This window comes from Rhipicephalus microplus, chromosome X (genome assembly GCF_043290135.1).
Source record: "Rhipicephalus microplus isolate Deutch F79 chromosome X, USDA_Rmic, whole genome shotgun sequence".
In the NCBI taxonomy this organism is placed as follows: Eukaryota; Metazoa; Arthropoda; class Arachnida; order Ixodida; family Ixodidae; genus Rhipicephalus; species Rhipicephalus microplus.
This window is the reverse complement of record NC_134710.1, coordinates 421,731,517-422,019,874: the sequence shown is the minus strand read 5'-3', so window position 1 is coordinate 422,019,874 and position 288,358 is coordinate 421,731,517.

Genomic DNA, 288,358 nt, shown 5'->3' with positions numbered 1-288,358 from the left:
GAGGCGAGTGGTTCTTAAGATAGAGAAAGGAAGAGAAAAGTGAGCCCCGTTATTGTCTGCTTCAGGAGCGACACCGCCACAGAGCTCACAAGGAATGGGGGTGAGAAGGGATAAAAGGGTAGAAGTAAAGGTATGGAAAAGAGGAAGAAGAAGCAACAACAAACTGAGGGGATAGGAGAGACAGGAAAGATGGAAGAACTGTCACTGGAGTCCGAGGACGGGGTACACTTGCGAGAGATGTTGTCGGCGTCTGTAGATGGCGTAGAGCTTGTCCAGTAGGTCAGAGTTGCGCTGTCACCGAAGACCGTCGGCGACAGGAGGTGACGTAGGGCCAGCCCAGTCGGCCAGAGCTACGACGACGCCGAAGGTCGCGAGCGCGCGGGCGCACAACCGGTCGGCACGAAATCCAGGGAGCGTCTCAATCAGCGGAGGCGACGGCATTGGTGCACAGGCCAATTGTATTGATGGTCTGTCAGCCCGGCATCGCGGGAACTTACTCGGAGGCGCTTTTCCACGACCCGGCGATGCCTGTCATCGATCATTCCGGGAACCGGGTTGAAAGAAACCTGAGCGACGGCGGAGAACCGATGAGTGGGCAAGAGGTGGTGGGTCTGCGAGGTTGTGGCGAGGAGAGACACATCCGTGCGTTCCGATTGCACTGTAAGAGTGGTGCGTTACGATTGGACTGTATGAGTGGTTGAATGAGGAGACAGGGGATAAAACAAGGGGTGCAGGGAAAAAGCAAAAAGAAAGAAACGAATAAACCTCTCTATAACCACATGATGTTGAAGCGGTCGTTTCCTCAAGGTGCCAGCAGATGAAAAGTTCTTGTCTTCGGCTTCCTTGGCGGCAGCAGTAAATGTCGTGTAACAAGCGAGAGGCGACTAGAAAGAACCAAACGGAACGTAACTCCGGCCATGACGTTTCTTTACGTTAATAGTTAGTAATAGAGCATATGACGAAAAGTTCTTTTTTCAAAAAGACAAGACCGCGGAAGTATTGGCGAACTGTCATAATCCACTCTTCACGCATTTGCTACTCGCACTGTTTGCATTGCAAACAGTAGATCTTCACTGGCAGTTTTCAGCTTGTCGTCATTTTTAAACATTTGTAGCAGCTCCCAATGCCGCAATAACACATGCCTGCTTTCTAGAATGACGAAGGAGCGGCGCCCACAACGTGCGAAATGCGAAATAAAACCCCCAAAGAACACGTTTTCCGAGCGCTCAGTGGGAAAATCAAGCAAATGTGTCCCGTCCGAGTGACCGGAGCTTTGCCCTCTCTCAGCTAGGGTGGCAAACGGCGCTGCGCAAACTTGAGCCTGTCTTCCCTATAACGCCGAAAGCTTGCATGGCTATTCTATAAAAGGCAACGTGTTGCGCCAGTCAACAGAATACTCGACGGCCGGCAACTGTTCAGCCAACTGTCAGTGTACAGTGCGAATCACTTTCTCGTTGTATTTTCATTTTCCGGGCACAGGTTCGGCCAAATGAGAAAACGTAGTGCTGTACACGACGGCGGCTGCCTTAGTCCGCGTCATGAGTACGTGGCATTATAATATTCAGACTGGTAATCATGATGATTTTGTAATAAAATAGCAAGAACACTGTGTGATTCAAACTTTAGCTTTCTGTGTGGCCTCTGAGAGCAGAAGCAAAAATGACTTGCATCTACGTCCAAAATACTAGTGACTGAACTATAAAGTGTGAAAAACAATATAGAAAGAATGAAGAACTTGTATCTTTCTAGGTACACCGCAAAGAGTCACCAATTGAGCGAAAAAGAATTTATTTAATAATTTATTAAAAACACCACAGGCCCACTGAAGGGCATTGAGTAAGGGGGACATCAGTATGCAGACAATATAAATATATATATGATTACAAAAATCTAGGCGCAACAGCGCTATACATTATTAGAGTGCCACGAAATCAGGTTATCACGAAAAGTTTCACGGTTAGAAATGGATACAACATGATCCGGAAGATCGTTCCAATATGCAATGGCTCGAGGTGGTGATAATAAGTTAAATGCCTGCTTGTGATCATGAATGCGCATGAAACTACGTGCATTGGGAATGCCCTGGGAAGTGCGCACAGGAGAATAAAGTGGCAAACAGTGAATTTTGTTACTAAAAATGTACCTATGAAAGAGACATAAAAGAGCAATGTTGCGGCGTATTTACAGTAACTAAATTGCAAGGTCTTGAGAGATGAATGTAAGTGAAATGTGTCGATAATTACCGGGCGAGTGCCTGCCACCGGATTTAAATACGGGAATCACCTTACCAATCTTCCAATCCTTGGGCATTTTGACTGATGATAGCTACTGGTTAAATAGGAGACAGAGGAAGTCGCTGGAAATATACGTGGTGTTCTTCAGTATTTTAGAGTTAATGTTATCAATACCTGATGAAGTAGAAACCTTAAGATTCGTGATGAGTTGGGCTATACCTTCGGCAGTGACAATGATTGGGACCATTAAAGCGTAAGGGTGATCTGGAACAAATTGCACATTGGAACAATCTTCCTGCGTAAAAACAGAAGTGAAGTACTCATTGAAAGCAATAGCGGAAGCTTCATCAGAAAGCGGCGTTAGTTCACTATCGTGTATTGTAATGTGATTAGAAGACTTGTTGTAGGGTGAAATTATTTGCCAGAACCTTTTGGGGTTATTTTTGAGAAGTGACGGCAAGTCATGCGAATAATATTTTTCTTACCTGTGTCTGAGATTTTACAATAGTCTTGTAAGCAAACCTTGTACTTATCCCAGTAGGACACAGGACCAGTCTGTTTTGCGGTATCATAGAAACATTTCTTTTCATTTCGCAATGTTCGAAGATATTTCGTAAACTAAGGGTTAGTTTTATCATTGGATGCAGAGATCAGTGGCACAAGCTGGTCAACTGACTCTAATAATTTTCTTTGAAAAGAATCCAGTTTTCGTTCACGGCTCGTGACGCACACGACGGCAAAAAAAGCTCCTGATAAAAATCTTCTAGCTCCATCCTCAATTGATGAAAATTAGCATGGTAATAATCCCGGACTCTTTTTCTCACTGAGCATGTAAAAGTTGCAAGTAGGTTGATGTGGAAGTTAAGGAGCTTGTGGTTGCTGAATCCTTCTATGTAAGAAATCGCTGCAGTGGTTTCTGGTGCATTAGTGATAACAAGGTCAAGTATGTTAGTACCACGGGTGCATTGGTGAAGAACTTATGATAAGTTGTAGTCCAGGGTTACTTCGAGAAAATTTGATGAGGCGTGACATGTGGTAGTCATGGTAGACCAGTCAATGAGCGGGTAGTTGAAATTGGCAAAAATTGTATATGAGGTCAGCTGAATATAGAGTTGCGTAGCTCGTTCTATGTTATCACGCAGATCTTTGGAAAAGAGGAATGGACATCCGGTGGATGATAACATGCTCCTATGAGTATTTTTGCACAAGGTAACGCATGCAGTCCAGGTTATCTCTGTAGAGGGGTTAGTATAAAGGGGAACAGATGACACTAACTTTTTTACTGCTATTAAGACGCCTCCTCCTCTTCTGTCGACACGGTCACGTGGATATATGTTAGAGTTGTCTTTATCATGGAACAGTTACCCGTTGGTTACGTCAGGATAGAGCCAAGTCACCGTGAGTAATAATATGGCGGCATCACTATCATTTAAGTAAGAACACAACTTATCCCTCTTAGGAAGTAGGCTTCGAATGTTAGTAAAAGACACATATAAACATGGCGACATAAACTGACTCCGCTTACGCGTGCTCATGTTAGCCTCTAGCTATCTCGTAGACAGCACAACTACGTTGCTAGAGTGATCGAAAACGTAGGTGTTAGTGTCAATGCGAAGTTTATCAACGCATAGCTTAATGCGTTTGTTTTGAGCCTTTGCATAATCCAGAAGCTTTCGGCGAGCTTGTCGCGTTTTCATGGAAAAATCTTCGCGGATGTAAAAATGAGTTCTCTTAAGCTTACGGGAATTTGACAGAATTAGCTTTGTCCTTGAAAAATGTGAACATTAGAACAATTGGCCTTCGTCTATTTGTGTTAAATCTTCCCGGCCTGTGCGCGCGTTCTAGTTGCGAACTAGTTATGGAAGTGCCTAGGTGGTCAGAACAAAGCTTCATTATCTTATTTTCTGCACTGCCCAGTTCTCATTGGGGTCATCTTTAATGCCAAAAAATGAATGGTTAGACCGACATAACCTATTTCCTGCATCGTCGCACCTATTCGTAATTTTTGACAGTTGGTTCGTCACATCACGCAAAGCGTCAAAGGAGCCAGAAGGGCGGTCACAGACCGAGTAGCGGTGATTTCTTCTAGTAAATTCACCTTGGTACTTAAACTTTTAATTTCGATGTCTGCTGCTTTCATTATGTCTGACACGGCACGAAGGGCGTCAGCATCCGCACGAGACCTGTTAGTAATACAAACAGCGTTGGCTGTTTCAAGCGTTTCTAGTTTGCGCTTTAGCTGTTTAATTTCAATCTCAGCGGTAGCATGTTTTGAGAGCAAAGCTTCATAACTTTCCTTCCGATCGCATATTTCAGTAAGGGCTAGAGCGAATGCGTCGGCCTCCATCTTATTCATAGGACCGGGATTTAATTCCACATCACTGGCCAGGAATAATGAAAGTTCACGCATGGCACCACATACGTATACACAAGATAATAATCGCTTCAAAACACTCCTAAGCTCTGGTGGGCACAACACCGCGAGGAAGCAATGGTTGCTACTTCTTATGCGAGAAGCAATCATCAAGTAACCAACCTGAAACAGCAAAGGCCGTAAGCATGGCATCCTTCCAGTGGTGTCGACCCCAAACCAGCAAGTCGCAGACTGACGCTTATATAGAGTACTGTGCTGTCCAGCCATCGAGACGACAGAAGCATGTTGCCGGGCGAGGAGGTCGCTTCCATCCATGGTTGCAAAACCGAGCGTTACCGGTCGCCATTCCAGAGGCCGGGAATTGGGTGCCAGTCAAGACAAGTCAGAAACTCCGCTGAGCGCAGCACAGCTGAAATCGGTCAGCCAGGAGGCGTTTCCCTTTCGCGAGCAGTTGAAATCCTTTACTGCGCGAGGAATAGGCATCGAACACGGTGAAGTTGGACTGAAGCAAGGCGCAACAACCGAAGCAGGCCAGGAGGAGCCCAGCAGCCCACAGCATGTTGCCCAGGTAACAGAGACCTGAAACAGCAAAGGCCATAAGCATGCAAGCCTTCCAGTGGTGTCGAGCCCACCAGGAGCCCACCACTTATCGAGCCCACCAATTATCGTAAATTTTAGACATTTTGCACACACTGACATATTTACGTACTTACGCGCCACGCAAGTTGGCAATTAAAATGTGCACACTGTTGCACAAAGCGTCACATCAACGTTTCGAACGTTTGTTTTGCGAGCAGTGTAAGGAATAAAGGTACTAGAGACGGCTTTCCACAGCGATGAACGCGCGCTGCCGCGTTTGGACACGTGATCTCATAGCCTCCTTCTTTCCACTTTCCTTTCACCTTCACCAACAGCCGGCCGATTCACCGCCGCCGCTCCATGGAAGGCCAGCAAAGCGGACACAGTGGTTTATGTCTGCAATATTTTCGCACCCGACCACAACACAAACATTTCCTTTACAATTCACCAATGTTCAGCAAACTCCGACATCGTCACCCGGAAGCGCACTGGTCTCGGCAAACAGCTAACGAGACATATTTTCTTGCAACGCTCGCGGGTGTCCGCATCCACGCCGCACCCTTCTCGCCATAAGCTGCATGGGCTACGGCCGCCACACGCCACATCGTGACCACGCCGCCTGGGAAAAGGGCGTGGTTGGATGGATGGATGAATGGATGGATGGATATGGCTGTACCCTTTAGATCGGGTGGTGGCTAGCACCACCAAGCCGTAATACCTAATGAACCAAAAACTATATTTATTTTTTTCCTTAAAAAGTGAGTTTGAGAATTCGTACTTTGCAGTGAAGAGCTTAATTTTCACTCGTGACCTGACTTTATCCACCAATCAGATAACCTCCTTCTAGCTAAGTCTACCCGCTTGAAGTTTATTTTGCCCTCCCGGTTCCTAAACCCCAGTGCTTTGAAAAACTCTGCGCCATCATCCTGAACTATAGGGCGAAGCCCTTTACACAACATTATCAAGTGTTCGGCAGTTTCTACTTCCTCTCCAAAGGCACTGCATACTGTGTCTACCCCTTCCCATTTCGCCCGATATGTCTTGGTTCGCAGTACTCCCGTCCTGGCCTCAAACAGTAGAGAACTACCCCGAGTATTATCACAGATCCTTTCCTTGGTGATTTTCTGCTTAAAAGTTCGATAGATCTCTAGTGCGGACTTCTTAATCATGCCCATTCTCCACATGTCAGTCTCCGTTTCCTTCACTTTCTTCTTAACCGATAGTTTTTTTGGTTTGGCCACCTGCTGTTTTCTAAGTATTTACCAGTCAACTTCCTAGTTCGCTTCCTTCATTTTGTATCGACATTCTTCATGTACAAGTAGCTGAAAACCTTCCTAGCCCAACGCTCTTCTCCCATTTCTCTCGATTGCTTCTCAAATTTTATCTTGCTGCTAGCTTCCCTGCCCTCAATAGATGTCCATTCCATATCACCTTGTACTCCCTGATTTAGTGTATTCCCGTGAGCTCCTAAAGCAAGCCTACCTATTCCACGTTGCTTAATTTCAAATTTTGCTTGAACTTCTGATCTCAAGCACAAGACCGCATTGCCGAACGTCAGCCCAGGAACCATGACCCCTTTCCATATTCCTCTCACAACATCATACCTATTGTAATTCCACAGTGTCCTATTTTTTATGACTGCTGCATTCCTGTTATCTTTAGTCGTCACGTATATTTCGTGTTCCCTCAGATACTCGGTCCCATTGCTTATCCATACGCCCAGATATTTGTATTTATCTGTTATCTCTAGCGTGACCTCCTGTATTCTAAGCTCACTACCTTCGTTGTCATTGAAAATCATGACTGCTGATTTTTCCTTACTGAATCTAAAATCTAACCTATCTCCCTCATTACCGCAGATGTCCATCAATATCTGCAACTCTTCCTTGTTGTTGGCCATTAGCACTATATCATCTGCCTAAATTAATGCTGGTAGTGCCTGATCAATAAGTTTTCCTTGTTTGACTAAAGAGAGGTTGAAGCCCGGTCCACTTCCCTCTAATTCTGCCTCTAATCCTTGTAGGTACATCATGAATAACAAGGGTGACAGGGGGCACCCCTGCCTAATCCCCCGTTTTACCTCTGAAGGCTTGGATACCTGTTTTTCCCACTTTATAACTACCTTGTTACCTTTATAGATACCCTTTAAAAGATTACACCTACACACCGCGGAGTACCTCAGGGAGGTATTTTAAGCCCCACTTTGTTCAATGTAGCCCTCATTGGTCTGTTGAAGGTTCTGCCAAAGTCGGTGTGCCTATCTATATACGCCGATGATATTTGCCTCTGGAGTGCTGCAGTTACTCGCCCTGAGGTGTGTGCACGAATACAGCGGGCAGCAACCCTCACAACAGCCTACCTTCAAAAACAAGGCCTAAATATATGAACTGTGAAGTGCGCGTTCATGGCGTTTACACGCAAAACTAATGACGCCATACCCTATTTACATCAATGGGCAGAGTGTCAAATATGCACGGACGCATCGTTTCCTGGGCATAATAATCGACAGAAGTCTTTCGTGGAGCCCACATTGTGCGTACTTGAAGAAGAGACTGTTATCTATTGTGCATATCATGAAATTCTTGTGCGGTAAAGCATGGAGAACTTCTGTGGCCTCCATGCTACAGTTGCACAGGGCCCTATTTCTGGGTCTATTGCGCTGCAGCTTGCCGGTACTGACTAACACTTGTAAATTGAATACTCATTCATTGGAGAGTTTGCAGGGTTAGGCACTGCGTGTCGGCCTAGGACTGCCCCGATGCGCTTCTACTTATGCCACAATCATGCTTGCCAAAGACCATCCGATCAGGACATATATAGTTGTGGATTGCGTCAGAGCGCACATTCGACATGATAGCCGTGTCCCCGACCACCACTTGGCCCTTCTACCTTCCGGAAGACCACGTGCTACGTTTTCAGACGTCATAGCCAAGCACCTTAACAGCATTCCATCAGGATATACGCCAGCTTCGAGAACGGCATGTCCTTTGTGGTGCCTCGACCAGCCGCAAGTACGTCTAGAAATCCCGGGAATCAAAAAGAAAAGCAGTCACTCCAGAGTATCATTGAAGCAAGCAACACTGCTATTATTACATGAGTTGTACTTAGACCGAACGCAGATATACACTGATGGGTCCGTCTCGTCCAGCAGCTCATCATGTGCCGCTGTAATTCCGGCTGCAGAAATGACAATCTAGTTTAAGTTGTCGCATGTGACTACATATACGGCATCAGAGCTTGCTGCTCTAAGGGCTGCTTTACAATGTCTCGTTCAAGAACGTCCAGGAAAATGGGTCATATTCTGTGATTCGAAGGCAGCGCTTCAGAGTTTGCAGTCTGCCATGCGTAGGAGGAGTCATGACCAACTGGTACAAGAAATAAGACATTGCCATCATGAAGCTGTAGCACGAGGGCATAATATTATATATCAATGGCTGCCTGGACATATCGGTATTACCGGAAATCAATTAGCCGATGATGCAGCCCACTCAGCCCATGAAGAAACCCGCGTAGTCCCGATCCCTCTATCAAGGAATGATGCAGCAAGACAACTTTACCTGCTGGTTCGAGATCTCACACGCACGTTCCGGTCGTCTACCAGCTTCCAAAGGTGTCAATTTTATGAACTGGATCCTTCGCTCAAGCTAAAGCTACCATCACAACTTTCCCGCTCCAATGCGACACTGTTATGCTGCCTTTGGTTGGGTGTTGCATTTACAAAGGTGTACTCCTTTCGCATTGGTATGGCAGACACTCCTACATGCGACTACTGCGGAGCTGAAGAGACCATTGAACACGTCCTGTGCAGCTGCGCTTGCTACGACACACAGCGATGCCAGCTCCGAATGGTTTTGAATCGACTTGACCCCGGACCATTTTGTGTGCAGAAGAAATTAGGACCTTGGGCAACTGCCTCAGTTGCGCAGAAAGCAACTAAAGTACTGCTACTTTACCTTAAGTCAACAAACCTGAGCGACCGCCTGTAGACTGTGTGTGCTCCCCGAGTGGGCTCGTGATTGTGTGTACCTTCTCATCTTTCTGCAACCTCTTTTCTCCCCTTTATCCCTTCCCCGGTGCAGGGTAGCAAACCGGATGTGCGTCTAGTTAACCTCCCTGCCTTTCCTTGCATCTTTATCTCTCTCTCTCTCTTCAAAAGATTAGTGACTACATGTTCCACGCCTGGTGTGTCCAGTATTCGCCACAATTCCTCTTGAACCACGCTATCGTACGCTCCCTTGATATCCAAAAATGCTAGCCACAGGGGCCTGTGTTCCTTTTCTGCTATTTCGATGCACTGCGTCAGTGAGAACAGATGGTCTTCCAACCTCTTGTGTTTCCGAAACCCATTCTGCAGTTCCCCCAGCACCCCCTCATCCTCTATCCACGCCTGCAGTCTTTCCTTTATAATCTGCATCACCAGCCTGTAGACCACTGATGTCACTGTTATAGGACGGTAGTTGTTTATGTCAGCTTTGTCCCCCTTTCCTTAATAGATCATGCTCATCTTGCTAAGTTTCCATCCATTAGGAACTTCACCATCGATAATTTTTGTGCTCACTGCCTCTCTCAAAGCCTGCTTAGACTTCGGACCTCATGTCTTTATCAGCCTAATTGGAATGCCATCTGTGCCTGTTGATGTACTACTAGGAACCCTTTTCTCAGCCCTTTCCCACTCTTGTGAAAATGGAGCCATTGCACCACTTGATTCGTCCCTGTCTATTGTGGTGCATAAAGTACTTCTTTGTTGAAATTTTTCTGTCACCCTTGTTCTTATATATTCAATAGCTTTGTCCCCTCCTAGCCTAGCACCTGGGGCTAGAGTTATAAAACTCTGCTCTAGGCTCGTCTCAATTTTTAGGGAGTTTAGATGGTTCAAAATTTCGCAGCTGCTTTTCTATCTTTTTTATGTACTTCTGCCGGCCACTGAGCTCGCTTCCTTCTAATCTTTTCATTGATCAGAAGGAATGCATCCTTTCTACAGCTTAGAAAGGTTGCCCATTTTTCAACATCATCTGTCGGTTCACCCCGCTGCTTAGCATGTCTGTGTTCCCTAGAGGCTTCCTGACGTTTTGCTATGGCTCTCTTAACTTCCTCATCCCACCAACTTTTGGGTTTTTGTCTTCTTTTCCGGGGTGACTTGTCACGCGTCATAGCAAGCTCGAGCTGAAAGAGTCTAATTAGATTCGTGTATGTCCACACTGTCTTATTATCCTCCGTGATTACTTCCTCAAATTGTTTAGCGGCTATTTCAATTTGCCTTTCTGGATCAAAATGTTCCTGTAGTTGCTCATCTTGTCTCCTTCCCACTTTCACTGCTCTTCCAAAACTTAGCTTGATACGTTTGTGATCGCTACCCAGACTTCTGGAGCCACCTTCATCTATGTGCATTCCCCTGAGCTTATCATACATCCTATGTGACATCAGTGCATAATCTATCGTCGACTGAAGCCTTCCTACCTCCCATGTTATTTGCCCTTCACACTTCTCGGTACTGTTGCAAATGATCAAATCAAGCCTTTCACACATATCCTTGATCATTTTGCCTGTCGGGTTGGTATACCCATCTATATCTTCTATGTGCGCATTCATGTCTTCTAGTATAATTATCTCGCACTCTCTCCCTAACTCCTGAATGTCCTTTGATATACACTCTACCATTGTCTGGTTTTCCTCTCTGGCCTTTGCTCCCGTCCACAAATACACGAAGCCAAGGACTGTCATTTGACCTGCCACTTTCCCTTTTAGACATAAATGTTCCTTGCACTCCTGCTTGACCCTTTGCCAGTCTGTACATTTATGAATGAATGCCCCAATACCACCCCCCTTTCTGCTGCCTTCTGTTCTATTACAATATTCCCACGCGTAGTCCGGATTGTTCGAAGGTTGTTCCATGTCCATGAGATGTGTTTCTACAAAATCGTATACCATCAGCCTCTCTTCCCTTAGCTGTTCTTCTATCGCTTCCCCCTTCAGCCTGTTCCTACCACCCTGCATGTTAATATACCTTATTTATGAATTGGCTCGGCGCTCGCGGCTACGTCTATTTATGCCCCGGACTCTACCTATCTTAGATATTGGTGCCACTTTGGAATCGTATCTGTCCATACCACCTGTCGAAGAGTCTCCCTAGTTGTTTTCCTCGTTACTAGCTATCCTGCTCCCCGAAGGGCTGGCTTGCCCCCCAAAAAAGCTACTGCGCGTCCTGCAAGTCGCCAACCCACCTCATAACCTAGCCGCCCATCGAAGTGAATTCCATCTCGTTGAAAACCCCCCACCTATGCACCTCTCTGTTTATTTCCACCACCTCAAAGCCTTTCTCTTGACTCATCCGCCATATCTCTTGGTTTGCGTTGACCACCGCTCTTTGCACGTTGCTATCACGCACCGGTACCTCCGGTATCGTGCATATCACTACCTGTACCTTAGGAGAAGTGGCGCGCATGTCATCGACGCCTTTCGCCAGTGTGGCTGCTAGTCCTGCTGCATCTTCATTTAGGACATCGTTTAAACCGCCTGAAATTATCACGAGGTTTCGTCTATCAGCTGTCATTTTGAGCTTTGCGCTCGCTTGCCTTATGACTGCTTCCAGCTTGCGTCCTGAGAACGCCCTTACTGCAACCCTCTTGTCACCTCTTACCCTCTCTTTGTTGGCTTCTGTGCATCGATTTAAATTCGAGTACCTGGTGATTATCACATGCTGTGACTTTTCAGCTGGAGCGTTCTGCACCTGGGGGCTACTTGCACCTGTGACGCTGGCTGCTTTGTTCCCTCCCTGCCCCACCACTACCTCGCTGAAGCTGGGCCTTGCGACAGTTGAACCGGTTAAACATGTTTTTTCCAAACTTGCTTGCTTTTCCTTCTCCACCGTTCTGGTAGCCGGTTCCCTACTGTTCTCTCGGCAGGTCGCTTCTTTGTTCAGCTTCGCTAGTGCTTCCTCGGCGGACTTCAGTCTTTCTTCCATTGCCCTCGTTTTCTCTTGCTCTGTCGCCAACGCAATCTCGAGCTCGGCGATTCTCATCAGCAGTTCACTCTGGGCAACCATCATTTTCTCCATTTTTTCCTCGACCTCACATTGCCTACACTTCGCGTCAGCCTCTTCTCGATCCGCTTCTACGCTTGGGTCTACTTTCAAACCCACTCCACATCCTGAACACTTTATAGTCTTTTTAACCATGCCTTTCTGACACCAATTGTTCCTATACTCGATAATTACTAAACTCGAGCCCTGCACTACGAAAAAAAAAGAAAGTCTAAGCTCTACTACAAAAATTTGCGTGTTCAATGTACGCGCACCTCCCCCACGGGGTGGCAAAAGAAAAAAAACAACAACGAAAAATTCAAACACACACACCTGCACTAACTAATAAATACCTGGTGACTGGCCCCCGAAAAAGCCGTACCATAAAATAAGTGCTACGAAGATTTCAACCGCTGCCTTATAATTATAAAGACAAGCTCAAAACATGCAAAAACACTTATCTGCGCAGTCGATCCGGAGCGCTCAAAAAACACGTCTATCCACCTGGACAGCCCGTTTTGGTATGGTGGCGCCATCTAGTTTTGCTCATACAAACTAGCTTCAGAAAATTGTCCATAGCGCTGATTACGCACTTTTATAAGCCGTGTGCGCGAAACGCTTCTAAAGTTTGCTGAACACACCAGAGTGTTCGTAAAGTACTTGCAAAGCGATGCCTCCGATGATAATGAAGCTCGCCGACTTCAGAATCAATTTGACCACCGGGGTACTCTAAAGGAGCGCCTGAACGCAGGCGTTTTTGTATTCTAATGACTACAACCAAAGCCATACCTTCCTATTTGTCCAATTTGCCTTGAGGGGGCTGAGGTTGGGCAAGCCGAGGTAGTGATGAAGGAAGAGAGGCACAAAAAAAAGTTATCAATCATTTTTAGTATCATTTCAACGGCTACTGAAAATTCTAGGATAGTGAGCTGGCGTGAGTGTGGGGCAGCGTCACAGCTGACGGTGAGTCGACACTGGCGAGCAGCACACGTTATGAAATGAAACTTCGGTTCTATGGAAAAAGACTGTGAATACAACCAGATTAATTTTTGGAAGTCTGCAGTGCTTTAGGAACTGAGGACAGCCACAGTAATTACGCTGCAATTTACGATCTATGAATAACCGAGAGATTTGACCAATGTATCAATTTCAATGACTAGTGACTTTACTTGCCCCTACCATTTGTCTTTAAATGCTGTTTTTACATCCAATTCATGCAAGAGTTTACCCAACAAGCTGCTCGATGTTTCACCCAACGCCTAGATTGCTCATTCCTTTCACAGCCCCTACAATGTGAATAATATTGTGCAATAAAATGGGACAATTTAGGGCCGACAAATACACGTTTTTCTGTTCTCTTCCCCCCCCTTCAATTAGCGTCATATTGACGTAACTTCGTCGTAAACATTTGCAAAAGGGCCAAGACTATATTTGCGGCTCGTTTCGTAGTGAATATACGCGGAGATTTTAAGCAAAATAAATTGCTATGGTAGGCTTGCTGTCGCACAGAAATGCGGAATAATTTGCAGTCTGGTGAAGGCACTGGTTCTTCTGAATGTGCAGACTAAATTCCAGGCTTCTGCTGTGTATGTCTCGTGCGTCCTCAAATTACGAGGGTACGATCATCTATTATGGTTACGGGGTTTCAATTCCTGCCTTCTCGCACACAGCTCTTTGTGTAGACCCCAGTGATCACTCGCAGGAGACTTCCAATCTCTAAACCTCGCAGTTATATTCATCTGCGTAACTACTAATGCGACAAGTTCATTATTTTGGAGGAAGCGTACAATAGAGAATGTACGACAATAAGTAGTGTTGTCCACCACGGTGGATCAGTGGCTACGGTGATCTGCTGCTGATATAAAGGTCGCGGGTTTGACCTCGATCATGGTGGTAGCATTTTGGTGGATGCGGTATGGTAGAGGCCTATGTGCTGTGCAGTGTCAGTGCGCGTTGTTGCGGCTGGTGCCAGAGCTGACGAGGGAGCGGTGCTCTTTGGATCCTCAAACAACTAAACGACCAGCCGGCTGACTTTGCCCGCCAGGCATTGTCCCTCCTTGCCGCAGGTTGAGACGTCGTGTCGCCATGAAGCCGTAAGCCGTTCAAGAGAGGACAACAAATGCAGCATCTTCCTTGGAAGAGACCGCGGCAGCAGCCGCAAATCGCCCCGCTAATTAAGCGAGCACTTCGCCGCACCCTTTGAAGTATGCTGTCATGTGCTTGGGACCCCTCGACCAGCGGCACGCACATGATGAGGAAGAGCCCCACTGGCGCCACCTTGGACTGCAGAGTCACGCCTCAATATTGGACGTTCACGTGGGCCGTGCATGCTTGTCCCCCTCGCAAGTTGTGTGTGATCTGTGATTGGACAATACCATCTACACGTGTTGCCTGATCTAGGGATCTGGGGAGCACATACTCTTTTTAATGAGCTACCCGGCACACTCGAAGGAGCACCATGTGGAGGAACACCAGATTCGAAAGCTCGCCATGTAAGAAAGAGCACGTCATGTACGAGAGCTCACCTCGTATATAATGTTAATAAATCCTCTTGAAGTCTCCCTTCCTCCTGCTTCGACCACTACATCCCGGACCTCCGGTGCCTGCGAAACCCCGGTCGCAACAACGTTAAAGAACACCATAAGGTGGAACCTTCCGGAGCCCTCCACTACGGTGTCTATCATAATCAAATTGTGCTTTTCGAACGTAAAACCTTATATATTGTTATCAATTTAATCTTTATTATTATTACGATAATAAGTAATAAGTTAGCTTGTAGTGATTACAGACGCTCAAGCCCATGCACTTGGTACGTATACAGGGTGTCCAAGGTAACTTTAGTTAGAGTTTAAAAATATGCCGGCACACACGATTACGACACGAACAAATGCATGTTACTTATGGTTGCCGGGAGTTAGTCAAACAACTTATTGTGCTCCAAAATATTGTTTATTATGACAGTTCAAATAACTAACTTTTCAAGAAACGAAGATAAATGAAAATTTCAATGAGAAAACTGTAGATTGGTTTGCAAAGCGTCTGATTAGACAGTATTGAACTGTAAATCTCTTACTTATTAGTGCTTTTCGGCTAATTACAAACGCCCACGAAATACGAAAAAATACCACGTGACAAACCCGCTTGTGCGCCAGTGCACACAATGATTCTAGTGGTCTCTAACGTTCCGCGTACGAACGATCATAGCATTTGCCCCATCGTGCTGTCTCGGCAGGGCCGCAACGATCGTAGTGGCTTTACGATGAACACTTTTTGCTATCGGTCACAAAAGCTATAACCACTGGGACTGCTTAGCTGCAATAAACCGGTGCGAAGGAAGCGTGTCGTTCGTACGTGGGACGTTAGGGAGCACTAAAATCATAGTGCGCACTGACGCCCGGGCGGGTTCGTCACATGGTATGTTTTTTTGTATATCGCGGGCATATGTAATTAGCAGTAAAACACTAATACTTACCAGATATAAAGTTCAAAAGTTTCTAATCAGATGTTTTGCAGACGAATCTACAACTTTCTAATTGAATACTTTTATTTTTCTTCGTTCCTTGAAAGGTTAGTTTTTAAAGACATCAAAATAAACAATATTTGAGACACACACTAAATTCCCCGCCACGGTGGTCTAGTGGCTAAGGTACTCGGCTGCTGACCCGCAGGGCGCGGGTTCGAATCCCGGCGGCGGCGGCTGCATTTCTGATGGAGGCGGAAATGTTGTAGGCCCGTGTGCTCAGATTTGGGTGCACGTTAAGAACCCCTGGTGGTCTAAATTTCCGGAGCCCTCCACTACGGCGTCTCTCATAATCATATAGTGGTTTTGGGACGTTAAACCCCACATACCAATCAATCGAGACACACACTAAATAACCTGACTGACTGCAGGCAACGGTGAACTACATGCATTTGGTCACGTCGTAATCACGTGTTTTTGCATATTTTTAAACTCTGGCTAAAGATACATGGGAAACCCTGTATATAGCTATCCTGATGGCACTGTCATGCAACAGCGAAGTTTGATATCAGGCTAGTTTCTCAAGAGCGTGAATCTAAAGACGACAAAGATAAGCTCTGAAATTTGTCTGAAAACTGCGATTCAATGTCAGAAAGGTAAGTTTATGGGGGCACTCAACAATTATATTTTTTTTCAAAACTAACTTTCGTTTCTCGGCCATGACGGCCCGGCGATCTCTCGTTCCACGACATAACTTTTCTCACCTTAACAGCGACAACGTATGGTGACCGCTCACGTGCAGCTCTGCGAGCGACCTCTCCCCGTCGAGCTAAGTACGCCCCCGAAGGAGGTCTGACTTCGGCCTTGTCCCCTGAATATCCATTTAATGAGGAACATCGGGGTGCTTCCACTGTTGAAAGCTCGCGCCGCGTACTGGCGGGCGGCCGTTCCGTTGGCGCACATCACTCCCAGCGGCCTTCGGCTCCTTGCAATATTATCCCTCCCATCCCTCTTTTTTTCTCGTTCCTACTCGTGAACTTGGATAGGGGGCTTCACAGTATGGCTGGCTCTCCCAGTAGCAGCTTTTGCGAGCGGTGGCGGAGCGTCAAGAAGCGGCGCTCTTCGTTTATCGGTGTCCACTGGCTCTTGATTTATGCGTTATATAGAGGCTGCGACGGCCGGCGCCTATGTATACTTCGCCACCCATAGCAATGAGGTAAAGGGCGGGGAAAAAAAAGAGGCAGGAAGGCACAGTCTGTGGATTGCGTGTATGGTCCTCCCGTAATCCGCGGTCATCCGCGCCACGCGGCGCGCTCGTTTTCCGCCTCGGCTGTGATATGGAGATAGCACGCGCCCCGATGCCCGCCGCGAGATGGTCAAAGGGCTGACGTCACTGCGGCCGCTTTTCGCCGTTCACCGTTCTCGCGCGAGCACCAGAAACAGACGCGCCGTGTGGGTCACAAATCTTGCTGCGGAGTGAAAAATAATAAACCGCGCACTGAAGAACGCTCGGCAGATATGCGGCATTCAAGCGTCCTTCTCGCACCTCCCGCCCATTTCCTTCTCCTTGGTTGCCTCCCTCGACGTGCGTTCTGCATATTCGGCAAAGAAGCAAAAAAGCAGGAACACCAGGCAATATGAAAGACGGAAAGTATAGTCATCTTTCGCCCAGCTCTTTTTCTACCTTTTCATGTAACTCTCTCAATCGCCTCTATCGCGTTCGGCCCACCATCAACGCTTATGTTGACGCATGAGCGTCCAAGCTTCCCTGACACTGGGGATGCGCATCGCGCTAAATAACGCGTTTTCGCTTCCATGCGCCACCAGCTGAAGCATTGATGTTTTTTGGAAGCTTTATTATTTGTTTCTTTTATCCTTTTTCTGGGATAAGCGGAAAGGTGGCTTTCTGTAATTCAATTCTTTCGCGCAATTTCTTTGTCTTTCTGTTCTTTCGCTTTTCTAGCTTGAAGACTTAGAGCACGTTATTTTACTTTTTCTTATATTTCTTTCAGCACTTTGCAATAAATTACTTCTGGATTACGTTTGTTACTCGGAAGAAAAAAAAGCCCGTTTGGGGTTCCATAAAGTAAATTTGTGAGAACGTGATCAATCCGTTTGGAATGGGTCGATCGTTACACTGTGATATTTTTCTGAATGTCAGCTTAACGTCAAGAAGTGGCCCTTATTTGTGAAAGTGCGAACAATCATTTTTTAATCATACAAAATTCTAATTGGACAATTATGTCACTGAATCAAACACAAAAACAAATTACCACTTATTGCAAATGCTTTTCCAACAGCTCTCGTAAGAATCTTCAATGCTCTTCTTTTCCTAATATTGTCCTTTCGACTGTTTACCACAAATTCTTCTTACTTCGTCTTTTTCAATCTTTTTTATACGTGTGTCGAAATAAATCCAATGAAGGGACTACTCTCATTTTTTCTTGCTTACTAGATCAATACTCGTTGTAGACTAGACAACTACTGATACCTAAAAAAACTACGATAACCTTGAATATGTTTCCATCTTGTCCAGTCTTCCTATCGGTGTTCTCTAATTTCACAGATCCCACGTTTCTCCATCTAGCAGCTTCCATGCCTGCCCTTCGGTAGCACTCGCATGTTATAGTTGCCAAAGGGCTGGCAAACATCAGTCTACAGTTTGTGCTACCTCAGTCCGTTATTAGCCTATGTTATCACGTTACGACCTACATATAATATTAGGCGTGGCTTTCGTGACACTGAGCACGCATTTCTTTCTTCAAAACTGTAGGTAACTTTCCCTTGAGTCTGGAGGGTACAGATGTTAACACAGTTAAGGCGTAATTGTTCCGCAAGACCAGCCACGCGACCACTTGAGTGAAAAGCCTCGTGCTCTTGATATTCCAGAGCAAGGACCTGTGAACACGATAAAGATCAGAGTAGAGGATTTGACGAAATATTGTCCGCCACAGGGTATACAATTCCTGTGGGCACTAAATGAACACTCGCCGCATATTAATTTATTTGTGCGGTTTAACGTCCGAAAACCACCTTATGATTGCGAGAAACGCCTTAGTGGAGGTCTCCGGAAATTTCGACAACCTGGAGTTCTTTAACGTGCACCTACATCTGAGCACATGGGCCTACAACGTTTCCGCCTCCAAAAGAAATGCAGCCGCCGCAGCCAGGATTCGTTCCCGTGTCCTGCTGGTCAGCAGCCGAGTACCTAAGCCACTAGACCACCGTGGCGGTGTAACACTCGCCACATAAACGAAATTCAGTTATATGAATCACACCGAAAACTATCATGCGGGTTTCTTGTTCGCACTGTAGCGGATGGAAGAGGAAGTTGCTGATGGCAGAAGAGAAGAGAACTAGTGGTTTCACAAACCACGAGCGTGGTGGTTGAACTTTAAATAGTTCAGAGCAAGGTTCAGAGCAACGTCCAGCACTCTGCCGCGTCGTTTTATGCCCTGTTGGGCTCCTTCTCGACGAGTCGACCACCAATCACGCACACACAGGTGAGGGGGGGCGAGCATGCAAGGACCACGTGAACACTGCACTTTGGTGGCGCCGCAGGGCTCTTCCTCGTCGTGTGTGTGCCTTTAGTCGAGAGTGTCCACGATCCTGGCCGCATACTTCAAAGGGTCCGCCGATTTTGTTCGCTCAATTAGCGGGGCGATCAGCGGCAGCCGCCGCGGTCTCCCCCAGGAAGACGCCGTCCCTGTTGTCCTCTTTGTGGCGTCGCAGCGTCTTGGCGACACTACGTCTCGTCCTCCGGGACAATGCCTGGCGGGCATAGGCAGTCAGCCGGTCGGCTACTCGACAATGGATTAAAGAAGCACCGCTCTTTCGAGAGGTGCCAGGTTCGTGGAATCCTCCGGGGAGAGCCCTTTGACCAGTGCCGTCGTCGTCTGCCGGTTAACGCGCTAACGATGCGTGGCTGACCCAAGCGGGAGATAGAGCGGTGGCTCCAAAACCCTCTTTGGCGACATTCCACCCCGTTGGCGCCGCTGTCAATCTGTGGGCGCCGTCTCGTGGGGCCGGCCTCTGTTGCTTCCTCCGTCCAGCCGTGGCGAGACTGTCCTTTGTGGCACTAATCCGGCGTGGCAAATGACCCGCTGGGTCAAGGCATAGCTTGATCGCTACAGCACCTCTAGGGCGTAGCTATAATTCTGCGTGCTGGTGATAAAACACCACACAGAAGACAAAAAGGGCGTCTGAATGCCATTGAAGTGTTTTTGTTCTCTGTGCGTAGTTTTTGTTTCCTCCAAGAAACAAATATTTACGATCAGAACGGAAGCATCGGGCAATTACCCCTAGTTCACAGTGAAGAATCCGCTTTCTACAGCGAGCGCAATTCGCCTGCTGCCGAAACGCAGCGTTGTTCGCACTAGACGCACCCCACGCCGCCGAATATGCCATATCGCAGGATGGATGCGCTGTCACCCGGTTGCTGTCGTGGCTCGCAAACGCCACTACACTATCCGGTGGTCTGGACTTCAATGATTCTCGTACGTAAGAAGTAAGAAGAAGCAGTACTGCTTGCCTTGCTGGCAAATCGCTGTCTTGTAATAATGAAAGAAGAGCAGAAAAAACCAACGACGCCAGTGGCGTTGGCAACATCATCTTGCTCTGCAAGACCACGACAAGCTTGGTCTCGCCTATGACAAGCTCGGGCACCTCTTCCACGAAATAGCGACGTGAAGTAGGCACAAAGTGGGTTAAGCTCTCGTTGGTTGCAGCTTTCAGTTACGTGCGCTGCGACTTGACAAGTGAGTAGGGCTGGGCAGCCATTTTTCATAATTCTTTGACGAGCGCTCCTATTGATTCGCGGTGACTGATTCGGCAGCAGACGCTGCAAAAATTGGTCCGAAAGTGATCAGCGTAGAGAGGGCCCTTTCGGCGGATCTCGCCGCCACCGAATCCGATTCGGCGCACTTTCGGTGGCTGGAATGGTCAGTGTGAAGGCACCTTTAGTGCAAGATAGCGCTCTCCTGTAGTCGCTTAAGCTGAGATAGTGCGCATGACTCTCAATGGGAGCCAGAGTTGCGCATATGCCCATCATCTTGCTACAACTATCTGGTCGGTGAAGCACCTCTTGTTCATGCCAAAGTATAGGAAGGGGGTGGGGGGAGTTCAAATGTCCCTAGGCGACGTTGGCATAGGAATACATTGGAAGGTTCCCTGGGAAAGTTGGACTCTTCTTATACATTGACTAATCAACTCTTGTTTAACTTAGGTTCACGCTAAGGTACTTCAAATAAAGGTACACTGACTAACAAAGCAGGACGTTAGACGACTTGTGCACCGCACCAAGTCGTCGTAATAGTCGTCGCACGTGTCCAATGATGGATATCAAATGTCACCACTCTAAAATTGCAGAGTTTGAAAAGATGAGGTGGAGTCGAGGGCACAGCATGTAGGGTTAACTTCTCTGAGAAAAAAATTCATTTCTACGTCACTGTACCCGGTTCATGGCCGCGGAGCAGCACGTGGCAAACAAACGATTACTTCTGGTGCCGTTCGAAAGTCATATAAGTAAATGTATTCTCTTATATTGTCAACAAACTAAGGCATACGCCTAAAAAAATAAAGAAATATAAATATTTACTGTGCCGCAAAAGACTTTATAACAGCCAAGCTATAGTGCAACCGAGTAGGAGACTTTATCGGCAATAGTTGGGTCACTATAGGTTTTAATTAGGCATATAGGTTTAAAGTTTGGTTGAAGCAAGGCTGTATTTCAGTTTTTTGTGGCCCTTAGATTCACTACCTCTTCATGTCAGCCGCTTTCTTGCTCAAGTAGGCTAGGTCGGATCACCACCGCTCATCTAGTAATCTCTCTGCAGAACAAAGGGTCTCGCGATAGGCAGCGCTTTTTTGAGGTGTACAATTCTTTCTAAGACGACCCATGCTACAAACTGCCACAACACGAGCCGTCGCAGCTCTCTTCTAACAATCCCAAAGACGTTTCTCAGCGTGGCAGGTATATTATGACGAATGGAATGACGTGAACGATTGATACGCTACTTTCTTTACTTTTATTTCGTGTAGTTATAGCAATATTCATGACAATTTCGGTAGTTTCGACATGACTTCCCTGCAGCCGCAGCAAATTCGTAATGACGTCACAACAGCAAGACGTCACATGAGCTGTCGGAGCCTGAAGCAGTGGACTCCGTTGCCAAGTGCGTCTTGGCCGAGGCTTCTCCGTTGCTTGCTTCGGCGTATGCGCGGCTTTGCATACCGTCACACCAGCTAATGTGGTAGTGAGGGCATATTGCAAGCTCATAGCTTCACTTCGTGAACTTTACCTTTTGTTACTACCAAATTTGTAGGTTTGCCTTTGCGTCGAAAACGTGATATTTTTTTTCTGGTGAACATGACTCATGCCCATTAACTGTGAATAGGCCAGCCCCGACTAGGATGGACTTAAGAGATGATATTTAGTCTTATTTGATCCACCTACGTGGCACATACAAGGTAAGCTTATGAATGAGATGCTAGCTGGAAAAAATACATAAAAAGCTCAACCAGTCGAGAACCATAACGCAGCTGAGTCTTGATTTACCGTAGAAGATTGGCCAGATGGTGCCACAGGTGAGTCGTATTACCTGTGGCGCAATTTTCCTTCTATCTTACCTGAAAGAATAAGTATATTTGCTTTCTCTTTGCACGCGCCGGCGCACGGCGACCCCTTCACATTTCCACCAGTTCTATCACACCCCGCTTACTCAACCACCTATATTATCCCAGCTGCCAGAACATGTCATAGAACATGACACTTTTTTCAAGTGGACCGCCTCTGCATGCACACTACCACTTTTTCCGCCTCAATCGTTTGCCATGCATCTACAGAGTAATACAACCTGCGTCACAAGATTGTTGTCATCGCTTGCCCGTGTGCGTTTACGGAGAGCGTCACGGCATACTTTTCACAATAAAAGCGTTATTTTATTTTTATTTTGTATTGTTTTGGTATATAGCTTTTTGTGCTGACGTAATTGAGACATCACCACATGCACTTATGTGTATTTTTTTCACTTTTATGTTCTAGTATGTAATATGCAAATGTACAGTGCTTGTATTTTTCTGTTTTTTTTTCATTTTCAATTATTTTCATACAAATTACGTACTAATGTATTTCCGCCCCTTATGTAATACCCCTACCAAGGGGTCTTTAGAGTGATAAAGTGAAGTAAGTCCCTTGCAGAGTCGTGCAGAAATATATGAAACAGTGCAATTATATCCAACTGATGAAAAACACATTGTTTTGTATTTGAAGAAATTGACAACGATGAACCCGCGCATGTAGCTAACCACTCCTGGCTCAAACTAGACTGATTTAGAACAGCTAGCAATGCATGCGTTGTAACTGTGTGCTAGGCAATGAAGTCTCCCCTTTTCCATCATTCTAAGACGAGTCTTCATTTTTTCTGCAAGCATGAGATGAGTTTTAATAAACTAGTTCTTCAGATATTTTTTAAACAAGTCATCTGTACACCACCTTTTATCTACGGGCTCTGTATGCATCCTAAAATTTTCATAATTTTTGTTCCGGTAAGTATTACATTTTTTTCCTACCCTATGTTGGCAAATAAGTACGTGTTTTCTTTTAGTCTAGTATTGCAAATTTTCTTCTTTTTTGGCAGCCCAACTAGCCTTCTACCTAAGGTTCATAGTACGCAGTTGGCATGGCCCATGGCAAAAGCTCAATAGTCATCATCCTAATCTAGTATGGAAGCCACTTCTCGGATCGCTTGATCTAAAATCACCCCTGAGGTCTCCCTTAGAGCAGATAAGGAAGCTGATTGGCTCTGCAGTGCCAGTGGCGCAGGAACTGATTCGACAAGATGCTGCATCCCATCTATTCCTATCGGCAACCACGGGAAAGTGGTAAAATCTGAGAGATTCGTCGCAAGTTCATCACTGCGAACGATGACAGAGTCGAGGAAGTGAGGTCTTGTTATTTGCTCTATTCAGGCAGCTTCATAACATCTCGCGGCATCAGTGGTTAAATGCTTCATGGTGCGATTTAGACGTGATCCTTAGCGTGGGTGAGCGTTGGAAGGTACTGGTGAGCGTACACGCCTCCACGAATGTCGGCAAGTTGAGTGTACACATGGTAAGGCGTGGCTGTATGGTCAAACGCTTTCGAACAAGGCGTCGGAAGTACTTGGCATGCCGTGTATACTTAGATCCGAAAAGGAACAACTCCCTCAATAGCCCAATCTTTCGGCGAAACATTGTTATTTATTCCTGCCTTCGCTGATTCGAGCGCTGCAGTGTTACGATTTGGGTATCTTCCCAGAGATAGCTAACTCGAGAATAAGTCACGGTCACCTCAAAAAAACATACCCATTTTCTTTATTCTTCTTCAGAGGTTGCTTTGATCAGCCTATCACGGGTGTTTACCAGCATGAACCTGTAGGGTTGCAGTTACCTTTCCGAATTGCGGTTCCAGGTTGACATTTTGGCCAAGAATACCGAGAGGCTTCCGGAGCTCCTCGCCAAGCGCCGGAAAACCAGGGAGATTCTGTGTCAGAAGAAACCGAAGATGCCCCACCCAGTCAAAAAGCAGCGGTATCCACCTCTTTTAATGCGGTGAAGAGCGCAACGTCGGTGGCGTTACACGTTAAAGTTGGCGCTTAACCAACACGAAAAATAGACTGAGCCTACGCTTCTCTGTTTTCATTAGGAAAAGAGAAACATTCATAGAAGGGGCTTAAGCTCCTAATGAAGTGTCGACCTATAATGTCGACATGCTGCTTCATCTATTTTTTTTTCGGCTGATAGCCTAGAAAAAAATAAACTGTTCTTTTCTTTTGCCTGAGACGTATACCACTGCTTTACATTAAAAGCATAGCTATTGCTCCGATGATCGTTCTGATCATGAGAGTTCAACTTGTATGCCACTTTGAACTTTTATTCCGAATGTAAAAGTATCCTCAGTAATGGCTGCTGGCTAATAAAATAAATGATGTAGAGTAACGTTTAGTTCTAGTTTTCGTGCACACAGTTTAGTGGGTGCACTGCAAGGCTAGCACAGATGCTTAGTAATATTATCAACCTACGATAGAGGATACCGAGACGGTAAGTATTTGTGTTTTACATAAAATTAGGGTACTACCAGAGAAAATGTCTGAGATGAAATACTTGTCGTCTATAATTCGCAATGTACCCAGCAAAACTGTGCAAACCCACTTTGCAGTAGTATCGATGTATAGAGGATATACAAGATGCTAGTAGAATAAATTACCCAGATACGATAATACTCATATAAATTCGTACATTATAATACATTTGCAAGTTTCTCAGTTGACTTGCACTGTCGGGGCTGTTTTATATTTGTAGCTTACCTCCAGAAGGCTCTTACATTCATAGACTCTTGCGCTAAATAAAAGAACGGGGACAAAATGTAGTGATGATGATCTTTTGCCTTCTTAACTATCCACACTGGTGCAATAAGTGCAACAATGTGGACACTTGGTGAAATTTGCTACTTATTGTACAGCCACCAGTAGCCAAATGTCTTCCTCTCTTTCTATCACCTTCAGCACAAGTAGACATCTGTAATTTAGCCCCACCGCGGAGGTCTAGTAGCTATGGTACTCGGCTGCTAACCAGCAGGTCGCGGGATCGATTTCCGGCTGCGGCGACTGCATTTTCGATGGAGGTGGTAATGTTGTAGGCCCGTGTGCTCAGATTTGGGCGCAGGGTAAAGTACCCCAGGTGGTATAAATCTCCAGAGTCCCTCCACTACGGCGTCTCTCATAATCATATGGTGGTGTTAGGACGTTAAAGCCCACGTATCAATCATTATTGAAGATATGTAACGTAAAATGAAGTTCACTTATGAGTGAGCAGTTTTGTTTTCTTTACTCCAAAGGAACAGGATAACACTGCTATCATGAAAATCTGCGGCAGAGATCTCAAACGAGGCGCGGTTTGAACACGGTAATTGGTGTTCATTTTTTCTCTTTGTTTTTTTTTAAGTATATGTGTGAGCTCCACAGGCATAACTTGTTGTAAGCATTGTTTAGTAAGGCACATAACTGTGCAAGTGAAGATATATTTCATTCCGGCGTCCATATTGAGACTTCCTTAATATCAGTATCGATGTTTTCTGAATCCGGACGTTTAAATCTCTTCAAAAATGACGTAAATTCAAAAAAGAAATGACAAATCCCTGCTTTCAATTTCAAACTTTAGCTCTCATTCTCTTCGAACTCCCTACCCTTTTCAAGCTTTATTCTTCAACAATTTCTCTCCTACCGGAAGACTAAAGTTCAAGTCAGCGGCCCGCGAGCTGAGTTGACTTTTGAGACCACTGATGTATATTGACCCTGCGTGCAAGATCGTACGAGCAAATGTATTCAAATATATGATTTTCTGTTTCCCTTTAAATATAAATTGTTTTTTGTCGGCTCGTCACGTCTTTCTCTGTCTCCCCTCCTTTCGTAGGAGAACATGCTAAACTGAGATGGCCAGTTATCCATCCTAACCAATAAACTCGACACGTATCTGCCGTTTCTCCGACTGGCACATTCCTCGCGTGAGCCGATGAAGCTTTTCAGGTAGCCATCTTCGAAACATTCGAGCTAGGCCTCGACAGGGCTCACGTAAGCGATGATAAGATTGTTATAGAAGAAGATAGTTAGCGCTCGGACCACCGTTAGCGTTGGCCTGGCACTCTGGCATGAAGCTTACATAGGGGTTGTTTGCTATAACTTTCAATCAAGTACCGTATAACGTCCGGGACATAAGCGGCACATTTTTGTTTCAGCGGAAAGTACTGTATATGAAGCTATGAAGCGGTTTTTCACATTCCATTATGCATGACAATCCCATCTCGACCGAATGGGCCTGCTATAAATGAGCGCGAGTGAACGCAACGTTTATATATAGCACTCCTCATTGCGAAAGAAAAAATGCTGGTGCCTCTGTAAAAAGACAGGATGTGGCTCGATATCACTGAGCGCATTCTCTTAACCCTTTCCTCTTCTCAACTCTCTCACCACCGTGATGTGATCTGCGTGGTGGATAAGGTTTAGTTCAATTTTGTGTTGCCCTTCTTTCTATGCTTCTATCGTCTTTGTTGACGCTCTTCCCTGTTCCCGTCAAGCAACGGCGTCAAAAACTTTTTGTGAGTTTCTGTTTGCATCAATATACACACTTCTACCGACGTAAAGATCGATTGGAGCGGGTCTCAACTTTTATACAAGGCTTTCGTAGATTACGAGAAACCATTTGACTCGGTCAACACATCAGTAGTGATGCAGGCACTATGGAATCAGAGCATCGATGAACCCTACATAAACATATAGAAATAAATCTACAGTAGATCTACATCCACCATAGATTTTCATAAAGAAAGCGAGATAATGTCAATAAAGAGTGTGAGGTAAGGAGACACAATATCTCCAATGCTATTCACCACGTGTTTAGAGGTTGAGATTCAGAAGAGTTATAGATAATAAGTAATGAAGAGTATCCTTGCAACATGCGGTTCGCTAATGATATTGCCATAATAAGTAACTCAGGAGACAAATTCCGGCTCACGATAACTAAACTGTTCACAAAAAAAACGTAGGTCTGAAAATACTATGCACAAAAACAAAGTATAGACTGCAACACTCTTGGCAGAAAACAGAGAGGAGACGCTGGAAGTTGTAAAGAAATATGTCTACTTAGGACAAGGTAGTAACCACGGAGCTGAACCAGGAGAGGGAAATAACTGGAATAATAAGATTGAAGAGGAAAACAATCAGCAAACACTCTCAAATTAGGAATGGTAAAGTAGCCCTGACCCTCAAGAGTCAGGTATATCACAGCTGCATCTTTCTTGTACTTATCTACGAAGCAGAGACCTGGAGGCTTGCAAAGAGGGCTCAGCTTAAATTGAGAATGACGCAGCGAGTGACGGAAACAAAATGATTGGTGTAACTATAAGTATTCAGAAGAGAGCAGAGTGGGCAAGGAAACAAACAGGGGTTAAGGATGTCATTGCTAAAATCAAGAAGAAGAAATGGAGAGGGATCAGGTACGTAGCGCGTAGGCAGCATAACCGCTTGCCATTGAGGGTAACTGACTAGATTCCCAGAGAATGCAAACGCATGAGGGGGAGACAGAAAGTTATGTGGGCTTATGAGGTTAAAACGTGAGAAGGTATAACATTCAAGCAGAAAGCACAAGGCTTGGTCGATCATGGAAGAGGCCTTTGCCCTGCAGCGGGTGCAGTCAGACTGCTGCTGCTGCTGCTGCTGCTGCTGCTGATGATGATGATGATGATGCAACTCTGCAACCACGGGAACTCGCCTGAGCGTGACTCTGCTCTCGGCAGCTTGCGTAAACTGCAGGCATGAAACCACGTCCGACTGGATGTGTTGATTTTGATTCTGGCGCTGTGCCGTTTGTAAGCATAACACCGTTTCTAACGGGTGTCAAATCATGCTTCAGCATGGCCGCGCCTATCTAAATACACGGGAGTGAATACGTTGTTTTTCTAGGCAACTTCTGCGACAAATTTGGTGTTGAATTGAAGTTCTAAATGATAATGTTGCTCTAACGTTGATGAGAGTTCACGTCATGCTTTAACTGCAATGAACTCGTTTAAGTCGATGAAGGCATTGGTTGAATTTCTGCAGCAAGCATTTTTACCACCGATTGCCTGTGTCGGCATTGCGCACATTGCATCAGAAGCCAATGTTGATCAAAAGCCTTTGTGTGTTGGGCGCAATCTCGTAATCAAGAGTGCCCTGTGGCACAGGCTTTATCTTGAAGGTGCTCCTCAGACTTGAAGAACAAAGGTGTTAATGAGCCTTTATGCGCATTTTATAAGCACCGCGCCGACCCTGGTTGGATTTAGGAGCTGTTATATTAACAATAACTACTAGAAGTAAAGATTGTTGGGATGTAGTATGGTATAACCACGTGCTATCTCAGCAATTTCTTTCCCTGTGTATGCATTTTGTGTGTGCCTGCAGTTTCCAGCTTGACGACCCCCTAATTAACGCATAATACTTTGCATTTAGGTTAAGTAGGACTGAAATTATGTCACAATTAGACAACGTTTTTTGATGTCGTAAGCTAAAAGTTTTTAAAACGACTTTTTCGAAAATTTTGGACCGGTGGCAAATACTTTAAAAGCCATTGTCGATTCGCATAATGCAGCAAAGAGCCATTTTGTAATCACTGCATTCACAGGGAACATACGTCCAAATATACAAAGTGGCTTTCATCGCTGTGACACGAACCTACATGTAAATTCAAAAAAGAGATGGTGACGCAACCTTGAGACACATACATTAGTAGAACAAAAGGTCTATGAAAAGGTGTGATATAAGCCTCATGGTAGCAAAGTCAGAGCTTGAAGTCCCCTTTATTGGAGGGGATGCATCAAAGAGCGTGCGTGCACACACACAAACACACACACACACACACACACACACACACACACACACACACACACACACACACACACACACATGCTGCATGCACACGCACCCACACAGACAGCAGTGCAGTGAATTAAACTGCCTCTCGAATCAAAGAGGTGCTTATCAATGTTATACGAATATTAGTGTACTAAGGGCTCGTTGATTCAAATTAGGAGTTCCTTGTTTTTATCGCTTAAAATGGAAATCTGTCCACAGCGATCAAATTATGTTGCGCAGACAAACCGATCTTAATAAGTATTGAAATCAACAAAATTGCTAGATTTCTCGTCAGAAAACAATTCGGACGCTGTACTAGAGCTGTGCTCAGACATAGCGGTACTACTACTGTCTCTGTACTGTGACGTAAACGCAAGTAAATGCAACATTTGATTCTGATAGCATTAACTCTGGCATGTAAATGAAACTACTGGTTAGGTAAATCTGTTTGGTTTTAAAGCTACATGCACTTAATAGACGAAGTCACCTGCTTAAAGCGTGTACTAGTGCTTAATTTCCGATAACGAGGGCCAAGGCAGCTTCTATGAGTTCATGTCTGCGCGTTTTGGTGCAGTGTCTATTAAACTGCATACCCGTTTTTTTGAACTTTGCTTGATTGGGATGGTTTTGCAGCTCCCTTCGAGTTTGAATTAAAGAGCTTTTACTGTGCTAAGAGTGTTCTTTGAGCACTTATTTAAGGTGCAGATCTAATAAATGACTTTTACATTGGCATTTGGCATAGTCTTTCTAAAAAATAACTCAGGATGGCTAGGGCTGCAGATATGCATGCATGTAGAAAATAACCAATCTGCAATACATACAGTAATTTACTCGCTGCATTGAGAGCCTGAGGCACGACAACTCTGTGTTCCATTTCTACGCATGTTTAGCCAAAAACGTTTGCAAGATGCAAGCATCTTTGGTTTTACAACAGGCTACTAATGCCTGATTGCACAAATAAAACTTACTGCCATCGTAAAGGACCATGATAAGCCTGCAAACTAATTCATGAACATTTAATTTTACGCTCAGGTACCTTGTGAAGCAGTTTACAAGACGTCTGGTCAAACAGGGCAGTGGCCTATTGTGTGCAATAACTCGAGAAAATGCCTGCAGCAGTATGACGATACCTGTTTCCCTGTTTTGGTTGAGCCACATCAACCCAATAATATCGAATAAATCGTTACTTTTGAAATTGCAAAATTATTATTATAATAAAATTGCAACCAGGAGCTGACGAGGGCAAACCTTGTATCACTTGCGTCAACTCTTCCACGGTAACTTCAGTAACTTCGATCGTTAACGCTCGTTTTGTACATAGTAAGGCTTAGTTGATGAAATATACACTCCAGGCCTTTAGTTGTGATTTCTAACGATTTCTTTGTTTCTTTCGAGGACATAATCTCAAGTCCCATATTATTTGAAGATGATCGTATCAACCTGAACAGCGCCTTTTTGGTTTTGAAAGGTGATCATAATGTTTTTCATTGTATATTTCCGTAGCTAAAGAGACTGTGCGTTTCAAACTTGCAGCGTGATACTTGTAATCAGACCAGTTTTAGGGGCACTGGTTATACATAAGTTTTTTTCCAAGCTGCCTTTCTTCGTCGGAAATCCCGGGCACAGTCCGAGTTCCACCACGGACTATGGGTTGTGCTTTTTGCGGATTCCACAACCAATTCTGCTTTTTTATATGTTGTTTTGATCAGTGCACTTAGTCTCATGGCTTTCGCATCTTCTTGCTCTTCAGTATGAGTTGTCAGAGCAGATTCTAAGTCTTTCCTAATTTTGGTGTAATTAATAAATGCTCGAGTCCGAGAGTCTGACATTATAACTTGGCAAGCAATTTCGAATATTATAGGCAAATCATTACTGTTAGTTACACAATCACACGCACTCCACGACAAACTAGTGAGTGATGAACTTACAAAACCTAAATCTAAGGCTGAACGAGACCTAACACTAATATAGGTAGGTGTTCTTGAATTCAGGCAACACAAGTTGTTATCCGCTGTCCACTCCCACAATCTCTTACCGCATCGATCAGTTCGGAAACCCCAGCACGTATGATGAAAATTGAAATCGCCGATCAGAATTTTATTTTGACCACGAGAAGCCATTGCAGCGTCTAAACATCGAGTATCTATTGCACCTTTAGCAAAGTATGCCTATAACACCAATAAATGCATGCAGCCTCGGAAGGTTATTTCTAAGGCGAGAATTTCATTGTCAGGCGACATGAGCTTATACGCAATTTTCGCCTTGAGACTTATTCTGTTATTATTAAAAAGTGCCAAACATCTAGCTTTCGATGAATGGTCTAGACGGAAAGATCTGAATCTTTTTAATTGTAAAGGCTGATGCATTAAAAGGCAAGTTTCTTGTAGTGCAATATTATTTAGAGAAATTTTCGATGCCAAATATATTAGATCAGCTACTGCAGAGTGAACTGATTGGTAATTCCAATGATTTATTTTAATTGACCTAATGTTGCTCTAAAATGGCCTCAGTGACTGCCTTGTTTAGAATACTTTCGTTAAGAAAACCAGCTTTGGACAGGGTGTTCTTCTGGTACTTTTTGGTTTTTTGAATTGACAGGTGCGATGCCTTTCGGTACAAAGGGGATCTCGACCGCATTAGCGATCGGTGATCCGTCTCCATTCCATCTGAGTCCTCCACTTTCCTGGTAAGCTCGCATTGAGACACGATACCTTCCTCTACTGAATCTGCAGCTATCGTAGGTTGCTGTGGCGTATTGGAGCCATACTCCATTGAAATCTCTGGGAAATCACGAATGTGAAGGGTTTACGTACCCTGCTGTGGCGTATAAGAGCCATACTCCTTTGCAAACTCCGAGGAGTCACTAATGTTAGGTGGTGCACTGAGATTGTATTCCACTGTACCCAACATTTGAGCCATCTGGTTCGATAGAATCTGGGGCAAGGACTCACAAAGATTCCCAGCAATGCGCTCCATTGCCTTCTCCACTGCCTTCTCAATTGCTTTAGCAAGAGGGACAGAGAGAGCTTCCATTGTTGGCGTATTACGAGCTGTAACATCCGCATAGCGTTGTGTTCGTGCTTGTATTTCAGGTGCTGCTTCCTTCTGGAAACACCGTCTTCGTTCACGTACCTTTTCCCGAACAGCTAGAGCTAGCAGCAGCATGAGCTTCGTTACAAAGGCAACACTTTTTATTACTCTGAGAGTCACTAGAACTGTGACCTTCCCAGCTTACCTTACACCTGACCGCTGACCTACAACCTTTCTATGTGTGACCATAACGCCAACACTTTAGGCATTGAATCGGACGAGAACAGAGAAGTTCTACTCTATAAATTAAAGGCCAAGCCATAATTTCGGATGGTCGGACTCATCCCGCAAAGGTCACAATTACAGACTCAGTTGGTATTTTATTCTTATCAACCACCCGTCCACACCGATAGACTGAAATAGCTCCTGCTGGCGAAAACTGCTCTAGTACTTCGGAGGGTGGCATGTTGGCATCGACGCCACTCTAGACTAGACCTCGGATACATGCTAAATGTGAAGGTATGAACGCGTTCACCGATTGGGAGGCAAGCGTCAAGCATTTCAGTAGATCTTGAACACAGGACTAGTCTGGCGAAAAGCACAGTATGGCTCCTCTGCCAAACTGGCGAACCTCCGTTACTTTGGGGTAGTAATGGTTTGTCACATATGTTACAACCCTGGCAGTCAGCACAGTTAGTAACGGCAGGGGTGGTAACAGTTACTACCTCTGCTTTTACTACCAGCATTTAGTAACTGTTACTACCATAGCCGATACCACCCATAGGTAGTAACATTTAAAGGTTTCAAGAAAAAAGTAGTAAAAAATACTACTTTGTTCATTCATTTTGAAATAGTATTTCCTTAATGCTAATGTTGTGTCAATGTGTCATTGCCAGACAAGTTTGGTTAAGGAAGCATGGTGTGCGTTGATTGCAAAGAATGCATAGACAAAACAAGTTCACTATTTATTTACAGTTTTTTCTCTCTTTATTGCCTATTGCTAATGTGACAAACACCATCACACGTGTTTCATGTGCGATAACGCATCAAACAAAGATATTACATCTTCAACACAGTTGGTAGTCTTATACACATCTCGCTCTTTTGTAAGAGCTTCCACTTGCATGTAAGATGTAAGCGTGGGGTATATATAGCCCCTACTTTGCAGGGGCATGCATGGCAAAGGGGAGCACTTGTGTTTCAGGATGAATTAAACTAATTTAAACATATAACACTATATTTACCATCTGGTTACCTATGTTTGGTGACGTAGCACAAGACTTTTATTTAGCATTATTTATGAACAATTTTTTTTATTTTTCTATTATAAAAGAACCACAATAAGGCATTATGTAGAGTGGCCGGAACAAGGTACCGAACTCATTCTCAGTGCATTTGAATGCTTCACATGGCTAATACATCAGCGTTTAAAAGGTAATAGCCGTTTTGGAGTTTGACGCGCCAAAACATTGATAATATTTGGAGACATGCCGCAGTAGAATAACTGAGTGTACTCGGGGCTAATTGTGACCGTCTGTTTATTTTGATCTGCCAGTCTTGTTAATATGTGCTCTAATTTATTAAGTTTGTTGTAATTGTCTATTACAACACATGTAGCACTAGCTTGTGGTTTGTTAACTGGTACTTCTCTATTTCGACAGTATCTGAATGATGTTTACTTATCTCGGTTGCGTATTTTAAAACAAAAAGTATTTTCTTGATCTATGGATACCTTCACCGTCATTTTTTCCGTGTAATGATAATACGTCGAGACGATTCCTCTCATAAATGACCAAAATCTCATTTACACACTACTTTGGATTAGCTAGTCCAAAGTCGGGAAGCGAAAAGGTAGTAACGGCTGCCATTACTACCTCTTTCATTCCACTCGCTAGCTGTTAACTAACGTAGGTAATAAACAGGTCGCAAAAAGTTTGTAACGATCGCAGTTAGTAACTGTTTACTGACATAGGTAATAAATAGGTAGCAAATGGTAGTAACGGTCAAAGAAAGGTAGTAAATGTTGCAGTTACTACCTATTTGCTTGCAGTTGCTACCTTTTTGCTACCTTTTTTTTAAGAGTGAAGGTCTCGACACGTCCCCACACCCTGCTGTATATCTCTGGCTTCAAGATAGTCACGACTAAGAGACGAAAGCGACAGTTGGGAAGGCCGACATAGCAGCCGAAAAGACAGCCGGCCTATCGGATACTTTACTCAAATCCGACTCAGGCCAGAAATTAGCGCTCACTTCTTTCGCAAGTAGATGATCATTGTTTATTCTAATCTACTTGTCGCATGTGCGATACGGATCGCGCTTGCCGGCAACGGCCTCGGTTGTGTTGTATATCGCACGCACGAAATGCACCGAGAAGGTCAGCTTAGGCGTGTGCAGTTCGCCTGTGCTTTGCGACCGCCTGTAAATTGGCCGCCTTTGCAGTTGGCTTCCCGTACGCTCGCTCATCGAGTGCTCGCCTGTCTTCGCCGCCACGATGAGCTCCAGGCTCACGATATTCGGCTGAGATCTCGTCGCTGTGTTGGCAGTCGTTGAAAACACGTTGCGGATTCTCGTTACGAGCTTGGTTGTAGTATGTCGCGGACTGTAAGTGCTCCAGCACGGGCTGGCGGGGATTTGGCTAGCATTGTAACTCGGTGAAAATTGTCGCCATTACAGTTGGCTTCCCCCTCAGTCGGTCACAAGCAGCTCGCCGCCGTCCGTTGGTCGCGGTGGCGGCCTCGCGTTTGCGCGTTGCACTCGCTCGAGTTTGTGGAAAAGGGCCGCATTACCGTCAATTTCTTCGGTGCTAGCTATAAACCAGCTCGGGGCTGTTTGTGGCGGCGGCCAAGCGTACGCTCACTCTCTTGGTCGAAGTTCGCTAACGGCCGACACTCCACGTGCAGCACCATGTTTGGTCTCGCGTTGGCTTGCTCGAGCTGAACGACGTCGCTCGCTTTGAACTCGCCGACTTCTTGGCGGCACGGTGGCACGCGGAGTTGTGGCTGCGGCCGCCGCTCCTGAGCTGTTGCGCTACAGGGATGGAAATGAGTCTTTCACGATGTGTGACATCATGGTAAAATTAGTAGCATGTCATATCTCACGTATGTTTTAATTCACCTTGGACGTATTTCTCATTTGCATTCGTATTCATTTTTGTCTTGGGTGACTCACTATTTTACGTACTTATTGTGCAGCCGTGGGCACACACCGTGCTGAAGGCTGTGTGCGCTGGCGTCTGCGATGCCTGTCATTCATTTCTTTCGTTAAAGCAGCTTCAGAAGGACTGTACAACATGTGAAGGTAGAGTTATTTGTGTGTCATATTTTACACGCATGTTTTAGTATTACCTTGCACGTACTTGTCATATGAGTGCGTCTTCATCTTCTGTCACGTGTGTCTAACTATTTTCGCAATCTTATTTTACGTACAGCCGTGGGAACACAATAGGCAGAAGGCTGCGTGCGCTGGCGTCTGCAATGCTTGTCATCTATCGCTTCCACTGGAGGAGCTGCACAAGGAGTGAACAAGATGTGACAACAAGACTGGACTTGCACACTTCACCGTAAATTCACTTAAAAGAATGGAGATACTTTATGTGTTTGTAGAAAAATAAAAGATTTAGATCTCTCACTTTTGTCTTTAATTGTTGCGATGAATGCGAAAGCAGTTACACATAGATGGCTAACTACTTTTTCGCGTGTTATTTTCTGCGCTATTTGTTGCTCACAGCGCAGAAAAACAGGCGAAAAAAGTAATTGGCCCGACGGAAAATGAATCAAAGACGTTCCGAACAACTGGGGATAAAAAGTTCGACCGATTGGAGTATTTGAGTGGATCAACCGTTTGTCCGGCGAGGTGCAGCTGTAAAGACTAACGATTGCAGGGTAAGGTGTAAATGTGTGGATTAACAGTTGCCCTATAAGATGCAATTGTGAGGATTAAATGTTAGTCCTTTGAGGTGCATTGTGGGACTAACAGTTACTCATTAAGATGTAATTGTGAGGGCTAACAGTGAGTCCCTTGAGCTCGCCTGTGGAGACTAACTGTTATTCCCAGTGCCGTTAGTCCTTAAAGGAATTAATAGTTGTGGCAGCCTCATTAGTCCCCAAAAGGACGAACCACACACCCTTTTAACACCCTTCTGCCTTAGAGTGTAAGGAGCGGCCAACGCGACTGCTGCATTCCTGTGCGCCGCGGGTTGTCTGAGTATTACAGAGTACGTTGGGTGCGTTGGATCGGCTATGGCTCACTCTCCAGCTCGCGTATTATCTGACTCAGTTCATCTCGTACTACGTCGACGACAGATAGTGTTGCTGTAGTGTGAGGTGCTTGCAACTTGCTGAACTCTTCCCTGATCACCGACCTGATGAGTTCTCGCAGGGCGTCTATGCAACTTCGCTGGCCTCCAGAGAAAACATTGGCAGGTGCGTAGCTTATGTCCCGATTGTACAGCCGAGCCCGCTGTTCTATCGTTTTCTTGATGGTTGTCGTTTCCGTATGAAACTCCGCAACTGTTCGTAGTGGGTTGCAGAAAAGAACAGCGAATAGCTCTTGCTTCACCCTGCGCGTGAGGTGGCGTAGCTTCTTTTCTTCTGTCATATGGGAATCTGCGCGCTTGAACAGGTGGATTATGTCCTCCATGTACATTGCGACAGTTTCGTTGGTGAGTACGTTTCTGGTTTCAAGCGCAGCCTGCACCTTTTCTTTGCAATCCGTGCTGTCATAAGTAGCCAGAGCTTGTCGCCGAAATTCATGCCTGGTAGTAAAGGAGGTTTCGTGGTTGACAGAGCACGTCTTTGCAAACTACTCCAAAGCAAAGTATACGCGGTGGAGTTTCTCTCTCTCGTCCCAACCGTTCAAACTTGCCACTTTCTCAAAGAGGTTCAGTCAATCTTTTACGTCTTCATACGAGTCACCATGAATTACTGGTTTCTGGTGAGGCTGATTCATCACCACTATTGCCGGTGTTACCTGGCTTGTCATGGTGGTGGCGTCCATTAACTGAGTTCCCCTTGCCGTGAAGTGGAGTGGACTGAATTCTGCTGAATCACCTCAAAGACGGCGACTGGTCCTCTCATGCACAGGTGTCAGCTTCACAGGATCATCTCGCTGGTGATTGGGGCTACGCTGTCTTGCGTTCGTAGGGCTTTGATTCATTACCCAGTACGTCCACCAGAAATTTAGCAATGTTGAAGGACTCGGGGGTGTAATAAAACGTATTTATTAAAAGGCCAACCTGTGCCCACAACTCAAAGTGACTATGGTCGTAGAACGCGTCAGTCGAACACCAAAGATGACCAACTTTTCTTCCTTTTCAAGAGAAATCTCGAGCGCGTGGCACACATCAGCTGGGTCCAGCTGGGTTCTCGTGCTATCATCATCGTCTCTGCGCAACACTAGACGGCGCGTTTGTATGTCTCTGTACGCACCGTGATGGGCGCATTGTTTGAATGCAGACAAGATGTCGCGGCAATATGATAACCGGGAGTAGAAACGCGCATGATATATCACCTTATTATATGTAAGAGAAATAAATCTGAAATTTTGAATATAACACCAACAACTTTGCTTACTTCTGAAGTGACTTTATTGATGTGCGTATTCCAGGACATGCTTTCTTCAAACCACACGCCTAAGAATTTCTGACATTTTACGCGCTCTAAAACAGTGTCTTGAAACATTAGCGTAATCTGGGTGTTGCTAGGTTTATTAAAGGGCCTAAAGATGACAGAATTAGATGTCTTTATATTTAGTGCTAATTTGTTCGCATGAAGTCATCCGTCCAGCTGAACAAGGTATTCGTTTATCATTTTCTCACGCTGAATAAGTGTGGCCGCTGAAAAAATGACGTTGGTTTTGTCAGCGTACACTACTAACTTTGGAGAGTGGAATGCCAAATAGGTCGTTAATATGCAATCCCAGGATTACCCCTGTGGCACTCCTTCTGTTATGGAGTTAGTATGGCAGGTAAAATCATGAATTTTATTACACTGTTTTTTCCAAGAAAGGCAACGTTTAAGAAGATTTAAGGCGATGCGACGAATGCAATATTTATTTAGTTTCAATAGTGAAATATTGTGAATAACGAAATCAAATGCTTTTCTTAGATCAACAAAAAGACCTGCTCTGTAAAGTTTCTTTTCAAAGTCATGCAATGCTTTATCTTTAACATGTAATAAAGCTAGCTCAGTGGTTTTATTTTTTTGAAGGCATACTGTGCGTCATTTATTATTTGGTACTTATTTATGAAATTGACAAGACGCAAGTTTATGCAATTTTCAAATACCTTAGGTAGCACGGGTAGCACCGAAATTGCCCTGCAAATAAATATATCATTAACAGCGCCACCCTCACATACAGGGCATATGCGAGCAAGCTTTAGATCTGAGGGGAAGATGCCAGTTTTAAGCATTCTATTGTTAATATGTGTTAATGGTAAATATATAAGTGCCGATACCAATTTAATAGGTAAGGCGCATAATTCATCAATTTCTGCAGAAACATTGGTTCTAATTTTACCTAGTAATTTTCTACCTCTTGTTGAATGATCGGAAATAAGCTAATTGAGTGCAGCAAGCTTGCGCGTTTATATATGACATAACAGGCCTCAAAACTGAGATTTGTTTGTAGTGCATGCACATTGGTAAAGTACTCATTCATTTCAGTGAGTGCTTCCAATTCCGTTCTACCGTGGGCGAAATCTGTAATGCTAATACGGCATTTCACTTTAGAGTTTTAGATAAATTGTTTACGTCATTCCACAGCTTTCTACGTTCATTAGGTATATTAGAAAAAAGGGCTTTGATAGTAGCAGGCCTTAGCTTTTTTCAGGTCGGCATTAACCTTATTGCGGTATTTTTAAATTCGCTGAGTAGAACGGCGTCACGTGTCTGTACAAATGCGTGTTATATTGTTTTTATGTTTTATCCTTTTGTGCGAATGCCCACTAATCCGAGGCTTGCGAATTTTTTTCTTCCTACGGAATAAAACAAGTAAGAAATTTTTGTCATAAATAACCCTAAGCGCTTCATAAGTAAGATGGTATGCTTTATCGCGGTCTTTTTCTGCCTAAACAAAGTTAGTGTTTGTAGTTTCAAGCTTATGATAAAATTTGTTAAGCTGATCAGAGTTTATTCTACGATAACGTGGCTTTTCATTAGAGTCCCCCCTTACACTGTCAAGGGGCAGAAATGTGAAGATAGGCAAGTGATCGCTGACGTCGAGTGATAATATACCACTGGTACAATTATTACGGGGGGCATTTGTGATATTAATATCGAGCAAAGTTGCACTGCAGTTGGTAAGACGTGTACGTTTTGCGATGACCTTGGAACAAGCATAGGAGTTCAGAATACTTTTCAGCTACACGCAATATGAGTCCCCACTGAGCGTGTCAACATTTACATCGCCCATGATAAGGAATGAACAGCGCATCGACTGAAGTTCGCGCAATAGTTTTTCTATAAAAGTGAAATTTAGACTTCTACCCAGTGGGAGGTCAATAAATAGACGCAACTATTATATTTTGCACACTTATTGTGAGACACTCGATATGAGTCGTGATACAAGTGAAGTTGTCGATTACGTTATGTGAGAGGGTACACTGTTAAAAAAATCTCGTCAAAATTACGGGAAAATCTTGCCAGCTTTATTCAAGCATTTGAACGTCAATGTGACAGCAGGCCGTCATTTCTAAATTACGGTGTATTTTTCACAATTTGACGTCTCCCATGTCAATATGAAATACCACCTAGTCGTCAATTTGACAGCATATTGTCATATAAAAATGAAAGTGTTCTTGATCATTTTGACAGCTCATCATATCAATAAGAAATACAACCCAGTTGTCAATATTACAGCTTCACCGCCGATGTGACTGCACGTAGTCATTTTGAAATGACGGTGTTCTCGATTATTCGATCATTTTGGTGTCTAGCATGTTCAATATACGACCCGGTAGTCGCTTCTACAGTGCTGCGCAATACCCTTAACAGCATGCAGTTAATTTCAGATGACGATGCTTTTTATTGTGCACTTGGCATGTTTATGTGAAATAAGAACACTGAATATGACAGAGTGATGCTCTGCTGTCTGAATGCTTTCATGTCAATTGCAAAAACGTTTGTGGGGTTGGCAGCCCAGTTTTTCAGAGTATATGCCCGTTGGCATGCCTCATTTTCATGTCTGTGTCAGTATGGTCTACTGAAGCGTGTCTCACTTAAAGAGGATTCTGCAAAAGATACCGCAATGCGATTGGCACCTGTACTTGCATATTTATTTGAAATACGGTTGCAGCCTTAGGTCAGCACCACACCATGAAGGGCACTGCAGCACCTGAAAAACGAAATGTAATACGATGAATAATTAGACCTTTACTACCTACGTGTTGAGTTTGCACATAATTACACACTGAGTGCTTTATGTAAGTACACAAAATTGTACTTACATAAACACATAAGGAGCATAAGACATAAGAAACAATGCGATAGCCGTTAGCAATCCAGAGCTTGTAAGTTGTAGTTCACCTCGCCTGTGATGCGCCTCATTATTCACCCGGTCCCGGGCATGGTTTTCTGCGAGGCTTTTATTTTTTCACATGATTGATGAGAGCTTGCGGCGATGCCAAGCATAGCCCCAAGCGTGCCTAAATTGCAAAATTGCACCTATTGCTTTATTTAACCTCGAAGTGATTGACCGCGGAGTCCGGGAAGTCGGCACGCTATGTGCTGGGTAGCGGCACTCGGTGAAGATGTCCAATATAGGTGCGGCGACGAAAAATAGGCGCGCAACGTGTTTGGTCTTGCACTTCGGGACGCCGACACGCGCCCGCTGCGCGACGAGCTTGGCCGTAGGGTCCGCTGCCGATGCGTGCGTAAAATGAACATCCGCTGCACTAAAGAGCAGGCGGGCGATGCGCCTCGTTGCTTGCGAAGAAGTGCACTGCCGCGCGACCGCTGACGCGTTGTTTTTGCCCACAAAGTTCGAAATTTGTCTTGCGCATCGACGCCATGAGCGGCGTTAGGCCTAGTAACGACTCCGAGCAGCAGACGCGCTAGCCGTGGTGCCCGATGTTCCAAAGTGCGTAATGTGTGGTTGCGAGTACAAAGAGTCGTCCTGCGATCATCTTCGTCACAACGCCCGAAGTGCTCATAAGCAGAACCTTCAACCGGGTGTCCGACGAGTCAAAGCAGAGTCGGTCTCAGACGTGCGTTTGCGACGTTCGTCACGAGCACAGCAAAGAATTTAGCAAGAATGAAAGCATAGAAAGAATACTCACCTTTTGCAGGCACATTAGCTTCGGGGCTGTGCTTTCTGGAACACGGTTTCCACGATGTGTCGCCTCCGAAACGCAAACTAATTCAATCAAGTGAGCACAACCGCAACGCGCACACGGTTTCTGCAATACAACGAAAAGACATGTAGACAAAAAAAAACACGTGGTAGCAATGGTGGTGACGGCGGCTCGGGGAGAAGTGACCGAGAGAGACGGCAAGCCGACAACCAAAACACGTGTTGAGTGACGTCCCGTGACGTATCCTGTACGGAAACCAACCAAAGCGCCCGTGGGTTCTTGCTCGCCTCCTCTTTGCTCTCTCTCCACTACTATTGACGGCGGTTTTGCCGCTTTCTCCACGTGATGCCGGCAGCTTGTCAAAAACTATAAAGAAATGGCCAACAAAATGACGAGTAGTTTTTATAGTGCATCTTTATTATACATACAGATGCCCCCACCGCAATTTGAAGAACAAGTAATGCCATTATGAACATAATTCGAAAACTGTGCTGGGCTATCTTTCGGAGTCAGCCAAGATTCCGAGATACACACAACATGAAATTTGCTCTCAAAATAATTCAGGAACAGCGCGATGTCATCCTAATCATTTCTAATGCTACGAGCATCAATATGTAAGGCAGTGAATTGTTTAGACAGCCTTTTGAAGACGTGGAAAAGTTTATCTTGATCATTATGTTGGCACTCTGCAGCATTGTCCATTTTGAGGTATATAAGAAGCCCGAATTCTCAGGTAATTAATAATGCATCTTATCTATATCTCCCCGACAGCAGATTGCAAGTCTCTCTGATGTTTCCGATTTCCTCGCAAAGATTTTCTTTCCTTGCGTCCAGCCCCGCCGCGGTGGTCTAGTGGCTAAGGTACTCGACTTCTGACCTGCAGGTCGCGGGTTCGATTCCCGGCTGCGGCGGCTGCATTTCCGATGGAGGCGGAAATGTTGTAGGCCCGTGTGCTCAGATTTGGGCGCACGTTAAAGAACCCCAGGTGGTCGAAATTTCCGGAGCCCTCCGGTTTCATTGACAAAGATTGGCGCTGATGTCTTAACACCGATTTCCTTAGCTGAGGGCTTTACTTTCCGGGCTTTCATGAGAACGGCATTTCGTTTGTTACGTAGCACAAAACGTACGACAATGCTTCTAGTTTCTTCCTTAGATTTTCCCATCTTAGGACAGGTGTAAATGTCAGATTCCGTGATTTGTTCCTGGATTGCGGCCCATATTTTTTTTCACAAGGTCAAGTGGCTCTCCTTCATTTGGCGCACCTTTATTTACAAGGTTGTTGGCACGGGTATATTGTTGAAGCTCTTCCACTTTAGTTTGTAGCTGTAGATTTTCTGTCACAAGTTGCTCGTTTGCTTCCCGTGTTGTTGCTATTTTCTCGTGCAAAGCCTTCAATTCTTGTTAGAGCAAAGTGACATTGTCACAAGTCTCACTACGGTGATCAATGCGCTGTTAGAAACCACGAAGCTCGGCCTGAATTTCTCTCTTAAAATCTTCAAACGCTATGCTAATATCTTTCGTCATGTCAAGGAACACAGGCACAGTAGTTTAGCAGCAGTGCAATGATCAACTCTAATAGTTTTAACACAAGTAGAACAACACTCATTTGCGTGAAAAATGTACAGTATCAGGCGATGTGAAGTCGTTACGCACTGCCGCTAAACTGGAAAATCGCCCGGCGAGTGGTCCGTTTATATATGCAGGGTCCAGAAGCCGCGTGACATGCGCACGAGCATTGTCCTTGCCTCCGCCACCAGCAGCTGATACTGCCGGCGACCAGCAGTTCCAAACTATTTTTCGCTTCAAAATGCAGTTTCGCGGTGAACACCTCACTAAATCTGCGTGAAAAAAATATACAGTATCAGGCGATGTGAAGTCGTTGCGCTCTTCCGCCAAACTTCTTCGGCAAGGCTTCTTAGGGAAATGAAAATGTAGCTTTCGGAATGAGTACGATCTCTTCCTGAAATTTCGTGTCAGCAATACGGTGAAAAGCTGCACCTTAACGGTACACAGTACCCTTATCTCCTCACCATTTCTGCGTGAATAAATGATCCTATACCATGGCCAAACGTTCGGTTTGGCGACATTTATGTGTACCTCGTCAATATACGTGGGCCATACAATGCGGATGCATGAAATCATATTATCTCTCTGAAGGCTTAGTGATTGATTGATATGTGGGGTTTAACGTCCCAAAACCACCATATGATTATGAGAGACGCCGTAGTGGAGGGCTCCGGAAATTTCGACCACCTGGGGTTCTTTAACGTGCACCCGAATCTGAGCACACGGGCCTACAACATTTCCGCCTCCATCGGAAATGCAGCCGCCGCAGCCGGGATTCGAGCCCGCGACCTGCGGGTCAGCAGCCGAGTACTTTAGTCACTAGGCCACCGTGGCGGGGCCTCTGAAGGCTTAAGGTCTTGCAATAAAGAGGCTTATGCGTAATTGAAGTCCTCATCTTCGACACCACCAGTGCATGGAATGCGGTTTTCTCTAAGCAAATGTGACGCCGTCGCATGAAACCACGGCCATCTCCTACGTGTCCTAGGTGTGTGTAAACAGATGGCAGCGTCAGTACGGCGCACTGCACCTGCATGGTGTTACGTTTGGGAACACGCACTGCACCTGCATGGCTGTTCGTCTGGGAACACGCCGTTGTGCGTAAGCCGGTCCGCATAGATGCTTTTAACCCCATCGGCCACCAGTCAGCTAGACACTGTCCTGTAGGTGTTCAGGTAGTGGTCAGGTCTCAATGAAAGCTTCGCGAGAAAACGCTTTTGTTGCGCCTGCACTGCGTGGCGGACCTCCCACTCTTCTATGTCCGCGTCGAGTGTGAGATTTCCCGGTCCCGCGTAGTCCGGGTGTCGGGTATGCGTGCTGGTTGAGAGGTATTGGTCGTTGAGGCATCTGCCCACCTCGTCTTCTTCGTGCTCCTTTATCGCTGCACGCAGGATCTGCGCCAGCCGATACTGCTAGGACGATTTCCTTTGTGTCTTGTCGCACAGGTGTCGCAGCAGCTTCCGTGTGCGGCTGGTGTGGAGTTGGCCGTCCGCCTCGTTGCAGAAGGCGTGCCACTGCTGCGCGCAGAGCTGTTGACTGTAAGTTTCGCTTTCCCTGCCAAGGTGGGCGATGCGTTTTCGCAGCGTCCTGCTGTTACGCATTCGTTTCCATCGGTGTTGAAGGGATGGGTGGGGTTCGATCAGGTGGGCCAACTTAGGGTCCATCGGTGAGGTCATGTCGTCCGTCTTTATTGCTGTGCTCGCACGTTCTGCGGCGTCTACCAGGCTTCGCGTCCACTATTCGAGGTCTTCGATAGTGTGCGTGATCTCTTGCTGGTTGCGCCAGCTCACCGGTCTGTCGTCGAGGAGGTCTGCGAAGACGAGGTCCGAGGTGGTATCCCTAGTGATCGAGGGGCCGATGCGCGACGGCTGTTGCGGATCTGAGAGGAGCTCGAACTCCACCTCTTCGGCCTCTTCTAGCAGACTTCGTCCCTTGGTAGTCGTGCGAGGGTAGCCGAGATCCTTGTGTGACGAGTTGAAGTTTCCTGCCACGAGCACTGATGCGTCGACGGCTTTCCACCTGGCTTCGTAAAATGGCGTCCCTAAGCGCTGGTCACGAAGTTGCGGGTTGTGTAGGCGTTTACTAGAAAAAGAAATTCCTGCTTCTTCCTTCCGATCACGGCCTCGACTGGGCACAGCTCTAGGGCTGTGTCGTAGTCGAGGAAGGGGTCGAGCTTGATGAGCGTGAGACCCTCGCGGACGAATGTGCAGACCCCCTGCGCTGCACCGACGGTGCTGGTGCGTGCGCTCGGAGGCGAGGCGTGAACGTAATACCCCAGGAGTTTCGAGAGCCCTTCCATGTGCATTTTTTGGACTATAATCACGTCCGGGGCCGCGTCAATGGGTTATATATACTGTTGCAGTATTGCCTTGCGACACCGGAGGCCGTTGGCGTTCCAGAGCCAAACTTTGAGTTTGGCTCGATTAGTTGCTCTGTTAATGGTTGGACGAGGATCCGGGTGTGTTGAGACAACCGCGGCCGAGGGAGCTCATCTCTTCGTTGAGTAGTTGAACCATGAAGAGTTTCATCTCTTCGAAGCCCGTGGTTATGCGGGCGTCTATCCTTGCTTCGAACTTGGTCATTGCCGACGTCCCGTTGTCTACCTTCTGGGAGATCTCGTTAATGCGATCGTCTTGCCTGTTTAGTCGGTTGTAGATTGTCCTGAATTTGCCTCTGCAGTTCAGCCCTTCTTGGCCCTCTATGCTCCTGTAGTGCAACCTTGAGATCGGCGAGACGGATGCGGTTTAGTCTGCGTCGTTGCCCATGTTCAGGTCCTCTTCCTTGTCCAAATCGTTCATCGAGCCGCGACGGGCTTTCTTTCTCCTGGGGGTCTTGTCCGTCCTTTGGGGCGGCGGTGGTGGTGGTGGCATAGCCGTCGCGTCCGATAGGGCGAGCGTCGTTGTTTGTGGAGCGCTTACATTCCACTGCGTGCCCAACCGGGGCTCTTGCGAGGTGAGTATCGCAAATTCGGCTTGTTGTGGTCTCTTGCTGCTGCCTCATGAATTCTTGCATCAGCTCTATAGTGCTCTCAAGCTGCAACATCTTGGCTGTTAGCGGGTCGTTCCGCGGTTTCCTCGCCGGAGTGTGCGAGGGTTGGCGCGTTTTTGCGTCCTTTTCGCTCTTGGCTCCGCCTTGGACGACGTCAGTCCACGCGCGATCGCGTGAGAGGCTGCGCTGCCTATTGCAGTTCGCCGAGTGCTCGCGGCTACGCGCTCTCTCCGTACTTTCGCTGCGGCTGTCACTACACTCCCTCTGTGCGCTCTTGAGGAGCACGGGAAAGTCGTCCTTTCCGGAAAATCTGACCTTGCTCTGGCCGAATTTTCTCGCCCTTTCGGTCACCGTCTTGCGTTCGTGCTCGTGTTTGCGCAGCAGGAATAGCGTCTTGAACTTCTTCGCACAGTTTCCTGTGCCCATGGGGTGCGATCTGCCGCATAGTTTGCAGCGGGGCTTGCCCTCTTTCTCGTGGTCTTCACTGCGGTTCGTCTACCCGCGCTAAGCATATCTTTACGGTTGGCCGGGGGCACACGTACCTGCGGTGCCCAAGTCGGCCACACATTTTACACACTTCCTTGTGTTGCAGGTAGATCCTGCACCGGATTAAGGCTCTGCAGTACATTACATAGGCTGGGACCTTGTTACCGTTGAATCGCACGATGACGGCGTGCGAGGTTCCAATGCGGTGCGCTTCGAGCGCCACACCGTTGTAGTTGTTGACGAAGTTCGCTCGGATCATTTCGGGCGTCTCGCTGAGAGGGATGCCTTTAGGAACGCCCTTTACCATGTTTTGCGGTGCTGCCACATAAGCAGACACCCTAATACGCCTCTCCGCCCATTCCCAGGGCTTGGACGCTCGCATATTGGCTCACCCGTGCCTGTTCTGGCGTGCTTATTACGATAATATTCTGGGCCACGTTCGGGCAGACCGTGTCCCTTTGTATTTCCTCACTCATCACCTTTGTCGCGCTCGCTTTGGCTTGCACAAGTTCCCGCATCATTACTTTGCCGACAAGTAGTCCTTCGCGGGGCTTGACCGCGATCTTGTACTCGCCACTCGACACGAAGGAGATACGTGCCTTCTTCGCGGTGTTCGCATTGACTCTCTTGATACTCTGGGCCCGGATTGGCTGGGCTGCCCTCATCCTGGGTGTCGGCGCGAAACTTGAAGTGGAGTTTCTGCACTGCCCGAGGTCTTCTTGCTGCGCTGGGTGGTCACCACCTAGCCGGCGATGCCATACGGTCTCGTCGATTAAAGTTCCGGCGATGGTGATGGCCATTCATCCTGAAGCCCGGTCGACAATCAGTTGAAAGTCCTCACGGTGGGGAGGTCTCCATGAATGAGGGGCCCGGCGCCATCATTTCGCTAGTGGTGGGGCAGCCGGCATGGACCAAGGCGGCCGAAGCCGTCGCTAGGCCTAACCGATCGATTAGGCTCAGCTGTCTCGCCACACTGGCACATGAAAATCGGTCGTAAAATTCGCTAAATCAGGCGGACTCACGAAAATTTGGTATCTGCGTGTTTTGCACGTCAAGCTCAAATCGATCGTACCGTTGTGGTCTACGTTGAGTCGAGTCACTTTGTAATGAACACGGTGGTCGCAGATCCTCTTTCCCGCCCCCTTCGCTGAGTCAAGCATCGGTACAGCGAGTAGAAAGAGGCAGAGCAGTTCTCTAAATTATATGCGCGCTTCAGTTCCACTGGATGCAGTTGTTTCGGCTATGGAAAACATGATAAATGGTGTCGTTGTCACTCACTTTGCACAAATTGTTCGCGAGACTTCATGAACACCTTTCTTTTTTATTTTTTCCATCATCTCAGACCTTGACAAGGTGCAAGAGTTGTGTGATGATGGCGCTTTTCATCCTCGAAGAAATGGTTCTCTCCGGTCAGTAGCAAGGATGAGTGCCAATTATTTCGATCTTTGTAAACAGGCGTAGGGGCTGTCAACTTACTGAGACACTTGTAGCAGCATCGTGGCACGTGAGCTCCGCCCAACCCAAAACTAACCACTACCCAGGCAGCACAGAACGTTAACTCAATGTTGGGGATAGATCGGCAGTTCATGGCCCAAGAATGGCCAAGCATTGACAATGTACCACCAATAATGGCTGAGACAGCCGAATAGAACGGCGATGTTGGACCAGCATTGACAGCGTACCGCCAATAATGGTTGTACCAGCCTAATAGAACGGCAATGTAGGGCCAGCATTGACAATGTTCCACCAATAATGGCTGTGCCAGCCGAATAGAACGGTGATGTTGGACCAGCATTCAAAACTACCCGCCAATATTGGCCGTGCCAGCGTATTAGAACGGCAACATTGAATGGAGTTTTACAACCAACAGCCAATAGGCGGAGCCATGCAGTTAGGCTGGCATTATTGGCCCGTGGTTCGAACGTTATTGCCGACGTTATGAGCTGATATATGCGTCTGCTGCTTTCGGCCCGGTTCTGGTCCCACTCACGTTCGATTTTTCAAGTTCGAAAATTATTATGCCGGGCGCATGAGTGATATACTTTTTGTCATTAAATCACATACACCTAGTTGATATGCGTGATTGTTGAGTGAAGTTACGCGAGGTAGACTATTTTACTAATAAACGTTTATCGAGTTTGTCGCCTGACAGACATCCGATGCGGTGCTTTTGAAGATGAAACTGTGCAGTTTTGTGCGATAAAGCAACCGCGGATGCCAGTGCCGTACGTGACCCACTTCAACGGGACCCGGCGGCGTTCGTTTCGTCGCATCACGCAAGCGATGCCCCGCCAAGCGCTTTCGATTTCGTGCATAACTGACGCAAAGCGTATCGTATCGTGTGTCCTGCTATGCTATCGCCACGACTGATTTGGCTTTTTCGCGTTCGCGGCGCTGTACCAGTTAACGGCACACAAGTGCTTGACGTGTGGGAACTGGAGTGATCACTTGCGTTACGGTGATTGAATCGTACAACACACGCATTTGCCGTAATCTGACACACACACCGACGCCCGCATTCAGTATCGCAACGACCACACGAATTACCAACAACATTGCAGCGAGCGGTTGGTAAAGTGTGGTGGAGCGCATGGGCGTCGGGCACCTAGTCTCCGTGGGTCGTCCCGAGTTACAATTTCATTGTTGAACATTTTTTGTTGATTATTTTGAAGATATATATATATATATATATATATATATATATATATATATATATATATATATATATATATATATATATATATATATCTATATGTATTGCCCTACTGTAGCCAAAACATCAGCTAGCTTACGCAGTTCGACGGGCAAAAAAACAACGTTTCCGTGAGTTCATACGGGCTGATGCATAGAACACATAACACGTAGGCTAAATCGTTTATAAACAAGAAACACGCACTCTTACGGCGTCGTGTTGTTTTGATCAAATACAGAACTACAGACCCTTCTCCGCCTCCTCCTTCCTGCTTTTCTTCTTTAAGTCTGTGAAAAGAAGAAAGTGCTTTGCACAGATACGGCAAGCTGGTTCCTGTACAGTAGAGAGTTTTATTTCACACTCGCTGTCCTTTATTAATTTTCCGTTTAGTGGGGTGGCTGAGGCCAGCTGGCTGTCTTTCGAGAAATCAATGGACGTACACGTTACAAACCGGGAAATGTGTAAAAAATTGTTGTAATCTCCAGAACATGAGGAGGATCAATTGACAGCTGGTGTCAGTACTTGTCCTCACAATTGAAAGGAAATATCTATGAATACACCTTAAGCTATGAGTGAGTGACTGTTTGCAGTACTGAAGACTGTTGCCTGTGTTGTCAGCAGCTGTGCATTTTTTATACTTGGCATGTGAGATCTCGAAATTTCTTTCTCACTGTGTTTCTCAACCTAGCTCAGTCATGTTTTTATAGTTTCCTTTCTCTAGATTCAATGCAGAATAGCAAACAGGATTGTTCTGATCAGCGAATAACTAGTTCATTTGTCTTAATTATCACATACTGTGTGTGAAAGTTCGTGGTGTATGTGTCTTCAGGACGTCCTATAATCAGTGGGACAGTCAAACAAAACTAAAAGCAAGAAATGGCTCAGTTGGCCAGAGTAGCTGGTGCATATCACTCTTCCCATATTTCATATCTTTGTGACTTATACTGCTCTACATACATGAAGTTCTCAATGGATTTCATAATCATATGGTATATGAACATGTTTCCTCAAGGCTTTTCAAGCTGAAACGACACTTTTCACTCTCAGTTTGACATGCAGATAAAATATTTACCTTATCTGTATTATTAACGGCTTAAATGGTCACGTCCTTCAGAGAGGCAGTTTAATCGATGAGCCACTGAAGGCACAAAAGTGCAAGATGAGTGCTTCATAGTTAATGCAGTGGTGTAGCGAAGGAATGGGACACTGGGCAAATGGCCCACCCTTGAAATTTTCAGCAATAGGATACCGAGAACCAAATAACACATACTCGACTTGCCTGCACTGAAGACCAAGGATGTCAGCCCCCTATTCCTCCACCACACATAGTTCCGCCTATATCACAAGTTATAAGTCCACGGGCCCATTTTCAAGCATTTTGTCAAGGTTTATGCGGCCTTATGTTTTCAAATGAAACATTTTTCTAAGCGAAAAAATTTAAACCTTTTAGCATCAGTGGCGACATTTGTGTATGTAATTTGTTTATGCTATCTGTGTCAACTTGAGGCCAGAGTAGTGTAAAATACACAGTTCGTTAGATTAACTGAACCTTCTCTCTAGTCAGTATGTCCTGACTTGACCTCAGTCTGCTGCGCACAACTATAGCTGATCACTTTAGTGAAGGAACTGTTATCTTTGATGGGTCGTTCAAATCGTGTTCTAAAACCAACGTCAAGTGTTGCTTTTCTTCTCCCAAAATTAATGCAATGAAAAACTAATTGCACACACATCAGGAGCTTATGATTTCATTTTTTTATATCAAAACTAAATATAACTTACATCAGAATGATGAAGTAATTAATTTCATAGAAATCGTGTAGGCTTGCTGAAGCTCACACAAAAGAACACATTACTTTCATCCTTGGAATGTAATATTGAGTGCCTTGGGATTGTGCAATCTGAATTTGCCACATTTGATGACAGTGCATTATAACTCACACCTGAAGGGGCTATATGCTTAGCAAGTGGTAAGAGTATTCTTCACAGGTGATTTGCAGTTAACTAAAAGAAGAGGCTTTGCCTGTCAAGCTAGTAATACGTACTCAGGATATCACCACTGCAAAGATACACCAGCCGCAACCAAGAAAGGGCACACCTGCTGTGATTAGTCCACATATTTCATATTCTCTGCTGTGTCAATAATGCTGCCTGAGTGAGCACTGCATTCAGTACCAGGAGGCTGCAGAGACAAAGTCCTACTTACGAAACACTCACCAGCTGAGAGGAGAAGTACTGATGTGCCAACCATCCAAAACAGAATGCCGGAGAAAAGAGCGGTGATCACTTTTACAGTCTATAAAAACATGCTAAAAGTTTGAAGTTGTAATGATGCTGATCTTTCAGCCAAGTAAAATAAGAATACACTGAGGAAAGATACAAAAGATACCCCATCAGAAAATGACAAAACAAGAACCGACGGAGGTTCGTCTTCAGCACATGAACAGCCTTCAACTGATAAGGCGAGTAGGTAACTGACAAACAATGAATGCGCAAGGGACAGTGGTCACACGAGGTCGTCAGCAGTCAAATGACACAGGCTAGAATCGGGGGTGTTGCCAGGGTAGACTCAGGTAGGCTGGACTGGAGGCCCACCCCCCTCCCCTAACTTTTGCCTGACCCCTGTGTTGTGTTATCACCATGTGTTACGACTATGTTCCCAAGAGGAAACATAGTTATCACACAATGGCCAAGTTCCCGACCTCTCTGCTCCTCCTGAAGGACCTTGCTTATCGTGGGTGCACCCCCGGTATTGACCAATCCTGGCACCGACCTTGGCTAAAATACAATAAGAATAACAGAAAACTCAAAGCAGATGTTACCACCATACTTTGAATTCTTGCTTTGTGTGCAAATGAATCTGGCGAGAAGTATGTGGAACACCAAAGAAAAGCACCCCAGTCAACACCTCCTAGTACCTGCTTTCATAATAGTACAAAGTACTGAAGAAGCATGCAAAGAGCATTCCTATGAAGCAAAATATCATAAAGCAACGGGAGGCTGTGTGGCCCTGACTGAGACAACACGACAACAAAAAGAAAGACCTTTCAGGCATGTCAGCAGTTCATGCACAGCACTGAAAAATTCTGAAAACCTATCTTCGATGCCTTTCTTGCACAAGAACATTTAAAAGAATACACTCTGATGGAGAAGAAAGCCATTACTCAAATCCGGCTGTTATGCACTGATGGGAGATACTTGGACCTTGATCCCTAACCATGGCTTCAGTACAGCTCTTCAACATACCCTCGAAAGTGCTGACTGCAAGTGGACGAGACATGAAGGCAGACTACAATGCGACACAATGAACACGTCAACCATCAACCATGAACTTATGCTAGAGTGGATGTTGCAAGAACTCTTGAACACTGGGAACACTCAAGGTTCCCACCGAAATCTCGACCTCTCAAACACGATAAGAATGTTCCGATGACCTGCTGCCCATCGCCATGATGTGAAACAGGGGCCTATACACACACACAACTCATCTTTACGTGATTAAAATACTCTTGCTTTCAGGTTTATAGACACCGTCTCACCAAATTTTTCTGTAATCCTTCATGGTTGCTGGGAGTGTGTTCGAATTAAAGGAGACAGAGGGCACTGGTGGGGCTGTATGCAGATGTTGTTCGAATAAATAAGCAATGGCCTGCATGGTCTTCTTTGACCACCTTTCACATCTGAGCCATTTGTTATATTCACGTTGACATGTTAGTGTAGTTGTTGTGCCTAATGAAAGGCATGAACGACATAAATATCAGTAAGAGAGACATGTAACCTTTGAGATGTCTTTTAATTATTGCAAGTTTAACTGTGTTAGAAATAAAAAAACAAATTATTTTTTCATGACGCTGTGTATAATATAGGGAAATATTTGTACTGTGTTTCTAATATTTTTCTACATCCAATGAGTAGATAAAGCCAGGCTTGCTTAAGCTAAAGTGAAGCTTGGAAGCTGATCAGAGAATGACAATCAACGTGCTTTCTTGTATAGCCCTTGTCAGATCAGCTTTCATGTTCATTATTATTATTATTATTAATTGTATATAGATAGGGCTCAAATTTTCTTCAATTTATATGGCCTTTCTTAAAATGTAATGCTGTGCCTTGCTCCAAACAACTTTTTCAATATGAAAAAGGCCATCACTAGCTGTCCTCTGACTTTATTTGCCTTGAATGTGTGTTTGATTCAGTGAACTGCAGAAAAATTTGCTGTATTGGTTTACTGTCGGCAAAATATTCAGTTCATTGCAATAAAGCTGCCGGGAATCTGAGTAGTAGCAATATTTGAGTGTGCTAGAGTTGACTCAAAAAATAACTACTCAGGCAGAAAATACACAGTTATGGCAACAGTGGAGTCAAAAAGAGCTCATACTAGTGAATTTTCACATAAACAAGTCATGAAAGAACTACTATAACTAACCTTGATATCCAGTGAGCTTTCTGGTTTTTAGATTGGCAGGACAAAGAAGGAAACAACACTTTTGAGTAACGTGCACGATAACAGGCTTCCTGCGTTGTTCTTGATGATGTTTTGAAAAAACAGGAACTTATTGAGAAGGTACAGTCAAAATGAAATACAATCATGCATGAGATTTTTTTCCAATTATACTGCAGGGTAAACAAATCGTGAACATTTTTGTACAACTTGTTGCTTATTTTTTGGTATTTCTGGTCAGTTTTGCATATCGCCATGTGGATGCATATATCTGTTCTGTAATTTTGAATAAACTTCAGTCGCAAATCAGCACTTGTGTTGCTGTGGCTCATTTTTTTGTTCTTCTTTGCTGATGTACTGTTTCAATATCATGAATCCATACCAACTCAATCTGTCAGTCTTATTCAAGCTTTCTAGCTCCTATAGTTGTATTACTAAACCATGTCAGAGTTATGACCAAGCATACCTCTCAAAATGTTTCGAGGACTGTTTTATGTACGACAGGGTTCACAGCATTCATCACATTGGTTACGTGAATATTGATTTTTGCTCTTCAGAAGCACATGCACGGTCCTAATCTTTAATTTTTGCAATTGTGGCTTCACAATCATCAGTGCTTTTATGATGTGAATAAGTTAGAAAAGACAATTAAGCATGACTTACGACCACGGGCTTGTTATTCTACAAATGAAACAAAGCTCAAAATACAAGACCGCACCGTCTTTTATTCCAACTAAGGTGTGTATTTCTATGTTATTTGGGCTATGTGACAGGGCATCAATGACATTGTTGACAGCTTCTATGATATGTTTCGGATATATTTGACATCTGCTGCAGTTCATGGGAACATGGATCCAACGATTGTAACTGAGGAAGTGTAACATGTACCGATAAGAGATGTACTCACGTATTCTATGACAAAAAATCACGTAATTTTCTCCATGTATTGTTGTAATGACACAACCACTTACCATTTATGCCCACTTGTGAGCCCAATTAGGTATATCAAACTTAGAGAGTCTTTCACATACACCCAAGTACACAGGAGATCCAAAGACTTTCCCAGGCAAATAACATAAGGTGTTGTATAGCATCAGGCCGCTGTACGTACCACCTGAGTAGATTACTTTGCGGCACTTCAAGATTCAGTCGCATTGTCACATTGCTGGATATGATTACAGGGCCAACCACATATTACAGTGACATTTTGAGAATCTGTTGGCTTCAGTCTCCACAAAAAATGCTGTGATGCTGCTCAGATAGTGACCATAAGTTTTCAGGACATGCCACGAAACTGATTGATCGCCATATGTACTTCTTTGACGAGTCGGTGATCTAGCACAAATTGCATTCAAGATGTCGTATGATGATGCATAGTGGAACACTCATTTGATATTCAGGGAGTAGCATATACTGTCGCGCAAGCATCTCTTGATCCCCAAAAGTTTTTTTGGGAGTTCTTGGTTTAAGGGAGCTCAATATAGTAGCATTTTTGGGTATCAATAGCAAGAAGTGGAGGGAATATGTATAATAGCCTGGCACCATGGTACAAAGTGTTAGTATAGTACGTAGTTCACAAAAAATAAGACGAAGGAGCTTGTAGGTCTTATCAGCTTCTAGTATTCGGAGATGGGAAGCTCTCAACACCTATAACTCTGCCTCGATAGAGCTGAATACGGGATGCGGAGAACATGAGGATAGGACAGGTGAGCTCTTGGACATCAAATGCACACCTGTTTATGCTCACAAATGTGCCTTGTTCAGATGTTGGATTACAGAATTCAGATGTGAACTGTGATCATCTGATGAACTCGCGATGAGTAGGTTGTTGAGACAAGCATTACAGAATTCAAGGCTGGGGAAAATGCTGAAATGTATGGCTGGAATTTGTCATGCTGCATGGCATGTATAGATCAGACACGATCAACGGTGTCACTATCAGTATGTTATTTGAAATCTACACATCATCTTAAAGGATTTGATGGTTGAACCCCATGAGGCCAAGTTCGAAGGAAATTGCTGCATCATATATCTGTGACATCATATACGAATTTGAGGTGCTGGGTTGAAACAGCTAGGCTAAGTTTACTGTTGGTGCTATACAGTCAGCATCCTGATTTAGACTTCAGCACCATTCGTAGAACTCAGTAACACCAACAGACAGCACACATTGGGCTGAGTGAAGTCGGCAAAATCTGTAAATATATGCGTAATTTGATATGGGTGCCTCGAAAATTCTTTTTAATTGCAGCCCAATTGAGCTAGTGCTTCTAATATAATTGCTGCAGTACATCAATGTCATGGTTGAGTTGCCATATGCAGAATTATTTCTTTTTTTATTTATCTTTCATCAGAGCCCTGAGAATAGAGCTCTTTCTCTAAGAATCATCCCGTACTGTTTTGATGGCTCCGCAGATTAATATATGAAACAGTGATAACGTAGTGTGCATTAATATCGTTGCAACGAAACGAAGCAGGTACAATTTCTGTGCCTTAAATCACGAGTAATCATCTGACCGATCGCTTCGCACCGATGCAGAGCTTTCCTTAGCAGTTAAGCTGTAATAATGCTGAAAATTAGTGCTCGTTTCGTGCACACTCTTCTATAGTCCTGATTATTTTTGCGATGTTTTGCTTATACGCTCGCTGGTAGCATAATCAGGTACTTTTCCAGAGTGTATACATTTAATGTTGTTAGGACTAAGTTAATAGTGGACAGGCTTGGGTGTACTGTTATGGCTTTGCACATTTCTTACTAATGAAGCATGCACGTGTATACGCTTAGTTATTGTATTTTACGAGCTGCCGTATTGTGTTCACGTGGTCTGGCGTATGTCTCAATCAGAGCGAGGTGTATCCAAGATTAAAACTACATATACCTGTGACCATGCTGGGTCACTTATCAAGGGCGTAGCCAGTGTTCATTTCTGGGTGAAGCGTCGAACCCACGGTGTGGCTGAACCGTTATTATTGTATTGAACTATATAGTTTGAACCCAACTTTGTTGCAACGCCTAGCACCTTAGACTACCACTTAATTTAATTAGGACAAAAATTGTGCGCTTCTTCGCCTCTTTACGGCCGTCCTTCTTTCTTGGTATTTACGCGTCATTCTCGCACGTACAGCCGTGGCTTTTCACGCATGTGGAGTTCAAGAGTACTGCAGCTGCATACCATCCGGAACTGCGGCATGATGAAATGAAATATATGCTGAAATCGGACCAGCTGATGCTGGTTTTCGCGATTTTGCGAGGATCGCCTGATTTTTCTTGATGCTTTGTAACGGTGTCTTTTGATCGTGATCAGACCTATCAGGTTGTGTTCGGCGCAGAAGCACGCAAACGTTTGGCGAAAACGTTAGCTAAATCACGGCTTGACAGTCGGAAATTGCTATCCGCAGATCGCAACAGTCTTATTCCCTCCGCTATGATAGGTGCCCGTGTAACACGCAACGCAAGCTTAGCACAGTCTTAAAAAGTAGTCCGCTTGTTTTGTTGGCTATACAGACAGCTGGTGCTGTATAAAAGCTATCAATCGTGTGCCACTTCATTAAAAATTTTTCGTTTCACTGTCTTTTGCGCCAACCACGAATTCGGTCGTGATACCAGCTCGCCAAGCTGAGCGACAGTAGATTTTGACATTTGCTGGTTGACTACACCATCGCTGCCTTTCCGAGCGCTAAATATCACGTTTGTTAAGGAGGCTTGACATAATTTCTAGTTTTGTTGTGAAAAAATACTTCCCTGGCCACGATTCGGACGTTTTTTTCCGATTTCATCGACGCTGCCTTACCAAGACCTGGCAACACTGATTTTGTCTTCCGGGTTCTGAGCAGAAAAAAGAAAATTTCAGCTGCCTCAGCGACGCCAGCGAAGAGCCAGATTACATTTGTGAGTATAAGTTACTGTTCTTCTGTACGAGTGCCTTGTTGGTCTACCTGTCACGTGCATCTTAATCAACCACTCGCCGTAGTGTGCGAGTATTCGGCGAGTAAGTAGGATGAACAGTCGCGGCTAGTCGCGTACGTGCAACCCGAGTCATCGATCTTTTTTTTTCGATTCGAGGGTACATAGTAGAGTACAGGTGTTGTTTTAATGTGCGACTTGTGTAAGCTTACCGCAACATGACGCGAGCCTATGTCGTCTGCCTATGTCTCAGGTATCTTTTAGAAAAGGGCCTTCCTGTCACCAATGCTATTTTTATGTGCCTGGGTGTAAAACTTGTGCAGTGTATCGGCAGTGTGAGCTAAATGGTGCATACACATAGCACATGTTGCACCATTTGGCATAACCGCGTCTTTACGATGCACCTAAAACAAGGCCAACTACTGCAGTCTGCCGTGGGTTCAGCGTGGCTATTATGTGGAGCGTGGCCTATTGCAGCTAGAGGAAGTTCTCTGTGTGGTAGGTTAGTAGGCTAGACAAGGCTTGTGTAACTTGCTAGCTACATTAGATATAATGAGCAGCCACAATTAAAAGCTTCGTGACATCAATACGAGAAAATAAAAGTGGCATCAACATTTATGTCACTTACTTCGCAGCAAACAATGTTGTGGTGGTGATTATGTTGCTACTAGCGGGGTTAGCTTGGCAGACAACAAAAGGAGGTCTGGCTTACTTTTTCGTTTTTTTCTTGCTTTGCAAGCCAAACAATACCTTTCAGTTCTTTTTGAAAATTCACTCGTGGTGAGTCAGAAACAAAATATGAAATTTCAAGTAATAATTTATCTGAATTCATATGTTTGCCTTGTCTGTTAGCTTCGTGTGGTTTTAATACTATAAAGGCCCCCCGTTCTCCATCTAGTGATGCTGCTTTTGCTCATAAATGTGCCAAGCTAAGTTTCCTGCACAATCCTAACAAAATCAATGTAGGTTATGCCATGCTGCACCAGATTCCCACGTTTGACAGTGTGTATCAGTGGATATAGCATTGCCGGTCTAAACATTTGCCGCTTGATTTCGAGGCTACCAATCTGACAGCCATGCTCCAAGGATTATTTTATACCTGAAGAGTGCTGGTGCTGGCATGCAATATGTGGTATACTGCATGCAGCCAGAAACCAGACGCAATATTTAACCACCCAGAGGTGGAAATTCAGTTGTGGTGAAGAAGTTGTGCGCAGGTGCACAACCATAAAGGTGGTAAAATTTTTTGAAGCGGTGCTTTAATAGCGGAGTTAAATGCGTTTGATTATCTAAGCAAAGTAATCACTCCTTTTATTCTTCTTTTCACTACCCTCCGTTGGTACCACTCCCGAAGCCACTTTGCCCTCTTGCCAAGCACCTCTCCCAATCTTGCGCCGCATGCATCATCGATGACATATTGCTCCAAACACTATCTTGTTAGGGTTGTCGCCACTCCGCCCTCTGTCAACTTCGTGCTTGTTGGCGAATCCCTGTTGCTGTGCCAGCCGGTGCTTATACGAATAGTGTCGGTATGAACCCTGTGCTACGGCCCAAAGTTGCGAATTTTCAAGCACGTGCATGCTTGCGGGCATCACGACAAATGACGAGTGGCGTGGTCACCTTCTTGCAGGCTAACAGGAAGTCAGAGGTGCTTGCTTGACCAATTGCAGCATATTTATTCTGCACGTCAGATTCAATTTCTCGATGTGACGTGCCAGCCCAAAAGGCATCGGGGAATTGTTTCTTGGAATTTATGGAGCACTGGCGGCTTGTTGCGCTGCCACGTGGAGAATCACAGACAATGCAGCATTTTGCATATGATGCACGTGTTTACTTCGAACGTTTGAAAAATATTATAAGAGGTTGTTTAGGGGCCATTTAAATGGACCGAAGCAGTGGCTGGATTTTAAAATAAGGATTGCTTTATTTATTTGCCATTCATGAGGAACAATGCAGGGTGGCTGAGAAGAGGCTATAAGGAGACACAGCTGGGGGCTAAGGAAGCTCTGTTACACCATTGCAAAGAGTAATTTACTAGAAATGGCCTATGTTGACGTGGGGGTTCTTTTTTAAGTGTTTTATTTAGAATGGGAGGAGATAGAATGAAAGAACAAAAGAGATCAAAAAGCTTGTTGGCAAGCTCAGAGAATTCGGAAATGTTTTCAACACTTGTAAAAGTATAAAGTGAATACAGCACATCATCAATATTGTCACTTGTTGTTTTTCAAAGCTTGAGATTGCAGACTGGGATGACTTCAGCCGGTTATTTGTGTCTTGAGTAGATGCTAGGTGGTGTTGCAATTCGGAGGAGTCATTTTGTTGTGATATTCGCAGCAGGACTATGGGAAGTGAGGTGCAAAACAGGCTAATTCTATTTTTTGGGCTCAAGTACTTCAGTTCAATTGAATCCATGTTGTTCGGATGCCATTTTGGCTCCATTTTATTGACGCAATGTGGCCTTCACCCGTTCTATGCACCTTCCATGGCTATTCTCATGTCTATACCATGAGAATAGCCTTGACCAATCTAGTGTGGCTCCATTTCATTCTTTTGTTTCACGTCTGCCCTGTTCTAGATAGAATACTTACAAAATAGCCACTCCAATTTATCGCACATCTAACTTGAAATGAAACCTTTTACTCTTTCTCTATATTTCAAATAAATAATGCTTTGCTGCTGTAGTCATCAACGTACGCTGTATATAGCATTAACTTCCCTGAATACCCTTTTGGGGGGGGGGGGGCATGTGCTCGTAAAGAGCACAGTAGGTGTAAAATATTTCGGTTCACGTCCTCACTTTCGGGGCTTATTTGCACCTTACCGTTTCACGCCGTTTGCAGCAGGGCCGTTGTGTATCGCCTACTGAACATTTGCGAAACGACCTTTGTGCCTAAACAGTGGGAGCGCACCCGCAGTTAAGGGTAACAGATTTGCCAGAACAGCATTTTTTCAGTTTTGAACAGTGTTGACACACATGAGACATCTATTAACATTTTGCGGCACACAAAGGTGGATACAAGATTTTTTATGAAGTAGGATCACCATTTGAAATAACATATTTACTCTTCTTGGGATATAAAAAAATAATAATAACAGGCGGAGGGTCACAGAATTCGTCTTGCTCTTATGAAATTGGCCGCCTCCTCTGGAAGAGCACATGGAATGCTTGAAAAAGTACACATAGTGAAGCAATACTTGTGCAAACCACACGGCCAAATGTTCTCCTATTAAGCTCCCCAATAAACAAGTAACTATAAGCAACATGTTCGAGCACAACCATTCCATTTGAAGAGAATCGATGACATGCAGAAGCTACGTGGCTAATAAGTTTTTGTTATCCCAATGTAATCGACAAAGTAATGCAGTAAACAACAGCAGAGGCAAGCCTAAGTAGCCGTGGTTCAACTTTGAAGCTCGTGCACAAGGCCGGTTTGTCTGTGCCTACATTCACACTGTGCCAAAACTGTTTCATTCTGGCATGGTATGAAAGAGCGTGCTGTGATGAGTGCCTATGCTGTACCACATCTGGATATAACGAAGAACATAAACACGCAATAAATTGTAAGCAGCAAACTGAGCAACAGATCTGGCCCTTCGCGTCAGCTACGAGGAAGTCAAATAACATAGAGGTTAATCTCCTGTAAATATTTTTTTAGTATCCCAGTTTCCTCAGTCTGAGCAACATGGCACACGAAAATTTGTTGGCATTGCTGCCCCTATCTGCCACCACACGTTAATATGGACATTCCGTGCCTGCACAGGTGGAGCGCTCCGAGCCTTCAACATTGCAGAGATGCCCTCGGTGTCTGCTAGATGGCGGCAGATCCTACACAAGGTTTGTACAACGCGGTCGGGTGTTTCAAAAACACAGCAGTTTTCCAATTATTCCTTTTTTCAGCCTAACAAGTGTTGTCGTCCTGCCATAATAACAAGGAATTCATTTTTTTTCATGCTGTTTACCTGTGGTTTGCATTCCAAGGCTTGTTTAGGGCAGTGTGTTGGCTATCGTTTGGACACCAGAGCTAGTACAGAGTGGCAAGTTTCAAAATGTCTCGTGAATGCTTTCTATTCATAGAAACCAGAAAAGCTGAAGTCTCAAAGTGACGCTTTATTTAAAAGCTGAGCTCCTAGTTGTCACTTGCTCTTTAATGTAGAGCATTTTTTAGCGAACCATAACCATATCTGTCTGTCAGTCGATCTGTGTAGTGTCTATCTGATCTATCGATTTAATCTAGCCTATGAAGTTCGGGCGCTCTGTGATCGTGTCCTTAATTTGACACCTTAGGTCAGCAACTCACTTATGAGTTGACTAAGTCGAGACTCGCTCATATTCAAATAAGCCATGTGCTTGCGGGAGTAAGGGTGAGTAATATTTTAGCGAGCTTGAGGCTGAGCGAGTCTGGTTTAAGAAAATTTTCATGGATTAGAATAAGCCCCAGGCGCAAAGTATGTATACGGGAGTTTGAGTGAGCTCTAATTTTTTGCCAACTAACGTTTGACATGAACCAAAACTTGCATGACAGGAAATAGTATGTTTTAAAAGGGTTTGATTCAGCAATTCACTGACATTTGGTTTCTATTATATACAAGATGTTCATTTACACTACTTACAAATGCGTTAGAGAGCCAAGAATCTATGGTTGACTTCTCAAAAAATCTCTTGTCACTGTCTTTTCGACCACTGATTCACCCTGCACCAACCACTTGTCTTACTCTATTGCTTGCTGCAGCGTTCAGTGTGCAGCAAGCATTGTGTGCAGACTACACAATCCAAAAAGACAGCAACAGTCACCGGCGGCATGCCACAGTGTGCTACATACGTGAGGGTACTCCCACGGCGGCTTGCAGTGCCACTGTCTCTTCTCTCTTTTTGTGTTGTGGTTGTTATTCAACTATGGGGTTAATATGAGCACCGGCCATGAATGCTCGCATAAACGCGGAAGATTTAAGTTTCCGCCCGGGAGCCCTGTCACAACTGATAATGAATGTGTGAACAGTCCAATTATATATATTTCAAAATAGGATGTAGGTGTCTATATCTGGGGGAAGTTGGTGTCATTGTCATTACTTTCAAGAATGTGCCCCGTTGTCCGAATTGTCAGAGAGTGTTGATATAGCCCGGAAGTCCCATTCTTTTCCTATTATTTTGGTAATTTCACCTTATTCCAGTCTATTTCTTCGCCAGTTGCTTCTGTGTGTTCGGCCAGCACGTTGGACGCAACTTTCTGTCTTACATCATACATGTGCCGCTCCAGTTAGAGCTTCTTTTCTCACCAAGGTAACCTAACAGTAGCCTGTGCCACTCTCACCCTCCTCCCCGGCTCTCCTTCTCTATGTGTGTACTCGACCACACTGGTTTCCATCCACAAGTAGCGTAGCCAGGGGGTGGCACACCAGGCCCGTGCCTCTGCCCTCCCATTTTTTTTATGGTATATAGAGGAGCAGAAAATAACAGTATACCACATCTACTTGCCTAGCTGGGACCCATTATAATCAAGGTGGCGCCCCTTCGAAAAAAATTTCTGGCAAGGTCTCTGCCATCTACGACCTCAGCTCACAGGGTTCTTTGCTTATAGATCACGTCTGTAGGATGGGCCCATAGCCACTGTCACTTCCTCTCAATGCTGTTTTGATCTACAGGCGAAAACTTGGTAAGCTTCTAAAACTGATTCATCTTCTAAGAGCGGCCGTGAAATAACGCACAGTTCGTGAATACAGCTTAGAAGAAAAAAAACTGGACACTCCCTATTTCATTGAAAGCTCTGAGCCCCCCCCCCCCCTTTTTTTTTGTCTTGAAGTTGCGTCATCCTGGCCACGGTCCTGGTGATGGACATCTGCGGTAGTGTTGCTAGGTCAATGGGTGCACGCCGTTGCTACTTTACCTGGTCGAACGCGCCTTCGAGGGAGAGCTGAAGCGATACGTAACCCCACGTTGGGAAAAAAACAAGGTGGGAAGTCGGAGGAGGGAAGGTGTAGTGATTCGAAAATTTCTTGGCTTGGAATTCTAACCCGTGCAGGGAATCCTGAATAGGCCACCTTTGCTATTTTACACCGGTGCTTTTTGGAAAAGCGTATTGAGATTTCGAAGGGGCTGTTATCCCTAGTCACGGGACACTGCACATAATGTTCGCTTACTCATGCGTTTGTACGCTGCCTAATGATGAGTATCAGTGTAATCAATGATGTCTAAATATGCTACTGGAAATATTTTGGAGCAGTGTATGACATTTCTGCTTCCCTAAAAAAAACTAAAATGTGCACAAGTTTTTTTTCACCACCTTTGCTCTTCAGTTTGAGGAATCTCCTGAATTTCATGGTCGCAAGCTTGGCAGATCCATATTTAAATTTGCAGAGTCTGTCAAATGATTTTACAGGCACAGCAAATGCTAATATGGACTTTATCATTGTTGGCTCAGTGGGGTGGTTCAAAATACCACTTTCATTGAAATAGCTGTGCTCATGTTTACACTGCACAATTTAGGTGATGTCGGATGGTTTATACATATTTTGTTTCTAAATGTAAGCTTTGTTTTTTATACTGCTCAAATTTTGGTATCTAGTGATGAAAATTGCCCATCCTTTTCCCTGTAACCTGCTCAAAATTTATATTTAATGCTTCAAAAGTAATATTTTGCTGCTCCTAAAATCACTCCAAGTTGTATTTCGGCTGTTGCACCCCTGATCTTGTTAAACAGTAGCTTTCAGTAACGCTGTGTTCAATAAGCAAACAAGTTTGATATTCGAACATACTTTTCGCATTTCTTCTGGTGCCCCCATAATCTAACATGTACCTACCAGTCTGACCAGTATACCTGTTGGCGCATGACTGATGAATCTTGTACACTACTCCTGTAACACAATGAATGGAGGAGCTTCGGTGTTTCTGACCACATTCACCTTTATTTTTTGTTTTACCTTTAGCCCCGAGCTTAACAAGTGTGCAAGTGGTGCTCAACTTCTTAAGAGCTGTGCATACCACTGCCACATGATATCTGGATGCGACACTCTTAATTGTGCGCCATCTTGTGAACAAGTCTAACAAGTGTTGTGTATTTTTATGTACCAGTAAGAGCTTGTATCAATAAAGAACTTGATGATAGGGCAGCAGGCTAAAGTGGCTTTCATGATTTTTCTCACAGACTTCGCATTTGCTGAAATGTTTCATCCATCTCACCACCTTTTTGCAGGATCTAATGACCGAATAATTTGGAAACCCTGCTGTTCGAAACCTCTGGATCTGATCATAAACACTGCTCAATACCTTGTGCACACATGACTTGCACACAGCCTCCTGTACCAAAGATGCAGCCAATTCATCTTTGATCACTTTAGAATAAGCTGATGTGTAAGGCAAAAGAGGCTGTTGCGATCTGGGCCTGTACTGCCAATACACATGCACTGGTAAGGAGTGAGACAGCTGCACACATTGCGCAATTTTGATACATTTCTGTTTTTTTGCGCCAAGCTGCTCTAAAAGCATAGAAATCAAGAATATTGCACCGAACTACTCCGAAACAGCCTCGAAAGCTAGAATTTTGATGCCGACTTCAGCTTCAGTGGGGAAAAAATGGTGAGTTTGACTAATAAGGTGCACCCAATTGTGTTTTTTTTTTACTTTTCACATTTCTGGTGACAAAGGCTCCCATCCTGCCGCCATAATCTTTAAACTTTAGGAAATATGCGTGACTCACAAAAATGTGCTGCCGTGCATCGAGCTAGCTGCTCCTACTAGCTAGGCTGTGTGTTCTAGCGCCACTTTCGGCTAGCGAAAACCACCGAATTTGGTGGCAAGCGTAGCGGGGTTTACTCTCCGGTTCTCTATCGGGCATAGCGCATTCCTCCAGGCACTGTGGCTGTCATGTTGACATTGCTGCATGTGGTCACCTATGAGTACGTGTTTGCTGTGAGCGAGTAACTGTAAACGTGGAGTCATTTTTTCCCTGCATCCGACGCGTCTCCCGGATGCTCTGGCACGTGCACATGGGTTTCCAAAATGGGTTCCATGAGCGGCAGAATAGTGCAACCTATTCCTGGTTTACACCCATTAGCTACTAATTCATTATACAGGCGAGAGTTCTCATTGCATTTTATATTTTAAAAAGCCATCGCAAGTGAAATCCGCACATCATTGTTTGCAGGTAGAGAGAAACACTTGGTTACATGCGAAGCCACGGTGACAAAGCGAGTGTTCAAACCATTGTAAACGATATTAACGGGAATCTCGGTGCTTTATTCGTAACTCCTTACACATCAGCAATCACTTGACACAGTTTTCATTAATGGCGATTTGCCACTGCTTCGTTTTGTAATCGAAACTCGCAACAAGTGCTTAAAGAGGTGTCGCAGCATGCGTGCCGGCCCAGGGCCACACGACCTTTTGGCTTATCTCAATTATTGTTTCGGTCAGCGGCAGTGTGACTTCGTTTTCTTGCTTTTCTTCTTTTTTTTCAAAATAAAACCTGCCTCTCTACGATCAGCGTTTTTTTTGCGTGGACAGGGATTTTTTCACCTGTGGTGCGCGAGCCCTTTACCCGAGTCACGGAGTGGCGTGGGCAGCAATCACAAGCCGATGTATTATTGGGAGTTCTTCATCGACGTTGATGACCTATAGACATTGAAAAAATGTCAACACCGGCCAACTTGTGCTATAATAATAGCGCGCGGTTCCTCATGTGGAGAGGCGTTATCAGTATCACTCGCTTATCACTTAGTGCCATATGCACAAGCTTTACGAGATAGTCCATGCGGCGAGATTTCTCTGTTCTCGCGCTGCACTCTTGGAGTTGGTCCTGCATGAGGTGACCGTGAACGGCAGTGCAGAATGCTTTTGTTTGTTGAAGCTCTTAACGCTATCATGTCAGGCTTTTTTTAAGCAAACGATCACTCTTACGTCACTAAAATTCTTGTGCAATCACAATTATTTCATTTCTTTTTGAGTCTGATGTGTCCTTTTTTAATGTTTCAGCGGAACCTAGTTTTCAACAAAACCTTTTTTAGATATAATTTTACGTGTTACGAGGGCTAGATGGGTCACGTGTGTGGTATGTAAAAAAAGTAGTGCAGTTCATATCTAGCAATCATCTGTTCAAAAACTTCCTTTAAAATCTGTTTCAGTGTAATGTGCATTATAAGCCAATTAAAGTATGCACTGGTGCCCCCATGTTTGTAAACATAGGTATTTTCAAGCTTCCAGGACAACTTATTAAAGGCTGCTAACTGCTCCAAAATTGAAATTTCGCTGCTCCAGAAATTGCTCCCAATTTAGTTTCAGCCGTCTCTGCCCTGTTTGAATAAAGCGTTAGCCTTAGGTATGAAAACTGAAGGTTTAATTTTTGCGGCTGTTTTGTCGTAAAGTGAAGTACGCGTCCATTCTCTAAACAGACACTAAAGAGCGAAACAATTTTTTTGCGTATTAGTACTTCTAATTTCACTATACGACAAACACTTCTCTTGCGGCGACAGGATGCTCGGCAACGGAGAAAACATGGAAGAAGAAAATTTGAGTGCAGATCCCACTGAGATGGCCGTGCCAAACACAATGACGCATGAAATAATAAAGGTGTCTACGGGGGGGGGGGGGTCATGAAGTACATTGTGTTTAGTGGGTGCTAGACCCAGCATACATTGGTTGGAAACTTTCATTGAGCCAATGTCATGAAAATACGAAAAAGACATTTTGAAAAATGCTACGTGATGCTCAAACGCAGGGGTGCAACAGCTGCGCTGATTGCGTCACTTTGATAAAATTCCTCATTTGTGCGCCAAGCTGTGCCAAAACCATAAAATTTGTCGAAATTGCGCCACGCTGCGCCAAAATGCCCGACCAGCCTCCAAATTTTCTCGTTTGTCTATTTTTAGTGCGAAATGGAGACCACTTTAGCCACTTGTAGTTTCCATCATCAATCAATGCGGGCAGAACCTAACCATCAACCGCAGTGTAAGACAGCTGCGCATTAGTTCAAGACACACGCGAAACGCTAACAACCAGGTGAAGTTACAACGCCGCGTGCCTGTCGGTCTGCTGACCGCCGCAGATATATTTACCGGCGGGACGACGCAACTACAAAACAAAAGATGTGTTGCCGTAGCCAGCAACACTTCGTTGGAAATATGAATTTTCTAGTCAGCAAGTGCTGCCATGGCTTGTTAGGAACCATTAGGAACTAAAGCTGGAAGTGTAAAAACTCACAGCACATCGAGCTTGTGCACTACCAGCTTTAGTTCATGCCGTGACGTCAGTTGCCATAGCAACACCACATGCGGTAGATATCCGGTGCCATTGCGAGGCCAACTGGCGGGTTGGTCTCGCAATAGTTTGACAAGATTACTTTATCAGGTCAAACGCGCCTTGCAAGCAAGCAAAAAAAGTTGTGCCCTTAACCTAATTCCTTCATGAGCAAAAATGAAGGGAGGGGGGGGGGGGGTGGTTTGAAAATTTCTTGGTCTTGTTTTAACCTGTGCAGAAACACCGCTTAAGCCACCTTCGCCCTAGTAAATGGGTGGCCTGAGTAAAGCGTTATAATATTTAGAAGGGGCTTATAGTTGTAGTCTCTAGACACTGCACAGTTTGTTCAATGACTGATGTATGTATATGCCACATATTTGCGAGTAGGAAAAGTTACTGACAAAATTATTTGGTGTACAATATGACATCTCTGCAGCTGTAAAAAATCAGTTTTTTTCCAATTTTAGGAATCTCATGGTCACCATCTTGGGAAATCCACATTTGAATTCTCAAACACTTGACAGGCCTGCTGACTTCTATTGTGGACCTCATGATTGTTTGCTGAATGGAGTGATTAAAGAAAATACTTCTTTGTTGAAATAGCAGCGCTCATATTCTCTGTGCATGTTTAGAGAATGTTAAATGGCTTGCACATATATCTATATCTTTTACATCTAAGCCTTCTTTCTCAAGCTGCTCGAGATTCAGTCTTTCGTGGTAAAAAAATGAATGTTTTTCCGCTTGTCAACTGCTTCAAATTTGAGTTTTAGTGCTCCAAAAGCAACATTTTGCTGCTTTCAAAATTTCTCCAAATTCTAGTTCAGCTGTCGCACCCTGGCAAATAATTAAGCCCGAAATGTAACAGTTAAACTTTGACCTTGATTTTTATTCATTATTAACGAAATGATGACAGTGAAACTTGTAGCATTAGAGTTCTCGGACCACAGTTTGTTCATCTATGTCAAGTAATTGTTTCTCTTTATTGTCCCGATTATATCTACCTACGGTCGGTCTGGAGGCGCACGCTCGCTTTCTTTGCGGCCTGTGTACAGGAAGCAGGTTGTGCTTCTACCATTGCCGCATCTTGTTCCAAACTAACTCGCCGCCGTTCAAAGAAAAAAAAAAGGCTAGCGTACTCAAATAATGCTCAGGTTCATTTCTACTGTTGCACTTCCTGGTGGTACCAACGCAACAGAAACATGGTAGGAAGCATATATGACACCTCTTTCTGATACTTTAAGACAAGAGTAAATTGTTGAATATTTCATTCTGCACGCATGTACCATTGCGCGTCAGGTTCAGAAGGCTCGGCTACAAGATCCGTTACAAACTGGAAGAGGAAATGGCAACCACAAACTTTTTTTTTCTGAGAAAAATAGTTTTGTAAACGTTTACTTCGAATTCACATGGCGGCAGCCAGTGCCCATGAAAATCATAAATTTTGCACATTTTTGTTCAAGGTATCACATTTCATGTTTATTAAAATAAGTACTTCAAAAAAGTGAAAGAAAAACCTTAATAAGAATGGTCACTGGTTTTCACAAGTAGGTGCGAATAGCACTCTCAATCGCAAAAGAAATAGCAATAGTAATAGGAATGTCAATAAAATATTAATTGTTCCAAATGAAAACACATACGTTAGAAACATGTAAGAGCACGTAGTGACACAGTTTTGGAAAGTCGTTGTAGTAAAAAAAAAAAAAAAAACCCAAGCCCACACAATCCCAGATGCAGTCCTCAGTGCCGATGAAAAATTGTGAGACATTTTCATTAGCAGTAAAGCTCGCTACTGGCACAGGGAACAATACAATATCCGAAAATAAGAAAATGTTCTCATTAGTACTAATATATTTTCATTGCGCCTGAAGAAAAAAAAGCACTATTGGCAAAACTTTGTCGCGATGCTTTTAGCTAAGTTAGTGACATTGTTTTTAACTAGAAAGGCTTTTGTGTGGGTTTGTAAACAAAGCCAGATGACACGTCATTTTGATCCAATAACATTTTTATGCAATTATCTAGAAGAATCTGGAGAAACTTTTCAGAAGTAATTAGGACCGACGCTTCTGCGTGACCCTTGTCCACACTTTCCGGACAGTTCATTAGCAGTGAATCTTCAATGTATGGCTCAAGAATCAACTGTGATTGTCAAGGATTTTTTTTTCGAGGAAGTTAATTCACTGATATGTTTATGAAGGACGCCATAGTGGAAGGCTCTGGGAATTTCGACCATGCGGAGTTCTTTAACGAGCACCTAAATGATAAATCGAACCACACGAGGCTCAAGCATTTTCGGATTCAGCGAATAGAATGTGTTCAAGCCTTTAAAAAATATTTTGTTTCGTTGCGTGTGCGTATTCATATCCAATGCATGCGTGCCAAAAAATGCAAGCTGTGCGAACACACACCTCTACTACTCTACCTGCTTCCTACTAATTGAAAAGTAATTGGCACGAGAAAATAGCCGGGGACAGCTGATTTACAATGCATTGCGTATGCGGCAAAATGCGTTTTGAAGAGATGGATCTCGACGCCCTCATGCGGAGTGCGCTGATACTGTGTAAAAACAACTATATTTTACTCGCGGTGGCTGCTTAGGCCATAAAAGCACGGAGCGAGCGAGCGCCTATAGACCGGCTGTGATCTACCATCCAGTCGTTATATTGTTCCCTTCACAATTGATCAGGTAATCGTGCATGTACCGAAATACATACTGCCAAACCATCTGATATTGCTGTCCCGATTCTTCTTGTTGGCATCACTTAAAGGAGTACTGAAACGAGTTTTCAATATTTAGGAATTGTTCTTCTATAAAAGACGATTGGTTTCAAGAAGAGAGTTTGTGTTGCGTGGGAAAGCATCGCATATGTTTTTAATACCTCTACGTTTAAAAGACACTATCAATTTCGATATCAAGTGGGTGGCTTCTCTGTGATATGACAAGGCAGTGTGACGTTGCAGGAACTTGGCATTTCGCTATGTACTAATGGCAGAAAAGCGATCTGCTCGTGGTACATATAAACTATGAGTGCATTGTCCCTATTGACCATGACAGTGATTTCTGTGATTCAGGCTGCATGGAAACTCCGTTTGCAAACTCGGAGGAACCTTGTTGACTCGTCACGATAATGTCCACTCCATTGCTTGTCAATACTCTGGAACGAAAACTTTAAAATCAAAGTAACTATCTCATGCACGCTGGCTGACTACTGTGTGACAAGTGGTAATGCTACTTGCGTACAGAGGAAACTAAAAATGTTCCTTTCGCCATGTCTCAAAATGATCTCGGTACACATTTCAAAGACACTAAAACCAAAAACGTTTTTCGCGTATTAGTCAAGTACAATTTCTCAGTCCAGAAAATACCACCCTTACCGCGAAACGACGCTTGGTAAGTGAGATAACGCGCGAAAAGAAAATATGGGTGGAGATGCTGACTTAATCTTCTCGCACGAAACCAGGTGACATCATAAAATTCAAACACGTGTACTGGGTCTTATGTAAATATTATTTCATCAAAATTAAGTACACTGTTATCTGTTGGTCTGATGGACCTAAAATACGAAGTTTTAGAAATATTCATCAAGCCAATGCTGCGAATATACAATTCATTTTCAAAATTTGAGCATTTCGAAATAAAAAATAAACTTCATCCCTAATTTTCTCCGCTGATAATGAACTTGTGGCATGAGAGGTTTCGGTGTGCAGTGTGTCAGTCTAAACTGAGATATTGGTTATCTTTAGTCGACCTTTAAGAAAATATTGCCAACTGCTGGTGCAACACGAGTCACTGCAAACACTGCTTTGAAGCAATATTTGATTTTATTCAAGTAAAACATCAGAGGTTCACTGACATTTTAGTCCTATCACTTCATTGAACTCGGCCTTGTCGTTGACCTCATGTTCTAGCGACTTAACAGCAGTCATGAGTTCTTTTGGTGAATGGCAGAGCATTATTATGATCCCTTTCTTGTGGCCGATTCATGGGCTATCGTGATATTTCTGCGACAGAATTATCCGAAGATATGCAGTGAATTTAGCTTAGATGTCGAAGACCTGTACTACCGTGAAATTGGGTTACTCTGTGACAGATTTTTCATGTTTTTTCACTTGCTTTAGAATCGTCAATATAAAGGCAAATGAAGAATGACAGAACGTTTATAAAACATTTCCTCGCACTAGGGATGTTCTACGGATCCCAATTTTCAATACAAATGGCTCTATTGAGGTGGGGAGGTGAGGTGGAGCAAATGACTCTACATGGTGTGGGCAGCTTTGTGACAACGTTGTTTTTGGCTAAATATTATTGAGAAAAAAAGGCTAGCATAAAGTTACACAATGAAAAGTTCCTTTGAGTTATCTACAACTAGTTTCTGTTCTAGCAACCTCACAGATGTATGAAAATTTATTCATACATGTACCTTCTCAATCAAGATGTTTTACCTCAAAGATACCTTTTTTGCCTAGTGGATTCAATTGAGTAAAAAATTGCGTCTTCACAGTCCGGTCATCTCCAGTTCTTTAGGGTCCTCCCCATAGTGCTGATGATGTGCCTATCAGGTTTGACTTCTGTCGCTTACCCCAGGTAAAGGAGTCGTTCATAGTTTGCTACGACGAAGTTATCCTTCTCGAAGGTTTTTTTCTCCGAAACCTGCACCATCGAATCCTAAACGTTACTAGTATAGAGAACCAGCGCTGGAGTTTCCACGGCCACCGTGGCGGTGAGAGCGCGCACTTCTCATCTGCTCCCGCAGACGAGATTGGCGGCTGGCAGAGATGGTGCGTGCGCGCATTGCCGTAACAAAACCAAACGATTGGCTACTTGGGCTGGTTGGTATTGCAATTTTTGAGAGAAAAATACTTCCTTATTGCAAAGAGAATGTTTCAGTGGGAAGATATAGCAGAGAGATAGGACAAAGCACACACTTACAGCTAATTTTATTGCACAGATGGCGGGAATATATATACGGTCAAGAGGGTGAGGAGATCACACAGAGAAGAAAGGACATATTATGGCAGATGCGCCAGACCACCTTATTCCAATGCTAAAATGACAACTTAACTGAAAAGATAACTGTTGATCTGTCGAATAGTGAATACAGGAATCTTTTCAGTTAAGTTGTCATTTTAAGACTGGAATAAGGTGGTCTGGCGCATGCGCCATCATTTGTCCTTTCTTCTGTGCGTGATCTCCTCGCCCTCTTGACCGTATATATATTCCCGTCATCTATGCAATAAAATTGGCTGTAAGTGCGCGCTCTGTCCTATCTCTCTGCTATATCTTCCTTTTGAAACATTCCCTCCGCACTAAAGAACTTTATTTCTCTAAACAAAACCAAAGGGCACTGGCAGTACTGCTGCGTATTCAAGTGCAACAGTATGTAAAAAGGAGGACGTATACAGGAAAGGGAGAACGTAGAAAGAGGAGGCAGCGTTGCATCCAAGCGGTCAGCTGAGCAAAATTCTGCTCTTGCTCTCTTTGCTAGTGGTGTCGGGCTCGTTTCTAAACCGGATGACACGTGTCTGCTATATTTGTTCGATAGCAAAGACAGCCACTAGTAGAAGCCAGGGCCAAACAAACAAGTTTAAACGGAGTTTTGCTGGAAATGAAACGAGCATATTATGCAACAAAATGGCATTGTATACTTTTTTTTCTGGCCCGCTGAGTGTTGAGTAGTGAACTTCAAGACTAACAAAGTTTCCATGCATCCGTTCATTTGACCATCACCACCAAATTTTATATGGTGCTACTGCGTGTAGTGTTGAAACCATAGGCAGGTAGTCTTTTTTTTCGTAAACGGTTGCGTGTAAAGGAAAAGTGCATTGCCCCCAACACTTGTGCAGCGCCACGTTCATACGCCTCTGGGCTGTTCAAAAGATACTCTCGCGGTGAAAACTCGATGCCGAAGTGCCTCTGCTTAACTTAATTTGTGCAAAAGACAAAGCTCTTGTTACACAAAAAGGAGCAGATTACTCAAAGCTTAGCTTTATGGAGCCAGCCAATTCAGTAAGCGTTTTTCTCACTTGCTGTTGTGGCTAAGTAACATCGGAATTTGTGCATTGCTAGAGAAGTATCAAATGACATCGATGTTTACTTGTTGTTTAGTTCACTTAACACGCAGTTTCAGTTTTTTCCGCTTGCCTATGTCGGCCTAAAATGAACATGTCTGTTCAACATAGATAATTGCTTGGCTTTAATGTGCCAACAAGATATTATTCTGAGGTACGTTGTAATGTGCGTACCAAGATTGTGACCGCTTGAGGTTCTCCAACGCGCACAGATCTTTTGGTTCACGGGTGTTCTTTTCATATTTCGTCCTCATCTAAATGCAGCCATTATGGTCGGAAATCCATCCAGCGCTATCAAGCATAAGGCCGCGACACCACCCGTGCTAAGCTGTCACAGTTGTTTGCCTGATCAACGTCAACGTACATTCATACCGCAGAAAAGGCGTACATTTGCCGCTAGAAAAAGTGATGCCGCCACCACTACTTATTCAATTTTTTTTACTACAGAAGTGCAAAGTGAAGTATCGTCGCCGCACGGGCATATAAGCCAGTACTACCATAGCCCAAAATCCCAACCAGAAAATGATCACGAGCAAGTTGCCATCACTGCACAACACTGTCTCTTCGATGCCACATGCATAGATGCAGTCCGCTTTGCAGACCTTCTCTCTGTTTTCAAGTGCTATTTATGTTAGAGTAGCCTTCAGACAGTTTTTTTATACCACAGTACAGCATTACTGGCAAAATGGCTTTTAGAGCTGTTCATTTCAAAATGAAGCACGGCAGCGCCACAACTACGTGCTCTCCCTGGAGCCGGTCCACAAATGGCTGAATTGTGTTGCAAGTTTCTGTCAAGTACTGATTTTGGTGAGATACTTATCCAGTCCTGGTCTCCTATGAAACCAAGACTTCGGATCAATGCAAGACTCCAAAAGCGCGTGAAATTTCGGAGGTTTATTTAATGCGAAATGAACAACATAAGAAACCACATCAGCACATCTTTCATAGTCTTTGGAGATACCATTTTAAGATTGATACAGGAGCCTTGCAATAATCCAAAAGTGTCAGTGCTGAATTGGGTTAGCATAGATTCTTTCATCTTGTGTTGTCTATCTGGTGGTCTGTCATTCTCTTGTGCAGTATTAGCTGACATGTGCCGAAAAATAATCCAGAGTTGAAAGTTCGTGTGGTCATGTGTCTTGTTGTCCTGTTATAAATTTATACAGCCTTAGGCTATAGCTGCGGACTGCTTCACCTGGCTTGCAACCCTGTAAGTCATGAGTAGAAATCACGAAAGACCTGGTGTTTATTTGTAAATCAGTCAAACAAGCTTGGTTTATTCAACTTTACTTGATACCTATTCCTAAATATTTTGGTCTGTGGCAGATTTTTTTTGCACAATGACTGTTGAAGTATTTGTTCATTTCTTTTCATAATGGCCACATGGAGTTTGATCTGCATAGTACATTAAACGTCTGCTGTCATTGTTTTTTATTGTTTTCGCTTGCATATATGTTATACAGCAGTGCTTTGAACTTATTTTGAGGTGTTTATTTCTATTTACGTATGCAGGTGTCTGAAAAAGCTCAGCGTTTCATCAAGACGTGGCTGTTGAAGTTTGTTGGCCTCGATGGAGATTAGGAAAGGCACTTCACACATGTGTTCATAGATTTGCAGCCCGGTCGCTGCTACCGCTCGGAGCAGGGATCTGCGACAGCTTGTGAAGGTTGGTTTCCTGCCCAATCACTGCTTGCAGGACCCTGGGCAGCCCACTGTCATTGCCTGATCTCCTGCTGCAGCCTCTGAATCATCGCCCAACCTCTGCTGCCCTGGCCAGTCCTATTCCCATAGAGCCTTGCTGAACTCGCCTCCTAGTTTAGGCTGCATTACTTAACTGCAGTAACTTGAAAAGCCGAACTGAAAAATAAATGGTTTGACTTGGTATACTTAGAAATAAAGTTACAAAAAATGTGTTATGGCATTTTTACTTATAGATTGCTTGTGTGTGGAATATTGGCAAGGAACAGTTATTTTAGTTAATGTTTTTAAGCTAATACTTGATAGAACAGTCTATGTTACAATTTCTAGGAAAACTGAGGAAGAATGTATGGAGAAAACTAGACAGTAATTAGACTTGTGCAGTCTTATGCTTTACATCTGGGGAGGGTAATTGGCAATGCAAGAAAAAAGGCAAAATGAACGATTTAGTGGAATCGTGTAGGGCTTCTACACTAGTCGTCCAGTGGTCAGTCGCCTTGAAGTATACTACACCGCGAAGCTCGTACGGGGCTGCTATAAGCTGCTGGAGGAAGTTCTGAGGGCGTAATGTAATACTTGGGTTTTAGCAGCGCGAAAAATGCACGAAAGACAAGAAAGGGACGAGACAAGCACTAGCCCAGTCAACCGCTCTATTACGTAATGTAATGTCCACCGGCTAAGAAATGCCATTAGTAAAAAGCTCATATTTTAACGGTGGAAAATTAGCAAGCCAATGGTAGCCAATATTCGTCGTAAAGCGAATGCTGGCGTAATAACGGCATTTCATTGGCTACAAAGTGGCCCGAGATTGGTCCTGTGCTAAATGTATGTTGGCAACTGCGTCGGTGAAAGGACGGGTCTTCATTGGCATGGGTAGAGTGTGCCGGCGTCGGCTGGATATCGGCAAATTCAACGGCAGAACGTCGGCCCAAGGTTGGCTTGAACAGCGGTTTTACATCGGAAGAAGTTGCACTTAGCCGATTTGCCGACCTTGGGCCAACATTGCAGCCGACGTTAGCCAATACCGGTCCAAGATCGGTCCAACGCCGGTGTGCAGCCGAGGTACCCTCTATGATCGCGTAACAGTCAGCACAGCAACTGCAAAGCTGCCTCCGCGCACAGCGCGTCGGGGAGCCTCCCCAATGTCGTCATCCTCGTCTTTACCCTCTATTTCCCTCGCAGAACAAGTGCGCCTATTCTTACTCCGTAGGATGCGATATCTTTGGTGGGCCGCCGAACAAGTATATATAGAATCAAGGTGAAAGAAAGAAATGTTTGGCGGCATTAGAACCGGCGTACGAAGGATACCAAGGTGCGCGTCGTCGTCATTCAGAGATGCATGCACGCTGGCAAGCATAGCGTAGCATTGGGTAGTAGTGAACACCAGCTTGCTCTCAGTAGTATACAAGCTATTTACAAAGGTGATTGCTGACAAAGTAAAGAAAACATTAGAATTCAATTAACCATAACAACAAGCAAGATATTGAACAGGATATTGAACAGTGTTTTCTTGTCACGCGGTTTGCCTTGGTTCTAATCCCAGTGGGTGACTGGGTTTGCAGTACATGATGCGTGACTCCCTGAGAAATTATGTTATATGCATATTCATAAGGTAAAGGGCTAAAAAAACAAAAAAGGAAGACAAACGAACACAGAAAAAATTTGGAATTTTGTTTTTCTTTTCAAAAACTTTGTGAAAACGTACACTGTATATTTCAGCCGCTTATTGTGCCTTATAGAAGCGGGACAAATGCGACCTGACATACCACTTGACTAAATCAAAGGTATGCCTTACTTTAAGCGGTCAGTTTTAAAACTGCTTGAAGGCGGCCCTTGCATATGCAAGAACCACAAAAAGTTAGGCTGCCTAAAGAAGAGCAGCTTAGCCAGAGGCGACATAACAAAGGCCACGCAGCCAGAAGCCTCATAAAAAAGCCGTATAAATAGGCCGCTTAAAACGCAATATATAAGCGTTGAAACTTTCCGGCTTATATACTTATTTCAAGTGGTCGTTTGCTAAGAGTGTAGCAGTTTGATGCACTTGTGCGACTATGTAAATGTGATAAAAGTCTTAACTAGTGTGCAGAGTGCTTGTTTTCACTTCAGATTTCAGTCGTGATTTTCATTCCTGGTTTCATTCGAAACTTCTTGCTCTTAAACAACAGAATCTATTCCGGCACTACATTTCAGCGGCAGTTGCTTAAGGCTTTCTTGTACGACTTTTTTATTACTTCCCCTCGCTTGATATACTGCGAGTTCCCGGTGGGGCGTACCCGCATACCCGCAAGACATAACGTACAAATCATGTGCGTCATGCGCTCATCTTCTAACATTTCATGTTTCTTATGTACAAAGTTAAAGAGCCGACCTCGAGAACACCCATGCGCATGCGCTTGGATGGATGGATAGATGAATGGATGGACGGATGGATGGATGGGTGAGTGGATGGTTGGACGGACGGACGGATGGATTGATTGATTGATTGATTGATATGTGGAGTTTAACGTTCCAAAACCACTATATGATTATGAGAGACGCCGTAGTGGAGGGCTCCGGAAATTTAGACCACCTGGGGTTCTTTAACGTGCACCCAAATCTGAGCACACGGGCCTACAACATTTCCGCCTCCATCGGAAATGCAGCCGCCGCAGCCGGGATTCGAACCCACGCCCTGCGGGTCAGCAGCCGAGTACCTTAGCCACTAGACCACCGCGGCGGGGCGATGAACGGATGGATGGATAGATGTGTGGATTGGATGGATTGAATGAATTGGATTGGATTGAATGGATTGCATTGAATAGATTGGATGAATTGGATGGATGGATGGATGGATGGATGGATGGATGGATGGATGGATGGATGGATGGATGAATGAATGGATGGATGGATGGATGAATGGATGGATGGATGGATGGATGGATGGATGGATGGATGGATGGATGGATGGATGGTTGGATGGATGGATGAATGGATGGATGGATGGATGGATGAATGGATGGATACCTAAAGTTTACTTGGTTCGCGAATGAATTCTTTGCAATAAAAAGTAGTTCAACACAAAAATTTTAAACAAAAGTGTCTTACTGAAAGAAAAGTTTCAGTTTGGTACTCTCTAATTGTGTTGAAGAAGCTATCTGATGGTAATACTTCATCACTGAAAGTACCAACAAGACCAAACAATTGGAACAACGTCAAAGCTTTACAACAGCCATGAGGGGGTGAAAATCATTTGTGTGCTTCATTTTCTACACTTTATACAGTATAGCTTTTCTCGAGATGCAATAACGCGTAGGGAGTAAGGGCTAATAAAGATATACGAAATCAATTAGCTCCGCCATCATGACCTATACATCCGTGCAGCAGTAAGAGCACTAATTGTATACAGCGCTTCATGATATCGAAATTTTTACAAGGACTGCATTAGACACCTTCCATTTAACTGGCCCATTTGGAAGCTAGAGGTTGACCTACAAAACAAGCCTTGTAAAATACCGTTCAAAAAATACAGTGCCCTCAACTGTGCTCCTATTCTCTGGTTTGGTGGTGTTTATCTAGCACATATACACGGCTTTTTAAACGCGCTTGAACCACTGGTTCTCTGACCAAAACCTGCGTCGAAATATTTCACGACAGACAACGATATCAGAGAAAGTCGAGTACACAACCCACAGACGCTCCCGTATCTTTCGGCGCTATTGCACTAAACGAACCCCGCCTTGAAGGTAGGAGAAGATTCGGCCTTTAACGGAGCAGAATAAATTTCTTACCCAGCTTAGGTTTCCCGATCGTTTTAAGACGTCTCTGCTGTCTTCGCGCACACTTTGAAATTTTCTCTATATTGTAACTTCTCTTTCTGTCTTTTATTTCTGTATATAGGGCCGCAAGCCCATCTGGCTTCTGTTTCTTTGTGCGCAGCCAAAAATTGGGAAATTCGAATCTCTGCTTTGAGCCAAGTTCTCTTTGAAGACGACTCACTGTTCTAAGCGTTTTACTGCCATTGGCCGTCTGGCGTTCCTGTTATTTGATTTCTGTTTATTACAATTTTCCGCCTCTTCTTTCTTGTTGCAGCGACATAGCGCAGTCCCTCTTTGAGCCTTGTAATAAATTCCCAGAGACCATTCGTAAGCATACCTGCACAGCGGTATGTTGGACAGTCGGCTTCTGAGCGCGGTTTATTCGAGTCACCGATGCGACTATGCGCCTTTTATTGTGATCTACTTTCATAACACGAGAAGATATAAAGAGACATGACGGAAACGTCAAGTGCTGTCTCGTTCGCTTTTTGACTGGTTCTTTTTTCTTCGCGCTGCTAAGATACATCGTGATACCAGCTATAGCCCGATCTGTAACATTGCCAAGCATATCGTTATACAAGAGCGTAGCGGCAGAAGCGGGGAAGAAATTCATTCCACTTATCAAATGATAGCGACCATTTTTTTCTTTGCTTAAAACAGTGGTAGGACATAGTTTGAAAGGTTGATCGTAAAAGCTAGCATGGCGTCTAAACACGCATGACAGAGAAGCAGAACAGGTAGCATAAATTGTCTTTCCTCGCCTTACCTCTGTTTCACTCGACGACTATGGCCTAGTTAAAAAACTCTTACGAAATGAATGAGGATGAGTGGGCGCCGCTAGGTCCTAAGAACAATAATGCCTGCGTTGAAGTCGCAAACTATTATAAAGGACGGACATATGGATGAACGGACACGCATGCCCGGACGGATGCTCGAAAGGACGGACGAGTAGTTGGATGGACGGATGGATGAACGCACGCGCGAACTGACTGGTGCATGCACGTACGGACAGACATATGCATGAACGGACGGCGCAGCTGCTCACGTATTGTTTTATTATATATTTGATTGATGTTCATACACATAATGTTGGTTCTCCACACAGATGTTTTAGTCTTACGAGCGTAGCTCCTGAAGGCGTGGGTCTGTTCATCTCTTGTATGTATGTACGTGACCACCTATAGCTCCACCTTTGCCAACTGCCCATCACTTCGTCCTTGCAAACATCCCACTACGCCCCATCAGCAATCCATCGCTTCACCGACCATAAAGCCGCTATAATGAAGGGAGAACGGAAGCGATTTATAGCTAGCGCTCACGAATAATAATTTTTTAAACAAATGTATGCAGTGTTTGTCACGTCTTTGACTATGTAGTGAACAATATTCGTTGATGGTTCATGGTTTAGCGATGAAACCCCCAGCGCTTCGCCCAGTTATCATCATTCACTCCGTAGATGTGCTGCAACTTTTTTTTTTTCGTTGTGCACGCTGTTTCGGTTTGATTTTGCGGAACGTGACGGACGGGGACAACAACGGTCGGCCCTCACGAGCTTTGCCCCTAAAATCTTCACGTATAGTTACACTGACAATAAGTAAACGACCTAAGTGATTGATTGATTTGTGGGGTTTAACGTCCCAAAACCACCATGTGATTGTGAGAGACGCCGTCGTGGAGGGCTCCGGAAATTTCGACCACCTGGGGTTCTTTAACGTGCACCCAAATCTGAGCACACGGGCCTACAACATTTCCGCCTCCATTGGAAATGCAGCCCCCGCAGCCGGGAATCGAACCCGCGACCTGCGGGTCAGCAGCCGAGTACCTTAGCCACTAGACAACCACGGCGGGGCAAACGACTTAAATAAATCGATACGTCTCAAAAATGAAACTGTAAGAAGCACGTTGATAAAGGGGAGTTACACAGTCATGGCGTTTTGCCTCACCGGACGCTGCACTGCAAGAATCTGGATCAGTACGATCCAAATAATTTCTTTCATTTGAAACTTTAGAGCTGAGTTTATAAAGAAACACCAAGACCTTAGTGCTTTGCTATGATCATATGTGAAAAACATGTATATGTAAGCTGTGCTGAGGCTGACTATGCAAATATAACATTCATATGGAAATAAAAAGCATGCAAAAAGGAACAAAAAGAAAATAAAGAATTATTTGAAACACTGTGTACAGATAAATCACTGCACAAAAAGAATATAATGTTGGGCTTATATTGGGCAGAAAACAAAAACATACAGGGCTTTCATCCAGATCACCCATATTGCCAGAGATAGAGACTCAACAAATATTTTACATATATTTACAGGCAAAACTGAGCATAACCTCATGTCCGTTACTGTCACAACGTGATGAAGCAGAACAGTAAAATATCTTAAAATACGGTTAAGATAAATTTGAAACGCCTGAAAAATACGTTAACATTGTAGCGGGCGATGACGCCGGTGATCGTGATAATTTTATTTGTGTGCGCATACCAATTCGTATGCCGAGGCGCATGGCGCAGACGCGGCCGACATGCCTCACGTTATCTCCGCAGGTCCGCGGAAGATACGCAGCCACGCCCCTCTTGGTTGTCGCTTTCGAAGCCTGTTTTTCTTGGAAAATAAACTAGTCTCGTCTTAAACTTCAAGGAGTGTAGGTGCCTTCTTTTCGCGCCTCCGTGGGGCGAGTACGCTACAACACCATAATTATCACAATATTTTTCTCGTCTCATAATATACAGGATGTTTCAAGAAATGGGTCCAATATTCTTCCAATGAGGAAGAGGAGTAATTTTCTCCCTGTCTTTGCAGTTGCTTTTCAAATAGTAACAGGCATCTTAAGAGGGATGTTGATGTTGTTTGGAACGGAAACATGGAAGGTAAAATAATACCTTTTATAAGTGGAGTTATAGGCAGTTAAGTGAAATAAAAAAATTGAAGTCCTTCGTGCGAAAACCGATTGTCGCTTTAAGATTTTGTAAAATACGGCTGTAGTAATTACTGCGAATTGATAAGCTTCTTCCAATTCTGCGGCGAAACCGAAACTAGAAAGTGAACTGAAATGAAAAAGCGTTTTTATTTCAACCATCAACCGACTTCGCTGTGTGGGCGTGCGAGCTGCGCTCGCAATTACAACACGCATGATGCACATACATTATCGAACGGGGAAGAACTGCAGCCCTGGGGTGCAATGCAGGATGGCCGAAGCTTCTCGGGCAGCCGAGTTTACTGAGAGCTCGCTTGCGGTGGCCGTGGCATGAATACTGTACTGAACGCGTGATAGCAGCGTTGATAAAAATGGCTACACGAACGCGCGTGGTATTAAAAACGCATGTGCTACATCTCTGATGCTTATCAAACAAACTCCGCGTGCGAGCGCGTCCGCGCCGTCACTCATTCAACATTTTAGCAGTGCAGCGACGTCTGCGTGATTGTCGTGCTGTATTTTTGCCAACAAAACACGTGCCTCCCACGGGCCTGTTCGTGGGCGTATGTCCTTTTTCGCACAAGTTCTTTCGTTCTCTTGAAGGCAGCAAGGGTGCGCACGCGGTACTCTCGTGCTGCTCGTTTTGCTTCTATCAAGTATTGCAGCACAAGGACAGGTAGTCGTCACGGGCGCTCGCATCTTGGTTCCAACGTGGCTCTCATTGGATATGTCGTGAGCGCGGTGAAATCGAATGCGAGTCATCGTAGCCGCGTGGTGGTATCACTTTTACTTCTGCGTGCGTGTGTGCATAGACTGCGCCATAAAGCTCATAAAATGATTCTGCTGCTTGGCGGGAGTACTGCTCCTCGGCAAGAGCAAACGTGGTGGGCGTACCCAATATTCGCCACGGGCGTCTCTCAATCAAACTGATGGACGCGTGAACTCGGATACAAGCTCGTTGACTCTGAGAAGGCCTGAGTTCAACTCATGACTGTGATGGTGCTGGTGGGAATGTGAAGCGTTTGATGCGGTGAACGCTAAGTGGTAGCTTTTTAGGGGCGAAGCTCCTTAGGGCGTGGGCTGTGCGTCCCCTGTAGCCTGTATGTAGCCACCTCTAGTTTAGTTCTTGCAGTGTTCACTAGATGGCGGTACCGTCCCCTGTATGTAGCCACCTCTAGTTTAGTTCTTGCAGTGTTCACTAGATGGCGGTACCGTCTCCTGTATGTAGCCACCTCTCGTTTAGTTCTTGTAGTGTTTACTAGATGGTGGTACTTGTAGCTGATGATGAAAAGATGCAAGATGTTATAAACTAGAAAGCAGTACTTGTAGTTGATGAAAGACGCGAGATCTTATAAAATAGGAATGATGTCACATATGGCGCGTGTCATTGGTTGAAGGCAATCGTTTGATTTAGTGCGGCGACGTACGCTAGGGGGAGCGATGTAATAAAATCGAGTGGGCATAATGTACAGAGGATTCATGGTTTCCCAGGTTTACCTGCGGAGCTTCGCCCACTCATCATCATTCACTTCGTGGATATGGCGGCACTTTTTTTTCCATATAAAATCATTTCGTGAGCTTACACTACTTGTGCAAGGCAGAAGCCATAGAGGAGCTTGTGATAACCTAGCTTCTTGCAGCTTTTAAGTTGGGTGCCTACTTATGTGCGTGGTCAGCTTCAAAGTAAATTCCACATCAGTTCTGTCTTAATTTTGATTGTATTATTGGCAGAGGCTTAACGACCAGTAAAGTGAGCTGTCTTGTATTCATTGATAAGGCTTCAATTAAAAGGTAATTATCTTGGGCCCAATTACCGAGGACATGATCAATATTGACCTATTTAGTGTAATCTTGAGTAGCAGGATACTAAAAGCCTTCGTATTAGTAGGGCTAATGAGCATGGTTTTATTTAGCTTCCTTAAGATTAACGTAGCGCTAATTGGCATAGTTCTGTTAGATCATCAGCCAGCAAGCTTTAGTTAGCCCGGTTTTAGCTTTACATGGCTTCATTAACAAGATCTTCTTAAGATCTGGCTTAATTTGCTCGGCATTACCATGACTTGGCATAATTAGCTTGTGCATAACATGTCCTGGACTAACTAGCCAGGTATACATACCGCCCAGCCGAAAAAATCGCAGCATATATTCATGGAGTGAATGATGATCCGTGGGGCGAAACTTCGGAGCGCTTACCGGTATAAACTCTGAAACATCGCTCAGTCTCTCCGTCCGTCTGTCCATTCGTCCACACATGCTGAGTGAGTCATCAACTAGGCGGTCATGTTCCACGAGCTAGGAGGGACAGACCCACGGCTTTAGGAGCTTTTCTCCTAAGAGCTAATTAACCGGCCGAACTTGCTCGGGTGCCAGCGGGCGATGACAACAAAGACGACGCGGACTGACCGAGTAGCACACTAGAGTGTACAGGCTGATTATTATGATTAACACATGACCTCAGGTTTAGCTGCGGTTGCGATGTTGTAAGATGCGCGGCCGGTACTGATCTCAGAGGCCACTGCGCTGATTATTCTAAAACAGACTTAGGGCAGGCATTAAAAGGTTTTAAAATTCTTTTAAACGCCCCGTGTCTCTGAAAATATATTCACGAAATGTTTTCGATACATTTAATGCATGAGTGCACTTATGCACTCAGTGGAATAAAAACAAATGAAAGAAGATGCCTCTGGTTTGAAAACACCGCCAAAATTAGTCGACCGTCCTTGACGCGATGACTAGTTCCATCGTAACCAATGAAGCGTAGCGCACTAAGGGGTGTATTTGACTTTTTCATACTGTTGGCTCGTTTTTAAGGGGGTGTCGCCAGAGCTCGGCAAAATCCCGAGTTTCGTGAAACTCGGCCGATCCTGCATAGCGCCCCTGTAACCGTTGTTTAAACAGTGACACTATTGTAGTCGTCTGATTGTTGCACTATTCAGTCCGTTAGTATCAGCTTCGCCGCATACTACAGGAGAATTTTATTCATTAATAGTTATTTCTAGAGGCCGCTTTTCTGTTATCTCAAAGCGGCATGGGTTTTTCACATCAAGAACTTTAACTCTCCCATACAAAAATCAAACCTTAATTATTTACCTTTCCTAATTACTGTTCCAAACGATCTCTTCAAGCCTCTTGAGGGAGGGCGAGAGTCTCGAAAAATTCGGCAGATTCCATGTACCATGGGAACCACGTTATGCGAAGCATGCGGAAAGAAGGGGACCATGTCGCAATCTTTTTATTGATTGAAACATCATGAAATGACGCTAAATATATGTACAGATGTTGCACGCACAGACATATGTTGAAAAGTTGTAGATGTTTATATAACAAGTTGTTTTCATTTGTGCAACGATGCCAACTAGAACATGCGCATTAGACACACCGGAAGCTTATATGAAGCGCTGATGCTCGCGAAGATACTGGCCCTTGATACTGCTATATAAATCAACTTCAGCGCATGAGAACTAACCACTATTGGCGTTAAGTCGACGTGACGGCTGTATCAAAGGAGTGCACATAAAATGTTTTTAAAATCGAGTAGGCAGCACTGCAGCCACTATTGACATGTAACGAAGATTAGCGTCAATTTGAAAAGTAGTTCCAAGACCTGGTGTAACTCTGTGGTAAAGTGCTTCATTGCCACGCAGAATGCTTGGGTTTGGTTCAAGGTGACACCCTCACATTTATTCTTTGCATTCGTCAGGTTGAGGCTACCAATTTCAGGTATTTCTTAACGCTTGTGCGTTAAAATTGCCCGTGTGTGTTCTCGTCGTTGCTCGGTAGATGCTCAGAGGCAATCATCTGTGGTACATATACGCATATCAGTGACACATACTCGCCCTTAGGTATGTGCCACTATGTGGCCGGGAATGTTTGACGACGTACGTGACGAGATTGTGACAATATTCAATCCTTTACTAGCGCGTCATATTCGTCAAGCCATCTTACCCTGCCATTCCAATTTTGGTTCGCGCCAAGGTAAGGCGATAACCACGAGAGCACCCAAATGTGAGCGAATAGATAGATAGATAGATAGATAGATAGAGAGATAGATAGATAGATAGATAGATAGATAGATAGATACGCTCAGTTGCCGAAGCTCGCTAAGAAATGGTTCGCTTTAAAAAATTGTTTATTTATTATTCTATTGTCACGAAAGTTACCTTGCATGCGTAACATGAAACGGAGATTTCAAGTCTGCCAACAGATTTCAAATATCTCATTTAGAAAAGAATAATTACAGACTTTCACTATATATTCAGGTAATCTCTAGCGGGTAGTTAGGATAATTCGCAAAAAATTGGATTTCAAAACTACGTATTTCCTGTAAAAGGTTCATCCCATAGGCTAAACCACACTGGACAACACTTCTATTTCTTTGATCAGAAATACTTTTTCAATTTGGAAGGTAAAAATTGGGTTTTAGTAATGAGCTGGTATATATTATATATTTACAATGCTATCAGTATTTAAAGAAAAAGAAAAGGTTTAGCCTGTAGTTCAAGTGCTGCCAAAACTAATGGTACCAAGTGTGTTTAGAATTTCCACAGAAACTTGCTTAAAACATTCATAAGGCAGATTCACTTCATAAAGCTAATAATTTCAAGAAAATTACGTTTTTAGTTTTAAAATAGTTGTAATTTCTTTTATTGGGCTTTTTTTCAAGAGAAATTGTATTTAGTCATAATATAAAACTTTTCAGAACAGACTTTCGACTATAGAAACCTCACATTGCAATTATTGAAAGTCAGCATTATTTTACAATAATGTGCTATTTTAAGGCCTTCCTTCCTCCTTAAGATGTCTGCCGCCGCAAAAATAGCAACTGTGAAGAAACAGAGCAGATAGCGTCTTATGCTAATTCTTAAACAATATTGGACACATTTTCTTAAACACGCTTTGTATGTCAGTCTGAGGCTGCCAAGGCCAGTGCTGCCATTTGTCTAACACGCAGCTGCGATACGTTTGATCGTCTACAGGTGGTATATTTTCTTGTTGCTGTTATTGCGGTTGTTGTTGTCGTCATCAGCGATGAAAGAACATATTTTTATTTCTTTCATTTTATTTTAGACAACCCGTATACACAGTTTGCTCGTGTTAATGTAGCGTGAGCCCTAAATGCTTATCGGTCACAATTTTTTTTTACCTTTTGTACTACACTGCATTTTACGGACTGTATTAACAGCATCAATGCCCTCGGTCATAACTCCATAGCAGTTTAGTATTAAAAACCAGCAATCAAACAATTCCCAGTTTAGATATTCCTTCCAGCAGGAATGGATAACTCGACAACTTCTTGAAAGAGGAGTATGAGTTGCTCTCATCCGGCACCAATAAAAACTTGACACGCGAATGATTTGACTGCAGCGATCTCATCTCTTGTCCTCTAGTTTCTATAACCATGCTTTCACGCTTGATGGTGCAGCGCTAGATGCCAGAGGAGAATACTCATAATTCCCTGCCGACACGTGCACATGCAGATTTTTCGGTACTGTTTATGGTAGTGCTCTTACCAACACGATATTTTTCTGCAGCATTACATTTTAGTTCTTCATTAAATGCCTGCCTTTCATGTCGTACAATCCCTTGCAACTAGTAGGAATGTGGAATCAAGCTCAAAAGCAGTTCAAGTGGCCGTATGATCCAGAGGGACTAATGGATAATAGACGCTATTGTTTGCCGTAGTTACTGCATAAGCATCTTGGGTAGGATGCAGCTTACTATTATTACAACACTCTTGACATTTATAATTATTTACTAAAGCGCATTGTGGCATCAAACCAATATAATTGGTATCAATTTAAAGCTTTAATAGTTACATTCAAAGAACTTGAGAACTGAGGGAATATGGTTACATTGTAAATGAGTCAATGTGGCTGTAAGGAGCAAAATGCAATTACCCTAATAGCCTGACTCCTAAAGACTTGCGGAGTGTGCAAACGCATTGCAATACACGTGTTTTTTTAGCGAGTAATCTACAAAATTCTTCGAGAAATCATGACTTAGAAGTATCAGATAAAAGTCCTTGACTGCTAGATTCGTGCAAGTTCTAAGAAGTATCCAAATGTTGCACTTCATCTTTTGTTGTCTCTTGAAGTGTTTGTTAGCAAATTTCGGATTCCAACTTAGCGCCTCCACACGGTTACGTGAGATATTGGTACAGATTATACTAGTGTTAAGAGGGACAGAAGGAATAATAATTAGGGCTAAGGGTACACAACAAAGTTTCTTTTGGATCAGTTTGTTTCAACTTTGTTTGTACGGTTCCATCTCTGCGTGCTGTGCAAGTCGTAAAATATTAGAGTTGACGAGAAGCATTTGTGAGCGCCTATACGTGTAGTACCACCAGCATAAATTAGAAGTTTGAAGACCGTTAAACAGGTCCTTAACATATATTGCATCTATAACATATATAGTACAACATGGTAATACCTGTATGCCTTTCAGAATGAACCCCCAGGAACTCCACTACTCATGTGCCTTGTATTCATTCAATCAATACACGAAATGCTTATCGTGTGTGTTTTGTATTTTAAGCTGTTGTAGTGGCTTGATTGTTTGTAATATATAGTTAAACCCTTTTCATTTATATATCAAGATTTTTATTTTTTTCTCTAAGACGTTACTAAAGTCAACAAAACAAGAAGCCAAATACCAACGGCCAAGCTGTTCGGTAACTGCAACAAGGTCAAGTCTGAGCAAATAATCTAGGTGAATGGCGTATTGAAATGGTGAAGTGAAAGAATACTTCATTTTTAAAGCAATAATTGAGCTGTTTTTATGTAGCTCAAAAACTACTTTGCTAAGAGCAGGTAGAACACTGACGAAGAGATATTTCATTAATCATGAGCGATCATTCTTGCTGGCAATGGTATTGATAAGTCCTTGTATAAGCTTACACGAGAGTATGCCTGATCTAAAATTTACGTTCATTGTATATGCAAGATTGGTAAATACTAAGTATGCAGTTTATTTTATATGATATGGATCAAAATTGTCAATGCGGGGCTTGACTACGTCTATGTTTGTGTTTTACATGAACACTTCATAATATTGATGCGTGTGTACTGGTGGACAAAAACGACGATGAGAGAATTTGGCGGCCACCAGGTAGTGGAGCTCTGGTAGGCCGAGGGCAAAGAAGGTGATCTTGCTGTTTGGCTGCTGAGAATCGCTGTGTCAACGTCTATCTGCCTTTTGTTCGCGTTGTACCAAGACACTGGCGGAGGTACTGGACCTCAACCCTGCCTAATGCTCCATACTCCCTCTGGGAGCCGTTCATATAGCCGGGACGCATTGCCACCTATTGCAACCTACGTGCACCGGTTCAGTCGGCGGCTGATAGGCCACGCACCAGATTTCACTCCTTCACCTGAACGTCGCAGGCACCGCTTACCTCACCAAATGGCTAATGCCAGTCCGCAACAGGCGTCCAAGGCCCCCCGCCGACACACCCTTCATACGTAACCATCTTTCCATGGCTGGCTCCTTATCACTTTAGTGGCGGCAGCCATGAAGACGTTGACGACTAGCTTGAGCACTATGAGCGTGTTGCCAAGATTAATCTGTGGTCTTAACAAAAGAAGCTCTCACGTGCCTATTTCTACCTTGATTGTGGTACAAAAATTTGGTATGAGAACAGAGGCTCAGACGTCTACCGCTACAAAGAACAGACACATTACGCACAATCAATCGACGTCCAGTACGCTTCAATTGCGGAGATGCAGGTCATATTGCCCGTCATTGCTGGCACCACAGTGATTTGTTCCGCCCTCTTCGAACATGGTCTGATGGTGGAGACGCGAACGACAAATATATACCTCGCCGGGTGGATACATATCATGCCGGGAAGACGCCTCTTTCCAAGGAGCCCGTCCTCACTTTTACAACTACCTTACTCCTGACGAGGAGGCAATTATTACCTACTCACCAGCCACGTTTGGGACGTCGATCCCGCTCTCCTTCTCGAGCGCGTTCGCCTCCGTCACACCAACGTACTTCCGCAGACCTTAACGCAGAAAGGTCACCCAGCCCGCGCCGAGAAAACAGAGCGGCGACATCCGGGGGTAAGGTTGCAGGCCGTGAAGATGACGGTGAAAAGCGCCCAATACACGACGCTCTAAAGCCGTCAAGACGAGAGCGACGACATTGTGACCGCCGACCTTAGAGTTTTTCTTGACGGCCAGATAGTGATAGCCTTAGTCGACACCGATTCCGACTTTTCTATTATCAGTCAGGACCTCACCGTCCGCCTCAAGAAAGTGAGGACGTGGTGGACAGGCCTTCAAATAAGGACGGCAGGTGGTCAGTTATTGATGCCCTCTGGAAGATGCACAGCGAGAATCGCCATAAGAAGTTCTTCGTTCGTTGCGTCGTTCGTCGTTTTCGCCGCAAGCTGCAAGGATCTAATTACTGGTATAGACTTCTTACGAGAATACGGCGCCGTCATAAATATCCCCGACAGTTTGATTGCGTTCTGCAACAGTTCGGGCACGCCTGATTGTCCACAGGCGTACCCAAACCGATTGCGTCCAACTGATGACGATGTGGTTCTCCTCCTCGGTCATTAACGCTTGTTTCTGTGGCAGCCGCTGTCCAGTTTTACGGCGAAGGAGTTGCAGACCAAATAAGCTCGCTCCTCCTCAGACACAGCATTTCCGTCGCAAGAGGTATTGTCAGTGTCGCCGCTGGACGCACGGACATCCTTCTGACAAATTTTAGTGGTGAGCGCCTGCACCTTCCAAAAGACATCGCCGTCGCTTATTTCGACGATATCACAGACGCAGAAGGCTGCTTGGCAGTAGTCGATGAGGCGCCAAAACTTGATTCAACCCCAGTTCTCCACGTTAGCACTACTTTGTTTAAGGAGGAGCGAAAGAGGCTTCTTGAGCTATTGGCCGAATTCAAAGACTGCTTTCCGACAACATCTAGAGTTGGCCGCACGCCTCTAACCGGTTCTTCGGCAGTGGGCACAGCGATACGGAAAGAGCAATGCTGCCAACAGAGTGGGCACGGCGATACGGCAGGAGCAATGCTGCTAACAAAGTCGACGCTGTTTTTTGTCCAGGCCTTTCTGCTCGTCTCCGCCGTCGCATTATCGACTGCCGGCACATGCTCAGAGCTCAAAATGGGTGATAGCGTGCATGTCTCTGGCTTTCAGCGCTGTCCCTTACCTCCGGATGAGACCGTTCTGCGCAGAATCACCAGCACTCACTTGCCCTTCCCGTCATCAACGACGTCACAAGATCTGCTTATAAAAGAAAGTCTGCAATGGTTCTTCTGCAGTGGGCACGGCGATACGGCAAGAGCAATGCTGCTAACAAAGTTGATGCTGTGTTTTGTCTAGGTTTGTTCTAATTCATCTAACATACGAAGTGACGAGCAAACGTTATTCGTTGTGCCGTGCCGATGGACATGTGTTCTGATGGCGTATAGTTGCTTGTGTGCTTGTAAACTAATTTTATGTGGGGATGTTGAGGAAAATCCCGGACCTACTGTCGAGGAAATGCTTAAGAAACTTTAAAGTGGCCAATCGCCAATACTTGGAGAAATTTCCGATATAAGGAGTAGACTAGTAGTTACCTAAACTACAGTAAATGCCTTCAGCAATCGCTGGAATGAGTTTGACAAAATGATTGCAGACATTCGCGACAAATCTTCGCAGATCGAAACTCTCCAGAACAAAATCGTTTTACTTGAGCAAAGGCTAGGCCATCGGGCTGAAAAAATTACTGATTTCGAGGACCGTAGTCGTAGATCTAACCTCGTCATTTATGGCATTCAGGAACAAAGCGCAGAGGATGAACAAATGTTAAGAGAGAATGTGATTTCGGATCTATTTGGCAGAAAATTGGGACACAATTGCAAATCAGTGGCGAGAATTCACCGTCTTGGAACGAGTCACCAAATTATGCCATTCATTGTCTATTTCCAAGACTTTACAGAAAACGAGACCATAGTTCGGAATGCAAGAAAATTGAAAGGCACTAATATATTGATTAGTAATGACTACAGTTCTTCGACACGACATAAGCGACGGCTTCGGTGGCAGTCCAGGAAAGAAGAAAGGGAAAACGGCAAGAAGGTGACTCTTATTTATGACAAACTAAAAGTAGATGGCGTACTTCACATGTGGGATGAAGACAGAAACGATCGAGCAGTTCTTGCACCGAAGGCAATTACGCGCGTTAGCGCGGAGGCAGGGAGCAAATCTATGAAACTCAGCCAGAACACGAGGTCAAATGCTCTTTGAAACCATGCATGAGCGAGGCCGAATTGTCTCAGAATACTTAATCTTAATGCTCGTAGCATAATGAACAAAACAAATGAAATCAAGTGCCTCCTTCTTAGCCACGATCCCAATATCACGATAATAAAGAAAACTTGGCTGCATGATGGCGTGCCAGACGTAGTAATAGTTGACAAACCGCACCATATTTTCTGTCGTGATCGCCGTAACGGGGAGGTGGCGTCGCAGTTATCTTGAAAAACACACTATCAGCCGCATTACTACCGCAAATAGAAAATCATGAAAGTCTTTTTGTAAAGATAAACTGCTGGGGACATGCACTTACACTGTGTGCGGTCTACAGACCTCCGTCTTTGCCCCCTAAATTCTTGATGTCCTTATCTGATTACATGACGATGAACGTTTGCGGAACACTAATTATGGCTGGGGATTTTAATCTGCCATCAATCAATTGGGCTTGCAGCACTACGTTTCACTTGCTCGACAACACGTTACAAGATATAATGCTGACAAGTAACTTGGTTCAAGTTGTTCATGAAACCACCGGTGAGTCTGAAGGGGGCGGAGCAATTATAGAGCTTATATTTGTCAGCAGAAGCATTGCTGATTATGCTGTTCGTGTAGAGAATGGTATATCAGACCATAAGTTAGTTCTTTTTTTTGCACCCTAAATAACTGCGTGAAAACTCGGCCAAAAAGCAAAACTGTCAAAAACTTTCATCAGGCGAATGATGACACTATTCTCGACGAGCTGTTGGAACCAGCAGATACTTTGCGCGACCATGATGGTATTACTTTGTGAAATACGTTTAAAGCAACTGTGCAAAAGTGCATTGAAAATTTTGTTCCTACGAGGCGTATTAAGTCAGATCGACACAGCCCCTGGGTTGATAGAAACATTATTCATTTGAAGTGCAAGCTTGAACGAGAAAAGAAAAAAAAAAAGGTCACGAATAATGAATCGCTACTTAAACTTCGAGAATAATTACACCGTGTGCTCTCTTGCGCAAAAAACAAATATTTTGAGGTTACATTGCCTACTTTTATCAAAGCAAATCCTCAAAAGATGTGGCGTTTTCTCGGCTCAAAATCTAAACAAATAGACAAAATAAAAGAAGCGGATGTGCTTATAACGAAACCTAGTGGCATAGCTAACGTGTTGAATGAATACTTCAATTCTGTATTCTCTCCAGCCGAAAGCAGCGTCCAGTCATTCGGGCCATCAAATTTTGACGTTAACTTTATATCTGTAGAATGTGTCTTTTCTCTCTTAGTGAACCTTAAAGAAAGATCTTCAGGTGGCCCAGACAACATTCCCAATGCTTTTTGCGCAGGTATGCTGAGCCTGTGTCATACATTCTCACTCCGATTTTTCGTTCCTGTTTGAAGCTAGCCATCGATCCAGATGACTGGCGTGCCACCCGTGTAGTGGTAGTTCACAAAAAAAGGAGAGCGCTTAAAAAAAGAAAACTATCGGTCGATATTCCTGACGTCTTCCTGCTGCAAAATACTTGAACACATACTCGTACATTTCATAACCAATTTTCTTGAACACAATGAGTTGCTATCTGATCACTAACATGGATTTCGTAAAACCCTTTCAACAATCACTCAGCTTACAACCACTATTCACGAGGTTGCTTTAACCCTCAATTTGACTGGTCAGATTGATTTAACCTTTTTTGGATTTTGGCGAAGCCTTTGACCGTGTGTCCCACAGTAAACTTCTAAACAAACTTGAAAGATTTGGCCTACCATCTTTTATTATAAATTGGATAAAACAGTACTTATGCAAACGATTTTGGTTTGTTGATGATGTTACTCGATACTCATCCACGCGCTTGCCAGTTACGTCTGGTGTGCCTCAGGGAAGCGCCTTTGGACCAATTCGTTTTCTCATGTATGTGAACGATACAACCGCGGCTGTGTGTCCTGATGTGCAAATTAGGCTGTTTGCTGATGATTGTTTGATTTTCAAAAAAGTAACATGCAAAAATGATCAAATTTTTTTTAAACTATAGTCAAGCAAAAATCCATGAATGGTGCACAACATGGTCAATGTCCCTGAATTCCGAGAAAACTGTACTGCTGCGCGTGAGCAATAAAAGACAACATTTTTATACACGTATAAAATTAATACTGACAGCGTCGCAGAAGCCACGGAGTACAAATATTTGGCATTGACGATCTCCAACAAACTCACTTGGTCCTTCTACATCGAAAACATCTGTACAACAGGTACTCGCAAACTTGGCCTACTTAGGCACAGACTGAAAAACGCGCCCCCCTCCCGCCAATGCAAAGCTTCTCGCCTACAAAACATATGTTTTGCCTAAAGTTCAATACGCTTGCGTAATTTGGGATCCCCACTACAAAAAAGATAAGCACAGGCTCGAGATGGTACAGAGGCAAGCAGTTCGCTTCATATTCAACAAAGATAAGAGAACAGATTCACCATCATCTTTAATGCTGTCGAATAAGATTCTAACCTTAGAGCTTCGCAGGAAAATATCAAGGCTTACATTTTTATTTAGGCTTTATCACAACAGACTTAATGTGAATGTTCCTGCATTTATTCAGCCATTTTTGTCACGTACATAGAGAAATCGACATGCACATAATCTACTTCCTTAGCAAACGCGCACAAGTTTTTTTAAGTTTTCTTTTTTTTCTGCAAACCAATTCTGATTGAAATGCACTGCCTTAAAATTTTGTTTCTTTAAAATCTGCAAGTGCATTTGAAAGTGCGCTACTTATTGATTTGGACACGCAGTAAACCAGTGAATGTTCATCGCTTTCAGTTTTACATTTCGTCGTTTTTTCACTACGTGATTTATCGATGCAGTGTTACTTCATTATTTGCAAATACAGCATTTACGCACACGACATACTCCGGGAAGTGTTCTTTTTTGTTTACTTTTACACTTCTTACAGTGTGCGTCACTCACTTAAGAACTGTTTTATTTATTTTGAGAATCTGCGCTGGTAATACTTCTAGATATGCCGTAAGATTGCTTTGTTTCCCTTTTCTGAGAGCTTGTGTAGCTTACGGCTCCATTTGTGCCTGTAAATTTGAAACTGTATTTTCCCATCTGCATGGTCCTTTGTGACCGCAGTATACTGTAAATAAATAAATCAATAAGTAAAGCAAGCGTCAGATAATTACTGAGGACAAGGCGATACCAGTTCACCAAAACACTTATAGCGTGGCTCCAAAGGAACGCGTAGTAATACCAGAGCAAGTCGACAAAATGCTAGAAGATGACGTCATTCAGGCCTCAAAAAGCCCCTGGGCGTCACCTGTAGTCTTTGTTAAAAAAAGACGACAGCCTGCGCTTTTGTGCAGATTTCAGAAAGCTCAATCAGGTGACAAAGAGAGATGTGTATCCACTTCCTTGTATGCATGACTCTCTCGAATGACTTCGACATGCTCGTTACTTTTCATCGATGGACTTGAGGAGTGGATATTGGCAAATCGAGGTAGCTACAAAAGATCGCGAAAAGACTGCTTTTGTGACACCAGATGGCTTATATGATTTAAAGGTTTGCTCTTTAGTTTATGCTCAGCGCCTGTTACCTTTCAAAGACTCATGGATACCGTGCTTTTTGGGTTAAATTGGAAAGCCTGCTTGGTCTACCTTGATGATGTCATAGTTTTTGCCGCAACATTTCACCAGCACCTTAAAGGCTTGAGGTAGTTTTACAAGCAATATGGTCCGCGGGCTTGACGTTGAAGCCTGAAAAGTGCCACTTTTCCTATGAATAATTGCAATTTTTTGGCCACGTTGTCAGTCCCGTAGACGTTCGTGCTGATCCTGAAAAACCAGAGCCGTTGCGCCATTCCCCATGCCGACTGGTAAGAAGGCTATCCGACAAATCCTCAGCCTATGTGCGTATTATAGGCTAATCATTGTGGACTTCGCACGCATTGCTTCACCGTTAACCCACCTCGCGAGAGGAGACGTTGCTTTCCAATGGACCAACGAAGAGGAAGCTGCTTTTAGAACTGGTGCCATGTCCCCCCATTAAATTTTTACTTACACAGAGCTGGTGTGACACTTTCTCCCTTTGTCCGTTCTGCGAAGAATCAGAAACTATTGAACATTATTTTGGCTCATGTTGTAACTATGCATTAATTAGGAAACGACTTTTAGATATTCCATTTGCGAAGCTAGGTTTAAATTTAACCACAGAAAATGTTCTAAGTTTTGGTGCCTCTGTTTTGGGGAATCGCCACAGAGATGCATTCGATGCGGTGTGTAATTTTATTCAAGACTCTAAACGTTTTTCAACATAAAGCCCACGTTAACAGATACTAAAAAAAAACTGGGTCGAAAAGTAATTTTCAATTCTGGATAAATCCATGACATAGCAGAATAATCGGGTTTAGCAAAACCAGCTGTCTGGTCGGCTCCCAAAATCAAGTTGTAGCCATTAGTGTCTATTTTCTTGTTGATTCTTTTTTCTCTATCTAAATCTGTGGTTTCTTTCTTTTTTTTAACATACTGTCTTGACTATACAACTCCCCCCTTTTTTTTTCGTTGTAAGCAATAATGCAGTTATCGTCTATATAAGACTATATGTTCTCTTGGCCAATCCCCCAGAGTAGGTACGAGCCATGGATTAGAGGATACAATCAAAAATCAACAATCAACAATCAACAACCTGCGCCAGCGATTACAGGCGCCTCCAGTGCTTGCCCACTTTGATGAGAAAGCCTCAAAGATGCTGCACACTGATACCAGCAATATTGGTCTGGGAGCTGTGCTTGTGCAGCTGCAAGAAGGCACAGAAAGAGTAATCACCTATGAAGCCGAACACTAACACGCGCCGAGGCGAATCACTCCACGACTGAGAAAAAATGCCTCGCCGTGGTATGGGCGGTCACAAAATTTCGCGCGTGTTTATACGGCCGCCCTTTAAAAGCCATCAGCGACCAGCATTTGTTGTGTTGATTGACGAATCCTAAAGATCCTACCGGACGATTAGTGCGTTGGAATCTCAGGCTGTAGAAGTACGACATGACGGTCATACACAAGTCAGGAAACCGCCATATGGACGCCGACTGTCAATCCCGCTCACCCATTGAATCGGCAACTCTACCCGATGAGGAGGAAACAGCGTTCCCCGGCGTGCTCGACACGAACGCCATTGCATAGCAACAGCGAGGTGACCCTGAATTACTAACCCTAGTTATTACCTGGAGGGAACATCTCGGAAGGCACCAACTGTTTTCGTTAGAGCACTGTCATTTTGCTTAGGGGCCGGAATACTATACAAAAGAAACTTCTCTTCGACAGGATCTGCCTATTCGCTCGTCATCCCAGCAGCTCTTTGCTCCGAAGTACTCGAACCATCTCTGTTTTACAGAGATCTGTACAGTAGCCGTGACAACCACGGCCTTAATACTATAAGAACTAGCAGTAACCCAGATTACACCCCACCAGTAATGATAGAAGAAGTCAGGAAAGCTTTGGAGAGCATGCAAAGGGGCAAAGCTGCTGGTGAGGATCAGGTAACATCAGATCTGCTGAAAGATGGAGGACAGATTGTGTTAGAAAAACTAGCCACCCTGTTTACGAGGTGTCTCCTGACGGGAAGAGTACCAGAGTCTTGGAAGAACGCTAACATCATCTTAATACATAAGAAAGGAGATGACAAGGACTTGAAGAATTACAGGCCGATCAGCTTGCTCTCTGTAGTATACAAGCTATTTACAAAGGTAATTGCTAACAGAGTAAAGAAAACATTAGAATTCAATCAACCAAAGGAACAAGCAGGATTTCGAACAGGCTACTCAACAATTGACCACATTCATACTATCAATCAGGTAATAGAGAAATGCTCAGAGTATAACCAACCCCTATACATAGCCTTCATAGATTACGAGAAAGCGTTTGATTCAGTAGAAATATCAGCCGTCATGCAAACACTGCGGAATCAGGGCGTAGATGAAGTATATATAAACATTCTGGAAGAAATCTACAGGGGATCAACTGCTACCATAGTGCTTCATAAAGAAAGCAACAGAATACCAATCAAGAAGTGTGTAAGGCAGGGGGACACAATTTCCCCAATGCTATTTACCGCGTGCTTGCAGGAGGTTTTCAGAAGCCTAGAATGGGAACAGTTAGGGATAAGAGTCAATGGAGAATACCTTAGTAACCTGCGCTTCGCCGATGACATTGCATTGCTGAGTAACTTGGGGGACGAATTGCAACTCATGATTACGGAGCTAGACAAGGAGAGCAGAAAGGTGGGTCTTAAAATTAATCTGCAGAAAACGAAAGTAATGTACAACAACCCCGGCAAGGAGCAGCGCTTCGAGATAGGTAATAGTGCACTTGAAGTTGTAAAACACTATGTCTACTTAGGGCAGGTAATAACCGCAGAGCCGAACCACGAGACTGAAGTAACTAGAAGAATAAGAATGGGGTGGAGCACATTTGGCAAGCACTGTCAAATTATGACAGGTAGTTTGCCACTATCCCTCAAGAGGAAGGTATATAACAGCTGTATCTTGCCGGTACTTAGCTACGGAGCAGAAACCTGGAGACTTACAAAGAGGGTTCAGCTTAAATTGAGGACGACGCAGCGAGCAATGGAAAGAAAAATGGTAGGTGTAACCTTAAGAGACAAGAAGAGAGCAGAGTGGATTAGGGAACAAACGGGGGTTAAGGACATCATAGCTGAAATCAAGAAGAAGAAATGGACATGGGCAGGGCATGTAGCGCGTAGACAGGATAACCGCTGGTCATTAAGGGTAACTGACTGGATTCCCAGAGAAGGGAAGCGGGTTAGGGGGAGACAGAAGGTTAGGTGGGCAGATGAGATAAAGAAGTTTGCGGGTATAAATTGGCAGCAGCAAGCACAGGACCGGGTTAACTGGCGGAACATGGGAGAGGCCTTTGTCCTGCAGTGGACGTAGTCAGGCTGATGATGATGATGATGACTCGAACCATGCCACAACGAGGTGAATTCAGGCAACTTAGGTTACACGAAAACGTTTGCCAGTGTACGGCAACGGTACTACTGGCCAAGACTGACCATAGCCGTAAAGCACCATGTTCATACTTGCCTCGACTGCCGGCGATGGAAGTCACCGCCGACTAAACCAGCTGGCATCCTGCAGCCCGTGCAGGTCCCAAGAACACCACTCGACCAGAGTGGCATAGATATTTCGGGCCCACTTGCTACTTCTACTGCCGGGAACCGCTGGGTTATCGTCGCGACGATTACCTTACGCGTTATGCTGAAACAAAGGCTATCCAGAGAGGTAAAGCAGCGGAGGTTGCACAATTTTTTATCGAGAATGTTGTCCTGAAGCATGGTGCACCAAGCGTCATAATCACAGACAGGGCAACCGCATTTACAGAGCGTCTGAACAAAATAATTTAAGACATGCTTTGAATGTACGTGGACCTCGAACACAAAAACTTGGACGAAATCTTCCCATATATCACGTTTGCATACAACACGGCCAAGCAAGAAACAACCCAAATGACCCCGTTCAGCCTAATTGATGTTAGATGTGATGCTAGCGCACGAATGTCACGACGTTGACCCGAACGCCGAGATGTTTACAGAACGAGTGGAAGAAGCAAGACAACTAGCACGCTTGCGAATCCAGCAGTAGCAAGAGAAGGACGCAGGCCACTACAATGCTTGCCGCTGAACAGTCGTTTATCAGACCGGTGACAGAGTATGCGTTTGGACGCCCATACGAAAACGAGGACTCTCCGAAAAGCTGCTAAGGAGATACATTGGGCCATATCTAGTACTGCGACGACTCAGTGATATACTTACGAGGTCGTTTTCGACAGTTCGTGTAGTGCGAGGTATCGGCAGCAACATCCTGAACTAGTTTACGCAGTACGCATAGAGCCTTATGCCAGGTAGTGACTGCGCAAGACATTTTTTACATATACAAACTGCACTACTGATTTAGCATCAGGGCGATGCTCTTTAGAAGGGGGGCAAATGACGCGTGCGTACTGGTGGACAAAAACGACAATACGGGGATTTGGCGGACACCAGGTAGTGGAGCTCTGGCTTGTCGAGGACAAGGAAGGTAATCTTACTGTTCGGCTGCTGATAATCGCTGTGTCAACGTCTATCTGCCTTTGGTTTGTGTTTTTCCACGACAATATTTTGTCGGACGTTAGACAAAGGGCATCTCACCTTGGGAAGGACGCGGAACAAGTGATTTTGGGTTGCTGGCAAAGCAAGCGTCAAGAATTGCGCCAGCGATTCTCCCGCACTTCTTCCCAAATATCTCGATGTTTTGTTTCTGTTATAATTTCCAGCTTCTTTCTTTTCTATTTAGATAATGATTGACCATGCACCTCGTATTTTACCTGTTGTACTATAATTCATTTTGATAGTATTTCTTTTCAGCCGCTTTTCATGCGATAACTAATTAAAGAAAGACACAGAGATGTGTTTAAACAGGCCCCCTCAAGACCACCTTAAGGCTTCTCTTCCTTACGTGCTTATTTGGTGCCAACTGACTTTAATTACATCCAGTTGTAATGTTTTTCATCGTGGGAGCATAAATCCTCATGGCAGTATTTCGTTGCCAGACGTATTTTCTTAAGATCCCAGGAAATTGCAACTTACTCATTTCCTGTATAAATTTTCTAGGTTGTCATAAAATAGGCTGCAATAACTTGATTGGAGCGACTTGTTTTATCTACTCAGGGCACATAGAAAGCGCACACTCCGAAACTGAAATAAGTGCATACCCCACATCAGCGTCAATTATATCGCAGGAGTTGCATTTGTATTCAAAAGTAGTGCTTTTAGTTACACAAAAAACAATATGCTAGTTTCAATTTAATTGTAAAATATGTGCCAGTTTGTTTCAAATCATCCTATTTTATTTATTTACATCACCTAAGGACCTGGCAGGGCAGTACAAAGGGGAGATTAGGAAGATTTTCAGCAAGTGTAAAATACTAAAAATGTTCAGAAGCTTTATTATATAAAGCGTAAATGAAAAGAAATACACACAGCAGCAGTGATAAGGAAAAAAAGCATTTATATAAACTCTGCAGAAGAAAAGGTACGTTAATAAAAATACATTAGGCTCCAGGTAACCAAGTTTAGGCGCAAATAACACACAAAACTATTCAAGTAATTCACATGACCAACTCAACCGCATAACTAGATTAATCGATTGGAAGTTCTAAGAACACTTTTAACGCTTTCAGAAAGGGTGAAGGTTCTGTGAGATTGGCTATATCAGCTGGCCAGGCATTCTAGTTAGTTATCGACAGGGCTAAGGCCACGTTTTGGTATTTCTTGTTCTCGGGAAGATGGGATTACCTTTCATAGGGCGAACAACGCGGGCTGAAATGTGTGATGGCGAGAGAATATGCTTGCGCGCAAACTGGGAGTTGCTGCGGACGAGTTAGTGGAAATTAGATAGCCTTGCAAGTTTACGGCGCGTGGCAAGGAAGGGCAGATTAAGCGACTTCAGTAAGGAACTTACGTTTTCATACCACGTGTATGACGACGTTATGAAGCACGCAGCTTTGTTTTGAATCGATTCAACAAGGTAAGTTAAATTTTCAGTGTGAGGATGCCTTATGATTGAAGCATCCTCCAGCGATGGTCTTAACAGGGAAATGTATGAATGCAGTCTGTTTTCTTTGTTGGCAAGGTACAATCGCCTTTTGAGGGTGCGAAGTTTTTTTATTGCTACAGTTGTGATATGTTCAATGTGAGTGGTCCAGTTCAGATTGGCTGTGAAAAATGCCCCAAGTTATTTAGAGAAATGTACTGATATAATTCGATTGTTATTCATGGTGTATGTGTTATGCAAAGAGATTAGAGCAGAACTTAATTCCAAGTGCTTAGTTTTCCCTGCATTATTTCTATCTGCCACGTGTCGTACCACTCAGCCAGCCTATCGAAGTTAGATTGAAAAATGATATTATTGGCAGGGCAAGTTATTTCTTTGTAAATTACGCAGTCGTCTGCAAATAGCCAAATTTGCGAACCTGCCTTACATACTATGTGATTAATGTATATTAAGAACAAAAGAGGACCTAGAACGGAGCCTTGTGGACTACAGGATAAATTGCTAGTAGGGTAAAAGCAGTAGCTTTTTAGTTTTACAGATTGGAAGCGGTTAGTAAGAAATTTCAATATCTATTATGTTGTATTGTTTCCAAGCTTCAGATCGCGAATGTTTAGTTCTAAACATTCGTAGAGGAACCTATCAAATGCCTTTGAGAAATCAATAAAGATGGCATCGACAGGACGGGAAGGCGCAGAATGAAGGTCAGTAATTATTTCGAAATGTTGCCTTGGACATGAGAAGTAATGACGAAAACCGTGTTGGTTGTTTGGAAGCAAGTTATTTAAATTAAGATAAGCCATTATATTTGAGAATAGGATATGTTTGAGAAGTTTGCAGCATATGGACGTCAAATAGATTGGTTTGTAGTTATGGGGCTGAGTATTATCACCACATTTGAATATCGGAATTACTTCAGCAGATTTTAAGTCCTCTGGCAGACACCCTGTATCTAAACATTGTTGAAAAATTAACGCGAGCAAAGAGGCTGAGAAGTAGGAGGTTAGTTTTAAAAGCTCAACGCTAATACCATCAGGGCTGGGGCTGGTTTTAAAAGCTAAATGATCTATTGCACAAGCTACGCCGTGTGCAGTAACTGTGATAGGAGAGAATTGATTAGAGATAGTTTGCTGTGGCAAATTCAGGTTGTTATCAAGCGATCTCTCGATTGTGTGAACTTCGAAAAATGCTTAATTTTTCAGCACAGCCGGCTAAACTCAGGGTGTTGCCATCCTCTCCACAGAGTGCTGGCACTGACTCTCTTTTCTTAGGATTTACAGGGGGCTCCAGAGCTTCTTTTTAGGGTGAGTTTTGAACATGTTAGGTAGTGTGTCATTGTAGTACTTATTTTTCGCTCAAACAATTGCAGCTTCTGTTTGTTTGGAAACGTTTTTATAGTTCTGCCAGTCCTCCGACGCGTTCGTTCTCGACGCTTTAGTGTACGCTCTTTTTTTCCCTATTAAGTCATCTTATAATGTCACGGGGGAACCACGGATCGTCCGCTCTTTACGTTATTGTAATCACCCGCACACAAAGACGTTCAATTTCTTTTAATTTGTCACAAAATAAGCACCAGTTTTGTTCAGTAGATTGATTAGGAAAGTTAGATATAAATTCATCTGAAAAAGACTTTAGCAATCTATTAAGCTTACGTGTGTCTGCGCGTGCGTAAGAAATATATCGTTTCGAACGTTTGTTTTTTTTTTTGCTTGTGGAAGAGGCAGAGAGCAGTAAACTGCCCTATGACCACTTATTTCTTACAAGATCTCAACTTTAGTGCTTTCGGGATGATTGGTTAATATATGGTCTAAATTATGGCTGTCACGTGTTAGTTTCTGCACAATCTGTTGTAGATTGTTATAATGGAGAAGGTGCAGAAAGCTAAGATGTTCATGGCGATTAGGATGAGCAGGGTCAGATAAAGTGGAACAGTTGATTGAAGGATAGTTAAAGTCGCTACGAAGTATTAGAAAACAATTAGGATATTTGAGAAGAATGGCATCAATGGCTTCCTGAAGAAGCTCAACGAAATCCTGCCGGCAATCAGGGGGTCGTTAACAGGCACCAATTATGCAATAAATATGATCGAATTATGATGAACCAGACAATTTCAAGGGGGGAATCTGAGCGAAGAAGCGATGGCTGATAGATTTCTTTTATGGCAATAATAATACCACCACCTCGACAACCCATTCTATCTTTACGAAACAAAACAAACGGTGATGGAAACGAAAATTCGCTGTTCGTTACGGTCTTGGTCAACCATGATTACGTACCTACGACTATATCAGCTGAGCACGTGTACACGACGGCGTTTATTCAATCAAGCTTTTAATAAACGCTTCGAAAATTGAATAGAAGTAGTGAGACCGATTTTGACAAGTTTGGCGTATGGTGACGTGTTTTACAGGGTCATTCAGGAAGGCTTTTTTTATTTGTTGACACGATGACAACGCAATCATTTACCGAGTCGTAACAGCGTGTCGAACCATGCATCTGAAGCATTGTTTTTTTTTGTTTAGTTGTTTACTATATTTGGCAATTAATTTGGTCTGCTGCATATGCATTCTTCACCCGATTGCTCTTTTTTCAAGTTGGCCAATATATGTTTGTGCAGTATTGTTTGTCTAAAAGAAAAAGTGTAGCAGGCAACATGCATAATAGCAACCTCTGGAGTACGTACATTCAGTAATAAAGAACGCCAATTTTCAATGAAATGCAGAGCCTATAATTCTTTCAGCGACTCATTTCTTATCAAAAAGATTCTCGAACCGAATAACGCATAAAGTTTCACAGAACATTAGCGGAAACCCTTATGCGCAAATCTGTTTTGTATGCAAACCTTTGTGTATGCCGTCTTTCCTGTGCTTTAGAGGCGTTTCTAAATACACAATTTGTAGTGTCCTGCGTTTAAAAAAAATCTGTAAGTCACGCTAAGTTCATACCTTTTTGTGAAAATTGACAGTAGTTACAGGCGTAATGTCGGGCGATATTTTGAACTTTTTGTCAGATGCGCAACTAGAAGCCGCAGCTGTGGCTATTTGCTGTGTACAGCAAATAGCCACTGTAGAACTATATATAGTTCAACAGTTGCAGAAACTGGTCCGACTAGCCCAGTTACGCTCTTCATGAACATTTCCATAGTAATTTTTTTGCGTGGATTAGCCACAACTATGGCTTCCAATTGAACAGGAAGCGACTAGCCCAATAACGTATGCTTTTTGTAAATGCGCGCTCTTAAATTATTTTCAGAACTATCGGAACCATCGGCATCGCTATGCAAGGGCCATAACAGCCCTTTCCTGAAGCCGTTATTGCACTAGACTGATTTCCATGTCAATAATTGATGAAATTAGGAGGCAAGCGTTCGATGAGACCACAGCGAAATGGCACGTTTCTAGAATGAAAAATTGCTGTTTTATTGTAGCGTGTGCACTAAGTCACGCATTTCAGACTTAAATCTCGTCATAACGGTAATTCTAGAATTTCACATAACTTCACTTGCCGTCGAATCAAAACTGAACTGGGATGAAGACTTTTGCTAAATTCGAAAGCGCAGCCGGCGTTATTAACAACGAACGTGCGAGAATATCTGTCAATGAGAACATCAGTCAGCAAGTGCCTGACATCTCGAGTCAGCCTTTGTTCGTGGTTTCCTGTTGTCCGGGGGTTAGAGGGTAACCACTCGTAACGCCGTCATTGTGTGAAGTAGAAATAGATGTTAATTTGGCAGATGCTGCGCGATCACTCGCCGAAACCGCAGAATACTCATACCAACACTACCACGATCGTGATCACACCGAAGGTGATTTGACTAGTTCAAAGAAAATAAAAGCGAAAGTATTCGCCTTTACTGCGTGGTGACAGGAGCTTGCTTCTGTGTCATCCTTGCTCACCCACGTACCTTTGAGCGCGCTTGTACAGACGAGTCGAAAGCAAAGAAGAAGGACTCAAAGCGCGTGATAATGCTCGCACTTGATGGATTCGAAAAGCTTTTGTGGTGATTCATTAAGAAGGAAAACCCACAAAGTTTCTTATCCACTTCCCTGCACTCTGAGCCACAAATGACGAAAATGGGTCTGTGGTTTGTCCTTTTGGGGTGTAACTGCATTGCCACAACCAATACTCGCCAAAAAACTAACGATTTGTCTTTGCGAGAGTAACTGTCAGGGGACGAACTGCTTAGTCCTTAGTAGTTTTGAGAAACAAGTGTCAAGGAGTAAAAGTTACCACTCAATGTGAGGGTTTGACTACGTAGGGATGAACTGTTAGTCCCATTGGTTGCTCCTTCTCAAAAAAATAAATTAAAACAATTTCTGGATGAATTACAAAGAACTTCGAGGTTGGTGAATGAATTTGACGACATATACAATCAATACACAAGAAATAAATTCAGGAATAAACTACAGAAAAATTACGACAAATTACAAATGCTTCATGACTCATAACCAATAGATCAGCAGTCGCGTACGCTAACCATTACACGACACCCCGGTTCATTGCAGAATGAATCTTACTATGCCATATGTAGGCACCGTCTGGACGATGCGCATATCTGTCATGTTACTCAAGCTAGGGTTTCATATATTGAACTTAAGCCTTCAGTGTTTGGCAAGCAATCATTCGGTGATCACATTCATGATAATGCAAAATGCGTTGAATAGGTATTTCTGCGCGCGTAGTTTCATCGCTCTGTGAAGCTTGCTCGCTTTTTAGAGTACAGAGCACGGTTGGTAATGTCGTTCAGCGAAAATATCTTTTTAAAGAGAAAGGAAAAACGAAACCGTTAAAAGAAACAGCCAAGTTTATTCAGTGACTAATGTCAATTCTGCACTATCGTGCGCACACATCAATTCAGCAACCTTTATGAGAACAAAATATACGACAGCTTCCCTGCCGTCTTAGAGAGACAATGAAAGAAACGATGCTTCATTAGAATTGGTGCTGTCCACTCGATTTCACGACGCGTACACCCTTCGACAGCTGCTGAGGGTGTGTTCATAGCTACAAGATGTTGAATTTTTCCGGAAAGCACAACAGTCTCAGTGATCAATTTCCTGAAAAAGTAGTTGCAGAAGCATTCAATATTTAAAAATTGACTGTTCGTGCCCTTGTAGCAACGTACAATTGCAAAAATTAGAGGAGAATCGCTTTTTTAGAGAACCGTCATAATGCAGTGGAGCAGTTGAAAACGTGTTATGAGCTTCAAGAAGTCTGTTCTCGAGTTGATTGCTTCAAGCTTTCACTGCAATACGATTGTGAGCCCACTAATTTGTCTATGAAGCTTCCGATTCATTTTAGAGATAAAATAAAACATACCTATAGCATCCCTAAAAACGAGCGAAATCGCGGACGTGGTCACCGACTGCCTTTGTTAGCAGTGCCACGTCAAACTAAACATGCAATGACAACAGCTGACTTTCCTAAATTAGTTTTATACCTTGTAAAGATGACATTGTACAGAGTTTAGGTGAATTTTCTATTTAAAATGTGCGGAAATATCCGATGAACAACCTTTATCTGTGCTTAACTGAAAGCTAAAGAATTTTCGAACAGCTGTACTTCCTACAGCTAATGGCCACCACGTTTCGATCACCCAGCCACCACATTTGTAATTCTATAGCAGACGGGGCAGCACTCGCAACGCTGTGTAGTGCGAGCTCAATAACCATGCGGGTTTCGTGCATGAAGAACGTGAGTGTTAAACAAGCGGTGATCGTTACATATCAGCAGCACAGAGGTAAATCTCGCGGAGTGACGGCAGCCTTGTTTACACTCACTTTTCAGGCGATATCCCAATCGGCGCGCAGCGTTTCAAAAGCGTATCACTTCATTTCAGTTGGGAATCTCGTTTCCTACAGCGCAGAGATGATTCAGTGCACGACAAGAGGCAGCAATCACAACTACGTAAAAATAACACGTCCGCAACTCACCACTACACCACCGAGGGTTAGCTTGCCGGGAACACCACGCCACGCATCGATACAGCTTAAGCGCGAGCACTTTTCTTTTCAGAAAGGAAGCTTACTTTTTTGCCTATATTTATGCCATATAAACAGTATTAAATTGCTTCTTACGTAGTTGCCGTAGTTCTCACGACAATTTACACTAACTCGAATTGTTAACAGCTCATTTCTTTAGGTAACTATTTGCTTACGCGCATGCTGACTTTGGTTCGAGGCCACCTCTGTGCCGCAACTTCCACGGGAGTAAGCGTTGCTCCGTATGGTCTACAGTTCGTCCCTCTGTTTTCACACGGCTATCTCGTCTTGCAGTTAATCCTTCCAAGGACTAACTGTTGGTGGCAGGGAATAAATGCAGCACTTACTCCCATTTTGCTTCCTTTTCACTTTTTTGCGGCTTAGGATGTAACACGACTCAATGGCAAAAGCCTTTCTATGTGACTCTTTCACCGTCTACATTACATCACGAGAACGCCGGTTTCTAACAGCGAAGCTCTTTAGCAAATTTCTCCTTGTGAGTCGACCGCGGAAAACTGTCATAATCCTAACGTCTCTTTGTCACTGGGCAGTCAAGACAACTATCACCACTGACGAGTATGTGCCATAAAGATGAGTGAATCACCACTGGTCCGCTGAAAATGGGGAAGGGGATAGTTAACACAACAAATGGCGGCGAATCGGACGGCGAAATGAGAAAAGAAACGGCGGCTGCGAGAACATGCTGAAGCGATGCAAGGCCTACGCGAACGACGACGTAACCGTGGACGTATGAGAGGTGCGAACGCTCGCTTCTAGCGCAGAGGTCCCTCTTTGGTGTTGGGACATGCTTGTCGTATCTGCGGTTCAACATGGACCTGTCTGCGCTAAAAATAACCAAAAAACAATAAAGCAACTCGCATTCAAAGCCCAGCATTGACCTAGAACATCCAGATCTGCCCCTGAAACGCCTAATTTTAGTGTTTTATGTCTTGTGTGCCTTAACGCAAGCTTCGCCACTTTTCTCTCTATTTTAACTGGATTCTTTCTTACATTTCATTTGTTTTGTTCTCTTTCTTGATCTTTCTATTTTTCTTCCAATTCCTCCTCTTTCTCGCTCTCTCTTTCTGTCTCGCTCCATTTCTCGTTTGCTTCTTCTTTCTTTTTATCTTTAATTTTAATCTCTTTCTCTCTTGCTTTTTCTCTTTTTGACACACCTTGACTTCTTTTTTTATTTTTAAAACTTTTTATCTCCATTTTTCTCCATCAATCGATAGAGATAGAAAAACAAACAAAGAGTATGCTAAAAAGGAGCAAAAAAGGTCGTCCTTTTCCTCTTCCTTCCGGTTTGACATCACAAGTGCGAAGCAGCCTTATTATGATATTTTTCGTTCATAGATACTGCAATCTCCAAGAGAAGATAGCAAGTGGGAATAAAAGGGCGTAGTTTGCTTATAAGTGAACAATTATCTATCTATCCATATATATATATATATATATATATATATATATATATATATATATATATATATATATATATATATATATATATATATATATATATATATATATATATATGTATTCTTTTTTCCTGCCTTTCTTTCTTCCACTCTTCTTTCTATTTTTCTTCTTTATTTCTTTCATCTCCTGTTGCTCTCTTTCTGTCCTCGTGAGCAGCGTCACCTGGTCGCATAAGCGTTACACGCGGTTGTCTATATAGATTAGCAGATGACGATAAAAATAAAATCACAACAACGTTCGGGACACACCCGGGCACAAAGACACTATGTTTCGTCGAGAGCCAAACCAAAATTGTTTATACATAAAAAACGACGTAAGTTAAGCAAGTCTGCATACAGATGAAGACCTCTGCTAAATACTTAAAGCCGGCCCCCATTGAAACTGCAAAAAAAAAAAAAACATTTCTCCAAGAGAGCCAGAAACGTGGTAGGGCAGCCACACCAATGTCGGTTCGAGTGTGAATTGAAATGCATTTGTGCAAGAAAAGGATGGATACAGGAGCGAGTGTTTTTTTTCCTCCTCGTACTCTCATTCTCCCCGTACATGTGGATCGTGAGACTGCCGAGGAGGCGGAATATAAAAAATACGGGGCTTACATTGAGAGGCGACGCAAAATCGCTCAGGGTGGGTAATGAGACGTGATGAAATCCGAGGAACCCGAGCTGCAACCCCACTCCGGCTTTTACGCTACGCTTTTTCCTTCATACTTCTACTTCGCTTCGCTCTATATCTGTGCGCTGGACGCTGTAAAGTTCGCCGCGCGCACTATCTTTATTATTTCGCCACCGCCTCCAAACCTTTCTTCTACTTTTGTTTTCTTCCCCCCTCCAACCAGTGCTGAAACCATCTTCTTGTTAAATTTTCTCTTACACTCTCGCACTTTCACGCCAGCCTGCCTAACCCCTCGTCCTTCCCACTTCCTCTGCTTTCGTATTTGCAATGTATTACGCGTTTGAACTGCGTGATTCGGTTAGCTACGCCCCCGTGGCCTTTCCCTTGACGTGCCGAGTTTCAACTTGTTCGTGTGAAGCTACGCTGCTTTGCCGATTTTTTTCAAATCTTTATTTCCCCAATGCTGCCTTTAGCAGGAGATTCGTCGCCTTCGTTCCTGCTCATTGTCTATCAAAATTTTCTGTTGCCAGCTTGTCTTCATCTGTGTGGACGAAGAGGATAGGGGGACTTTTTTGAAGATCTTTCAGATGAACAATTGATGATAAGATGGCGTTCTCCGTACACAGAGCCGAGAGAGTGTGTGCGGAGAAAATTATATTAGAGCATGACGCGCCCTGTGTTTGCCACATATAGGAGATAGTGGTGGAACTTTTGAGGAGAGGAAGAACAAAATCGAGAGTCTGAACGTTTTTCCTTAAAAAAAAAATTGCTGTTGTGCCAAAAGAAAAATGGAGCCGCGGGAAGCAGTTGTGTGAGCGATCGGGCATGTGGATGAGTGAGCTGGCGACAGAGTGCGTGACTAAGCGAATGAGCAGCAAGTAATAGTGCATGTAGAGTAGAAAAAACCAATGAAAAAGTGTACAGCATTGACCACGGACGGGGTTTCTAAAACCATGTGTAGTTACATTTTCTGTGGTTTCTTCCGTTTAGGAGCGGGGATGACGAAGGAAAGAAGGTGTTAAAATATGCGTGTAGTCTAATTACCTTTCGAACATTTGAAGGCGTCAGTGGCAAGGTGTAAAAGCAGAAAACCTATATGTCAGCGTCACAAATACATACGTTGAGTGAACCAGATATACGGAAGGATAATTGTATACATACATACATACATACATACATACATACATACATACATACATACATACATACATACATACATACATACATACACTTGTAGTTTTAATTATTTGCACCACCACTTAACCCGTCAGCTCATTGCATCTGCAATTGCCCCTGAACTCTCTTTCTGTGGCACGAGGTTGCAGCAGATTCCTTGCTACCTTTCGCGAGGAAGGCAAAATCAGAAGCCTACAACGCGTCTTTCAAACAGATATTCGATTACACATTCGCGATATGCGTAGTCCAGAAGCATTTATCTGTGACGGTGTCATCGTTTCCAAAAGTACGTACTACATATTATAAGCCCTAGTAAGTGTACAAAAGTACGCGTTTGAAATAATAGAGCAAAAGTGCATGGAGTAAGGTCCATACAGAGAAGTACTTTATTAACCCACTTCGAAAATACATGGTCTAAGCTTGACAATTTTACTGATAGGTAAGCTTATCTCCTAAAAAAGAGAAGCATAACAAGATAGCGAGGTGAAAATTGTTTGCAAATATAGCTTAATTCAAAAAAGCGCAAAGAATAAACATGCCAATATTGTTACGTTGTTGTAATGGTAAAGCAAGTATATATTCAGCTTGTGAGGATGAAACACGGGAACGGGTGATCTTGTGCCCAAGAAAAAAAGAAGTGATATAGGCGGTGCCACGATAGTACGGAGCACAGTTGTCGGTGATCGAACAACTGATCGTTGCAGAAATGGGCGACCTTGAAAAGCAATAGTATTAAAGTGATCATTTCACTGATATTGTGGGGACGCTGTCGGCGTCATTGGTTGGGAACGAAAATTTGAGATTCATACAAGTAAAGAAATAACAAAAAAATGTTATCACTTCTAACCAGGGTTTCTGCTGGCAAACAGACGTTTTACTAGAAGCCATACCTGTACTGAAAATTCCACCTGATAAAAATTTCTTTAGGAATGGTATTTAATGCGAGCACTTTCATTAACGCGTGCAGTATTACGTGGCCGAAGCATAGAAACACACCAGGCAGTGAACACGTTAACTTCGCGACAAGTGGTTGATTTACAGGCCCGTGAATTGCAAGACATTAAAACATATTTATTCATATTCATCATCATCAGCAACAGCGTGAACAATTCTAGCAGCTTCGCTAAGGCGCCTGTTGCCTGACTGAATGGTAGTGGACATTTCGACAACTTGTAAGGGAAAGAATAATGTCGTAATTGGCTACTGTCAACTGTACCTGCAATAGGAATTCTATTTTAAAAGGCTATTTTACAGGCACACGCACATTCCTTACCTCGTGGAAGGGTTCGGTTGTCCATGGGGAAGTGAAGACCAGGTCAGTGATTGAAAAGGACATCAACACAAGGTCTGCTAAGGCTATCGCCTTCTGCTCTTGAACGAAAAGCTCAAGCGTCATTCAATATATTTATATTGCATGACAGTACATTCTAGTGTTCTCCCAGATATCATGAGTTCATTGTTGGAGTATGAAAAATATCAAATTATTTATGGCAAGTCTACACTTCGTTAAACGTAAATTATGATTCTGTGTTGTTTCTATTCAGAATCAGCCCAAGCGTTTTCATGACCGTATTGATGAATTCCAGCTGCGTATATACAGCTTGCAGTTCTCGTTGCTCGGCTATTCGGCTCATACCATTTTACGAGCCATATTTTACAGCGAAAGCTGTTATGAGATCAGAACACGGGTCACGTGCTGTGCCGTAGTTGTCTTCCGCCGCCACTGTCTACAACCAGTATCGAAATAAAAATTACTCAGTAAATATAAAACACGTATACACAATGCGATTGAACACGGGTCCAATGCGTGCCAGCCCTGTATTCTACCACTGATTCACGCCAGTGCTTGGAACTCGTTTCTAAACTGGCCCTATGCAGGATTGATGTCGGGAAAGGAATCGCGTTAATATAAGTAATAAATTGCTTTATAACATCAAAAGAACAACCAGGCATCACAAAATGCGAATTTCGTGACGAGTGGGTCGTCCAATGCTTCAAACCATTTCAAAACCTTGTTTTTTTAGCTAAAAATATGGCACATGCCCACTTCAGACATAATTCTTCATCGTCCTCAGCCACTGAATAGAAAAATGCACGAAATTCTTATCAAGTGTGCAGCAGATAGCACGCTTCCCCAAAATGACGAAGAATACCTTAGTGAATGCTGGTCTGCTACATAAAAATTGTGATTATCTATGGCGTAGTGGGTACCAAGCAGTGGGCTTGTAACAGTTACCCAAAGAGTCTTTGGAAAAGTCCCTGAAAGGCCGCTGTTCTGGCTTCCGCTGTGACTGTGTTGCGCGTTTCGCGCAGGGCTGGTGCTTTTTTTTATTACGGGCACATTGTATAAACAAGGCATAAGGAATAAAATAAAAAAACTTAGCGCTGAACATTTTACTGTTCCAAAAAAACTCCATACGCCTACTGCGAAACCATGAACAAATTAATTTCAATAAAACTGTACTTTCCGAAGGAAGGACAAACTTGACTTCTCAATGATAATGAACGACATCAAAGTGGTGGCATAATGGCTAAGCGTCTGCTACCAATTTGCGAGGCACCGGGTTCGATTCTTTACCCGGGGCCGCCCAGCCGAATCAAAGGCAGAGGGACGTAGTAACTGTACCTGGCTCAATCGCATTTGTGGTACTCCCCTCGCCCGACATCTTCGAGTTAAAGGTACAAGTGGGCTTCGTGGTGGCGCTACGATGCTTAAATCGCTCGGGGGGCCGCTTAAGCTACATAGAGGCGTATGGTGAAGGACGACCTTATAGCTTTTATTATGTATGTGAAAGGCCTGAAGCAATGCGCGTGTGCTCACAATGCTCAAGAATCTGCATCTGGCATATACTCTTGACTCCCACGGGTGTGCTTGGCACTGCGGGAGCGAATGCACTGTTCCTTAACGTCTTAAAGGGTCCCTGAAACGTTTTTTTCTACATCCACTTTTAGATTATACCACTACCGTAACAAATAATTTGCACCATAATTCAAGCGAAACACCTAACATCCACTAAACAGGTATCCTCCTCTTATGATTAACACCCATTATTAACTAAATAGGTATCCTCCTCCTCTTCCACCTTTCACCCTCAACTGCCCGCAACTCTTGTTCTGAGCACTCGGGCCAAAGCCTCGCCTTCTGGAGCCTGCGTCAGAATGTGACGTGAGACGCTTGCGTGAAATTGTCTCGTCTACTTCCGGTAAGTCGAAGCCGGAGAGGGAGCCACTGGAGGTCAGGCGCTGGACCGCTGCTGGGCTGATCCACTGATCGTGTTTCTGCGCTGTTACAAAGCAGTAACGAAGTCCTTGGGCCGGATGCCCCCAAGCGTGCCTTCCCGTCATCTCGGACATTCTTTTGTGGGGTGTGGGTTGTCACCTGCACCGGCTCTGTTTGTCAAGGCTGTGCGCTTTGCCAGCGGGGCAGTGGCTACGGGCGGGCCCCTCTGAAATGTGCGGAAGGCCGGTTGTGTGCTACAGGAGCGACTGCCGTGAATTTTTCCTGCGTGGTCGCTTCCGAGTCCCCGCGCGTGTGCCACGTGCATCTGCCACGTGTGTGAAGGGATACTTGTGTTGTGCTCTTCATGAGTAATTGGTTCCCCAAAGAGACATTCCGCCCATATCTTCGGAACTGCACGCCGAGGCAATGGGAGCAGCCCGCCAGAAGAAAACAGGAGAGTGTCGCGAGAAGAGTCGTCGTTCGGACTTTACTGTCCAACATGTTGCAAATAAACGTCTTGTTAAGTTTTCCTTTACGCCTGTCCCTCTGCCTCAGCTCTCGAGAGTTCTGAACGTCCCCGTGGCCTGTGGAACGACGACCACCGCCCAGCTCCATGCTACCTACTGGGTCCGCTGCGGCCACCGACGCGGCTCGTAACAACTGGATGGCAGCGACGGGATTATGCTCACGCCAAGTCGCAACAAGCTCGGGCCAGCATCGGGATCGTCTCCGCTGAGATCATGGCTGCAGGGTGCGGTGAGTGCTTTACTTTTCTTCACTGAAATTTTATCAGGCTTTATTTAGAGTTTTGTAGGAAAGGTGGTAAATTTGGATAACTACCCTACGTTGACCTGTACATGGGAACGTAGCGTCCTAGTAATAGTGAAGTTAGCAGCACTTGTAGCAACCATGAATCTGAAGGCACTGAAAAAACCGCTTTTGCTAGAGTTAGCTAAAAGTTTGGGTTTGGATGTTCGTGAACAAATGAGAAAGCCAGAGATTATCGAGGCTATTGAGAACTTTAACGCAGACGACGACGAGCTCTCAGAGTGTCTAGAGCTGATAGACGAACATGAAAGGCGTAAAGCTGAAGAGAAAGAGAGAAATGAGAGGCTCATCCACGAAGCAGCAGAAAGGGATCATGAAATGAAGCGTCTTGAAATCGAGCTGCTCAAGGCTCGAGGTAGTAGTGAAGGTAGCGAAGCGTCTAGCGGAGTAGAACGGAAGTCGTTCAGGATGAAAGACCTAATGCAACCTTTCCGCTCCGGAGAGGACATGGGTCTGTTCTTGGTAAATTTCGAGCGCACATGCGAGAAGGCGCGTGTTACCAAAACGATGTGGCCGCAGTGCTTGCTTACCCAACTACCCTGTGAGGCTGCCGAAGTAATTGCCCGCTTGACAAAAGAGGAAGCAGATCATTACGACCAAGTTAAGTCGAGCCTGCTAAAGAAATATAGATTGTCAGCAAAAGCATTCAGGCAGAAGTTCCGAAACGCCGTAAAGCAAAAAGGCGAGTCGTACGCTGATTTCGCATACAAGTTAATGTCTAATATGAGGGAGTGGCTCGAAGAGGCTAAGGCGTTCGAGCATAAAGAGAAAATCGTGGAGTGTTTCGGACTCGAGCAGTTTTACCGTCGTTTCCCCCAAGACGTTAGGCTCTGGGTGCAAGACAGGGAGGAGGTAACCACTGTGTCGAGGGCCGCCGAGCTAGCGGAGGATTTTTTTTCGCGCCGCCCGCTTGATAGATGAGAAATTCCCCAGCGGGAGGGCCAAATCAAATAGGCAACTGGGTGAAGGGGACATTCAGTCCAAGAGAATCGAGAGCGCAACACTGATCCCGAAAAGCAACGGGAGGTAAGTAATGAGACCATGGTTGAGGAAAAGCACCAAAACAGTGCGTTTGAAAAGAGGCGACCACTTGTGTGCTATAAATGCCACAAGCCAGGTCACATTGCGGCCGTCTGCAAGAGTCCAAAAGTTGTTTGCTTCTCAGTCGACAGCGAGGGTGAAAACATGCGACTGCTGGAGCTATATATCAGAGAGCTGATAGTAAATGGAAAAGAGTGTCGCGTGCTGCAGGATTCGCCAGCGACAATGGACGTGGTTCATCCCTCGTATGTTGAAGCTGAACATTTCACAGGAAATGCGCTTGGATTAAACAAGCAGCGGAACCATCAAGCGTATGCCTTCCGATTGCTAAGGTATGAATCGAGGGCCCCTTTGGCGCATTGCACACAGAGGCTGCAGTATCTGCTTATTTGCTAAAGCAGTATGCATACTTGTTTTCAAACAGATCCGATTGGTTACTAGGACAGAAGAACCTAGCGTACGGGGATGGGGTTGTGTGCGCGCTCACTCTCTTAAAGGCGCGAAAACTCGCAACTACAGCCGCACCGCTCGATGTTCCCTCGAGAATCACCGAGAAAGCCGGAGATGGAGAGCCCACGAACACGGTAGACACGATCACACCAAGCACTGATCAAGTGAGCGATGAAGGCGCGGATGAAAACGAGGAAGACCCTCTTGAATCTGGAAGTGTGTGTGAGGAAATGATTACTCCTGCATCTAGTAGCCTGCAGACTTTGCTGGGAGTGGATCGATTGCCCTTATAGCGCAGCAAAGAGCAGACCCCACTGTTCAAATTATAAGGAGTCAGAGTAATGAGGGTATTTCAAAGAAAAACGTGATGTATCAGAACAGGGCCGGGATACATTATCGTAAGTATCTATAGATCGCAGACGGGTGCAGTTTGATCAGTTAGTGGTACCGGAACGTTACCGTCGTGATCTTTTACACTTAGCTCACGGTAGCTCATGGTCGGGTCACTTGGGGGTCAAAAAAACGAAGGATCGCCTGCTGCAGGAATACTATTGGCCGGGTTGTTTCTGGGAAATAGAGAATTTTGTCAGAACCTGCGACACCTGTCAGCGTGTAGGAAAACCAGGGGATAAGGTTCGTGCCCCAATGAAGTTCGTGCCAGTGATCACTGAGCCTTTTCGACGACTCGTGATCGACACAGTAAGGCCTCTTCCAACAAGAACATCCGGTTATCGTCATGTCTTAACAGTAATTTGTCCCGCGACCAAGTTTCCTGAAGCAGTGCCTTTAAAGGAACTGAGCTCGGTAGAAGTGTTAAACGCACTGTTGTCTATTTTCGCACGCGTTGGTTTTCCCGCTGAAATACAGTCCGATCAAGAGACCGTTTTTACGAGTGCACTGACTACAACTTTCTTAGAGAAATGTGGAATCCGATTAATCCACAGCTCTGTGTATCACCCCCAGTCAAACCCAGTAGAAAAGTTACACTCGGTAATGAAACGCGTCCTTCGAGCACTCTGTTTCGAGCGCAAAGTCGACTGGGATGTGTGCTTGCCAGCAACTATGTTTGCGCTCAGGACAGCACCTCATGAAGCCACTGGATTTACCCCGGCAGAATTGGTTTACGGTCGCTCTCTGCGATCCCCACTCCGTATTCTTCGGGAGTCATGGGAAGGGTGAGCGGAGGACCCTACGGTGGTTGAATTTGTGCTAACTCTGCTAGAAAGGTTGCATAGAGCACAGGAGCTGTCAGTGGATGAGATGAGCAAGGCACCGGCTCGCGCCAAACGCTACTACGACAAGTCGGCGAGATCACACCGGTTTGAAGCTGGAGATCAAGTAATGCGGCTGAAACCTCCACCAATGAATAAGCTTGATGTCCAATGGGAAGGTCCGGTGGAAGTCATTCAAAGGCTGTCCGACACAAACTATCTGGTAAGGATGCCAGGTAGACGTAAGACGCAGCAGATCTACCACAGCAATCTGCTCAAACCGTATCGAGAGAGAGAGGTTGTCGTAAACATGGCGGTAAACGTGCCCGAAGAGCCACCACTAGATTTCCCCTTTTCGGGAGCGGAAAGAAAGGAGGATAACGCTGGTCAAACGCTCAAGGCCATGGTTGATGTAGCTGAGCTCACTGCTAACGAAAAGCGTGACCTAGAAAGCCTCCTGATAGAATATGAGGACATGTTCTCGGAGAAACCGGGCCGAACAAATTTGGTAGTGCATGACATAGAGCTTACGGCCACTCAGCCCGTGCGGTCAAAGGCGTATCGAGTGTCGCCGCGTCAGCGTGCCATTATTGAGACCAAAATTAAAAGAATGCTCGAGCTCGATGTGATTGAAGCTTGTGAAAGCGATTATACCTCTCCGCTTATATTAGTGGAGGTTCCTGGGAAAGATCCGCGACCATGCGTTGAATACGGAGGTTAAACCACATCGCAAAGGATCAGACCTACCCCATACCAAATATAGAGGAAAGAATTGAGGCAGTAAGCAGTGCTAAGTACATCTCTACCTTCGACCTCGTTCGGGGTTATTGGCAGGTGCCTTTGACCGAAAGGGCCAGCAGATATGCGGCGTTTATTTCTCCCATAGGAACATACCGCCCTAAGGTGTTGAGCTTCGGCTTAAAGAATGCCCCCTACTGTTTCTCGGCTCTCATGGACAAGGTATTGCGGGGTTTAGAGGGGTTTGCCCTGCCTTATCTGGATGATGTAGCAGTAATTTCAGGGTCATGGTCCGAACATCTCACCCACTTGCGAGCAGTGCTTCAACGTTTCCGCGAAGCAGGTCTGACCGTGAAGGCTCGGAAGTGCCAACTTGGCCGAGCAGAGGTTACTTACCTGGGTCACATAGTGGGGCAAGGCCACCGCAGACCTTCCGATGTCAAAGTGGCGGCAGTTAATAATTTTCCGCTGACCCGGACAAAGACAGCTGTGCGGTCGTTCCTTGGATTGGCAGGGTACTACGAGCATTACATTCCCCGTTATTCAGAGCGGGCCAGCCCGCTTACTGACGCTCTTAGAAAAACCGAACCTCAGATTCTGGAGTGGGACGAAAAGAAAGCGAGGGCATTCTTAGTGCTGAAAAATGTGCTAATGAGCCAACCTGTACTTCAAGCCACCGACTACGCTAGACCCTTCGTGGTTCAGTGCGACGCAAGTGACCGCGGCATGGGCGTAGTATTGTGTCAGAGAAACGACGCAGGAGAGGAACATCCCGTGCTATATGCAAGCCGCAAACTAACTGTAAGGGAGGAAGCCTATAGCGCTTCAGAGAAAGAATGCGCCTGTGTTGTATGGGCGGTTCAGAAGCTCGCATGCTATCTCGCGGGATCAGAGTGTATTATCGAGACAGACCACTGTCTCCTCACGTGGTTGCAAACGATGTCGTCTAAGAACGGCCGGCTACTTCGCTGGAGCTTGCTATTGCAACAATACTCTTTCGAAATTCGTTACAAGAGAGGCAAGTTGAATGGCAACGCTGACGGCTTAAGTCGTTGTTTCTTGGGATCTTGATGGCGTCAGGTAATCTGGCTTGGGTATTTAGGTTCCACTTTTTTGTGTGTAACAGGTTTACAATTGTTTTTTTGTATTTGTGCTTTATCACGACACGTGTTTGTGAATTTGAGCAGCCTATTTCAGGTTGGGTTGTTAAAATTGCTGCTGCTATTGTAATGAAGAACAGGTCGTTTTGGATGAAGTAAAAGCCTGGTGGGTCTCAGAAAGAGAGTATGGGCGCTTGCCTGCTTGGCAGTTGTGTTTCTAGCGTGGTGGACACATGTGCTGTCTTTCGAGAAGGAATGTTGGCCAGCAGAGCGGGAGCCTTTCTCCCATTTTGGACGACGCTACCAGAGACTGCAGATCACCAGGGTGCCAGAGGAATGCAGCAGAGCCACATCGAGGTGTCCACGGCTTCAGAACACCAGCATTGTCTTCATCGCCCTCTCCCCACAAAGGTGGATGACCTTCGTACGTCGAGGTCTCGGCCGGCCACCGGGGAAGCTGTTACAAAGCAGTAACGAAGTCCTTGGGCCGGATGCCCCCAAGCGTGCCTTCCCGTCATCTCGGACATTCTTTTGTGGGGTGCGGGTTGTCACCTGCACCGGCTCTGTTTGTCTCGGCTGTGCGCTTTGCCTGCGGGGCAGTGGCTACGGGTGGGCCTCTCTGGAATGGGCGGAAGGCCGGTTGTGTGCTACAGCAGCGACTGCCGTGAATTTCTCCTGCATGGTCGCTTCCGAGTCCCCGCGCGTGTGCCACGTGCATCTGCCACGTGTGTGAAGGGATACTTGTCTTGTGCTCTCCATGAGTGGTTGGTTCCCCGAAGAGACATTCCGCCCATATCTTCGGACCTGCACAGCGAGGCAGCGGGAGCAGCCCGCCAGAAGAAAACAGGAGAGTGTCGCGAGAAGAGTCGTCGTTCGGACGTTGCTGTCCAACATGTTGCAAATAAACGTCTTGTTAAGTTTTCCTTTACGCCTGTCCCTCTGCCTCAGCTCTCGAGAGTTCTGAACGTCCCCGTGGCCTGCGGAATGACGACCACCACCCAGCTCCATGCTACCTACTGGGTCCGCTGCGGCCACCGACGCGGCTCGTAACAGCGCTTAACGCGAGCAGCCTGTGTTTTGTTTGACGGCTCTTTGAACCACTGCTCATCATGGACACCGGCCATGAAGAGAGCTTGCACCGAATGAGTGATGAAATGGGTTTCGAACCACACAGTGACACCCCATTGCGCGATCACGCGCTTCGTGCCAAGAATTACAGCAGTGATCCGCCACCGCCTGATTCGCCGCACTTCCGTGACGATGACAACAATCACGGGTAAGTGTAAATGATTAAAGTAACCCTTTTTGTTCGATACTTGCTCGTCCTCGCGTAGCCGCCACACTTGCTGTGTCACGCGTGTAACGTGCACGCTTTGCTGCATAACCACAAGCATGCAAAGGATTTTGTCTTGACATTTTCTTTCATTTCGCGGTGTTTATGCGGTGTGCATGATAACGATAATTTAGGCCAATTTTCGCGAATGCAGGTGCGACAGTGGCCTTTGTGGAGCAATGCCGATGGCCCTTGAACAAGTGTGCTGTCGCGACATACCACCAATTGTTCGCAGATGTCCCGACTGCTGCATAACTCGGAACAAAGAGTTCCGAAGCGTGTGTCTGAGCTTCGCGGTGCTCCGTGCTCATTATTGTGAGCTTCAGGAGAATGGCGTCGTTGTTCAAGGAGAACTGCACAGGTATTAAAGTATTGAATAAAATAAAACATTTTGAAGTTGCAGTTTCAGCAACGTCATCCTATGCCTTCTTTCAGGAAATATCACTTTTTGGCTAACCGCTTCTTTACGTGATGGATTTGGCAGATGCTCATATAGACGATTCAACACAGCGTGCGTAGTCCCTGCTATCCAGATTCAGTTCTCTTCGGCCAACTACGTGGACTTCCGGTATCCACCTCAGTGGGCATGTGAAAGTTTTTTATATCCTAACTTGAAATTAAACTGCAAGCTGCCTGTGCTTTCAACTATACGCGTCAATTATATGTGCGCACAAGTGGTTTCTGAATTCATTTTCTTTTAGCTTTACCTGTTTTGCACAGGTTTGTTTTTTTTCAATGGACTTGGTATGCAGTTTCTTAATCTAAAATAGTTGTGATTCGTGCATGATTTTTAAGAGGATAATACTTAGGGCTTGCTCATCGCATCTACCGCTTATGAAAATAATCGCAGACTATTTCATTAGTCAGCAGTTTAAAAGTAGGTCCACAATTACCGCACAAAAAATCATACAAAGGCCTTAAAAACGATTAAGCATTTCATTTCAAGACTCACCCAAACAAAAACGAGTGTTATTTCTCGAATACTACCGCTTAGTCATTCTGTCAAACTTGTGATGCCAACTCAAGTAGAACTAGCTCTTTTTGGGCTGCCTCCCGTAGCACACAGACGCGAAAATAAAATGTAAGCTCTCTCGCTCGATTCACACAGTGGCTTTCTCTGTGCTGCTAGCCGTAGAACACTTGTAAAAATAACAATTCACGGCACTTCACAAAAAGCAATCAAGGTTGCATCATTGCCCGACTGCCAGGAAGGCGGTTTCTTCAGTAAAATGTGGCTTTTTCACTCATTTCACCCACTGGCTCTGTGTGTGCGGCCAGCCTTGTAGCACACACGTAAAAATAACATTTGACAGCACTTTCCACAAATCAGTCTGGGTGACGTGGTTGCCCGAATGCGAAGGAGAAAGAGGTTCATTGCACCGCACGTGTCAAAAGGCTTCAGTTGTGCCGTCGCTAGGGTGGCAATCTCTCTGCTTCACCTAGCTTTCGACGTTGCTTCAATCCAGTTTAGCTCTTTCACTCGAATCACACAGCGGCTCTCTGTGTGCTGCCAGCCAGAGCACACAGAGACGAAAATAGATTTCATGCCAATTTGACAGTAAGATTTTGATGCTATGCTAAGTATTAGTGAACTATCCGCCACGGTGGTCTAGTTGTTATAGTACTGAACTGATAACCTGAAGGACGCTGTATCGAATCCCGGCCATGGCGGCTGCATTCTCATTGGAGGCGAAAGTGGTTGACGCCGTGTACTTAGATTTAGGTGCATGTTGAAAAACACCATGTGACCGACATTCTTGGCACCCTCCAGTATAGCATACCTCATTTTTGCATCACGGTTTTGCGGCATTGAACCCAAAGCAACTTCATCAGAATAAATGCATGTCACTGATTTGAAATCGTTGGTGTTGGAAAGCGTGTGTGCCTCTGAGCAATGAGCTCCTCCTTAGATAGCCGGTCATAGGTGAGGGACATATCGTATGGCTTTGCTGCCTCATTGCTTGTAAAACTCTCCTTGTCTGATGAGAGTTCGCAGAAGTCTATGGCATCTTCCAACAGCTCTTCAACATATCCTGCATGGTGAAGAGAGACAAAGTCACTATCATGCCAGGACACCTCACAAGATAAAATGAATTACCATTTTTACTTGATGGTAGGTCAAACTACCTTCTGAATAGTATAAATCTACATTTACGAAGAGGGAGTCTTGTGACAATAAAAAAATATAATCTAGTGCAGCTGGTGACGGTCACTAATATGAGAAGCATGCATGGTGTGGCATGGTTGGAACATTATATTTCGTTCAAGCTCTGCTTTTAGCATATATTTATTGCACGCTTCTTTAGGAGAGCTTTTTAACTATTACCTTGCTGTTGCTTGCCATCTGGAGTGCTGCAGTTTATTAGTATCGCATCTCATCAACTGACAGCCAGCACTCCTTACAAGATGCGCACACGTTTTTTGAACTGTGATTACTAGCTGCACCAGCTGAGAGCTCCTTTGCTGTGGTGACAATACAGAAAGTAGGGGTCACTTTCAAGTCTTTTTATATAAAGTTATTAAAAACTAGCTGATACAGAAGCCAAGGAAGGTTAAAGAATGGTAATTATACTCTTTTAATGGTACTGTAGTAGTAGTTGTGACTTAAGTGTGAAAAAAAAAAGCAAAGACGAACAGACAACTTTATACCTGCAGTAACCAAACTTACAACCTTCAATTTCTTGTTTGATCATTTAACTTATTTTAAGCTACACTGTCAGGTATTGGTTTTTAATCTACAGTACAGGGACTTCCTTTTAGAGTGATAGCATAACAGAGCTCCGTTGACAAAAATTTTGGTGTCAGCTCCGTTTGTTACGGTGAGCTGTAAAATAGAAAAGTTTTTTTCTGAGAGCAATGTCATTACTTAAAGTATTCATGGATGCGCTTTCTTGTAATGTCAAAACATGTTTGAGCAGCCAAAGCGGTGATGAGGGCTAGTTGCTTTGAATCACTTGTGTTTATACTCGTAGAAAGAAAAATCAGATGATGATATAAGGAACACATACGTAGAACCAGTGCTCGTACTGTGTATAAGTTTTTAATTGTGTTTGCACTGGGTTTTTTTTCGCGATAAATATGAATGCAATACAAATGTTTCAGCAAATATCTGGTACAAGTTTCTCAAAAGTTACAGAGGGGAAAGGGAAAAACAACAAGAGGGTAGGCAGGGAGGTTAACCAGGCACATGCCCGGTTTACTACCCTACGCTGGGGGAATAGGAAGGGGGACATAAAGATGAAAGAGAGAGGGAAGAGAAGAGAAAGAGAGAGAAAAAAAAGAGGATTTTCAGTCAATCGGCTGGCGCGTATGCAGCGGTGCCACTACACAAAAGTTAAAGGTGGTCACGTAGGCCTGTATTCCTCAAAAAGCACAAGACAGCTTTCACTGCTTTTTGAGCCGACGAAAGACGATAACGGTGTTCCAGTAGCATTTGCACAGAGAGTGGCCGATCGTCCCATTGTCGCAATGCGTCCGAAAGCTTCTGTCTTTCAGAGGCAAATCGAGGGCAATGTCATATCAGATGGTCGATGGCTTCTTTGGTACAGCTGACGTCGCATTCCGCATTGTCGGTCAATCCGATGAGGGTTCTAGGTGCTTTTGTGAAGGCAACCCCCAACCAAAGGCGACAAAGAAGCGAAGCTTCACGTCGACGAAGTCCGGATGGAGGTTGAAGTTCCAGTCGAGGGTTTATTTGGTATAGTCTCGTATGTCTTATGCTTGGGGTGTTCCACTCCTGCAGACTTGGACTACGTGCCTGGTGACGAAGTTGCTTTGCAGCGTCAGTCCTTGACAAAGAAATTAGAAGGGTGTGCTCTTCTTGGTGCGATGTGTGAGCCGCGTTGTCTGCGGAATCATTGCCACTGATCCCACAATGGCCAGGAGGCCACTGAAACTTGACCTCACAGCCTGTTTCTGTGACGTGGTGAACAAGCTTGACAACTTCGTAAGTTAATTGTTCATGGCAACCTCGTCGAAGGACTGACTGCATGCTCTGTAGGGCCGGTATCGAGTCGGAAAACACAGCCCACTTACTCGGTCTTTGGGATTTGATGTACTGTAGGGCGCCACGCAAAGCCGCAAGTTCTGCCGCCGTAGACGTAGTGACGTGTGACAGTTTGATTCGCAGAGTGATTCCTCTATCTGGAATCATTACCGCACCACCAGAACCAGATGCTGTGATTGAACCATTGGTGTATATGTGCACGTGGTTGTTTTACATTTCGTGCAGAAGGCTCAAGCTCAAAAAGTTACAGTAGTCCCAGGCAATGTTATAAGCTAGTATGTTATTGCTGGTTGTCTTCAATATTGTAATTAAATCATGCATGCAAGAGGAAAGTTGCTGACTTGCAAGTTGCAAGTTCATCTACCAAGATTACAATTTAACAAGCCTGTTTTAATATGCTACTCATGTGTGAATATCTCCCTTCTTAGGTAATATATCAGAGTGGGCCGAATTACTGTCCATGCCCCAAAGTAACCTTAAAAACAGTGTATATGCTTACCTTTACCAATGCGCCAAACATCATACCAGTGACTTATGTGGCAGCATAGCTTGACACCAGTATCTCAATCTGTAAAAAGTATATCTAGTAAGTACCTTAGAACTGCTGTCATGGGCACACCCAGTGCTTTCTACAAGAGTGATAAAACTCTCATGCCCCTTTTTCATCCGAAATTCTTTCTTGAAACAGTCTTTTCTTAACGATTTCTCATAAGAATATATATTATTAACCTTAGTTTTGCTCGCGAATTGATCACAACCATACGGTGTCTGTTGTCGACGAGTGTATGTGGATGCTTAGATTCTCCACAGCACTCAGGCACTTTGCAAGTCCTTGCTTTTTCATGGAGACACTGTGGAGGACTTCAGGTGACTGTGAACAAAAGTGTAGCAAGAGGCCTTGTTAGCACTTGAAAAGTACACTAGTTTCATTGGCAGTTTACCTCTCCGACATGCAGCAGCTCAGTGTGTAAAATGCAGCCAGTCGGCATGGCTAGCACATTGTTAGTGAGATACTAGGCGCTGTAGCCAGGAGAGTCACGTCGCCTATCACCTGCCACGTCAATTTGCAAGTCACGAAGTGCATCCACTATGACTGCTTGTTTCTTGGGGAAGAGCTGGAAAGACAGGTGGCGCAATGCATTGGTTTCTTTAGTATTTCACAGTTTATTCAGGGGACAGAATCTCTGTACCTCCTACTTATTCGCCCTCGGCAGTGGCAGTGCCACTTTTACCACTGACGGTTACCGGGCATCCTACTAAAATAAATTACGAACGAGAAATTGCTTGCATTACTTCACTGGTAAAGTTCCCAAATTGAGGTAAAAAATTGAGAGGAGGAGGCTTTCCGCGAAAGCCCTCCTTTCCCACATCGCCTGCAAGCGGAATGCGCTCGTGCCTTCTTGCAGGTGCAGTCTGCTGGCCGCTTGGGTAATGCGGCTATAAAATTTTGCTAATCTTTTTAAAACGTTTTTCGTGTGTCTGAAGAGGCAAAAGTTAAACTGACTAATTTCACAGAAAGGCTTAGCTTGATGGACACGAATGAAATGCACTTTTTATTGCATGTTTTGTATAAAAAAACAGGTACATTCACGTAGTGTGAAAGTGTCAATCTATGAATGCAGCTTCAATTTACAACTGACATATGGGCATAATGAGCAAACGTTGAACACAATATTGGAACGAATGTGAAAGTTATCAACAATCGCGAATATAACACGTTGTATTTGACTCAATCACGTTTGTTATGATGACGGACATATAACTTGAGTACCAAACGAGACTGAAGTTCCGAGGCATCAAGAGGCTTGAAGCAACCAGAAGTTCTTCGAAAAAAAAGTCACTGGAAAGAGTGTCTCGGCAAGTAGACTTGTCCTCGTGATGGCAACAGCGTTGCCTTGACGAAGAAATGTTCACTTGTCAAAACATTTGCTCTATCGTCAGTCCTTGTAATAATATTTAAAGCATTATTTCCATCAAGGGTATTCCAGTAACACTAATGAAAGTAAGAGCTCACAAAATTTGAAACCGCGGCTATAAGAATTTCATACTACAAGGAAGTGGGCTAAAATTATTTCACATCATTTGACTAGTCACCAAACGTAAAAGAAGCTAAAACTATATGTGGCTGAGCGAACTCGATTTGAAGCCTTTCAATAAACGCTTTTTCCTGAGAGGAGCTTGGCTGCTGTCTTCACCAATTAGTCAAGCGACTCGGCACTTCTCTCAGTCCAGTCAGGCTTGCGGAACTCTGGGTTTACTCATATCTACTCATGCAAAATCAATACCTGCTCCAATAATTCACTCGAGTTCGTGTGCTCATTCGTTGCTTATAGGAAACTCTAAATAACTGTCGCGGAACAAGAACTCCCCGCGTAAGCACACCGCAAAGCCGCGAAAAACATGTGTTGCCCGATTAAGCAATTATCAACGAATGCATCGTTTACTTGTTCGGCATAGCTCACTGCGGCTGCCGTTCTCTGGCCGCCACAACTTGCTGTATTTATCTTTCTCGTAGTTGACACGACAACCGACCGAGATAACTGAGCCATTGAGAAACACACTGTATGTTTCTGCCACTGGATCCTTTTCACGGCCCAGCAAAAAAGGGTCTTACACACCGCTAGATGGCGTACCCATCCTGGCTTTTATATATTAATAAGAGACGTAATAGCCTCCTCAGGAGGACAATACTCAAGTTTGGCATCAATTTTTTGCAAATAAAACTTTTTATTAATATCTGCGACTTTCCATATCTGCTCTACATCATGTGCCGCTGAGGAAATTTAATGCTTTACAACAGAAAACAGAAAAGTATGACTAGAAAGGGTCGTCTTTCTGCGCTTGTTTTGCACAGAGGCACATTCATGTGGTTTAAATATGCTGTAAATGTATTCCCTTTGTAGATGTATGGGTGTGTAGCGTAGTGGTATAGACACTCGCTTTCGGAGCATGAGGGCACGGGTTCAAACCCCACCATCGGAATGAAAAACATTTCGTTGTTTTATTTATGCTGAAGACATATTCGGGTCTGGCCGACCACTCGTGGCGCTGAAAGCAACGCACCAACTAGCTGTGCCGCAGGGCCCAATGGGAGTGCCCAAGTATGTTTCTCTATGACTGACGAGATCCAGCGTGAAGCAGTGGAGGCAAGCGCTACGAACGCAAGTCAGTCACTTTACGCGCTTCACCTGATTTAATTTACGAAATAAGGAATACGAAAAACATATAAACAACAGAGAATTTCTTTACAAGGCATCGATCTTTTTTAAAAAAAACTTGCGATAGCCATAAATGCGAACATTGACAACAACCTCACTCAGTTTGACCGGATCTTAGGATTCTCAGCACAGCCACGAGTGTGCATGTTGTTTGAAACTGAATTTAGCGCCGATTTTCCGGGGCCTGGCATAATAGCAATGGTGTTTGATGCCGACATGCGCACGAGTATTCCGCCACTGCTACATTTTTACCACTGTACACATTCATAAACTCCAACTCAGTTGAATCATGAGTGTTCACATTACACAGTAGACTAAATAGTGCAGTATGCTAAAGATGTTCGTAAAAGTATGATTTCTCCAGATCACTGGTTTCTAAATTTAAACAAAAGCTTGCAAAATTATTAGGCTTCTCTTTCGCATTAAAACCATAAAAGCATATGTGTTATTTTTGCACAAGTTTTATAAAAAATGACTTCATCTTTTGAATATGGAAAACATTGACAAAGATATACAGTAGGAAGCAAATACTTTGCTTTCCAATGTGTAAAATCTATGGCAAATTTTTGTTCGACATGGTTTTGATTGATATGTGGGGTTTACTGTCCCAAAACTCAAATAAAATTATGAGAGACGCCGTAGTGGAGGGCTCCGGGAATTTCGGCTGTTTGGGGTTCTTCAACGTGCGCACAAATCTGAGCACACGGGCCTACATTTCAGCCTGCATCTAAAATGCAGCCGCCGCCGCCGGGATTTGATCCCGCGACCTGCGGGTCAGCAGTCTAGTATCTTAGCCACTAGAACACCGCGGCGGGGCTTCGAACGGGTAAGACTCACTTGTAGTGCAAGAGCAGTATAAGCATTTGTGTTCACGCTGCCTATTATATCTACAAGATTTGCTATAGTTATATTTAGATGTTGATCAATACGGGCAACTGTTTTACTGCAGGGAGCAAGTAGGCCCTCTGGTAGATTTAGAAGGTGCCCTCCGGGATGATTTGAGCCCCAAAGAATTTGAAGCATTTTTATGGTTGCAGCCACCACGCAGGCCGAGTGGAGCATGCCAGTGGTCAGGTGGTAGTTGCCGGCTCCAGCTCCACTACCTCGAACAAGTGGCTAGCTTCTCCACCGGAGCTCGTGCAGCTGCTCTCATATCCCCTTTGCAATGACCAGAGTTCCCATGACACTCAAGTTCAGGTTGCCAACTGCTTGGCCATGGAGCAGTTAGTGAGCAGTTCACGAAGGGAGCTCTCGAACACAATGAATTTTCGTTCCCTTGTAAGAGGCTCTTTCTCTGTTAAAACTCCAGTGCTGTTGTCTTAATGGGTGCTGCAGATAAAAAAACCCACAAAACATGTTAGCGCTTGTGTGTTACTCAGTTTTGCACAATGGACATGTCACATGGCTTGGTTGAAAGAAATACATTAAAATTTAAAGGCTTCATTTTTCTTTGCTCTGCATTATATTAATAAGAACTAATCTACCATACTATCATAAAAAGCTTAAAAGCAACTAATTATAGTAATTTAATGTTAATGTGAAGAAATCAAGGTTGACGAAAAAATTGCTTGCCAGGAGCTTGGACTGCACTTGCGACCGCCACATAACACGTCCGATGCTCTACCAAATAAGCAACCACGGCGGCCACTCCCTCGTCCTCTTTATGCAGTTTATATGTGCATTTACAAGTAGCAGCATGAGTCAGAGCTGCTAGCAGCCATGACGGCGAGTGTTAAAGACTCTTCTTTTGCCTGTTGGTGTCGCGTAGCACGTTGCGGCGCTGACTGACGCACCCGCGTTTAAGTGCACGTATATCCCGCTTAAAGTTGACGAGGGAATGGCCACCGCGATGGCTCAGTTAGTAGAGCATCGGATGTGTTATTCGAAGTTCACAGGTTCGGTCCAAGCTCACAAAAAGCAGTCTTTTCACAGACTTTCATTTTTTCCCATTTACATTACATATACAACTAATAGCGTCCCCTTTGCTTTTTTGGCACCATTGCTTCTTTGTTCTCATTATTACGCCTTGGTTATGTTAGTAGTAACTGACACACAAATATGCCAAGGAAAGTACAGGGGATGTTATTTAAGTAATTGTAATAAAACTGTGAAGAAAAGTGGACAAAAATACAGCTTGCCGTGGGCAGGAACCTAACCTTTGAATAACGCTTCCGACGCTCTACCAATTAAGCAAACATGCCAGCTATCCCCCCGTCAACTTTATGGTATGTGTATGTGCATTTAAATGTGGGAGTGTCAGTCAGCACTAGCTGTTGCCGTTGAAGTGAATGTGGGACACCCATTTTTTGCCTGTAGGTGTCTCGTAGCAGGTGATGTTTTTACGGCTGGCAGCTGACTAATATTCTCTGGTATTCTACCTGAAGTCATTAAGTCTGGTAGAACGACACCCTCGCTATGAATGAAATAATAAAGGTAACTTTAAGGGATTGTTTTCTTTGCTAGACAATGTTAATGAGAACTGACTGACAATTTTGCCAAGGAAAGTATAGGGGATGCTAATAAAGTAATTGTAATGTAACTGTGAAGTGGTTTTTGCCTCAAGATTATTTGTCTGTAGCAAATGTTGCGTTGTTCAGCATGTGGGTGAAGGAAAAATTTAGGAGGGAGCATTACACAGTGCGACAGAAAGTATATACAAAAACCCAGACCCACCGGTGCGAGGCTTCCTTTGACCCCCATTTCCTGAATACGAGATAGCCTATTATTTTTTTTTTCAGCTGACACGATTAAAGTAACACTTTTTAGTGTCCTTGAACCACGTGAACTGCCCTTCTTGCATTTCACCTAGCAACAAATCTAGTGAACAGCGCTAATGCCAAGCAACCTTCGAGAGGAGTTGCTGAAGTCAATCAGTAAAGTGAGCACAGGGATATCATGTAAGTGTCAGCATCCACTCATCTGCAGCTATTACTTCACTTCCAAAGATACCAGTACAATTTTTATTGCTTATGGTCTCGAATAGCTTAATTTCTCCAAATACTTTTTAGTGTTTACTGATTATCAACGCACTGGAGAAAATTCAAGAGGCCGATATAGGTAGTGTCTTTGCAGTGAAATATTGAACTATATTGTTGACAATTTGCTACTGCTCAATCGTACACTACTCACAATTGCATGCTCGATGGCATCAGAAGAAAAACACTGCTAGAAAGCTTGTAGCTTTTAGCAGTCATGATGCAAGGTGAATACTCGACTTAATGGTGCTTATTATTGCATATTGCTGTAGCAGACATGATAACGTAGCTTCAGGTAACCATTGCAGGGACCCTTTAGTTGTATCTATTCGCAACCTGCTGAGAAAACCTAATCGGTGCATTGTATTTTAATAATAGCTGGAAATGCGGCACAAGTCTGCTATCACAAAACAGTCACTCCAAGAGCTAAGTCTAGCACGGTTGGGAAGTCTTATATAAGATAACTGGCATGTCTAATACAAAATAATTTGATGTATTAGCACACAAATAATGTGTAAATAGTGCCACATGAAATCATTTGGCTGTTTCTTTGCGTCCACTGCGCAACTGCTTTAGTAGGTGGCAGCCCAGTGTAGATGCTGCACAGAATTTTAGTGGTTCACGTATGTCAGTGTGGCCCTTTTTATTTGGTGACCATCTGAAAACCTGCGCAACATGTGCTTGTAGTTAAAAAAAGTGTTTATCATGAACTTTCCTGAGATTTCGCGTGAAATAAGTCTTACTGATTTCGGCAGGGCTGCGTTCTTGTTAGGCATAGGTTTCAGCATAATTGCGGCTCTATTATTGCCGCTGGGCATAAGCGTGCTCAATGCAGGGGAACCTGGTCTCATATGCTCGTCGTTATCTCGTTAGAGGTTGTGGCAACATCTAAAAACACTGCTGTATTATACAGCATCATGCATTGCAAATGAACACCAACATTCTTTGTTGCTGTTGTCATAGAAATCCTCTTGTCGATCTAATGTCAATAAGGAGGCTTTATAAAATGGTGCTTATAAACTCGAACTTCTACATAAGAGACACTCATATCAGTGACAAAGAGGCATAACATAGACCAGTGTGGCTACTGTGAAATAAGTGTGATAAAAAATCCACATAGTTCTTCAATTTCTCCCTGGTGTATGCCTCTCATACAAGTGTTATACGAGGCCCATGACCACAATTAGGGTGCCCCAAGGGCCTGCCACACCCTCCTTGAAATTTGGATCGAGGGGTGAGAGCTACCGAAAATGAATAATGAAAATACAGGTTTTTGAAGGCCCTCAGCCTGTGGGCCACCCCTGAAAGAATTCTGGCTACAGACCTGCATTCAATTGTACACGCTCCTGTGTACACCATTGCAATATCCCTAGGTTTCCCTGTAATGTATGAAGGTGTCTCAGCAGGCTTCTCATAGGAATAGAACTACTTCTTCACGTTCGTATAGTTTTTAAACACACAGGTAGGGAAAATGAGCATGCACTGCAGAATGGAGCATTTGTATTCTGGCAAAGATGTGTGAACTGACATGAACTAATACTCTGAAGTAAAATGTTTCAGGAAACTAAGGAGGCTCAACTTCCTCTGTTGCAAACATAAAAGGGCACACACAACCCCAGAAAATAACTGTCTCAAGTGGCGGTTTCTGTCTGTGAAATAATTTGTGACTACATGCCCATCACAAGTTAAAGATCACCAAATCGCTAAGCATTTTGTATTGTAAAAGAGTACAAATTTGTTGGTTTGTCCACCAAATAGTAATTCTCGTAATACCTGCAGAAACTCTCGCTGAATGAGGGCAAGTATGTGATGACAACTTCAACAGATGGCTTTTTTTCCTCAGCGAAGGAAGATTCAATCATTCGGACAGCTGTTGAGCCACCGAGAGGCCTGAAACCTGCTGGGAGCTGTGGCACTGAAGCAACATCGGCTGAAGCTGCTACTGCTGCTTCATGTGATCAAGCACCACGCTGTGTCTGCACTGCAGCTTCTGTGGTGAAGGCAGCTGCTGTCTGTGAATTGGCCGAAACGAGCAACTTCATGGTATTGTTCACCTGCGTAGCTGAAATGGTTACGATACACTCAAATAAACAGAACTTCTTTGATTGCTGTCATGCCCAATCGTTCATCATCATGCATTCTTTCCTGCTACTTTTCTTTGTTTAGAAGCTTAAACGTGAATCCTGTAACTGGGCAGCTGCTGTACATTTTATGCCTCATACGTGCATTTTTCAACGTTTGGGTCAACATACCAACGGACCGGAATTCCACTGTCTTCCGAGTACGGAGCTGTCACGGCACTCGTGGTTGCCTTGCACACAGTTTTTTGTGTGGTTGCCTGAATATAAGGTGGTGTGAATAAACATATTATGTTACACCTGCACTTTAGCTAAACTGTATATTTTATCCATCACACTGTCTTTCTGACCAAGTGGTATTAAAATCACTTTATACAATATAGTTTTTCTTTGTTTTAGACAACAACACACTTAGGAATAATAAAATGCTTCTGGTTTTTAATATAACTTCCATAATGCCAAGTTATGTTTCGAAGAACACAAAGTATTATCTCATCTGGGAGCTGCCAGCTGTGAAAATTGAGCTGCCTTATCTGGCATCAGCTAGTTGCACAGTGTGTGGCTGCATAAAAAAAAATGTTACTGAGTTATTTTTCATATTGCACAGCAACGCGATACAACACATATACATTCCAGCAAGATGGCAAGTTGGGCCAGTTGGATTACGTTCATAATTGAAAATTTTGTTGAAGCGCACTGAAAAACGGACGGGCAGAAGAGACTGACAAGGACAGCGCTTGCAAGCGCTGTTTTTTAGTCTGTTTTGGTCCGTCTGTTCTTCAGTGTGCTTTAACAAAATTTCCAATTATGAATATACATGCCACTATAAATTTTGAGCAGTGCCTAAGTAGACAAACAGAGCAGGGCTAACCTGGCTAGCAAAAGGTCTCAAGACTGTGCCACATTCTCTAACACTTTTCTGGGGCAGTGTGTGATGCTGAAAAAAACAGCAGTTTCTTTTACAACAAACACAACGGATGACAATACTTTTAGGTGTGGTATTCGCATTTCCATTCACACGACGATAGTTATAGCGCGAGAACAAAACGACGATGTAGAGACAAGAAGGACACGAAGGACACTCTCTGCGTCGTTGTCGTGTTCTCTAGCTATTCGTATCATCATGTCATACCAACTAGCCCAAGCTGCCACACTTCTAAATTTCATTCACACATTTTGTGTGCAATAATTTCATATACATAGCATGAATTGTTTTTGATGTGTGTATGGAAAACGCACTGCCAAGAAATCGTATATACGAAAAGAAGTTGGAGAGTTTATTGTATTGGTATAAGAATTACTTGGCAATACTTGGTAATTTTTTTTCACATCTTGGATGGAATAAGCCCATTACCTCTGCATGCAGTTCTACTAATCTGCAGTTCTTTTTTAGGGACAAAGCTCCTTATAGCGGCACCCGTTCGTCCTTCATAGTCGTTGTAGACTGTAACGAGTATAACATTTTGACCTCCAAGGTGGTGCCGGTGACAGATTTCTTCCGTGCCAAGCCGAACAAAAATAATAGTGCTCAGTGTACATGCCAATGGCTGCTGATAGGGAATGAAAGACAGGAGCATTCGGCTTTTAGTTAACGTGCACGCTGCGATCCCCATTAGCAGCCATTGGCACGTACATTGAGCACTATCTGACAAGTAAGGGTTGCTACTTTATACTCGCCAGGTGTATAAAGTAGCACACCTCTTTAGTTCGCTCGCTAAACCTCTTTAGTTTTAGAAAGGTTTAGCGAGCGTTGAGCCGCAGTGCCATGAATACAATGAGCTAGTATATACCATGAACTCGAGGTGGTTAAATGTGGGAAGTAGATACGAAGCGCAAGCCGTAAGAAAGTAAAAGCCGAATTCTCCTGTCTCTCATTTCGCATTAGCAGCCATTGGCATGTACTTTGATATTTTCTGACACGAACAGTTTCCTACGTTATACCCGCTGGGCGTAACCTCCTTGGTTTTAGAAAGGTTCAGCGAGCGTTGGGCCGCAGTGCCATGAATACTGTGAACTAGTAGATACCATGAACTCAAGGTGGTTAAAGTTGGGAAGTAGACCCGACGCGCAGACCGTAAGAAAGTGTGCGTGGGCACCTCTCGTTTAGTCCCTGGAATGTCCGCTGGATGGCGGTGCTTCTATATGGGGAATATATGATAAAAAAAAAAGCGATATGGTGGTACTTGGAGTGTTGAATATATGGACGAACGGACACAAAGACAGATCCATGGATGGACGCATGAACGGACGCAGGGGCGGATGCATGGACGAACGCAGGGATGGACGCACGAACAGACGCACGCACGGACGGGCGGATGGACGCATAGACGGTCACACAGATGGACGCATGGACGGACGGAAGCAAGAACGAATGGACAGACGAATGCTTCGCTCCACTCTCCATCATTCATTCCGTGAATATGCTGCAATTTTTTTCTTTTATGAGCTGCTATGTTCTCTTTGTTTTTGCACTGCTGTCATTTGGTGATCACGCATTATGACGTAAACAAAGGAAGTATTGCAGTTATAGAGTTAATTTATCAATGAAGAGCCACTGCAGTGCAAATATTTCTTGTGTTCTTCGTTTTCATCCTACAACGTAAAGCAGCATGCTCATAATCGGTCCCGTGAGAAGCCATAAGTGAATTTCCCTAAGCACAGTCGATGAACTAAACCACCAGTCAATCGGCACGCTTTCTCTTGCAAGGCTGCCTTTAAACATACATAAAAGTGCATTCACACCTGCAAGAAAGTAACAAATAAAATACTAAAGCATATATGCGCTACAGTTGAAGCTTTACCTTCAACGAACTTTGGAGGCCGGCACTGCGAAACGATTTTCCAGCGTGCCGTGCTATTGCTATTCGGCATAGATACAACACGAGCAATCGGGCCGTATACCTTATCAATGCCGTCGAACACGTGTTGCACTAGTTCGGGGCTTTATTTGAGCTCATCGTAAAGGTAACATGCATACCGCACACTTGAACCTGGATTTTTCAGCTCGCCCTACGACGCATACACTTGTGCAGTCGTTTCAAAAGAATAGTTTTGGATTCACTGGTAGCCTGTCACTTTATAGTCGGTTCTGGAAATCGCGAACCGGTGAAAGTTTTTCAGCGTGTATATAATTGTTGGGAAGGGTGCTGCATTGCATTAAAGAGACACATTCGTTATAGTTGTAATTAACGAGGTTACTTGGAATTTTCTGAACGCGCAAGTGCGAACGACGCTTTCAGTGCGTGTGGCACGATCAGGATTGACCCTGCACTTACTTTTACACCGGGAAGGAACAAAGGCTGCCATGCGTCGGCTTTGAGTGAATGCCTCTTTATATCAATGCGAAATAAGCACGTCTTGCGGCTTCAGGTGGCGACCGCATACGCGTCCGATCTGATACGGGCAATCCGATGCGCTGCAGCCACTCGGGGCGCCTGCTGCCTTTCTCAGGCACACGGTGTCGTATATTCACTTGTAGCCAATCGCTGGACATGACTTGCAGCCCACAACGCAGCAAGGATTAATGGTGTCACAACAACCGCGTGATACCCACTGGTCACGCAGCTGACGTCAACATGGAGCGTGCGATATACAAGCAGACAACGTCCACCCTGTGCTGGAAGTCCCAAAGTTGAGTTGTAAACTGCGATCGCGTTCTCTTTGCGGAAAATTTTGCAGCAAAATAAATTAAAAGCTGTTTTACAAACTACGAACAACATTTATTCTCTGTTTGTTAGAAAAGAAATCCCTGAGCTGCGCATTCCACAGCCGATTAGAGCCGCTGAAAACGATGACGTCAATAGCAATGAGCGTGTCGCTTGGTTTATGAGCGGTTGAAAACGCGTTTGGCCGAGTCGCAGCGATCAGCAGCGATCTCGAGTGATTCGCAGCTTTAAAACGTTGTAACAATTTGCACAGTTTACTCAGAGATTTCCAACCTGTCTCCTAATTACCTTTGGGACTTAGTCTAATGGCCCAATGTGTTGGTAAAAAATCATGAAAACCATTCCAGGATCCCTTTAGAGAGAAGTTCGTGTTCCAGCGTGCCCTCACTTAGGCGGCACCGAAGTTTCAACTCGCGAATGTCTTACATTAGGATAACGGAATTCTATGCACCCAACCCGTGCCACATTTGATGTATTACGGCATGTTTTTTTTTCTTTCGGCTATCACGATTTTTTTTTTAGGGTCGGACTGTGCGCATGCTATGGCCACACGTGGCTGACCTTGCGAGGCGCTAACTAGAAGATCCGTAATTGACACCTGTTTGCCGCCTTTTGTGTATGTGGTTTTGTTTTAAAAAGTGGTGCTGTCGATTTTCGCAAATGGCCGTCGCACCTACATATAGCCCGCAGCGTGTGTAGATGGATGCTAAAGAAACGACTCTCTCGCACGCAGGGTGTCTCGTCAGGAACGCTAGCTTAAAACAGCTTCACGCACCCCGCGCTGTCATCGGCGGCCGCGTCAACAGCTGCTGCACCGCACCGCAGACAATCTGTAAATTTGGAGCGCCCCGTTGATACTCGCCGCATTTTCCCCGCCGGATATTCAGTCCCGCCGGCAGAGCTCTCGCACCTCGTCAGTCCATTTGCTAGATTGCACCCCTACGCTTTACGCCGTCCCATCCGCTGCGTGGCGACCAACCGACTTGCTTATGAAATATAATATCGCAGCCATAATTTGCCCTCGTCGAACGCGTAAGTAAAAGACAACAAGCTTTAGCCTATAGAAACGAGCGCTACGTATACATAAAAGGTGACTCAGCCACGACGTTGATGCTCCTCACCCGCATCCACGCACTCGAAAACCTCGCGAAGGCAGTGGCTGCAGGCAATCCTTCGTTCGGCCCTGGTCGACCGGGAGAAAGCAACAGATCTGTATGTAAACCTACCTCTCCCTCTCTACACGCCGTCAGCCAACTTGCAATGCCTATCATGCGACACCCTTCCACGACCATCGGTGCCCCCTCCTCGCCGTTCGTGGATGTCATTAAATTAGGCAGGTAGAAGAGCGCACCCATCCCGCCTCCTATCAATTTAGCATGAGCGCAAAAGAGATTTATGGCTCGAGAGCAGTTTGGCGCGTGTGTTGTGGCCGGCCTTCTGTCTTCGTCCCTAACACCATCGCTGATGCTGGAGAGCGAGTAGTTGTTCGTCCTCCTTTTTCTTTCTTTTATGAGGCGTCAGTATAACCTCTCTTGACGCGCCAGCTTTTCTTCTCCTTCGCATTAGCCAATGCCTCTCTCTTTCTCTGGCTAAACACGGCTTATCACGTGTCAAAAAAGGGTCTCGTCGCGTATCCATAATGCATGCCATGTGGAGTTCTCGTAGTATGTATATACGGCCAGCCCCTCTCAATGCATTTATGAGCGCGCTCCATCCTCACCCCTCGAAACTGCCTCTGAAGCCGCTGACTCGAACGACGTGCTCCATAACCACGGCTCTTCCAATCCAAATACACTGTCACGAGGCACACAGTGCCGCGTAAGATCTGTGGGCAAAGCGTACAATCGTTTGGAAGGAAAAAAAGTAATTAAAAGAAGGTGTTCTTTCTTCTTATGTGCATCTCATTTTCTATTTTTCGTGAGTTAAAAACTGCCAGATTCCATATACAGTGGGAATCCATGATATGCGAAGCACAAATGAGGAAGGTTAATATGTCACTTTGGAATAAGCACAACGTTACGCGGCACACGGATGTAGCACACCATCAAACAGAGCAAACACAAGTAGAAATGTTCCTTGCACTCAGGAATCTAGATAAGATGTTGTTTAGAGTCACGTAACGACGGCACCACTAACATTTGCAATACCAGCACGAGTAGTGGTAGGCATGTAAATTATGCTGTACATGACTTCTATGTCAGGATTCTCATGTTTGCGCTTGGCATTTGTGTTTGTCGTCCGTTCGTGTCACGTAATACCACATTTAGTATATGCAAAACTAATGAAACAGCCGTGAGCATGCTATGAGCCTAGCATGTGGTGATGTTTTACATGACATGCATATCATGATTATCATGTTTGGACGTGTGACTTACTTTCGCCTTCCGTTCCGGTCACGTAATACCAATTTTGGTATATGTGAAGCTAGTGAAATGGCTGCGAGCGCATAATAAACGCGGAATGTAGTCGTGTTCTGACATGACACGCATGTCATAATTATCCTGTTTGCACCAGTCATATACCCTCGTCATCCATTCACGTCACATAATACCAAACTTGTTAAATGTGAAGCTGGTGAAGCGGCCGCAAGCGTGCTGTGAACGTACCCTGTAGTCATGTTTTGCATGATATAGAGGTCATAATGATATTAGGACGTGTCATTTACCTTCGTCGTCTATTCACGTCACGTAATACCAAATTTGCCATATCTGAAGCTAGCAAAACGGCCTAAAGCGCTTGATGAACGTGGTAGTACTCAAAACCATGCTCATCAAGCGCTTGTGGCCGTTTCTTATATGTTCTTACATGACTACGTACTATGTAGTGATGTTCTTACATGGAACGCATGTCATGAATATCATGTTTGCACCACCATATGCCTTCGTCTTTCATTCACATGACGTAACATCAAATTTGGTATATGTCAAGCTCGCGAAACTGCCCCGAATGAACTAGGAGCGTATCTTCTAGTCGTGTTTGGCATGACATGCATTTCATGGCTATCATGTTTGGACGTGTCGTTTGCATTCGCCGTCCGTTCCGGCCTCGTAATGCCAAATTTTGTATATGTGAAGCTAGTTAAGCGGTCGCGAGCACATGACTGTGGCTTGTAGACATGTTCTTACATGACACGCGTGTCATGATTTCGTGTTTGCACAAGTCATATACTTTCGTAATCCATCGATGTCACGTAATACCAATTTTCGTAAATGTGAGCCTAGCGAAACGACGAAGAGCGCACCATCCGCGTATGGCGTGTAGAATAAAGGTATCTTCGTCGGTAGAGTGGAGCGAAAGCAATGGTCTGTTCGATAGGCTGTGTTTTTCGTGAACCATGTGTCTCAACATACACCAGAAAGGTAGCCACTGCGGTTGCCTTCCATTGAAGTGAAGCAGCTCAAGCTTTGGTAGACGAGAGCGGACGAGCCTGTGTCTCATCTGATTGCCAAGGACACGGCCCCTTGCAGTGGCAATGCTTTCGTTCTCAATGTTGGTGGCCGCACTGTCGGGAATACTGGACGTCAACGCCTTGAGCTCCTTATGTAGTGGCTAGGCAACGACTGCGTAGCAGCAGCGTTCTCCTCATTGCCTGCTACGGCGGCCTAATCTTCTGTCGTTTGGTCATCGGTTATGTGGGCTGCCAGCTCTAAGTTGAGTGCTCGGAGGCCTTTGTTGCATGCCTTCAGCTTGCCATGTACCACACAAAGATCCGATGAGGCGAAATGGTTGTAGTCAATCAGTTGCCGTGCTTTGTTTCATAAATGCGTGCGCAGAGCTCGCTGAGTCGTTTGCTTGCCTTTGTTGCACTTCATATTCGCTGCGTGAGAAGTCCCTCCGTCGTGTCGCTTCGAATGCAAGGTCAAGGATTTCTCGGCACCATGAAACGTATAAAAAAGGAATCTTCACCGGTAGAGTGGAGACAAAACAATGTTTTAGTGTCTCGGAGAGTTCACAAACGTGTCCATGACCAGCAAAACGTTCATTCGGCGCACCAGGCACCAGCTCTCCTTTAGTATCCACACATACTTGTCTTCTCTTTATTCAATGAGTATTGAACATCGCGTGTAGTTGTGACTTACAAGGCATGGATATCACAATTTTTAGGTTAGGGCCTGTCACTTAGGTTCGTCATGCAGTGATGTCATATCATACAAGCTTTGCAAAATGCCATGTGAACGAAACCACTGCAAGAAGAGCAAGATCATGACATGAAAACCATGAAATTCATGACATATATGCCAAGATTTTCATGTTATGACTGGTCACTTACGCTCGTCATGCAGTCATGTTTTGCCACGTCAATTTCGGTGTAGAGCTGATCATCGATATGGCCAGGCGAGATAAAGGTCGTAGGCGGACAGATAGATAGATAGATAGATAGATAGATAGATAATATATATAGATAGATAGATATTTAGATAGATAGATACTCAAAGTCACTCAAGTTTGCTATGAAATGCTTCGAATTTAAAAAAATTCTCCTCTTGGACAAGTATGCCTATAATCAAAGTGCCAGAATCAGTTGCGCCGAGATAATGTGGAGGCTACAAATAATCCAGAAAGGAAAACGAAGTTGTACTTGTATGGAATAAGGTGGCCTTTTGTTAGCGTCCAATCGCAAGGGCAGATAAGTTAAGATCCCTGCAGAAATAAAATTCTACGCTTCTATACAGCTATCCGCCTGCTACTCTCTCATGGTGGCAGTTCTATGGAACGGCGTTACAAAAAAGGACGCTCCAGGAACTATAGTTTACTTTTTTTCGCAGGAATAGAGGTAGGCCATTGTTTCATTCAGGATCGATATAACAGTAACACATTACGTTTAGAAAGGCTGTAAACGTTCTACGGCATTCAACAGGTGCGCTCACGAAGCACATCATGCAGAACAGGGTGGAAGGGCGACCATGTGAGCGCGAAAACGTACCGCTCACCTATCCTGTGACTGCGACGTATTCTGCTTTTTACGCCAAAGCGCCCGTCGAGGGCACCAGGAAGCGAACTACACCGTGACTGACCACATGTGGGGGGAATATTTGATTTTTAGGGGCGAAGCTGCTGAGTGTGTGGGTCGTTCTCTCCTTTGCTTGTATGTAATATATGTAGCCACCTCTAGGAAATGACTCGCTCAACAGATGGCGTTGTGTGTACATGCCCCTGGAAGTAGCAAAAAGCAGTTTTCTTATCGCCCCGTTACAGTGTACGTAATTCTCAGCGCAAACCACACCTGAAGTGTTCGAGAAGCTTCGGGACTTCGCTAGATCATTTTTTTTTGATGAAGCTCAGTTCACTTACAGATTATTCTGTAACCTGCATGGCCATTAGCACTAACGCTGTAATGTTGGACAACTTGTGTATAAATGACTACGCGCTTCACCGCTTGTCAGTTGATCGACAGCCGACGCTCCGTTCACTCCTATCAGTGCAAGTCTACTACTGTAATCCAACTTTCCTTTTACCGGGCACAAGCTCGCCTAAATAAACAGTTTGATCTCAACGTCCTGTATCAACATACCTAACACCTCCACCAAATGTCATGGGGTCGTATCGTGGCCTTCAGCCACGTCACAACTCTATGGTATCTGGTAGAGGTGCTGCGCAATTTTAGTCGATAGACCTTAAGAATGGCTATTGGCAAATTGAAGTCGACAAAAGAGACCGAGAAAACACTACGTTCATAACACAATATGACCTGTTAGAGTTTAAAGTCATGCCCTTTAGTCTTTTCTCTCGGTGCCTGCAACTTTTCAACGCATTAAAAATACAGTACTGGCAGGATTTAAATGGCAGACTTGCCTTGCGTACTTGGACGACGTCGTCGTGTTTACATCGAGACTCGACGAGCATCTCTGGTGCCTTGAAACTGTACTTTAAACCTTGAAGCTATCAAGACCTTCGGACTTTTTCTGAAGCCAGAGAAGTCCCGATTTGCGCACAAAGAGCTATTTTTTCTGGGACACGTCATTAGCAATTTGTAGTTCGTCCCGACCCACGGAAAACTGCCGCGATTTCTGACTTCCCGCCGCCCACTGACAAGAATGCAGTGCACCGATTTCTTAGCCTGTGCGCCTACTACAGGTGGTTTGTCAAACACGTCGCCCAGCTTGCCGATACCCTCACTAACCTACCAGGACCGATGTGGAGTTAATGTGGAAAATGCAACACAGAAGTATTTCAGGAACTAAAAGAACACCTGAAGACGGATCCGTTACTTGTGAATTTTGACGAATTTCAAGACACAGAAATATACACCGATGCAAGCACTCTAAGACTCGGCGCCATTATTGTACAAAGAACTGACGGACTGAAAAAATGTCATCAGTTATGCTAGCCGGTCGCCATCCAAAGCAGAAGCCAATTATTCCACAACGGAAAAGGAGTGCCTTGACATCACCTGGGCTAGGTCGAGGTTTCACTCCTACCTCTACAGCAGGCTACTCAAAGTTGTGAGCGACCACCACGCCCTGTGTTGGCTTGCTACCTTGAAGAACCCTTTAGATCACCTCGCCCAATAGAGCTTGCGAGTTCAAGAATATGACATTACCATCGTTTAGAAGTCTGGCCCAAAACACACCGACGCAGACTGCCTCTTTCGTGCTCCTGTCGACCCACCACCACCCGACGAACTGGGTAACGACTACTTTCTGGGAATAACTGCTAACAACTTCGCTGAACGACAGCGAGCTGACCCTCAACTTAGGAGCCTAACAGAATACCTCGAGAGCAGGACGTCCACTTTTGCGAAAGTATTCAAGCACACACTTGCACTTTTCTTGCTGCGAAACGGCCCTCCTCAAAAGAAGAACTTCTCGTAACCTCGAGCCAAGTACCTTCTTGTGGTACCATCAGCTCTGCCACCATAACTCCTCCTGGCCCTGCACGACCATCCGACAGTAGGACACCTCAGTGTTTCTTGCACGCTCGTAAGGATACAAGAAAGGTACTACTGACCATGTCTTAACGCTGATGCCACTCGATACGTGAGGACATGCCGGGACTGCCAGCGACGCAAGACACCACCGACAAGACCAGCGGGACTTCTGCAGCTCATTGAACTACCTCACCGACAGTTCAAGCAAATCGTTATGGATGTACTAGGGTTGTTCCCGACGTCTGCTGTCGGAAACAAGTGATCTGTCATAGCTACCGAATACCTTACCAGCTACGCTGAGATAAAGGCCCTGCCCAAAAGCAGTGTATCCGAGGTAACTGAGTTATTTGTCAAAAACACCGTCCTACATCACGGCGCGCTGGAGGTTCTCATCACCGACAGAGGAACAGCATTTACTGCTGACCTAAGAGGCGATCTTGGCAGTGATACAAACCACCGCTGGACGACAGCGTACCACCCATAGACCAACGGCCTCACCGAGCCGCTAAACAGGACTATTGCCCACATGCCGGCCATGTACGTATACGTCCAATACAAGACGTGGCACACCATTCTTCCATACGTGACCTTCGCATAAAACACGGCGGTGCAGGGCACGATGCAGATATCTCCATAAAAGTTAGTCTACAGAAGGAACCCGGCAACGACACTCACCACCATGCTACCAAGCGTTGTTGATGAAGAATGTCTTCACGTCACCCTCTAAATTTAACACGCTGAATAAGCTTGTCAACTCCCCCGTCTGCGCATGAAGAGTCGGCAGGCGACCAACACGCGCTTTAGAATCTTCGAGGAAGCTACGTAGATTACTTACCCGGCGACCGCGTTTGTCTATTGGCACCTATACGTCGACGAAGCCTGAGTGTAAAACTTCTGCGACGGTACATCGGCCGTTACATGGTAGTTCGACGTCTCGGTGCACTCGACTACGAGGTTGTCCCGGACCACATCACAAACTCTCAACGACGACATGCACGACCTGAACTCGTTCATGTCATGTACTTCAAACCGTTGCATGCATGTTAACGAACTGTATCATTAGATGCAAAGCATCTCTTTGACTAGCTTCTGTAATGCTGTCCCTCCGTCCAGACTGATCCCCTCACTTCAGGTGTTGGAGCGGTGCCAAGTAGCTCACGCCCTCTTAGCAGTGCATGCCTCCCTCGCCTGCCGCATGCTCGCCTCGTGTTAGCTCTCTTTAGCTTCACCCACTCCCCCACTCGCAACTCTCAAGCCCATTCCCCACATGAGCATCATCTCAGCCATGCCACCTCTCTCCATCTGTTGGCGAGAAGAAGCCGCGAGCAGGCGGATGTGGGCGCTGCGCGTGCCTGTGCAGGAGGGTCAAGCAGGAGTGCAAGGAACATTTATGGCTAAAAGGAAAAGTGGCAGGGCAAATGAGACTCCTTGGTTTTGTGTACTTTTTGACGGGAGCAAAGCCAGAGAGGAAAACAAGGCAATGTTAGAGTGTATATCAAAGGACCTTCAGGAGTTAGAAGGAGAGTGCGAGATAAATATACTAGGAGATATGAATGCGCACATAGAAGATATAGATGGGTATACTGACCCGACAGGCAAAATGGTCACGGATATGTGTGAAAGGCTTGATTTGATGGTTTGCAACAGTACCGAGAAGTGCGAAGGGCAAATAACATGGGAGGTAGGAAGGCTGCATTCGACGACAGATGACGCACTGATGTCATATAGCATGGTTGATAAATTTAGGGGAATGCACACAAATAAAGGTGGCTCTAGAAGTCTGGGTAGTGATCACAAACGTATCAAGCTAAATTTTGGAAGAACAGTGAAAGTGGGAAGGAGACAAAATGAGCAACTGCAGCAAAAGTTTTATTCAGAAATGCGAATTGAAATAGCCCGGCTAAACAAATTGAGAAGGTAATCACTGGGGATAATAAAACTGTGTGGACATACACGAATTTAATTAGACTGAGCTATAGCTTGCTAAGGCACGTGACAAATCACCCCGGAAAAGAAGACACAAACCGAAATGTTGGTGGGATGAGGAAGTTAAGAGAGCCATAGCAAAACATCAGGAAGCCTCGAGGGAACACAGACATGCTAAGCATTGGGGTGAAACGACTGCTGATGTTGAAAGAAAATGGGAAATCATTCTAAGCTGTAGAAGGAATGCATCCCTTCTGATCAATGAAAAAATTAGAAGAAAGGGAGCTCAGTGGCTGGCAGAAGTACATAAAAAAAGATGGAAAGGCAGCCGCCGAATTTTGGAACCATCTACACTCCCTAAGAAATGAGACGAGCCTAGAGCAGAGGTTTATAACTACAGCTCAAGGGGCTAGGCTAGAAGGGGACGAAGCTATTGAATTTATAACAACAAGGGGGACAGAAAAATTTCAACAAAGAAGTGCTCTATGCACCACAATAGACAAGGATGAATTAAGTGGCGCAAAGGCTCCATTTTCAAAACGACAATTGGAAAGGGCTGAGAAAAGGGTTCCTAGTAAAACATCAACAGGCCCAGATGGCATTCCAATTATGCTGACAAAGACATTAGGTCCGAAGTCTAAGCAAGCTTTGAGAGAGGCAGTGAGCAAAATAATAAGCGATTGTGAAGTTCCCGATGGATGGAAACTTAGCTGGATGAGCATGATCTATAAAGGAAAGGGGGACAAAGCTGATATAAACAATTACCATCCTATAACAATGACATCAGTGGTCTACAGGCTGGCGATGCAGATTATAAAGGAAATACTGCAGGCATGAGTAGAGGATGAGGGGGTGCTGGGAGAAATGCAGAATGGGTTTTGGAAACACAGGCGGTTGGAAGACAATTTGTTCTCACTGACGCAGTGCATCGAAATATCAGAAAAGGAACACAGGTCCCTTTGGACCTGTGTTCATAATGTACCTACAAGGATTACAGGCCAAATTAGAGGGAAGTGAACTGGGCTTCAAGCTCTCTTTCGTCAAACAAGGAAAACTCATTGAACAGGCACTACCAGCATTGATGTACGCAGATGATATAGTGCTAATGGTGGACAACAAGGAAGATTTGCAGGGACTGGTGGACCTCTGCGGTATTGAGGGAGATAGGTTAGAATTCAGATTCAGTAAGGAAAATTCAACAAGCATGATTTTTAATGACAACGAAGGTAGTGAGCTTAGTATACAGGAGGTCATGCTAGAGATAACAGATTAATACAAATATCTGAGCGTATGTATAAGCAATGGGGCCGAGTACCTAAGGGAACACGAAATATACGTGACGACTAAAGGTAACAAGAATGCAGCGGTAATGAAAAACAGGGCACTGTGGAGTTACAATAGGTAAGACGTTGTGAGAGAAATATGAAAGGGGTCATGGTTCCTGGTTTGACGTTCGTAAATGCGGTCTTGTGCATGAGATCAGCAGTTCAAGCAAAATTAGAAATTAAGCAACACGGAATAGGTAGGCCTGCCTTAGGAGCTCACTGGAATACACCAAATCAGGGAGTGGAAGGTGATATGGGATGGGCATCATTTGAGGGCATGGAAGCTAGCAGGAAGATAAAATTTGAGAAGCGATTGAGAGAAATTGGTGAGGAGCGTTGGGCTAGGAAGGTATTCAGCTACTAGTACATGAAGAATGTTGATACAAAATGGAGGAAGCAAACCAGAAAATTGACTAGTAAGTACCTAAAAAACAGCAGGGGGCCAAACCAAAAAGAATTATCGGTTAAGAAGAAGGTGAAGAATGCTTAGACTGATATCTGGAGAATTGGAATGATTAAGAAGTCCGCACTAGAGATCTATCGAACTTTCAAGCAGGACATTGCCAATGAAAGGATCTATGATAATACTCGGGGTAGTTCTCTACTGTTTGAGGCCTGGATGGGAGTATTGGGAACCAAGACATATTGGAACAAATACGAAGGGGTCGACACGGTATGCAGTGCGCGTGGAGAGAAAGAAGAAACTGCCGAACACTTGATAATATTCTGTAAAGGACTTAACCCTATAGTTCGGGATGATTGCACAGAGTTTTTCAAGCACTGGGACAGGGAGGGCTAAATAGACTTTAAGTGGGTAGAATTAACTAGAAGGAGGTTATCTGATTGGTAGCTTAAGACAAGGCACAAGTGAAAATAAACGCTTCACTGCAAAGTACGAATCCTCAACCTCTCTATTTAAAGAAAAAAATAAATATAGTTTTTGGTTCGTTAAGTACTACTTCTTGGAGGCGCTAGTCACCGCCCGATATAAAGGGTACAGCCATATCCCTCCATTCATCCATGCATGGGACAACCACCACAAATTTCCCGAAGGAAGCCTTATACTCGACAGTGCGACATGAATGCCTCTCTTTGTTTTCGGTGTTCATGTAATTGTATTGCAGGTGGATCACACTTTTTTAGCAGCAAGAAAGGAGAATGTCCTGTAAAACGACGAATCAGGGGCTTAACGTTCTTGCTTCACTCCTGACTGCAACTTTGGGTGATTGTAGGGGTCTGTATATGTTCTAAAAGCTCGAATAATGAATCAAATGGTGTTTTCTTTAATTCTCTTCTGCTGAATTTATAACCACATGTTCGAAATGCTGTGTATTTTTTTCTAACATTGAGCATTGGCGAAAAAACCTCTGAGAAATAACATATGTTAGAACGAGACAACATCTATTTGTTTATATGGTGAATTATGAATATCCATGCACGCAGAACAACCTTTCAAGGAACTTTTGATTCCGAGCTGATCACAAATGAAGGTGCTTCGGGCGCACGGTGCTTTCACCAGCAGCCGGGCGATAGGAACCGGTCAAAAAGAGCAGACAAGTTTATAGCAAAGTGAATATGCATTGAATATGGCTTTAATAATTTCCAGTGATACACATTTGCAATTAGCAAAATGGCAAAAAAATAATAATAAATTTGGTGTTTAAATTAGGAGACATGTCTGACATGCCTCGAACGATATTACTAGCGTGCAGTGCTGCTTCGTATGCAGCCTGCTGCACGATATTGCAAGTGAACACTATTTTTCAAGGAAGGGCGTGTCAATTTCTTAATATTGCGCACGTTGAAAAAATCGATTAGCATTCTAAAGTGCGGCACGAAAAAAATAGTGCAAGCCATGTTCCTCGAGCCCAAGCAATGCCGCGCTGCGCATCGTCTGTTCAACGCCATGCGCCCCTGCGTACAGCGCCCTTTGCGGCATCGGTGCACTCCGTGTACCAGTTTCTCCGAGCTTTTTTCACACCTACCCATTCTAGACACCCTATTGGAGCCAATGAAAGGAAATTGATCAATGACCGTTGTTGCTGCGGCTCTCGCTGCTACAGTGTCTAGCAATATACTGCCTACTGTGCTGAGTGCGGGCTAGGAGATGGCCCCACAGCTGATGACTGCCGGCAGCCCCCGCATGGTGCGCTGCTCCACGAGTGAATATCTATAAAGGTAACAAGGTAGTAATAAAGTGGGAAAAACAGGTATTCAAGCCTGCAGAGGTAAAACAGGGGCTTATACAGGGGTGTCCTCTGTCACCCTTAGTATTCGTGATGTAGCTACAAGAATTAGAAGCCAAATTAGAGGGAAGTGGACTGGGCTTCAACCTGTCTTTCGTCGAACAAGTAAAACTCATTGAACAGGCACTACCAGCATTGATGTGCGCAGATGATATAGTGATAATGGCCGACAACAAGGAAGATTTGCAAAGAATGATGGACATCTTTGGTAATGAGGGAGATAGGTTGGAATTCAGATTCAGTAAGAAAAAATCAGCAGTCATGATTTTTAATGACAATGAAGGTAGTGAGCTTAGAATACAGGAGGTCCCGCTAGAGATAACAAATAAATACAAATATCTAGGCGTATGGATAAGCAATGGGGCCGAGTACCTAAGGGAACACGAAATTTACGTGACGACTAAAGGTAACAGGAATGATGCGGTAATGAAAACAGGGCACTGTGGAATTACAATAAGTATGATGTTGTGAGAGAAATAGGGAAAGGGGTCACGGTTCTTGGTCTGACGTTCGGCTATGCGGTCTTATGCGTGAGATCAGAAGTTCAAGCAAGATTAGAAATTAAGCAAAGTGGAATAGGTAGGCTTGCCATAGGAGCTCACGGGTTTACACCAAATCAGGGAGTACAAGGTGATATGGGATAGACATCATTTGAGGACAGGGAAGCTAGCAGCAAGACAAAATTTGAGAAATGATTGAGAGAACTGATGGAGGAGCGTTGGGCTAGAAAGGTATTCAGCTACTTGTACATGAAGAATGTCGATTCAAAATGGAGGAAGCGAACCAGAAAATTGACTGGTTAATACCTAGAAAACAGCAGGGGGCCAAACTAAAAAGAATTATTAGGTAAGGAGGTGAAGGATGCTGAGACCGATATGTGGAAAATTTGCATGATTAGGAAGTCCACACTAGAGATCCATCGAACTTTTAAGCAGGGAATTTCTATAAAGGATGTATGATAATACTCGGGGTAGTCCTCTACTGTTTGAGGCCAGGACGGGAGTATTGCGAACCACGACATATCAGGCCAAATTCGAAGGGGTAGGCACGGTATGCAGTGCGGGTGGAGATATAGAGGAAAGTGCCGAACACTTGATAATGTTCTGTAAAGGGCTTCACTCTACAGTTCTGGATGATGGCGCAGAGTTTTTTAAAGCACTGGGGTTTAGGGACAGGGAGGGCAAAATGGACTTCAAGTGAGTAGAATTAACGAGAAGGAGATTATCCGATTGGTGGCTGAAGTCATGGCACGAGTGAAACTTAAACCCTTCACTGCAAAGTACGAATTCTCAACCTCACTACTTAAAGAAAATAAATAAATCTACTTCTTGGTTTATTAGGTATTACGGCTTGATAGCATTAGCCACCACCCAATCTAAAGAGTACAGCCTTTCTATCCATCCATCCATCCATGCGCTCCGCAAGCGCTGCGAAGCCTTCAGGAGGCAGAGACGGGCGAGGCCAACTAATCTTTTCCCGAATTTTCGGAGTGTTTGACATAATGCTTTATTGTATAAGGACTACTCGATTGCTTTCACAGTACTGGCGCTTCGCAATACCAAATAAAGATCATTTCGTGGCATACACTTCGCTATCCGCTACTGCCCGCAAAAAAAGACGCAGTTCCTACGTAACTTGTGAATCAATGCTATGCAAGGCGACTCTGTTGTAATTTTTATTGATTGAAACATTATGATGTGGCGCTAGATATATGCTAAAAATTGGACAATCAACAATGGAACCAGTATTCGCGTTTCACGAACATTTGGCTCTTCTTGATAAGTATTTCGAAGACCCTTCGTTAAGGGGTGATCGTGAGGCCACCCAGACGTAGACGATTCGATAGACAAATAGATAGATAGGTAGATTGATAGACAGACAGACAGACACGCAATGGACGGACGGCCGGAAGGACAGATAGACTCACGAATGAACGGACGGACAGACAGACGGATGGACAAACAGATGGACAGACAGACACACGGACAGGCAGACAGATAGATGGACGGATGGACGCACGAATAGACAGATGGACGGACGGACAGACAGACGGATGAACGGATAAGCGGACAGACAGAGAGACGGACGGATGGACAAGGAGACAGACAGATGGACGGATAGATGGACGGATGGACAGGCGGAGAGGCACCTAGATGGACAGACGAATGGACGGACAGACAGACGGATGGACAGATGGACGGATGGACGGATGGACGGACAGACAGATAGATAGATAGATAGATGGAATGATAGAGAGATAGATAGATAGATAGATAGATAGATAGATTGATAGATAGATAGATAGATAGATAGAAGGATAGATAGATAGATGCTCAAAGTGGTTGCAGTACGCAAAGAAATTAACTTTAAAAACCATTGGCAATATAACCACCATAGTTATTTTTAAAGTGTGCTTTGTTCTCGAGAGTAAGAATTATCACAGAAAACCCTAAAACTTTTACCTCTTAAACCTGCATTCCATAAGGATTCCAGTTAAAACAAAGAATGATAGCATGCCAATGAATAATCTGGCACTCGCCGCATATGATACTCAAAACGTTGTTGGAAAGTGCGTCCGACGTCGACGTGGGAGAAAAACTGTGTGAATGAAATTCTAAAGTGTATTTTTGATTTTTCAGATAAATATTAATATTTGCAATTTTGCCTAAAGAGCGATTTCATTCCCGACACCGTTCACCCTAATTCGGAAAGATAGTTCTTTGGAGTCACTCTCAGAATGCTTTTCTCACACGACAGCCTTCGGATTCAGCCTTCTGTCTGCCCTCTTGATCCTACTTTTTCATTCAACAAACCGTGATGACTCCGTTAGTGCGGGGAACAAGACACCTTTTCCTTGTTCGACCCATAACTTCTTTGACACAGTGGCACAATACATGCCCTTTCTTTGCAATGCCGCTTAGCTTTTAACGTCTCAGGGTGTTGCAGTGTACATAAGGCCCCGTCGAACTTCACAGTAAATCATATTGCAGCTGTCACACACTGAAGTTAAACGTGGCGAGGCTCTGGCAGCAACAGGACGAGAAGAATTTCGCGCTTTCGTGCACCCTCTGGATACGCAGCGCCGCTTGTGGCATCTGAGTGCAGTCATTACATGCGCAGTCAGCCTCTCTCGTACGGAGTGCGTGCGCTCAGCACACTAGGCAGAATATTTCTAGACACCGTACCCGCTGCTTTCATTCTGTCTACTTGTGTCTGTGACTGCACAGTAAAGCCTGGCAACGTTGTGCACAGAAACAGTGATGACAGTAAGTCTACTTATTGAGGCGGATAATTTTAAGTGCGCCATTTCGATGTTGGCCACAAAAATGTGTTTCCATTTCAAAATAAGCCCTTCCTTGGCAAATTTACAGTACGAGGTTTCTGGACCGCCATTTCAATAATAAACACTGACTTTTAGGGTCCCTTTAAATAGAGGATACTCTGGCACTGTGATCAGTTAACCACCATGGGAATGATGGGTAGCTCACAAGTTTGGCTATAGCCTTTGAGCTCGAGGACTTCAAACGCGCTTGTGGCTTTGTTAATTCACATATCTTGTTTTGTTTCGACGAAAACATCACACTTTTTTGAACTTCGTGAGCTCATATGAATTAGTGAGCCTAAAAAGTTAAGGTGGTGAAGTGCAACTCTGGAATATTTGCTTATTGTCGTCTCATGACAAAGCGGCTTTAGGCCATGTGAAGCCAAACGGAGCGAAAGTAGGAATAATTGTGTTCTCATCATTCCCATGCTGGTTGAAGTGTCGTGCGCTATAGCACCCATGGACACTAGCGAAAGAGTTTTATTTCGTAAGTATTGAAAGGAACTTTACGTCTACAGGCTCAGAACAGTCCCCCTTTCCAAGCCACAATGTAAGTTATTAGGCGAGAATTTCCTAGTAAATGTCCGACAGTTTTCACTTGTGAGACAGCTCTTGAAAACGTGCGAAATCGACGACGTGTAAACCATGTGTACGATAAGTAAGTGTGCCATATCAACAACATTTTTCATCGGGCTTCCAATGAAGGACACCACGTATGTTCAGCGACTGCCCGGACATTGTGGTAGAAGTTGGATCACCACACTACTAACGCTGTTCGCTGTGCCCACGTTTGAACACATGTTAAGAGTATACACACTACGAGCACCCCGTACGCGTTATGTCACGCTAACGCGCTAGCAGTCTCCGCTAAACAAATAGTGGCGTACCCAACAATAATAGATTACTACAGCTATAAGTGACCACAAGTATGTCTCGACGTGAAGCTAGAATACAGCGTCGCCTGCGGGTCAGTGTAGCATACAAAAACTCCTGACATGCCAATGGCGGATTCAGCCACGGGTGAGAAACGTAAATATCAAGAGACAGTGGATCATCTTTTGCGCTTCTGCCCACATTTTACAAGCACGGCCGTACCTTCCAATGTCTTTAGGGGACCTAAAGATCGGCCTCTCACAAAGAGAAAAACTTTGGAACCTGGCCTTACAGTTTATCAGCCCAGAAAGCAACCCGAGCTCTTCAGTTGCTGGAGGGTATGGCAATAGCGACATTGCAGGGATACGCTACAGTGTGTGTGTGTGTGTGTGTGTGTGTGTGTGTGTGTGTGTTAATAATTGTGTGTACACATGCTTATCTCACTCTGATTCTCCCTTTTTAGCTCATTTTTTTCCCACTCGATGAGTAGGGTAGAAAACTGGACGTAGACAAATCAGCCTTTCTACCCATCCTCCACTCCTCATCTCTTCTTGGAAGCCTTGGATACGGAAACTACTAAACTAGGCACTTCGAATAACCAGAAATTTTAGCTATCGAAACACTGCACCATTGTTTCGTCAAATTAAAATATTACAGTTTCGCAGTCTATGACATCAACGGAAAAGTTCGTGTATTGTCAATGGCGCCATTTGAAACAACCATTCCTCTTTTACGCTCATTATTACTTTCTTCCTTGAACCACCTAACTTCGTACGCGCATCACTCTGCTAAAGGGGAGCACGTCGCTGGATTTTGTGCCGACAGGTTGTGCCCCCGCGATCTCCAACGACAGAGCAGCTCTGGCCTACTGGCTCGCCCTACGCCATCTCTTGACGCTGACAAGAGCTCTCACTGAGTAGTGCCGCGTCCTCGAACTCTTGCGACCGTGTCCATCTTTCCTATCTTCTTATTTCTGTATGCGGGTCTCTCTGTCCCTGCCCCTATCTTTATCTCAATTCGTTTTATTCCTCCCTATCTCCCTTAATCCCTCTTTACCTCCATCCCTCGTGAGCAACTGTTGAGGTGTCGCACTCTGATATAAACAGTTACGGGGCTCACAATTATTTTCTCTCTTTTAAGAATCACTTTCGTATTTTACCTGCTCCCCTTCTCCGAGCAGAGTTTTCATTTAACGCTCGCACTTACTGCACTTGGTAGCCCTATTCTTGTGTGGCATACCCAATTTAAGAGTTTTTCATGGAGCACAGTAAGTGATAGTTTAAACAGCTTGGCTGTTAAAAGCCAAGTGGCTAAGACCCTGAAAATATACCAGAGGACACATATTTCTTGGCGTTGTAGTTTTCCGGCTAGAAGCCGTTCTCGTTCTCTATTTTCTACTTAACGTGCCCGAGAGCTATTTAAAACAGATTCATTGCAAACGACAACACAGTCAATAGAGGCTCGCTAACGACTTGTTTCGAGCACAAATAGTTTAAATGATTCACTGACACCAGAAATGAACAAAGTTCTTCACTGATTATAGTTATCACCTAAAAAAACAAATCTCGGTCATGGCAGCATGAATTTGCTGCGCGGTAATACATCTCTTTTTTCTGTCAACTTTTTCCCTCCTCCTCTCTCTCCTGAACACAATATGTGTACTGTAAGCACAACTCTCCAGTATGTGCAGCTTGCTGTTGATTTTAGGAAACATCAGCATTGAAATTGAACAGTTTCCCTCACTTCTTAGGAAATGTACCAGCACGTATCACTATAGACGCTCGAAAAACGCCCTCGATGAGACTCCTGTATTTCCTTTCAGGAAGAGCTTGGTAATTTGCAGAGACTTCTCTTTCAAGCCGTTATTATATATTTCAAGTCCGGCCACTATTCTGGAAATGTATTGATAACATTCACAACATACAATATTTTTTCACCTCATGAGTAGAAAGCGGTAGTGGCAGTGAGATTCAGAACAAGAGCTGATTTGTGATATCACTAATCACGTTACCGAATCAAATCGTGACATAAGTTTCCCGTTCAAGTTGAGGAAAGGTAAAAGGTATGTTACTACGAAAGAAAAGTGACGTATTACCAGTGAATTCATACAACGAAGCTCTCGAGAAAAAATTAGTTCAACTTCTACATCTAAATTCACGCTGCGCTTTTGTCGAATAACCGCACTTTACTGATATGGTAAAGGGGGCAGATGCGGGTTTGATGATGATAATAATGTGACTACTACTCACTAAATCATTACATAACATTGTTTAATGCGCAAAAGAGGTAGAAATAAAAAACTTCAATATTTTCAGGCCCAGCAGATTACTTTCGGTGATATATAAAATAGTTATGAAGTTAATTTCAGACAGAATTAGAGAAACAGGCCACTAACATAGAGCGCAAATCAATTGCCCGAAACAATGCTCTATAATGGATCACATGTGATATAATAAATCAGGTGATTGAGAAACTAGTGTAAAGCAACAAACCTTTCTATGTAGCCTACATAGAATATGTAAAGGCATCCCACTCAGTAGAGTTACCACAAATAATCAAAGAAATATGTAGCAAATGAGCACCTGAAGCATTCATAAATACCCAAGCCGATACATGCACATAATGCATCTACATTGGTTTCTCACAATTAAGAACAAAAAGGAATGGAAAGAGGGTCAGGCTTTCCAGTGTCTTTTATTATTTTCCCTCTTTCAAAGATGAGAAAATACTCGAACAGAAAATTTCTTGCACAAGTAAAAAAAAATAGGTTATAATGGATGATTTGTCATCGTGCTTTGTCAATAACCTCACCATCTCTTTCTCGCGCAGCTTGTCCCCTCTTCCCCAATTTGCTAATAAAAATGGTGTAACTTTACATGAATTCGTCAGCGCGAATTGTATACGTACGCAACCAAGAAAGTTGCATAGTCAGTTAGGTTTGCCCTGGTGAAGACTGCAACGTGCTCCAGCTTTCTCTGAAGCACTGCCAATATATATGAGGTATGCAGGATGCTCCTTGAGAGACATGATGGGGGATCATAACTACAATGTCTCTAAACTATTCAACGCCTTAGTATGAAATTCACTGGAGGAACGATGCTTTGAATATTAGGATAGTTTAGTTGCCATTACAGTGCCCCTTTGTTTCAGCGAATTAAAATATTACGGTGTTTTAAAATCAGGGCCCTAAATGTTTGGAGCCCCGAGAAAATAGCTTCGAGGCCCCTGCGCATGCACTAAACCCAAACCGTATTTGGGTTTTGCGTAGGGGACGCTATTTCTCGAATTTAGCGGCAGCCCCAAGCCTGCCCTAAATGCTTTGCATCAGACAAACGTGACAGCTCTCGGCCATTATGGAGAGACCGAGAATCGGGCGAGTGCCCAAAGTGGCGCAGACCCTATTCGAAAACTCTTCACTCCTACTTGACTCAAAGCCTACACACGCTAAGGGCTTTGGGGCCCTGTTTGAAAACTCCCTATTACATTTCCGCGGTCTATGACACGAACGAAAAATTCCTACGTTATCCATGTTGTCATTCTTATTGTTATTAATAAAAGTAATCGGGGTTTAAAGTCCAAAAACCACAATATGATATGAGGGGCGCCGTAGGGGAGGGCTCCACACAATTCTGTCATCTGCGATTTTTAAACCTGCGTTTACTTTTAAATACACAAACCTCAAGCATTTTCGCATGCATCGAAAGTGCGGCCAACGTAGCAGGGATTCGATCCCACGACCTTCTAGTTAGCAGTCGAGCACCATACATAACTGCTTCATCACTAGGTATTTATTGCTAATCACCACTATCATTTAAAAGAGTAATTTTTTCAAGCAACAAGTAACGCTTGTCAGCCACTAGAAGTATACAAAGTGATTGGGAGTGCCAATAATTCCATGAGGTGAATGAGAGGTGACTCTCATGCGAATTAGCGTTAATTCAGCCAAATGTGGCTTAACATATAATCAAGACTGGGGGAAATTTTGATTGACATCGCGGCAACCAATGGTGTTCTCCTTGTTACTGAAAGAAAACAAAAACCTAAAGGACGTTTGAGTTTCGCATTCAAGAGTAGAACGCGATAGCGTGATTGGGGCCTGCGCACCATCTTCTAAATATTAGCTCACCTTCATTTGTCGGTGGAAGCCTCAACCATGCGGTGAAAAACAAAATATTTTGAGCGTAACATAGGCAGTTTCAAACTATCCTGGGACGCTTACTGCAACTGGAGGTGTTACGAGCCGCATTGCGTTTTAATTTTCCCTTTTGCGAATAAGCGAAAGGACCACTGGGCGTTCGTTAGGCAACAGTCGAACCTACGCAATTGCTCGCTAACTTGATATTTTCACAGCTGATGATGAAGATATATTATTACGCAATGGGTGCGAGGGAGCACGTACGCACAATAGGAGGAAGTGTTGTCAAGCCGCTTTGTTGAGCCTAACCAGGCAAAAAATGCAAGATTTCACTTTCTTTACCAGCTCGCTCGAACTACTTGAATGTTTCCGCGAATTTATTCCAGGAATAGCCTGTTTCTTTGGGAATAGTGTGCCATAATTGACCTATGCGGGCGCAGCTTTCCATTTTCTACAACTAAGGCAACGTTGAGCGATGCGTGCTGCCATACAGCAGCCCTTCATGTTTCCAACGACAGTGTGATGATACCACCTTGTGCAAGTATCATGATTCAGGTGACATCAGGGGGCACAAGTGATGGTGAAACACTGGCAGAGTGCAATATCTACCTCTTGCTGGCGCATAACATTTTTGTGGCCCGAGGTATCATTGACACTAGGAACAGCCAATGCGAGTTTATTATGACAAATTACACAAACTAGCATAGTACCTTTTTCCGTGGCACTACTGGCTCCTGTACACTTTGGAGGACGCCACTGAGTGTTTTTTTTGCGTAAGAAGACAGTAGCCGCGATAGAAAATCCGTAACACACGATGACGTCCACAATTCACTGTCGGAAGAAAATAACAAGGCCTTGCGAGGCCTGTTACTTGAATTGAATGGGTGTTTTGCTGGATGGTCTAAAGTGAGCCGGACGCCAATCACACAGCACCGAACAATCGCTTACGGCGAAGCAAGAGCTATCCACGAACAGTCATACCATGTATCCCAGAAAGAACGCCAAGCAATGAAAGAGCAAGTGAAGCAAATTATCGAGGATGGCATTATTCATCCTTCTATTAGTTTAAGGAAATCACTGATCACCCGGGTCAATAAAAAGGATGTGTTACGCGCTGTTTCTGTATCTACTACAGAAAGCTGAACTACATTATACACTAAAAAAGACGTGTATCCGCTTCGACGTACTCATGACTTTTCAGACCGGCTATACAGTGAACGAAGTATTTTTCTTTCCTTGATTGAAAAAGTGGTTACTAGAAAATCGAGGTGTATGAGCGTGGCCGGGCAAAAACGAGCTTTGTCACGCCGTATGGCCTCTAGAAATTTCGAGTGTTCCATTAGGTCTCTGCTTTGAGCGTCTACCTTCCAACGCGTGATGAACACTGTGTTCATCACTGTGGTAAAGTTGTCTTGTCTATTTTATAGACGTGGTGGCGTTTTCAGCCAGCTTCTCCAAACATCTGAATCGGCTACGACAAGTACTCTAGGCAATCCGATTGACTAACCTTGTGTTATAGAATCTCAGAAACGTCACTTCGGTTACGAAATATTCAAGTTACTTGGCGATGTTGTGAGTGGAAAAGACGTCTTTCTTGACCCCGAGAAAACCACCTCAAAATTTTGCAGCCTTCCCGACTCCTGTCGATAACGAAAGAGTCCGGTGGTTTCTGGAACTAAGCACATGCTTCCTGCGCTTTATAGGTAATCTTTATAAAGTTACCGAACGACTTACTCGACTCAAGAAATATGACACACCATTCGTATAGAGCTCTGAACAAGAAACTGCTTTCACCGAGTTGCGGCATCGCCTGGCATCACCACCTGTTTTTGGGCACTTTGACGTAGAAGCCGAAACAGAAGTCCATAACGAAGCTAGTAACATAGGCCTGGGAGCCGTACTCATAAATTGGCAGGAGAGAGCGAAAAAAATTATCGCTTACGTAAGTCGCACCCTAATGTTCCTGGAGTCCAACTACTGTACCACGGTGAAGAAGTGCCTTGCCGTCGTATGGGCTCTTGCGAAGTTTTGACTTTACCTCTTCAACCTCACGTTAACATTGTATTCACTGTATTGGCTGGAGAACGTAAAAGGCCCTGCCGGACGACTAGCTCAGTAGAATCTATATGATAGCAGGAACATCACGTCACTATAATAAGATTTGCACACGAATACGCAGACACATTGTCACGTGTGCCAGTTGAACCCGCCGCTTGAAACCTTGATGAATACTTTATTTTCTTTGGAGGAAGCATAACAGACTTTGCTCTGCGGCAGCGAGCAGATACTGGATTGCAACCTATAATTGAATATCTAGAGGGCGGCAATGTATCTTTGCCCCCACATATAGCTCTCAGGTAGCCGTCTAATTTCTGTTTGTGACAGGGCGTGCTGTATACAAGAGCATGGCTGTCAGTGACAAACATTGTCGCAGTGAAGCTTTGGGACAAAATTAAATTCTTCACTGTAAAAAATTACCACAAGGTCCGAGTGAAACGCTTGTCCTCTAGTGACCACCCCTATTTGGAATAATGTTTGTTCCGGACCTCCGGAACAAAGTGTTTACTCGTTACCCATCCGGAGCATTCATCACAGATGTTTCAGTCCAGCCAGCCGGAGCAATTGCATGGTGCCGCTGGAGCATTTTTTACCGGCGTTTTGCTCCGGCTCGTAAGAGTGATTACGTATACCCGCCAGAGCATTTTTGCAGGTTTTTCACTCCCGCTATCCTAAGCTCTTGCGGGCCACTTCCGGAGTATTTTACGAATGTTTTTACTTCGTCCGAACAGATTTCAGTGATATGTATCAGTATTTTTTTAAAAAGAGTTTGCTTCTCTGTTGATTTATTCTATGCTGATCGGGTCACGCGTCGGTCATATAAATGAATTCTTAATGCTGATGCAAACACTGCAGAGTTACTGTATATTTATTTTCAACAGAGCTCAAGCAGATTAAATTCACGAAAAAGATGAGTTCTTATTCCTTGAGTTATTCAAAATAAGCTGTCATTTCTGGTTTATTGCCCGTCCTTATGGAAAAGAAGACAAGAAAAAACAAACATGCAAAAACCACTAAAAATAAAACAAAAGAATAGAGATGACATGAAATCAACAGCACTCTGGTGTAAAGCGCTGCGCTTCGAAATGAAGCCCTGAATATTTTAAAGCGATGCGCGACAAACGAAGAAAGCGTGGTCACCGAGAATAACTGTGCACTATCACTGAAGGACCATTCCTCAGCTTCATTGACGACTGAATGGTTCAGCTGATTTTCCTTCATAATTGAGCAAAAAAATTATTGGCACATGAAAACTGCAAATCATGCGAGTGCATGAAATCTGAGGACAATGAAGCTACGCGTACTCGTTAAATCCTCTACAGTCTGCGAGTACACGAGAATAACTTGCCTTTAAACTGGCCACACAAATGCAGAAACACAGGACCAGTGTCCAATATAAAGAAATCGATTTTATATACTCTGGTGTCAGACAGCCGGCACGCCATAAAAACACACCATCGTGACTCAAAGAAAGTTCAAAACGGACGACAGAGTCCAATGTATTTCTGAATCGATGGCTCTACTCTTGCTAATTATTCGAAAGCATTTTTAAAATAAAATGAGCGAAATTTGGTACTCTCGATGACAACATCGGGAATGCCTCTCCAGATCATTTTCTAATTTTATTAGATAATATTGCTGATTTTACACGCGCAGTTTTTTGGCGCCCATTGTGATACTTCAAGCAAGTTAGACCTTCAGGGTTTGTAAATTTGTGGTCTGTCTTTAAAAAAAAGCGTACATTCACTCTGCTTGGAAAAGTAATCTTCGAGAGAAGTTGGTACTGTTTTTGTTTTCTTTTTTACCCACTCTGTTTTGCTTTTTGTCTTAGTGAACATTTTTCAAAGTATAGTTACTGCATGAGCATGCATTGTTTCAAAACGAACGGCCTGAAAGAGAACATAAACATTGGTTCACCACTACACAACAAAATAACATAGCAAGAAAAAGCACTAACATCACGCCACCTATTCCAACTACATTACCATCATATAATGACAGAACTAAGGGAGGGTCGACCAGTGTACCCAACTTATAGGTCCATGCAAACGTTGGAGGTCATGGAAGGTGATTCACAGAGGCGTCACGACGAGTTCACCAGGATTCGAGGAGATCTATGTGAGTTATTTTAAATGGAAAGTAGAGAAAAGTGAGCCCTGTAACAATCTCTTAGTGGGAGGACACTACCTCACGAGGGGTGGGGGTGAAGGAGGGATTAAAATAATAGGGTTAAAAGGTAAAGAGATAGAGAGAAAGGAGAGAGCGAGGCGCAGGGACAGCGAACAATTGAAAACGACGGAAGTAAGGAGGAGATAGGAAAGATGGACACGGTTGGAGGAGTCTGAGGACGGGGCACCACTTGGTGAGAGCTCTTGTCGGCGTCAGGAGATGGCGTAGGGCGAGCCCAGTCGGCCAGAGCTGCGCTGTCGTCAGAGATCACAGGGGCACTCTCTCTTTTCCCCTGTCCTGTTCACAGGCCAGCGTTGTTGCTTCTGGTATTCAAGCCCTGCTCGTATGAGAGAGATATAAACTATTGTTTTCTTTTTCAGATAGAAGGTGCACGGACCGGACAGCACAAGTTGAGTTTTACCTGCTTGGTCGAAGAACTTGGCTCTCCTCCCCCCCCCCCCCCCCCCCAACAAAAAAAATGATGCAGCGTGGCACTACTCTCTCCCATTGTAAACACAGGAAATACAGCACGTTTCTTGAGAAGGTGCCCTCTCTTTTCTCTCTTACTCTCATAACCATGCCTCTCCGACTTACGTTAAGCTTTGTCATACGCAGAGGCCGAACAACACTTTATCGGAGATTCCGCTGACGTTTACTGACATCCTGTATATTAGCCTATTATTGAAAACTGGTTTCCTCATCAAGCCAACGTTACCTATCTTAGCACTACATGACATATATCCCCGATGACACAGATAATTCAAGAAGGGCTCACTCACCAGTTTGCACCGCACCAGCGACCACCGAGTCTCTTACCACTTGGGAGATCACAATGTGTCGTTCGTTGCCCGGCACGATCACACGATTGCCCTTCCCTAAACTCTCTTTTGTCGATGATAACCTTCGTTGCTGCTTGAAGTCGCTTGCGGTATCCAGAACGTGCGTAGAACAATTTCGTTTTCCCGAACGTGGCCGAACGCTTCGCACAATCATCACTGCACCGGCTTGGTCTTCGCCATGTTGGTTTGTAGGGAACGGCCTCGCGGTGGCCAGGCTGCCTACGCCACTCTTCGAACAGCCAATAAATGCCGCTGAGCGACCTGCTGGAGCAATTGGCGAGCATCCATCGCGGCAAAAGCGATGTGCCTGATTATTTCCGGAGCAACCACGGGAAAATAATGAGAAGATTTGCCCCGTTTCCCTCTGTTTTTTTTTTTTCGTCCGGCAAGCACCAGAGGAAAACGGTGGCAAGCGAATGAATTTGCTCAGGTAAAAACTGATTTTAGTTAGGCCACCGGAGCAGAGCGGGTGCATAATTCCCTCATTCCTACCAGCTCAGAATATTTTCGTTTACAGTTTTTGGCACGAAAAACCCTTACCTGCACACTACTTGAACTTTTGCTAGAATGTACGCAAGCCTCACTGTACTGGCCGAAACATGCCGGAAGCGCAAATCAATACGTTCAAGCATGCCGCCTATGCATTCCCGAAATTTCCCATCTTTCAAACCTGCAGTGTGCGATATACTCACCCTATCTAGCCACTAAAACACCCTCTGATCATATCGGCATGAACCTCCTGGGCCAATTTTTCTTGTCATCTTGGTAATTGTAGCTACCAATTATTTGACCCACGCGCTACGCAGTAACAAAGGCACTGGCGCTAAGCCTATACTCCGTATTTGTTTGCCTCTCCCTCAGGCAGATAAAGCACGTGGCATTATGTTTGAACACTTTGTATTAGATGGACCTTTACATGTTTTGACGCCTGGCGCCAATTTACGCTTCTGCCACGCAATATTATATGCGTTGAGGGGACTCCTTCTAGTGCGCGGCATTCATACAGTGTTTTTTTTTTCTGAAGCAATTGCAAGCAGAAGCGTTCGCATGGATTCAGTAGAAAACCTGCCAGCCACGCGGATGGCCTGTTCTCGATTGACACTCAGGTTGAAGTTTTTTGTTTATAATTAATTTTATTGACATCTTTCTCAATTTTTTGGTCACGCACAAGACGACGACTTCCCTTTTGAAAGAAATTTATGTAGCGCGAGGCTACAAAACGAACACAGGAAAGAATAGACTGAGAGGACAGAACGCTCTGTCCTCTCAGTCTATTCTTTCCTGTGTTCGTTTTTTCGCCTCACGCTACATAAATTTCTTTCAAATGTTTCACGACAAGCCCACATCGCCACTCTTGATGACTTTCCACTCACAGCCAACGACGCCGACCTCAGAATTTCTGTGAAACGAGCTCTTTCACGCGATCACGTTAATAAGAAGCAAGTAAATCAACACACGGCGTCCAAATAACTTAGTGCCTCGTGAGACACTAAGGAGGGGGAATGTGTTCGCCAGTACTCTCCTTAGCATAGGCCTAAATAAATGAACTTTTTTATTTCTATGCTACCCATAGAGACCGTATTGTTGGCACTAAGAGTCAACGTGTTAGGCTTACGGTGCAAGAAAATAATTTTTCTTCTTCTTCGGTCTGCTGAACCAACCACAAAAAAAAGCGGGGGGGGGGGGGGAGTTGCATGGCGGCTTGCTAAAGCAGAACCCCACCTGCTTGCTCACTGTAAAACACTGCTTGCAATAGGCAGCCGATTCGTGGTGCACGCACGCATGGGCGCGTAGAAGCACGAAAACTCCCACTGCCATGCACACAGAAATATAATCACGTCCCTTTGCGAGCCACGCGCAGATGAGGAAAACGTACACGGATCCATCCCCAACTGTAAAGGCCGTCTCGCAGACCCACTTCATGCGGCGGAGACCGGAACTTTGGCGGGAGCATATGGGCAAACAAGGCACACTCTGTACACACGCCCCCTCTCCCATTCTCTCTCTTGGTGTTTCTATAGGCCATGTGCTGGCGCGGCTATAGATGGGGGAATAGAGGGGATACAGTGGCGCTTGTAAATACGAGAGGTGAGCCCAGCAGCCTCGGAAATCGAACTAGCTGCGCCCTACTCTCGCGGACCTCATCTCGGGAAGTTAAACAGGAAACAAAAGAGAGGAGCCCGCACGCACGGTGCTCGAACCAAGAGGCCGCACGCCGGGAGTACGGCGGGGTTGGGTTAGGTTGTGCGGCCGTCACTCTGTGGGGTGTTCGAACGTATGGGGGCTCCTCCTCTGCGAGAAAGCGAGAGCATGGGAGCGATCTGAAAACAGAACCCCTCCCACCGATAAAGAGATTGAATCAGCACGCGCCCGCGTTCGCATGCACTTGCCGAGGCGCAGTTAAAGTGTCGTTTGCATTGTGCGCCCTGCCACCGCCGCATTCAGATGGCGGAAGCGATGAGAGAGAGACGGCTAGGAGCAGATGGCTGGTTAGGCTTAGCGTCATATCCGCGACTGCTGTCGCCCGCTATATCAATATCGTCTGGGCTTGCTTTCCGCCACAGCGGTGAGGAGAAAACTGGCGCGGAGGATGGAAAGCGGGGTGTTCTGAAAACTTTAAGATGAGCCGTTGGAAAGCCCCGTGTTGGGGTTGGAACGCCCTCCCTGTACTGTGGTCGCCTGACTTGGCACCACGGAGATAGGGGAAATGAGCAGAAATAGAAGAGAAGGGGGCTTATAAAGCTCTCGTTGGGCGTCCGGGGACACGTTAAGCGACCCCTTCGCCGCTGAGACGCTTGCGTGCGCTGCGCGTGGTTCACTGATAGAGGGAAAGGGTGCTGGGTCTGTGGGCGCCACAGTGCATGGCAAGCAGCGCCTTGTTGCCGTCGCAGATCAGATGGCGGCAGGTCGTGTATCCACGGGTTTGTATCACGTCGCTCCCGATTCGATTCTTGGATGACAGCAGTGAGAGGGCGGGAGCAGGAAAGAGTGGGGACCGTTCTGGTTCGCGCCTAATTTGTCCTCTCTGCATGCAATGCGAGCGAGAAGTGCGAGAAAAGGAGAAGCAGAAGAGATACCGCAGCAGTCCACACGTGCCTTCTTGCCACCAGGGGGATATATACAATGGATGGATGCCTGAAATCAAGTGTACGCTTGATCTGTGGTGGTATAGATTGTTCCTTTACTGTGCTACTGTGCTCCCCCTGGTCTCCCGCATGTGGCTGTAAAATTTGTAGAGTTTAAGACGGCATCACTACGCAGCCTCTAGATTGAATGTTTTCGCTCAAAAGAGCTAGGAACACCAAAAAATAAACCTCTAGGTATGAATAATATTATACAGCCGCTATACCTTCGTTTTGCGATCTTGGATTGTTATCTCGTTCTAATCACGTCATACCGTTGTTTCGCCACAATATACATGGCACGGTGTAACGCAGGACGGGAAGCGATTGCGAAAACGTAATATCCATTACTTTTTATACAAGCTAGAATATTACTTTTATTTTATATTTGTTTTTTTTTGAGAAATTATTATTCGTAAAGACTTCAAGACGGCACAAAGTGTTTTTTGTCAACTTTGTTTTGGCAGACACTTTTTTTTATTCACCAGTAGCACGTCATACAGCCGTATTTCTTAGCTGGATTGCTTTCAGAGACATATCTCATATGCAGGAGAAATTAATGAAAATAAACACGTGACGAGCAAAAAAATGCAAAAGAAATTTCTTTCTGAACATAATGTAAACAAATGATCATTCCCAGTGACTCCGGAAGTCATATCATCTTCAAGAGGCCAAATAAGATGATAAATTTTTCTTAATACGCGCTCATAAAATTCGCTCCAATATAGTAATGTTACGGTTATCTTCAAAGGAACACTAAAGAGAACAATAATTTTTCGTGTATTGGTAAAGTACAATCGCAGAATTCCGAAAGCACTATTCTTACCACGAGAGAACATGCGAAAAGAAAATCTTGGTGCAGACGCCACGTTCGAATTCCCTCAAGAAACACCTTGGCATTGTAGGGTTTGAATGTGTCTACTTGGTTTTATTTAGCTTATAGTCAATGAAAAAAGTACATTGTCATCAGGTGGTACCATAGACATAGCATGTGAAGTTTCAGAAAGTTTCATCGAGCCAATGTTGCGGAAATAATAAACGTACATATTGAAATTTTAGCGTCACGCCTTACAATTTCGGGGTGAAATTTCAATATGAAATTGAAACCTTATTTTCTCTCATTTAATGAAATTTCTACAGTAAAACTAGGGGTGTTAGAGCTCTCACAGTGCAGTTTATTAATCCAAACCAAGTGATAGTTTTTTTAGTGACCCATTAGGTTTCAGTTATTCAAAATAGTTTGGGGAAGGATATCTGCGGAGAGCATAACAAAAAAGCTCTTTAATAAAGCGAAAACAGCAACATTTCTTTGTTGACATCAGGTGCAAGTGACGCTTTCAGTACCGCACTGAATGAGCCATGGCAGTACGGCATGCTCTGCACAACACTGCATTGTTGCTGCAAGTCTGTCAACGCGAATTCCAGATTTGTGGTATAATTCAAACGTTGTTCTAAGTTGACTCACCATACTAAATAACTGGCCCCAATTTACATGATACGCGGTATGCGCCTTCAGCCACATTTGAGCTACATGCGTGCCAAGGCGTGGTTGGTGAACTAGCGAAATGTCCTGCTAACCGTGTGACGGCACTATGAACGTTGTACTAAGCTCAGCGTGAACGATACATGGGTGGCCCACCGCCAAACACAATATTTCCTGGAAGCCGACTAAAAAGAAGCATATTTTTTTTCGCGTTCAACGTGTTGTGGAAATAATCGTTTTTTGTACCATATACACTTTCTAAACCAAGAACTCAGAGAGTCGCTCATGCATTCGTCTTAGTCGACTCCAAGGTGAAAGCCACGTTCTTTTTCTTCTCAGTCGATGCATTTGAATCTCTCGCACACACCTCCAAAAGCAGTATAAAACTGACGTCGTTTTGCAATGCCTCCAGTATCGGAGGCATTGTAACCTTTCAAGCATCATGGGTTTCAGTCTACTTTTAGGCAACCGCAGAGCAACTGGTCTCAAACACTTTCCACATAAAGAGATATACTTTTGCAAGGAGTGGTCACTCGGTTCTTTTCGCAGCCGAGCAACGAACGGTCTGACCAACCACTAGATGGCATTCCCGTGCTCGCTTCTAATCGTTAATCAACACATATAATAGCCGTCTCAGGAGGAACACAAAAACCCAAGTTTGGCATCAAATTTTTTCAAAGAAGTAAATATTAATTTCTACAATTATTTGTATTTCTTCTGTATTGTGTCCCGCTGAGGGCGTTTATTGTGTCACACAAAAATCAGTAAAGTGTGCGAAGTAAGTGCTGTCTTTAACGATTTTGTTTTGCACAAGGGATACACATTCAAGTGGTTGAAATGTACTGTACATCTATTCCCTTTGTGGAAGCATGGGTGTGTAGCCTATAGTGGTAAAGACACTCGCCTTCGGATTATGAGGTTAAGGGTTCAATTTCCAGCATAAGAAAGAAAAAAAAGTGTCGTTTTATTAATGCTGAAGACATTGTTGGATCTAACGAGCCACTCGTTGAGCTGAAAGCAGCGCAGTAGCCCAGCCGCAGGGCCTTACGGTGTCCACTCTTTACGTAAGCATGTTTTTCTAGGCTTTCCAGGTGTGACGGTGTGTGCGCTGTGAACGTTGATGTGTATCACTTGTTCTTTCTTAACTTCTTCTCTTTCTATTCTTTTCTTTTCCCGTGTAGAGTAGCGACCTGTGTGCCACCTGGTCAACCTATCTTCTTCTCGTCTAGCTCTCTGTACTCCACCTTATTTCGCACTGGATCCGAGAGCAGCCATCTTTTTACCAAAACATACTTCATGTAGTGACACAATAAATTTTGCCAGCCTGTAATGTGATCACGTGATAGTTCTCGTGTTGACACTGCTGTCGAGTGATGCCATTCAACTTTCGCGTTTCACATGGCATATAGTTTATTTTTAGTTAATTTTATTGGGTTAGAATGCATAAAAAACACGAAGACCAAAAAACAAATAGGGAGAGTAAAGGCAGACAACTGCTACTTATAGGGGCCCGACGCCTGACTGCTCGTTCATGAATGAGAGGTATGGAGGAAATAAAGAAGAAAAAGAAGAGAGAAGAAGTAAGTTTTAAAAATGAGGAAAAAACACACGCGCGCAAAAAATAATTTGTGACATGAAAAATGTCTATAAACGTGACACCAAATCCGTTTTCGTTAACAAAGTTAAAAAAGCTGTATGAGCCTGGTCACGCCTAGAAGCACATCCTCCTGAGAACAAGTAATCGTCAAGGGTAGTGGATCTATAGGTTCTATGACTTTGATCTATAGTCATAGTCAAAGAACCTATAGAAAACTACCTATGGTTCTATGACTATAGAACCTATAGTCATAGAACCATAGTAAAGGACTATGATCTATAGCTCATAGTCCTTTTTGAGTAGTGCTCACTGTACAACGAATCTTGGGCACACTAAAATTACGTGTTTTAGTGTCTCACAGGAGCCACATGACGAACATATCGGACTCTCCTTGACGGTATAATTGTTCGCGCACTGACATAGAACCAGCTCTTAGCTTGTGTAACAGGGCTCTTTCACGACGATTCAACGCTCCACCACAAATGCGAGGAGGAAACAATCGCTTGCGACACGCTGATCGGGATGCTGCTTAAGAAGATATCGGTGGGTCAGCAGCCAAGTGTTGTCAAACCAGCATGAAATATCTTTGCAGTCACAGTCGTTGTGCACCCAAGTTGAAGCGAGAGGATCGGCCTCTTCATTCCTAGGAAAACGAACACGCGAAGGTATCCAGTGGCAAATTAGGAACACCCCACGAGTAATAAACTTTGTGTCAGACCTAACAATGCTGCATATAATTGTGCCAATGAAGTCTTTTTTTACAATATGCTAAAGGAAGCTTGAGAATTTGTGTGTATGACAACCTTCGACTCTTCTAATCCTTCTAGAACACATTTTGATGTAGCATCAATTGCAGCTAAGTCTTCAGTTCTTGAAGAGGATGGAAGCGGTATACGAAACAACCGTTCGATGTTTGCAGAAGGGCTAAAAAAAGCTGCAGAGCCACCTTGGCCGTCATTGTATACAGATGCGTTTGTGAAAACTTGAAGATGACCGTCAAAATTCTCAGAAAGGTGCGACTGGGTGAACAGAAATAGTGCCGCAACAGGCTGGTCAGGCTTTTTTAGTATTTCGGGAATAGAGAGATAAACGAGGAACATGCATTTGTTGCGCTCTTTTTGAATATTGAAAGAAGTTGGACTCACCAAACTGCGTGTAATTGTGGTAAACTATGATATCATTTTCGTAATGCGAGAGCTTTGACGCTGAAAGAGGCGATTGTTAATTGCATTACAGTCTATAGCTCTGTACATCCGCTCGACATATAGCGCAGTACTCTCTCGTCAGCCTGCTGCCTCGGACAACTGGTGCGCTTCGATGAGTAGAGGAATAGATTGCACATCGCGAGGTAAGCCATCGGAGGGCGACACGATGGTCCCGTTCCACTTGAGACATCGAACTTGGCGACACGTTGAAAACAGGCAAAGCGTACAACAGGCCATAGAGCACAGCTGATTGCTGCAACTGTAGTGCTGTCGTCTGTTCACAGACAGCACCCCTGGCAGTCAAGGCGGCCACATATTTTAGGAGTGACTGTGCCTTCACCTGAAAACCATGCATAAAGTTATTTCACTATTCATTTGCAGGGCACACAAAATGGTGGCAGTTCATCGATTGTCTCGTGAATTTCATAATCCATTAGCAATAACAGGAATGTAATAGGTGGGCGAGTGCAACCAGTTTGTGGTTTGAAATGTGCGCGAGTACATCGGTGCGAGAAAGACGACGACGGCGACGGAATGGGTAGACGGAAGTTTGTTTCGTGTATTCAGCGTGGAAGATGAGTTGCAGACGTAGTAGGGGAGATGACGTCAGAAAACTTTACCAATGAGAGGCACCCACACTGTTCAAGAACCAGCCGAAGAAAGAAGACGAGATACGTGGCCGAGCCGTGGCTGAGACATGGCGGAGGTGAGTAGGCTACCAGAACGCGGGAGTGGCGGCTGTAATTCTGGGGCACAGTCCCGCTGGACGTGTTCCTGAGTGTTCCAACCACCGTCCGGCGTTGACCGGGTTGCTAGTCGCCTTGTGTTGCCAGGTATTTCGTCCGGCGTTGGCCAGGCACTTCTTTCAGTGTTGGCCGGGCCCTTTCCGTCCATCTCCGGTTTCATGTGCAAGCATCAGAAAGGAAACGCTGACAGAGCGCTGACCTCGGGTCCGCCGACGCTACCTGTCTTCCGAGCTACAGCATCACCCCGTGACCCTTACGGCGTTTGTCTCCATCAAGCTTCCCTGGGTGCACTTGTACGTCAACAGAACGGTGACCGTCATTCGTGATTTTGTCTGAACGCTCCTGTTTATCCGTCAGCCATAGCCTTACTGACTTAAGGTTTTCGGCATTTGCTGTTTTTATATATTATCCCTTTTACTTTTTCTTCTGATATTCAAATGTAGCAAGTGTTGAGTTTGTTTTATACACAATGCACAAATGGTCTAGGCTCTTCTTCCCCAATGACGATTCTGTCATCGGGTTGGCACTCATACACACCTACATGAGAGCGTCGTGATAAATAGCCTCGTGACAAGGAAGGAACAGCCTAATGAAACGTTGAAGGTCCATTCGTACACAAAGTCATATGCAAGAAACCTACCGACACTGACTTCAACGTAACAACGATAATAAAACGGCTATAGGGTTTGATAACCTCAAGGTGGGAAAAGCCAAACGTCGATTTGAAAAAGCCCTTTGCCTAAAACGTATAGCAGCGTTAGTGTGCTCACTTATTTAAATACGCGAGAACAGTATAGCCAACTTGCTTCTGTCTTCGAAAGCACAAATCCTCTGCCTTCGTGTTTCGGCAAACGCGAAGGCGCCCACGCGCACACTATTGTCGAGGCCTCCGTCTATACTCTGTGCGCGTGCGAGGGATCGCTTGACGTGGTTGTCTTTCTCTCATATCGCCTCCCGTTTATGGTGCGAAGAAACTCGCCAGCCACAGCCCGCCCTGTCACTGTGCAACACACAGACGCGCCGCCAACCTAGCGCGTGTTTGCTTTAGTTCGGCTGTCGCACACAAGTGTGATTAGCGCGAAAGAGGCAGTCCGCACTTCCCTTTCACCAGCGCACTACACAGCCGCTTGCAGTGGAAGTGGAAGGTCTTTTTCTTGTTCGACCTCCACCTCTTCCTTACGTCACTTACCCGGCGAACAAATAGGAGTGGAGAGAAACCGACATCATCGACGGGAAAGCGAAGGCACGCGCCACACACTTCCGCAGTTCTCCCCCACATCCCGTCTTTTCCACGGCATATCTCCACGTCACAAGATGCGGTGAAGTGTGGCCAAAGCTGAAGGGTGAGCAGTCTCTGCGGTAGCTCCCCATCCCCTCCGGGCCTGTCCTTCCTCCCTGCCACACTTCCCGCTCCTCCTGTCAACATAGCCCAAGCAGCCAGGACTTGCGTGTTTTGCGTGTGGAGTTTTGCGTGTGGACAAAGTGAACAAAACGTTTATTTGATGTTCGGCGCGAGAAAATCGGTGAAATGTATCCTGGAAGCGCTGCGTTAGAGAGTCTCGATCCATGCAGTGAAGGCATACGAGCGATTCGGAGCACGTTAGGCACGAGCGACATCTGGCAATTATCTTGGAAAACGAAGGAAGGCGTGCGCGCTTGTGGAAGAAGATGCGCGCCTGTCTCGAAGGCGATAAGGTGTAGGCCACAAAGTAACAGGCACGTGCCACCACTATGTCGTCTTAGAAGAACATTGGAAACACTTGCCGTTTTGAGCATCGCAGTGCACTGTCAGCGCAGCGTTATAAACGCTACAATCCTTAGAATTACTTGTGTGTGCCTTCTCTAGTATAAAGGCACACATACAAAACATCTACGTGTTCTTATGGTGCCTCAGATATGCACAAGGATTGTGTTTTAATTCACAATCGCACAGGTATGGACGCTCAAACTTGAGCAATATTGGTGGGTGCTGCGGCTGGGGTTGGTCGTTAGAAGTATCGTTTGGTGCCGTTAGGGCAATAGTTACTGCAGACAGACAAATGTACAGAGAGGCAGAGAGAAAGACAAACAGACCAAAATTTTAGCGTCGGAGGTCCCCAACCCAGACTATCTGCTTTAAAAAGCAATAGCGCTGTCGTCACTCGGCACACAAAGCAGCGGTGATGAATCCGCGGCCAGCCGACGTGCGCGTACGGCGCTCCGGAGGAGAAGGCGCAGGCGGTGGGAGACAGGGCCAGGGAGGGAGAGCTGTACTTCTTCAACAATACACCAAACAAGGCCCTGCTCTTTCCTTTCAGCCATATCCTTCTTTTAGTTGGTTTAATTTCTTCTTTCCACCTTTCGAGATCTTCCTCACTCTCGTTCTCGCACGAGATCCATGCCATTGTGAACCCCGTTTAGGTTTGCCTCCACCCGAGACATGCCCCCTCTTCCCAACTCCTCTCTCCTTTAGTCACCAAAGCCCGGAGCCCTCATCGAGTTTTGCTGGGTCGCGCCTGTTTCCTCAGACACTCGGTCTCTGAAAGGTGCCTAAATCTGACAGCCCTCTCGAGAGGCGCAACGAGAAAGGAGAAGGAAGAAATAAGAAAAGCAAAAAGCGCGTGGCACCCCAACAACCGTGAGCCTGCCGGCTCACAACAGAGCCTTCTTCGCGTCCGTTCCTTTGTTTAGAAGCCTATATAGCGCACTCGATAGCAGCATCAGAACATCTTTTCACCAATACCTTGAATCTTCTAGCCCCCGGTGTGCATCATTCACTTGTCCGTGGTCTCCTTGTCTCGACTCAAGAAGGAACGCCTTCTCCCTTCTACCCCCTACACTGTCGGGGACTTGAAGCCAAAATAAAAACAGAGAAGGCAGACAAAATAAAGCAGGAAACCTTTTGCAGAGTCCCCATATAAAATCCTCTTTCTCCCATGCGTCTCCTCTCGGGCCTCTTGTCTTAGGCGAAAACATGATTTTTATGTGGGGTTTAACGTCCCAAGAGCAAAACCACCATATGATTATGAGAGACGTCGTAGTGGAAGATTCCGGTAATTTCAACCACCTGGGGCTCTTTAACGTGCACCCAAATCTGAACACACGGGCATACAACATTTCCGTCTCCATCGGAAATGCAGCACCCACAGCCGGGATTCGAACCCGCGACCTGAAGGTCATCAGCCGAGTACCTTAGCCATTAGACCACCGCGGCGGGGCCTTAGGCGAAAACAGACACACACAAATTTAAGCAGTGTCTTCTCGGCAGGACTCGGTCAACCTTGACCAAAACTGACATGGTAGTACATAAAAAGGGAATCCTCACAATCCATTTGCTCGCACCCTTCTCAATCTCGGGGTTGCGCAATGGCAAAGAAAACCAGTGTCGCGAGACTCTCTCGCTCAGCGCGGAAGCATGGGGACGTGACCGCTGCATTCACCGTTAATTTGCCGCACGCACACACACTCCTAGCAACCTGCTCTCTCCAGCCCAGGAGAAAGCGCCCACGCTACTATGCCATAGAGCGGGACGTAGTTACCGCGCGGCACGAAGCGCCATCGATGCCTCTCTTCTACCTACCTTCCAACTTACAGTGGAGAAAATAAGGGCACGTTCTTTTCCAGGGGTGGCCACGACCCTCTCTTCTGTTTTTTTTTTGTAGGGATAGAAAGAAAAAGACGAAAGAAAGCAGGCACAGAAAGTGTAGCGCGAAGCAAAAAGGCAGCGAGCGCCTCGACAACTCTTCCTCCTCACGCTTCGGTAGCGTGAGAAAGCGAAACGGAATAGAAGAAGCGAAAGGGAAGACGCGACAGAGAAGGCGCCGCCAGCAATCTGAAACTCGACTCTAGAGCTCTTTTTTCACGCTCTCCCACCATCCTCCAGGAAATGGGGAGCATCCGAAAGAAAGAAAGAACAAAGAAAAAGAAAAAATCAGTTTCCTTTATACGAGGTCCACTAGTACAAAAATATAGCCAGACCACCGCCTTTCTCGCTTGCTTGCCTAGTCGAGCACCATCTTGTTCTTCGCTCACACTTCCTTTTTCTTTTTGTTTCCCTCTGACCCTTGTGTCAGCCCTTCTCTCCTCTTCTTCGGGCTACACATTCACATAACACTATATGCGACGTTTCGCAGACGCCTCGTATTTGGCGATGGCGCCGCTTATAAGGCATCTGTTTTCGCAATTCCACCGCGTCTTCTTTTCACAAGGTTTCCGCCTTAAGCCTCATACCTCGCATCCGCGCATTTCACCCCTTTTTTTACCATGTTCATTCAGTTTTATCCCCTCGTTGTTCGATCGTAGCGCTTGCCGAGACATTGTCTGCATTTCCAAAGTACACTGTGCGACATTTTGCGGTCGCTTTCTAAGTGAGCAGCCGCTTTAAGTGATCGCTCCTCGGCTAGTGTCTTCCTCGTTTATTTTTTCCCGTTCCCTCTCTCTTTTCTTCCATACACTTGCTGTAGCTTTTCGCGGGACATCTCCCCCCCATCCCTTTTTTCTCCTAGCCTCTCTTGTCCAGTCATTTTTTTTTTGCTCGTCTCTGTTTGCTTCCCTCCTTCCTCTTTTGTGTTTGCGCTTCCCTCAGTGACCGCGGCGCTTTCCCTCACACAGACCGACAAATCAGGGCTCTTCGGTGGCGTGCCCGGCTGCTACCGCGCGTGTCACACTCTCTGTGATGCCAGGCCTGGTGCAGTGGTAAGAAGAGAGGGGGAGGAAGGCGAGAACAGCTTTACTTCTTCCTCTTTCGCGCGGTGAATCAAGGCCCGCGGGAGTGAGAGGCAGCGATCGGCTAGGTTCGTGGGTGGCGCGAAGCGAAAGTGCCGGGTCGACGTATTCCTATTGTCGCGGTTGCGCCGCCGTCGCCTGTGACGCCTCGGCTCAACTGCTCATCGACAGAGGGATCGTCGACGCCCGGCCGCCCACTGCTACTCACTCCACCGTCGGACGCAGCGCGAGGGAGCGCGGCGGTGCTGTCGTTGCTTGCTCTCCGGGACGCGTGTGTGCGTTGTGCAAGGTCCTCGTTTGCTCCTTCGCCTCCCGGCTTCCCTGCCTGGTCTTCCACGCTCCCCACTCCCTCTTCGGCCAGCAGCTACTGCTGCTGCTGCTGCTCTTTCTGGTCCAGTTCGAGCTTCGGTCGCTACAGTGTATCTTTCCTCGACGTCGTCGGCGGCAGTCGCAGTGGGAGACTCGCTGCCCTCGTCTTCATTGTCAAAGGTGAGGTTCGTCTCAGTTGACGTGACGTCTGCTTCAGTGTGTGTGCGTTGCCTGCCACAGCGGAGGAAAAAGACTGCCGCGGCGATCTTTTTCTTCCTGTCATTTTGCGCGCGTTCTTTTCTGGTGCTTTTTAAAGTACCGTTGAGGATATACTGCTCCATCGAATGCTCGTGGTTTTTTTTTTCATCTTGTTAAATTTCTGTGCAAGCGGGTTTCCTTTTTTTTCCGCTTCTTTGACGCATTACATGCTGCTCCTTATCAATGGCAGACTGAAAGCTGCACATGATTAGTTTCCCTCTGCTGGAAGTACCTCGCCATTCAGGAGCGAGTTCTTAATTTCTAAAAGATGACCGTGAAAACGTAAGAGAGGAGCAAAAGACCAGCGCAGGTGTTACCCAATGGACCTAACTATGAGAAGGGAGCCATAACTTCTCCTCAAATGCATTATTTGGTGTTATTATTCTGTTATTGTTTACTCTGGGTGGAAACCTAATCCGCTCTACAAGCCAAGATCCGCGAACTCTTTTAACACTGGTCTTAGTCATGCATGGTCACATCACAGCGCTATTTTATGCATTGTATTGCTGTGCATTTGTAAGTCAACTCAGCTACATTTTGTTTGAACTAGGCTTCAACAACATTAGGATAAATACCACTAATTTTGGTGATTCAACAGGGAGAATACTTTTGGCCTATCATGCGCCTTGCCTTGTTGTATAAATATATTTTGTTCTTTATTTTATAGAAGGATGCCTAAAAGCACAGTGAACGGGATACCACAGATGAAAAAATTCGAGTTTTTTACAATAGCGTCAGTGTCAGCTCAGCGAACACATTTTTGTACTTTATTTACAGCATGTAAAAAATGCTAGGCTTTGCCAATGTGGTTCAACTTGAGTGAACAAGCTCGCCAGGTCTGGGTTCTTCCAATAGAGATACACTGTCGACGATGTCAGCGAACAACAAGTGCAGGGTGATGGCTGTGACGACCGTGGAACGAGCATGATGCGAGGAAATCGGTTGGCACTGAGGGCCTGCATTATGAGGAGGAAGTTATTAGACCCATGCTAGTAGATTATCACGCAAACAAAATATTTAAATTGGAACACTTCTCTAAAAAATGCAGAGAATCGGCTGACAAAATCTGCCCGCAACATTCTATGAAAGCTGTGCCAGGACTGACAGAAAGCTATGTAACAATCCAGCAGTGAAAAAACGCAGCAGTGAGGAGACTTAAATAGTGCAGAGGTCAAATTTGTGAAGCTTTATTGAGCTGAATGATTGGCTCCTTACTCATTTGTGATGGCAAAGAATCAACATATTGAGCTTATTTACAGTATTATTTCAGTTATTCAGCTCAAACATATTCAGTCTACCTAGTTCTTTTCACGGTGGCAATGTTCGTTCAGTTTATTATTATAAATGATGCACAAAGAAAATTGTTAGCAGTTTAAAATTGTCATATAATAAGGTGCTTACCAAACAGATGGAACTCACAGCATAGTATTTCTTTCTGCACTCCTTATCAGCTGCATTGGAGGCAAAGTAAGGTGAAATTCTGCTCCTAATTTTATCCTTCCGGCACGTGCAGATGTACCTCAGACAAAATAAAAAAATTCATCCAAAACATCGAAATAGCATTACCAGCATACTTTTGGCACATCATGGTATGCAGCAGAGTTATAACTAAGGATCAGACGTAAAAATGCTTCAAAAGACAGGCCAGTTAAGGACTTAAATATAGGCTTATACTTAACACAGAAAAATACAAGAAAAACTACATAGATGTTTCGCCAAATATGCAGCTGGCATCCTCAGTACGCTTTGGCACCAAATGAGCGGAGGTTACGCAGTTTGCTGCTTGTCTCGTACGTCGCTTAGTTTGTGGTCGCGGTTGTTATCGCGAGCCAACTTGTCACACTAATGAATCATGACTCGAGAAGATTTATTTTGCCCCACTTTTGTTCCCGAGCTAGCGTTGTCTCATTACTGAAGTCGAAGCCATGTCCCGTCGTTGAGCAGTGTCGACGAGTTTGTCTTATAATGCGTGGCATGAATGGCTTTTGCAATGTCTCCTTTGGCTCTTTGAGCCCTGTTGGGCGCTTCCAGCCTATTTCACTAATGCATGTGGTGTCGTATACATCACTGATCAGCACTTGCAGTCATATAGAAGGAAAACGTCGTAGGTGAATTGTAATGAAGCCATTATCTGAACAGGTTAATCAATGACACCCAGAAACACATGCAAAAAGGCACAAGGAGTGTGCCGCGAGAAAACACAAAACCCATTGTTTCTGTATCTTCTGTTGAAAGTTTTTCATGCTCTTTTCGAATAGCACCTCGTCCACTGGAGATTAAAACAATTTCCAAGCCTCATTGTACCTTGGTAAACGTACTCTCTGTGCCCAAAGACAGCAACTCTGCGAATTATGAAAATGGGTTCATTTACAAGTTCCTGTGCGGTGGCTGTGACACCGCAAATCTGGCGAATGATCAAAACAGGGTTGTTTAGAAGTTCCTGTGCGGTGGCTGCAACACAACTTATATTGGCAAAACTGGCAGGAAGTGGTCAACGAGTTTTATTGAAAACAAAGGGGACATCACCAAAACCACACATTCTCAGACAAAACTCATCAAAATTTGCTTGAAAATGGGGCATGCCTTCGAATTTCATAATTTGATGACGCAGACTCCGGAAGAAAGGGAAGAGAAAGCTTTTCGAGTCGTGGTGAGACCGTCGTGACAAGCTAGCGTGCAAGAACAATCACGGCCTCCATCCAGATGAGTAGACACGTACGAGGCCATCAGTGAATTTGGTGACCCTTACACGTTTGGTGCCAGTGCACATTGAGCATGCCACTTACCTATGAGGTGAAATATCTGAGTAGATTTGTTATACTTTGTAGTGTAAAATCGGAGTACATAATACGATCACTAAAGAGCAGAGTTTTATTTCCATGTTATAATAGCATATGTTCAGTGATTTCCAGAGCAAAAAAATTGTTTATTCAAACAAAAACCAAATATTTATAGACTTCCTTTCTATCTTTGTGTACATAATTCCCTCCTGAGGCAAAATAAACATTGCTACTTAGCCTTCATGCCATGCGTTGACTACCGATAATCTACCATCCCATAATTATGCTATTGCCAGTGAACTGTTTTCTTGGAAATTGTTATCTATGCATCTCTTCTCTTTGGCTACACCACCTGTGTTAATTCAAGAAGTGCAACCGTTGACTACCAATTTTTTGGTTAGTAGTTAGCTCAACGAGTGCTGCTCACTCTATCAGATTGCTCTGTATAAATTTAAAGCATCAAAGCAAACTTGACCCCATTTCATACATTTTCCTTAAGTGAAATTTCCCAATTTTTTTTAGAATAGGACAAGCTTAGTTTTTTGCTCTACACTTTGTCGTATATTAAAAATTTATGTACTTGCTCGTGACGAAGACACTGTAGCAGTGCCTTCACAGAAGCATTCCCTTGAATATCAAGTTAAGCTGCAAATTCACAATAAAACATGGCGAACCCACGTAAAATGCTTAGCCTTCAATACACTGGCATAAATTATGTTAGCAACAATTTGCCTTGTGCAAAACAACCGAATTTCGGCATTTTAGGAAATTTTGTTTACAACATACCGTCTTTCTGACACTCAAATTACTCTGATATGCATCACTCTATAATGTCTCTGTCAAAGCTTAAAACACACTGAACCAAAACAAAAAAATACAGAAGCGTCGAAATTCCACTTGAGAGCAGCTTCTGTTCCGACAAATCATTTACTTTCAGTGTTTCTCAAGATCTGCCTATATTTTTGAAACATTGTTAGCAGGCCGCAGCTGCACACCAGCCTTTGTAAGGCAGTACCTTGATGGGCATTATTTCAGACGTCCCTGTGGCATGATATCAGACGTCCTGTCCTGCTACTTTCCTTTGTCCACTTGTGCTTTAGATCGTGCACTCTTCTTTAAACAGAAGTGCTAAGATGGCCCCTTTACGGGGCTTCACTCTCCAGCCGGTAGCATTATTGACTGCCGGTGCTATACATATTCGTTCAAGAAACCCTACAGGGGGAATGTAGTGAGTTGAGAGACACGAACAATAGCTGGCGACGTTTGCAAACCCGTTTCAGGGGATGTTAAATGTCACCTCCTCTACTTGATCACAGGACCACTAGATGTGGCAGTTTGTAAAAAAGCATCAGAGAAGATGACACGTGCTCCAGTGTTCACTTTAACAGTGGACCCCTCTGCACACATACTGCGGGTGTTGTGCATGGTCCGCTTCATGCTTAAGTCGCTACATACAGAAGCTACCCAGAAAACTATCTTCTACTAATTCCTGCCTATTATTACACGAAGCCCCTTTTTCATGCCTCAGTGAGCGAAAAAATGGTGCTTCCGTGGGCTTGAATGGCGGAAAGAATTTGCCAGCCAAAACATTACTAGCCTCATACAACGCTAAACAGATGTATCGGTTGCCACTTTCTTTTACTTTCTCACATAGCTACTTGAGACCTTCAAGAATATGAATGGAAATCAGGGTGACATCGGCCATGATGTGGTGCAAGCGCGGTGACCCGACAGAGGGAAAGATGAGGTCAAGCAGCGCAACATTTCTTCTTAAAGGGCGGTCTCACACTTACATACACGAATGCAGTGCTCAGATATAGTGAAACATATGAGTCATAACTTTAAGCAATAAAACGAGTTCCGCTTGCGCTACAATTAATTTGTAAAACAGATGCAAATTGCACCCGCTGAACTTTGAACAATGCATCTAATGATATCATATTCACGCATATTTCTAATCCAAGAAGTGGGTATTTATTTGATATTACTTAGGCAGTATTCAATTCAGTGTGAAAGGTTAATAATATTCGCGCGCTCCTACAAAATAAAGAGCACAGTACACATGGTCGGAAACGTTTAGAGGCCTTATCAAGTGCGAAAAGTGACTGTCACTGTCTACACAAGTGCTAAATAAAATCAATGTTTGACATCATAGATCACCAAAAGTTTTGAAATCATGACGTCATCAAGTGACATCGCCGCTTGGTCTAAATTGGGAAGATCCCGAGAAACTGACAAACCGTGTGAGGTGCAGAAAGCTTTTGGCGAGGGAATACACTCGACCGAAAAGCAGCAAAGGATGGCTGCTTCGGCAAATCCTCTAAGATAAACGCATATGGGATCTTGGGAGACTTGTTGGGACAGAAATTTCACACCCCACCTGCGCACTTACTGGGCTTTCACAAATGCGATGGTAGACCTGTCAGAATCTGATCAGTTTGTGCACATGGTACTGCAGATATTTTCATTCCAGTCTTAGAACAGCAGCACAGTGGTGTGGTATACGAAGTGATCACACGAAACGATTGCTTCATTGGTGCTCACCATGTGAGTACTCATAGCACTAGCATGCAATATGGTTATCGCCAAAACTCACGCACAGTTTTTTTTTCAAGGTTCCGGTTCTTTTGTTTCAAACTTGAAAACGCCTTCTCCTCTCCCACACCATTTGTGCTTTTACCATCTTAAGTGTCTGGACAGCACGCTAGCTGATTGGGACCCTTGGCTTAGCGAGTGGAAGCTGCAAAACCACTCCGTGTATTGCATTCATCATTTGGGAATTGCAGGTGAATAGGCAGCTCACACATTTGTGGCTGCACCCAATGAGCACTCGAAGAGTTTCATTGGACAAATACGCATAAGTGCGTCTATGTTTTCTGCAAACGTCTCATTTTCTAGGTGTCTATGGTGGCCGATGTTGAGAGTAAATGCGTTATGTCTCGCTATGGTCTGTGAAGGCCGGGTGCCTAGAAAGTAAGATTTACCGTGACCTACTTGAGCGAACACATTATTTGCCAAAGCTAAGCTTTGCTAGAGGTAAATGGTGACCATCTTGTCTATTTCGTGCAGTTCAAGCTTTATTTCTGCTACCTCTCTGCTGAACCAGTCACTGCCCACTACAACCAGCAAATGGCATCGCATCAATGATCTTCGAGGACACAATGATCATTCGCAATACATGTGTTACCATATTTTCAGAGTAAGTATTATGCCAGCAAACACAGTTTCATCAAGAAATATTGTTTCCAAAGGCGTCAAGACACTTGACGTTTGTTTTGCTGTGAGTGGCTGAGAACGCTATCGAGCTCAGGCAGCCATCTGCACTTTTTGCTGCAGTCAGGGAAATATGGTTCATTAACTCACTGTTTATAATATAGTTACTGCGCTCATGCAAGCTTGTTTTCCACCAACTTGCCCGCAAACTATCCACAAGCTTGTCAATGGGCCCTTTTCAAGTCTGAAAAGTGCCTCTATGAAGGTCACCGAAATGGAAACTGGGGTTTCGTACCCTCTGAAGTTATCCGCCATGCACTGGTAAAAAAATATCGGGGGCTTAGTATTTTTCAAGAATGATTTGCAGACGATTCATGCTACCTCTCAGTTAGGATCTGTCGGCACTCTCTGGCAACCAGAAGAAAGAGCTAAATCCACTCTGTCGTACATTTTTCCAATTAACCTTTGACAATTTCCTCTGTATAGAAAGGCTTGCTGTTTCACTATTGACTTGTTTCACTTGCTGTTTCTCTTGTCGGTAATGCCTGAGCAAGTGGATCCCTAAATTTGTGAATTCGAGCAGTCATTACGCATAAGCTATTCGTCGAAACACAAAACAACTTCGCATAGTTATTAGGTACATTGTAGCCTAGAAACCAATTCAATATTGTTTTTCTACACAAAAAAGAAAAAAAAAACGTTCTTCACTCATAAACCTACAATGTTCTGCTCATTTTGATTGAAGCGGGCATGACTTTTTGTTTGCTGTACTGGCCACATTTCTTCGTAGAAACCTTTCATAATTCTTTAATAAGAGGCTCAGGAACTTTCATTTGGTTTTGTTGAACAGTTTTGCCACACTTCCAGTGCAATAAAGGCTTGTACAGCAAAAGCACTGGTGTTTGCTTTTTAAACTGTCTTGAGCTCTATGCGAAACGGCTTCAGACTAGGCGACAATACAAGCTGTCATTAGAAAGTTGAGAATGTAAGCTTTCTAATGCAATACAATTCACATCAATAGGCTGAGCGTAGAACGTCGGCAAACAGTGAATAAAATGCACAGCGGGTGCAGTCGTAATGGCACCGCCACCTTAATAAATCATTTTGTTGGGCAAGTTGGTACATACTTACTTAATTCTAAAATACTCCATACCATCGGGGAACAACAATGAGGACAGAACCGAAAGGGCGTCACTCTCAACTAACTTTATTCTCGAAAATGCAGCGAAATATATAAGCATAGCAACTTTGCACATGCACATTGCCTCACATGGTAGTCAAAAAACATGCGATAAGATTGACAACAAAAGAATTATGACAAAAAAGCCACTAAACTAAAAAAAGGAATCCGAAGAATGAAATTCCCCACCACAGATCAACAGATGTAATACTAACATGTGTATCTCTCTTTGTTTTAATGAAGTATGCTTTCATAATTTTGCGTACTCAGGTGTCATTATCCGTTCAAATGAAGAATACATCGCAAAACCTAGCCTCACTCTTACAGAAATCACAATGTACAGGCGAACGTGGCGGTTTATAAAGGACAGAATTAGGGAGCAAAAACTTCCTGTGAAAAATAAACTTTTGGCATACTTGCCAGCACATTGTGGTTTCTGCAAATGTGAGGCTAGGTTTTCCAGTGTATGTGTCCTTGGAAAGAGTAATGATACCTTGGCACGTGAAAATATGGAAGCATTCTACATTAAAAAGAAGGGAGATAGGGATGTTAGTGTGGGAGATCTGTTGCTCTGCGTGGTGGGGAATATTCGTCTCTTGGAATCGTTTTTTGTTTAGTGGCATTTTGTCATTATTCTGTTGTCAAATATACGGCATGTTATTGGCAAGCATGTCAGGCAATGTGCACGAGCATGGTTGCTATGCTTATATATTTTGCTTATTTTCCAAGAATAAATATATTTGTGAGAGACGCCTTTTCTGTTCTGTCCTCAATTTCGTTCCTCGATGATGTGCATCTTCGCGTATTTCTGTAAGTACTGTGTTATTTTCCAATAACGAAACACTTGCAACACCAAAATTTTTCTCTTCACCTGTCCATCTAGTTACAGCAAGAATAAGCTGTACACAGAAAAAATACAAGAAGTAAAAGCATCAAACTATGCACCAGAATAAAAATGTCAGGATAAGCGAAACGAAAAAGATGCAGCCTTACTCTCGTATCTCTAAATCCGACCAACAGAAAATGCTCTTTCTCTCAAAGATGCAACGATAGTATGCATACAGATGCGTCAGTTGACCTTGATATCTCCTCCACCTCTTCTATCTCCCTGACCCTTTGACCTGGACTAAGTGCAAGAAACACACTGTCTTCGAAATTGGGCCTAACCCATCAACCCATGCAAGCATTACGAAAAACCTTTAAACTGATGTTTATATACTGCTATGATCCTCACAGAGTGTATCATTAAATTAAGTAAGGTTCCTGTCTGAGCCACTGACCTTCCTGCATGTCACAAAACAAAAGGAGCATTCAAAAGCTCAATTATCTTTTATTGACACAGCCTGAGCACTCACACAAAATATTCGCATAGTGTTTCTTCTGTTGCAATAAGTAGTTAATGACACACTCATCGTGGACGGAACAGTTAGTTACCTAGAAAAAGGTTTTCCAGTGTTCAGTCACAATTTCGGTTTCAGAGGGCGCTAAAGAAGTGAGGTGGGACGTAACGTGGTTTTCATACGAACATAGCTGGCTACATGAACACAAAACTGCATGGACGTGGTCACCGCACAGACAACTTTCTTCAATGAAGGCTTTCTGGGTGCAGCGATAATTGCCCCTTAGATGTAAATATGCATGACTTTTAAAAGTGTGTAGCCAAAGCAAGGACATCAGCCTTTGTGCTCTCTTGCAAGTCTGCCCCCTCTTCATTTGAAGAGGTCTGCTAGGAGAGCATTTGCAAGGGTTGAGGAAGCCAACACAAACTTATGACGTAGAAGGCAGTGGGTTGTTTAAACAGAAACCAAAGGGGTGTTCTGCAAGTAATAGGCTGACAAGCACTGTAAAGTTGATTTTAAGTGTGTTCCAGAATATATCACTTGATGTTTTGTAGACAACAACCGTGCCCCCGCATATCTATCCCACAAGTTAAGTCGCCTGCAAAGGCTGCTCCGAGCAAATGCAATTGGAGGTACAAAAGATACAAAGATGCAGCACCGTCTTCCAAATGAATTTTATTACAAAGCAATGCGGATGTATATACAGTCCTTCAATGAGAACAGACAATCAGCCCATAAAAATTATGGATGATATTAGTAGCTTTTTGGCTATGCTACAGCAATTACGATAAAAAGGTTCAGAAATTAGGGCGGATAAGCGCACAACGTTTCACCAACTTTTCAAAGACTGAACCTACCACCTTCGGATAATGCGTTCAATGCTCTTATCAATTAGCTAAAGCGGTGGCAGTCCTCTTGTCGCCATTATCGAGTGTTTCCGAGCACGTAAACCTGGGAGTGTTAGTGCGTACGGTTCGTAGCACGTGATCTTTCTACCAGTTAGTAGCTAACCATAAGCCCTCCTACACTACCTAAAGGCATTAGGTCTATAGGAACAAGACCCTAGCTATGAATGAACAAAAGAAACTTTTAGGGGATCATTTTTCTTTGATAAAGGGATTGTATTCACCATGTGTTTAAAATATGTTACACACTTCTGCCTGTGACCAGAGCTGCAGCCTTTTTGATTCATTCAAGAGGTGGATCTGCACAGACAAGAAAGTACAATGCCTGTGCTTCAACACTTTCTACCTAACTCCTTGAGTCTGCGAGAGACACTGTACATGCAATGTGCATAGTTGCCTTATTCCTTTCTTGGTCCTTCGATGTGGCCAGCCACTCCTCTTCCCGCCTAGTATCCATCACATACGTAAGCAAACTTACAGCTACCAACAAGAACACATCTTGAGTGAAACCCGCAATCATAAAATGGAATATTTACTTGGAGAATACATCATCCACCTAGTTTGAGATGGGTCGATTGCCACAGAGCATTCTGCAAAGACAAGTGCATGTCCCACCTTTTACCCACTTTGGATACCGCGACACAAAAGCACCAATAGCTTCCAAGCACAAGGTTCATACCAACAATATGAGTGTTATTCTCTGAGAAACAACCTTAAATTCAAGAATTTAATCGTGCCTCATTCAAGAATCAGCTACGCTATGTCAAGAAGTTGGAGCACATCGTAAGAAAGCTTCAAAGTCGGCACGACATTCTACTCCCAGCCTATTGATTCTGCCTAGCGAAACACCAAAATATCATCCTCAAAGCAGGAGAATCTTACAGCACTAGAAGTCAGCAACCTTTTATTATTATTTTTTTCTTTGAGCACAGGCCAAGTACAAATCAATAAATATCAGTGTAATGAATAACCAACTATAAACAGCCTGCCAGCGCAAAAGATCTACTGCTCTGCGTCAAAGATGCCATCGAATTTCTTTCAGCAGTATCCTTTCCTGGGAAGTATCGAATGTCACTGGCAGGTGTTAGGAAGTGTTTCTCATCGTGTTACTCGAGTCTGCCTTCTCTGGCTAGGTCATAAAGTTGTATTTGTAATATGGGGGTATTAGTATTGAATCGAGTACTGCATAAATTCTTGGAGACCTGCACTTGACCAGTAATTGAAAGAACAATAATAACAGATGGCTATGTTTCAGTGCTGCACAATCTCTTGCTATGTGGGTAATTTTTTACTGTTTGATTTGGTAGAATATGAGGACTGCAAGTAGGCTGTCAAGCCCAGTAAGAAGGTTTTGCAGCACAAGCTCTGGCATTTGTGGCAACACATGAGATTCCCGAATGTTCCACAATCGAATCCCTGCGCTTAACACAGCTTTTTACAAAATGGTGCATAAGTTGGTGGTATAAGTCTCGTCCTTGGAAGCCACTGCTGCCTTTCTCATTGGGGCCCACATAAAGGGCCAAGAGGGCGGCCATGCACAGGGCCTTGCAGAGTGCTTTGTGTGGATCATTTTACCACAAGGAGGTAGAAGCAATTTCCAAGTAAATGTCTAGACTTCATATTGCAGGTTCAAATCAAGAAGAGTTGCCTCTAGCCGGGGATTTGCTTAGGATTGTTAGGTATCCTAGGCGTAGAAGAGAGCTACAGGCCATCTGAAGGGCTGTAAGAAAAAAAGATGGCTTTCGCACATAGCATGCATAGTCTTTCTCACAAACTCTACTAGAAAATAGGGAGAAAGTGCTGAAGTTGAAGTAGTGTTTATGGCCCCCCCAATTTTCTGACCTACGCAGATTCATCGATCAGATGAAAGGAAGAAAACACTGCCGCAATCATCACAGACAGAAGTATGTAACCTGTGTTAAAGGCATGATGTACACAATCACTGACATGCAGCAGGAGCTGCATGGGTCAGATGGGACACTGTCTTAAGGATAGACACTATGAAACCTTTATAGCATACAACGAACAGTGACAAAACATTTCCGAATCTATAAGTGGGATTGTAGGTGTCTTTGAAGCCAGCGTAGTACTTTGAAGTAGTCTTTACCAAGGGGTTATTTCACTCTTATTTTTAAACCTTAAGTCATTCATGTTATGGTCAACATTTGAGTGGTTAGCATTCGAGTGTCGAGATTGGTTACACAATTCTTAACAAATTTGCATTCCTTTATTCACTTTTCAAATATTTGCAAGTGGTTAAAGCTAATGAATAGTTGTGCCGCACGTCACCAGGTCGATAGGAATACGCTTTACAGGCTACGGTTGTTTCAACTGCCTTAATGGAATCATAATTGTTCTCCTCACTGACTAATCGGAGTAAAATTATATTAATGCGATAAAACAAAGAAACGTGTACAAATATAATAACGCTGACTTGAGCCAAGCGAAGAAGGTGATGATAACAGACGCGACGGAAGAGGTTACGGCAAAACTGGTGGCCCAGGAAAACAAGGTGAAACCATTGCTTAAACGAACAAGGGGCTGCGACACAATTGAAGGGCCAATCGTTTGTAGACATAATGACACAGAGCAACCTAAAAATGATTCTGATAATAGAATAGGTTATAATATTTTGACTTTATTTAGTGCATACAGCGTAGTCACTACATAAATCGAGAGATTGAAAGTGAATGTACGCGAAAGATGACAGATTTATGATTTTTGGTTGAATAGAGTAGATTGCATCGGTGTCACACGAGCACTTTTGCGCGTCGAAACGGTTGATATGAAAGTGGGGCAGTTTGGGCTAGTTGGTATGTCATGACAGTAGTTATAGCGCGAGAACAGAACGACGACGGGTCTGATTTCTCGATCGCGATCAACAATGATCGTTGCAAAGCGGTGAAAATTAATCTGGATTGAGTTTTACCGAAACGAGAGTCAAACGACAATTCGGGAGCCAAATCACGATCAAAAGTGCCCGTGTGACACCGGCAATGAACGTGACTTACGTCACAATTAGTGTGACGAAACATGCGATGGCAAACAGGGCTACAAGAGAGAAGACTGCAAACCCAGCTACTTACCCGATCATGCAGCGTGAGGAGTAGTCAGGTGAAAGCCATGGCCGCCGCCGAACACCTTGCTTAGTTAAACACGGACAGGAGGAGGCACCGCAGAACAGAAAGATGATAAATGAACCAACGCAGACTCTATCTAAACTAAAATTTTACATTGTTAACTTCTGATGAAGGCACCATGGCGGAACCCCCCAATTATTTTTGGCGCGAAACTATCACTTGACTATAACAGCCCATAGTGCAAGGCGCGGCCCGAAGTTGATAATGTATAGCTTCGAGACAAATAAAGCCAGTGCCAATCTTAAATGCTACTGCTTGTTTTATAACTAGGTAATTTTAGATATTCTCTGCGCAAATTTTATTATTTTAATTAATCATAACTTTGTTTTTGTTTTGGTGACATTTGATAAGCGCAACTTAGGAACCATTGCAAAAACGTATCATGAAGGTGCAAAAAAGAGCAAGTGATGAGTGCGTAATTGTAACTTCAGTTGCGCTGTACAAGTCATAGCGTTGTCCTGCAGATATTTTAATGTGTACAGTGATTCGGTCCTTTGCAAACAACTTTTGTCTCCCCTTTTTTATGCTGCCTCACCTGTCTTCTTTATTGCTGTTACAAAACCACTTTAATAATGAAGTGGAAACCGAAAATTGTGCAATTTCGATTTCAACTCGCCCTTATCGTCATCGTCATCGTAACACAGTAACATGTAGGCATCTTATTTTTGTGTGTTTTCGCTCTACATTCTCGGCGAAAGGCGTCAAGTTAGCGTTTCTTAGTCAAGCTTGAGGAGTTGTTCAATTGTTACCTATAACGACAACCTCTAGTGAAAAAAGCACATTACCTCCACGCAACAGCTAAGAATCATCAGTGAGCTCACTTTATGCGGATCTTCCTATACAAAATAACGTCCACAGCAGAGACATCTGAGCGCGTAAGTACATTATTGGCGATTCGTGGGCGAACTGGATGCTGTTCACACAGCGATTTCAGCTTTATTTCACAGTTGCAAGTGAAGAAACAGCATATATCAAACAGACGGTGATACTCCGACTTTCCGTAGCCGGCGGACCTGTTGCTCTTATCTACAACAGTTTAGATTTCGGTCCTCCAATTCAGGTGACTCCACATCCAGAAATGAACACTTCATGCACGCTCTACGCTGACTCGCAACAAAGAGTATACCCGCTGCACCCTTCGCTGCTTAAAGCAGCAAGCTAAATAACGTCTTGGCTCTTCCCTTACTGCCTCAATCCTAGAAGTGCATGAATGTAACAATGAGCAGCAGCGTGACAAGATGATAAGACAACAGACCTCCCCAGGTATGAATCACTATTTGTGCGAACTAGCGAAAACAGTGCATAATTGTCATGTGTCATGTACACAGCTCGCCAAGTTCACCAAGCAGGGGCAGCTCGCACACGACTTCTAGCTCAACTCAGCCTTAGTCTAATTTAATAGTTGGCAGTTTGATAAATACAGCTAAGCTTTCGTTGTGTTGTGACCAACTAGAAAAACACTGCAGTTGATTAGTCGTCCAGACAGCTGCATAAACGTAGTGCTACTTATGCATATTCATCACGCTAGAACTGAAAGAGAAGCTCGCCTAACTGCTAACAGGTTACCATACTTACTCTGTCGACTACAAACATGCTGCTTAAAAAACCTACTTTGTACTAGCAGACTTAGTCGAAAAAAATGGAGCTAGTAAGAAACTACTACAGAAAGAAAGCCTCGAGCTTTCCTTTACTGAAGAAAGAAGACTTCAATAAGACTGCAACCGTTCACGCCTCAAATTTCATAGGGAAAAGATGATGTTGTGGAACCAGTAACGGCCAGAACTTACAGCATGGAAGTGCACGGTAGCATGTTACGGAGAAAGGAGCACACTTGTGACATAAGCCTCAGCCGTTTGTGTTGTGACCAACTAGAAAAACACTGCAGTTGACCAAATGTATCAGTCGTTCAGACAGCTGGTGCTACTTCTACATCTACTGCATAGAAATCTGCGTGAAGTCATGTCAAGAAAGAAGGCATCTCATTATCAGCTTTGCCTCAGTTGTGTGTCTTCTTGCTCGACCTATTCGAGCAACGGAATCGCAGTCGGTAGGTGCATTTGGTCAAGCCGACATAAGCTTTACAGTCAAAGCGAAGCTTAAGCTAGGCCTTGGACAAATGGCAAGAGGACTGCAGTGGTCTGGTGTTACTTGTGTACTGCATAGTGTGTTGTGCAGGCTTCGCATCTCCTTGTTGGGGTCTCCCAGATTTGCTGTGGGTGGTATTGTTTCCAGATTATTGTGCCCTTTCGCGATACTGCAATTTGTGGTTTAGGTTTTCTTACCAACAACACAGTGTTTTCAGCAAGCGTGCTTTCTCTATGTAGGTGTCTACTGTGTTTTTTGTGAGTGATTGTCCTTCTGTTTTAGTGTGGCATTTCATCGCCGTTCAATTCCATGTTTATATTTGCTTGCAGACAGGGTGTTCTGCAGGCCTTGCGTTTGCTGTGTGTGCCGTGAATTTATAGCTTTGGCAGTGACAGAATAACACACTTTTTTACGATATGCTTAATTTTTGGCCGATGTTTACTTACACGCAGTTATTAAGAAGACATGAAATGCTTTCATGACGATGCGAGTTCCCAACAAACCTGTAAGAGCAGAGCACGTGAAATGGCTGCTCTATTGCATTTTCATCGGTTACAGACACTACCAGATACTTGAGTACTGAAAACAGTTGTCGAGGCTGTTTCAAACCAGAATGGTTCCCTTTTTTTCCGAAAGCTCAGCATTTCTATATATTAATTGCGACTTTGACCGTCCTCCTAAAATTACTGCAATCGACCCACCTCGTCGAATGTTTGTGACATTATAATGTGTGTGTGCGTTTTCGCTTGCCACCGCTCTCTTTTTCTCTCTCATTCCCTTTTTCTTACCTTTCTCACTTTCTTCCCAAGTGCAGGGTAGAAAACCAGATACTTGCTTTCCGGTGAACCTCCCTGTCTTTTTTCATACCAAATATCTCTCTCTTTTGACCGTGATTTTACTTTATTACTATACCCATTTACTGATTTTCCTGTTTCAATCTTTTTCTCAAATCATTGCAGTGCTTTTTATGTTTCGCAAGAGTAAGGGCTCTGTGAAAGAGCTCTTTTTGTAGCTCCATGGTTCCTATTGGTTCCACTTCGATAATTCTTGCCAAGCGTAGGGTGTGTTGCGACTGCTGTCTCGCATCATGCAAGCTTGTAGGTCCCGTTTTAGTAGATCTGTTTCTTGTTTGTTTAATCAGAAAGCTCTCTTTAAAACATGATTGTGGTGAAGCATCATAATGGAGGCACAGTTTAGTTTAACTACTGCTTGCTCACTTCAAAGTGTAATGGTTCCCATGCAATTTTCACAACCACGCAGTAGTAATTAAAATAGACAGGAAATTTTATTCTTAAAGTATGCATGCATACATGTTAAGAAGAAGCCTGCCTACAGCAGGTTTTTTGTAGCCTGGAAATTTGGGGTCCTACAAGGCTTGTTGTTGCACATAATTTTCTCACATATGAATTCACTGTGTTTAGTGTATCTAGCTACAGACGTAAAAAGGCAACGCAATGGTTTTCACCATGTGATTGTGTTCTTGTGTTTCTTTTTTTTTCTTTTTTTGCCAATGAAGTCACTCTGTGTGAAGAACGTATGGTGCGGAGCTACAGAGGCCTAGTCAGGTGACTTATGGTGGTGTTTTTTGTCTCCTGCACTACGGAACTCTTTATTGTCAAACAAGTAAACAAATAAAAACATAGAGTGCAGCTGTATTAAGAAATCAGATTTATGGAAGGATTAGTGTGTCAAAAGCATAGGCTGAACTGTTGTCTGTATTGTTCATGCTTCTATTTCTTACTCAACCACACTAACTATCCACTGTCAGCCATTAATCAAATGAGTACACGAAGTTGAAAAAGTTGTCTTGTGTGTTATAGGATGTTTCAGCGATTATGTTCTCCATGTTGTCTCTACGTTCACTGTTAAACACGGGTTTGATGTCTATATGCAACGTTGATGCAATGTGATTATTTGACTGTCGCTACCACAGTTATACTATCACGTTAGGGCAATATGATAATTTGAATGTTGTTGCCTCGTTAAAACAACAAGTTAGGACAACGTCATTATTTGAATGTTGCTACAACATTAAATACACTGTGTTATGGAAACGTAATACTATAAATATCGGTGCAATTTTATATTTTACCGTCTAACATTGCCTAACGTTCTTTACATTCAAACCAAGTTGACTCAATGTTCTGCGTTATTTGGGTAAAGCTATGCACAGAAGCAATCAAAAAGAGAATAAGAGGCAACAAAAGAGTTTCAATGGAGACGTTCCAGGACATAACCGGAGAAATAAGTGATGAGGCAAGCGAGTGAAAAACTCGCAACTAAAGCTAATGAACGAAACATCGTGACAAGTGCGGGTGGTCTAAACAATGTCTTGAAGGAAGAATCGGAAGGACTAGCAATCACATTAGCGAGAGGGGTTGATGACATGTGTGCCATTTTGCCTCAGGTGCATGTAGTGGTATTCACGTTAGCAGAGGTACTGGTGCATGACGGGAACCTGCAAAAAGCGGTTGTAGACGTAAACGAGAGATTGTGGCAGATGAGTTGAGATAAAGGTTTGAGGTAAACAGAGAGGAGCTAGGTTCGGTGGGTTTCAACGAGACAGAATTCACTTCGATCGGAGGCTAACTCATTAGATGGGTTGGTGACTTGCAGGACACGCGGTAGCTTTTTGGTAGAACATGGCGCCTTTGGCGTCCAGCAGAGCTAGTAAAAAGTAAAAAAAAACAGAACTCTTTCACTGCTGGTATACATAAATACAATTCCAAACAGGCCCCAATATTTAAACCACGTGAACTCCAGGGGAGAAAATGACGTAGGCATGAGGGCTGAACGAATATAGACGTAGCTTATATCAACATGCTGGGTGGTAGGAGTAAATTGAAGTAGGGAGAGTTAAAAGCGTAGCTAGGGAAGGGGAAGCGGATAGTATATGTGTTTGTAGAAACACATCTTAGGGACATGCAACAATAACCAAGCAATCTGGACTACACATGGAAATCTTGTAATAGAACAAAAGGCAGAGAAAAATGGGTGATATTGGGGCATTTATCCATAGTATACAGACCAGAAAAGGGTGGAGCAGGAGTGCGGGAAACATTTATGGTTAGAAGAAAAAAGTGACAGGGCAGAGGACGCTCCCGGGTTTTTGTATATTTCTGGGCAGGAGCAAAAGCCAGCGAGATACCAAAAAATAGTCCAGTGCATAGAAAATGACATTGATGAATAGGGAGAAGAATGCGACGCAATTATATTAGGAGATATCAATGGGCACATAGAAGATATGGATGTATATACTGACCCAACAGGCAGAATACTAATATGTGTGAAAAGCATGATTTGTGTGAATTGTGTGATATGTGATATGTGTGAAAATCATGATTTGAACATTTGCAACTCTACCGAGAAGTGCGAAGGGCAGATAACATGGGAGGTGGGAAGGCTGGAATCGTAATTGAATTACGCAATGATGTCACATCGGATGTATCATAGGTTAAGGGTGATGATCACAGAAGATTATAGGTCCAGAAGCTTAGGTAGTGAGCACAAGTGTATCAAGCTGAGTTTTAGAAGAGTGATAAAAATGGGTAGGGGCATTATGAGCAAGCACATGATAATAATTTTCAGAAAAGCAAATAGAAATAGGAACTAAAGATATTAGAAAATAATCACCAAAAATACTAAACCAGAGTGGACGTACACAAATCTAACTATAACAAGCTGCTTGATTGGGTTGGTTGGTGCTTCATGGTTTTGTTCAGTGCTCTGTTCTCGTCTCTTCTATCCCCTCTTGTCGTTTGCGCTGTTAAGCACTTTTTTCTAAATCTAAATTGATTGTTGGTGTTGTGGCTTGCGAAGGTACGAGTCAAATCAACCGGGAAAAGGAGCCACAAACTCAAGAGCTGGCGGAATGAGGAAGTTAAAAGAACCATAGTAAGTTGTCAGCAAGCCTCTCGGAAACACAGGTATGCTGACCAGAGGGGTGCAACAGAAGATGCTGTCAAACAAAAATAGGACAACGTTTTGAGATCCAGAAGGAAACCGTCAAATATGATCAGAGAAAAGATTAAAAGAAAGGGGGCCGAAAATATTGTGGAATTAAACAAAAACGACAGAAAGGCAGCTGTAAAGCTTCAATTCGAAAGTCTCAAGTCCCTGAGTACCAAGACAAGCATAGAACATAAGTTTCTAACTACAGCTGAAGGGGATAGGCTAAAACTGGTTGAGGCAATGCAATGTATAAGAACAATGATGACAGGAAAATTTTAACTCCAAAGAAGCGCTGCTTGCATTATACCATATGAGGATAGACCAATTAGCGCAGTGGCTTCAGTGGGACAACTAGGGGTGGGAAAGGGCGGAAAATCGGGTTCTTAACATCGCATCAGCAAGTCCTGACGGCATCCCAATCGTGCAAGTAAAGAAACTAAGGTCAATTTCTAAGCAAACAATAGGAGAGGCAGTGAGCAAAGGAAATAATGAATGGTGAATCCCACAATAGGTGGAAACTCAGTCGAGTGTGCATGATCTATGAAGGAAAGGGGGACAAAGCTAATAAAAAAATGTACTGTCCTCTAACAGTGACATCAGTGGTTTACACGCTGGTGATTCAAATAGCAAAAAAAAGACACAGGTGGTGGAAAATTAGGGGGTGTTGGGGCAGCTACAAAATCGATTCTGTAAACGAAGAAGGTTGGTGGATAATCTGTTTTCATTGTGCAATGTATTGAAATAGCGGGAAAGAACAAAGTCCTCTGTGGGAGGCATTTCTAGATTTGGAGGTAGCTTTCTATAGTGTGATTCAAGAAGACCTGTGGAGAATACTGGCCACCGTAGATGTGGAAGATGGAACAACTAACCTTCTAAAAGATAGCTATATAAGTAACAAGGTAGGTATAAAATGAGAAGAACAGGTATCTGAACCAATAGAGATACAACGTGAATTTCGGCAAAGTTGCCCCTTGTCACCTTTGTTATTTATGCTGTATCTGCAGGAAAACACGTTGTACAGTCAATAGCAGCAGTGCTATATTCATATGATATTGTTTTATAGCCAACAACAAGAAAGATCACCAGGAATTGGTAGACATCTGTGCTAATGAGGGACATAGGTTAAACTTGAAGTTCAGTAGTGAACAACTGAAAATCATGATTTTTATTGCTACCAAAGTCATTGAGCATAAGATGCAGGAATTCATGCTAGAAATAGTGGATAAAAACAAAACGTTGAACGTATGAATAAACAGCGGGACTCAGTACCTACGGGAGCACGAAAGATATGTAATGACTAAGGGTAACAGCAAATAAGGCGTAATGTAAAATGTAATGTAACTGTGAAAGTGCATTAGGCTTGATCTCTTCAGGGGGATTCTGAAAGAAGTCATGGTCTCGGGTTTGACGTTTGGCAATCCAATCTTGTGCATGAAATCAGAAGTTCGAGCAAGATTGCGAATTAAACAACATGGTATAGGTAGGCTTGCTTTGGGAACACACGGGAATACCCAAGATCAAGGGGTAAAGGGTAACAATGGAAGGACATTGTTTTTGATGATTTGTGGGGTTTAATGTCCCAAAACCACCATTTGATTATGAGAGACGCCGTAGTGGAGGGCTCTAGAAATTTTGACCACCTGGGGTTCTTTAACGTGCACCCAAAGCTGAGTACACTGGAAGGACATTGTTCGAGTGCAGGGAAGGAAGTAGCAAGATAAAATTTGAGGAGTGAATAAGAAAAACAGGAAAGGAGTATTGGGCTAGGAAATTATTCTGCTCCTTTTACATGAGCAATGTTGACATGAAATGGAGGAAGAGAACTCGAAAATTGTCAAGCAAGTATTTATAGAACACCAGAATAGCAGGCCAGAAGAGAACATCGGTTAAGAAGCAGTTGAAGAAAACAAAGATAGACATGCGGAACGTTGGAATGCTTACAAAATCATCACTGCACACGTACTGTACTTTTAAGCAGGAAATTGCCAAATAAAAGATACATGATAATTCTCGCAATGATCTCAGATGTTGGAGTCTAGAATGGGAATATTGCGGACAAAGGCGTACCGAGCCAAATACAAAGGCGTTATGTAGTGCGTGGGAGTTGAAGAAGAAATGGCTGAACATTTGGTAATGTCCTGTAAAGGGCTCCACTTATAGTCCAAGATGACGGCGCAAAATTTATCACAGCATTGGGGTTCAGGGACAATGAAGGCAATAGACAATAAACGGGTAGAAATAACCAGGAGTAGGCTAGCTGACTGGTAGCTACAATCAAGGCGCGAGTGAAATTCAATCCTTCAGCATATGCTTATAGTACTCTGTGCCATGGTGGCGTGAGTAGCCGCCTGATCTAAAGGGCATAGCCGGATACATCCATCCATCAATCCATGCATCCGCTGCACCGCGCACACCGCACAAGAGTGTTTGCCGATGTGAAACCGCAGAATAGGGATTTTCGTCGGAGAGGAGAAAGGCGTGATTATTGAAGAAGTCGATGGTGGAAGGGGGATGGTCTTCTAAAAAACTAATGTTGTCAGACGGCTCGCCGCACGCATAATCTAGAGAATTCCGTACGAATGAATAATACAAGCTGAAACTCAGCAAAATGCGGAAGAATTGGCTAACGAGGCCTAATGCAGGAGGCATAAATTGCTGGCAGCGATCAGACAGAGAGATAAACAGTACTACATCTGTTTTGAAAGCAACGTCAACAAATAGTTTTGGCTCTTGGTTTCGTTGGACAACGAGGCCCTAGTGAAGAGAGGTCGCTTACACAGATGACGAGCACTCATCCCCTTTGCTAGCTATTATATATTTCTTTATTTCTTAAAAGAAATTCAGAGTGCTTTCTGGGGATAAAAGCTGCACTCTGCATTTTCAAAGCTCTTTGAAACACGTACGTCAGTTGTATCAATAATGGTTAAAAAGTACTGCGTATAGCAAAAGGAAAGTTAAACAATAGAGCGAGATGACTTTTACGGCTGAATATTCTTTCCGGACAGCACGCCGTGAGGGTGGTGGTGTGCATTGTCAAGCTTTTAACAACACCTGGAAAACTTCATTCCGGGACCCCAATCTTTTTTGCGTTTCTTTGTACTGCAAGCCACACCCATGAATAATGCGAAGAACGCATCTGCTTGGGGCCGCAAGCCACTTGCCCTAGTACTAAAACTTGTTGATGCAAATCAGTTCTTCGCTATCCATTGAGTTTGTAGAGGAACATGTTTAGAAAAAGAAACTGACAGCATTCCAACTTTTCGGCAAGTAAGCAGCTTTTTTTAAAACCTCTACCAATTCTCTTCTGGCTTTGTGCTATGCGCAGGTTGTTGTCAACGACCCTGTCTTTTACTGTGGCTTGCTTTAATTTCACTTTGCCCACCGCATCTGCTCTTTGTACGCTGCTTTCTCAGTGTTCAGTCTGCAGTGACTTCTCGACTCGAGGAGATGGTCGTGCAACTTTCCGTACATGTGGAGACGTAAATAGATGTATATTAGCTGTGCGACGGTGTATTGCTGTCCGTATTTCAAGTAGCTTTCGTAGAAAAAATGGTGTTTTGTTTTTTCCCTCACTCCCAAGAAATGCTCAGCTTGGCGTATATGGCAAAAATAATATTGCGGGAGAAAACGTTACCAACAAGTCTGCATCCACTGTAGTATGCAGCAGACATTTCAGCGATGAAGACTACTTGCTTGCGTACCGCATCAGAAAACTTCTTTCTGACTCTCCGTCTACTTTCTTAGACGATTATCTTTACTACTTGATTCCAAGTGCAAGAAAGCCTCGCAACAATCCTGCTTCACGAGTTTCGCCCTTAGGTAAGCACCAAAGAAGCGAATAGTGGAAACCATCAAAATAGACCTGCACATTGTGCGTATAAGCCAAATAAACCATTTGTTCATCTGTGACAATTAGGCAACATGTTTTTCAACGCGCGGTAAGTGAATAAGCGCCCGAACCCAAGCACCGACATTGCGCAGAGCAGCAGAGGAGGGTCATTGTCGCAGCGCTCCCCTGAAAACAGTGGCGAGAAACATGTACTGTACCTAATGCAAAGGCCCTGAAAAGCTAGCGTGTAGATGTTGTTTAGCCCGTCTGTGCCACCTGTCGTTCACTTCTTGAAGTATCTACTAGATGGTTGGACTTATATAGTTGGTTTGGCGGCGGATGGTCGTGTTTTGCGATGGCTCCGAATCAACTGCGGAGATAAGTATTTTTGAGCACTTTGAGCTTGCTTTCAATATAATAACTGACAGGGCAGGAGTGTAAACTTTTATTACGTTTATTACATTGTAAAGCTCTAGGGGGCTCAGTCCTCAGGTAATTTCCTTGGTTGTGAGTTTCTTCTTAAGCCACCACGTGGTGGGGGGGGGGGGGGAGGTGGGTGCGAGAAAAGTGACCTCGTAACTGTTCTAGCGAAGCTAAGACTTTTTTGTTTACTTAGGGCAGTGTTCACTCTGCTCCGAATCCTGTACATATTGGGCGGGACAATTCAGCTACTCGTAGACAATGGTGAATTCGGGTCAAAAACAATGTCAAAAAGACATGGTGAAAAAGTGTGTAGATTTTTCGGGATGTGAGGTGGGTTTGAAAATTTAGGTTAGTGTGGATGTGAATGCAGAGAAAGCCGAAGCCATGTGTAGAATAGATGAGGTCGAGAATGAAATGGAGAAAGTGATTGTTGCCAGAAGTGAACGGATGATGATAATTGCCGAGCTGGAGACTGCATTGGCGACAGAGGAAGAAAAACGAGGGCTTTGGGTCAAAGGCTCAGAAGGGACTTTAGCGAAGATGAACAAAGGAGCAGGCGGTGGTGGGAATTGTAGGGCAACGGGACCCAGAACAGTGCAGAAAAAAGGGGAAAGGAATTCCAAAGAAACAGGTTCAATTGGTTCAATGGTAACGAAACCCAGCCTTCGAGAAGTATTTGGGGTTGGGGATGGGAGGAGACAAAGTAGCCAGCGATACAAGCGCAAGTAACATCCCGGTGCAGGACACTCCAGCAGAAAAGTCAAAGCGCGTGAGAATCACTGAGGACTCGATTCTATATCGATTCCAAAAGCAATCAAAGAGAAGGTAAGAGGCGAGAAGAGATTTCAAGCCTTGCACAAGTTTCAGCGGGATTAGAACCTCAGTAGTTCTAGCTTAGACAGCCTTGCTTCACTGCCGCCGGAAATAACTGACGGGGCCGCTTGACGTGGCAGAGAAGGGTCGGTTGCAAACTCACCATCGGACGTGGCTGGCCCGGCAGTTCGGACAGCTAGCTCCTTGATGTGATGTTTAAGAAGACCGACGCTCCCCGTAGTTTGGTCCTCGTACTCTAGCACAGAGTCCATGTCTGTCAGCACATCGTCATGTGTCATGTGAGCGTGCAGTGCTTCGTTAGCCTTGGCGAGCTCGTTAACACTTTTATTGAGGTGCCGAAGGATGCTGCGAAGCCACGCAAAGTGAAACTTACTGAAGGATAGAAGCTCATCAACTGCATTGATTATCTTGGTGATGTGTCGAAACCAATCTGCTCTCGCGTTTCGCAGGCGTTCTTAAGTCCTCTTTAAAAACCGGGTCGCGTTTCCGCTTCAATGTCTTGTCAGAAGATTTCTATTGCAGATATCCGGTTTGTAAAGACAAATACGCCTGGACACGAAGAGCACAGCACTCTTGAGAAAATGGATTGACGTTCTCTGCTTTCAGAGAGACACGGCGATGTCCTCAATGTTCGTCTTTAAGTAGAGAAACATTGCTCCTTTTGCCCGGATGAACGTGTTTTTTCACACGAGAATTAAGTTGGCTCACTCTTGGTTAGCGAAGCGAGTTAGCCTAGCGAATGCATCTATTCTCGATGATAAAGATTACACGGCACCTAAAATTACAAAAAACGGTCTCACTAAGCTTGGTATCGAACGAAATATATATAACGATGAGCAGACAAACCTGTGCTGATGAAAACATTGTGAAACAAAACGACGGAGCTAGTAGGTTTGGTTCGGCCAATGAGGCAACGTTCACTTTGAAAGACACGAATACTACGGAGTTCTCACCCGGTGAGTGCCTGGTAGGCTTGGTGTATTTATTTCTCGCAGATTCTCATAGTGTGCTGACGTTATTCACTAGTTTACTGGGCCACAGGCCATGAGATGTGCCTAAAACCGTAGGCTCGATACCAGTGAAACCATTCTAGCTCAGCAGTGCAGTTTCAATAGATGCATAGATGTTGAACGTTATATAAGTAGCTGGAGGTGTGAGATCGTCCAAGCCGTGAAATAGGCGGTAGCTTGCGCAATCTGGAGAGGCTGAACGATACTAAAAAAAGTTGCTAGCGGCAATGCACGATGACACGCTCGCAGACTAGTGGATATTTAGTGGGTCAGTCAATTGATTTATTACTCACTGACACCGGACGCCTAGTATACGCTGATGCTATGCATACAGCTACACGTACACCTAAGGACACAGAGTGCACATACATACATACATACATACATACATTCATACATACATACATACATACATACATACATACATACATACATACATACATACATACATACATACAAACATACATACATACATACATAAAAGTGAACTCAATGAACATGAGTACAATCAACAATTTACCACAGCGGCACACACTTGAACGTGTTTACTCGCACATAACTACGAATATGCACAAGCTTATATATCAAGGAATCTCGAGTGACCATAGCGGCAGAAGTGACAGGTAAGCTTTGGTAAACTTTTTATCACGTTTCGTGGCCGTACCACAAAACTGGGCACACATAAATATATTGTATCTGATTCTTAGACAATAGGAAGCCTATCAACTGTTGCACAACGATGAACGGAATACTTACTAGAGCTTATCAGGTTTCCGCGAAAACAATGACCCCAAGCTATGCATTGAATGACAACGGCATTCCGAAGGCTGCGCCATATCTCGACAATTGTCACATATTTATTCTTGAAGCCTTCGAGATTGATTGATATGTGGGGTTTAACGTCCCAAAACCACTATATGAAAGCCTCCGAGAAGGCAAACACTTGCCGCGCACTTGCTATTACAGTGGTCACGTTTTTTTTTCCACTTGTCACTCGGAGAAAGCGCAGCATAGAGGGCAGATTTGGTCTCCGGTGTCACATCGACTTCGTTTTGTAATTTCGTTTTAATTGATTGACTGATATGTGGGGTTTAACGCCCCAAAACCACCATATGATTATGAGAGACGCTGTAGTGGAGGGCTCCGGATATTTCGACCACCTGGGGTTCTTACCGTGCACCTAATTCTGAGCACACTGGCATACAACATTTCCGCCTCCATCGGAAATGCAACCGCCACAGCCGGGATTCGAGCCCGCCACCAGCTGGTCAGCTGCCAAGTACCTTAATTGCTAGACCACCGCGGTGGGGCGGTTTTTCGTTAACGTTTGATTATATTCCATTTACGTTCTTACCTAAAGGTGTTAACACATGATACAATGGGGGTCGTTCGAGAGAAACAAGAGATGATATCACATCCGACGGTGTTCTCTCGTGAACAGTGGCAGTGGCTGTTGGTGCCGCGGCAGCTCGATCACTTGAGTGGAGCAACTAGCACTTCAGTGCGCGAATTTACTAAAACAATATAGCATGCAGTGCCGACATACTTCTCTGCTTCAGATGCGTCTCGCGATTAGCCTCGCGTGTCAACTTGCGGTCATTGCGTGTGTCAAACTTGTGTTGTTAGTGTTTGGCTGTGGTAGTTACTATTACTATGGATTTGGAATACTCATTTCACAGAGGTCAGTTAGAGTGTTAGTATTTATCTGCTGTGCACAGCTGTTACTATAAGTGCATTTTGTGTTTCGTTTTGCACGACAAAGAAAAATCTTGTGGACCAAAGAGGCATACTGTTCGCGTACTTAATTCCGTCCAAACTATCAGTGCTGGCACGAGAAACTCAAAACACATGCGCTTGATAATTTGTTTTGAAAGACAGAAGCTATTGGTTTACTTTTCATAAAGGTTTAGTTATGATGATGGTTAAAATGTTTCTGTTGATTGTATCCCAGACTGGCGAATAAACGCTTGCTGGAACTTAGCTGCCCGTTTCCCTTTGTGCTTTCACCTGCCATAGAACATAGTCTCATTGGGTGTCGTGTGAGTATGCTGGAGGGTGCAGGTTCGACTCCCGGCCTTGGCGGCCGTATTTTGATTGGGGGAGCGATGCCAGTGACACCTATGTGCTTTTGTTTGGATTTACGGCAAAAAATTCAGTGGGTCGAAATTCACCCGAAGACCACCACCATTACAGGCGTATCATCCAATGGCGGTAGCGGCACGTATAACCCCAGCAAGTGTATATGACTGTGCTTTCATCCATGTACTACTCAGTGGTATCACGTTTCCTAGAATGTTGAAAAATTAACTGTGATGCTTTTTTATGTGCCTCGTTCAATTGACGAGCGCTATTGATGCCGTGTGGAAGTAAAACGCGTGTGTTTACCAAGTAGGTCAAACCGAGAAAATTCCTTATATGTGTACAGTCCATGGTAATCAATAAAGCAAGACTCTGTAGGAAAGCAGAGCTCCTTGTTTCCGTGACAAATCGGTAGTATGAGAGAACACGAGACACACATAGATGTGTTGGGAGCATCGTGCGAGTGCTTGGGGATAAAAAAGAAGGCTTTTACTCTCCACAAATAAAACAAAAATATAAGCGTCACTCCTGCACTGATTGCATCAATCTTAGGTAAAAGTAATCGTAGGCAACTGACGTGACCATTTAGGCTCAGCGTGTGCATGCACGCATGAAAGACCCCGTGGTTGAGCAGAAACTTCAACACTGAAGAAGAAATGTTGGTCCTTTGGTTCTTGCCGCAAGAGGGCGCGCCGGGTAAAGTGCTCGAAAGAGAGAAAGTCGCTGCGAGAAAAAGAAGTGGAGCCGGTTTCTTCATTCTCGCACCCTTCTTTTTTAGAGTGAGCGTCTCGCCACTGCTGCTTATACCGGCGCTGCTCTAAAAAAAAAAAAAACCTCACGTGCCACGCGCCATACCTCGTCATTCTTTCCCCTTAGCGCGCAGTATTCGCTGTTTTTACAGCTCCCTTCAGACGAAGTGTAAAAAACTTGCACCATCTCCCACTAAAAGAAATTACTCGGGAATGCGGAGAAGCGCTAAAGCTCATTTGTGTTTCCATTCAAATGTTTGGGTGTATGTTTCATTTCTGCGTGCAGTTGTGTATATGTTACTCCCCTCTGAATTGGGGGTATTACTATGTGTGTGTCGCAAAGCGAATACCCAGCGCTGCTAGGAGACTGCAACCAAGCGCGCGCGCACAGCATTATAAACGAGTGCTCAGCTGTGGCGCTGAGAAAAACGGGAGTGGCGAAACGATGCAGAGGCAGCGCTCTGCTACATCCTCCCACCACCTTAAGGCACTGCACCGTGCTCCCAAACGGGCGGCAGAAATTAGGTGCCTTCGTCCTCTTCTAACCACTACCACCACTCCCACCACCACCTTGCGTTCCCGCGAGGGGAGAGCCTTCGGCAATTGTCTGCCCTCTTAGGGCGAGTTGACACTGAGCATTTCGGCAGCCGAACGTGCGCCGAATTAGATTCGGCGGCGGCCAGATCCGCCGAACAGGCCCTTTGCGCGCCGATCGCCCTCGCACCGATTTTTGCGGCATCTGTCGCCGAATCAGTCGCCGCGGATCAATAGGAGCGCCAGTCAAGGAATTTTGAAAAATGGCGGTCAAACCCTATTCACTTGTCATGTCACAGTGCTAAATGAATCTTGTACCAAAAGGGAGTTTAACCCCCTTTTTTGCCTACTTCACGTGCCTAGTTCGGGGAAGTGGTGACCGATCATGTCGTTGGCGTGATCGAGCCTATCGCGTTCTTGCGAACCAAGACGAACCCACCAACGCCGCTGGCCTCGGCAGTTTTTTTTTGTTCTTCATGCATTACAAGACAGCGACTTGCCAGCAAAGTAAGCAGTACTGTTTCTTCTTGCTTCCTACGTACGAAAATCATCGAAGACTTGACCACAGGATAGCGTAGTGGCTTTTGCGAGCCGCGACAACAACCGATTGACAGCGCATTCATCCTGCGTTCGCCCGGTGATAGATGGCATATTTGGCGGCGTGCGGCGCGTCCAGTGTGAACGACGCCGCGTTTCAGCGGAAGGAGAATTTCGGTCACTGTAGAAAGCGCATGTTTCAGTGTGAACTAGAAGTTACTGCGTATGCGCCAACTCTCGCCTCCGCTCGAGTGAGCGCGGAGACAGGGCGCAAAGTTGGTGCAATTGCCGAAGGGTGTTCACCCCGCAAACCACTGGATTGAGCTCCACCATAAACTCTAAGGCAAAACGGTGTTGAAAGGGTGTGTGGTTCGTTCTTTTGGGTACTAATGGGCTGCCACAAGACTAAAGGCACCGGGACTAACAGTTAGTCCCCACAGACGAGCTCAAGGAACTATCATTTAGTCCTCACATTTACACCTTAGTGAGTGACCATTGGTCTCACAATTGACCTCAAAGGACTAACATTTAGTCCTCACATTTGCACCCTATAGAGCAACTGTTAATCCATGCATTTACACCTTATCGGCCAGCCGTTAGTCCTCAGAATTGCACCTTGCCAGACGAACGGTTGATCCACTCAAATACGTCGATCGGATGAACTTTTTGTCACCAGTTCAAACACTGTTTTTTGTTTATTTTCCGCCAGGCCTAATACTTCTTTCGCCTGTTTTTTTTGCGCAGCGAGCAACAAATTTCGCAGAAAAGAACACGCGAAAAAGTAGTTAGCCACCAATGTGTAACTGCTTTCACAGTCACGGCAGCAAAGAAAGACAAAAGGGAGACATCGAAATCTTTTATTTTTCTACATACACATGAAGTTTTTCCATTTTTTTGTGTGAATTAATGGTGAAGTGTACAAGTCCCGCGTCGTTGTCAAATTTTGTTCACTCCTTGGGGAGCTGTTTCTATAGAAGCGATAGATGACAAGCATCGCAGACGCCAGTGCATTCAGCTTTCTGCCTGTTGTGTTCCCACGGCTGCACGTACAATATTATAACAAAATAATTAGACACACGTTGCAGCAGATGAAGATGCACGCATATACAAGTACGTGTACGTTAATAAAAACAAGCGTTCAAATATGACACACAAATAACTTTACCTCAACGTCTCGCACAGTCCTTCTGAAGCTGCTCTGACGAAAGAGATGGATGACAGGCATCGGAGACGCCAGCGCACACAGTCTTAAGCACGGTGACTGCCCATGGCTGCACAATAAGTATGTAAAATAGTGAGTCACACGTCACAGAGGATGAATACAACTGCATATGAGAAATACGTACAAAATGAAATGAGAACATACGTGAGACGTAACAAGCTACTAATTTCATCACGATGTCACACATCGTTAAAGACTCATTTCGATCCCCGTAGCGCAAGAGCTTAGGAGCGGTGGCCGCAGCCACAACCCCGCGAACCACCGTGGCGCTAACAAGTCGGCGAGTCCTAAGCGAGCGACGTCGTTCAGCTCGAGCAAGCGAACACCAGAACAAACACGGCGCTGCACGCGGAGTGTCTGCAGCCAGCGAACTTCCAACAGGAGAGCGAGCGTACACTTGGCTCCCGCCAAGAACAGCGCCGAGCTGGTTTGAAGCTAGTGCCGTTGAAATTGACAGTAATGTGGCCTTTTTCCAAAAACTCGAACGAGAGCAGCGCGCTAACGTGAGTCCGCCGCCGCGGCCAACGCACAATGCTGAGCTGCTTGCGTCCGACTGACGGGAAAGCCAACTGTAATGGCGACCAAAATCAGTGAGTTCCAACACTAGCGAAAGCCCCGCCAGCCGGTGCTGGTGCACTTACAGCCCACAACATACTACAATCAAGCTCTTTGCGAGAACCCGCAACTTGTTTTCGACGACTTCCAACATAGCGATGAATTCTCAGCCCAATATCGCCAGCCCAAAGCTCATCGCGGCGGCGAAGACAGGTGAGCCCTCGATGAGCGATCATACGGGAGGCCTAGAGCAATGGCGGCAAACTTCTAGGCGGTCGCAAAGCAGAGGCAAACTGCAGACGCCGAAGCTGACCTTCGCGACTCATTTCGTACGTGCGATATACAACACGACCGAGCCCGTTGCCGGCAAGCTCGATCCTATTGCACATGCGACAAGTAGAGTAGAATAAAGAATGATAACCTACTTGCCTTAGAGAACAGGGCTGTTTTCTGCCCTGAGTCGGAGTGAAGTATACATCCGATAGGCCTGTTGTCTTCTCGGCCGCCATATTGACTCTCTTAACTGTTGCTCTCATGTGTTGGTCGTGACTATCTTGAAGCCAGAAATATACAGCGCGGCTTGGTGACGTGTAGAGACTTGCTCCAGACTTCATGGGTGGAGCGAAACGCAAAAGCAGCAACCGACGCTCATCCAAGCGTACAAAAAAGCACCACGTCGTAATTTTTAGATCGTCGAATCCAGGCAGCCGTGGTGGAGCACTCCGAGCGCCAACCATTACCGGCAAAATACGGAGAAAGACTGAGCCAGCAGAAAAGGAGAAGGAGGGCTGGTCCCCTTGGCAACTCTTTTCGCGCTGCCTGCAATCCCCGGGCGGTTCATCCCTTGGAGCGTGTTTGGAGACTAAGTGATTTCGCGTGGCACGCTTCCCTCTGTGGTTGCTTCTCAACAGTCTATCTGTTCATCGCACGCGCCTATTGGGCTGCATTATTCCTTTTTTAGGGAATTTTGCCTTAGAGTGTAAGGTGCTTCGTATCTAGAACTTTTTGTTCATTGCAATAAAAATAACTATCCCTCACGTTACCGAAAAGGGGTAACACAGCTAAATAACCCATTACTGTTACAAAATAGTAATGAGGAAGCTATTAAGTTACTGATATAAGACAACTGATTACCGGCAATACCGTTACAGTTAACGCGTTACTTGCTACACTGGTAGCAACCAATATAAGAACCCATTACAGTTCCAAAATAGTCATGAGATTGTTACCAAGTTCCTAAAAAAACAGCGCATTACCTTTAACGGTGACATTGTTAACGTGTTAGCGCCAACATTGTTCAGATAAAAACTGCGCCAAAACGAGCGACAAAAAAGGAGACAGGCAGCATAAATCATTTACAACGAGATTTTTTTGCTGGAACCGCGCAATATATACATGAGCACTATCTGACAAATAAGATCATTGACAAACCAAAGAAAATAGAATTCACCTAACAACACAGTAATTATTGTACATGGTACATGGGCCAAACAAGCAGATGTGTGAATGAGTGGCTGAAAGAGCACGGTCACAATGTCTCTTCTACAGTATCACGTCACCTCGGCATCCACTGCCGGGAGTGCGGTTGTGTCCCCGACTTTCAGCGTTGTACGGTCATTATTGCCATCAGAATCAGACAATACGCCATAATCATGAGGCCGCACAAGTAGAAAGTTCATCGTAGAATACAGCGCAACGGTCCACATACAACGCAACGGGTCAGATACACACGCAGAAGGGACACAGCGCTGTGACCCTTCACACTCGGTATCTAACCCGTTGCGCTGTAAATTATTCCACCATGAACATCAACCAACTCGCCCAACTCGCGATTCTGCGTCGAAATGGAAAGGCTTGACGATCTATGTGTCAGCAGGCCTTCAGTTGCTCTATGAAAAAATACATGGATTTTTTCAAAAGGTTGGTACACGTCATGTTCATGGCGTGTTATCACGATGATTAGTTAGTGTTTAGGTGAATTTTGTTTTCTTTGGTTTTGCGTTCCTCTTATTTGTCAAATGCTGTTCAAGGAGATATTGCGCTGTTCCAGCAAGTCAATCCTGTTGTGAATGCCGCTGTCTGTCTTCTTCTTTTCTTGTCCTTCGTTAATGGCGCTGTTTTTATGTGATTATTGTCGTATCAACTCGCCCAAGCAACCACGTTTGCTGACATTGGTTGCAACAAATGCGATTAGCCTCGGTCTCGGTGGCGCTTGAAGCCCCTACATCCACAATCTTCAGTGAGCTCGCCTGCTGTCCATCCGGCGTCCTGGGTTGTCCATAGTTCGGCACCGCACTGCACCGTACCCAAACTTTGCGCATCGAATTCTGTGTCTGCCATAAAGTGAACGCTGGGTAATGGAAGCGCATGATGGAAAAGAAGAAGCACAAGTAGGCAGTAAACAAAAGGCCAGCTATAGTGACCGCGCTGACCACACTCATGATGCATCCTTCCAGCGCTTGATCTGAGGCGATGTGGATGCAAAGAAGCAGCTGAGGGTGGTCAGTGGTGTCATGACAGTGAAGAAGAACAGGTCTCCTAGCACAACCCATAGAGAGACAGCATGCAGAGCCCAGTACAATAACTGACGGATGCCGGTCGCTTGGGCCACCGTTGGAAAACAGTGGTGGGAAACCTCGCAGTGGTTCACGTTCTGGGCATTCAGCGAATGTTCAAGGCACGAGACGTGCAGCAGGCCCATGTTGCCAGAGCACTTGTAAAGCGACGTGAGACATTCCGTCTGGTCTCCCTCGTGGCAAATGCATCATATTGGTGCGCTACTGGCCGTAACGTTGAGACAGCCGGTAGAAGATCAAGGAGGCCTGCCAGAAAATCTCGTTTGCTTTCGAAGGGGCGCATTGTGCCTGGGCTGATGGAACCAGGAAGCAGCAAACCTGCGGGTAGATCGATTACAGTCTTTCTGTGTGTTTTTTCACGTACTTGGCTCCAGTTCATGAACACGATGTAACCGTGGGGATTGTGCAACAGAGGATACTCAGTGTCAACAGATAGCTCCTGGCAGGTGACACCGTGACGCTAGACGGCGGTGAGAGAGAGGACAATGGCGAGTCGCATTTCTCGTCTTTGATTGTGGGAGCCTTCCACTCAATATTGTGAGCGGTATTTTATACGCGATGCGGCGGCGCATGTAGACTGTAATATGATGAAGCCGCGAGAAGTCTGCTGCCGCCACGAATGTAGCACAAGCAGAGCTAGATTGTGTGCGCGCATCTTTGGAAGGAGTCCTGTCACTGTTGCTAAGCGTAACTGTACTTCCGCTTGTAAATTCTGGTCACCGACGTCCTGAAGAAAACGCAGGAAAAGGAAAGAAACACCCGACACTCCACGCGAAGGTTAGTGCTGCTCCCTCTTTAGTACGTTCGAGTGAAGCCGAGCTGAAATATTGACTACCTTTGTAGTTACCTTAAGCTGTCTTCATTGCAGGTTGTCATGGTTCTTGGTATAAAGAAATTTTTTTTCTTCGCAGCCTGAGGAAGAACCAAGGGGCCACCGCTCACAAATGATCGCTTCATGCTAAAGCGAAAAAAATGCCTTTACGTGGCTTTCACTTTTTTCTTTCACTACACGGAAATGCGGTGACGTCACCATTTCCTCATATTGCAGTCAGAGTGCCTGGATTGGGAAATTATGCGTTGTTTGTGGGAATATATTTACACCAGAAATTGCGAAAACTGGGAACACTTCTACAAAATGGTTTATTGAGACGTCAGGTAAACATGCACGACGATTTCGTTGGCTGGTATATCAACCAAAGCAAACCGAATTATACTCAGTGCACCTCAAATTTGTCTCTACAATCGTATGTTGATCTTAGTTCTTCATTCACTCTAATAAAGTTTTTAAACAATATAGGTCTCCAAAAGTTGTAGTGTACAATAACGTTTACAAAATTGCCATTCCAATACTAAAGACGGGGCAAACTATACTGCAAATCAGCAGGCTCGGGCAACAGTGATTAGGCGAACGGCGTAAGTCTATTTCTTTAGTTGAGTTGAATTTTTCCACGCGAGTATTGTCTGGACACAAAAAACGGTAAACAGACTTCTACGGGTTAAGAATTGATGAATTCGAATTGCATTTCAATAGAGATCTCGGCAACTACCTAAAGATGTCATCTGAAGTTGACATAACGGAGATTGGCAAATTCTTTTTTAAGCATTCCCACTCTTTTTCCAGAGAAAGCACTGTAAAGTTGGACACATTCGATGGCATGCTTACCATCGCAACACAAAACAGAACAGCAATAAAGCATTGTGAACCGTCTATTTGAAGGGAGTCTGCAAGTGTTTATTTTTTAAGTTTTATCAGCGTTTAGTCTAGAGTATCATGATACCATTCGCACCACAAACTTAGTGACACGCCGTGCACCAAGCCCGCTACGGGCAATCATATAATTCATGTCTTTCACCTTTGTCTTGCCTCCTCAAATCATGAGGAACGATAGCATCACTGGTGATTGCGGAGCTCTAATGAGTGCGCTCGACAATTTGAGCATTTACCAGTATTGAGCTTCAAAATGGCACCCCGACAGGTTGCGCGCGGTTACAGTGAACTAGATAGGGGTAGTGGGACGAGGGCGATCCTTTCGGTAAGGCCGTTTTCACAGAAAGCACCAGGCGGCGCTGCTGCGCCTTTCTACACCAGAAAAGAAGACACAAACCTAAAAGTTAGTGGGATGAGGAAGTTAAGAGAGCCTTAGCAAAACGACAGGAAGCCTCTAGGAAACACAGACATGCTAAGCAACGGGGTCAACCGACAGATGATGTTGAAAGAAAATGGGAAATCTTTCTAAGCTCTAGAAGGAAAGCATCCCTCCTTATCAATAAAAAGATTAGAAGTAAGGGTGCTCAGTGGCTGGCACAAGTACTTAAAAAGGACAGAAAGGCAGCTGCAAAATTTTGGAACCATCTAAACTCTCTAGGAAATGAAAAAAATCTAGAGCAGAGTTTTATAACTACAGCTCAAGGTGCTAGGCTAGAAGGGGACGAAGCTATTGAATATATAAGAACAAGGGTGACAGAAAAAGTTCAACAAAGAAGTGCTTCAAGCACCACAGTAGACAGAAAGGAATCAAGTGGCACAATGGCTCCATTTTCACAATGAGAGTGCGAAAGGGCTGAGAAGAGGTTTCCAAAGAGTACATCAACAGACCCAGATGGCATTCCAATTATGCTGATAAAGAAATTGAGTCCGAAGTCTAAACAGACTTTGAGAGAGGCAGTGAGCAGAAGTATAATCGATGGTGAAGTCCCTGATGGATGGAAACTTAGCAGGATAAGCATAATTTATAAAGGAAAGGGGGACAGAGATGACATACACAACTACCGTCCTATAACAGTGACATCAGTGGTCTACAGGCTGGCGATGCAGATTTTAAAGGAAAGACTGCAGGCATGGATAAAGGATGAGGGGGTGCTGGGTGAACTGCAGAATGGGTTTCGGAAACAAAGGAGGTTGGAAGACAATCTGTTCTCACAGACGCAGTGCATCGAAATAGCAGAAAAGGAACTCAGACCCCTGTGGCTAGCATTTTGGGATATGAAGGGAGCGCACCATAGCGTGGTTCAAGATGACTTGAGAGGAATAACAGACACACTGGATGTGGGAGATAAAGTCACTAATCTTTTAAAGGAAATCTATAAAAGTAACAAGGTAGTTTTAAAGTGGAAAAAACAGGTATCCAAACCCACAGAGGTGAAATGGGGACTTAGGCAGAGGTGTCCACTGTCACCCTTGTTATTCATGATGTACCTACAAGGAATAGAAGCAAAATTAGAGGAAAGTGGACTTGGCTTCAACCTCTCTTCAGTCAAACAAGAAAATCTTGTTGATCAGGCACTACGAGCATTAATGTATGCAGATGATATAGTGCTAATGGCTGACAACAAGGAAGATTTGCAGAGATTGATGGACATCTGCAGTAATGAGGGAGATAAGTTAGATTTTAGATTCAGTAAGGAAAAATCAGCAGTCATAATTTTTAATGATAATGAAGGTAGTGAGCTTAGAATACAGAAAGTCACGCTAGAGATAACAGATAAATACAAATATCTGGGCGTGTGGATAAGCAATGGGACCGACTACCTAATGAAACACGAAATATGCGTGACGACGAAAGGTAACAGTAATGCAGCAGTAATGGAAAATAGGGCACTGTGGAATTACAATAGGTACGATGTTGTGGGAGGATTATGGAAAGGGGTTAAGGTTCCTGGGCTGAAGTTCGGCAATGCGGTCTCGTGCATGAGATCAGAAGTTCAAAAGATTAGAAATTAGGCAACGTGGAATAGGTAGGCTTGCTTTAGGAGCTCACGGGAATACACCAAATCAGGAAGTGCAAGGTGATATGGGATGGACATCATTTGAGGGTAGGGAAGCAACCAGCAAGATAAAATTTGAGAAGCGATTGAGAGAAATGGGGGAGGATCGTTGGGCTAGGAAGGTGTTCAGCTACTTGTACATGAAGAATGTCGATACAAAATGGAGGAAGCGAACCAGGAAATTGACTGGTAAATACCTATAAAACAGCACGTGGCCAAACCAAAAAGAACTATGAGTTAAGAAGAAAGTGAAGGAAACGGATACTGACATGTGGAGAATTGGCATGATTAAGAAGTCCGCACTGAAGATCTATCGAACTTTTAAGCAGGAAATTGCCAAGGAAAGGATCTAGGATAATACTCGGGGTAGTTCCGTACTGTTTGAGGCCAGGATGGGAGTATTGCGAACCAAGACATATCGGGCGAAATACGAAGGGGTAGACACAGTGTGCAGTGCGTGTGGAGAGGAAGAAGAAACTGCTGAACCCTTGATCATGTTCTGTAAAGGATTCACCCTATAGTTCAGGATGATGGCGCAGAGTTTTTCAAAACATTGGGGTTTAGGGACAGAGAGGGCAAAATAGACTTTAGGCGGGTAGGCTTAACTAGAAGGAGGTTAACTGATTGGTGGCTAAAGTCAAGGCACGAGTGAAAATTGAACCCTTCACTGCAAAGTACGAATCTTCAACCTCATTGTTTAAAGAAAAAAAAAGATAAATTTAATAGTTAGTTCACTAAGTAATACGGCTAGGTGGCGTTAGCCACCGCCCAATCTAAAGGGTACAGCTACATCCATCCATCCATCCAACCTGAAGCGTGCACAGTGGGCGCTTGTTTGCCGCACTTTCAAATGACGAGTGCGATACGTTTAACTCCGATGCTAGACCTCTGATTGCCTAAATTGTAAACTGAGTCAGCAAAAAGAGAACAAGTACTTTTGTCTTGACAGCTCGAAGTCGTGAGATTTTAGAGACAAACCCGTCAGGGAGGAAGTTTTCGGAACTGCACGTGGCTACTAACACAGAACGGGAAGCAGCCCTTCACAGCCAATGCTTGCTCGCAAAAAATAATGGAAAAGTGAGGGATAAACAAATGAAAGCATAAATCAAACCATTTTAATTTACACAAGAACACTCTTCGACCGCTATATGTGCGAACACAAACCCAGGCGTTTAGGTCATTTGGCTGAGCTTTATTTGCTCTCTGTCCAAGCGCAATTGCATGACAGCACAGACGAAATAATTCTATTGTTTGTTTTTTTCCTTTTGAGTGTCGCATAGAATAGCATTTAGACAGAGAAAGTTTTTCTTCACGAGAGCCACAACATTACGAAATAATGCTGTTTATGTGTAGCCCCGAGACAATGGAGCGCGTGTGTTGACATAAATCAGGGCTGGGCAGAGATATTCATAATATAATCTCAAAGTACAAATATATAAATACAGGTGTTGCAAGCCTAAAAATACAAGTACTGAGAAATATATATAGAAGACATAACGAGATAATCTGAAGATATTTTTGCAAAAATGCACTGTAGATATTTATATTGCAATTGAGTCACCCGTATCGCATGACTCAGTAACAAACCCCACTGATGAGAGGTAAAGCATGCTATATTATTTATTTATTACACACATGATCGATCTGTGTTGCTAGGAATGCTTACACTAATTACATAAAAGTAAGAGCAGTTCATAATATAGACTGTCAGTAGACAGGGTGCAGGTTCTGTTTCATTTCAAGAGTAGTGAGAAAGAGAAGGCTTCATATTCTTGTAGGTGAACACAACTTCGTGTTATACCGAAATTCCCCTCGAAGAAAAATTGATTTTGTTTCATCGGCCTTGACAAAAATTCAATACCGGCAGCACTGCCTAGCTCCTCGATTCTGCCATCAGTTGCATCAAACCCTTCACCACATAAAACATTATGTGCCTTGACCAGCTAAGCACATACAAGCTTTTCTCTCGATAATGATACACATAGGCTCAGTTCTGACAAAAGAGTAGCGAGATGACCGTGTTTTTGCAGTATCGATACAAAGAAAAACTATTTCACTACTGCGATACAAGTACGTTTTCCAAATGTTTCTTGATACAGGAAATAAAGGTATCTCTGAGATACTACTGAGTTGCGATAATGCCCAGCCCTGTACTAAAGGTCTTGTGAACGGTACAAACGGCCACCCCAGTCATTCAGTGTAGTCAGACAGACGGCAGCAGTTTCCCTCTGTTACATCCTGTTTTACAACCTTGCGCAAAAAAAATTATTCTTCCGTCAAGGTTTTCCCATCTAACTCACCGTTACCACGACCAAAAATACCACGCACAAGCCACTACGAGGTTCAGTGCCTGGTGTCAAGCGCCCGTTGCTAGGCTGAGGCTTCAGGAGAAAGGCGCAGTGGCGCCAACACACCACGCACGAAGATTTCCGTGTCTTTCGCCTCGCCGCCACTTTTTGCTTTCGCTCTCCGCTCGTCCCACTACCACTACATAGTTCATTGTAGCGCCATCTCGGAGGCCATCCAATAGTGCACCCGGCAGCACGCACGCCATCTGAAACAGAAGGGAAGATGGCGGCGTGGTTCATATCTGATCCGAGGTGTGCCGCCATCCTACTTGCCGTTCTCACTTCAGCGCGTACTAGAATCTGTGTCGGCCAATCAGGTACGATGGCTGCTGACATGCTCCGACCTGGTCAAGTGGCTAGATCATGTCGCTCAGTGAATAGACAATTTAAGTCGCGTTTAGTCAAGTTGCAACGATCTGAGCCTATCTGCAGACATTCCAAGCTTCAAAGTGTCGTAATAAATTGCAGAGTTTACGGAAAGAGCCAACGTTGGTTTCCAAATAACCATTGGTTCTTTGTCTACTGGCCGAAAGTGTTTGTAAAAGATTGCCAAAATCGTTTCCGGGTGCCTTAAGCATATGGAGTTGATATTGTTGCGGATAGGTAACATAATACTAGAACTACTGGGTGAACAAGACGGCACCAGTACATTAACAACCAGCAACCATCGTCGTCTTTTCTTTTCATGCAGCAAAGCTGCGGCGGCTGTTCTTTATTATACCCCCCCCCCCCCCCCCCCGGTGGTAGATCACCGTTTCGGTGCGTGGTATACACGTATGCGGCAGAAGAAGAGTGATAACAATCGAATCGAGCTATGTGCATGATATCTTTCGAGGCTGACGTTGACCACGTTAGATCGGCTGGAATGATATCAGACGTAACGTACCTCACCTGGTGAACAACATGGTGTCTTGCAGTATAGGGTGAGAGCAGTTTTTGATCAAGACCTACGGGCCGAGCGGGTGACGACAGAAGGACACGGGAACACGGCAAAAAGTGTACGTTTCGATGATGAAAATCGCAGAGCGGTCCTCGGTGCTGCTTTGAGGCCTGTAGATGGTGACAGGTGAGTTGGCGTGCGTCGTCAGCTCAAGCAAAGGCTGCGCCGGTATATTGAGTGACGTAGCGCCTCGGCGTGCTCTATATACCGGCACCGCTTAACAAAAAAAAAAAACTTGTGCCAAGCGCCATACTTCAATATTTTTTCCCCTTAGCGCGCGCAGTATTTACAGTGTTTACAGCTTCCATGAGACGAAGTGTAAAAAGATTGTACATCTTTCACTAAAGGAAATTACGCGGGAATGCGGAGAAGCACTGGAGTTCGTTTCTGTTTCCATTCGTATGTTTCTGTGTATGCTGCATTTGTGCGTGGAGCTGTGCATATGGTACTCCCCTCCTATTTGTAGTGTGTGCCGCAAAGCGAACACCCAACGCCGCCAGGAGAGTGCAAGCAAGCAAGCGCGGACAGCATTATAAACGAGCGCACAGCTTTGGCACTGAGGAAAACGAGAGTGGCGAAATGATGCAGAGGCAGCGCTCTGCTACATCCTCCCACCACCTTAAGGCAATCCGCCGTGCTCCCAACCGGGCTGCGCAAATTAGGGGACTTCTTCTTCTTCTACCAACTACCACCACCACCACCTTGCGCTCACGCGAAGGGAGGGCATTCGGCGATTGTCTGCTCTCCCACTGCGCATGCGCCAACTCTCGCTTCCATTCGTGTGTACGCGAGGAGAGTACGGAAAGTTGGCGCAGGCGCCAAAAAGGTGTTCACACCGCAAACCACCGGATTAAACTCCACCATGTGCTGCTTCGCATCGAGAAGTCTGTGTTCAATGAAATAAAAATAACTACGCCTCACGTTACCGCAAAAGGGTAAGACAAGTACATTACCCGTTACCGTTCCGAAAAAGTTAAGGATATAAAACAGCGCATTACCAGTAATGCCGTTACTGGTAACGCGTAACCTGCAACACTGGTAGCAACAAATTCAACTACCCATTACAGTTCTCAAATACTGGAATAACGTTACTAAGTTCCTGAAAAAAAAAAACACTGCATTACGGCTAACTCCGCAACTGTTAACACCTTAGCAGTCACACTGTTCTTAAAACAGCACCAATAAGGAGGGACAAAAAAAAATGGGTCCCGTATCTGCATGTAATCTGCGAATGTCGTTTAAAGACGATACCCTTGCGTGTGGAGAGAGTGAACAAAACTTTTATTTTTTGTTCTGCGCAAGAAAATCGGTGAATGGTATTTTGAAGGCGCTGCGTTAGAGTGCCTCGAGCATGCAGCGGAGGCGAAAGAGCACATCAAGTCACGTCATGGATGGATGGATGGATATGGCTGTACCTTTTAGATCGGGCGGTGGCTAGCGCCACCTAGCCGTACTATTAAAGAACCAAAAACTAGATTTATTTTTTTCTTTTAAAAAGTGAGGTTGAGGATTCGTACTTTGCAGTGAAGCGTTTAATTTTCACTCGGGCCTTGACATTAGCTACCAATCAGATAGCCTTCTTCTAGTTGATTCTACCCACTTAAAGTCTATTTTGCCCTCCCTGTCCCTAAAGCAGAGTGCTTCGAAAAACTCTGCGCCACCATACTGAACTATAGGGTGAAGCCCTTTACAGAACATTATCAAGTGTTCGGCAGTTTCTTCTTTCTCTCCACACGCACTGCGTACCGTGTCTAGTCTTCGTATTTGGCCCGATATGTCTTGGTTCGCAATACTCCCGTCCTGGCCTCAAACAGTAGAGAGCTACCCCGAGTATTATCATAGATCTTTTCGTTGGCAATTTCCTGCTTAAAAGTTCGATAGACCTCTAGTGCGGACTTCTCAATCATGCCAATTCTCCACATATCGGTCTCAGTTACCTTCACCTTCTTCTTAACCGATAATTTTTTTTGCTTTGGCCCCCTGCTGTTTTCTAAGTATTTACTAGTCAATTTTCTGGTTCGCTTCCTCCATTTTGTATCGACATTCTTCATGCACAAGTAGCTGAATACCTTCTAAGCCCAACGCTCTTTCCCCATTTCTCTCAAATGCTTCTCAAATTTTGTCTTTCTGCTAGCTTCCCAGCCCTCAAATGATGTCCATCCCATATCACCTTGTACTCCCTGATTTGGCGTATTCCCGTGAGCTCCTAAGGGAAGCCTACATGTTCCACGTTGCTTAATTTCTAATCCTGCTTGAACTTCTGATCTCATGCACAAGACCGCATTGCAGAACGTCAGACTAGAAACCATAACCTCTTTTCATATTCCTCTGACAACATCTTACCTATTGTAATTCCACAGTGTCCTGTTTTTCATTACGTCACACATCAGACATGAGGGCCATCTGGCAGTTCTTTTTGAAAAACAAAGTGCGTGGGCCTGAGACGGGCGTGCGCGCCGGTCTCCAAGGTGATAAGGTGTAGAACGCAAGGCGACGGGAAGGTGTCAGCACCATGTCGTCTTAGTGAAGCGTTGGAAAAACTCGCTTCTTCATGCGAGCGTTTCATGGTGAGCGCAGAGTAATAAGCGCTACGGTCCTTAGTATTACTTATGTATGCCTTTTCTACTAAAAGACGAACATGCAAAATATATGTGTGTTGTTATGGTGTCTCAGATATGCGCAATAATTGCATTTTATTTGACAATCGCACACGTATGAACGCTGATCCTTGAGCAACATAGGTGGGTGCTGCGGATGGGGTCGGACATTCGAAATATTGGCTGGTGCTATTTAGAATACCTTAATCACGGGAACAGTGGACAAACAGACAGTGAGACAGACAGACAGACAGACCAAGGTTTTTGCGTGGAAGGTTCCCAAGAAAGACTATCGTCTTTCATAAGAAGACGGACAGCGGCAGTGATTTACAACAATATTTGCTGGAACCAGAAGACGGACAGCGGCAGTGATTTACAACAATATTTGCTGGAACCCCGCAATATATACTTGAGCAGTATCTGGCAAAGAAGAGGAATGACAAACCAAAAAAACTAAATTCATTTTACGACCGCCTAATGTTCGCAGATGATACATTGACCAAACAGGCATACTTTTAAATGAGCAGCTAAAAGAGCACGCTCACAATGTCTCTTTCACAGTATCGGGCCACCTCGGCACTCATTGCCGGGACTGCAGTAGTGCCTCCGATTTTCAGCATTGTACTGTCATTAGGCGCCATCGGGATCAGATGATACGCGAAATTCATGTGGCTACAAAAATATAAAGGCTGGGTAATCAATATGTCAAGAGGCCTTCGATTGCTCTATCACAAAAATAAATATATTTTCTTCAAAGTTTTGGCGCACGTGATGGTCATGGCGCATTATCACGATTATTACTCGGCTGTTAGGCGAATCCTGTTTGCTTTGGTTTGTCATTCCTCTTGTTTGTCAGACACTTCTCAAGTATACTCGCTCTTTATTTCCAGCAAGTGTTTTACAACGAGCTGGGGCGTCCCTCAGGCGAAAAGCGTTTGAAAAACCACATGAGAGTTCCTGAGGCCCCAAGTACATGGCAGAAGTTTCGAAATTAAAGCTCTTAAAAATTGCTAGAAGGTAAGTAGGCGATTAGAACAAAAATTTAAATGAATATTCTACAAATACAACAGCAAAACAAATAGACACAGACCAAACTAATAACTATGTATCCGCACTCATGAATACACTGAACAGTATCAAAATAAACATGATAGAAATTAAAAAAAGAATGCAATACATTGAATAAGGATAACATAGCATGATTAAAAGAAGGATACTAGGCCACGCGGAAGAAAGATTTTCGGAGTTCTGTTTTTGCGAACATTAAAAAGTTGGGCTCGTCATTTATATATTGAGTAAGTAGGGATGGTATTGTATATCTAAGGGACTGTAGAAAATAATTCATGCGAGAACCAGGAACGAGCTATCTGTCTACGCTTCGAGTTCGTGAATCCGTGTGTCTAAGACCTATGTTTGATAAGTCTTTAAGAAATGTTCCGAAGTGTTCCTTCGCAAAGAAGTAGTTGTTAATCAGTAGAAATATGTACATGTGTTGCATGCTGATTACTTTGTAGCTGTGGAACAAAGTACCAGCGGAAGTACTGCGTGGGACATTTGCAATGTAGCGCAGTGCCCATTTTGCAATAAGTGAATAGTTTTTACGTTGCCTAAGGTTGTGGTGCCCCAGAGAAGAAGGCAGTAGTTTATGTGCGAGGAAAACAAAGCATGGTGGATTTGCACTTCAGATTTTTCCGAAAGGAAGTGCCGACCTCGTGACAATACTCCAGGAGCACGTAATAATGATTTATTCAATTTTTCCACATGTCATGGTCATGTCATATGAGAGGAAAAAGTTACACCTAGAACTTTATGTTTCTCGACTAATTCTACGGGTTTTCCCTCAAGCGTTAACGATTGGTGAAGATCAGTTTCTGTGCCCCTGGATCTGAAAAAGACAGCTTTCGTTTTTTTTTGCTTTTATTTGCAGGTCCTCAGTAGTAGAACACCGCAGTACATCTTATAATACGCTTTGGGCTTTGACAATATTATCAGAAGATTTTTTTACAGAAACAAAAAGACTGGTGTCCTGCGCGTACAGTAGAAATTCATCATGGTTATTTATGTCGACAATATTATTTATGAATATATATTGAAAAGCCTTGGCTCTAAGATGCTTCCTTGAGGCACAACGCAAGAAATCATTTTATTGGAACGCTAACAGTTAGCGATTAAAAGACACAGTTTCTTCTCGGACAAATATGAACACAATAGGGAATTGGCTACACCACTTACCCCATAGTCGTCCAACTTGCCGAGTGAAATGTGGTGACTAAGGGTGTCGAATACCTTGCTATAGTCAATGAAGACACCCAGCGTAAGCTTTTTTCTTTGATAATTTTGATTATCAACTCTTTTTGGGTTAGCAACCCAGTCTGTGTGGATTTGCCACGCTGAAAACCATGCTAATTTTTTGAAAGTATGCTGTGCCTGTTAAGAAAACTACTCAGGTGACAGAAAATGATTTTCTCTCATGAATTCGAAAGGACAGGTATAATTGAAATTGGTCAATAATTATTACCATCATTAACATCTCCATTTATATACATGACGGATTCTTTTGACATTTTGATGAGATTTGGGAAGCATCCTGACTGGAGAACTAGATCAAACTCGTAAGCTAAACAAGGAGCAAGGAGGTCAATTACGTGCTTAATCGCTTCAACCTCAACTCTGTCGACATCAATAGCTTTGCTGTTTTTAAAGATAAGAATTTGTGCACCATTTCTGCTTCATCTGTGGGCGCAAAAACATTCTATCAAAATTGTGAAAAGGAATCCGAGTAGGGGCAGTGCTTCCCAGTGGTTGTACCGAATTAGCAAAGTGCTCACTGAAATGCTCGGCTAAAGGTACACCGGATACATTATACCCGTTTACATTTATTTCCGCTAAACTATTCTGTTCAGCATTGCGGTTCAGGGCCTGGTTGATTGCTTTCCACACCTGATTGGGACGCCGAATATAGATCTCCAAAAACATCTGGTCATAGTTAGAGGTATTTGCCTTCTTTAATGACGCAGTTAGTTTGTTCCAGTAGGCTTAAGAGGCATCAAAGTCCACAGTGTATCTTGTACGCAAAAAAGTTCTTGAACAGTTGATTCTTTTGCTTGACCATTTCGAGGTGTTCTCGCCCTACCTAGAGTATTCTTGTTTTTACGTCAGGCTCAGCGTTTATGTAAGGAAAACATGTATTGTAATGATTCCTGAATATAGACACGAATTCACGATAGCTCTCATTTGGGTCCATCTGAACATGAACAGAAGACCAATGTTCTGTCAGCGTCAGCCTACGGAATGAATTCATATTTTTGTTAGACATACATCTGTACCTAATAATGTCTTTGAAAGTCATTTCCGGTGAAGCCGTTCAGGGAAATGCAATAAAAACAGAACAATGGTCCCTCACCCCTGCGCATATCGTGCCAGCTGCGCGTACATGAGTGTCTATGCTGAAAATGAAGAAGTCAAGAACTGACTCCTTCATGGTGTAAGAACGCTATTAAACCACTAGCAGACGGTGTGTTAATGAACTCCCGAAAGGACAGGTTATCTATCATAAGGTTTATATTAGGATCTCCCCCTATTAAAATATCGTACTGATAAAACGTTGAATGTTCTACGATTTCCTCTAAAAATTCTAAAATATGCTGAGGTGACCAGAAGGATATATTGCATGGTTCCAGCAAATAAATCTTGTTGTAAGTCAGTGCCGCTGTCTGTCTCCTTCTTTTCTTGTCCCTCATTATTGGCGCTGTTTTTATATGAAAAATGTCGTACCAACTCGCCCAAGCAGCCTCGTTCGCTCACACTGGTTGCAACAAATGCGACTGCCCTTCGAAAACACGAAGCTCATTACCTATAAGCAACATGCGAACACGTTTGTCAAAAAGTAATGGTCCCAAGTTAAACGCCTCACAAAAGTGCTTCCTTCGTCTTGCAAAAACTACGGAAATATGCAGTATAGTGAGATTTCAAAACACACAGGAAAGTTTATTTGAAAAGAGGAATGAAATAAAAACATCATAAAACATGCTACGGAACAGCTCAAAATATTCACAATAGAGTTGCTAACTTATAGTTCTTGAGGCGCCAAGAAGCTCAAACATACATATAGTCATCGCTCATTAGGACACATTTGCTAGCAGTATAAGAAGCTTGCGAATATGGACTGCAAAGGCACAGAAGGCGGACTCTCACGCAAAGAATTCGGGGGATGTTTCAATTAAAGGCGTAAGCCAACTCATACATTCAGCTGCATTGGGCGCTCGATCTCGGTGACACTTGCAGCCCCTACATCCACAATCTTCCGTGAGCTCGCCTGCTGTCCATCCGGCGTCCTGGGTTGTCCATCGTTCGGCACCGCACTGCGCCGAGCCCCAGTTTCGCGCATCAAATTCTGTGCCTGCCATAGAGCGATATCGCAGTAATGCAAGCGCACTATGTAAAAGAACGAGCACAATAGGCAGTAAGGAAAAGGCCAGATAGAGTGACCACGCTGACCAACACCATGATGCGTCCTTCCAGCGCTTGCTTTGAGGCGATTTGGATGCAATAGAAGCAGGTGAGGACGGTCAGCGGCGTCATGACAGCGAAGCAGATCAGGTCTCCTAGCACATGCCACAGAGAGCCAGCGTGCAGAGCCCAGTAGAAGAACTGACGGATGCCGGTGGCTTGAGCCACGGTTGCAAAGCGGTGGTGGCAAACCTCGGAGTGGTCCACGTTCTGGGTGTTCAAGAAATCTTCCAGGCAAGAAACGTGCAGCAGACCCATGTTCCCCGAGCACTTACAAAGCGACACGAGACATTCCGCCTGGTCTCCCTCGTGGCAAATGCGGCATAATGGTGTGCTGCTCGTCGTAACGTTGAGACAGCCGGCAGAAGATCCGGGATGGCGGCCAGAAAATCTCAGGTTGCTTTCGAAGGGGCGCATTGTATCTGGGCTGATGGAACCGTTAAGTGGTAAACCCACCGGTGAAACGATTACAGTCTTTCGGTGTGTTTCGTCACGTACGGGGCCTCAGACCACCAACACGAGGTAGCTGTGGAGATTGTGTGACGAAGAAGACTCAATGTCAAGAGAGAGCTCCCGCCAGGTGGCACCGTGACGCTTCGGAGGCTGTGAGAGAGAGAGGACACTGGCGATTCTCAGTTCTCCTCTTTGAATGTGGGAGCCTTCTACTCTTTAATGTTGGTGGTCTTTCGATACGCGATGCGGCGTCGTATGTAGACTGTAACATGATGAAGCCGCAGGAAGTCAGCCGCTACCTCTAATGCAGCAAGAGCAGAGCTCGATTGCTCGAGGGCATCTTCGGAAGGAGTCTGGTGGCTGTTGCTAGGCGTAACTGTACTCTAAAATTACGGTCACTGACTTCCTGGAGAAAAACAAGGAAAACAAAAGCAACACCAGACACTCCACGTGAAAGTTAGTTCAGCTTCCCGTGGAGTACGTTTGAATGAAGCAGAGATGAAATATCGACCACCTTTGTAGTTACTCTAAGCTGTCTTCATTGCAGGTTGTCAGGGTTTTTGGTATAAAGAAATTCTTTTTTCGCAGCTTAAAAAAGAGCACAGGTGCCACCGCTTTCAAATGATCGCTTTGTGCTAAAACTAAAAAATGCCTATTCGAGGCTTTCACTTTTTCTTTCGCTACTCGGGATATGCAGCGACGTGACCATTACCATGTATTACTGTTGTATTGCGTGGTTTGGGAAAATGTGCGTTTTTGAGGGAATATATTGACACCAGAAATTGTGAAAACTGTTAACCCTTCTACTAAATGTTGCATTGTGACGTCAGGTAACTAAACACAATGATGGGCACGGGGGAAGTGAGCAATGCATTGTCCTCCCTTTCACATGCCGACTTCACGTACGCATTTGGGAGGTGTGAAGGTATAAATAGGTTAGCGGTCGGACCCTTGAGCCTAATAGGTTTGATTTTCTGCCTCTGGTATACGAAAGCACCGACGCACGACGAGTCTGGTGGCTGGTAGAGAAGCCAAAGTAGACTAAAAAATACTCTGTGCACCTACAAGTTGGGCTTTAAAATCGTATATTGATCTTCGTTCTTCATACTTTACAATAATGTTTTGGAAACGCAATTGGCCGTCTTAGGTAGTATATACAATAACGTTTATGAAGCTACAATTCCAACACTAAAGACGGGGCAAATTACACTGTGGATCGGCAGCCTCGGGTAACAATGATTAGACGAACAGCGTAAGTCTATATTTGTAGGTGAGTTGGATTTATTTCCGCGTGTTTTGTTTGGCCGCAAATGATGGCAAACAAACTTCTGCGTGTTAAGATTCGATGGATATAGAATTGCAGTTCAATAAATAGCTCGGCAGCAACCTAAAGATGTCATCTGAACTTGACACATTGTATATTGGGAAATTCTTCTTTACACATTTTTAGTCTTTTTGCAGGGAAAGCACTGCACAGTCGGACAGATTCGAAAGCATACTTTCCATTGCAACACAAAACAGAAAAGCAATAAAACATAGTAGACCATCTACTTGAAGGGAGTCTGAAAATCTTTTTTGAAGTTTTGTCAGCGTTTAGTCAGCATCATAAAACCGTTCGCACCTCAAATTTAGTGACACGCCATGCACTGAGCCCGCTGCAGGCAACCATATCATTCTTTCCCATTCACCTCTGTCTTGCCTCCTCAACTCATGAGGCACGCTGGAATCACTTTATTGCAGAGCTCTCATGAGTGCACTCGACAATTTAGCTTTTACCATTTTTTTTGAGCTCCAAAATGGCTCACCGACAGGTTGTGCGCAGCCTCGCAGGCCATTCCGTAGTGCGCTCTGCAGCACGCATGCCCTCTGGCAATAGAAGGCAAGATAGCAGCGTGGTTCAGATCTGCTCCGAGGGGTGCCGCCATCCTAACAGTGGTTCTTACTTGAGCGCATTCTACAGCCCTTGTCAACCAATCAAATACGATGACTGCCGACGTGTTCTGAGCTGGTCAAGTGGCTGGAGCATGTCGCTCGGTGAATGGATGATTTAAAACGTGTTTGGCCAAGTTGCAACAATGTGGGCCGATATGCTGACATTCGAAGCTTTCAACCGTTGTAATAAATTACACAGTTTACGCAAAGAGCAAACGTCAGTCTCTAAATAACCCTTGGTTCTTTGTATACTGGCCAAATGTGTTTGTGCAAAATCGTTAAAATCGTTTCTGGGCGCGTTCAACACGTGGAGTCGGTTTTGTAATGGATAGGTAACTTAATTACTGGAAGTACTGGGTGAACAATATGGCACTATTACATCCACAACCAGCAACCATCTTCGTCTTTCTTTTTCATGCAGCAACCTGCAGCGGCTGTTCTGTATCATATCCCCCCCGGTAGTATATGACCATCTGGATGCGTGGCCTACACGTATGCGGTGGAAAGACAGTGATAAGATTTGAATCGAGCTATGTGCACAATTTCTTTCGAAGCTGATGTTGATCACGTTAGATCGACGTGAATGATCTCAGACGTAGCCTAAGTCACCTGGTGAACGACGCGGTATCTTGCAGTGTAGCGTGAGAACAGTTTTTGATCCAGACCCACAGGCCGAGCGCGTTACCACAGAAGGACAAAGAAACATGGCAAAAAGTGCACGTTTTGATTATGAGAATTGCATAGGGGTCTCTCTTGCTCCCTTTAGGCATAGAGACGGTGCTGGGTGAGTTAGCGTGCGTGGTGAGTTCGCGCGAAAGCTTCGCAAGCATATTCAGTGACCTATAGGGCAGCAAGGTGTCAAAGGGCTGGGCGGGTTATTGGCCATATAGAAAATAGAATGGCGAAAAGCCAGCAGTGTCGTTACCGGAGCGTCACATATGCAATGCGAGCGTCACACATCGCACATGAATGTTCCATTCCAGGCGGTGACTGGCTACGTATATTTAAAGTATTTCAGTTTTGGTCGGGTTCAGGAGCTCTGTAAGAGCGTTCGTTTTCGGATGGTACGAAGTTGGAAACGTGCGCTTTGTAAAGCAAGAGCGCAGGATTTCTTCAATGACAGCTTGGAGGAAGGTCTGGGCACGGTGAGTGAGGAGTTGGGGTAGAGCTCCGTAATACGATGTCGTACACGAGAAAGTCTGTCACATCGGTAGAGCAACTTTGCCAAAGGGCTTGTGTGATAGGGCACCATGGCACATAGTCAGTGGTGACAGCAATTTATTTGTTGCCTGAACTGGAGAGCGGAAATGGTGCAAGCAGGTCAAAGCCTACCTGAAAACAGGCTCAGTGGTGACGTTGATTGGCTGAAGGCATCCAGCAGTAGGGAAGATGGCTTTTTGTGGCGCTAGCAGGGCTCACAAACGGCGACGTAACCTAGAAAAGAACAAGAACCACCAGGCCGAAGAAAACAACGACGAATATGGTTGCATGTCTGAGAAGCGCTGAAGTGGCCCGCCAAGGGAGCGTCATGATGTTGATTAAGGACAGTCGCACAGAGGAGTGCCGGTATGACAGGGCGTGAGTCAGAGCTATATGGACCAAAGTTCCGGTGGTAGAAGATACTGTCTTGGACCAGAAACATTTGTAGGAATGCGTCGTGAGGCATTGACTCAACCTTCTTAATGATGGCTCGCAGAGAAGCATTCCGGTGTTCATCATTGCCAAGATGTAGTTGTTACGACACAGGCAGAACGTCTGAAATGCTGTCAGTATGGGCGGTTTTTTCCGCGGGTTAGCGGGATAAACCATCCGCATCTTGATGCAATCGTCCTTTTATATACGTTACGGTGAAAGTGTATTCTTGTAGATGTAGGGCCCAACGAACGAGGCGTCCTGTGTCATCCTTGAGTGAGGTCAGCTAGCTGAGCACGTGGTGAGCGATGACGACTCGGAATAAGCGCCCGTATAAGTATGAATTAAACTTGGCGACAACGAACACAGGAACGAGGCACTCACGCTTTGTGATTGACTACTTGCGCTCGGTGGCAGATGACAGTCACCTTGCGTTGGCTATATCATGATTGTGTTCGCGTTAGTGCTCCACTATTTTGATTCTGGGTCATGCCCACTAGCGTCAGTAAGAACCTCAGTTGAAACTGAACAACAGAAATGAGCTAAAATTGGTGGTGTTGTAAGCAGAATCGTGAGCTGAAAAAAAGGTGAGGCTTGATTAGCACCCCAGAAAAACGAGGCGTCCTTTTTCAGGATGTTTGTGAGTGAGCGGGAAATGGTTTTGAAGTCCTTAACAAAGCGTCGGAATTAAGCGTAGAGCCCCAGAAAACTGCGAACATCCCATGTGGATTTGAGAACAAAAAGTCCGTAACTGCGGAAATGTTTTCAAGCTAAGGGCGCACCCGTGCAACATTGATGAGGTGGCCAAGTATGGTTCTTATTTCAATAGCAATTATATGGACCCTCTCGGCTGGATTTCACCACCGCTACCAGCGGGGACGTCGGCGTCGACGTGGACGACAGCGTTGATCTCATGCACCGTATATTTATACGTATATATTTGAAAACACAAGAAAAAAAGTTCAGAAAAAAAGACTATGGCGCGGATCGACACAACATAAGCGGATCGACTATTTGAACCTTTGGAGCAAAAAGTCAAACATTTATTCGAATGTGGCTTGTCCGCATGAGAACGAAAGTCATAACTTCAAAATATCAAGACCTTCAGGATGGACAAATGCCGTCTTCTCGCGGTCCATCTCATTGACAGCTATCTACAAACAGCCAGATCGAAGGTCGATAGTGGAAAAATGGGTAACATTTTAAAGTAAGTCTAAGGCGTCTTTGATTATGGGCAACTGGTAAACATCTTTCTTCTTAATTTTGTTGAGATGACAATAATATACGAAAAAGCGCTACGTTCCATCGTTCATTTTGACCAGGACAATGAGAGAAGCCCAGTGGCTGCACGAGGGCTCGAATAAGCTTTTCCAAGCTTGTTTTTGACTTCCTGATGTGCTACTTTACGCTCGGACGCGGAAACATGGTATAGACGTCGGTGAAGAAACTCGTGTCATCAGTATCGGTGCGATAAGTAACAAAAGTTGTTTAGTTTAAAGACGTGCTGGAAAAGTAGAAAAATTTCACAATAATAATCCACAACGTGGCTGAGGGCTTCAGCTTGATAAGAAGTGAGGTGTGATGGCACCATGTGTTCAACTTCGACGCCTGCTGAATGTGATGGAGTTAGACCACGGTCTGAGCTGCAGCAATCATTACTCTGATGGGCTCAACAGTATGGTCTTGAAGAGCAATAAATTAGACCTAGGGAAAGAATTCAGACAGAGAGTGCGAAATGAGAAGAGGAAAGCAGGTGTGGTTTCAAACAATTGTAAAGTCATGTTTGGAACAGCGACGCCATGCGTAAGCATGAGGGCAAGAATTGGTGCAACCATGTAATCACCGTCAGGTACAGGTGGCTTGGAGGGATGGTCGACGTGTGCAACAGAGTAGAGTGGAAAGCGTATGAAATCGACGGCGCAGAGACGGCCTTGAGGTGGGTTGGTAGGATCGGAAAGTCAAGGCATCTCAAGGTCACTAGAGACGGCTCAACAGTCTATACGGTGCAGAGTGAGTGGTTAGGAAATCTATGCCTAGAATGAGATCATGAGGGTAATTTTCGATAACTGTGAAAAGAACTGTAATGCTTTTATCTGCAATAGTAACACGAACACAGCACATGCAAATAATAGCGGAGGTTTTCCCGTCGGCGACTCGTACGGCTTGGTTCACGGTGGGTGGGACAATTTTCTTTAGTCGGCGACGAAGAGCAGCACTAATGATGGACACATGCGCTCCGGTATCAATCAGCACGCTCACAAGACCTGTCTCTAAAGTAACGGGGTGGTGAGTAGGCATAGCGAGGTCTCGCCAAAGGGGCGGCAGGATCAGGGAGTGTTGTCGACATAGGGCAAATAAATGTTGAGGATGCCTGGAGGATACATGAACAGAAGTGGCCTGGGGAATAGGCTCATAGTGCGCCGGTGAAGTCCAGTTGTGGTGGCAGTGGTATGACCAACGCGTCGGCAGTTCAAACAGGTGGGCTTGTCGTCAAGTGTACGCCATTCTGACAAAATGCGTTGCCGAGAATAGTTGGAACCAAAGCGAGGAGCGGATGGACGATAATTAAATGTCTCAGCAGAATAGACAGGTTGAACAGAATGTTGGCCGACTTTCAATAATTCTTGACCAACGGCTGTTTCTATCAGCGAGATCGTGGTCGGTGAGAGCTCAGGCGTTGGGAATTGAGTGACAACTCGTTGGGCGGCCGGCATCTCTCGATGAATGATGTGGGTGAGGTTGTCACATCGAGGAACTTGGTGGAAGGCGTCACCGCAAGAAGTAGCCACTGTCTTCGGAAGGCGCGTGATACCGTGGGTGACGTGGCGAGCTTTAGCTTGTTTTAGATGGTAGCATTCTGTCAGGAATATGTCGATGTTCGTGACATTATTAAAGGCTAGTAGGTTGAAGGCATCATCAGCAACCTCATTTAGGACGTGATCAACTTTCTCGTCTTTTAACATGAGCTGGCCAGCCTGCTACATAGGGCCAAGACGTCAAGAATGTATGCGAATTACAATTCAGTAGACATCTAAGCCTGCGTGCACACGAGAGTCTTCTTGGCAGCGAGCTGACGACCAGAGGTATCGCCAAAAAGGTCATAGATCTCTGTTTTGAAGAAATAACAGCTCGTGATTTCGGCTGTGCCGCTTTCGAAACATGTCTGCGGTGTGCCTTCGAGGTAGAACAGAACATTTGCGAGCATGAGCGTGCGATGACAGCAGTGAGTACCGCTGAAGCACTCATACCTGTGCAGTCAGGAGTCAACGTAGATGGTACTGCCAGCGAATACAGGGCCGGGATCCCGCAGAGGTGGGAGATTGGCGTAGGTTGCGGACTGGGCTAAAGAGGCCGGTCGTGATGAGGTACCGGCAGTCGAAGTAGCCGAGTGGTCTCTGGTGTTGCGACCGCTGCGCGTATTCATCGAGGCATGGGAGTCATCCACCTCCACCAATAATATTGCTGCATTCAACCTGCAGAGAAGAGCTTGCACAGCAAAAAGAAAAGACGAAGTTCTTGCCCCATCCTCTTTACTAGCGCCTTGCATGCAATTAAATTGAGCTCTCCTACATCAGACTTCTGCTGTGTCTGCGTCATGACACTGGTGAAGGTGCTGGGTACATGTCCAGGACACCTTCCAACAGCCCGGAATCTAGTCCACCAAGACTTCTGCTCGTCGAAACACCCTTCGCCACGCCAGCCACCGCTTGTTAGGCCTGAGCCCAGAGTTCGGTCCTTGGCCGGAAAACATGACCGTGCTGGGAAGCAGTAGCCCAGCCATGACAAGCACAAGCACGACACAGGTGACTGTTTTCAAGCCTAAAATTCCTGTGGGTTTCTACGGCAACACATATGAGGTCGCAAATGACTGGCTTGAGGAGTTTGAACCCACAGCCAACGTGTAACGGGTGGAACGCCGCACAGAAAATGGGACACGTGTATTTCCCTCCTCAGGACGGTGCTCGCACTAGTTTCACGAATCGCGTGTGGTCGACGTGGGACAAGTTCCGGTGGAAGTTCCTGGACACCTTCGCAAGCACCGAAAGGAAGGAGCATGCACAACGACCTCTCGAATCATGGATTCAAAAGCCAAATGAATCTGTTACTATGTCTGTTAAGGACATGGCTCGTCTCTTCCATCGAGCCGAACCTGATATGTCCAAAAGCAGAAAGATAAGCCACCTCATGCGCGGTGTTAAAGAGCAGCTTTTTGCTGGTTTCGTGCAGAACCCACCTTCAAGCGTCTACGATTTTTCGAAGGAGGCGACCGCCATCGAACGCGCACTTCAGCTAGGCTACCGCCAGTACGACCGCCCAAACAACAGCGGGCAAATCAGCGCAACCGCCATGACCACTGTGACACCTGACGAGAGTTTTTTGCGTGACCTGATACGCGAAATCGTGCCAGAAGACGTAAAGAAGCTCACTGCCACACCGAATGACTGCGAGATTGCGTTGGTCACAGAAGTCGTGCGCCAAGAAATAAGGCAAGCGCTTTCACTTCCTGAGCCGAACACTGAGACGATTAGGCTAACCTATGCAGAAATTCTCCGTCGACAGCCATCTAACTGAAAATTTCATTGAAGCGCACTAAAGACGGACGGACAAAAGAGGCTGACAAGGACAGCGCTTGCTATCACAACTGAACGTTTATTAAACAAAAAAGGTATTTAAAGCAGATACATGGTCTTTCGCGCATGTGCATGAGAACAGGGTGCAATAGGGACCATTCTTGTCAGGTTTATCAAAATTGTACATATTATGTATCATATGTTCTAGTTGTACAAGTACTAGGTGTCGAAATACGCGTAATTTTTATCATGCAGTGCAATTTTAACTTGGCTAACACATTCATGTCCCCTCTTTCCTCTTTCGAATGTGGTAAGATTCAACTATCTCACCTGTTAGCTGATCTTTGTGTCAAAATACTATTTCTGTTTCTTTAAACACAGAATAATATGCGCAGTTTCTACAGTGATCTGCAAGATGACTGTTGCCCGATGTCTTAACAGATGCGAGATGTTCTCTAAGGCGGTCGTTCACCCATCTTCCTGACTGGCCTATGTAGACTTTTCCACAAAAAAGGCGTCATGTATACTACTTCATTTAAACAATTCACGAACATGTTTTGGTGTTTTATGGAGGCAGATTTCGAACATATGGGCTTATTTATGCGTGGACACAAGCTTGCTAGTTTGGTTTTTGCCGAAAACTTAACGTATGGGCTGTATCTATTTTCAACGTGCTTTAAGTTATGTGCCAACTTGTGCACGTTTGGAATGACAGCCATTTTCTTTTGCTGGTCTTTCTCCGAGGTAGATCTTCGTTTTTAGTCCTTTATTTCTCTGGCTAGGACCGTGTACACTGAGAAAATTACTTGTTTCAGGTAACCAACCTTCTGGAATTTTTTCACCTGACTCCTGAAACTTTCAATAATTATCAGAACAGAGTGCATTGTTGCACCCTGTTCACATGCACATGCGCGAAAGATCATGTATCCGCTTTAAATACCTTTTCTGTTTAATAAACCTTTAGTTGTGAGAAGCGAGCGCTGTCCTTGTCAGCCTCTTCCTTTCATCCGTCTTTACTGCGCTTCAACAAAATTTGCAATGATGAGCGTAATCCAACTAGCCCAACTTGCCACCTAGCAGCCATCTAACGTGTCGTCACCACAGCAGTGCCACCAGCAACAGCTGCTGACAGTGCCTTGGTACTATCGAGAAATGTCGACGCCGATACAACCCCCACTCTGCAAAACCGACATCTGGCGTACACCTGACTACAGGCCCTTGTGACTCAATTGTGGGGAAGCAGGCCACATCGTGCGGTATTGTCCTCACTGAGTCGCCGTGTACGAAGGATTCCCGTCAACTACACCTCGGTGCTATTTAAATGGAAGACGCAACGTAGATACGAGCACGACGATCCCGCGGGACGTTTCTCCTGGGTGCCGGTCACGCTCGCCCTCTCCTGGTCATTTTCTCCAATCTAATAGAGGTAGTTCCACGGAGATGGCGAGAAGAAAATCTCCCAGTCCACACCAGGGAAACTAAAAGCAGCGATCGTCGGGGGGGGAGAGGAGGTTGCGAATTGCCGAAGAGTTGAAAATCCCCCATTACCGCAGCACGAAGTGCCGCACATTTCGAATGCATGGACATAAGACAACATTTTCACCACCGACATTACACTTTCATTCGACGGTCATAACGTGACGGCACTGATCAACGCTGATGCGGACCTTTCAATATTGAGTGCGCATCTGGCCAACAAACTCAAGAAGTTGAAAATGTAATGAATGGGATCGCAAATTAGAGAAGCAGGAGGCCAGCTGCTGACGCCTACCGGGAAGTGCACCGGACGAATCAAGATCGGGGATTCATCATTCGTCGCAACCTTCGTTATTCTTTCTGAGTGTTGTAAACAGGCCATCTTGAGTATGGATTTCTTGCGGGAGTATGGTGCCATCATAAGTATATCTGACAGTGTACTCACCTTCTCTGCGGACTTTAGCACAGCGCTGCAGTTCAAGCCCATGTGTGATCATGCCACCATTATCATGCTGCCTCGTCGCTGTCACGTGTAACACGCTGCATAGTGGAGAAGGTGTCGCGAAACAAGTGTCTACGCTTTTACTCTCTCGAGGAATCTTCATTGCCAGAAGTCACGTCAGTGTAGTGTCTGGGCAAGCAGGGGTCCTGTTGACGAACTTCAGCAACAAGCATCGACACATTGCAGAGGGTACCACAGTTGCATACTTAGGAAAAATTGAAGAATTCCGCGAGCGCTTCGCAGTGCAACAAACAGAGACACCAGCCGCTTCCACACCACCACCACCTATCCACGTGAGCACAGATCGCTAGCGCAGAGGCAGTCTTCTAGATGTTCTCGGACAGCTCTAAATTTGTTTTTCATCGACCTCGAGGGTAAATGAAACGCCACTGACAAAGCACCGAATTATAACAGAAGAGATGGCCTGACTAATTCGACAATATTCCTACCACGTGGCACCGAAAAAGCGAGAAGCGATCGAACAACAAGTCCTCAAAATGTTGGACGATCACATCATTGAGCCGTCAAAAAGCCCTTGGGCGTCACCGCTAGTGCTGGTTAAAAAGAAAGACGGCAGTTTACGCTACTGTGTGGACTACCACATGCTGAACCACGTAACAAAGAAAGACGTATAGCCGTTACCGCGTATTGACAATTCTCTTGACAGGCTGAGGCATGCACACTTCTTCTGGTCGATGGACCTGAGAAGTGGATATTGGCAAATCGAGGTCGATGAGTGAGACAGACAAATTACTGCTTTTGTTAGGCCTGACGGGCTTTACGAGTTTAAAATCTTGCCCTTCGGATTGTGCTCAGCTCAAGCATTATTTCCAAGACTGATGGATACCATCCTATCAGGCCTTAAGTGGCAGACGTGTCTGGTATACCTCGACGACGTCATTGTTTTCTCAGCAATATTCTAAGTGGCAACGGAATAGTCGAAATTGTTAAAAATATTTAGGTAGATCCCACGAACAATGGGAATTACTAATAAAACGAAGCACGAATGAGAAAGGCTTTATTGTCCTTTAAAATGAGCACATAGTTAGGAAGCAGACGTAAATAATGCCGTACATGACTTCAATGTCAAGATTATCATGTTAGATTTGCTGTTTAGCTTAATCGTCTCTTCACATCACGTGATACCGAATTTGGTATATCTTGACCTAGCAAAACGGCCGCCAGCACGCCATGAGCGTAGAATGCAGTCATGTATTACATGAAGCATATCATGATTATCATGTTCGGACGTGGAATTTACTTTCGTCGTCCGTTCCCGTCACCTAATACAAAATTTGGTATATGTCAAGCTAGTGAAAAGACCGCGTGCGTATCATGAGCGTGGAGTGTAGTCATGTTCTCGTTTTGCAGGCATCTCATCATTATCGTGTATACACCAGTCGTATTCCTTCGTCATCTCTTCACGTCCCATAATACTGAATTTGTTATATGTGAAGCCAACGAAACAACCATGAGTGCACCATAAGCGTGGCGTGTAGTCATTACTTACATGACATGCATATCATAATTTCCACGTTAGGGTCTAAAACTTATCTTCTCCTTCTCCATGCAATCATGCCAAACAATACCAGTTTCGCAATACGTCGCGTGAACAAACCACATAAAGAGAAGCAAGACCATGAATAGTAAATCATGGCATTCATGACATGTCGTCATTTTAATGTTATGACAAGTCACGTAAGCTTGTCATACAGTCATGTTATTCCATAATAATTTTGGTGTTGATACCAATATTGAAAGGGGCAGGAGAGTTAAAAATCGTAGGCAGCAAGACCGATTGATAGATAGATAGATAGATAGATAGAAGATAGATAAATAAATAGATAAATACATTGATAGATAGACAGAGAAATAGATAGATAGATCGATAGATGGATAGATAGATATATAGATAGATACGCCTAAAGTCAAAGAAGTTCGCTAAAAATGTCTCGCAATTAAGAATACAGAGAGGATGGCTGAATTACCTAGTTGTTCTGCCGACTGTGGTTTCCTGAACAAAGATCACACGTAGGAACATCTAAGCTTAATCTCGTAAAGACGGGGCCGCGACCACCGGCCAAGATAAGAGTTTTTTTCTATTAGTTAGACTTACGCTCCGACTATAAGCAGTCCCGATGACTGAAGCTGACACCTCCACACCAGCATTCGTTGTACTCAATATCTTATAGAAATTCATTGTCATGCTATTCGGGCTATGCAACGCGCCAGCAACAATCGGACGCATGATCGATATCCTTCGCGGCTTCAAGTGGCAGATAAACTTTTGCTTCCTGGATAATGCTGGGATCTTTTGAGACGACTTTGCTACCCATCTACGAAATGACAAAGCGGTTGTTTTTAGCTTTAGCTCCAAAGGCATTCAAATCAACTTAAGGACGAGTGGTTTTGGTTCACGAAAGCTTCCTATTCTGAGCTCTGTTTTTGTCCGAAATACCGTGCCTCCGGATTCCACGACACATCGTGCTGTTGCTTGCTTGACTGATATGTGGTGTTTAACGTCCCAAAACTACCATACGATTATGAAAGACGCTGTAGTGGAGGGCTTCGGAAATTTCGACCACCTGAGGTTCTTTAATGTGCACCCAAGTCTGACCACACGGGCCTACAATATTTGCGCCTCCATCAGAAATGAAGCTGCCACAGCCCGGATTCGATCCCATGACCTGCAGTTCAGCATATGTATACTTTAGCCACTTGACCACCGGGGCGTGGCCACATCGTGCTGTTGCTACATTTGATAAAGTGAGAAATAAATGCTACGGACGCTTTCTATACTTCTCGTTTTATTTTAAACGTTGCATTCGCAGCTTCTCCGCAGTTACAGAGCGTTTTACTGACATCCACAGAAGCTGTGATCTTCCAACATGGTCACCACATGCGGTGCTTCACCAAGCAGACTTCACTGCTTTCCCTCGTCACTTCTAATTTTGCGGAATATTGATTTGTTCACCTCAAGTGAGAGAGAGTGCGAAGTTTATTATGACAGGAAAGCTGAGAGCGCTCAGATGAAATTGAAAAAGACACTGGTAATGTAGGCTTCGGCACAGTACTTGCTCTGCGCAAATGTGAACTTTACGAGCCGGTGGTTGCTTATGCCACATTCGTACCTACCAAAAAACCAGCGCAAATACATAATGTCGGTGGAACAACTGAACTCCTACCCCCCACTATATTATAAAAAATTTTAACTCTGACACTCGTGTACGTGTACGACGTGTTCGCGCTCGCTGCCACCGACGTGCCTGTGGAACGGAGCAGGGATCTCTGTAACGTTACTTACCATCCTTAGAGAAGTCATCGAAGACACCATTTTATTCTTCGCAACAGTTGCGCCGACGCCACTGCACAGTGACGGAGGCAAGTTGCTCCTATTTCGCATCATTTACGTTAATAAACATGCCCAGTTACAATCACAACTATTCACAGTGTGCACGCACAGAAACTTTGAAGACTTGCACTCTGCTCTGGCTATGCTAACGCGAAACGTACCGCTCTGCCCACCAGTGTCATAACGCGTGGAGAGGGATTCAAACTGCTCTACACCCCAAAACTTTTTATTTAGCTCGTGTATATATACATGAACACAAAAGGCACACGCACTAACGTAACTAAAGTATAGTTTATCCCCCTACTCCAGAAAAAAAAACAATATTCTGGCTGCATCCCTGTCATCTATTACTACAACTGTTGCGCCGCAAACCACCACGAGAATCCCCTTTCCCAATTCCCTGTTCCGTAACAGCCACCGACCTCTCAGCCCTTAGGACTACGCCGGCGATGACTTGTATGCTTCTCATTGCTATAGCTACCGAGAGATGGATAATTATCAATAGATCACACGCTAAGCCCGCACTGCATCATCGCAATCTCCATCGATAAGCAATGTTGCTTTTCATTTCACACCACGTCATTCTATAGCACTGCGCAATACGTGAGCCACTCATCAACCGATGAACGTGTATTTGCGTCGAACATCGTCAAGCGAATCTAGAGAAATTCAAGGTCTTTCACGGGACCACCACACCTTCCAATCGTAAAACGAAAGGTTTAATAGAGTTGTGCAATTAAAATTCAGGTAGTACTCTGACAATACACGTCACATCCGATTACCAATACTTGGATTGTGTGATTTATTTCGTGATGTGTACGCCCTAAACACTCTTACGCAGACCACAACCTATAAAGACATGAGCCCTCTAGCAAACTAGGCCTCGCATAGATACATATCCTTCCCACTCTTATACATGTGATTGAGTGGGCATCAGTTTCCCAAGCTGCCAAGCATTGAAGAAGGTGGCCAGAGAGTGCGATCCTATGCCACTGTAGCGTAAAATATACCATTGAAATGTCTTGAAACCATTTAGCCTGGTATGCTCTTGAGTAAGTTGCGTGGATCTGGACGTTGACCTAGCCCCAGTAGTCAAGCCACTTCAGCTTTCTTCTATTGTAGTAGTCAACAGGGTCGAGGCGAGAGATTGCGCATATGCAACTGCTAAAACTTTACTATGACTGTGCCGTAGTGTTTGGCCCGTAATAATCTAAGATGGGTCTGTTTTCGGGAGAGGTAGTAAATAGGGAGTTCTGAAGCAGCATACGGAAAACTTTACGATTCTTGCGGCTGCCCTATATTTCGGTCAGTCAACAGGAACGCACACGAAGTTATCCAACGACGCATGCGAGGTGGCAACAAGCGCTAACTCAAACCTTTGCGTACGGTATTCTAAATCTTCTTATTGTAACGAACAAAAGCACCAGAACTTGCCGAAACAGAAAACAATCCTCATGTAAAAAATTGGCCCCGTATCTGCATGTATTCTGCAAATGTTGTCGAAAGATGATAGTCTTGAGTGTGGAGAGAGTGAGCAAAACGTTTATGAGATGTTCTGCGCAAGAAAATCGGTCAATGGTGTTCCGGAGGTGCTGCGTTAGAGTGCCTTGAGCATGCAGCGGAGGCGAACGAGCGCATCAAGTCACGTCCCACGTGCGACATGAGCGCCATCTGGCAGTTTCTTTTCGAAAACAAAGCGTGTGGCCACGCGTGCCCGTCTCAGAGGTGATAAGCTGTGGAACGCGAGGCGACAAGCAGGTGCCACCACCATCTCGTCTTAGCAAAGCGTGCAACGCTTGCACCATCTCGTCGTGCAAGCGTTGCATGGTAAGCGCAGCGTGATAAGCGCTACGGTCCTTGAAATAACTTATGTATGTGTTTTCTAGTAAAAGATGCATATGCAGAATATATGCGTGGTGTTATGGTGCCCCAGACAAGCGCAATATTTGCTTTTTGTTTGACAATCGCACAAGCATGCACGATCAACCTTGAGCAATATTGGTGGTCGCTGCGAATGGGGCCGGCCGTTTCAAGTACCCAATGCCGGTAAGAGTAGACAGACAGACAATTGTTACAGACAGACAGACAGACAGACAGACAGACCAAAATTTTTGCGTCGAAGGTCCCCAAGAAATACTATCGTGTTAAAAAAGTTGATTCACAACAAAAGCTTTCCCGTGGTTCTGCCATAGCTGCTCAGTCTCTAAAAGTAGAGTTCGCATATAAAACGCCTAATATTACTATAAATACACTCTAAAAACCAAGTGAGTGCTGGACACTCTCTTTCGGAGAGTACTTTCTTGTTCCATATGTCACTCCCCTTTCCAGAGTAAATCACTTTTTGTTGATTCAGAGTACTGTGATTCCTACAGAACGGGTGAAAGCAGTCCCCCGTCAACAGAGTAACATAACGCTGCTCGAAGCAGAGTAGCATGCCCCCACCGAAGATAGTAGCAGTACACCTCACAAAAAATTAGCAGAACTTGGGTCAAAATTCGGCTTTTTAATAACGTTTTAGGTATTTCCTTGCGCGAGAATTGTAAGGTATGCTAAATATGAGCACTACAACCAAAAAGAAAGAAAGAAAAAAGGCTAAAAAATAACTGAGTGGGATTGGAACCTTCAGCCTGTAGAGGCACTCCACATTTCCAACCCGACACAGTAACCATACACACCACACTGAGAGACGATACGTTAGAATAGATTTCTTCATAAGTTAAGTAATTTTTGTGATCTGTCTGAAATTTTTCGTTAAATATTACAGATTTCAGTGTCTTCACGCTTCTCAAAACCAACCAGACTGTACCTAGCGTTTTTAATGTTTTTGTTTATGCTTTTTGTGGTCGAAATGTCTATCCAACACATTTTTTGGGGGTAAAAAAGCAGATTATCACAACCGATTATGTAAACGAAATTTGCACGGCCTCAGTGGTTATAGTTATTTCGAAACATTGCGCTGCTGAATTGCACACTAAATAAATTAGTTTTTTCTTCACCACCTTGGACATATTTTCGGTCGTTCTGGTTTACGTTATGGTTCAGGTTCAATGACTAAAGCCACCAGACTTCACTGTAGCCATAGCGTACGTTATAGGCTTATGGTAGCACCACCCAAGTGCGATGGTCGTAGTGGAAAACATATATATTATTATAAGGAAAACGTCATAGCCGTGTGCGTTGAGTTACGATCATGACCGATTGAATAATATAGTATTCGCTTATTTCACTACACAGTTCTGAAGCTAAAAACGTGGATAATAAGAGTTCCACGTGCCTTCTAATCCGCTGAAATTCACTGGCGCGCTGGAAAAGCTGTTCTTTTCTTTATCGAATCTGAAACTTCAACAAACAAATACAGTACGTTTCGCTGCATATGTGTAGTTAATAGGTAGTTAAAATAACTCGCTGTGTAGTCAAGATGTAATCAAGAGCAGGAGAAAAACCGCGTTTTAATCTCTCATCTCTGAAGAGCGCATGGACATTCCTCTCTCTCAAAGATAGGTAGAGTAGAAAGCAGTTACACTTTTTATTTCATACAGAATCGAAATGAATTAAACTCTATCTAATTCTTTGCGAGAGTAGAGCACCAATCTCAAGAGCAACTTATCCTTTTTACTTCTGCGCTACCCCCTGCAGTTCTTAGAGTGTAGTTTCCTTCATTCTTTCCTTAATTTCGAGATCCTACTCCCCTTTCTTTGTTGTTTAAACAATGGGCTTATTATTCAAAAATAAAAGTTGACAAGGTTACACGCTTCCTTTCAACAAGCAAAACCAGCCCTGCAGCAAAGTATCTGGGTGCAACACTTTAGTAAAAGGACAAGAAACTAAATCTTTAGGAATGACGCATAAGTACCAATAACTGCTGGAGCATTACGTACAAAACTACGATCTCTTTAAGAGGCGCGCTGAAGTGGCGCATGGGCGTAAGCAGAATTTTTTTTTTTGCGTTGAAGGAGGGGGGCGGGTTCAGTCATACTGCATGTATGTTTGTGCGTGCGTTTGTATGTATGCACGTAATACACACCAGCACACTTGAAACCCTCTGGCAGAAGGAGGTCGGGGAATGTGCGGGTTTGGCTACGCCACTCCAGAGGAGGTCTGGACTGAAAAAACTTGCCTACAGCACGCGCATTGCGGGTAGTGAGCGTATCCGATTCCCTGTCGTGGCAGAAAAGAGTGCCAGAAATTTCGACTACCTGTGGTTCTTTCCCGTTAATTTACACCCACGTGTATGCATTCAAGTCAAAGTACTTAAGTAATCTTTCTTCTTCCTAAATGCTAGCGGCCACAATCAATCCTGTGTCTTTGAAGCCGTCTTCCGAGCCGCATAACGACTTACAGTAGTTGTGTTTAGAAAAAACAAAGATTTAAATCTGGGCTGGGGCGACCGCGCACGAGTAGGTGCTGAAACGTTTAAGCATGTCGGCCAATCAAGCGCTGGTTGCGAGGTGATAAGAAGGTATTATTAAGACACTATGGTCAAAGTCGCGTTTCAAGACGTGACAGGCCCCGGTAACTCCGCGCAAGTTTTGATTTCAAGCAACATCCACCCTCGTAGTGGTTGCCTGGCATCCTAAGATCTGGTTAAACAGATTGAGGTTGGTGAGAACGTTCGCATTTATTGGCTTTCACAAGTATATACGAATAAAAAATGATACCCCTATAAAAACTTCTCTTTTTGCTTCTTATAAGTGTTTCATATACCTATTTTGATAATTTTAAATTAGGCGAGGCGCGAGAAGTGGTTCAACAGAGTTCCTAGCGCTTGCCTCCTCTCCTTCTCGCCCCTCGCTCAGTGATATTACAAGTTAGATCGCGCTCAGTTATCGCGCTCGGTTGGCGTGCATGCCAACTACGCAGAAGATAAAGATAGCAAGGGGTGGAGGGCAGAGAACGGAAGCCACAGTGAGCTACGCCACACAAGTAAACCATGCATTCGTCGAAAATGGCAAAATTGGGTAACACGTGTGTTCCGCGACTCTGCGGTGTGCTAACCCGGTGATTTCTAGTTCCGCGAAAGTTTTTCAGCGTTTGCCAAAGGCTACAAGTGAGCACAAGTACTTGGACCCATTATTTAAGCAGGTATTGATTTTGCTTGAGTACACGAGTAAACCCTGTTCTCTGCAAGCCTGACGAGACTGACAGAAGTGCGGTGCCACTTGTTTAATTCGTAAAGACAGCAGCCAAGCTCCTGTCAGGAAAGTGCGTTTATTGAAAGGCGTGAATTTGTGTTGACTCGACTGCATAGTTTTGGCTTCTATAACTTTTGTCGTGCAGCTCAAATGATGTCAAGTAATTATAGACTGCTTTCTCCTCATAAAGCTCTTGTAGCCACTCTGATAATTTGAGTGTCTTTACTTCTAATACTGTCGCACAATTACACGGGATGAACTTGATATTTCTGAATATTCGAGAATTATTACTGCGTAGGTGTCGTACGGTGTGGCGTTGCGTGCGTAAGGACTCCACGTATTGCGAGGTGCACATGTGCAGACCGTAACACGCCTATATTGCGTTACGTACGCCACCGCTACGTACCCACGCATGCGATGCGTGCGTGCGTACGTATGAGGTGGCCGCGCTGCTCTCGAATACGTTCGCGAGACCGCGAGACTTTCTTTCGCAAAATGGCAGAATCAAAGGCGAGCAGCGGCTATGGTAGCGTACTACAGCGGCCATAATCCGGCTAGCATACGTGGATTAGCTCAGATTGGCCTTCAACAACACGTACCTATATATTTATCTTCGAGAAGGAGCAACACGCTTCACGTTTGTTACGTACGTGGGTACAACGGCATACTAAAAATGCACTCGTGGAAAACAATGCCACGTCCCAAGTAACGCAGAACGTTGACTCAACGTGGTTTGAATGCAACAAATGTGAGGCAACGTTACCCAGTAAAATATAACATTGCACCGACATTTATATTATTACGGTGCCATAACACAGTGTAAATAGTGTTGTAGCAAAATTCAAATTATCCGTTGTCCTAACGTGATGTTTTCACTGAGGCAACAAAATTTGAATCATCACGTTGCCCTAACGTGGTGGCTTTATAGTGCCAACAACAATCAAATAATCACATTGCATCAACATTATATATAGGCATCAAGCCCGTGTTTAACAGCGACCGTAGAGACAACATGGAGAATATAGTCTCTGGAACATCCAATCACACACATGGGAACTTTTTCAACTTCGAGTACTCATTTGAGTAATGGCTGACAGTGGCTAGTTAGTGTGGTTGAGTGAACAGTAGAAGAAGCATGAAGAATACCGACAACAATTCAGCCTACATTCTTCACAGAGTAATCCTTCTATGAATCTGATTTCTTTATATAGCTGCAACTTGTGTTTTCATTTATTTGTTTGGCAATACACGATTGACGTAAAGCAGGAGACGAAAAACAACATCATGAGTCACCTGACTAAACCTCTGTAGCTCCACACTATACATTCTTCACACAGAGAGGCTGCGTTGGCAAAAAAAAAACACCAGAACAAAATCACATGATGGAGAACATTGCTTTGCCCTGTTATGTCTGTAGCTAGATCCAATAAACACAGTGAATTTGTATGAGAGAAAGCTATGTGCAAGGGCAAGCCTTTTAGCACCCCTGTTAAAGGGGTTCGGACCCCAAATTTCAAGGCTATAAAATGCCTGATGTAGGCAGGCTTCATCTCAAGATGTATGCATGCCAAGTTGAAAAATACAAATTACCTGTATATTTTGAATATTACTGTGTGGTTGTAAAATTAGTATGGTAACCATCACAATATGAATTGAGCAAGCAGTTTTTAAATCAAGCTGTGCCTGAATTATGATGGATCACCACAATCATATCTTCAAGAGTGCTTTCAGATTAAACACACAAGAAACAGATCTACTAAAACAGGACCTGCATGCTTGCATGATGCAAGGCAACAGACACAACAAACCCTATGGTTGGCAAGAATTATGGAAGTGGAACCAATAGGAACCAAGGGGCTAGAAAACTGCTGTCTCACAAAGCCCTTACTCTTGGAGAACATAAAAGCAATGCAAAGATTTGAGCAAAAGATACAAAGAAGAAAATCTGTGACTTGACTTAGCAATAAAGTAAAATCACGATCGAGAGAGAGAGAGAGATGGTATTAAGAAAGGCAGGGAGGATCACCGTAAAGCAAAAATCTGGTTTGCTAACCTGCACTGCGAAAGAAGAATTGAAGACAGAAAAGTAAGAAAAACTGAATGACACAGAAAAAGAAAGCGGGAGGAAGCGAAAACACACACACACATTTGAATGTCACAAACGTTCGACGAGGCGGATCGATTCGAGAAACTTCAGGGGGACAGTCGATCTCACAATAAATATATAGACATGCTGAGCTTTCGGAAAAAAACGGGTGCCTATTCTGGTTCTAAACTGCCTTGACAAGTGTTTGCAGTACTCAAGTACCCTATAGCATCAGTGGCTGATGAAAATGCGATACATCAGCGATTTCAGGTGCTCTGAGACAAGTGTGTTATTCTGTTACTGCCAGAGCTATCATTAATGGCACCCACAGCAAACAGCAGGCCTGCAGACCACACTGCAAGCAAATATAAACATCAAATTGCATGGCGATGAAAGGCCACACTAATACACAAGGACGATCAGTCACAATACAAACAGGAGACACCAACGTGGAGAAAGCAGGCCTGCTGAACACACTGTGCTGTTGGTAAAAAAACCTAAACCACAAATAGCGGTATCGTGAAAGGGCATAGTATTATGCACGCAACATCATCCACAGCAGATCTCGAAGACTCCAACAAGGAGATACCTAGCTTGCAAAACACACTATGCAGAACACAAATAACACAAGACCACTGCAGCCGTAATGCCATTTGTCCAAGGTCTGGCTTAAGCTTCATTTGGACTGCAAGGCTTATGTCAGCTTCAACAAATACACCTACCGATTGTGACTCTCTTGCTCGTGTAGGCCGAGCGAGAAGACACACCACTGAGGCGAAGCTGCTAATGAGATGCTATTCTTTCTTCACATTACTTCGCGCAGCTTCCTATGTAGTAAATGTAGCAGTAGAACCACGTTTATGCAGGTGTCTGGATGACTGATGCATTTAGTCAACTGCAGTGTTTTTGTCATTCGTCACAGCGGAAGTGGGTGAGGCATGTCACAGATGCGCTCCTTTCGACTTGGCGTGCCACTGTGCACTTAAATGCTGCAAGATCTGCCCACTACTGGTCCCACAACAACACTTTTTTTCTATGGCACACGAGGCTTGCATGGTTGCAGTTTTAACGAAGTCTTCTTTATTCAGTAAAGGCAGCTCCCATGCTTTCTCTCTGTAGTACTTCCTTATTCATTCTAGTTTTTTCTTACTAAATCTGCTCGTGCAGGTTAGGTTTTTTAAGTAGAACGTTTGTTGTCGACAAAGTAGGTAGGGTAGCCTGTCAGCAATTAGGCGGGCTTCTTTTTCTGTTCCAGCGTAGTGTATATTTGTGATACAAACTGCGTAACTGCAGCTCATGAACAACTTGCATTGCTCCCTTGACTGAAGGCAGAGCTGCATTTACCACACTGTCAGCTATTAAATTAGACTGAGGGTAATTTGAGCTGAAACTCATGTGGGAGCTGCCACTGCTTGGTGAACTTCGCGAGCTCTGTACATGACAATTGTGGACTGTTGTCGCTAGTTCGCACAAACAATGGTTCATACCTGGGGAGATCTGTTGTCTAATCATCTTGTCACGCTGCTGCTAATGGTTTCGTTCATGCACTTCTACGATTGAGGCAGTGGGAAATGAGCCAAGACGTTACTTAGTTGGCCGCTTCAAGCAATGAAGGGTGTAGCAGGTATACGCTTTGTTGCGTATCATCGTATGGTGTGCATGAATTGTCTTCTACACAATAGAAAGGTCCATTTCAGCTTGCGGAAGTCGCCTCAGCTGGAGGACCGAATTCTAAACTGTTGTAGATAAGACAACTGGTGCGCCGGCTACAGAAAGTCGAAGGATCTCTGTCCATTTTATAAATGCAGCTTTGTTACTTGTAACGGTGAAATAAAGCTGAAATTGCTGTATCAACAGCATCCAGTTCGCCCACAAATCGCCTATCATGCACTTTCGCGCTCTGATGTCTTTTCTGTGGACGTTATTTTGCGTAGGAAGATCCACATCAAGTGAGCTCACTGCTGATGCTTAGCTGTTGCGTGGAGGTACTCTGCTTTTTTCACTAGAGGTTGTCGTTATCGGTCACACTTGAACGACTCCTCACTGTCGACTAGGCTCCCCCTAACGTGACGCCTTTGAGCGATAATGCAGAGCGGGAACACACGAAAATAAGATGCTCCATGCTACTGTGTTATGTTGATGGTGATAGTGAATCGAAATCAAAATTGCACAAGTTTCGATTTCGACTTTATTTTTAGGGTGGTTTTGTTGCGTCATAGGACGGAGTCCACTCTGAAAAATACACGTAAGGCCGGCTAAAAAAGTGAGACAAAAGCTGTTTGCAGACGACCGAGTTACGTGTACGCACTAAAATATACGAATGACAACGCTACAAATTAGTGAGGCTTCTTTAACATTAGCGAGTAAGTGGTTGATTGTTCAAGTCTGTAATGCATTGTGTTAAACTCGGCGGATCGAACTGCAGCCAGAATGCGCGCCGTTGGTGTCGTCTTCTGTGATAAGTCGTCTACCTCACCACAGTCTGAAAATTGTGAAGCGCGCTCACACTGAGCTTAGTGCTCATTCGTACTCGGACTCAACAAAAGTTTCGTTAGCCGGGCTCACACTAATGAAAAGTCTCTTCAACCGGACTCACCCGGACTCACCCGGACTCATTCAGACGCACACTCATGGCTCGATCTGAATGTAAGTGAACCAATTGACTCATGAGTCCACCATGGCGTCGGTGTTCTTTTACACGAATATCTCACGTCATTGGTGCTCTTGTGGGCGTATTTTTATTCTGTGCCATCAAGTACGAGATTAAGTGAACGATACTTTTTAGTATACGTGAGTGTAAACGTTAATCTATAAGCAAGGCTTGTAATGCTGAGGATCAGATGATAGCTAGCGGTGGGCAAAAAAAGCAATGAAACTCATTGAGACTCACTCAAGGAATATGTTTTGCACTTTGAACTCACCTTCGCAAAAATTTTCATTGACCGGAATGCCTCGGACTCAAACTCATGAGAATACCATTCACCCGGACTCACACTGGCGGTTCCGTCTGAATCTCGCCGATTTTTCAGTGAGGTCGCCGACCTGTGTACGTACTATCCCACTGAGCTCACACATTGCTTAAAATTTGTACCTGCTCACTGCAGAGAGGTTCCTGTTCCGAACACCCCGAAAAGCGCACAAAAAGAAGCTCACAGCAACAAAGCCTGTTTTATATCGTACAACTTATGTTCTTAGGGCATATGGTCACATTGTGGCTACGCGTGAATATTCCACAGCAGACCCTGTTTAAGTTTGCAGTGCCAAAATGAACCTATTTCTCCCAAGTTTGCGCTCATCAACAGAGATTGCTGTTGAGCGAGTTGGTGCATTGACTTAGAAACCATCGTGAGTGCGCAACTATATATGTACACACAACACACAGAAAGAGACACACGCGGACAGGCGTAAAGTGTTAACTGGTTTATTCAAGGAACATCCACATGCACTGCGCCGGTGCCCCGGCGCAGTGCCTGCGCCGGGGCACCGCCACAACAACCACGAAATTTTAAACCAGACCAGAAAAAAAATTGGAGTTTAGCGTTGTACAGCGGGATGAGTTTCATTTATGCACTCGTCACATACTTTTTTGCGCCCTCATGATGCGCCCTCACAATAGTTTCTATGTTGCGCTCATCATAATTCACCAAAACTAAAATGTAAACCTGATTAAAAATTAGTAATATAATTTGTACGTAGAATAATAAAAATTACTTATTTCTAAAAAAAGTGATACCCTTTAAGATTGGCACTGGCTTTGTTTGTCTCGGAGGCTATACATTGTCAACATCATGCGCCGCATTGCATCATGGGCTGTTTTAGTCACGTGATCACGTTTCCCGCTCAAATAATGAAGGGTACCGCTGTGGTGCCTTCGTCAGCAGTGAACAATGTGAAATTTAGTTTATATAGAGTCTCAGTGGCTGCGTTTATTGGCTTTGTGTGCTGCGGTGCCCCCTCCTGTCCTTGTACAACTAAGCAAGGCGTTCGGCAGCAATGGCAGCATTATCGTGTAAGTAGCGGGGTTTGCACTCTTCTCTTTTGTAGCACTTTTTGCCATCGCGTGTTTCGTCGCACTAATTGAGACGTAAGCTATGTTCACTGCTGGTGTCACACGGGCGCTTTTGATTGTGATGTGGCTCCCGAATTGCAGTTTGACTCTCGTTTCGGCCAAACTCTATGTCACACAGGTCCCGTTAATTAGGGAGGCAATCGCCGGGCAAATTCCAAGGGCCGAAATATTGGCCCCCCGAATCGCACCACGAAAGCGTGGACAATTTAGAAGTGGTCGTTTTCGGCGCGCAGGCGGACGCCGGCTGTGGCCCAAAGAACAAGTCAGAACCGAGAGTTGATAAACAAAACAAATATTAAATTCTCAAAAATGGCAGATCGAAAACAATACACAAGAATGCACACTCCACAATAGTTACATACAATACGTCACCAAACAAACAACGTACTACACAGTACAATCAACCACAATTGGAACAACGGACACAGACAACAATACGCACTACAATGCAGTCGCATGCATTGAACAACCAAGACACTTAAAGACTAAAGAGATAGAAAACCTATTCAGTCCAAAGTTCTTGGAACCAAAGTCTAGATGATACTCTTCCGAGATTCACTCACTCAAAGTCCAGCGTTGTTGTCGTTCCCCAGCCCTCGAAGTTTCTCTTCCAGGAAACCCCGCCTAAGTTTCTCTTCCAGGAAACCTCCCGTCTTCAATAGGCCACTCTCCAAGCTTCAAACTTCTTCTCCCGAACACGTCGGCTTCACACACGCAGCTGTTGCCACGCGTCCTCGCTCGATAGCGGTAGACACACGCTCTTGCCTGTAGCTCGAGCCTTCGCCCCTCAGGTGGAAATCCTCTTCATCTCCTGCTTCGTACCTACGGACAAACCTTCGCCGACTACACGGCGGGATCCCTTCGCACTCTGGCGCAACTTCCGTCTTCTCCTGCTCTCTCGTCTCGGCCGCTCGATTAAATACCTTCCGCGCGACATTCCAGGAAGTTCTTGTCATTTCGTCGGCGCGATACGCAGCGAAGGTTGGGGAGAGGCGCGAGACTGTACGGGGGCCGTCCCCGACAGATGACTCATCCCGGCATACCCGCCCCTTTCCTTCTGGAAATTTCTAGCGCTTGCCCGGCCGCCGCTGTGGGGTGAGGAGGTTCATCGGTGAAGCCACGCTTCCGAGAGGAGAAGCGTCGCGTGCCCAGGGAGCCTTGGATGCTTGTTTTCTCTTTTCTTTTTTTGTTTACCTCGGCGCGTCTCTCCGGCGCGTTATCGCAAGAATTTGGCGGCGCGCCCGTTTTTAGCGCTCGTTCTGTGACACTGCCCCCCACTTTAAGAATATTATCTCATAATATTCAAAACCACACAAACGAGCGCGAACAGTCACCACACACTCTCACAGACTGTAACACCATCCGTCGCTCATGACACTTCACCTTCATAATAGATCACTTAATACAACTGCACATCGTAATTCAATTCCACGACACATGAATTATAGCCACAGGTACATGACTACAACACTTCATCACACATTCCAAACAATACAAATGTATGAAGTTCTCTCATTACAACAATTACTATACTCACAACATTACTATACATCACATCACCGTAACAAACATTTTGACTCACTCAACATACAGTTGTGACACAGGACAACAAGAACACCAACACAACATATGGCACTCAGCCCTGCCAAACACAATTCGATTCCACCTCAGCACCGATCCTGTGTATTTCGAGCTGCGCTTGCGTCCTTTCTTGCGGTGCTCGCTCGATCTCTTCTTGTTTTTCCTTGTTCTTTTTCGGCGAGCCTTCTCCAACGACGGGGTCTGAGGGGGCGTCTCAGCCATCGTTGTCGCTTCTGACACTGTTAACGGGTGATAACGCTCAACCGATCCTGTCACCCGCTTGCTCACGTCCCGACATTTGGCCTGGTTGGCCAACTCCGTCTCCTTTGCACTGTCGGTCGGTTGAGGTCGCGCCGACGTAAGTCCAGTTTCCCGGCCCGTGAACTCGTTCAACCCGATCATCTTATCATTCATAGTCCCTTGCACCGCGGCTTCACCTTGGGCTCGAGTGGGATCCGTCACGGGTTGCTCCTCCACTGTATCTCGCGGTCGTTGGGTTGGCGAGGGCTCTATCTTAAGGTCTTCTTCCAAACATTCCGGATCATTCGGTCCTCGCGCCCCGTCGATGTTTCCGATGACAAGGTCGTAAAGGGGGGTCGTCATAAATAGAGCCGTAACCTTCCCGCTGAAGTATGGGGTTTCAACCTCAATCTCTGCTTCGGGAAGCATCCGAACTGTACGGTCAATTAAGAAAACCGGTTTCGTTTTGCCGGTTAACTCACTTTCCCGTACCAAGTTTCTCCGCACGATAACAGTGGAGCTGCCGGTATCTCTTAACACCGTAATCTTTTTGCCCGTAACTTTTCCAGGCAGCGTTGGCATTCCTTTCGTAACACCGGGTGGCTGTTTTGACATTACAGCACCCACAATAGGAATTTTCTCCTCATTCTTCAACTCTACAGATCCATCGGTGACGGCATTATTATCAGATTTCGGAGCCGCTTGTACACAAGATACCTGGTGAGTTTGACTCACTCCGTTCCGACAAGCGTCTGCTTTGTGCCCAGTCTGACCACACTTAAAACATTTTACTGCCGTAGGGCTCGTTAAGATCGTTCGACAGTTTTTCGCGCGATGACCCATTCGGTTGCACAGAAAACATCGCGGAATGCTCTCTGGTGCACGCTTCTTTTCTTCGGGAACCAATTTCTTCAAATCATCGGGACACTCCTTCTTGACCTTGGCCAAATTAGTTCCACCTTGCGCTTCCAAGAATTGATCAGCGAATTCAAGCATTCCTTCAAGTGATTCAGCCTTCCTCTCTTTTAAGTACAGCGACAGGCTTGGGTGGCAACTAGTGAGAAATTGTTCTCTAATTAGGAGCTCTCTAAGTTCATCGTACTCGTGCGCTGTCCCTGAATGTTCAATTCATCTGTCGAAATAATGGCAAAGTCGGGCGGCATACTGCGTAGCCGTCTCACCATCAGCTGGCTTTCCTGTCCGAAATCTGTCCCGGAAACCTTCTACAGTAAATCTAAATCGCTTCAGCAAAGCAGCTTTCACCTTTGCATAGTTGGCTGCATCGGTCGGCGTCAGCCTACCGTACACACTGAGCGCTTCACCACTCAAGCAAGTACTCAAAGCAGTTGCCCATTGATGTTCCGGCCAATTCTGGCTCTTCGCAATCGTCTAGAATCGGTGAAGGTACGCGTCAAGGTCGTCCTTCCTTTCATCAAACGCCACGAGCAGCTTGCTTGGGTTCAAGCGGAAGCCATGATCTTCCCGTTCGCTGCTTTCAACTCTAGCATGGACGGGAGTTTCGCTTCGCTGTTGCAAACGGAGCCGCTCGAGTTCTATCTCGTGCTGTCGCTGCCGTTCTCTTTCCTCTCTTTCTTCTTTCGCCCTCTCTACTGCCAGTCTTTCTCTCTCCAGCTCCAACTTCAATTGTTGCTCTCTTTCTTCCTTCGCCCTTTCAGCTGCCAACCTCTCTCGTTCCAACTCAGCTGCTTTTTCTTCCTTGGCTCTCTCAGCTGCCAACCTCTCTCGTTCCAACTCTGCTGCTTTTTCTTCCTTGGCTCTCTCTTTTTCTTCTTTTTCCTTCTGGGTGACCCACTTCCGTAGTTCGGCACCAGAAAGACCCATCTTCTCACCAAGAGCGACTAACTTTTCGAGGTCCATTGTGTCTCGTAACTCGCAAATAAAACCTTGCCGCGTGCAAAAAGTATCTGTCTAGATCAGTCTATCGGAACACTCCCCTGCACTCGTTAACGAGAACACAGAACAACACCCAAAATCAGTCCAATAGCAGTATCAACAACTCGAGGCTCTTTCTCACTACTTTGGACACACTGTGCACCAAAAGGTCCTGAGTCGCGGACGCCAGATTAATTGTCACACAGGTCCCGTTAATTAGGGAGGCGATCGCCGGGCTAATTCCAAGGGCCGAAGTATTGGCCCCCCCGAACCGCACCACGAAAGCGTGGACAATTTAGAAGTGGTTTTTTTTGGCGCGCCAGCGGACGCCGGCTGTGGCCCAAAGAACAAGTCAGAGCCGAGAGTTGATAAACAAAACAAATATTATATTCTCAAAAATGGCAGATCGAAAACAATACACAAGAATGCACACTCCACAATAGTTACATACAATACGTCCCCAAACAAACAACGTACTACACAGTACAATCAACCACAATTGGAACAACGGACACAGACAACAATACGCACTACAATGCAGTCGCATGCATTGAACAACCAAGACACTTAAAGACTAAAGAGATAGAAAACCTATTCAGTCCAAAGTTCTTGGAACGAAAGTCTAGATGATACTCTTCCGAGATTCACTTACTCAAAGTCCAGCGTTGTTGTCGTTCCCCAGCCCTCGAAGTTTCTCTTCCAGGAAACCTCGCCGAAGTTTCTCTTCCAGGAAACCTCCCGTCTTCAATAGGCCACTCTCCAAGCTTCAAACTTCTTCGCCCGAACACGTCGGCTTCACACACGCAGCTGTTGCCACGCGTCCTCGCTCGATAGCGGTAGACACACGCTCTTGCCTGTAGCTCGAGCCTTCGCCCCTCAGGTGGAAATCCTCTTCATCTCCTGCTTCGTACCTACGGACAAACCTTCGCCGACTACACGGCGGGATCCCTTCGCACTCTGGTGCAACTTCCGTCTTCTCCTGCTCTCTCGTCTCGGCCGCTCGATTAAATACCTTCCGCGCGACATTCCAGAAAGTTCTTGTCATTTCGTCGGCGCGATACGCAGCGAAGGTTGGGGAGAGGCGCGAGACTGTACGGGGGCCGTCCCCGACAGATGACTCATCCCAGCATACCCGCCCCTTTCCTTCTGGAAATTTCTAGCGCTTGCCCGGCAGCCGCTGTGGGGTGAGGAGGTTCATCGGCGAAGCCACGCTTCCGAGAAGAGAAGCGTCGCGCGCTCGGGGAGCCTTGGATGCTTGTTTTCTCCTTTCTTTTTTTGTAGACCTCGGCGCGTCTCTCCGGCGCGTTATCGCAAGAATTTGGCGGCGCGCCCGTTTTTAGCGCTCGTTCTGTGCCACTCTATCCAGATTAATCTGCACCGCTTAGCAACGATCATTGTTGATCGCGATCAAGAAATCAGACCTGTCTTCGTTGTTCTGTTCTCGCGCTATAACTATCGTCGTGTCGTAAAAACCAGCCTAAACTGCCACACTTCCAAATCAACTCTTTTGACGAGCAAAAGAGCTCGTGTGACACCAATGCAATCTACAGTATGCAACCAAAAATCATAATTGTGTCATTTTTGCGCACATTCACTTTCAAGATTTAGATTTATGTTATGTATACGATGTATTTACTAAGTGAAGTAAAAAATACTATCACCTACTTTTTCTTAGAATTGTTGTTAGGTTGCTCTGTGTGATTATGTCTATAAAATTTGATCCTTTCAATGGGTGTCAGCCACTTCTTTGTTTAAACAATGGTTTCACCCTGTTTACCCGGGCCACCAGTTTCGCCGTAACCTCTTCCGTTGCGTCGTTTATTTTGTCAGACTTTGTTTAACCTGCGTTTGGCTCAAGTCAGCGTTAGTATGTTTGTGCACATTTCCTCGTTTCAAAGCATGAATATATTTCTACTCCCATTAGTATGTGAGGAGAACGAGCATGATTATTTTATGGCGACCAAAACAACCGCCTCCTCTAAAGTGTATCCCTATCGACGTGGTGATGGGCGGCCCAATATTCATTCGCTTTAATCACTTGCAATTGATTGAAAAAAATAAACTACTCCAACTTTGATCCTAATTGTGTATTGAACTTTAAAGCGTAAACTGTCTACAGGTAACCAATCTCTACAATCGAATGCTTACCACTAAAACGTTGACCATAACCTGTATGATGTAATGTTTAAAAAAATGACAGAGTTGAATAGCATCCTCATACAGACTACTTGAAAGTATTACACTGTCTTCAAAGACACCTACAATCCAGCTTATAGATTCGCGATTACCTTGTCATTGTTGTTTGTAGGCTGTAAAGGTTTCATGGAGTCTATCATTAGTACAGCGTCCCATATCACCCATGTACCTCTTGCTGCATGTCAGTGATTGTGTACATTATGCCTTTACCACAGGTTACATACATCTGCCTCAGATGAGCTCTGCAGTGTTTCCTTCCTTTCATCTGATCAAAGAATCTGCATAAGCAAGAAAATTACAGAGACGATAAACACTACTTCGACTCCAACACTTTCTCCCCACTTTATAGCAGAGTTTGTGAGAAACACTGTGCGTGTCAAGTATGACAGCTGCCTTTTTTCTTGGAGCCCTTCAGATGGTCTGTAGCTCCTTTTTTACGCCTAGAATACCTCGCATGCCTAAGAAAATCCTCGGCTACAGGCAACTCCTCTTGAGTTAAACCTGTATTAAGATGTCTACACACTTACTTGGAAATTGCTTCAAGCACCGTCTGATAAGGTGATCCACACAGAGAATTATGCAAGGCCATGTGCATGGCCGCCCTGTTTGCCTAATTGTAGTTCCCCAATGAGAAAGGCAGCAGTGGCTTCCATGGACGTGACTTATAGTGCCAACTTGTGCACCATTTTGTAAAACAAAAGCTGTGTTAAGCGCAGCGATTCGATTGTGAAACATTAGGGAATCTGATGTGTTGGCACAAGATGATGGAGCTTGTGCTGCGAAACCTTCATACTGAGTATGAAAAGCTGCTTGCAGCCTATAGATTCTGCCAATTTAAACAGTAAATATTATCTACATAGCCGGAGATTTTACAGCACTGAAACTTGGCAATCTGTTATTGTTTCTTCAAATACAGGTGCAATGCCGGTCTCCAAGAATTTATACGATGCTCGATCCAATACTAATACCCTGCTGTTACAAATACATATTTACGACCTAGCCAGAAAAGGCAGACTCAAGTAACAAACTTCCAAACACCTGCCAGTGACATTCGACACTTTCCAGAGAAGAATACTGCTCAAAACAATTCGATAGCATTCTTGACGCAGCGCAGTAGATCCCTCGCACTGGCAGGCTGTTTACATTTGGTTCAGGCATTGTGTAGATGTTTAATGACTTGTATTGGCTTGTGCTTGTTATGCCTGCGAGTCCACACCGAACGCCATGCCTCTGAAAAAGGCAGCCTTTGCCAAGGCCAGCGCGCGAGCCCGCCTGACGCGAACACCTCAACGACGTCACCACGCGGTGGCGCTGTTCTGTCCCGCAACGCACAGCGAGCCCCCTCAGCCCACGAGCCCGTCAGAGCAATCGGCGCCTTCAGTCTGGCGAGTCTTACGCAATGCGTGACGACGTCAATCGTCCTTGGCTGCAATCACGCTCAGCGGCTCTGGATTTGATGAGAATGACGCGGCCCAGCATTGAGCTGTTGGAAGGTTCTGACCTCACGGCCTGCGGCGCTTCTGGTTTGACATTTGGTTACTCAAAGAATTTACCCGGTGCCTATAAAAAAGCCTTGCGGCGCATCGCAAGCAGTAGACCTATGTGTCAGGGAAGAGAGCTCGGCTCTTCGAGACTCTGAACTGTCGGCTCCAGTGTCGAAATTTTTATGCCTCTATTTCTTTACTGTCCATAAATCTTGTTAACACACCGTCGTCTCACCCGCTCGTCTATCAGCTCTGCGCAGAAGCAGTCACGAGCTGAGAAACCGACGCTACCAAACGACTGGTGACCATATCGGCGGAGATCGGAGCAGTGGCGCCTTCGGGACCGTGTTGGCGTCACCGTCTTTCGTAACATTGTGAAAGGAAAAATAATAATAAAAGGTTGACGACTTCTAGTGCTTGAACATCCTTCTGCTTTCTGGATGATTTTTTGGTGTTTCACTAGCAGAATAAATAGTCTAGCACTAGCAGAATCAAGAAGAGAAAGCTTCTCGAGTCGTGATTTCATCCATTGTGATAAGCTAGCGTGCAACAACTACGGCCGCGTAATTCATGTGTACAGAATTACAGACAAGCAGTAAACTGCGTGATATCCGCTCATTTGGCGCCAGGTCTTATTGAGGATGCCAGCCACATAGTTGGCGAAACATCTATGTAGTGTTTATTATATTTTGATGTCTTAAGTTCAAGTTCATAAATTGAATTATGAACTCACCCGTCTATTGGAACATTTTTGCATCTTCTCGTTAGTAATAGCTCTGCTTTGTACTCTGGTGTTCAAAAAATCATGCTGATGATTTTTTCGATGTTTTGGATTATTTTTTTATTTTTATTAGACACCTATGTACGTGCCAGAAGAAGAAAATGAGAAGCAGAATTCAATTTTTGCCACAATTTGAATGCAGCTGATGAGGAGTGACGGAGAGTAATGCTACACTGCGAGTGCCATCTGTTTGGTAAGCACCATATTATAAGGCAATTTTAAACTACTAACAATTTTTTGTGCATCATTTAAATTAACTCTACGAACATTGCCAACCTAAAAATAACTGAGTACACTTAATATGTTTGAGCTGAAGAACTAAAATAAGACTGTAAATAACCTTGAAATGTTGATTCCTTTGCCATCAATAATGAGAAAGGAGCCGAAGATAAAGCTCAAAACAAAACTCCACAAATATCATGTCTGCACTTTTTAAGCTGCCTCACTGCTGTGCTTTTCACTGCTGCATTGTTAAATAGCTTTTTCAGTCCTGGCACAGATTTCATATAACCGGTCGTGTAAAACACTGTGAAAAAAATATATCAAATCATTTCAATCTAGCCTAATTGTCTTTTCCAATCTTTTTTGTATCAAACTTCAGGGTCGGCTTGGCCTCGAGGATATTGAGAAACGTGCCATCTTTCACTGAGAAACGTGGTGGAGAGCTAGTGCCACCTAGACGATATTGAAGCGGTTAGTAGCCGAGTCATCACCTGCTTGGATTAAGTACAAACATCGGGCCTCTATTATGATTTTTTTTGCGAGCTTTGAGGCGAACCGTTTGTCATCTTGAATTACGTTTCATGTGGTCTGTATTCGGCTTAGCTCAGTGGTGCCAAAACAGGCGGTGTCAATATAGTGCCGCTTATAAAGGGAAAGTTGTCCTAGCTGCGTAGTCGTCATCCAACGTTCAAGCCCGAAGACACTTTGAAGGGGATAAAAAAATTGGGGCACCCTTAACTTCGCCTTCAAGAGTTGAACGCGATATCAAAATGCGGCCTCTAGTGCACCCTTTAACCGCTAAGCGCCTACTTATGATATATTTTGCTACATACACACGCACGCACGCACACACGCACACAGTAGATCATACCAGCGCACGCTTGCGTCTGGTACGTACTGGTTCTGGATCTAAAGCAAGAGTCGCATGGCCTCCAAGATACACTCCACACGCTCGCGATCTTGGAGGCCAGAAAATTCTCACACTGGCTCGCAGATAGCAGCACATTATCTACCGTTTCCTGTTTGCTTGATCAACGGCTCTGGAAAGGCAGGATAAGTTTTCCGCTAGATGGGCATAGTCGTCCAATTATAGAGCTGTTTGAAAGTTCATGTGTGTTTTTAGCGGTGATGGCTGCGCTATCCCGACCTATTTCCACGTAGTTTGAGGCTTCCCAAATGCGCCTACAAATCACTGAATAGGCTCGTTTTCGTCATGACACGTGTCGAAAAAAACGCGTTAATGGGGCCCTGATACACTTTTTTAGGTAAACATGGAATGAATTCACTAGCAGAGCCTATTACCTCACGAGTTCAACGCTGCAAAATTTTTAAGAATCCGTCCAAGGCCAGTGGATTTATAAAGGTTTGTCACATGCTGCAATTGCACTATCCCTTCTCTCGTCCCTACGAAAGCTCTCGAAACTAAGCAGGGAGAGGTGGCAGAGCCAAAGAAACTACATAACCTGCGCCTCGTGACCTTGAGCACTTTTTGCTTTTTTTCTTCGAATGCGCCGCTTTATCAGTGTGATCGCGCGCGCGCGTGGTCTCACGGCCATCTCTGTAACTTGCGTTTCTGCTGACAGCGGCAAACACAATTTTTCACTCACAACCAACGAGACTGACGCCGACGGGCAGATTTCTGCGACACGGGCTCTCTAACGCTCTTGCGTTAAAATCTGCGTCACTGAAACTCTGACTGCGCTCTTTTGAGAAGTGCGAGATATCCTGTGTGTTAAATGGCACTGATGATTGCGCAATGTTTGAAGACAGCGACTAAGAAGTCTTCGACGAGGGAAGCAGGGACTGCGAGTCCGAATGAGAAGTTTAGTCTAACTATACACTAAGTGCCTAATAGAAATCGTCGGGGCTGAATCGTGGCCAAGAAAACACCTGATGCGGTCAGAAATCCGACAATGCAACGCTACTGTTTAATTTTCAGACTGTGCGATATGAACACCATCCTGCCTTCTAGCGCACTACTGCATCAGTTGGACGGCGCTCTTTATCAGCGCCTCTGCTATGAATGAATGGATGGATGGATGGATGGATGGATGGATGGATGGATGGATGGATGGATGGATGGATGGATTGATATGGCTGTACCCTTTTGATTAGGAGGTGGTTAACGCCACCAAGCCGTAATACTTAGTGAACCAAAAACTATATTTGTGTTTTTTTACTTTAAATAGTGAGGTTGAGGCCTGGTACTTTGCGGTGAAGGGTTTAGTTTTCACTTGTGCCTTGACTTTAGCCACCAATCAGATAACCTCCTTCTTGTTATAATTCTACCCGCTTGAAGTCTATTTTGCCCTCCCAGTCCCTAAAGACCAGTGCTTTGATAAACTCTGCGCTATCATCCTGAACTGTAGGGTGAAGCCCTTTACAGAACATTATCAAGTGTTCGGATGTTTTCCTCCTCTCCAGCCACACTGCATACCGTGTCTACCCCTTCGTATTTGGCCCGATATGTGTTGGTTCGCAATACTCCTGTCCTCACCTCAAACAGTGGAGAACTATCCTGAGTATTATCATAGATGCTTTCCTTGGCAATATCCTGCTTAAAAGTTCAATAGATCTCTAGTGCGGACTTCTTAATTATGCCAATTCTCCACATATCGGTCTCCGCTTCATTCACCGTCTTTTTAATCGATAATTTTTGTGGTTTGGCCCCCTGCTGTTTTCTAAGTATTTACCCGTCAATTTTCTGGTTTGCTTTCTCCCTTTGTATCGACAATGTTCGTGAACAAGTGGCCGAAAACCTTCCAAGCCCAACGCTCCTCCCCCATTTCTCTCAATCGCTTCTGAAACCTTATCTTGCTCTTAGCTTCCCTGCCCTCAAATGATGTCCATCCCATTTGACCTTGTATTCCTTGATTTGGTGTATCCCTGTGAGCCCCTAAGGCAAGCCTACCTATTCCACGTTGCTTAATTTCTAATCTTGCTTGAACTTCTGATCTCATGCACAATACCGCATTGCCGAACTTCAGACCAGAAACCATGACCCCTTTCCATACTCCTCTCACAACATCATACCTATTGTACTTCAACAGTGCCCAATTTTTTATCACTGCTGCATTTCTGTTACCTTTAGCCGTCACGTATATTTCGTGTTCCCTTAGGTACTCTGTCCCATCCCTTATCGACACGCCCAGATATTTGTATTTATCTTTTATTTCTAGCATGACCTCCTGCATTCTAGGCTCACTACCTTCATTATCATTCAAAATCTTGACTGCTGAATTTTCCTCTCTAAATTTGAAATCTAAGCTATCTCCCTCATTACTGCAGATGTCCATCAATCTCTGCAAATCTTCCTTGTTGCCGACCATTAGCACTATATCATCTGCTCACATCAATGCTGGTAGTGCCTGATCAATGAGATTTTCTTGATTGATGAAAGCGAGGTTGAAGCCAAGTCCACTTACCTCTAATTTATCCTCTAATCCTTATAGGTACATCATGAATAACGGGGGTGGCTGAAGACATCCTTGCCTAAGCCTTCGTTTTACCTCTGTGGGCTTGGACACCTGTTTTTCCCCCTTCATAACTACCTTGTTACCTGTATCGATATCAATTAAAAGCTTAGTGGCTCCATCTTCCACACCTTGTTAGTCCAGTATTCCCCACAAGTCCTTTTGAAGAACGCTATTATACGCTGCCTTGATATTAAAAAATGCTTGCCATGGAAGCTGTGTTCTTTTTCTGCTATTTCGATGTACTGTGTCAGCGAGAACAGTTTGTCTTCTAATCTCATGTGCTTACAAAATCCATTCTGCAGTTCCCCCAGCACCCCAACATCCTCTATCCATGCCTGCAGTCTTTCCTTTAAAATCTGCATCGCCAGCCTGTACACCACTGATGTCACTGTTATAGGACGGTAGTAGTTTATGTCAGCTTTTACACCTTTTCCTTTATAGATAATGATCATCCTGCTAAGTTTCCATTGATCGGAGACTTCAATATCGATTATTCTTTTGCTCACTGCCTCTCTCAAAGTCTGCTTAGACTTTGGACCCAATGTCTTTATCGGTATAATTGGAATGCCATCTGTGACTGTTGATGTATAAGCTCTAAGCCAAAAGGGAGGAACGGCGGTATAGGGGTAGCTCCTTTCTATGCCTAGAATACCTCGCATGCCTAAGCAAATACTCGGCTAGAGGGAACTCGTCTTGAGTTGAACCTGCAATTACAAGTCTAGACACTTACTTGGAAATTACTTCTACCACCTTGTCCTAAAGTGATTCCACACAGAACACTCTGCAAGGCCATGTGCATGGTTGCCATCTTGGTTCTTTTCGTGTGCCCCAATAAAAAAGGCAGCAGTGGCTTCCATGGACGAGACTTATGCCGCCAACTTTAGCACCATTTTTTAAAAAGCTGCGTTAAGCGCAGGGTTTCGATTGTTAAACATTCGGGAATCTCATGTGTTGTCAGAAACTGCTGGAGCTTGTGCTGCAAAACATTCATACTGGGCTCGGCAACGTACATGCAGTCCACAGATTTGACCAAATAAACAGTAAAAAAATTATCCACATAGCAGGAGATTATATAGCACTGAAACCTAGCAATCTGTTATCATTGTTCCTTTAAATACTGGTCAAATGCAGGGCTCTAAGAATTTATACAGTGCTCAATTCAGTACTAATACCCTGCCGTTACATATACACCTTTATGGCCTAGCCAAGAAAGGTAGACTCAAGTAACAGCGTGAGAAACACGTGAGAATGCTCCGTGGCAATCGACTCATCTCAAACAAGGTGGATGATGTATACTCCCAGTAAACATCTCATGTGAAGAGTGTAGGTTTCACTCAAGATGTGTTGTTGCTGGTAGCTGAGAGTTTGCTTACTTATGTGATGGATCCTAGTTGTGAAGATGAGTGGCTGACCACATTGAAGGCTCAAGAAAGGAATAAGGCAACTGTGTACATTGCATGTACAGTGTCTCACGCAGACTCAAGGAGGTAGGGAGAAAGTGTTGAAGTAGAGGCAGTGTACTTTCTTGCCTGTGCAAATACACCTCTTGAATGAACTAAAAAGGCTGCAGCTCTCATCACAGGCAGAGGTATGTCACCTGTCTAAACACATGGTGAACACAATCCCTTTAACAAAGAAAAATGAGCCCCTAAAGTTTTCTTTTGGTCATTTATAGCTAGGGTATCGTTCCTGTAGACTTAATGCCTTTAGGTAGTGTAAGATGGCTTATTGTCAGCTCCTAACACGTAGAAAGATCACATGCTGCGAACCGTGCAAGCTAACACTCCGAGGTTTACGGGCTCGGAAACACTCAATAATGTCGACAAGACGACAGCCGCCGTTTTAGCTAATTGATAAGAGCATCAAATGCATTAGCCGAAGGTTGTAGGTTCAGTCTTTGCTGGTGGAAAGTTGTGTGTTTGTCCACCATAATTTCTGATCAATTTTATGGTAATTGCTGTACTATAGTCAAAAAGCTACTTATAACGTCTCCTATATTTTTCATATGCTCATCGTTTTCATTGAAGGACTCTATATACTTATGCGCTGCTTTGTTATAGATTTCAATTGGAAGATGGTGCTGCGGCTTTGTATCCTTTGTTTCAGCAATCTTCATTTCATCGGAGCAGCCATTGCAGGCGAGGTATCTTGTGGAATAAATATGTGGGGGCGTGGTTGTTGTATACTAAGTATCAACAAGTGATATATCCTGGAACACACTTAAAAAACTGTACAGTGCTTGTAATACCATTACTTGCTGAACATACCTTTGGTTTTTGTTTAAATAACCCACTGCCTTTTACGTCATACGTTTGTGTTCGCTTTCACAACCCTTGTAAGTGCGCTCTTAGCAGACTTCTTTATTTGAAGAGAAGGTAGACTTGCATGGGAGCACAAAGGTTTATGTCCTTGCTTTAGCTGCGTATTTTTATGGGTCATGCATACTTACATCTCAGAGGCAATTATCGCTGCACCCAGAAAGCCTTCATTGAAGAAAGTTGTCTGTGCGGTGACCACGTCCATGCAGTTTTGTGTTCATGTAGCCAGCTATGTTCGTATGAAAAGCACGTTACGTCCCACCTTACTTGTTTAGCGCCCTCTGAAACCGAAATTGTGACTTAACACTGGAAAACCTTTTTCTAGGTAACTAACTGTTCCATCCACGATGAGTGTGTCATTAACTACCTATTGGAACAGAAGAAACACTATGCGAATGTTTTGTATGAGTGCTCAGGCTGTGTCAATGAAAGATAATTGAGCTTTTGAATGCTCCTTTTGTTTTGTGACATGCAGGAGGGTCAGTGGCTCAGACAGGAACCTTACTTAATTTAATGATGCATTCTTTGAGCACCATAGCAGTCTATAAACATCAGTTTAAAGGTTTCTCGGAATGCTTCCGTGGGTTGATGGGTTAGGCCCATTTTGGAAGACAGTGTGTTTCTTGCACTTAGTCCAGGTCAAAGGGTCAGAGAGATAGTAGTGGTGGAGGAGATTGCAAGGTCAAATGACGCCTGTGTAAGCATGCTATCGTTGCACCTTTGAGAGAAAGAGCATTCCCTTTTTGTGGAATTTAGAGATGCGAGCAGTTAGGCAGCATCTTTTTTTGTTTTACTTATCCTGATATTTTTATTTTCGTGCATGGTTTGATGCTTTTATTTCTTGTATTTTTTTTATACAGCTTACCCTTGCTGTAATTAGATGGACAGTTGAACAGAAACATTTTCGTGTTGCAAGGGTTCCATTATTGGAAAATAACTCAGTACTTACTGATATACGCAAGAATGCATATCAACGGGGAACAAAATTGAGGACAGAACAGAAAAGGCATCACTCGCAACTAGCTTGATTCTTGAAAATCAGCGAACTATATAAGCGTAGCAACCACGCGCGTGCAAATTTCCTCACATGCTAGTCAAAAAACATGCATCAAGATTTCACAACTAAAGAATGACGACAAAAAAGCCACTAAACAAAAAAGATTCTAAGAAACAAAAATTCCCCACCACGCAGAGCAACAGATGTAACACTAACAGTCGTATCTCCCTTCTTTTTAATGTAGAATTCTTCCTTAACTTCACGTGACAAACATTACTCTTTCTCAGGACGGGTACACTGGAATACCTAACCTCACATTTGCAGAAACCACAATGTGCTGGCAAATATGCCAAAAGTTTATTTTTCAAAGGAAGTTCTTGCTCCCTAATTCTGTTCTTTATAAACCGCCACGTTTGCCTGTACATTGTGGTTTCTGTAAGCGTGAGGCTAGGTTTTTCAATGTATCCTTCCTTTGAAGGGATAATGACACGTGAGTACGCAGAATTATGGAAGCATACTACATTAAAAAGAAGAGAAATACACATGTTAGTATTACATCTGCTGATCTGTGGTGGGAAATTCCATTCTTCAGATTCCTTTTTTCGTTTAGTGGCTTTTTGTCATAATTCTTTTGTTGTCATTCTTATCGCATGTTTTTTGACTACCATGTGAGGCAATGTGCGTGCGCAAAATTGCTATGCCTATATATTTCGCTGATTTTCCAAAAATAAAATTAGTTGAGAGTGACGCCCTTTCAGTTCTGTCCTCAGTGTTCTTCCCCAATGGTATCGATCATTTTAGATTTAAATAAGCATGTACCAACTTGCCCAACAAAATGATTTATTAAGGTGGCGGTGCCATTCCGACAGCACCCGCTGTGCATTTTATTCACTGTTTGCTGACGTTCTACGCTCAGCCTATTGATGTGAATTGTATTGCATTAGAAAGCTTATATTCTCTACTTTCTAATGACCGCTAGAATCGTCACGTAGTCAGAAGCGGTTTTCATAGCTCTCAAAACGGTGCAAGCAAATACCAATGCTTTTGCTGTACGAGCCTCCGTTTCACCGGAAGTGTGGCAAAACTGTTCAACATAACCACATGAAATTTGCTGAGTCTCTTCATAAAGCAATATGCAAGGTTTATATAAAAAATGTAGCCAGTAAAGCAATCAAAACGTCATGCAGGCTTGAATCGAAACGAGCAGACTAATGTGGGTTTATGAGTGAATAACTTTTATTTGTGTAAAACAACAATAATGAACGGGTTTGCAGGCTACAATGTACGTAATGTCTATGCGAAGTTATTTCGCGTTCTGATGAATAGCTCATGAATAATAACTGCTTTAATTCACAAATTTATGAATCCACTTGTTCGGGCATTACCGACGAGGTGGAAAAAGTGTCCAAGATGAAAATCTGAAATTTTTAATATTGAAACAGCCAGCCTTTTTATGCAGGGAAAAGTGTCAGAAATTAACTAGAAATATCTACGACAGAGTGAAATTAGCTCATTTTTCATCTTGCCAGGTTTCTGCTTATTTACATTTTTTATTTCTAATTCACAATTATTGCACATTAGCGGGCATATGTCATCTTTTGTAACTACCAGTGCTCACTAACTTTGCGTAGCAGCACTTCACTCAAAAGATTTTCAAAAAATAATAATTTTTGCAAACATTTTTGGTGTTGGCGTCATCTGTGAAAAGAACCATGAAGTTGTCTTGTGTAGGTTCTGACGTTTGTTAAAGGTGAAGCCGCTAAACATGACTATGCCACCGAAAGACGTATGGGTTATTTCTAAAGATTTCAGACTTCAGTGCACAGCCCAGTAGTTAAATTTAGTTGCTACGTCTACAATCACAATGTAACCCCAAGAGGCTGCTGAAAATAAAAGAAAATGACGGAGTGACAGAAAGAACGAAGGGAACAAAGCGTGGCACATTCCTGACCAAGTGGTTTGGCTATTGTGCCGAGGATTTCAGGACCTGCTTGGCTCTAAGTCTTTGTAGTCAAAGGACTGCAGAAGCGTTTCCGAAGTACACAGAGAACTTAGACCTTCCTTCTATTTTTGAAACTCGTAGGACATAACCTGGTGGTCTTTCCTTCGCGGTGAGGTGAGGAATGTTTGGCAGTTTGTGTTCCACGTGACACTGGTTAAAGGGTAGTATAACATTGAGATTTTTTCGAGAGACTAGTCTGCACATGTGGAGGGGTGGCGACATGACGCGCGTCACGTTTTTTTTTCTTGGGAGAGGAGGGGAGGTCACAAGGCCAAGCAGCCTCTATAAACGTTGCACAGAGTGGCGACAGTTGCTAACTGAGAGGTAGCTTGAATCGAGTGCAAATTATTAATTAAAAAGACTGAGTCCCCGAGATCCTTTTACCAGTGCGTGGCGCATAACCTCAGAGGCTACGCATCCCCACTTTCGATTTCGGTGACCTCAATAGAGGCACTTTTTAGACTTGAAAAGGGCCCATTGACAAGCTTGTGGATAGTTTGCGGGCAAGTTGGTGGAAAACAAACTTGCATGTGCGCAGTTACTATATTATAAACTGTGAGGTAATGAGCCATATTTCTCTGACTACAGCAAAAAGTGCGGATGGCTGCGTGAGCTCTATAGCGTTCTCAGATACTCGCAGTAAAACAAACGTCAAAAGTCTTGACGCCTTTTGAAGTGTGAAACAATTATACAGTATGCCATCTCCTTGACAAAAATGTGTTGGCTAGCGTAATACTTAATCTCAAACTACGGTAACACATGCATTTTAAATGCTCGTTGTGTTCTCGAAGGTCATTGATGTGACGCCATTTGCTTGTTGTAGTGGGAAGTGGCCGGACTAGCAGAGAGGTAGCAGGAATAAAGCTTGAATTGCACGAAATAAACAAGATGGTCACCATTTCCCTTTAGCAAAGCTAAGCTTTGGCAAGTTATCTGTTTGCTCATATAGGTCATGTTATATCTTACATTCTAGGCACCATGCCTTCACTAAGCATAGCGGGACATAAGAGTTTTACTCCCAGCATCTGCCACCATAGACACCTAGAAAACGAGACGTTCGCAGAAAACGCAGACGTGGTATGCTTATTTCTCTAATGAACTTCTTCGAGTACTCACTGGTTGAAGCCACAAAGTATGAGCCGCTTATTCCCCTGCACCTGCTAATGACAAATGCAATACCCTGACTGGTTTTGCAGCTTCCACTCGCAAAGCCAAGGGTCCCAATCAGCCAGCGCGCTGTCCAGACACTCAAGATGGTAAAAACACAAAGGCGATGGCAATTTCAAGTTGGAAACAAAAGAATTGGAACCTTGAAAAAAAAAGACTCTGCGTGGGTTTTCACGATAACCACTTCACATGCTAGTGATAATGTACTCACGTAGGTGAGCACTAATGAAGCAATCGTTACGTATGACCACTTCGTATACCACACCACTGTGCTGCTGTTCTAAAACTAGAATGAAAAATATCTGCAGTACCATGTGCACAAACTGATCAGATTTTGACAGGTCTACCATCGCACTCGTGAAAGCCCAGTAAGTGCGCAGGTGGGGTGTGAAATGCCTGTCCCTAAAATACTCCCAAGATTCCATACGCGTTTGTCTTAGAGGATTTGAACGCAATAGCAGCCACATTTTTCTGCTTTTCGGTCGACTGTATTAAATCGCCAAAAATTTTCTGCATCTTATGCGTTTTGTCAGTTTCTCGGGGATCTTCCAAATTTTGACCAAGCAGCGAAGTCACTTGATGGCGTCATGATTTCAAAAATTTTGGTGATTTATGATGCCAACCAATGATTTTATTTAGCACTTGTGTAGACAGTGACAGGCACTTTTCGCGCTTGATAAGGCCTTTAAACTTTTCCGACACTGATTTATATATGGGGTTTAACGTCCCAAAAGCACCATATGATTATGAGAGACGCTGTAGTGGAGGGCTCCGGAAATTTCGACCACCTGGGGTTCTTTAACGGGCAGCCAAGTCTGAGCTTATGGGCCTAAAACATTTTCGCCTCCTTCGCACATGCAGCCGCCGCAGCCGGGATATTTTCCTGACCCTGTGTACCATGATGTTTGTTTTGTAGAAGCGCGTGAATGTTATTACCTTTTCACACTGAATTGAATGATGCCTAAGGAATATCAAATAAATACCCACTTTTTGGATTAGAAATCTGCGTAAATATGATATCATTAGATTTGTTGTTCAAAGTTCAGCGAGTACAATTTGCATCTCTCCTGCAAAAAATAATTGCAGTGCAAGCGGAATTCAATTTTTAGCTGGAAGAATTGACTCTCATACGTTTCACTAAATCTGAGCACTGCATTCGTGTATGTTAGTGTGAGACCGCCCTTTGAGTATAAAAGTTGCGATGCTTGACCTCATCTTTCCCTCTGTCGCAATACGACGCTTGCACCACATCATGATCATTGTCACCCTGATCCCCAGAAAGAAAAAGAAAATGACAACTGATAAATCGTTTTAGCGATGCATGAGGCTAGTAATGTTTTGACTGGCAAACTTCTTCCACCGTTCATGTCCATGAAATCACCTATTTTTCGCTCACTGCAAAGCATGACAAAGGGGGTCTGTGTAATGATAGCCAGAAAGTAGCAAAAGATAGTTTTCCGGGTAGCTTCTGTTTGTAGCGACGTAAGTATCAAGCGGACCATGCGCGACACCCGCAGTATATGTGCAGAGGGGTCCACTGTTAAAGGGATCGCCTTAGCGCGTGTCATCTGCTCTGGTGTTTTTTACATACTCCCACATCTAGTGACCACATGATCAAGTAAAAGAGGTGATATTTAACATCCCATGAAACGGGTTTGCGAATCTCACCAGCTATCGCTCGTGTCTCTCAACTCACTACCATCCCCATGTAGGGCACCTAAAACGAATATGAATAGCACCAACAGTGAATAATGCTACCGGCTGGGAGTAAAGCACCCAAAAGGAGCCATCTTAACACTTCTGTTGAAAGAAGAGTGCACGATGAAAAGCAGAGGTGGAGAAACAGAAGTACAAAGACAGGAAGCTTACATATGCCGCAGAAAGGTCTGATATTATGCTCATCAAGGTGCTGCAACACAAAGACTGCTGTGCAGCTGCGGCATGCTATCTGTGTTTCAAAAGTACAGGCAGATCATCAGAAACACTGAAAGTGAATGGTTTATCGGAACAGAAGCTGCGCCCAATTAAAATTTTGATGCTTTCGTCTTTTGTTCCTGTTTTTGTTGAGTGTGCTTTAAGCTCGGACAGAGGCATTATAGAGTAATGCATATTAGAGAACTTTGCGTTTCAGAGAGACGGTACGTTGTAAACAAAACATCGTAAAATGCAGGTATTCTGTTGCTTTGCACGAGGCAGAATGTTGCTTAGATAATGTACACCAGTATAATAGAGGCTAGGCTATAACGTGAGCTGTTCATGCTTTGTTGTGAATTTGCAGCTTAACATAACATTCAAGGGAATGCCTCTGCGAAGAAACTGATACAGTGTCTTCATGACGAGTAAGTACATGAACATTTAATTTTATACGACAAAGTGTAGAGCGAAAAACTAAGCTTGTCCTGTTCTAAAATTTTGGGAAATTTCAATTAAGGCATATGCATGAAATTCGGTCAAGCTGACAGAGTCAGCAGCACTCATTGAACTAACTAGAAACAAAAAATTTGGTAGTCAGCTGTGTCACTTCTCGAATGAACACAGGTGGTGTAGCCAAATAGAAGAGTCCCATAGATAATTTCCAAGAAAACAGTTCACTGGCAATAGCGTAATGATGCGATGGTGGATTATTGGTTGTCAACGCATGGCATGAATGCTGACTAGCAATGTTTATTTTGCCTCCGGAGGGAATTATGTGCGCAAAAATGGGAACATTTTTAAACAGTTACCTCCTTAACAGAAAGCATATTGTTTACTTATCGGGCTCTTTTCTTCTACAAAAACAATAAATCAAGGAATTCCTCAAGCGTCATTACTGGGTCCATTACTTTTTTCACTTTACATTGATGACCTTCCTGACATTATACACATGGCTCACTGCGTTTTACATGCTGATGATACTACCGTTTCTATTGTTGATAGATGTATTGAAACGTCACTTATAAATTAAATGCTGTACTTTGTAGTGTGTCAAAATGGTGTTAGGGAAATTTCTTAAATATTAATCCAAATAAATCTAAGTTTATAGTTTTTAGATCAGCCCAACGCAAGTTAACTTCCTCGCCACAGCTCACAGTTGACTCTCATTTGATTAATATCAGAGACAGTGAATCTTTTCTTGGCGTTCACCTCGACGCTAACATTAACTTCGCTCTCCATATTGCTCTTATTAGAAAAACAGCAGCAGTTCGGCATTCGCGCATTACTCAAAGCTCGCTCATATTTTTCTTATAAAGTACTCCTTTCACTTTACTTCGCATTTATTCATTCTCATATCACTTATGGCATCGCATCATGGGGGAATACTGACCAGTGTCACCTTTCATCCGTACAACATCTACAAAATTGAGCTATTCGCGCTATTTTTAACTGTTCTTGCGACAGAAGCGCCGCTCCCCTTCTTCAATGCAATAAAATCTTACGGAGTTTACGGAGTTTACTGTTAAGTATCTATTCAGGTTTATTCTAATTATGTTTCTGCATAAACAAATAAGAAATCAACTTTCTGCTAATTTCCTTGATTCTAAGATGTAAGTTATTACTAATAAAACCAGGTTTGCGGCTAATAACTTTTTACGTCCTAAGGTTCGTACTAACTGTGGTAAATTATCTTCTCTCTTCTGTACCATCACCATATGGAATAATTTGCTCACTTCGCTAAAATGCAAAGTTGCCTTAATTTCATTTAAAAACTCAATTAAAGAGTACCTGTTGAATAGTCGATCTATCTTCTTTGTGTTTTTCTGCTGTATTATTTGTTTTTTATTTCCACGCCTTTTTGTTTTCATTCTGCTCTGTATATTTTTGTTTCTAGGATTCTAACAGCTGCTTGTGCTTTTGTTATTTGTATTCATCACCGCGGGTCCCGTTGCAGTCGTGTACTTTGGAACCCTCCTCTGTATATTTCACTCCCTGTAACATCCTTTTATGACATAGTAATAAACTGATTGATTGATCGATTAATTGATTAAGCAACTCCCTAAATAGTATTTCGTTTGAATAAACAATTTTTTCTGGAAATTTTGAACATAGGCCAAATTAACATGGGAAAAAAACTCTGCTCTTTATTGATCATATTATGTACTTCGACTTTACACTACAAAATATTACAAATCAACTCAGATATTTCACCTCATAGGTAAGTGGCATCCTCAATGTGCACTGGCACCAAACGTGTGGGGGTCACCGAATTAACTGATGGCCTCGTACGTGTCTACTCATCCGGATGGAGGCCGTGATTGTTCTTGCACGCTTGCTGGTCACGACGGTCTAACCACGACTCGAAAAGCTTTCTCTTTCCTCTCTTTTGTTCCCGAGCCAGCGTCATCGAATTACGGAAGTCGAAGGCGTGCCGCAGTTTCAAGCAGTGTTCGATGAGTTTTGTCTGAGAATGCGTGGCTTTTGTGATGTCCCTTTTGTCTTCATTGAAACTCGTTGACCACTTCCTGCCAGTTTTGCCAATATAAGTGGTATCACAGCTACCACAGAGGAACTTGTAAACAACCCTGTTTTGTTCATTCGCAGGCGTGCTGTTTTTTGGCTTATAAAGCACGTTTACCAAGGTACAATGAGGCTTGAAAATTGCTTTAATTCTCAGTGGACGAAGTGCTATTTAATCAGAGTTTGAAAAACCTTCATCGTAAGGTACAGAAAAAATGGGTTTTTTGTTTTCTCGTGGCAGACCCCTTGTTCCCTTTTGCAGGTGTTTCTGGGTGTCGTTTATAAACCTGCTCAGACAAGAGCTTCGTTACAATTCACCAACAACGTTTTCGATCTATATGACTGCACGTGCTGATCAGTGATGTATGCGACACCACATGCATGAGTGAAATAGGCAGCAAGCGACCGATAGGGCTTAAAGAACACAAAGGAGACATTGCAAAAGCCTCCCATGCCACGCATTATAACACAAAACTTGTCGAACATTGCTCAACGATGGGGCATGCCTTCGACTTCAGTAATAAGACAACGCGAGCTCGGGAACAAAAGTGTGGCAAGAGAAATCTTCTCGAGTCATGATTCATTAGTGTGACAAGTTGGTGCGTGAAGACAACCGCGGCCGCATACTAAGCGACATACGAGACAAGCAGCGAACTGTGTAACCTCAGCTCATTTGGAGCCAGGGCATACTCAGGATGCCAGCTGCATATTTGGCGAAATGTCTGTGTAGTTTTGGTATACTTTGCTTTGTTAAGTATAAGTCCGAGTCCATAATTTAATTATGAACTGGCCTGCCTTTCGATACATTTTTACATCTGCTCCTTAGTTTTAACTCTGCAGCATTTTGTGGTGTACCAAGAAACATGCTAATAAGTTTACTTTGATGTTTTGGGTGAAATTCTTTCATTTTGTTTCAGGTACATATGCACGTACCGGAAAAAGAAAATCAGCAGCAGAAATCCATCTTACTTTTCCACCAATGCAGCTAAAAAGGAGTGATAGAAAGGAATACTACTCTGTGAGTGCCATCTGTTTGGTAAGCACCATCTTAAATGGCAATTTTAAACTACCAACAGTTTTCTTTGTGCATCATTATAATAATTAACTCAGCGAACATTGCCAAACTGAAAATAACTAGGTAGATCGAATATATTTGAGGTGAAGAACTAAAATAAGACCGTAAATAAGCTCGAAATGTTGATTCTTTGTAATCATTATAGAGTAAGAAGCCAATCATTCAGCTCAATAAAGCTTCACAAATTTTAACTCGGCACTATTTAAGTTTCTTCGCTGCAGTATTTTCTCACTGCGAAACTGCTACATAGGTTTCTGTCAGTCCTGGCACAGCTTTCATTGGATGTTGCAGAGAGATTTTGACAGCCGATTCTCTGCATTCTTCAGAAAAGTATTCCCATTTAATTATTTTGTTTGCTTGATAAGCTACTAGTATGGGTCTAATCACTTCCTCTTCATAATGCACGCCCTCTTTGCCAACCGATTGCCTCGCATCATGGCTTTTTGCATGGTCGTCCCAGCCATCACCCTGCAATGGCTGTTTGTTGACATTGTCGACAGTGTACCTCTCTTGGACGTACCCTGACTTGGCGAGCTTGTTCACTCAAGTCGAACCACTTTAGCAAAGTCTTGAGCAAAGACTGACAACTTGAACATGCTGCTCGGTTTGCATATGTGAACTCCACTGGGCATGTGAATTGTTGTGGCAGTATGGCTGTTAGTTGCTTTTCTGATGGTAATGAAGGTTCGTGTCAATTTGTCGTTTTACCCTTGATTGCATTTCCTGTGCCTGCTGCTGTTCCTGTGCCCACAAGTATGATTGTATGTGTATCCTCAGTTGACATTTATGGTGTTACATTTTTATGGGAAATAGGGTACTCGATCATAATACTCGTTCTAAATACCTTCGAAAAATCAACTTCTTTCCTAACGACTTCAGCAGACAAGTGAGAGCACTTTGCCACTTTTCGAAATATGCGCATAACCACTCGCTACAAAGTATCAACTTGGAAGCTGCAATTACTGCAAATCCAAAAAAGTTGAAATGCTAAAATTACTGGCACACACCACACAAGAAATGCATAAATGAGAAATACTAGACAGTTATGCAGAGTAGTGCATAACAGTCTAAAGATAACTTGAGCTCACCTCTAGATACCATTTAATAAAATCTTGACTGAATGAACACGAATAATTGTGTCAAGGCAGTTTAATCATCGAATGGACAAAAAAACAATAACTTCATAATGAACTGAACAGAAAATAGTTGCATGCCTCGTGCATTCGTTTCGTGATCAATATTTCTCGCTTGGTTGTGGCTGGGAGGGCACTGTTTTGCGCTAATTACACTGAGCAGCTGCTTCATTATTTGCGTTTCGCTTTTTCTGACGGGGTGTCAGCTACCACAACTTTCGAGGGCTTATTTTTCATGTAATCAATCGGCCACTTTTAATGAACCACGTTTCACTGAATGCGTGTCAGGCAGTATTCATTAAGTTCAGTTGCTTTCAAACTGATAAGCTTTTTTTTGAAGGACGACATGTTTTGGTACACAGATATAGGTAGGTTTTTCTATTTTCCTAAAAACAGGTTCGTGTTTTGAACGTTTTAAGCTCCGTCAAAACAAGCTGTGCTTGAGTGGGATGTGCCAGTTTTCAGTGCTTCTATATTGTCACTGTTCATGAAATCATGACATAGACAGTCAACAGCAGTAGCAACCATCATTGTATACAATGCATGCATCACTGTTGGAAAATTACCGACAAGGCAATGGCTCTCTATGGTATTCGTGTCCTCCTATATATTTAACACACAGCAGTTTCGTCAGTGTCTTATTCCATGCATATTCACTTTCCAACTTGTATTGTAAGTACTATAGATAAAAGCTTTTTCATCAAATGTTCGCTAAAATTGTATAAACAAGTTGTGTTTTCATTTTGCACCTGTATTTATTTTTTTGCGACCCAGCCGTAGACATAGTATGAATGAAACTTGCAACGTGCCTTGTTTATAAATATTACTGAATGCCTAAAATGTGTTTTGTAACACTCACATTCATGTCTTGCTCTGTGACAATGACAATTAAATAAGAAGTAAGTAATCTTCAGAAATAAATGTCTTCTTCTTTTCTTTCATATAGCATTCAGTCACTTCGGCATGTTTTTTTCTGCATTAGCTGTGTGACTGCATGTCTTCATGGTTGCTGCATTTCTGCAAATAAAAACACTGCACCCTTAACGCATGTTCACATATTGTGGTGATTGCTCAGACAGAACAAAACCACAATTTTCAATGCTCTAAAAATGCAGTGTGTATATCACGTGTGTTGGAAGCTTTGCTATTTGAAATGTGTGTCTTTGGTCTTACGGACATGCAAAATGTGTGTTTTGACGTTTTTGTAGCTTGGCTGTTCCAACGCCACTTGTTTATGCATGCACGAATGCGTTGAAAAAGAGTTGTTAGGATACAGTTTTTGTCCACGGACCATAAAAATGCTATTTTCACGCCATACCAGAGCTCTTTTTCTAGCCTGAAGCTTCGGGGCGATTCTCATAACGAGTCAACATGCCTTTTATTAATACCGCACACACAGTAGTATATATTTCCTGCGCACGTCGCTTGAAAGTCAACACGTCACACAGCAATGTTGACATCACGTTGCTGCTATGCTGCCATCACGTGCTGGTATGTTGACATCACGTCGCTGGCATGTCTACATTACGTTGCTGGAAAGCTGCAAAAACATTGCCGTGATGTTGATAATGTAAACTTGGACGTTGCCATATCACCTTGAATGTTACAAGCAATGTCTCAGGTCATCAAAAGAGAGGACTTTAAGCGCTTTTAGGCAACGTTGATGACTAACATCTTGGCGTATTCGCTCATTGTTGGGATAACGTTCTGCGTTACTTGGGTTAGAATTGGAGGAGTAATACGAATTTCTACAGTTTTAACATTGTTGCTTCTGCAAAAACTTGTTATGCTAAAAATTTATACTTGTTTGGAGTGCAGTTAATATATCATTTTAACACCACTCTCTAAAAAACTTGTTGGTGTTGATATTGTGGTGGTGGTATTATAGTGATACGTAAACCGTGTGGCATATGTATAATTCACACGGGAATATTAGCATGCACTGAGTAGATGACTGTAGGTTAATTGTAATTGATTGATATTTGGGGTTTAACGTCCCAAAACCACCATATGAATATGAGAGACGCCGTAGTGGAGGGCTCCGGAAATTTCGACCACCTAGGGTTTGTAGGTTAATTGTACGCGTTGCATGTAAACAGTGAAGGGTGAATGGACATGCAGATGCTCCAAGAGCAATTTTGGATGCACACAGACATAGAGTTTGCAAGTAAAGTGAGCTGTTCTATCTCGATGTGATAAGCTCTATTACGAGGGTTGTCTTCCGGATGCGGGCAGTTTAGCAAAGATTGGGAAACAATGCAGGTAAGCCAAACTATATTAAAATAGCACTGCAAAAAAGCATGATATTATGCTTTCTATAATGCAGCAATGCTTCAGTAAGCTGCATTGGCCAAGACGACTTGGTGTTTGTTTGTCAATGGCCTAGCCTGCTCTCCAGGGCAACACAAACTTCTAAATGAAACCAAGTTTCGTTGTACGTGTTCCCTGGCTTCAGTTTAATTGTGAGTGTTAACAATAAGTGTCAAGGACACTAAATATTATTGACACCAAGGTTAGAAAAGTTAAATATTAGTTAACGTGCTCATGAGTCAACTTACTGAAAGTGATTGAGCGACAAGTCTGAAAGCAACAGGCTGAGAAATATTTTGGTGAGTTTCAGTACAAATGAGCCTGCTTGAGCAAACTAATAAGAAGTCTCAGTTCGAGTGCACTCGGTTGAAGAAAATTCTTAGTCCAAGCCGCAATAAAAATATATTTGTCGAGTCCACCAGAACACATCCGACCAGAACACACTGCACTGGGTCAACTTTAACACCAGAACACATCCCATTAGAACACACCAGAATAGGTCAGTGTTGCCACCAGAACACAGAACACCAGGATTGATGTATACATTACAACACACCAGTGTGTTTTGGTGTATCCCCTAGATCACCCTAGAACATACCAGCCACACTCTGGTGGGATTTTAAACTGGGATGTGGCAATCGAATGGTGACTTCCGCAGCCATCTAGAGTAGTGAATAGAAGCCATTTTGTTTATCTCTAGTGGAAGTGCATGGTATGGCATAAAATTGACTGTATCCCCTTCGGGTGCAAAATATGAAGTACTGTGTAAAATTGCGTCATGTTCGCACTACATAATTTCAACGCACACGATATTGCATGTTTATAAAGAAAATGAGGCTGTATGTTGCTATTCGCTGCTTTAAGTAATCAATGTTTATTAAGGAGTATTTGTTTTGAAATTACTGCGAATAAATTTAGCACACAAAGAATAAATTATGAGACCAAAAATGTATAATCAGTTAGTTTCCCAGCTATATTACCTAGAGCAAACACAACCCTATCGGAAAAAAACGAATGGTGGGCATGGTGTAAACCACCACCCACCATTATAGTGGATTAATGTAGTGGGTGAATGGTGGGAAATGCCCACCATGGCGCATGGTGGGCATGGTGGGTGCTGCAGTGCCGGCAACGCTTGAGCGCGAAATGACGTCAGAATCACCGTGACGAGCTGCCACAAAAAATAAAAAAGAATTCTATAAAAACGGTACAAAAAAACACGTCCCGTAAAAAAAAAAACAAGGCGCCACGGAGGATCGAACATGCAACCTGCGGATTCCCATTCGAAGACACTAACCACTGCGCCATACCAACATTTTTTTTCTTTATTACTGCGCCATACCAATATGACGCTGATTGCATGTTAAATACTCAGCATACAAACTTACGGTTCAACTTAAGTTATGTTTGTCGTGTACACAACATAGACAAGATCTACACCTGCTACTAAAAATTGCACATTTATTAAACACTAGCAACTGTGGCCTGTAACGATTGCCACTGTGTTAATGGCACTAGTGCTATTTTTCTTTACAATTCACAACTTCAAGAAAAAAATAAAGTGGACAGGGGAGCAGCAACAGTTAACCGGCGGGGTCTGCCAAGTTTAATATCCGTTTCGCGCTCGTTGTAAAGGGCGCCATCTGCTCACGCTTTATGACGCCTCTAGGCTCATTCCATAGATACGCCCGCCTAATTTATTTGATTGAGTATTGGGATGCTTTTCGCGCAATGTAGAGGGCGGTCGTGCCAGCGCAATGCTGTAGCTTTTTTGCTGAAGCAACAATTACATAATGGCTTGGCCAAAACGAATGCAGTGTGCCGGAAACATTACGCTATCATATTGGTTCACCAAGCATACGAAATGCCACGTCTGAGTTCTTGTACAAAAGCTAGAGAAATGCCGGCGAGTGCGACCGGCGGCTGTCGGTGAGAAGACACGTTCTCTGGGAGTGCTTTAATCGTGTCGCATCGATGTTTGTTGCTTCTTGAGAGGACACCATGGTTGCGCTGTATTGTCATACTTAATCGTCTAAATCGTGTATTCTGAAACCCGGAAGCACGAATAAAACAATTGCACGGGCTCGGTCGGTAGGCCTAACCTTTGGTGGAAATCATGGTGGTAGAACATGTATTGTACAGATCCCAGCTTGGTACACTATATAAATTGCCTGCATTATAAGCCCACCCATCATCTGCTCACTGCTTCCCAGCATTATCGCGATGGTGGGCAGAGCTTCTCAGCTTGGTACACCACGTGGCCCACCATAGCAAGCAGCACCCATCATCTGCTTAGTGCTTCCCAGCATTATCGCAATGGTGGGAAGAGTTTCTCAGCTTGGTACACCATGTAGCCCACCATAATAAGCACCACCCACCATATGCTTAGGGCTTCCCAGCATTATCGCAATGGTGGGCAGAGTGTCCCATTATTGCCCACTATCTAGCCTCTGCTTTTTACCATCATTTCCACTTAACCCATCATCTGTACACCATACCACCCAGTATGTCCCGGCATAACCACCATATTTTCCACTACGTCCCACCATAGCCATCATAATTTCCACCATGCCCACTATTATTTCCACTACGCCCACATGTTTTCCAGTATCCACCATGGCAATTTTTCCGATAGGGAATCCCTTAACATTGGTCTTAGAACGCGACCTGTCAAACGATCGTCGAACATGGCAGTGTCTCCTGCAGAGTGATCCACTGCAGCAATTATAATGCAGATCAACAAAGTGAAATGACCACAATTTGTACTCTCAGGAAGCCTGTACAGACGTGCACACTGCATTTGAAGCCATTTGAAGAAACACGCGGTGCGTGACGCACCTCCGTACAACGCCACTCAATGAGATTTAGATATCAAAATTAGTTATCATAATAACAAATAATCAAAACATAAAATGTCGCTTACAACCCAGTTTCTCGACATCGCCGCGGTAGAAGCCTGTGTTCGTTGTTATCTTGCGCGACGTTGTGTTTGCGCCCGTACACTAACTTAATTCTAGCTGTTTACTTCAATAGGATTGGTGCGAAGTTTTTAATTAAGAAGACATTCACTATGGCTTTGACACCAACTTTATGAGCGATGTTGGCATACGCGGGATTATCTATTTTGAAACAAAAGAGGCAAAAATCTTGGAAACAAAAAAAACACGACAGTTCAGCCAGCTATGTGGACTACAATGTTGCCAGATTTGCGAAGCGTTCCCTATAAGTTACTTAAACATGGAGACGATGACATATTACATGACAGCTCCCGTTCATATTTCTATTTATAATTTATAACAACCTCGCGAAATATTCCCTTCATGCACAAATCTCATGATTTCTTCAATAATGCATCACATTCACATACCATAATTGCAGGGCACTCAGTATTACATTTCGAGAAAGAAAATGAAGTAATTGCTGCTTTCCCTGTTTTGTGTCAATTTCTGTCATTTATAATATTTAAAAAGGCATGAAGCCAAATACTTCCATTCTCTGCTTCCAGTTATGTTCTATTTTTACTTAAAAAAGAAAATTTTGGGTTTATTTGTTTGTGCAAATTGTCCTCTCTTTGATAAAAAAAAGTACTTTTAAATTCAGTTCTGGAACGCGGCACCTCGGACGACCCGTCTAACGTCCGCACACTGAAGTTCGAGGCATACGCGGAAAGTTCAATAGCGAATAATGAGCAATGTATCTGTGCTCTTTATTGGCCTAAAGTTCCAACAAGTACCATAAAAAAGTTGCATATATAATCGTAGCCACCACCACTAAGGAAGATATATCCCAAAATATTTAGGGAAAACCTGTCTGTGGCATTCGACACACCCCAGAGCATGGGACAACCTAAACGTTTCTTATTAACCGTATATATAAGTTTAACACCATGGACGTGGGGACAATTCGTGTTTTAGAAGCAGTGGAAAGTACACACACAAAAAAAAGCACTGAGCGAGTCGCTTGTGCCATCGGAGCCCTAAGCTAACAAGAATGAAGATAGCATCGTTGAACTCGGCAGGGAAGTCAGGAGAACGTTTGGGCATGTTGGCATGTTTATTTTGCTTCAGAAAGAATTAATCAACACGGGATAATAGAAAGACAGGATCGTGCAACGCCTAGACGACTCCGACAAGGCAAAGGGAGGGGTATAAAACGCTTCCTTAAAAAATTATGCTATGAAATGAGCAGAGCCGTAGCCAAAGGGTTACATAAGCCCCCCTATTTTTTTCTACAATATTGCATAGAGTGACACTCGATTGCGTATGCCTGCCCGGCCCCTACATCACATCAAAAAGGTGACCCCACCCCCTTCCCGTCCCTCGGAAAGAAACTTTATAGCGCTGCTGGAAATAACACGAAGTAAAATAACAACACCAGTTATAACTAATAGATGGTAATTTTAGCGCTACAGAAGTCGAACACAAGGGAGAGACAGATGAGAGAAAAACACTAACGAATATATTTGCAGAGGTGTCAAATAAATATAAAATGCATGATGCGGAGACGCAGCGAGCTAGCACATATCACGGCGACACCACTTAGCAGGCTAAGGGTCACGTATATTATCAAAAACCTAATTTCGTTATTATACAAATATTATTCAAGACAATGAATAATATAAATCTACCATAAATCTTACCACAAATCCGTTCACATTTTGGTACCAGCCAAAAAAGAAAGTGAAGATGAGCTCATTATCCACAGCAAAATTTACTATCGCGTGATTTAAAAATGCGTACGTCTACGCGTTTTTCAATTATTCTCGTATCAATACAAAAATACTTCGTCAGTTACACAAATTAAATAAAGTAAGGGAGCCTGTTGCGCAGCCCACACAATGTCAAAAGTACCATCAGTTATAAGGGACACACACGCATAACATTAAAGGGCCCTCACTGAAAGTCATTACAGAGTAAGTGAGATGAATGCATGACTAAAAGTGACATCTCTGATGTAAATCGTCGAAGTACGTATATCATATTCATGATGAAGTGTGAACGAAGTATATAATATTCGTCATATAATGGCAGAAAAACCCAGTGTTTTCGACAGTATTCACTTGCGTACATTAACAGATGCCCCTGAAATCTGATTCAAAAGCAATTGAGGCACTTTTTATTATATGGACAACCAATTTGGTCCACTGCGTTGGCTGATTGCGTGAGCACAACACTACAGAACCGTGCAAGTGATTGTAGATTGAACGAGCTTGTATGCTTACGTTCATTTGACTTTGACCGCGTCGTCACATATATCCCATGATATTGAATGTAGGCAGGTTTTATAAAACTAGTAATCTGCTAGATGGCAGACACTAAATTATCAATTGGAAAATAAGCAAATAATTGCCACTGTCATTTGATTAACTAAAGCATATCCAATTTTTCAGCTAGCTAGGACTCACGCGTTTTGTTTTTCAGCATTTCTCCTTTCGGTGACTGTCATTTGAAGCCACTAGACATGTGACAAACCAGTGGTGAAAATTTTGTTAGAACCAGCGTTCTTTATACAGTTCTTCAGGCAGTGCTTAACGAGTTTAAAATATACATTGCCCCCATGAAATGTTTGCTTATAATTGCCCATTCAACATATCCCATCTACCCATCAGAAAATGATGGAGCTGAAGCAAACTAGTAGCCTTAACGATAAGTATATGAGAATGCCTCATATGCCACTCGGTCCTCTATAACAGTGTCAAATTAGCTGTCGTAAAAACACGTATAATCTGCAGATTAATGCTCCAATGCAACATCTCTTAACAGTGTCGATTCGCCTGCTTAACGCCTCTTTACGACTTATCACTCAGTATGGCCTCTACGCCTTTCTGTGCACAAACCTACCTCTCTCTCCCTCACAAATTCGAATTTCGTCGATTATGTTCCAACGGGTTGGCGCTCATGGGAAATACACTCTGATGCTGCTGTTTTAACCCACCATGGGTGATCGGCCGCAAAACGCTCTGCCCAGTCGATGAGGTGCGTTCACCTTTTCGTCGTATTTGACGTGACGTGGAAAAATGTGAGAGTTCCCTACAGAAAACCAGCTGTTCTATTGTATGGTATGGCGAGTCGATCTGCACGCATTTGGTTTTTGCGGGGGCGGGGGGGGGTACAGTTGTAAAGGGCAAGCAACATTTTTATACAATGTTTTCGGACATCTTTCGAATAAAGGTGGTGGTGGAGGTAGTCTTCAGATGGTGAATAAGCCGCTTATTTCTGCAGCCCATGCGCTTGACCTGCACAACAAGAATATGACTTATTAGGACCACCTCATGCATACTTCAACTGAATAATGGTATAATAAAAAGCGCAAATACGCTGACTGAAAGACATCTAAGACAATAAGCGACACCACAGAGTTCCACTCAATAATATTGTATGAAACTATGAGTGACACATAAAGCGCAGGTTACAAAACCTCGGAGGCATTGCTCAATTTTGTTTCTTGTGTTTGCTTAAGCTGATAATTCATCCGACTTTATAGTTCTAGTAGCGGGGGTGCAAAAAGCAATGCACCTATTTTCCATCTGGCTGGCTAACATAGTTGCATATAGCATGCATGAAATAATGCACGCGCTCATCCAGTAAGACTTCATGGCATGTAGGCATAATTAAAAGTATGGTACCTGGAATATAATATTCTAGCTACTACAGTTGAACGCAAAGTTCTTCTAGCAGATTGATTTCGAAACTTCGTTCAAAAACTAACACGTACCTAAAATTGCAGAAATTACACATTGTGACTTTATCTAACGGCTACAAAAAGCTTAAATGAATATTGATTGTTTTAAAGCTTGCCCTTGAATTACAATTTAATCAAGAGAAAACAAAACCACCAGCGAACTCATTCACGTGATCCTGGGATCGGAGATTTTAGATATTGTACTTAGGAAGAACTTTGTTACTCGCATTATTGATGAACTCTGGTTGCAGCACGACTGTACGACAACATGGCGACCTCGTTTGTGACTGCAGCTCAGTGTGTACCATGTCTGATCCGCGTGATCCATCTACACCAAAGCACCAAAAACTGAACCTTCACAAAAACGAGCCTTTCCTTTTGCCGCACACTACGAGGTATAGATTAGCAAAGAGAAAGAAACCCTTGCGCAGCACGCCGCTCTTAGTAGGCCAGGGACAAATGTGACTTCGCTTTCTCGAGGGTCTGAAGATTGCGAAGCGTCGACATTGTCTTCTGCACCCATCACCCATCAGCAAACTCACACCCTGGGCCCGTTAGTCAAGTAGGCTCGCCAGGAACAGGCACAGAACCTATTGAGCATCACCGTTCTGCGCATGTGATTCTGAGAGTGGTCGCCGTGCCCGCTCTCAAAGAGAAGAGGTGCCAGGTTTGACTACAGCGCTTTTGTGAGGCTCCGAAGACGAAGACGGTGATCGTTCGAGATATGAAAGTAGCAGCGGTGAGTCATGAGAGGATGGCGACCGTATTGAAGAACGTTAGAGGAGTTCCTGGCATCCGACTTTTTTTAATTAAAAGGAGGAACGCTTCCGAGCTCCTCCACAACAAAAGGGGCTGTGGTAACATCACGACTTTATATGATAATGGCGTTCGTCATGGCGTTCATCATTACGCACGGCCTTACTTGGGTCGCTTTTGATGATCTGCTGTGACTTATGGATGGTCTCTTCGGTTTCAAAGGTGATGTGCTGCCAAGGTCAAAATAACTTTTCCGCAAATTGTGGTCGAACAGGATGCAAGCAGTCGTGAAACATTTCTTTATTGTAGCACGTGTTGTAGCCTTATGCAGGCGGCTGGCTCCTTGTCCATGTCAGGCTCTTCATGCTCTCTGAAGACCTCCATAGTCACGCTTAAGGCAAAAGGTAATTATTTTTCATTCTGGGTATGAAAGAGCAACTGAGGTGTTTGTAAAAAATGTGCTCTTCGGCAGTTTTATGAAATTGAAGGAAGCAGTTGCCCGGAACATTTCATGTTTTAGTGGCATATCCACAGGACTTGTGTCGCAACACCTAAGAAAAAGTGCAAGATCAAGTGTAGCGACCTCACTCAAACAATTAACACAAATGGCAGCCCCGTTTTTGAATCCTCTACATGTTCAGTGTGGCCAAAACAGTTCTTGATGAACGAACTGCGACTAGACGCCAGAATTAAGAACCGCTTCTTTGGTAGCCTCTGGTTTGGAGCCACCTCAATATGTCACTCCTTATGACCAAGTTTGTGGACAATATCAAACAGTGGGGTGAGATCGTGTGGAAGCATGCGGCAGGAGTGGTTAGATCGACAGTTTATGCCATCTGCTGTTGTGTGGACGCACCAGCTCGGGCTGCAGTGGGAAATATGATCCAGTTCAATAGATTGTCGGGCTGTCCGTGGTGCAACACCCATGCAGAGCATCTTGAGGGTATGTTGTGTTGTCTCCCAACTTGAGTTTGCTACTCGTAACTAGTACAAGTTTAGCGTACCAAACGAAGCATTTGCTCTTACATAAAATATATGTTTGTGCGAATATCGAGCACTTCAAATATTTGAATTGGCTCGGATTTCACTTGAAAATATTGAAAATTTCGATCAAAATACACAAATAGGTGTCTATGATTTCCTAGCTCTACATTAAGCTATATCAATTTCCTATCAAGAACAGACCCTGATGCTGCGTGCACAGTAAATTGTAAAATCTGTACCCAGTAGCAAATGTGTTTCCCAGGAACATTTAGCGAATGTATGGATTTATAGTCTGCCAAATGACAATCAAAAGTTGAATGTACACTATCCGAAATACTGCACAAGCGTGCACAGCTTTTTGTGCGTATGTGTAATAAAACTAGGTTGTGAAATATTGTTTGGTGAGCTTGCATTTCATATGCACGCGCGTACCTTTATTCTTTTCGCCACCTAATTCACTCAATAGCACAGGTGCTGCCAAGAAACTACCGCTCATTCAGTCTTGTTAAAATATTTGGCGAGTGTTAAATAAATATGGATTCAAACGTGACCTCAAAGTATTTGCACAGTCGCTTGGCATAGTCACGTAAATTCGAGATGAATCTTGTCTTAAATAGTATTTTTGGCACCAATCTACATGTAAAACATGCGCTAAGACCTTAACTGAAGATTGATAAAACACTAGTATTATGCTACCTAAACCTCAATTGTCTTGTTTCAAGTTTTCAGAACTGTACTCAAAAAGACAAGTATTTATCAGCTTTGTTGCCGTTTGGAGGATGTGCATGTTATAGAGAGATAATAAATTGAAAGGCAGGGAGGCTAACCAGAATTACAGCATCCGGTTTGCTGCCCTGCATTTCCCACCTGGTCCAATCTATTGATGCTGAATACACCTATGAACAGCAGAAAACAAAACACTAAAATAGAAAATGACTAAGTACTTTTCCACAATATTCTTGCACATTTATGGTGTGTAGCTTCTTCGATACTGAAATTTGTTGTTGCACTTCTTGTGTTTGCTGTAAAAAACTGAAGCATTTTTCCTGCATACTTCTGTCATGCCTAATGATTGCGAGTGTAACTAAGTGAATAAATACATAAATACATAGGAAAACACTCTGTGGCAGTAGTTACAATCTTGGTAATTATAATTAAAAGTGTGTTTGTGTTACCGTGTACTTCTATTATTTATAAAGGTGAATAAAATGCATGAATCATTACTGTACTACATTCAAAAATACTATGCAGGGTTAGATAGAAACCAGGGTATATATACCGGGACTAGTGCTCAATCTCGCATGCGAACAGTTTTCAATACGCCATTTTACATTTCACAGCAACCATGAGTATGACTATACATGTTGTATATACTACTTGATGTTTATTTTCCGGCGCCCAGCGGCACATGTTTTCCACATTTGGTGACCTCGTGAACTCCAAGGACATGAGCAGAGACATGACGTTTCTTGTGCAAGTCGGAGAGGCAGTAAGTGGAGTGAAAGGCCCATCAGCATTTAGGAGGCTAAAACAATTTGACGTACTTTCTGGGTACACTATGTACTACATGCAATGTGTACTACTTGGAGTGACAAGATGTTTCACAGACTGCTGGCTCGGTCCAACAAACAGTCAAGAACCATGCTACTTAGGTAGGCGTTAGTATAGGATTTTCGCGGGCTGTAGTCTATGTCTAGAAAACTGAAAATGCTCCGAAGAATTACTTACAAATGTACGCCGAAAGCAAACAATACAGTCAATAATTTTTGGGTTAGTGTCCTAAAATGCTGCAGAGTTAAAATGTCGCGTTTTTCCCAGTGAGGAGAGCTGGAAAGAAACTGCGTTCTTACCGTATGGCTCATAGATCAAAGTTCAACTTTTTCTCCCAACCTTTGAGAAGTATTAACTGAAGTAAGGGCCACGTCTTTGAGGCCAGATGCCTGAATTCTTGATGGTAACTAATGGATAGCACTGGATGAAAAAGAGTGTGATCAGCATTATATAGGAATAAATTTTGTTTGTAAGTCCTTACATGCTCGCATTGTTGATACTATGGTAAGCAGTCCAAACAAAATTAATGCCGAAAAGATTGTGTTTACTCATTATTTACTTTTTTGTCTGCCTCTTCTGTGAAAGGAAAAAACTTGCATATTGCCAACATAGCCATTTTATAAAAAAAGACAGGAAGCTTTTACATAATCTGCAAGCTTTTTCGCATACAAATTATGCTAATTTTGATTGCCTCTCCATTCGTCTATGACCTGATGTTCTTTTCTTTTAACATACTGATATAGCCTTGGGACAAAATTGCTTCAATGTCGACTATCTCTGTCGGTGCACCGTAATCGCACGTTGGCTGACTTGAAAAATTCGTTTATTGTGAAAGCTACCAGTTTGTACAATGAAAAGTGTCAGTGTTTAAGCAATAGAGATAGCTGCAATTTTTATATCTTAGCGGTACAGATAGTCATCATGCAGACATGTAAATGACACACGTAAAACAAATAGTAGGTTACTGTAAAAGGAGCTGTTTCATGTTAAACAGTATTTTATTTAAGCATGTAGCCCTTTTGAGAGGTCCACATGCCTTTAAAGCAATGCAAAAGCCCTCCTCCCTCTTAATTGGAGAGGATATATGGCACATAAACCTTCAGTGCTTGTAACATGTTGCGATTATTTATTGTGTATAAGTTTGAAAAACGCAAGAGCAATGCCTGAAGGTGAGCCCTGTTGTAGAAGGTTTCCTTGGAGGCCCATATTATACATTCTCTGTAATGTCTAGGATGATAAAGCACTGACGTAAATAATAATGAAGTTCAACACATTCTGAAGCACTAGTCTGCTTCAGTAAACCTTATATTTTCATTCGCTTAGTTGTATTTTTTAGGTTTCTTTGAAATTAGACTTATGCATGCCTTGTTGTAGTTTGCTACCAACAGTCATGGTTTCCTTCTTTAGGATAACCAACCACTGCTGCTGAAATTAATGAGCACCTGATGGGAATAAAGCCACCACGTTGCTTTACACGCTTTTCACTATCACTGAAGTAGCAATATTACTGGACGGCCAGTGAGTGGCTGGGCTGGTTGCTGCTTTATGCTGTACCTTGTTCTTTGGGCATGCTGCCAAAGCGTTACATAAACCCTTTCATGCTGCTGGTGTAAGGCATATTTATGGTTTTTAAAGAGACAATAAATGAAAGCCAGCTGCTACACGCAGGTATGCCAGTCAAAGTTTTATGTGCAGTAGTTCAGTAAAATAATGTTGATCAATATTTTTGAAGAATGCAAGAATATGTAAAGACATGATGTACATAAAGGTTTTGCGAGAAAAGTAATTCATTTGGTTGTAGTACACAGACTTATTATCCAAGTACCTTCTCTATTTCCCTGGGGTTTATAGTCTCTTTTTTGCTTGTAATGCGATTGAAAAACATGCTTTACTGATCGCTTGGCACATATTATTAGGCTTTTTTGAGAATTTCTTGTTATGTCGTTTGCAATGTGTGTCGCTTGAACTTACTAGCTCCATTGATTGTCTTCTAGTGTATTTGGGTTTCTATCCTATTGTTATGAAAAAAGACCGTTGTTTGCATGGAATATGGGCAAGGCAATCCTTGGGTTGGTTTTTAAGTGCTTTTTGGTGCAGGGAAGGGGAGGGCTGAATTAAAGGTTGGTGTGCTCACCTCATGTATTTTATTATTCAAAGTAATGTAATGCTTATCATAAATTTCAATATAATAAAACGTCATAAAAATGCTTTTAAGTCCCAAAATTCTCTGAAACAAGCTTAACAAGTTTCATGCATGCTTGTCTAACTGGTAGGACTACAGTTTTTATTCTACTCACATAAACCCTTGGACACCAAGGGGAAAACACTTCTGTCGGTTTATATAAACTGCATATGCAAGTACACTTTTCCTAGAGTATGGAGGCAGCATCCTGCTCCGAACTACTAAAACCTTAAGTTCATGTTTGTCCGCGTGTTTTTATGTTTTTTTGTTCTACCTGGGATAGGGT